The sequence below is a fragment of the Eschrichtius robustus genome, chromosome 14 (assembly GCF_028021215.1).
Source record: "Eschrichtius robustus isolate mEscRob2 chromosome 14, mEscRob2.pri, whole genome shotgun sequence".
NCBI classification, from domain to species: Eukaryota; Metazoa; Chordata; class Mammalia; order Artiodactyla; family Eschrichtiidae; genus Eschrichtius; species Eschrichtius robustus.
Window position 1 is genome coordinate 393,165 of NC_090837.1, and position 229,888 is coordinate 623,052.

The following is a 229,888-nucleotide window of genomic DNA, read 5'->3' on the forward strand; positions in this document are numbered from 1 at the left end:
ATTTCTTAGTTTTCACTAGAATTTAAGGTTTTTAAGAGTTGAGGATTCTAATTTAAATATGTAATTAAAACTAATAGAGGCTGCTTCTGGTTTCCAGACAGTCTGCTCCCCTTCTCTCTCTCGGGAGTGTACTTTCACTTCGCTTAATAAAACACTTGCTGCTTAAAACTTCTATATGTCTCTCGACTGAATGCTTTCCTTTGGGAGGACAAGCACTGAGGAATTGCTGTTCCGCCCATAACATTTTGGTGCCGTGACTCAGATTGCTGCCAAGATACAGAGAAGCCCTTCTGCTCAAGCTACTTATGGTTTACAGTTTGGTGATTTACACCTGCGGGTAAAATTAAAACGCTTTCTCTGCTCTCTGCCTGGTCCCTCCAGAACCTGGAGACCCTTGAGTCCTGAACGGCCTCATCCGATGGGCAACTGACCATCCATCCTCCAGATTCACCCTGAGGATGTATCCTAAAGAATTGGGCTAAGTTTGATCCCCAAACCTTGGGGAAGAAGCCATTAATTTTCTTTTGCAACACGGCATGTCCACAATACAAGCTAGGAGGGGGAGAAATTGGGCCTGAAAATCGGAGTTTAAACTACAATACCATTCTCCAGCTTGACCTTTTTTGTCCAAAGTTGGGCAAGTGGAGCGAGGTCCCTTATGTCCAAGTCTTCTTTGCCTTGAGGGAAAACCCCGAACTTTACAGGACTTGCTGGGTAGACTCTGCTGACTTGGCAATGCTTAATTTGCTCACCAAACCTCCCTCCCCCTCTCCTGGTGATACTAAGCCTTAGCCGACAATAAGCCCTGTCCGTTGGAGCCCTCTTCTGGGGAAAAGAAGGAGCCTCTTACACAAACGGCCGCTTCCTCATTGTACCCAGCGCTGGATGCCCCCGCCCCGAAGCTTTGGCCCCTTACCCGGGGCCCCATAACTCAAAACTTTGCCCACTTCAGGAGGTAATAGGGCCCTCTGAATTTCCCATAAGGATCAAAGTTCCTTTTTCTATGCAGGGTCTCAGTCAGATAAAACAAGATCTAGGAAAGTTTTCAGATGACCCTGAAAAAAATCTAGATAAGTTTAGGCATCTAACTAAGAACTTGGAGGGATGTTTATATCATCCTTGCCGGGACACTCTCTCAGTCAGAAAGAACAACCAAATACGAAGCCACCGCTCAGCTGGGAGAAGGCCACCACATGACAAACCCCCAACAATTTCCCAGGGGAACTGTGGCCGGCCGTTCCCCAGACGGAACCCAATTGGGACTATAATACTTCAGCAGGGCTGGCAGCCAGGGACCACTCCCTCTTCTGCCTGGTTGAGGGAAAGAAACAATGTAAACTAAAATCTGTTCATTATGGGCAAGGACGCCAGGAAAATCCCACTGCCTTCTATGAGTGGCTGAGGGAAGTCTTTATAAAACGCTTAGACCCAGACTCAGAGGCAGGGAAACTGGTTTTAAATGACCGTTGCATCACTCAAGCTGCCCCAGACATAAGGAAGAAAATACAAACGGTGGCCCTAGGACCTAGCACTCCTGTCTCGGAACTCCTTAGGGCTGCCTCCTCTGTCTTCTACAACCAGGAGAGAGAGGAGGAGAGGGGAAAAGAGAAAGAAAAACGCAAGGCTAAGAGGCAGGCCCAACTAGTGGCAGCATTACAGGTCCAACAGCCAGCTCCTGGTTGGCCCCGGGGGGCTTCCCCCTCACCACCACCCCAACTCCCCCGGCAATTGTCATCGCTGCGGGAAACCAGGACACTGGAAGACAAACTGCCCGGAGACAAAAAGCCCCCTATCAAGATACCTGGCATTGCTAGCTGGATCCATCACACCAGGGTCAAGCCATGGGTTGCAACTGCTGAGGAGAAGCCCTCCAAGGACCCTCCAGACAGCTACACTTGTAAGCCCCTAGAGAACTTGAGGCTCCTCTTTAAAAAACAAGCAGGTAAGTAGCTCCTCTTAAAACCCTCTGAACACAACATAGGTGGGCTCCAGTACTGGGTTGCTGCCTGATAATAGGACTTCTCATATTTGTAATTTGACTTCTCTGTCTTCCTCAAGAATTGACCCCAAGTTGTCATTTTTAACTTTTGCCTTGCTTCTCAGTTCCTGTCCAGTCCTGAGTTCACTGATACAAACCCCTACCAGGGGGCTCTCAAGCAGGCACAGCACTTCCTTGTGGCAACCAATTCTACATATTCCAGTTATTGTTGGCTATGCCTTGACAAATCTGTTGGGGCAAGTGGATCCGCCTATCTGACAACACCTTGGGGATGGGCTTTAACCTCAGCCAACTTAGACTATGTTGTACACAAGTGCCCTTCTGTCCAGATCCCCGAGGCTGTTTACCAATACTTGCTCCAATCACAAAACCAGCCTCAAGGATAGAGCCTCCCAAGAGTTTCACTAAAAACAAAACAAAACAAAAAAAACATGGTTTTGGCTGTCCTGGCTCCTTCCTTTTCTGGGGCCCCATGCTTCCATCTTCCTTTTGCTCCTGTTCCGGCCTTGCCTACTAAACTTCCTAACTAAATTCGTCTCCTCTTGCCTTCAGGCAATGAAATTTCAGGTGGTCCTCAGCCAAGGATATCAGCTCACCAACACTCAAGAGATGACTTCATTCTACATGGGACCTTTGGATCAACCCCCCAGGACAAGTGGACAGAGACCTGACAGTCAGCAAGAGGAGGGACCCTAAACCCCTCTACAACCCTCTTCAGTAGGAAGCATTTCAGTATACAGTAGGAAAGTAGAATGCATGTTTTCAGTAAAGAAGGTATGAGGAATGGAATTACACTTTATTGGGGGAAAAGAAAGAAAGTATGTCTTAGAGCTGGTTGGTTTTGGATGGAAAAATAAGGGATGAACATAAATAAAATAAAGATCAATAGTGTACTATTACATGTAAAGAATTAAAATATTTCATCATGAATATTACTAATAATTAAAATTATATGGGAATAATAAATTTATTACATTCTGTTGGATGCACAAATTATAAAAAAATGATTCATAGGTTGTTTCATTGTAATTCACAGCCACATTAGTATTTTCATGTATACAGTAGGAACATTCAAAGTTGTTTGTCATATGATACTTCTGCATTTGTTAGAAATCATAATGTAGCACTAGACTCCTGAAAGCCATCAGTAAGATAGCTTTAAAAATCAGTCCTCACAATAAGGATGGAAAGAGTCTCACGTTTACAGATTTCTAGAGAGTAAAATCATTCACCAGTTTTTGGTAATTGTTTTAATCTGTGTCCTTTGGGAAGAGAGGTTAGGAAGGCATCTTTTAATAACCCACAGGTAGTTATCATGTTTATAATTAAGTGCATGAAAATATTTCAGAGCTATCCACTGAATTTCACGACATTTTGTTTGGTCATTATATATATTTTTTAATTTATATATTTATTTTATTTTTGGCTGCGTTGGGTCTTCGTTGCTGTGCGTGGGCTTTCTCTAGTTGTGGTGAGCAAGGGCTGCTCTTCGTTGCAGTGCGCAGGCTTCTCATTGCAGTGGCTTCTCTTGTTGCGGAGCACGGGCTCTAGGAGCGCAGGCTTCAGTAGTTGTGGCACGTGGGCTCAGTAGTTGTGGCACATGGGCTTAGCTGCTCCGCGGCATATGGGACCTTCCCGGCCCAGGGCTCGAACCTGTGTCCCCTGCATTGGCAGGCAGATTCTTTTTTTTTTTTTTTTAATTTTATTTATTTTATTTTATTTATTTATTTATGGCTGTGTTGGGTCTTCGTTTCTGTGCGAGGGCTTTCTCTAGTTGCGGCAAGCGGGGGCCACTCTTCATCGCGGTGCACGGGCCTCTCACTATCACGGCCTCCCTTGTTGCGGAGCACAGGCTCCAGACGCGCAGGCTCAGTAATTGTGGCTCGCGGGCCTAGTCGCTCCGCGGCATGTGGGATCTTCCCAGACCAGGGCTCAAACCCGTGTCTCCTGCATTGGCAGGCAGATTCTCAACGACTGCGCCACCAGGGAAGCCCTGGCAGGCAGATTCTTAACCACTGCGCCACCAGGGAAGTCCCTTGGTCATTATATTTTATATGCACTAGACTGCATGTGAATAGTTGATATTAGCAGCTAAAGTAAAAATTTATATATAATAAATGACACTCAAATTGCATGTAAGTATAGAGAATTTAGAACAAAAATGGGGCATCAAGACATTCATAACCTTCTGAAATCAGCCTTTCTGGCTGGGTTTGCTCTGGGGGACACAGTGGGCACATCTAGAAATCACAGACAATTTTATGCTATGTTAGGCCATATTAGTCTACAATATTCAATTTTTTCTGATGAAATAAATGAGTGAACATTTGAAAAAGGATGGATGCTTTCAAGGTATGTTTTAATATCCTTTCATTCCCACAAAATAAAAGTATTTTATGTACCCTATATTTACGAAGAATTTTTCAATATTTGTTAAGTCCTCATTTTCAAATTTCAAGTAATTCACATAATTAATTGCATACCAAAAATATATTTGTTCCTGGTTAAAAAATACTTGATTATTTTAGCTACTAAATACTAAAGTTTGGTTAGTATCTACCAAACGTTTTAAATCTAAAACATGTGGCTTGCATCTTAGAAAATATTGACAAGTGCTAATACTATTGATGTTCAAGTTTTAAATGGTGTGTTACATTTCAGTGTACACTTTTCCTTTCACAGAACTGTGCAGTGTTAATTATTTTGGAAAAATGTCTCTGCACATGTGCTTATCCAGTTAGACCCTTTATGACCATTCCCTTAATTCTTATCACAAAAATGGGACAAAGAAATTCTGCTATGCAGTTGATAAGCTGGTGATCGTATAACAGTTTTATAAAGTTGGATGATGAATTCGTCAGGAGCAGTACGATTGTGCAGGTGTGTCAAGGTCATCGATTTGACCTCGCTCTTCGTTGGGTTCGGTCTCTTTGGGGCAACAGCAGATGCCCACTCCCCACCCCCATCCTCCCACCCCTGCGCAGTGATGTATCGCCTGACTTTGTGTTGGCCACAAATATCCAGTCACAAATTAGCCTCTTTACCTTACTTGCCAAAGAGGAGATATAGTTCTATAGTATGTGAAGAGCTGCAGGATGACAGCCTCTGAATTAGAATTTAAAATATGTTTTCTTCCTCTATATGGCAAGGCATGTGAATACACCCATTTTCCCTTGAAACAGCAATGTAAGTCAACAGAAAGCAAGAAATACATTTACATTTTTGTTCCATTTGCCTGGTTCTCTACAGTTTGAGCTGTAATAGAATTATTCTAAAATCAGCTTTTGATTTAATATTGTTTTAAATTTTAGTAATTCATATTTAACAGCACTAATAATAGAACCGGTTAGAACCATGTACCAGTTTACTGCTAGAGGGATCATCCCTAGGGTTTAGTGATCACTAATCCCTCCCTCATGTTATCCTTCTTCTTAAGTAACATCAAAGAGATAGAGAAGAAAATCTGGGAAACAAAGAACGTGGGACCTCCAGAGGGCGAAAAAAACCCTCAGTTCCAAAAAAGTTCCGGAAGATGAGAGGTGGCTTTCTGAAGACGAAATGTAAACCCAGAGGGAATTTTTTCCCCAGAGCACAAGCCCAGGGTGCTCAGGTGAGAACAACCTGGGGCGCAGGTGGGCAAAGGTGGGCGAGGTGTCACACGAGCTTTGCTCACTCATTGTCAGAGTCAGAGCCAAAGTCACTTTGTTCTGAGTTAAACTGCTTTTTCAGTGCTGTGAACATTTCGTATAAAATGCTTTTCATGTTTGAAACTTCCATTTTGTATCCGTCTCCCATCCTCCTGGATGTTCTCCAATGTGACGTGAGCAAGCTCTCGGGCGCCGACGGCAGTCTTTCCTGCCCTTGGCCTCTCCAAGCTGGCATCTGGCCATGAGGGAGGCTCGGCACTTCCCAGCCCCAAGCCCCGTGGGACTGACATTTAAGCAGTGACATCTGTTCCGATGGAGGGGAGGGTCAGGGTCAGAAAGCAGGAGACAACGGGGAGGGGCTCGAAGGGGAATGGCCAGGGCTCCCTGGCTGCCTGGACACTGACCCTACCTCAGCTGAAGGTCCCACATGCCACCAGCCCAGGGTCCCCTCATCCCCCAGTCGAACTCTCTGTGGCTCCAGGATTTTCTGACGGGTGTTTCCTCCCCTCCTGCTTCTCCCCAGTACCAGATTTAAGAGCGGACAGCACGACGATGCCAGCGGATGGGCTGCAGGTCCCCACCTCACTTCCTGCCCCTACTTTTTATTGAAGTGTGGGAGAAGGAGAAAAGCTGCCCCTGAAATGCAGGAGCTGGTACCCTGAGCCTGACTTTCCTGGGGGCCACTAGCATGTCTACGTAAAACAGTACATCTATATGCATCTAATCATATCCACAACAGTTTACCGTCCAAACCTTGCTCTGTGTGCTCACGTTTTAAACGTTCTTAAGAAACGAGTCTGTGTTGAAGCCCCAGTGAGGGCTGACACTGAACGGGCAAGAGGAGCCCCGGCTGCAGGGCCCACTGCTACCCAAGCCCGAGGCTGTAGGGCTGCGTGAAAGCCAGCACCAGGGCAGGGGTCGGGGCGGCTGCCGGTCCCTTGAGAGGGTCAGAACCACCTCCTCATCCACGGGACTGCGGTGGGCTGTCAGGCGACCTCTGGCTGGGCCGGGGGCCCTGCTGTTGCGGCCTCCTTGGCCCCCAGGAGCAAGTGCCCTCCTGCCAGGGATGCTCTCGGGCTTGCCACTCAGCATCCAGCTGTGCTTGCTGAGGCAGAGGCTGAAGGCCACGGGCAAGCCATAGCAGGCAGTGACTGTGGCCTTGCCTGCACTGCTTCTCCCTCGGGGAAGCAGCTCGGCACAGGGGTCCCGAGATGGCTGCCCCTGCTGGCGCCGGCCACCAGCCCCAGCTGCGCTCCGGGGGAGGAGGGAGGGAATGGCGTCCCTGTCGTCTGCTCGCACAGGCTTGGGGGGCTGGGAGGCAGGGGCCTCCGGTCCCTTTGCCTCTGCTGTCGCGGAGCAGGGCCTCCAGTGCGTGGTCTGGGCGATCACAGCGACTCAGCTCGGGCTGAAGGTGGGCGTGCCCCAACCTGCAGTGGGTTAAAAGTCGGAAGACGAGCCCTCACGGTGAGACCTGCAGGCCGTGGTCGCCACACGTGAAGGACTGGAGGCCAGCGCTAGCCCACGAAGCTGCCACCGCCAGTTCCTCTAGCACACGCCGGGGGCCCGCGTGCAACCTCTTGCGGGCCCCACTGGAGCAGTGAGAGGCTGCGGACCCCACCCCGTGCCATCTTTCCCCCCGGCCGGTCTGCGAGCCGTGCGCCGAGTCTGGGGAGGCTTCCCCTTCTTGCCCAGCCCCAGCGCAGTGCTGAGACCCTCAGGCTGCAGCTCCTGTGAAACGAGAGCAGAAGAGCCACTTAGACGCCTCAGAGCGAGGGTGGGGGCTCAGCTTTGTGGCTTCACAGCTTGTTTACACCCCCTTCCACTGTTCAGACCGGTGCTGGAGAAAGACCACAGGGTCACAGGTAGGTACGGGAGCAAAGGGGGCAAAAGACACCCCAGGCTGCCAGGATCCAGTCCTTTGTTCTCTTAGGGAGGAAGCAGGGCCCGGAGAGGGAGTGACTGGCTGAGGACCGCAGAGCAAAGACCACAGGAAAACATCTCTGCGGGGTGTGGCCACCGTGTCGGGCAGCTGTGCCACGCTGACCCTGCCCTCATGTCAGTCTTGTGTGTTCCCTGCTTCAGCCAACCCCTCTCCAAGGGAGGCTGGTTCCTATCAGGGGCGAATGGGATTTATCAATCTCAATATGGAGGCTGGTGTGCTCGTTGCTACTGAGGAATCATTAGAGCTAGGACGTTTTAATTGACAGAGCTAGGAAATAGACACACATAACCCCGTATATGTGCCCATTATGAACCCCTGCCATAACTAATTCTAATCTAACCTCTTGCAACTGCTCTCCTCTTCCCTCCTCAGTGTCTGTATCTCCTTTCTCCAGTGGGGAAAACCGTAGGTCCCAATAATACTAATCACTGCTCAGTTATTTAATCATGTATTCAGTTACATAATACAAAAATAATTCTAGAATTCTACACCATACTACTGCAAAAAACAACCTACTAGTAGCTTTCAGAATTCTTTGCAGTTATTTCTGTCTTTGGCCTAAGCACATGTAACAAAAGTATTGATATTTCAATCTACTTGGACTGGTTCTTTTTTATTTCTCCTAGTATTTCTCCTAGTAGTATTCATTTGAAACACAGTGAAGTCCATGCCCCTATCTTTGTATTCAATTTTAAGCCCAACCTTGTTTATTTTGTTTTATTATTGAATATATAAAAAGTTCCCAAATCACAGCTGTCCAAAATGTATACTCAGATGAGTTACTCTTCCTCTTATCTTTCCACTATTTCAAACCAGACCCATCACTGGCTAATAGAGCTCACCTCTCTGACACCCCTGTCCCCATCCTGTGAGCCCAAGGAAACTCATCACAGACAGCCAGGTTTCTGTCACTGAGCTTACCGACCACCCACTTAAATTCCAGCCCGCGGGAATGCGGCACTTCTTTCCCAAGAACATAATTAAAAGTAAAATTAAAGCAGAAATAAGTAAGAGCACTGATTTCAGTGTTCCTGGGAGGTCGCCGCTCCTGCCTTCTCTGTGCAGTGATCCCTTGGCATCCCGGTCCCCGGGGCTCTTCGGGGGAAAAACCCGGGTCTGGATGGGGGTGGCCTGGGGCAGAGCGGCTGCCAGATCGACAGCAGTACATGAGCGAGGCTGAACAACACTGAAAGCCTAGTGGGTTTAGGAAGGCAAGCAAAACTTTTAAATCTGGCTCAAAGAGAATATTTTCTTTCCCTTTATCAATGCTCAGCTAGTGCCTTCTGGGTTCCATCCTCCGCAGGCGCGCTACGTAGTGACCGGTTTCAGTTTAGTAACTGACCGCTCACGTTTTCCATTGGCCAGGGCGCCCACGGCCCACTGGCGCAAAACGCCATTGGCTAAAATCCTTGTCCGTCTGTTAGCCAATTCCGCGCCTCTGTGTTGCCGGGAGACAGCATCCCGCCCAGCAACGGGAGGCGGACAGTTGCCGTTGGCCTAGGCGCTGAGGTTGGCGGGGGCCGTTCCCGCTGCGGAGGCGGCTCCCCTGCCGCGCTTTGGTTCAGTCCACGTCCCGGGTGCCAAGGGGTGGAGAGCTGGCGGCGCGGAGGTCGGAGGATCTGCAGGGCCCGCCGTGTGGGCGCCCCCGGGCTGGCACCTGGGCCCCGCAGCGGGGGTCCGCCCTTGTCCCGGGCTCGGGGCGGCAGCCCTTCCCCGCGCTGACGCCGCACCGCGAGGGTCTGTGCAGCAGGGCTCGGGCTGGGGCGGGTGCCGGCCTGCGTGGCCCCTCCCCCCGGCCCCAGCAGAGTCTGTTGCCCACTTCCTTAAAGATAGGAATCCTCCCGCCACTTCCCTGGCCCCTCGGAGTTTCCAGGGTCTTTTGTACTTCTGGCCACCTATGATGGAAATTCCTGTCAGGCCAAGTCCGGTCCTGGGTAGCTTCCTTCCTCTGCCTGATCTAACAGATGGGTCATTTGTCTTCTTGGCTTTGTTTTTCCTGCTATTTTGTGATTTTTGCCCCATTTTCTTCCTCAGCGTGCAATTGACATGTAGGAACATATGCCACCAAATTAAAATTTTTTCACTGATTTATATTTAAATTTTATTTATTATTATTCTCACCTACAATTTTTTTTAATATATTGTCTCTCCATTCATAGTATAGCAAATTGGCAGATTTTCGTTTCTAGAGGGCATTTGACACAATTTGTACATTTTTTCTTACAGGAATTGATTTACTTACTTGTAAATTTTTCTCACCTATATTTCATCACCTATTGTCACTTAAAGAAAAGCTTTTGTGCTTCTTGTAGGACGGCTGGGCTTTTCTCAGAGACTGGGTAGGGCTGGGGTAGAGGAGGTTCGAGGTGGGAGGTGGCATGTGTACATTCCCACAACGGCTTTTATAAAAAGAATAGTTAAGAATCACTAGTAGAAGTGGAATATACATCAGTAATTATTGAACTCAGTGAAATACCATTTATCTGTGGCTTCCCTTTAGGACTAAGGAGTCTGTGTTGACACGGTGTCTGGAATTTATCTGAATCCTGTGTTGCCTGGTTTTGTAGTCTCTGGATTCTCCCTCAATGTCTCTGGTCACTCAGAGTTTCTTTTTTTCTTTAACTCTTGGACATTCACAGGAGTTTCTCTGGAATAGGGACACTTTCCTCTCTGTTACAGCAGTATTTTCCCAGTAGTTTCCTGATTCTATTTCAACAGTGAGATCAATGTTTTCCTGATTTGGGTTACTTTTGTGATTTTATCTCATTTTCCACCTCAATTTGTAATTAGATTTGGGATACTAATAACAAAGTATACACTTGTAAGTAAATATTATATTCATTAGAATACTAAACCACCCTGACAGTCAACAGGTAACAATCTTTTTAATGGTTCCATTAAAATTAAACAGAATCTGTTCAACTAAAACTTCCTAGCTATCCTCAAATAATGTTAAAAACCATCCCAACAAATATGAATTGCCTTAAAATGTATGTTTTTTAAAAAAAAATTTTTATTTATTTGGCTGCACTGGGTCTTCATTGCGGCATGCGAGATCTTCATTGCGGCACGTGGGATCTTTAGTTGCAGCATGCGGGATCTAGTTCCCCGACCAGGGATCCAACCCGGGCCCCCCGCATTGGGAAGCGTGGAATCTTAACCACTGGACCACCAAGGAAGTCCCAAAATGTATGTATTATTAATAGTAAGATTTTGGTAAGTCAGTGATGTTGGTGAATGTTAAAGCTTGGTGTATTTGGGAAATTGGCTTCTGAAAAATGTGTTTTCATTGAATTGATCAGAGATAACATATTGTGTTCACTAGTTATGATGGGAGTGGCCTTCTAGAGCAGATGACTGCACTAATACAATAAGCATCTCTGCAGAATAAGGAGGCGACTTTTAGATAATCTTTAACATTGGAACTCTTCCTTGGAGGGAGGGTGCATTACTCATAGAGTGGGAGCTCTCCTGCCTCAGCTCTGAGCACTAGAGTAGGTATTTCCTACCTGTCTGGCATTTCCTACCTTGCTCACGGCCATGTCTGACCTCAAGTGCAGTTGACCATTCTTGAGGCCGACTCTTACCCTCCCCACTCGGGGGTCGCACAGCCTCAGGACCATCCAGAAGGAGTCTTTGCTGTCTTGGGTGCCCCCGAGGCCTCTGTCCCCACTGCCTGTGTTGCGGTTGCTGTGTGCACATGGCTTGGCCTCTCCCGTAAAGTCACAGGCTCTGTGGGGAACGATGGCATCTTGTCCACTGTCCTGCCTTCCTGGTAGAACAGCTTCCTGACGACCGCTTATGGGGAGTGTCTTCTGTAAAAGCAGTATTCGGCTTGTTTTCTCAAATGAATAATTCCTTGGTAGGGATGACGCATAGAGGTAAACTCAACCACTGATTTTACCAGGGTGGTGGGACCTACATACAGTATCTGGTGTTGATGGCCTATGAGTCTTTGTGAGGTTATAGCCAGCCACGCTGAAACCACCCCGTGTATAAACATGGAGTTGGCTATGACCCCTGGTCTCAGTGACAAAGAGTAGACAAAGATAAATGTCTCCTTCCTCGAGGTGTCTCTGATTTCTTTCCGTCTTCCAGATTCTCTCTCATTAAACTTTTCCTCAGAAGGAAAAGTATTTTTTCTCAGTCACCCCTCTCACTTTGCAAGTCTTATACATGAGCGAATTTTAATTTCTCCCTTTATAGCCTTCAAAATAACTCTTAGTTTTCATTCTGCAGTATTTTTTTAAAAAATTTCTTAGACTGTCAGATATTAACCACCTGAGGCATGCTTTCCTCGGCCCAGTCTAATCTAATCTAGGTATCCGCATCCAGTTGCCCGATGTTGTAGAAATGACCAGTTAGTGATGGGATAGCTCTGCCTCTGTGTGTGTTTGGCCCACATCTGCAAGAGCCACTGCTTCCTTTCAGACAGTGTGCGTTTCCCATCCATGCTGAATGCATTTAGATATTTTCCAATGGCCTTAAGCCAAGCAGTCTGCGAATTTACTAATGAAACACCAGATTCATTACTATGTAAATTATGGGTTCATTTTTATGCCCAATTGTAAGTTGGCTTATAAATTCAAAAGCTTAATTCTGTTTTTGAAAGCTATTATTTTTTTGTCAAAGTTAAAAGCTCTTACAGTTTGTGTCAGGTTTTTTTTCTACTGCTGTGTTGACCTATAAGTGATACACAGATACTGAACTTAGGTTAAACCTACAATTTGTTGAATTTTACATGTGTATATACCCATGAAAATATTTTTTAAAAATTTTTTTATTGGGGTACAGTTGCTTTACAATGTTGTTAGTTTCTGCTGTACAACAAAGTGAATCAACTGTATGTACACATATATCCCCTCCCTCTTGGGCCTCCCTCCCACCCCCCCACCCCACCCAGCTAGGTCCCCACAGAGCACCAACTGAGATCCCTGTGCTATACAGCAGGTTCCCACTAGCTATCTATTTTACACATGGTAGTGTATATATGTCAATCCTCATCTCCCAATTTGTCCCACCCTCCCCTTCCCCCCTGTGTCCACATGTCTACGTCTCTATTCCTTCTCTGGAAATAAGTTCATCTGTATCATTTTTCTAGATTCTACATATATGTGTTAATACACGATATTTGTTTTTCTCTTTCTGACTTACTTCACTCTGTATGACAGACTCTAGGTCCATCCATGTCTCTACAAATGACCCAATTTCATTCCTTTTTATGGCTGAGTAATATTCCATTGTATATATGTACGACATCTTCTTTATCCATTCATCTGTCGATGGACACTTAGATTGTTTCCATGTCCTGGCTATTATAAATAGAGCTGCAGTGAACATTGTGGTACATGTGTCTTTTTGAATTATGGTTTTCTCAGGGTATATGCCCAGTAGTAGGATTGCTGGGTCATATGGTAATTCTATTTTTAGTTTTTTAAGGAACTTCCATACTGTTCTCCATAGTGGCTGTATCAATTTACATTCCCACCAACAGTGCAAGAGGGTTCCCTTTTCTTCACACCCTTTCCAGCATTTATTGTTTGCTCTTTATTTTCTAGTTGCCTATGGTGGTATCTTAGATTAATGATTTTGGATCTTTTTTTCTTTTCTAATATATTCATTCAATACTATAAATTTCCTTCTAAGCACTGCTTTCACTGCATCTCACAAATTTGTTGTTGCTGTTAATTTTTATATCAGGTTCAGCAGCTGAGAAATAGCATACTCATATATATATATAATATATATATTTAATTGGGGTATAGTTGCTTTACAATGTTGTGTTAGTTTCTGCTGTACGGCGAAGCGAATCAGCTATATGTATACATATATCTCCTCTTTTAAGTTGTACTTTCATTTTCATTTCGTTTGGAATATTTAAAAATTTCTCTTGAGAGAGTTCTTCTTTGACCCATTTGTTATTTAGAAATTGTTTTGCTTGTTATTTAGAATTGTGTTGTTTAATCTCCAAGTGTTTGGGGATTTTCCAACTATCTGTTGATTTCTAGTTTAATTCCATTGTGGTCTGAGAACATATTTTGTATGATTTACTTTCTTTTAAATGTGTTCGACTGTTTTATTGCCCAGATTGTGGCATATCTTGGTGAATGTTCCAGACAAACTTGAGAAGAATGTGATTTCTGCCCTGATTGGATGATGTAGTCTGTAAATGTCTATTAAGTCCCGTTGATTGATGGTGCTGTTCAGTTCAACTATGCCCTTCCTGGATCTGCCCATTACTGATATGCAGTGTTGAAATCTCCAAATATAATACTGGATTAATCTATTTGTCCTTGCAGTTCTATCAGTTTTTCCCTCACATATTTCGATGCTGTGTTGTTAGTGTATATACGTTAAGGATTGCTATATCTTCTTGGAGCTTTGAATCCTTTAGCACCATGTAATGCCTCTCATTATCTCTGATAATTTGCCTTGCTCTGAAGTCTGCTTTGTCTGAAATTTATATAACTACTCTCACTTCCTTTTGATTAGTGTTAGCATAGTATAACTTTCCCCATTCATTTACCATTAATATATCTATGTCTTTATATTGAAAGGTTTCTTGTAGTCGACATAGAGTTAGGTCTTGGGTTCTTCTGGTTTTGTTTTTGTTTTTTTGTTTGTTTTGTTTTGTTTTTAATTCACAAGGACAGTCTCTGTCTTTTAATTGATGTAGTTAGACCATTAACAAAGTGATTATTGATATAGTTAGGCAAATATCTACCATATTTGTTACTGTTTACTATGCATTGCCCTTATTTTTTCCTTATTTATCATATTCTTTTCTGCCTTTTTTATTTTAAAAGAGCATTTTATAAGATTCCATTTTTCTCCTCTCTTAGCATATCAATTATACTTAAAAAAAGGTTTTTTTTGTAATGGTTGCCCTAGAGTTTGCAACAAACATTTACAACTAATCCAAGTTCATTTTCAAATAGCACTGTACTGCTTCATGGTAACACAAGAATCTTATAACAGAATATTCCCAATTCCTTCTTCCTAGCTCTTATTACAGCTATAATTACTGACTACATTGTTGCTCTTATTTTACCTCTTTGAAGAATAGAAAAATAAAGGTTTTTGCTTTACCTTCACTTATTCCTTCTCTAACTCTTCATGTAGATCAGAGTTTCTAACCTTTATCCTTTTCTTTCTCTCTAAAGAACTTCTTTTAACATTTCTTGCAAGGCAGGATGACTGGCAACAAATTCTCTCAATTTTTGTTTGTCTGAAAAAGTCTTTATTTCTCCTTCACTTTTGAAGAGTAACCTTGCAGGGTATGGAATTCTAGTTCAGCGGGTTTTTTTTTTTTTTTCTTTCAATACTTTAAATATTTCACTCCACTCTCTTCTTCCTTGTGTGGTTTTTGAAGAGAAACCTGATGTAATTCTTATGCTGATCCTCAATAGGTGAGGTGTTTTTGTTTTTTGTTTTTTTTTTCCTCTTACTCACCTCCGGATTTTCTCTTATTGTTCTGTTTTCTGCATATGATACGTCTAGTTGTAATTTTTTTGGGTACTTATCCTGCTTGGTGTTCTTTGAGATTCCTGTGGTTTCGTGTCATTATTTTGGAAAATTCTCAGCCATTATTATTTCAAATATTTTTTTCTGTTTTCTTCTTTTTCCTTCTGTTGGTATTCCCTTTACATGTTAGTCCATCAAAGTTCTTTGACATTCTCTTTCACTTAAAACTTTTTTTTCTCTTTGCATTTCTGCGTTGAAAGTTTCTGTTGGCATATTTTTTCAAGCTCACTGATTCTCTCCTTGGATGTGTACAGTCTGTTGATGAGCCCATCAAAGGCATTCTTGATTTCTGTTAATGTTTTTTATCTCCAGCACTTCATTTTGATTCTTCCTTAGAATTTCCATTTCCCTGTTTATATTACCCATTTGTTATTGCATGTTGTCCACTTTTTCCATGAGGGCCCTTATAATTCCAAAATCTCTGCCGTGTCTGAGTCCGATTCTGACGCTTACTCTCTTCAAACTGTGCTTTTGTCTTTTAGTCTTCCTTGTAGACTTCTGGTTGAAAGTGGAACATGATGCATTGGGTAAAAGGAATTGAGGTAAATAGGCTTTTAGTGTGAGGTTTCATGTTTATCTGGCTAGGAGGTAGGTTGCTTATTGTTTCCTATAGGTGTAGGTGATGATAGAGGCTAAAATTTCCTCTCTGGTGTATTTGTTTTTGTCTCCCCTGTTGTCCTTGGGTTTCCCTAGAGACTACTTCTTAAGTAAGGTCTGAGCTCTGCAGTTCTTGCAGCTGTAACCCCCTATTATACAGCGTCCCTATTGGTGTATTGTTAGTGTGTGGGGCTGGGGAAGCAGTCTATCCACTTATGATTAGGTCTCAGTATTTAGTCTGTACTCCTGTGCTGTGACCTTTACAGTGCTTCTCAGATTGTTCTATTCCAAGCTCCCCCACCTCAGGTGAGACAGGAAGGCTAGAGAAGACTGGAGTTGGGTGTTGCCCTTCCCATGTGTGGCAGGCAGGCTGGAGGAAGCTGAAGTTGGGTTCTCTCCTTCCCCTCTGTCAGGTAGGCTCCAATAAAACCCCAGTAGGTTAGGTTCTGGTGGAACAGTTTCCCTTGAGGGCAGACTTTTGTGAAGGAGAACAGAATACTCTGGGTATATTCAAAATGTTTACTTTTCTCCTGCCCCTACCAGGAGCACAGGGGGTGTTTGGTTGCTGGGAGTAAAATTAACAAAAGTGTGAGGACCCCTCTAAGACTGGCACCCCCTGGAGTTTTTAACTTTCAAGCTTGTCCACACTGAGCCTCTGGCCATTTTCCAATTAAGGTGTAAGTTTTAATATCCTGGTACTGGCTCCAGTAGTGGCTTCTGCTCTGGTAAGTTTTGATTCCCTGTATTTATCTGTCTCTACAATTTTGGGGTCAATTATCTGTTAGATCTGAGAAGAGCTGTTGATTTCTGGCTTCTTCAGCTTTTTTCTTGTTGTGAGGCTGGGAGAGATAACTTGAAGCTCCTTACACCTTGGACTGGAATCTGGAAGTCAGCTTTTTGTTTTTATAGGATATGGGTGGGCATGACAAGTTTGCCTGCAGGTCAGATTGCCAGCTACAGCTGTTGAATCAGTGCTGGATGAGGGGGCAAAAAGAGCACTGGCTGCCCCATGAACTCCCTGTACCTCCCAGGGTCTAAGGGTCACCCTGCTCCAAATCACCAACGTTGTCGCTCTCTCTTCACTGCTACACAATCAGTGTATTCAGAAGTTACAACTTTATTTTTTCAACAATTAACCCAAATTCACACCCAGACTTTTCACATGATGGTGTGGATTGGGACAAAGGCATTTTTCCAAAAATTTCAGAGACTCACTGTATCTCCCACTTTGCCCTATGTGGGCCACTGAAAGGGAAATCAGAAAGCAGTGTACCCAACCAAGTGATTATTATTCTCATGATTCAAGACTGTGTCACTGCAACAAGAAAATTCAGCTGAATGAACCAGAATTAAACTTTATTTTCATCCCTTATGATTCTTTCTGGATAGCCACCTGCAAGGGATAACACTCAGGCTTGCCTGTTGTTGCTCGAGGGTGAAACAAGGAAGCACCATGCCCAGGAATGGTCAAGGTGGATACCTAAATTTTTAAAATAGTCTGTATAATCTCACATATCTCCCTACCACTTTTTCTTGAACATTATCCAGGAATCAGGCGAATGGAGATGATTCCTATTTAGGAACAGCAGAGTTCGGTAACTGGGGTAGGCAGAATAGTGGCCTCCAACTATGTCCACTTCCTATTCTCTGGAACCTGTGAATATATTCCCTTATATGGCAAAAGTGACTGTTCATATGTGATTAAATTATGAACCTTTAAATAGGGAGATTACTCTGGATTATCCAGGTGGGTACAATTTAATCACAAGGATCCTTATAAGCGAAAGATGGAGGTACTAGTCAGTAACAGAGATACAGCATGGTGAGAAAGACTCAGCGGGGCACTGCTGGCTTTGAAGATGGACGAAGAGGCCATGAGCCAAGGAATGCTGGAAAAGACTAGGAAGCGGATTCTCCCCAAGAGCCTTCAGAAGGAATCCATTCTGCCAATACCTTGATTTTAGCCCAATGAGACCCATTTTGGACTTCTAACCTCCAGAACTGTTAAATTTGTGTTGTTTTAAGCCACTAATTTGCAGTAATTAGTTACGGCAGTAATGGGAAATTAATACAGTAACCAAACAACTCAGGTGAGTAGAACAGGAAATGATGGAGTTTGGCAGGTCCCTTGATTACCTTCACTATAAGTCATTGTTGTATAGACTTTGTTACAAAAGATGGACCACTGTTAGGTGGCAAATGGGCCAGACAATCAAAAACATGACGAGAGCTTAGTTTCGTTTCATTTCAAGGGCCAAGTCAACGTGTCCAGCATTAGCTGATCAGGTGAAATAACACTTTCTGAAAATGTGTCAGCAGTGGTGAGACATCACTGGTAGCCCTGAGAAAGCGTCAAAGGACAGATATAGTTAGTTTTCCAGGAGTAGGGAGATCAATGCCCCAAGTAATGTGTCCTCTTTTAACACAAAACCAAGGGCCAACTTTTGGCAGGAGGTACAAGGCTCCCTCAGTGGACTAGGCATAAGGTTTGCCACCTCCAAGTTACCTGCTGGCTTCTACATCAGGAGTGTAAAATCCTCCACTTCTGCCAGACCATGATGGGGGATACATTGGAATTTCCATTATGATGACTACTGCAGGTGGTAGTCAGTGATCAGGGAGAGGCAGACTTGATAGCTTAATTCTGTTTGTTTTCATCAAAGGTGGGCATCTATGCGACTGACCTAGACAGTCTGATAGGCAGCGACAATTTGTTTTTACAGTCTGCAGCCCCAAAGAGTAATGTCTTTAATCTGTCAGTCAGCACTCTTCAGTGACAGACCAGACAACTAGACCACTGGCAGCAATTCAGGGGCCAAAAGATCAAAGTGAGTGTTGGCCAGAGCTATGAGAACGGCCTTCAGTTCTGTCCACAGAGGAGACTATGTCTGCTCTCGTATCTACATACCTGGAGAGCCACTGCGGCCTGCTGGACACCGAAGCCAAACCATGAGTGAGTTAAGGCCAGCCTTTAAGGGAACATCTGTGAAGCAAGGACCCTACTGACCCAGTGAATGTGCCTGAGGTGACAGGGAGGGGCAGAGAGGATAAGGTTTCAACCAGAGAGTAGCTGCCAGTTCTTGTAAAGCTGAGCTGCTGCTGGGGCTACACCAGCTGTGATCCCGAGAACAGGGCTTCCATTTGAACAGAAAGGCCTGATTAGCCAGGCACCTACTGGCCCCAACACCCAAAGGGTCTGCTAGGGTGCTGTGATTCGCTTCTTTTCCCCCTAAACCAAGTTTCTTCAGAGGAATTTTAAATTCTGGCCTTTCCTGTGTCCTGAATCTGAGACGGACAGGAGACATGCGCTTTTTTAAGACTAAGTTGACATGGGCCTTTGGCCTGAGTTGGCTCACTGTCCCCGAGGTCTGGAAGCCTGTCACCCAAGAAGCCTGGGCTGTTCCTTCGGCTCAACGTCATCCTGGTTCCGCGGCAGGTCGGCCTTGTGTAGACTAACACAGGCCGTCCAAAAACTCCTGATGCCAGGCTAGGCCCTGGTTCAGAGAGCAAGTGCAGTAACCTCAGCCCCCCACGAAACAATACTGAAAAACAGTCTCAGAGGAAGAATGGTTACATTTTTCTATCTGAAGAAAAAAAGATAAAAATTACAAATGATGTCGTTTAAGTTACACAAAGGAGTACAGAGCGAAAGATGTCTGCCTCACTACCTTGACTTCTGCTCTCTCACGAGGCAGCCACTGCTATTTTCTGTCCTTTCACATTATTTTTATGAGCGCACGAACACATCTGTCCTTTCTACTTCCATCTCGAGGTCCCCGTCGGTCAGGCATGGCCTCGTTGCTCTGAACCGCGCAGCCCGGGGCCGCACGACGCCCCGCAGCGACTCGGCATCTGGCCGCCCCGCAGCGACTCGGCATCTGGCCGACCCGCACCTCCACTCCCACGCGTCCGGCACGGACGACCCCAGAGCATCCTCCCCGGGCACACACACCGCAACGCCGCTAGACCCCAGGAGGCGGAATCGCTGAGCCACGGAAACGCGCGTTTAAAACCGAAAGACAGCACCACCCCCTCCAAGAGGTGCCGACCAGCAACCGAGATGCTCGCGCTCTCTAGAGCTCTCCCAGGGCACTACCAACTTTCCGATCGCGGGGAAATTGGCACCCGAAAGTTTCGACTTGCATTTACCTCGTCATCTGTAAGGCGGACCGTCCCTTTGCATATCTAAACGCCCTCTGCACTTCCAACGCCGCTTTGGGAATTTGCTTCGGGGCCCAACGCCCAAGTCGCTCTGTCCCTTTTGCCCCGACTTAACATGGCGCTGACCGCAGCTACTTCCGAGATCCTGGAACACCAAATCGTCCCGGCCAGCATCAAAGAGGGCGTCCAAGCCCGCAGCCTCCAATCTGCGCACGCTCTGCTCGCCTCCACGCGTCCACTCTCGATGGCCGTCCGCCAGGTTCCGCTCTAGCCGCCGCGCTCGGTGGTTGCCACCGCCCGCCAATCGCAGGGCCCGGACGCCGCTGGCCCCGCCTCACGGATCAGCTGAGGGATCCGAGATGTCCGTTGACAGCGGTGGTGGCCGTCGCGCGGCCGGTTCCGGGTTCGGCGCGGGGCGGGGGGTAAGAGGGCGGCGGGCGCGGGCGGCCGTCAGGACCCGGGGGAGGCTGGCGGCGCGGTCCGCGGCGGCGTGGCGCGGGCACCGAGGAGTAGCGGCGGGCCGCAGCCTTTGCCTTCGCGGGCCGGGTCTCACCCGACGTTTCCGGGTTTCGTCAGATGTGAAGCCGATGGAGCGGCCGGGGGAAGGCGAGCAGCCGCCTCAGCAGCAGCCGTGGGGGAGGCTTCTCCGCCTGGGCGCCGAGGAGGGCGAGCCGCACGTCCTCCTGAGGAAACGGGAGTGGACCATCGGGCGGAGAAGAGGTGCGGGGCGGGGAGCGGGCATGGGAGACGTGGGACGGACTGGGGGCGAGCCGGGGACGGGTCCGGGCACGGGGGCGGGGACCGGGGACCCGGGATGGGGGCGGGCGACGGGGTCCGAGTGCTGGTGGACTGGATCCGGGGCCTGAGAGCGGGGGCTGGGCGAGACCGGGCCCACCGGGCTGTGGGATTCTCCTGGGCGGGACGCCGTTTTTCCGGTGGAATGGGCCGTCGTGTAACAGCTGCCGTTTATTCACGTATTGGTCGGCCCAGTTACTTCTGCGTGTTTCATGCAGGTTATTTAATTCTCACTGCAGCGTTATGAAGTAGGTGCAATAATTTATCCCCTGGAATGCAGTTTTCTCAAGGGTATTACTACCCAAAGCATCTTCTCTGACCTTAATGGAATGAAATTAGAAACAAGTAGCAGAAGGAACACCGGAAAATCCACAGATATGTGGAAATTAAATAACACTCTTAAGCCACCAGTGGGTCTAAGAGGAAATCAAAAGGGAAATTAGAAAATACCTTGAGATAAATAAAAATTTAAAGTACCAAAACTTAGGGGATGCAGGTAAGCAGTGCTCAGAGGGAAATTTATAGCCGTAGGGAGCTACATTTTAAAAAGATCTCAAGTCCCAGCTCCTAGAATAGGGCTGCTCAAATATTTGTTGATGCAATGAACGTGGGAAGCTATGGCCTTGAAGAAAGTCCTGCAACTAGTGAGAGGAAGAGCCCTCACCGCCCCCCCCCCCGCGCTTGCTGCCTCTAAACTCCTAGCGGCCACCTGGTGATTTAACCTCCCTTGTAGCTTTCCTACGGGGAGTGAAGTGCACGATCAGGCCAACAAAAATATTTCGTTTTTCTGCAAATTAATAAATTGTCACACTGATTTTATACTTTAAGCAAGAGGTAATGAGAAAGATTAGTGTTTAAAAGCACATGTTCTTTGCTTTCATTTTACCCATCATGATGCACCTGTACCTGTTTTTTGCTGGGGTTTTTTGGGGAGGCGGTCTTAAGTCCCAATATCAAGTTCATTTTTTTTTTACAACTTTAAAAATATTGACATATCATTAGAAACTTTTCACGATGCATTGTCTTTAGTTGGTGTGAATGGAAGTTTGATGAAGAGCAGAAGCCTGGAGACCACCACCCTCACACCCCCTAGGCCGCCAGCACCACCACCACCGCATAATCTGCTTTGGGCTAATTTACCTTCTGGTGCCTTTGTAGCTACTTCATGGGGTCACTGTGAAGATTAAAGGAGGTCGTGAGTGAAGTGCTTAGAAGGAGCCCGGCTGAGAGCACTTAATGTTAGCCATTGTTATTATAACACAACACTGTAGTATCATTTTACATGCTAATACAAGGAGCAAAAATGTGTTGTTGAGTTGATTCTTAATGGAAGTCCTTTCCTCAACTATATTAACCTTTCCAGCAAAACGTAGAGTTTGCTGTATTAGTCTGCCCGGGCTGCCATAACAAAATACCACAGGAAGCTTAAACAGCAGAAGTTTATTTCTCACAGTTCTGGAGTCTAGGAAGTCCAAGATCACGGTGCCAGTCAGTTTGTTTCCTGGTGAGAATCCTTTTCCCGGATTGCAGGCAGCTGCCTTCTCGCTGTGTCCTGGCCTGCTGGACCAAGAGATCTTTGGTGTCTCCCTCTTATAAATGCCTCAGCCCTATCAGATTAAGGCCCCACCCTAATGATGTCATTTAACTTTTATGTTTTGCAGGCCTTCTTTCTAAAGACAGTCACTTTGGGGGATAGGGTTTCAGGTTGTAGAACTAGATTTATTTTAACACTGTTGCACACCTGCTATATACAAGGCCTTATTTTGAGGAAAAGGGGGAGCTGAGTTGACGTGTGTGGAAGGAAGCAGGGGTGCTCGCCTTCCCAAAGAGCTTCCCATTCTCGGGGAGTGGCAGAGATGTGTACCAACCATGGAGAGAGTAACCAACTGAACGACAAGCAGGGCAAATACCAACAGTAGAACTTTAGCAAAGGTATTTCAGTTCTCAGTTGGAATGCTGATGTCCAGGTGTGGAGAAACCTAGTAAAACCCCACTCCGGTGACAAAGCCTGGTGACCAGCCTGGGTCTGGGGCTGCAAGGAGACCATCCTGGCGGTTTTGCTCAGCGCAGTGGGACAGTCTTGAACACGGGTGAAATTCGCCTTGGATAAATGTAACAAAACACTCCCCATAATGTAGAATGTTTGTGCCACTAAGAATTCTAATATTTAAGGTTTACAGAGGCATAGCTCACACATGGTAAAATTCACCCCTTTTAGGTGTTCAGGGAGTTTTGAGAAATGGACGCACCACTGCGGTCGAGATGTAGAACATTTCTATCACCTCAGAAAGTTCCTGGCGGCGTTTTGGAGCCCGTCCCTGCCCTTCAACCCCAAATCCTGGCACCCACCGATCTGATTTCTCTCCCTATGGTTCTGCCTTTTCCAGAATGCCGTCTAAGGGGAATCACACTGTATTGCAGCACAGTCTTTGGGTCTGGCTGCTTTCCCTTGGCTGGTGCTTTTGAGGTTCATCCTTGGCAGTTACATATATCAGTAGTTTGTTCCTTTTTGTTGCTGGGTGATTTTCTGCCTGTGTTTATTAATTCACCACCAGTTGATGGGTACCTGTACTGCTTCCCACGTTTGGTTATTAAAAAATAAAGCTACTGTAGGGAATTACCTGGCGGTCCAGTGGTTAGGACTTTGCACTTTCACTGCCGAGGGTGCGGGTTCAATCCCTGGTCAGGTAACTAAGATCCTGCAAGCCGCAGGGCGCGGCCCAAAATAAATTAAAGGTACTATAAACCTTAGTAGCTATGGTGCAAACCTGTTATAAGCAGATTAGTGACTCAGTATTAAAACACTCCTGAAAGCTTTTATTCTTTTGATTTAAGGAGAGGACAAAGCATTTGAGGGTTTTCCTCTTGGATTTGATGAGGGTATAACGATTGTATTGAGCTAGAGATGCATCCGCCTTCTGTTTTAAATTTTCTTAAACGCGTACATGTGCCTATGATAATTTACTCAGTCATATTTTCTGTGACTCTGTCATTCCTTTAATTTTGTGATGATTTATGAAACCTTAGGTTACACAAAAGAAATTAAGGACTAAGATACTGAAGATATTTCATAAGCCCCATAGTTTTTTTAAAGTTCTGTAATACTTATCATATTTTTCAAATATGCATATGTGTGCATATTGTAGAAGACCAGGAATTTGATCAAATATTTATCATATTTTTACAATATGCATATGTGTGCATATTGTAAAAATGTCACCAAGAAGCAGCTGATGTGTAGCTGGAGGTGTTGATGGTGCATATCCTCTAGGTAAGGAGGAGTCAGAAAGGTTCAAGACATAGTTCTTGTTCCCTTACTTTGGATTAACACTTAAATGCTTTTTTGAAAGTTTCTTTGTACTTGATTAAGTGCTGTCTCCTTAAGTGGGTACAACGTGGGTCTTGACTTCCAGCCGCATGCTTTGGTTAAGCAAAGGGCAGTATCGTGCCCGGTACCCACGGTCGTATCCAGCACGCCCCCCTCGCTGTTTTAGGTTGTGACCTTTCATTCCCCGGCAATAAACTGGTCTCTGGAGATCACTGTAAAATTATAGTGGATGAAAAATCTGGTCAGGTGTCGCTGGAAGATACCAGGTAAGCTCTTTCTGAACTTCTTTCCTCTTGTAGCTTCAGAAAGCCGACTTGAAGCCAGTGAGTGCAGAGAAGAGACAAGGGCCTGCTTTCTATAGCTCAGTAGTCCGATAGGGTCTCCGGGTACTGGGAGATGTATTTTCTGGTTTCCAGGATGGGCTACTTAGTGACACTTTGGTGTCTGTGACCATTCTTTTTTTTTTTTTAAACTTTTTTTTTTTGTTTTTGTTTTTAATTAATTAATTTATTTTTGGCTGCGTTGGGTCTTCGTTTCCATGCGAGGGCTTTCTCTAGTTGTGGCGAGCAGGGGCCACTCTTCATCGTGGTGCGCGGGCCTCTCACTATCGTGGCCTCTCTTGTTGCGGAGCACAGGCTCCAGACGCGCAGGCTCAGCAGTTGTGGCTCACGGGCCCAGCCGCTCCGCGGCACGTGGGATCTTCCCAGACCAGGGCCCGAACCCATGTCCCCTGCATTGGCAGGCGGACTCTCAACCACTGCACCACCAGGGAAGCCCTGTGACCATTCTTAAATGTATTCAGGTTAAAGCTCAGAGATAAGACTTAAAAGGCAGTGATACATTTTGGGTTCTTGCAAACCTATTCAAGTTAGACTTCCCCAAATCAAGAAGTCTTTCTTTTTTTCTTTTTTTTTTTTATTATTATACCACATAAGTAGTACATGAAAGTGAAAAACTTTCCAAAATTCCACTCACCCACAAAATACATACGTATTTATTTTGTATTAATGAGATTATACTGTTATACTGTGTATCTATTTTACTTGTAATGTTTGCAGAGTGCTTGTCGCATCAGTATGTCTAGGTCCATCTCGTCTTTTTCGTTATTATATAATAACTTGTTGTCACCTCCCTTACTGATGGAAAGTTATTATTTTGACTTTTTCTTATTATAAATGACACTGCAGTGACTCTCCTCCAAAACTCTTTCCATTCATGTCTGATGATTTTCCTGGGGTAAGTTTATGGGAAGGAATGCTGTGTGGAAGGTATGAGTGGCAAACGGCCATCCAGCAGTGTGTTGAGAGCACGCCTTTCCCACAAGGTGATTTTTTTTATTGTTGTGAAGGTCAAGTGCTATGAGATTCTTTGGTAAGTAGCAGTTTGAGGGATAGAAGACCAGGAATTTGGTTTTTTTAGGAAGAACGGATGCTCCTTTTCCTCCTCTGATAGGTAGCAGGTCAAGTCCTTTATTTCTCAGCACAGTGTACAGTAACAGTGCTGGTTCCAGAGGCTTCTTTCTGCCTCAGGCCCTGGCTCTCCCACACTGGCTACAGGATAGTATGTGCTTCCCAGGGCTGCTGTAACGGTTACCACAGGCTCAGTGGCTTAAAACAACACAAATCTGTGATCTTATAGGTCTGGGGGCTCAAAGTCCTTCTCAGGTCTCATTGGTGTCGGCTCCTTCTGGAGGCTCTAGGGGAGAAGCCGTCCTCTGTCTTTTCCAGCTTCTAGAGGCTGCTGCCTTCCTTGGCCGAGGTGGCTGGAGGGGTGGGGGTGTTCCGGGCAGGAGGAGCCACAAGTGCAGAGGCGCCGAGGTGCAATCAGGAAGACCCCGACGTCCACGCCGGAGAGACTGGACTTTAGCCTGAGAGCAGTGAGGAGTCACCGAGGGGTTTAAGCGGAAAAGTGAAACCAGACTTCCGGGTTAGAAAGAGCTTGAGGATAGGTCGTGGGGAGAGCCTGGCAGCAGAGGCCGTGGCAGTGCTGCAGCAGCTCTGCTGGTCTCTCTAAGTGGGGCTTTACTGGGAAGGCAGCCCAGCCCTCCAGGGACCTGCCACCTGTTGCTGAGGAGTTGGGACGGAGACAGCGTGACCGTGCAGCCTGAACTATTTCCTGCCTGGCCCTTTACAGAAATCTAAAGTAGTGGCAGTCTGCTCAGAGGGAAAGGTGACGCCTCTTCAGCACTGGGGGCCTTAGGAGTGGGGCCGTGGAGTTGGGGCCCGTGTGGACTGAGTGCCTGAAATGGGCGGGGCGGGAGGGCTTGCTCAGTTGCCGAGTTTGGCTTGTGTGCGGTGCGCTCTTCCCCTTGCCTGCGGGGTTGTCTCTGTCCACTCGGGAGCCCCTCCTCAGGGAGGTGCCTCCTGTCCCGCCTGACTGAGGCCCCGGAGTCTCCTGGCCGTGCCTTCCCATCCAGCACTGTGGTCCCTGATTAACTGGAGTGACTTCCCAGCAGCAGGGACCGCGCCGTCTTCCGGTCGGTAGCCCTGCGTCGATTTGCTTTTGCCCAGAGCCCATCTCGGAGGAGGGTCAGTGCTCATGTGAGGAGTGAACTGAGCTGGGCCGCGGCTGCCGGAACAGGGTTAGGCCTGTCGACAGAGCGTGGTGCAGAAGCAAGAGAGAAGCTGGGAATCAGAGCACGTGCTGCTGGTGGGCGTCCCGGGCTCCACCAGGAGGAGAACGTGGGGCTGGCACAGCGGAGGCGTTAAAACACTTGACACACCATTGGGCTGTGAGTGAGGGGGCAACAGGCAAGGTTCTTCTCAAGAGAATTGTAAGGTGGCACGAGTATTTACATCATTCCTATGAGTGTTTTATCATTTGCAAAGTGGTAGTATTGAACTGCTTTCCTACTGGCTGTAGAAAAGGAAAATTTCAACTCCAAGTTGTTTTAAGTAGGATAAATTGCATTTTTGTTCTCCCTACAGCACCAACGGAACAGTAATTAACAAGCTGAAGGTTGTTAAGAAGCAGACTTGCCCTTTACAGACTGGGGACGTCATCTACTTGGTGTACAGGAAGAATGAGCCAGAACACAGTAAGGGAGGGGGTGGTTCCTGGGCTGGACTCACGGGTGGTGCAGCAGGGGACGCTGCCACAGCTGGGAAGCATTGTGGGAAGAGGCTGTTGAAGCAGGTATTTCCTGAAGGAATGTTAGTGCTAGCTGCATCCCCTTTTTTGTTCATGTACATTCTTGGTGTGGGTAGTGTCTGTTGAAGAATGGGAGCGTTGACCTCGTGGGCTGAGCCCCAGCCATTCTTCAGAAATACCACTGTGGCCGTGAGCCACGGTCTCAGTATGGTAGCCAGGGAGACGGGGTCGTGGGGGCGGTGAGGAGGGCACCTGAGTGAGAAGAATAAGGCCTAGAATGGGGGCTGGAGGCCACAGACAGCTCTGCTTTGGGAGACTTTACGGGAGACAGCAAAGGTTAGACGGGATTCTGTGAGGGCTTTTCCAGCTCTGAGCATCTGCGCCTGTGTTGGTGGGAGAAGAGTGATGCAGGACGGGGAGGGTTGGGGGGTCCTTCGAAGGTTACCCCAGAAGTAGGAAGAAGAGGGCCGGTATCCGCTAGACTGTCCTCAGCAGTCACAGCCAGCCCCCGGCCACAGGGAAGGAGCTTGTGTCCAGTCCTGGTGGTTTGAAATAACAAGACACAGACTCACCCCTCCTCATCGCTTTGCTTGCCTTAGTCTGCCTCCTGACGCCAGGCGGTTTTCTGAGGCTTATTTATTTTAAGTTTGGTTCAGATGTTTTGGATCACTTGCTTTAAAATCCCTTCAACCGGCGGATGTGGTTACTAGCTGACAAGTCGAACTAGTCGACAAGGGCCAAGTGACCGTGACGTGACGGGAGGGAGCAGAAGAGAGAGATGAGCTCTCTCCTGACGCGTGGTGAGCGCCACTCTGATGCGGTTAATTTCCTTCAGACGTGGCATACCTCTACGAATCTTTACACGAAAAGCAAGGCGTAACACGAGACTCCTTCGGTAAGTGAGATCCTCGCAAAGGAGCGGGTGCGTGTGCTGACTCTTCATCCGCTGGAAGGTCTTCCTGACGCGGCGGTGCTCCCCCTGCGCCCTGACTGTGTTATTATGCCCCTGCTCCTTTGTGCTTCCAGAAGCTAATAAAGAAAACGTGTTCCACGTGACCAAAGATACCTCAGGTGCAGGGCGAGGCGACGACCCCCAGGATCCCCAGGTCCTGCCGTCGCCACCCGCCACTCAGGTGTGCTTTGAGGAACCACAGCCATCAACGTCCACATCGGACCTCTTCCCCACGGCCTCTACCTCTTCCATGGAGCCCACCTCTGCAGGGCGAGGGCCTGCCTCCAGCTCCGGTGAGATGGGGATCTCAGGGTGGTAGCTGCATTGCTCTTTGTTCACTAATCCTGCCCTGCATTGTTACGGAGACAGACAAGCCACTGAGGAGTTCAGAGATGGTGTCAGGCATCAGGCTGTCAGTAGTAAGATTTCTGTAGTAGTAAATGTTGTCTTGTTCCATCCCCAAGAGACAGGCTGAAGGGCAGGGACTACAATACTGTGGTACTCTTTACAGGTTATAATTCATATACTGTAAAAATCACACAAAGTGAACCCTTCCGTTTGTTTGGGTTTTTTTTTTTAACGACATCTTGGATTACCTGCGCCTGGTTTGAATCAGTGACGCTTTGAACTGCTGTCTCTTCTTCTGAGGCAGGTGAATCAGAATGTCTCTTGTTTGTCCCTCTCACAGGCTCGAGAGGTGCAGACGTCTCCCCAAAAGGGTGTGGTCCATCTGTGGCAAGTGATGAAATCGCCAGCTTCCCTTTGGCTCTCTCTGAAAGAGAGGGGGCATCCTTTTCTCCGTCGGAACCCCAGGATCAGGAGGAGTTGGAGCCCGTTAAGAAGAGAGTAAAAGCAGGTCAGAGTCTGGTGGTTGCGTGTGGCCTTGGGGCGCCGGCAGCACCATCCCATCTGAGCCTGTTGGGGCCCCACCATCTGCAGAAGCCAGAGGACCCTGTCTTCAGCTGACACCTGTGGTACCTCAGCATCTTCCAGATGGCAGTCTGGGCCTTTTCTCTCCTGTTTGTACCATCGAGATTGAACGGTGTTTACTGTCAGGATATGCTGTTGGTCTGGAAACCACATTCTGGAGTTGCAGCTCTGTCCTGATACAACAGCCAGTTTTTAAGAGTATATTATCTTTAAGTGATAGTTTGAACCTTCACGTTAAAGATGATTTTGAGAAAAATCTATATTCTAAAAGTCAAAGTTAAAAGGTTTGTAAAAAACTTTTGGGAATGTTGTTGGGAGGACAGTAGCTGTGAGGCAGGCCTGAGAGCTGCCCCTGGACTGGGGCAGTGTGACAGGAGGGAGGGCCTCGGAAAGAAACTGCATCATCTGATGCCCTGAGCGGAAAATTGAGTTGATTGGCCTGGGGAGGTGTGGGATGAGTCAGCAACAGGTACATAAAAATAAGTATGAAAATGGAGCCACTTTTAACTCCATCAGAAATGAAAAATTGTATAAGGAAGAAAATTATACTGTGTGAGCAGTGAATATTTAAGCATAATAATATAAATACAATATACTGAACCAATAATTGTGTTAGAATAATATTGGGAAGGAGACCCAGAGGGGCAGAGTCCTTCTCTGCTGTAATGGATGTCAGGAGATGATGTCTAAAATCCATCAGCCTAAAAGTAGCATGACAATTCAGAAACACAGAGGTCCGGACCAGGAGAAACAGAAGACACGAAAGTTGCTTCCCCAGAGGAGGGAGGGTGACGCTGAGGACAGGCTGGGGCCGAGGGCTGCTGCTTTGGTTTTCTTCTAAATGTTTGACTTTTTAAATTGTAAGTATTTTTTTAATTAAAAAATTTAATCTATGATTATAAAAAAAGTAAAACACACTGGCAGAAAAAAAAAAGTTTAAGCTCCTGGTAACGTTTGAGGATCTGTATTTTCCAGCACTTTCCTGTGTGCATATGGGTCACATTTTTTGTTTGTTTAAACAAAAATGACTTTACACACAAATGCTATTTGACACCTGGCCTTTATCTCTCACCCGTGTATCCTGAGTGTCTTTTTTATGCTGTTAACTATTATAAAACAAAACTTAAACATACTGGATTATGAGACTTACTTTGAACCTTTGTAAAAATGCCCTTTAAAATACAGTGAGGGAATGGCCATCATCAAAAAATCTACAAACAATAAATGCTGGAGAGGGTGTGGAGAAAAGGGAACCCTCTTGCATTGTTGGTGGGAATGTAAATTGATACAACCACTATGGAGAACAGTATGGAGGTTCCTTAAAAAACTAAAAATAGAACTACCATACGACCCAGCAATCCCACTACTGGGCATATACCCTGAGAAAACCGTAATTCAAAAAGAGTCATGTACACAATGTTCACTGCAGCTCTATTTACAATAGTCAGGACATGGAATCAAACCTAAGTGTCCATCGACAGATGAATGGATAAAGAAGGTGTGGCACATATATACAATGGAATATTACTCAGCCATAAAAAGAACGAAATTGAGTTATTTGTAGTGAGGTGGATGGACCTAGAGTCTGTTATACAGAGTGAAGTAAGTCAGAAAGGGAAAAACAAATACCGTATGCTAACACATATGTATGGAATCTAAAAGAAAAAAAAAAGTTCTGAAGAACCTAGGGGCAGGACAGGAACAAAGATGCAGACGTAGAAAATGGACTTGAGGACATGGGGAGGGGGAAGGGTAAGCTGGGACGAAGTGAGAGAGTGGCATGGACATATATACACTACCAAATGTAAAATAGCTAGCTAGTGGGAAGCAGCCGCATAGCACAGGGAGATCAGGTTGGTGCTTTGTGACCACCTAGAGGGGTGGGATGGGGGGGTGGGATAGGGAGGGTGAGAGGGAGATGCAAGAGGGAGGGGATACGGGGACATATGTATACGTGTAGCTGATTCACTTTGTTATAAAGCAGAAACTAACACACCATTTGTAAAGCAATTATACTCCATTAGACATGTTAAAAAAAAAAAAATACAGTGATGGGACTTCCCTGGTGGTCCAGTGGTTACAACCCTGAGCTTCCATTGCAGGGGGCGCGGGTTCGATCCCTGGTCAGGGAACTAAGATCTCGCATGCCCCACAGTGTGGCCAGTAAATAAATAAGTAAAAATTTTAAATTAAAAAAAAAAATACAGGGAGGACTGGGTCTCCTGTCCACAGGTTAAGACGTCTGTAAAACCAAGAGACGGAGCGCACTTCCTCCATGGTCATGACATTGAGAACATGTCCCTTTCCCTGGCAGACGGGGAGCCCACCCTGAACCTGCCCATGCTGGTCGCAGACCCGGGCGGAGACCCCCAGAGTGCCCTTGACGTCAGAGCCGCGACCGTGAAGCCAGACAAGATGGAGGAGACGCTCACGTGCATCATCTGCCAGGACCTGCTGCACGACTGTGTGAGGTACGCCCGCTGAGGTGACCATAGCCATTCTCCTTGTGTGGCCGATGAGCTGAAAGCCGGGCCCGGTGACTGAGGCTGCGCGAGAGCCCGCGAGACGCGTGCAGTGGCTCTGACCTCAGTGGCCAGGTCCACCTCAGCTAGAGCAGGGGAGCTGTACCGAGTGACCAGCATCTCGTGGTTAAGGGAACACGGTAGTTAACCTGGAGCAAAAGTGCCAGAACGAAGATCTCTCCTTGCTTCTCTGTGGGAACTTAGTCTGTCTGCAGTTCGGCTTAAATGCAAGTCTTTGCCACCCACACCCAGTGTCTCCGCTCTTCCCGTTCCTGGTGGCCCTGGCCACCAGTGGTCCCTGGCCCTCCGGGAGCACAGATTGCCACGTGGCCCCCGTCTCTTGTAGCTGACAAGCGCACAGCTGGAGCAGTTGCAGTCGAACGCTGTGTTTTTGCGCGGGGACTGCTTCTCAGGCGGGTTGTGGAAGGCAGGCGGCGTGCCGCTGTGTGAGCCGAGGTGCAGCCCTGCCAGCCGCGGGCCCCACCACGGCGTGGGTGGAGCGCCCCAGAGCACAAGCCTGAGGCCCTAAGGAGTCGAAAGAGCGTGGGGCGGGGGGCAGTTGGCCCATTCTTCTGCTTTGTACCCGAACCTCAGTCTGAACAGGGCCACGTCCTCCTTCGGGGAAAGAGGCAGCATGGCCCTGGGTCCCTGCTTCTCACACCCAGTGCCCGTCCTGTGCCCTCAGCCTGCAGCCCTGTATGCACACCTTCTGCGCCGCCTGCTACTCGGGCTGGATGGAGCGCTCTGCCCTGTGCCCCACCTGCCGCTGTCCAGTGGAGCGGATCTGTAAAAACCACATCCTCAACAACCTGGTGGAGGCGTATCTGCTGCAGCACCCGGACAAGAGGCGCAGCGAGGAGGACCTGCGCAGCATGGCCGCCAGGAACAGGATCACGCAGGACATGCTGCAGCCCAAGGTCAGGAGGGCCTTCTCTGACGAGGAGGGGAGCTCCGAGGACCTGCTGGAGCTGTCGGATGTGGACAGCGAGTCCTCGGACGTCAGGTGAGCCGCGTGGGCGCAGGGCGGACGGCGCGGGTCTGACTGCCCCCAGGACCTGCTGGTCTGGGCCGCTGGTGAGGTGCGACCCTGTGGCCCAGGTGCCTGTGATGAGGCTTGCTCACTGCCCTGCCTCCTGTGACAGCCTCTTTTTTTTTTTGTATACGTGGAATATTTATTCTATTATTTTGTTGCTTATCTGTATATTTTTTCTAGTTTATTACGATACAACTGACATACCGCACTATGTAAGTTCAGGGTGGACAGCATAATGCTTTGGCTTAATTATTGTGAGAGGATCGCCACAGTAAGTGACACCCTTTTGTTTGCTGAGTCGTCATCAAGTGCCTTGATTCACAGGCTGAGACAAACTCCGCGGAAGCACACTTACTCTCTGTAGCTTGTCTAGTGACCATACGTCCTGCACCGTAAGCTGCAGTACTTATCATCTGTCAGGATGTTATTGTAGAAAAGCCACAGTCACCTGGCAGAGGGTGCAATCCTAGGAGACCTTATTTTATCTGCTGTAGAATGTTGTGTTCTTTTTCATAAATTTATTTATTTTATTTATTTATTTTTTGGCTGCGTTGGGTCTTCGTTGCTGCATGCAGGCATTCTCTAGTTGTGGCGAGCTGGGGCTACTCTTTGTTGCGGTGTGCAGGCGTCTCATTGCGGTGGCTTCTCTTGTTGCGGAGCACGGGCTCTAGGCCCACGGGCTTAGTAGATGTGGCTCGCAGGCTCTAGAGCGCAGGCTCAGTAGTTGTGGTGCATGGGCTCAGTAGTTGTGGCTTGCGGGCTCTAGAGCGCAGGCTCAGTAGTTGTGGCACACGGCCTCAGTAGTTGTGGCTCATAGGCTCTAGAGCGCAGGCTTCAGTAGTTGTGGCACGCAGGCTCCGTAGTTGTGGCTTGCGGGCTCTAGAGCGCAGGCTCAGTAGTTGTGGCACACGGGCTTAGTTGCTCCGCGGCATGTGGGATCTTCCCAGACCAGGGCTCGAACCCGTGTCCCCTGCATTGGCAGGTGGATTCTTAACCACTGTGCCACCAGGGAAGCCCTCTGCTGTAGAATGTTGATGTTTCCTGACTTGGAAGTCCAGGGTATGAATTTTTGTGTTGAGGCCATAATATTTAAAAAGACAAAACCGCTCGCCCCCTCCTCAGTTTATTATCTTTGTTTCTTTCCCCAAAATTTAGCACATAATGGTCAAGCAAAAAGAAAACCAAAAATCACTTTAGTGTGAACATTTTATTACGTATTCACCTGGCCATACATATGTGTATTCATACATACTTATTTTTTTACCATTTGAAACATTTCTTTGTAATATTTTGAATTCCGGAACAAAGCTGCAGTGCATGGCCTGCATTTACAGTTCAGTGCACATGTCCAGTCATTTCTTGGAGATAAGTACATGGAAGTAGGATGCTCAGGTCTGGAGTCTCACTGAGGGGACGCCTTGCTGGACTTCTGGCATCTGTCATGAAATGCCCGTCAGAGTCCTGGTGTTGGTGCCCCACAGGGTATGCGGAGGGACAGCAGTGATCCCTGCGACACGCGGAGTAATGGGACAGACAGGTATCTTATTCCCATTTATATGTTTTTCTTACATATGAGGCTGAATGTCTTCAGTGTTTCCGCATTTTCTAGTCAGGTCTCGCCTGTCCTTCCCGTTGGTGGCAGGCTCGGGCAGGCGTCCTCTGACTGAGATGAGGGGAGAGTCCGTGCGTGCCTTTCCTGCAGATTCTGTTTTACCATCTGCAGATTTGAAAGCTCAGCTGAAGTGCATACAGCTGGGTGAAAGCCCCTGATGACAGCGGCATCCAGCCCTGGCGTGTTCTACTCAGATTTTAACGAAGGGAAGGGTGTGCACTGGGCGGGCCTCAAACCTGTGAGAGCGCGTCCTGCCCAGTGTGGCGACAGGGTGGCTTTGCCCCCAGGGATGGCTCAGGGGGGCGAGGGGCAGGGAGGAGACATCTCAGAACCCCAGGAGTGGCCGAGGGCTCTGGGAACGTGCGGGAAAGGGGGGCTGGGAGGTGGCGGGGAGGAGAGCCTGCCGACGGCTGCTGTGCAGGATGGGCGCCGAGCCGTCCTTCCCTTTTGCACACACCGGGTGCAGCACCTAGTGCAGAGCTGAGGCATACAGGCAGGACAAGGCCCGTGAGCGGGGATCTGGGTCTTGTCCCGTCACCAGGGCTGGGCCGTCGTTGCCACCACCCTTACACACGGCCAGAGCAGGTGTCTCCTCATTCCTCTGAGCTCCGGGTTTTCTTCCCTTGCAGCCAGCCGTACATCGTGTGCAGACAATGCCCCGAGTACCGCAGGCAGGCGGGGCGGCCCCTTCCCTGCCCAGGGCCCGGCAGTGAGCCAGGGGCACCGCAGGCCCCTGGGGATGCACCATCGACGTCCGTCAGCATCACGACAGGTGAGACGGCCACACCTTCCGTGCTGTTCCGACCATTCGGGAAGCGGGTGGCACTTCTGCTGGCTCCTCTCTGCTCGAATAGCTCGTTGCTTCTCATAACCTGTTTGGAGCTAAGAGACCAGATAATTAACTTCATTTATGGGCCTCGGCTCCTGGACACACCCGAGGATTCAGTCCTGATTCTAACACTTACCCCCCACCCCACCCAGCCCACTGCCGCAGGGCAGTCGGCATCCCCCGTGGCGCTCACCAAAGCCAAAAGGACCATCACACACAGGCCCCGCCAGTGAGGGACTGGCCTCTTCCCAGCAACAGGACATGATGTTACCAGAGCCGCCCTGAGCTATCTGTTCGATGCCCGTTTCAGTGGGCAGGTCCCCAGGTGCCATCAAGAAAGGGAAGGTGGACACGTGGACTTGGTTTGTGGCCCCGCGTTGTAGGGCCTGGCCTCTCTGCGACTGTCAGCCTGAGCCTGTCAAGAGGCCACTGACCTAAGGATTGCGACCCAGAGCCACGTTCTTAACCTCTGCAACGATGCTGTGCCATGGCTCTTGGGGGCTTCCTTGTAGGCCCCTCGGGTGGGGATGGCTGGGGCAGCGCGTGGAAGGCCCCACTGGGACCGTAGCGAGCGTGCACAGGCAGAGCCTCATGCGGTGCGTGAGTGACCGGGGGCCGGGCCACGTGGACACAGCTCCTGGTTCAGGGTCAGCCAGCAGGGACTAGAGAAATCGCTTTACTGTTTTCTGGCCTGCCCGTCCTTTATAGGAAACGGTAGAAAACCTTCATGTGATCTTTGAAATCTTGCTACAACTACTGAACCAGGAGATAACTTCGGTCATTTTTCAATCTATTTAAACTTCTTAGTTTGAGCTGTAGACCGTCACTTGGCTGTAGGACAATAGGCCCGAGTTCTGTCCGGGTTTTCCTGTAGGTCTGTGTCCTCGTGCGTACCTTGTAGCTGCCCCTCTAGGTGTGGTCTGAGCCGCTCTTGCTGCCCGTGTGCTGGCGGCACCAGCCTGAGCGTCCTATCTGTTCCACAGCCCAGGACTACGTGTGCGCCCTGCAAGGCAGCCACGCCATATGCACCTGCTGCTTCCAGCCCATGCCCGACCGGAGGGCGGAGCGCGAGCGGGACCCCCGCATCGCCCCCCAGCAGTGTGAGTGAGGGTGTGGGTGTGCGCCGTCTCCCCGGGGCCCCTCCCCACCTCGGAGCCGCTCCTGTGTGTCCTTCCAGCTCAGGTTTCAAGAAGAGTGTCGTGGACTTCTCTGTGTGGTGTGAAGTAAGGGCGCAGCTCTGTTTCCACCTGCGTCGTCAGGTGTCTCTGTGGGACCACGTTGAATAATGTATCTTTTCCCACCGGTTGATAACCCCGCCCCCGTCACACACTAAGTTTCCACACACGGGGGCTCTCTTTCTGGATCTTGTATCTGACGTGTGTCCCCACAGTAGTTCTCCAATGTGTCATTTTATTCTATTCTATTCCATTCTATTCTGTTCACTGTGTGGCTTTCTGGACCTCAGATCCCCGACTAGGGATTGAACCCAGGTCCAAGGTGTCCCTTTAAAGTCTAACGGATGAACTATATGGCGCTTTAATTTACAGTCTTCGGATCACTATGAAAATCGAGCTGGTCATTTATTTACCAGTTCCTTGAACCTTCTCCTCGCCGGGTGGCTGACTGGTGCTTGTGCTCTGTGTCCGCAGGTGCCATCTGCCTGCAGCCCTTCTGCCACCTGTACTGGGGCTGCGCCCGGACCGGCTGCCTCGGCTGTCTGGCCCCGTTCTGCGGTAATGCCGGCCCTGCCATCGATCACCGCCACCTTCCCATGTTCTCTCGTGCACTTGAGGCCAGTGCTGGGCTGGCCGTGTGCCCGAGGAGGGAGAGGCCACGTTGGTCGCCACGAGTTAGCCCCTTTTCCTGGCGGTCTGCATAGGTTTGCGAGCGTCAGTGAGGGGGACACTGAGTCATGCGCGAGGACCACCCCCACTAAAAAATCGTGTCCGGACTTCACGACCCCAGACCAGGGGCTGCGCAGACTGGCCATTTCTGGGGGGGAGAGGAATGGAAGTCCTTTTACTTTTTCTCTGTTTGAAGTTGTATTTTGTCATGGAACTTTTTATTCTTTGTAGACTCCATAATGAAGGCAATTTGGTTATCTTAACTGTCGGGTGAACGGTGCTTTCGTAAAGTGTGTATGAAACGGATAACACGGCTTCCCTCCATCCTGGCAGAACTCAACCTGGGCGACCGGTGTCTGGACGGGGTGCTGAGCAACAACAACTACGAGTCGGACGTCCTGAAGGTACAGGCCCGGCGAGGCCAGCGGGAGGCCTTCCAGGACCCGCCAGTGACCTCATGACTCTGCACTTCTGACTAGTGCTGCCACTGTGTATCTGCTTATCCCTATATTCCCCCCAAATAGGTATTCCTTCATACCCGTCACACAAGAAGCCACAGGAATTGTGTCCCACAGTTCCAGCTCCTGCTCGGCCTGCGCACAGTGGCGCAGGGGGCGCGGCCGGCCCCCGGGTGGAACCAGGACTGCCCTCTCGCTCTCTTCCCGCGTTTCAGGGGGCAGCCGGCTTTTAGAACTTCAGTGCTTAACGGGCACGTCAGTCTCTTGCCGGGAGTCTTGCCTTCACCTGGATCGTGCGCGGCGTCGGCCGCCAGGGTGAATGGCAGGCACCTCCTCAGCATCGCGGTACTCAGGCTAGATGTCCACGGGGCACTTTCTTGTAGGTTTGCACAGAAGGAGCCAAGCAGCTCCACGTGTCTCGAGGGCAGAGCACAGATCCAGACCCCTGGCTTCCTTGTCACGTGGTCATGGGCCTGTTTCTGCACTGTGGCCACTCCGGCCAAGGTTAGGTGTCTCGCTGCTCCTGTGCTAGGAATGTCTGCAGAATTTCAGAGAGGGTGTGGTAACTCTTACGCGCGAGGTTGTAAAGCTAGCCTGCCTTTTGAGACTCAGAAGAAGCACCTTGGACAAAAATCTTGCAAAATAGCGTGTGGATGTGATACCGTGTCTGTCCCAGGCCTCCTGGTCCGCGAGGCTATCTGGGCCGTCCAGGCTGTGGTCCTGGGAGCAGGCCCCCTAACTGCATGCAGTGCTCGCCCCCTGCAAGTGCTCGCCCCCTGCAAGTGCCCACCACGTTCAGGTGCTTGGCTTTACCCACCTTCCAGGGCCTTGTATGAACTGTCAGCCCTCTTTGCCATTTTAGTGTTTCTTCCTCCAAGCTTGTGTTTCTTCTCTTGCCCGTTTCCCTGTTACAGAATTATCTGGCCACCAGGGGTTTGACGTGGAAAAACATGTTGACGGAGAGCCTTGGGGCTCTACAGAGGGGAGCGTTCCTGCTGTCTGGTAAGCCTCGTTGTGCCTGCTCTCCCGCACCGACAGTGGTGCTTTCCAGGGCAGCGCTGCCTCTGGTAAACCAGCCACACCCGCCAGGCCGCACGCTGGCAGTACTGCTTGTCGGCTTTCCCACGCTCACACCTGCGACCTCCCCCCACCCTGGCAGACACACACAAAGGTCCTACTACTCTTGGGTTTCTTTTTTTATGTTGGGTTTGAGTCGACGTGACATATTCTAGAATCTTTTCTCGCACAGGGGAGGGAAGGGGCACGGCTGGATAGGTGTTGGCCCTACCGCTTGTCAGCGCTGACGTCCTGGGGCTGGTTGTTCCCAAACCCTCGCGGTCCTTGGTGCCTGTCCCTCAGTGCGTGGGTGACTCAGTGAAGGCTTGCCCCCTCTCCCAGGGACACCCAGTGCGTTGAGAAGTGTGAATTTTTGTCACTAAGGGAGGGTGCAGAAAAATCAGCAAGTGATTTTTTTTTTCTCCTAAGACGTGAATTATTATGAAAGACTTGAGAGGTTTGCTGGGAACGCTTCTAAGCTATTTTTGGACACATTCTAGTGAATGTCTTGGGTTTTCTCTGCTGCGACGGCTCTGTGTGGTTGGGTCTTAAGTCCTTTTGCTTTTTAATAGCTATTTTTGTAAGAATGACGTGGTTCATGAAGAAAATGTAAGTGGTACAAGGAAGTCTGAAGGATAAAGTGAAAATCATTAGAAATCCCACCACCTAAAAATATACCCAATGATAATACTTTCACGACCACCCTTCTAAATATATGTACCCATGTGTGTGTATAATTTGTATACGTGAAATCCTATCGGATATGCTTTTAATAAGCTATTCACTCACCAATATATCTTGGACCCTTCCTATGTCAATAAAGATCTATACCATAATTTTTAGTTAGCATTCTGATACCATCGTTCATTTAGCCAATTCGTTAGCAAAGGATATTTAAGTTGTTTCCAGCTTTTCACTATTTGAAACAACACTGAAGCTGTCAAGCATGCAGTTCTGTAGGTTTAACGATTGTCCCCTTAGGATAGCAAGCAGGGCTGCTGGAGACGGCATGCAAGGTTGAGGTGTGCCTGCGGCCTGAGGGCCAGCATCCCCTGAGCCCGTCAGCTGCGTGTTTGCCTTGCTAGGCCTTGTAAATATGAAAGAGGCAAACGGTGAGGTATCATTGTTTTATCTGCCATATTTGATTATTAATGAAATTGAAGATCTTTTTGTTTTACGGGCCATTTGCTTGTCTGTGCCCTTGGTCCATATTTATGTTAGGCTATTTGGACTTGGGAGCTATGGATTTGTGTGATATCTTTGTTAATTAAGGGCACAACACATTGTCATTTGTGCTGAAAATACGTTCTCTGCTACTTCATTAGTATTTCATTTTTGTTGTACGTGTTTCCATTGTGATGTTTAAACTGTAGGCAGTCACATTTACAAATCCTTTCCTCTGTGCCGTTCGGTTTTCATGTCATGGTTGGAAATAGCTCAAGAGAAGAACATTCATTCCTCTTAGTACTTTTCGAGATTTTTTTGAATATTTGAATTTTTAATCCAGATGGAATTATTTTGCCGTAAGGAAGTAAGTTGGAATCTAGGTTGGTTTTGTTCTCGTGTTCCAAATGTCCAGCCCTTTGTCTCTGGCCTGTCTGTGGATCAGTGCACTCGTCCCCCAGCAGTTTGCAAGGCCGTGTCTATTCTGCTGCCGTGCCTGTAAGAGGCTGTGTTCCTTCTAGATTACAGAATCACCGGGAACACCGTGCTGTGCTACTGCTGTGGCCTGCGGAGCTTCCGCGAGCTGACCTACCAGTATCGGCAGAACATCCCTGCTTCTGAGCTGCCGGGTAAGGAGACCCCTTCCCCTACCCCCACCTGGCCCGCAGCTCAGTTCTCTTTGCATTGGCTCCTACTCTCCTTTGCAATAGCTAGGTAGCCTGCGTGGGCCTTTGCTCTGTGTTCTTAGCAGACGTCTGCGTCGGCCAGGGACACGGGCGGGTCTCAGGGCCGTCCCTGCCTGGTGCCTGCTCAGGCTCTGGGTCTCTGAAGCAGGCTGCTAAGACAAGATGCCCAAAAACGTCCTGTGGGCAACCGGCGTCATCCCATTTCTAACCTGGGTTTTCAGTTGAACCTTTTTTTCCTCTCCTGGAGAACAGTGCAAGGAAACAAGCTGTGAAGTGTGACGAAGCACTGTGCGTTTGAGCTGCAGTGTCTCTTTGGCCTTGGCTTAAATTCACTAGGCTGAGTCTGTGAGTGTGGTATGTGTGTCACACGTGTTTACTTTTTTCTCTCCCTAGTGGCCGTAACGTCCCGTCCTGATTGCTACTGGGGCCGCAACTGCCGCACTCAGGTGAAGGCCCACCACGCAATGTGAGTGCGGCACGGGGGCGGGGGCCGGGCCGGGGCTGAAGGAGTCCCCTGCAGAGAGGCAAACCCACGCTTTCCCTACAGGAAGGTGCTCTTCTTTAAGTGTTTTGGCCAAGTTGATATCGCAGCTTTTAGGGATGTGAGGGAACTAGTCAGCTCTCTACTTATAAACTAATTTAGTTGTCATGCTTTTATAAAGTCACATAGTATGTATCAAGAAAAGATCATCACTTGGACACTCTGCTTTTCTGTTATCTCATTTCATGAAACGCTGGCATACAAACGTTCACCTCCTGCTCCACCTCCATGTATCCAGGGCACAGGCGGCCATCCCCAGCCCGCACGTTCAAGGTTTAGCACTTTCCGAATCCGTGGCTGAGGTCACTGAGAACTCCCATCCCGAGCCACGCCGCCGTGCACCTGGGTCTACCTTTGGTGCCGTGATGGCTCGCAGGCTCTTGCTGGGAGTCTCCCACGGGGTCTTTAGAGGCTGTTCACGTTGACATGCACGCTGCCACGCGCGGTGGCCCGTGGGAGCAGGCTCGCCTACGCTTTCAAACCATAAGGGAAGCGATCACATAAATGAGTCCCGTGGATGGGTGCTGTGTGGGGCCACTGTAACCCCAAACAGCCATCTGAGGCTCAAGTGGAAGTACCTGAGAGAGCGCCCCTGGCTCGGGAGTCATCGTGAGGGCTCCGGGAAAGGCGGCTGCCTCTGAGGGGTGGAATAAAAAGCTTGCTTTGTATGCGAGCATTAACTGTGTGGAAGAGACCATTTTATTCTAAGAAAAGAGATTTCCGTAGTAACGGGCTAACCTTTCTCAGTAAACACTTGGTCAGGGCAGCAAAGACACAGTCGTCTTCTTGGAGAGGAGGTGGCTTCAGCCCCGCCAGGTCCCCCGCAGTGCCTTGGGGATGCTTTGAGTCTCTGGGAATTACCTAAATGTTCCACTTACATTTTAAAATTTAAAAAGGAGAAAAGAGGCTGCGTTTGGGGCTGGTTTCTTTGATGGTATGAGACACAAGCCCTTGCAAACCCCCAAGCACAGGGTTGCTTCTCCTGTAGCTGCCCCAGGCACAGTTCAGACTTCCTTTGTTGAATGTGTCTCTGATGCCCTCTTGTGTATTTCACCGTTGTCTCCCTGCAGGAAATTCAATCACATCTGTGAACAGACGAGGTTCAAGAACTAAGCATCCAGGGAGGCAGCACAATGGCTTGGGAGTATTGCCGGTCAATGACACGTGTCTCAGAAAATACTGAATACAGACGCTTTAAGGGCATTTCACAGTCCCCCTCAGGGGACGCCGGGGGTCTCTGCGTCGGGCACTCTGGTGTGACCTTTCTCTTGTGGAGCGAGACCCTCTCGGCGAGAACCCCTACCGGTGGCGCCCAGAGCCCTGGGCCAGAGCAAGAGCCGTCAGCCGTCCCCTCCTGTTGAAGATGACCACGAGGTTTGCTCTCTGTACCTTTCCCACAACCACAGTCAAAGCAGACATTTCTCTTCAAGAAAAGTGCCCTGGGAGAAGGGGAGTTTGGCAGAAACGCTGTGCTGTTTGAGGGAAGGGAACAAAGTTTCCAGCCGGGGCACGCACAGCGGCTGACCTGTGCACTTTCATAGGTTTGGTGCTCATCTCCTAATAAGACTTAAATATCGCAAACTGTAGCACAAATGATATAACTTATAATTTACAAGTTGACAAAAATGGGAGATAGTATGATATTTGAAAGAATAAGCATACGTTTCTGTTTATAAAAGAAAAATCATCAGACGTCCAGGGACCCCGGCGCCGAGGGCGTGCTTGGGTCACTGCCACTCCGGGCTCCTCAGCACAACTGCAGCCCCGCCAACCTGTCTGGCCTTCTTCACTCCTCCCCTGTGGCCGGGGCCGGGGTGGCCCAGGGACCTGGGGTTCAGGTCGTCCCTGGTGGCGCCCCGGCCCGCCTGTAGCAGCTTCTTCCCACCGAGAGCTTCCGCAAGTCCTTGCCCTTTCCGCCTGCTATGGGTTTGCCGTGTCATCTGGAATAATACTTGAAATTTTATTGTTTAAAAAAAAAAGTTTTTTATCGTTTGTTGAAATCACCCGTTACGTTTGTTTGCAAAATTGTACCTTTTTTGCTTCTTCTCAGGAATACGATTTTCAACTTTGTGTTGCTCTTGATACAGACTCTGAGAAGCAGCGCTCCGTGGAAGAAGGCCTCCTTCCTGCGTTCTAATAAACAAGCCGTGTCTGTTTCTCTCCCCGGCATGTTCGCTCGTGTCTTGGTTGTGATGTGCCCCTTCCTGTCACGGTGTGACCGGCCGCAGGCGTCGCTTGTTACCTGCTGACTGACAAAAAGAGTCCACCCGGGCGCTCCACTTGGATTAGCCTCGCAGGCCCTGCAGGCGTGTGTGACCTGGGGTCAGGGCCCGGGTCTGAGCATTTGGGAAAAGGCACGGGTTCCCTTGAATCCGCCAACCCCGACTTGGTCCCAGGTTGAAGGCACGGCTTCGTGTCTAAGCCCCGGCCTGGCTCGTGCAGGCACGAGGCTGGCCTCCATGCTTAGGACCTTGACTCATCCCCCCCCCCACTTCACTTCTGACCCTGACCCCTCCCTCAAACTAAGAACAGAGACGCAGGCCCCGTAGCAGATGCAGCAGCTTTTGTGGCCAAGGCTTAAACACGCAGCCTTCCTTGGGCTACGCCGGATCCGTCAGCGACGGGCAGGGCATGCGCCGCGTCAGACTGCTGGTCCACGGTGCCGGCCGACTGCAGTGGAACTTGGATTCCCCACTTCTGACAAGCACACCGGGGTCAGAACAGAGCTTCTCAGCTCTAACCTGAGGCAGGAGCCCGGGCCGGGGTGGTGGTTCTCCAGGCTTGCTGACAAGCTGTTTTACAGGGCGCACCGTGCGGTGTTTCTGCGACTTTTCTCTACTTCCTGTTCCGTGACACCCCCCCCCCCCCCGCCCCCCGCTGCATCCAGCCCACAGTGGGTTGGAGCCTGCTGTGTGCTCGTGTCCTGGTGGCTCAGCGCGTGCCGGACGACTCCCGTGTGCTTGTGGCCGGCTCCTTGGGCCCCGCCCGTGTCCTCACACAGCCTTGCTCAGCCCATCCCCAGACCCGTGTCCCTCTTGGGCTCCTGGTGCCCCGTCTGAGGGGCTGGCCCTGCCCACGCTTCCCCTCTGCTGGGCACCCTCCAGGGGCTGCACACTTGCCCCTCCTGGCCTGTGGGTTCAAGCTCCCAGGCAACCGCCCGCAGTCCTCTTCGGGCCAGCCTCTGTCAGCGCTCCTGGTGTGACCAAGGACCCAGCAGGTCATCTTAAATACCTCATAGCTAACAGGATTGGAAGCACAGGCCCAGATCTGAGAGCCCCAGCATGACATCGGTGGATCTTGCCCCAGGGAAGTGCCCAGAGAGAGTGGATTCTGAGCCAGCCCTCTATCAGTGGGGGCCCTGCAGCCAGACCAGTCTTCATGCAGCCGGCAGAGAAGACGCCCAGGAAAGCTCAGGTTCTGAATCAGGATTGCTGCTGCAGAGGGCACCAGCAGCCCAGCACCAGGCAGCTGACCTGTGCTCTGGAGGAAGGAAGAGAAAATGGGGGATGGATTGGGTTTGAAAGTCCAGAGCGAGCCTGACTTCCAGCGCGGCTGGATGCAGGACCCTTCTCTTCTTGTGTGTGGTGGCCGCTTCCCAGACCTCAGCTTTCCTCCAAGCTGACACAGGTGAACTGGTGGCCTCCCCACCAGTTCAAACAGAAGCCTGTCCCTGACCCCAAAGCTGATGAGCAGCCAGACCCAAGCCTCTCACCACCTTCTGGCCGCCAGCACCCCGTAAGCAGGTGGGGCTGGGGGAAGGCAGGCTCCAGTGTCACCACCAAAAAAGCAGACTGGCTGCTGGGCCAGGCAGCCCGCCAGAGCTCAGCCCATCCCAGGCCTGACGCTGACGGGAACCGTGCTGCTGGGTCTCGGTTACTCCCCCTGGAAGTGCTGGCCTGCAGTGGCATTCGTAGCTCCCTGCAGAATTAAGTCCGAGGCCCTCAGCCCACAGGGCTGCCACCCAATCTGGCCTCCGTGGCTCTGTCTCCTCATTCCCGCCCCTTTCCGGCCCCTCTGAGATGGAAGCCACGAAGTACGCACCGTGAGGGGTGTTGAGGACCCCCCAGTCGAGCCATCCAGCGCTCCCTTGGGCGTGCCACGTGCCGGTTCATTTCTCTGTTGCGAGTGGACGTCCTTTCCATCCTGTCCCTCGGGACGCTGGCAAAGCAAATGCAGCAGAGATGAGCTCTGCGCGTTCCTTCCCACTCTCAGCCTCCGCCCTGGGCCCCAGTGGAGCTGGGAAGCTGGAGGGAGGCCCAGCCCTGCGGATCTGCCAGCTGAAAGTCCTGACCTGCAGAAGGACCTCGTGGCCAGCTCCCAGGGGACAACTGTCACCATCTCAGGAATGACTCCTGCCGGTAACTGAAACAGCCCTTCAGAAAATTGTGTAAACTTGGAATTCTCAAGTTATGATTAAACAAAGGTAATAAGCACCCAGGACTCAGCCCTTCTTGATAAACGTGTGCATCTGGCCGTTGCCTCTGCTCCCGAGGGCGTCTACAACTGTACCTGTAGGTTCTCTGCGGTGCTGCCTTTGATCCGGTCTGTGGACCTCACTGTTGGTAGCTTGAAACTGGCCCCACTAGGAGTATTTACACCATGGAGATGGGTAAATGCTGCAAATCAGGGTCATTTTGTTGTTTTTTTCTGGAGAGAAGGTTGTTAAACACCAGCACGCCACTGCCCCCAACCAGTATAATCGTGAGAAATAATAGTTGCTTGAAGCCACTGCGGTTTGGGTTGGCTTGTTAGGAATGAATGGTGCTACCACGGCCCACAAAGGCCCAGCACTGGGTGGCCCCCGCCCCTCCCTCAGCAAACCTCCCCAGGGTCTTCTGCAGCTAGACCCAAACCTGGGCCCTCGCCCGGGCTGCCTGGCGATGTCTCCTCCCCACTCAGGGCTTGGCCCAGACCCGCTCCCTGGAGGGGCCTCCCAACCAGCCGTTCTAGCATCAGCCTGTCTGGCTTTCTTCCTGGTGCCGACCATTGGAAAGGAAACGTTTCCTTACTGTTTATCTCCCCTTCACAATTCAGAGCAGGACGCTTCCCGGCTTGCTCGCTGGTGTAAACTTGGCTGAAGCGTCTGCTGACCGCTGGCAGTCGGGTGCTCACACAGACCCTGCTTTGCACCCCTCTCCTGGGGCTCTTCCCCTCCTCTCTGTTGAGCCTAGTGTGTTCTCTCATTTTGTTTTCTGTGTGTTTCCTTCTGGAGACGGTGAGCCTGACCTGTATCCTCATCTCTGGTTCTCCCCCGCCCACCCGGAGCAGCCTGGCAGGATGAGTGTGGGAAGCCGTGTTGAGTGCTGACCCAACCGTCCGTGCTGCTGTGAGCGGCACTGCTCTCAGTAGCAGCTCTGTGTGCTGGTCCCCGGGGCCTGCATAACACGCACCACAGATGGGGAGGCCTAAACAGCAGACATTTCCGGTCTCACAGTTCTGGAGATAGGTGTCGCGGGGCTGGTTCCCCCTGAGGCCTCTCTCCTGGGCGTGTAGACGGCCGTCTTCTCCCCATGTCCCCACGTGGTCGTCCCTGTGTGTGTGTGCCCTGATCTCCTCCTCTTATAAGGACACCAGTCACATTAGGTTGGGGCCCACGCATATGGCCTCATTTTACCTCAGTCACCCATTTAGAGGCCCTATTTCTGCACACAGTCACATTCTGAGGTCCTGAGGGTTAGGGCTTCGATATGTGAATTTAGGGTGGCAGAGGCAGACACAGTTCAGCCCATAACACTTTGTCATCAGACATGAAACACCACAGGGTTTTATAAAATCAGGTGGGTTTCCTTTAGGCAAACCCCACACCCTATATACTATTAACACCCCGTGGCAGGCTGAATAATGCCCTCTGCCCCTGTCTCCAAAGACGTCCATGTCCTGACCCTGGAACCTGTGAATGTCACCTTATCTAGCAGAAGGGACTTTGCAGGTTAAGGACCTTAAGGTGAGACAACTCTGGATTGTTCTGTGGGCGCTCAGTGCAATTGCAAGGGAGGCAGGAAGGGCAGGTGGAAAAAGATGTGACAGAACCAGAGGCTGGAGTGACGGTTTGAAGGCAGAGGGAGAGCCGCAAGCCAAGACAGGCCATGGGAGCTGGAAGAGGCCAAGGAAACTGCTCCTCCCAGAGCGGGGAGAAGGAGGAACACCATGGACGTCTGACCTCCAGCAGCGCGAGAGGGTGAATCCGTGTGGTTTGGTGTGGCTTGTCATAGTGGCCACAGGAAGCTAAGACACACCCGCGCCGTCTTCTCCTTTGGTTTTCAGTCTTTAGGAAGGGTCCAGTGTTTTCTGAGGCTTTGCAGGAGTGGGTGGAGAATTCTTTCTCACCTGAGCCCCCAGGGACGCCTCAGCTAGTCGATCCGTCGCAGGACGGGGCTGAGCCTCTGCCCCGGCCAGCAGGGCCGCAGTCTCAAGGTGCCCGCAACCCATGTCCACACGGCACCTGAGCCACCTCTTCACACACCACGCAGATGACGTCACCCCTGCTTGAAACGCGCCAGTGGCTTCCCACCACTCTGACGGACCCTGTGCGGCTTGCTTCCATCCCGCCTCATCTCGGACCCCTCCTGCTCTGGATGTGCGATTCCTTCCCTCGTAAAGCTCCTCCCGACCTGCACGCGCCGGCCTCCTCGTCACACAAAGTCAGCTCGAATATGACTTCCTCAAAGAAAACATTGAAGTTTGGGATTAACATATACACACCAGTATATATAAAATAGGTAAACAACAAGGACCTACTGTACAGCACAGGGAACTGTATTCAGCATCTTGTAATAACCTATAAGGGAAAAGAATCTGAAAAAGAGTAGCCATATATATATATATATATATATATATATATATATATATATATATATATATATATGTATGTATAACTGAATCACTTTGCAGTACACCAGCAACTAACACAACATTGCAAATTAACTACACTTCAATTTTTTAAAAATTAAAAATAAAGTTAAAAAACAAAAAAACCCAAACCCGTGGCTCTCCTTGCTGTCCCACAATTACCTGCATGACGCCTTTTCTTACTTTCTTCATGTGTTTTGAGCAACTCAGCTGAGGGGTCCTCTCTAAACTTCCTGTCTTGTATTTCTGTGCTTGTTGCCTGGCTCTGGGGTAAAATGTAAGCTCCTTGACAGCAGGGATTGTATACGGTGTCTAGAATGGTATGTGGCATACAGTAGACCACAATGAATACTTAATGAATGAATGAAGAATAACCCAATGTAGGGGCTTCCCTGGTGGCATAGTGGTTAAAAATCTGCCTGCCAATGCAGGGGACACAGGTTCGAGCCCTGGTCTGGGAAGATCCCACACACCGTGGAGCAACTAAGCCCGTGCGCCACAACTACTAAGCCTGCGCTCTAGAGCCCACGAGCCACAACTACTGAGCCTGCATGCCACAACTACTGAAGCCCACGCGCCTAGAGCCCGTGCTCTGCAACAAGAGAAGCCACCGCAATGAGAAGCCACCACACCGCAATGAAGAGTAGCCCCCGCTCGCCGCAACTAGAGAAAGCCCGTGGGCAGCAACGAAGACCCAACACAGCCAAAAATAAATAATAAATAAATAAGTTTATTAAAAAAAAAAAAAAAAGAATGTCCCAATGTAAATGGCAGTCCCTCCCACCCTAACACCCTGCCAGCTTTGTGAGTTATCACTCTGAAGGTCTGGTCTTCCCCGCAAAAAGGAAGCTGGACCAGAGCAGGGATCTTGCGTCTCCTGTGTCCCTCATCTAACACCCCCACCAAGAACACTGAGCAGGGGCTTCCCTGGTGGCGCAGTGGTTGAGGGTCTGCCTGCCAATGCAGGGGACACGGGTTCGAGCCCTGGTCTGGGAAGATCCCACATGCCGCGGAGCGACTGGGCCCGTGAGCCACAATTACTGAGCCTGCGCGTCTGGAGCCTGTGCTCCGCAGCGAGAGAGGCCGCGACAGTGAGAGGCCCGCGCACCACGATGAGGAGTGGCCCCCGCTTGCCACAACTGGAGAAAGCCCTCTCGCAGAAACAAAGACCCAACACAGCCATAACTAAATAAATAAAGAAAGAACTGATTGAAGGACTTTATTTGGAAATACAAATATATGTTTAAAAAAAAAAAAAAAAAAGAACACTGAGCAGCACATTTGAGGCACTGGAATGTGTCCATCCACAGATTAATGGATCATAAAATGGGGTATATCCAGACAGTGGAATATTACACAGCCCTCAAAGGAACAAAGTTCTGATACATGATAAAATATGGATGAATCTCAAAACATGCTAATTAAAAGAGAAGGCAGTCACAAAAGGCTGCATAGTGTGTGATTCTTTTTACATGGTATGTCCAGGATAGGCCAATCCATAGAAACAGAAAGTAGATTAGTGGTTGTCAGGGGCTGGGAGAAGGGTAATGGGCAGTGACTGCATGTACATGGGCAAGAAGGATCCTTCAGGGCTTATCAGAATGTCCTGAAACACTCTGTACTAAATCCAGTTTTACTTACTAAATGTAGTGAATCCAGTTTTATTTACTAAAATTTAGTAAGTGTAACTGAATTTACTTTAAAAATCATTGAATAGTACACATAAAATGAGTTAATTATATTGTATGTAAATAATAACTTAATAAAACTTTAAAAATTTACTGAGATTAGTTTTTTTTCTGCATGGATATGCCATCAATTTAATATATAATTAGGCTCCTTTGTTTCTGTTTGTATTTAAATTTAGTGTTTGTCACACTTCACTTGCTAATTTAATTATTTCCTCAGTGTGCCCCACTGGTTGCATCCCATACGGCTGTGGTACAACATCAAAACCAGGAAACTGACACTGGTCCAGAGCATGTGCTCAGCTCTCTGTCATTTTATCCCATGTGCAGATTCATGGATCCACCACTGCAATTAAGGTGCAGAACTGCTTCATCACCACAAGGACCTCCTTCGTCCTGCCCGTTTTAGTCCCACTCACCCACACTATTCCTTGGCAACCACTAATCTGTTTTCCATCTCTATGATTTTGTTATTTCGTGAATGTTATATATGTGAAATCCTATCATACAGTATAGTCCTTTGGAGGTTGGTTTCCTCCCTCAGCATAATGCTGATGAGATTCATCCAAGTTGTTGCATGTATCACTAGTTCCTTTTTAATGCTGAGTAGAATTCATGGTGTGGATGTACCATGGTTTGTTTAACCATTTATCCATTGTAGGATTGGTTGAACATTGGTTGGTTGCAGTTTCGAGCTATTGTAAATAAAGCTACTACGAACAATAGTGTACAGGCTTTTGTGTGGACCTAAGTTTCATTTCTCTGAGATAAATACCCAAGAGTGCAGTTGCTGGGTCATATAATTAAGTATATGTTTAATTTTTAGAGAAATTGCCAAGCTGTATTCCAGAGTGGCTGTACCACTGTACATTCCCATCAGCAACATAGATAAGAGATCTAGTTTCTCCAAATCATTGCCAGCACTTGGTATTGCTGCTATTTTATTTTGGCTGCTCTGATAGGTGTGACGTAATATATCAAGGTGATCTTAATTTGCATTTCTGTAACGGCTAGTGATGTTGAACATCTTTCACAAGCAAGCTTATTTGCCATCCATATATCCTTTTTGGTGAAACATCTCTTCATATATTTGCTTATATTCTAACCGTATTTTTTTTAATTTTACGTTTTGAGAGTTCTTAAAATATTTTAGGTACCAGTCCTTCATGTAGTTTGTAAATATTTTCTTGCAGTCTGTGGCTTGTCTTTTCATCCTCTTAATAGAGTCTTTCTCAAAATGAAAATGTTTAACTTTGATTAAGGCCAATTTATTGATCTCTTTCTTTTGTGGATTGTGCTTTTGATGTCATGTCTAAGAACTCTTCACCAAGCCCTCAGTCCTGAAAATTTTCTCCTATTTTTTTTTTGTAAAAGTTTTATAGTTTCACACATTTTTACACTTAAGTCCATGATCATTTTGAGTTAAATTTTGCACTTGCAGATGACATGATAAGCTATGCAGAAAATTCCAAGGAATTTACAACCAAAAATCTCCTAGAACTAATAAATGAGTTCAGCAAGGTCTCAGGATACAAGATCAACACACAGAATTCGATCACATTTCCATATACCGACAATGAACATGTGGAAACCAAAATTTAAAACACAATATCATTTACAGTCACTCCAAAGAAAATGAAATACTTACGTATAAACTTTAACAGAACATGTACAGAATCTGTATGCTGAAAATTACAAAATGCTGATGAAAGAAATCAAAGATCTAAATAAATGGAGAGACATATCATGTTCACGGATTGAAAGACTCAACATAGTAAAGATGCCAATTTTCCCCAAATTGATTTATAGTTTTAATGCAATTCCTATCAAAATCCCACAAAGGATATTTGTGGACACAGACAAGTTTATTCCAAAATTTATCTGGAAGGACATGGACCCCAGAATAGTTAGAACAGTCATGAAAAAGAGTAAAGTGGGAGGAATCATCTAACCCGGTTTATGGCTTGCTGTAAAGCTACCGCGGTGAAGACTGCGCTGTTGGCAGAGGGATAGGCATGGTGATCAACGGAACGGTGCAGAGAACCCAGAAACAGCCAAGAAGCAGCCAACTGACTTGACAAATGTACAAAAGCAAGTTAATGGAGGAAGAATAGACTTTTCAATAAACAGTGCTGGAACAATTTGATACCAGTAGACAAAAAAGAAAGAAAAATACCTTCACCTAAACCTCATGCCCTATGCCAACAATTTTCTTTCTAAAGATTGGAAAAAAAAAAACATATATACACACACATATATAAATAAACACTGCTACGGCTCCAAGGCAGGAGTCACTTTTGCATTTGTACCTGAAAGACAAGTAAGGACTAGCGCGGTAGAAGGTTAGGTGCTGAGGGGCCAAGGCCAGCATCCAGCGCCACCACCTCCGAGCCACACGGACCCAGCCCCCGCTCCCGGGAGCTTACTAGCCACGCCCCCAACACGGTAGGGGCGGGGCCAGGACGCCCATACACTGACAGCTGGGGCGGGGCGGGGGCGGGGACCGGAGCTTAGGCACGCCACTTCCGCCGGAAGCTCAATTGCCCGGCTTCCTGTTGGAGTTGGGCCGGTAAGTCCGGGAGCTGTGTTTCTGACAAGGGGAAGAGCCCCAAACTCACTTTTTCAAATCCGCCTCGGGCCAGTTGTGAGTGGGCTCGAGCTCGACACTGCAGCTGGGGCAGTCCCGGCCCGAGGGCGGCTGCTGGCTAGCAGAAGAGGACCTTCTCTCTTCCGGAACGGAGACTGCGCGCACTGGCTGTTTCCGGGGGGCCGGACTCCGTCGCCTCGCCGAGCTCCGCCCCGCGCGGGGCCACGTCTCCGCCTGAGCGGCCGGGCGGGGCGTTCGCCGCGGCTTCCTCAGCGCCGGGGTGAGGGTCGCGGGGTGGCGCCTGGGCAGGGGCTCCGGCCGGGGAGGGCGCGGGGAGCTAGGGAACCGCGGCGCGGTCGAGGTGGGGGCCGGGCGAAGGGCGGCGGGGCCGGGGCGGACGCGGAGGGCGGGCCGCGGCTCCGCCTAGAGCGACAACGCCCCGCGCTAGTCCGGCTCCTCACCGTTGGTAGCCTCCGGGCCTGGAAGCCGGCCTGTGCAGCTGTTAGGGAACTGGCTTCATAAATATACATACATTCGAGCCCTTCCGGAGCGCTGTCTACCCGTGCCGGGGAGTGATCTGTTCAGAGGTGCCCACAACTGCCGTTGGTCTTGTTCTTTTGCAGAACTTCTGTCAAGATGACATGCGTGACATGGTGTCGGGTGGTTAGTGTGAAGCCTGGTTTAAAGAGCCCGTGTGCTCTCAGCCTCTCAGTCCACCTCGATTCCATCTCGATTCTCGGGTGCTTAGAGGCGTTTCACTGGTGCAGTGATACCTTCCAGAGGCAGTGGGGTCAGGCGTAGTCACTAGCCTGCAGGTGGTGCAGGTGAACAGCTCAGCCTTCATTCAGCAACTGTTTGTTGAGTGTCGGTCGTGTGAGCGGCACTGTTCATTGTAGGTGCTGGGATCCAGAGCCGAAGTCGTGTCAGGGTCCCTGCCCTCACTGAGCTCACGCCGTCGTGGAGGGATGCGGAGGATAAATGAGGTCATTGCTGAGAGAGTATTGGGCGGTGCTTGGGGTGGGTCTGTAGGAGCGCCCGTCGGCGGAGGTGACTTTTGAGCCAAGGCCTCTGTGACAAGAAACTAGCCATGCAAAACTGTGGGATAAGAGTGTTTCGGGCAGAATGAACAGCAAGTGTGGTGACCCTGAGGGAGGAGGAGGTTTGGTGTTTTGAGGCAGAGAAGTATGGCAAGTATGTAATGAAAAAGGAAGAAAATGATAGGGAACAAGGATGCAGTGTCGGGAGGGGTCAGATGCTATGCAGCTTCCTAGTTCGTGGTGAGAGGCTTAGATTTGATTGTCAGTGTGATTGAAAACCTGGGACGTTGTAAGCCATTTACAGGTGACTCGTGGATTTTTCTTTTTTTTTACATTTTAAATTGTCCCTTAAATATTGCAAATATAACTTTTTATTGGAGTTATAGCCTTCAGTTCCAGTGGACCTTGAATGGCAAGAAAAGGAAATAAAAATCATCTGACATGACTCAGATTCAAAAGTACCTTTTTTTTTTTTTTAGCCAGTTGCCTTAAGCAGCAGTATAATTTTTTAATTTAACTAAACTTACAATATTATGTTAGTTTCAGGAGTATAACATAGTAATTTGATGGGGTTTTTTTTGTGTTTTTTTGGCCATGCCGTGCAGCATGCGGGATCCTAATTCCCCAACCAGGGATCGAACCCATGCCCCCTGCAGTGGGAGCACAGAGTCTTAATTACTGGACTGCCAGGGAAGTCCCTGATGTTTTTATAAATTAGACTCCATACAAAGTTATTATAAAATATTGGCTATATTCTTTGTGCTGTACATTGCATCCTTGTAACTTATTTATTTTATACCTTGTAGTTTGTACTTCTTAATCCCCTTCACCTACTTTGCCCCTCCCCCTTCCCTTCGCCTCTCTGGTAACCACTAGTTTGTTCTCTCTATCTGTGAGTTTGTTTCTGTTTTGTTATATTTGTTCATTTGCTTTCTTTTTAGATTCCATAGTGATAACATACAGTATTTATCTTTCTCTGTCTGATTTATTTCACTAAGCATAATGCCTTCCAGGTCTATCCATGTTGTCACAAGTGGCAAAATTTTGTTCTTTTTTTATGGCTGAGTAATATTCTGGCGTGTGTGTGTGTGTGTGTGTGTGTGTGTACCATACCTTGTATACTTTCTTGAATGAGAATATCTTCAGTTGGCTTTTACCTATTGATAAGCAGCAATTGAAGGGAAAATAACACTAATAATAATAGCTGCTATTTATTGAGCTCATTGGATGTGTGCAGTTAATCCTGGCACAGGTTTTTTATTCTTTTTCTCATCATCTTACTGATGAGATCACCAGCTAAGAGTGGTTAAGAAATCTGCCCATGATCTCACAGGTGAGGGTCGGGGAGTCAGGACCTGCAGCCAAGATGTCTGATACCTGAGTCTGTCCTTTACATTACACTGCTATATGGTGACATTAGGCTTTCCGGGTTTTCACTTTGGCCATGCTCTGTTGTTTTTCTTTTCTTTTCTTTTCTTTTCTTTTTGGCTGCCCCACGTGGCTTGCAGGATCTTAGTTCCCCGACCAGGGATCGAAGCCACGCCATCGGCAGTGCATGTGCTGGTGGTCCAGAGTCCTAACCACTGGACCACCAGGGAATTCCCATGCCCTGTAGTTTCTAATTGCCGATAGGAACATCTTAAAGAAGATGGGGTAGATGGAGCTGTTAATGTGCATATACCAAATCCATGTAATCTGCTGTCTGGGGGAAGCTGGAAGTCACATAGGTGCCTGAGATGGTAGTTTCTCCATCTGAAGTCTCTTGATGTCAGACAGTGGTGGACCTAGAGTTACACGCACTTTGCGAAGTTCTAAGTGACAGTTTGCCTCATCTCTTCCCTCTGGGAAACAGCAGAATGCACGTGGTCAAAAACAGTACTGTGATTAGGCTAATCTCTGCTTTTTAATCACAAAATGGAGCGCATGTTACTAAGAACAGCTTCCTTGTGATGTGCTCCCAGCTGTCTGACCCTCCTTGCCCTGTTTTTGTCAGCAGTCTGAGATAATGAGGCCCTGGACAACTGAATCATGCTAAGTAAAATTCGCAGGAGGCTGAAGATACACGGAGAATGCCAGGGTATTATGGACAGAGAGAAGTGTCCCTTCACCAGAGGCTGCTGCTGGTGGTCTGTGAATTCCGTCTCTTATCTGGCTTCAGGAAGAGCTGCGTGTGAACAGGAGCCACCTTCCTAAGTTACCAGAACAAGTCACAGTCACAGGGTCTCGAACTCTCGGGGGCTGCACCATCCATCTCTGGAGGGGCTAGGGCTCCTTGGGAATCAGAAGGCTTCTTGTTTAGTAAGAAATCCAAATAAAGGGAAGCCAGTGAGTGGAGTGTGCGTCGGCACTGGGCTCAGACGGCCCGATGCATTTGTCTTCGGCGTGCCTTCCGCAGTGGACGTGAGCATCTCGGCCGTGTTCCTCTTTCCTGCACAGTGTCAGGTGTTGTCACTGCTTGTCTCGGTGGCGCATTCTCTGTGGCTCCTTGGCTGCCCCCTCTGCCCTCCCTTTTTTGGTTGGCATGTTCTGTCTTTCATAGGTAAGTCCTGTCCCGCTGGCTGGCCCGCTCTTCCGGCTCACTGACACTGCTTATCTGGCCTGTGGCCATTTACGTGCAGCTCTCCCAGTTTATACCTCCCCGGGTGTTCTTTGCCCTCGCTAGAACTGCGGCTCCCAACTGCGTTTAGTAGAAACAGACTTATTCTGTATTTGACAAGGCGTTGTGGATGCCCAAGGATGCAAATACTGCTATCGTTTTGTTTTGGAACCACTAGCTTGGTTGTTAAGGGGTGGAACTTGGTGAGGCAGAGATTTAAGTCGGTAGCCTGCACTGAGCACTGCTCTGTGTAGGGGATGTGCCAGGGGGTAGGGGCAGACTTGGAGTGGTGATTTCTGCGTCCAGGATCTTACAGCGTGATGGAAGAGATAGGCGCACACACACCGCGGTGTGATATGCTTGCAGGGGGTATCATGATGGCAGAAGCGAGTGGGCCACGTGCTTTCCCTGAGGCCCAGGAGGGACTTGAGAGCAGTGCCTGATGGTAGACATGGAAGGGTCCATGGGGATTTGCCTGGGGTCAAGGAGAGAAGGGCATTGGCAACAGTTTCCCATGTTTTCACACATTTCTATCCGTGGTCCTTTCAAATACAGACCCTTAGTACTAGCTCTACGCTTAATAGTAGACATAGGGAATCCCCTGCTGGTCCAGCGGTTAGGACTCTGCACCTTCACTGCCGAGGACCCGGGAACTAAGATCCTGCAAGCCGAGAGGCGTGGCCACAAAAAAAAAGTAGACATAGCCTTTTTGTATTCGTAACAGCACTGTTATTGATCCATGGTATCGCTGGCCTGTCGGGCGCCACGTTGCAGAGGGGAACGTGTGGATGATTGGAGCTGCAGGCCAAACACCACCGGGTTCCCGTCGCTGGGCCTCACCACGGGGTAGGCCAGGTTGTGCCAGCCACAGGGTGTGTGTTCGTGGGTGACAGGGTGACAGAGGACCGTGGAGAAGCAGGTGCACCTGCCTGTCCAGTGAGAGGCAGCTCCTGCTTAGGCTCTTCAGAAACGTCTATATGGGGTTTGTAAGCTGGGGAGGAAAGTCATGTAAATTTTTGTCCTGAAACCCGTGATAGTATCCTCATTACACTTCAAAAGTGATAACCAGTTGCCAGACTTCGGGCAAAGTTTTGCTACCTTAAACTCAGCCTGGCAGGATGGGCTGAAAGATAACAGATCCTGCGAGAAATGAAGGATGCGTCGGTTACCTGCTGTGACATGCTGTCTCTGCCCCCATCCCGGGACGGCTACTTCCCTGTGTCCTCGCCCCCTGTGCTTTCCTCCAACAGTGTCCGGTTTACCATGTCCCACGCCATCGCGTCTTCCACGTTGCCCTCTGGATCTGAGCTGTGGCTTGGGCACTGACATGCCAGGTCTCCTGGGGCAGGAGCTTGTCCTTTGAGCCCTGTGAGCTCTTGGGCCTGTGTGTCCAGTACAGAAGCCACTGGCCACCTGTGGCTATTTACACACAAATTAGTTAAATTTAAATAAATACAGACTCAGCTCCTCAGTCACCCAAGGCCACCCCCAGCTCCGTGGCCACCTCTGCCGATTCTAGCGCCGCTTGTGGAGCTTCTCACCCTGGCGGGACGGTCTTTAGCCGGCACGAGTGCAGGCGCCCTGCGGGGATGGGCCCAGGTGGGGCTGGTTCATCATTTTATCCTCAAAATCTAGGATGTTGTAGGTGCTCAAGGATTATTTGTTGAATGAATAAATCTATATTTGTTTATTATACAAATTGGGAACCAAATGTTAGTCTTGGAATTGTCACTTCAAGTCTGACAAATGAAGTTTCATAATACCTTTTTTCTCTTTTTTCTCCCGTCAGGTATCATGGTATTACTTAGTTTGATTTCAGGTCATTTGTGAGACTTTAGATCTTCCGAAAATGGCAAACCCAGTGCGGTCCCTCCCAGGAGCTCTTGGCCGTTGCTGATGGCAGAAACCAAACTCGCTCGCGGTTCACTTGCAGCCCCCGAGTGTCAGCCCAGCCTGCGTCACCGTAGCCATGGACGGTGCAGCGGCCGTACAGGAAGGCCTGTTGGAGGACAGACCCGGCAGTGGGATCTCGGCTCGCCCCGAGGCCCCCCCAAAGCCCACTGGCTCCCTGACGTCACTGGACCAGTGGGATGAAGCCCAGTGTAAGTCGCCAGTTACTCTGTGTGCTGCTGACTTTCTGCCTTCAAACAGGAGAACGTGGGTCAGCTTGCATTTTGGAGGAAGCCTGTGGTGTCTAAGACCGTAATGAACTTTTTAATTCATTCAGAGTGTGTTTTTAGTAATCAGATGAGGGTTTGGTTTTGTTTTGCTTTTTAGTTGATGCCAACTTTGAATCAAGCACCACGCATGTTAAGTAGAACGGGAACTTTGTGGAGCTTTCTGCTCCAGCAGGACAGAGCAGCATGGTTACCGTGAAGGCTCTGTAGGTCTTCACTGACACATCATTGTGCCCTGCCTAACATGCTACCTTTTTGGTTGGTTGCCAGAATTTTACTAACTGGGATCCAGAAATGGTCCACTAGTGATCTGAGAATGATTGGATCACATTTGCATGTTAGCTAATGGGTTATTTGTGCATTGGAAGTACAGGGTGAATTACCCACTCCATTCCATGCCCCTTCCTGGTCAGTGTGTGCTTGAAAATCATTAACATGTGTATGTACTGACTTACTAGCCGAAACTGCATTCCTGTTCTTGTAAAACAGTGCTCAAGCACCTAAAATGGCTTAGCTGGTTACTGCTCCTTCAACGCCAGGTGAGGCCAGTGCGGCTCGGCCCAAGACCAAGAGCTCTACAGTGGGACGGCTCCTAGGTCTGCCACTAACAGCAAGGAGCCCTCAAGCAAGATCCTTGATTTATCTCAGTCTCACTCTCCTCTTGAGAAAACGGAAAGATGAATGGTACCTGCATCTCGGGGTGGTCGTGAGGGCCCATGTGAAATGCAGGCACTTGGGAAGCGCCCGGGAAGTGGTGCTGGCCGTGTGTGTGTCATCGTTATTTGTTTATCCATAATTAGGCTTGTGTTTGGAAACAATCAAGTCTTATTATTTATTGGGCCTTCTTACTTTTAGGTTTTTTTGAAGTGTAATATGATGCTCAAAAAATGACTTTGTTATGTAAACAGCAAGGTTTAGAGACTCTCCTAGATCCGTAAGTAAGCCTGTCAGAAAGCAGAACTGACCCGATTAATGTGGATCTGAGATGCAGGATTCCTCCCCCGACCCCAGCAGGAGGCTGAAGGGCTGTTTGTGTAGAACAACAGATGGTTGTGCAGGGTGGTGGTGGGGTCTCCCCGCTCTGCTTTGTGTCTGGGGCGCCCCGTTTATATTCTGGTTTTCCTTTCAGAGAGGCCTGACAGTAAGTAGCTATATTAGTTGGGAGTCACGTTTCAAGTGACAGAAACCCATTTTAAATTTGCTTGGGCACAGAGGGAACTTCCTGGCTGCATACTGGGTACCAGGTGATGCTGACCCTGTGCGAGGCCGGGGCATTGCAGTGCTGGGGCCCTGGCACCTGCCTGGAAGCCCCTCCACACGGCTCCCTGGCTCTTTGGCTGCCAACTGGCTGGTCTTTCAGGGGGAGAGTGCTTTCTTTCTAGTTTCCTTTTGGCACAGAAATAGGTTTCAGTTAGAGCATAAACAAGTCTACTCGTAACAGTGTTAGTGGAGGAGAGTGAGCTTGGTGGCCGTGTGTAGTCACCGCTGGTCAACTTGGCTTTGTATCCGTCAGGTGTTTGTCAGCCATAAGCACAGACTCTGGGTTCTGTGCTCAGCTTTGCCATAATCGTCCTCAGCAGCTATTCTGACTCTGCCTTTGATTTCTCGTTTGGAGGCTGTGACACGGGTTAGCACTGCTGGTAACAACGCCTGTTAAGAAACATCGTCAGCTATGTTTTAAGCATGTGTAGGGTTTTTTTGCTATATTTTAAAAAACAGACTTTTGTAAGATTTCTCATTGGTCTTGTTTAAATGAAAAGGAAACATTACTCCTTAAATTCCACAGCCGTAGCGCGGAGGGTGAGGAGGGCGTCCTGCAGTGAGTGTGCCAGGCTCTGCGAGGTCGAGTGACTGGTCCCACCTCACCGCCCACAGGAGGGGACGATCCTGCTGTCCTCTCAGAGTGAACAGATCCATGGCATGTGGAGATTGCTCACGTATCTAGATCCCCTCTTGTCCTGCTTGAGTTGTTAAAACCGTGATGGCCCAGCACGCCCTCTTTTCCAGGTGCCGGTGTCGAGGTAAACAGAGCTTCAGATGAAGGAGGAAGCCAAGGGGCCGCCTGTCCGAATGGGCCAGCGCCACAGTTCCCAGGCCCTCCGCTGTCAGTGGGTCCTGAAGCCTCTCCAGGTGTGGCTGATTTCCATGACAACCTAAGGAAGTCTCAGGGGACTAGTGCTGAGGGCAGTGTTAGAAAAGAAGCTTTGCAGTCCCTCAGACTCAGTCTTCCTATGCAAGAAACGCAACTGTGTAAGCATCTGCCCGCTGGGCTCTTCCCCCCTCTCCCCCCACCCCGGGGCCCTTGTCACCCACCATCCTTCAGAGGCACAGGCCCTGCACCCCCGTGCCATTTGCTGTTTTATCACTGTGGTGGGTCATACATTTAACAATTAGCTCCATTTCAGAGAGAAGATACACTTCATCATGGCTTGATGGTGACTTGGACTTGAGGCCCAAGTTTAAAGGGCCTGTGCGTGCGTGTCTTTTGTCACCCTGGATGGTGAGCAAGCAGCCAGTGGGGTTTTGATCTTGACAGTTACACTTTGAAGGCTTTCTTTTATGAGTTACTTTAATCAGTGTTTATTTTGTGCAATCCCTGGGGATTCAGGGGTGAACAAGTTGCAAACTGGCAGCCTCTGAGCCCTAGAAACCTCCAGGCCTTTTTCTAACATGTAGGTTTTCATACACAGACTTGTGTGATTTTACTTAATGGGATCACTTCACACGTGCTGTTTTTAAGCCTCGTCCTCCCTTCAATACCTCCTCCTTCCCCCTCCCCTCCCTTCCCCTCCCCTCCCCCTCCCCTCCCCCCTCCCCTCCCCCCTCCCCTCCCCCTCCCCTCCCCTCCCCTCCCCTCCCCCTCCCCCTCCCCTCCCCTCCCCTCCCCTCCCCCTCCCCTCCCCTCCCCTCCCCCTCCCCTCCCCTCCCCTCCCCTCCCCTCCCCTCCCCCTCCCCTCTCCCCTCCCCCTCCCCCCTCTCCCCTCCCCCTCCCCCCTCTCCCCTCCCCTCCCCCCCCTCCCCTCCCCCTCCCCTCCCCCTCCCCTCCCCCTCCCCCTCCCCTCCCCTCCCCCTCCCCTCCCCCTCCCCTCCCTCTCCCCTCCCCCCTCCCCTCCCCTCCCCCCTCCCCCCTCCCCTCCCCCTCCCCTCCCCCTCCCCTCCCCTCCCCTCCCCTCCCCCTCCCCTCCCCCTCCCCTCCCCTCCCCTCCCCTCCCCCTCCCCCCCTCCCCCTCCCCTCCCCCTCCCCTCCCCTCCCCTCCCCCTCCCCCTCCCCTCCCCTCCCTCCCCCTCCCCTCCCCTCCCTCCCCCTCCCCTCCCCCCTCCCCCTCCCCTCCCCCTCCCCCCTCTCCCCTCCCCCTCCCCCCTCTCCCCTCCCCCTCCCCTCCCCCTCCCCCTCCCCCTCCCCTCCCCTCCCCTCCCCTCCCCCTCCCCTCCCCTCCCCTCCCCTCCCCCTCCCCTCCCCTCCCCTCCCCTCCCTTCCCCTCCCCCCTCTCCCCTCCCCTCCCCTCCCCCCTCCCCTCCCCTCCCCCTCCCCTCCCCTCCCCTCCCTTCCCCTCCCCTCCCCCTCCCCTCCCTTCCCCTCCCCTTCCCCTCCCCCTCCCCCCTCTCCCCTCCCCTCCCCCTCCCCCCTCTCCCCTCCCCTCCCCCCCTCCCCTCCCCCCTCCCCTCCCCCTCCCCTCCCCCTCCCCTCCCCCCCTCCCCTCCCCTCCCCCTCCCCTCCCCCCTCCCCTCCCCCCTCCCCCCTCCCCTCCCCTCCCCCCTCCCCTCCCCTCCCCCCTCCCCTCCCCCTCCCCCCTCCCCCCCCCTCCCCCCCTCCCCTCCCCCTCCCCTCCCCCCTCCCCCTCCCCTCCCCCTCCCCCCTCTCCCCTCCCCCTCCCCTCCCCCCTCTCCCCTCCCCCTCCCCTCCCCCCTCCCCCTCCCTCCCCCCTCCCCTCCCCTCCCCTCCCCTCCAGGCCAGCCACATTCTCACATAGTCCTTTATAGGCCTCTGAAAACCGCCAGGTTTGGGGGTCATTGTTTTTTAAAACGGGGTTATGTCCCTCACGTGACTGTGCGCTTTCCTCACCTAGCTTGATCACATGGAGATTGCCCCACATCAGCTGATCCGCTGTTGCAACTCCATATCCATTCTCTTAAGGCTGGTGGGAGCCCCGCGTGTGGCCGGTAAGAGCCACGTGACCAGTACTGCCGTGAGCATCTCCCCATGCGTGTTTGCAGCCTTGGTGCTTTCGTTTCTGTGGGCTCCACCCTAGAAGCAGAATGCTTGGTCAGAAGCAACAGCTGTGTTTATCTCCATCGTGTGTGGTCACATTGCCAGGGCGCTGACGCCCTGTGAGAGGACACAGAGGCTGTTTCCTCTGAGTCTTTACCAGTCTGATGGGTGTGCTGTGATGTTGCCTTGATACTTGCATTTGCAGCTCCCACTTCCCTGGTTACTAGAGGGTTCTTCACAGGCATTGTTTTGTTAGGGCCACAGCGTACTTTAAACATCTCTGTAAACTACCTGTTAGTACGTCAGCCAAGATGTCGTGTGAAACCCTGGGTCCTGACCCGAGGGGTATGTTAGCTCTGGCCCGAGGTACCCACCCGGCTCGCCTGCCCCCAGCCCAGCCCCGAGGCCATGTCTCTGGTGCTGCGCTTGCTGATTTGGGTTCCCTGCCTGAGGCCACAGCTCCTAGGTCTCTGCTGTCTGGACCCCTCAGCGTTGTGAGACGTATGAGAGGCCTCTTGAGTGACGAGTGCGCAGTTAGTGACAACCCTGCTGAATTCCTAGTGCAGTTCAGCAGCAGCTACTCACCTCCTGGGATCCACATTCGAAGACGCTGCCGCCCGTGAAGGGGCTCAGTTGCGGCATTTCTCTGCTCCCGTCAGCCTGCTGTCTGACCCCCCTGGGGAGACCTGGGGCTCTCCTCCCTTTCACTCGCTGTTCAGCCCTTTTCTTACCCAAAGTGAAAGGTTTGGATTTTAGATATTGAAAATTTTGTTATTAGCCAGAAAGTTGTCAGAATAGTTCCCCTCCTGTCCTTGAGCAGAGACCCTGGACTGGAGCCGCCTCAGGCAGGAAACTGAGGTGAGCGGCCCAGACATAACTGCGTGGAGAAGGCGAGTTCAGCGGCTGTCGTCCCGTCAGGATTGCTTCTCACGTTCCTCTGTAACGTCAGGGAGCGGACTTAGAGCTTGGTGAGAACCTCAGAACACTCACACTGGCACCAGCTTCAAGTTCAGTTCTTTTGTTACTAAAAGGCACAGGTTGCCCGTGTCCTGTTTTACCAGCCGGGTGCCCATAGGGGGCGATGCACTTGTGGCATGAGCACGGCCCCTGTGCTTGGCCAGTGTGTCTGCCACCAGGTGGGTCCTCTCTGTGGTCAGTGTCCGAGGCTCGCAGTTTTCTCTCCATCTGCAAACACTCCTTTCAAACCAGACAGCCGTGTGTCGTTCAGAGCTAAATCGTATGGGTAATAAAACGCAAAACAGCCAAGCTGCTGTTCTGCTTGGTCCTCTGTGCCCTGGTGCCTTGTGAGTTTCTAAATGGCCATTTCCCCACCTCAGGCTCAACAGAGGCTTCACTGCCCCTGGAGAAGGAGGAGCAGGTCCGGCTTCAGGCTCGGAAACGGCTGGAAGAGCAGCTCCAGCAGTACAGGGTGAAGCGCCAGCAGGAAAGAGTGAGTCTCCCTCTCTTGAACAAGCTAGTGGAAAGCGTCACGTGTGAAAAACAGCAATTCGTCAGACATAATTCTAGGATCTGCTGTTTATTCCTCTCTGGGGGGTGGGCTTCTGTGCTTCTCTGCAAAGATCATTTTCGTCATGTAGTTCCCACCCTTTGGGAGATTGCGCAGGCTCCGGTTCCCACCCCGTCTGGTCCTTCTTCCCCCTAAGGCTGCCTTTAGAAAAGCAGGGGCAACAAATACTTGGGCAGAACTGCTGTCTGTGCTTGAGTGGCCAGTCCTGGGTTTGGCTTGTTTACTGCATAAGTGGCACAGTTTCTACTGAACTTTGCTGTACAGTGTTAGAATATGTGCCACGTCCCACACATATGATAAGTATGTCCATATGCTTTGCTAAAATCAGTTTTGTTCAGGTATGAAACTCTCGTTAGGATGCCAGTGAAAGCAGTCTTTTTAATCACATCGAGTGACTCTGAGAAAGGGGGATATGAAGGTTCATTTCACCCTTCGTCCAAGTTTTCTGTGGACTTGAAAAATTTCAAATTAAAGGCATTTAAAACTAAACAAACTTTTAAAAAACGCTTTCGGGGATTGATTTAGTAGTGACAGGTCCTCATCAAGGTTGGCCATTTGTTTTCCCAAGAGAGAACCTTGGCTTTTGGAGCGTCAGGGCTCTGAAGCCAGTGTAGACGAACTGGAAGGGACAGCACCAGGCTCTGAACTGACAGAGGCTCCCACCCGGGCAGGGGCTTCTAGGGATCCCTCCAGACGGCCTGCCAGAAAACGTTACAGGGATAGTCAGTAGTCAGTAGTAATTATGTGTGCTAGGCACTGTGTTAAATTCCCCACGGACGTTACAGTGAGGCTCGGACAGGTAAGGAACTTGCGGTAAAGTAGCAGAGCCAAGATACAGACCAGACAGTGTCTGTGTGCCGAGCTTGTCCACAGCTTGCCTCCCAGGGGTTTGCACCGCAAGTCCAAGCTCTGCCTGGGTCATCCAACGTTAGGCAATTAATGTGTCGGTAGTTCAGTGTGAAGTTTCACGTCATTTCCCATCTTTACAAATTATATGTATGCATATATGTGTATAAAACCTTAGCCTCAGTAAGATAACTTCTGTCCGGCTGCTGGACTCATCACACACTGGTCTGACGAACCTGACAGGCCTGCTTGCTTGGTCACCCCCCTCCCCCACCCCATGCCGCACTAAGCAAGGCAGGCAGCAAGATGCCGGCTACTTTGGCCCCCACCTGTCCCCTGCTCTGGAGACCCTCGGGGCAGGGCCGGCCGAGGAGAGTGCAGCCTGGCAGGTGCCGTCCTCATGCAGATCGGCACCTGGGTGGGTCCTCCCCATGACCCAGGGGAGCTCAGAGCTGAAGTGACCACCAGTGCCCCCGCCTGAGCTGGGATTTGAACCTGCCTATCTGAGCGCAGAGCCGTGCTCCCCGCTGCTGTGCTTGTGACCCATCAGCATGGCCTGTCGGTTCATGGAGTAGCATAAACCAAGTGAGGTTTTCTTTAAGAGTACAGGTTAGTTCAAAGTGGGAGAATCTGTTGATAGAACTCATCATAATGGTCATTCCATGTGGCAAGACTTATGACCATCTCAGTAGGTGCTGAAAAGGTATTTGATAAAACTCAGAATTCTCGATTCAAAAAATACAAAACAGGCAAGCAGAAACAATTAAACTAGGAGTATAAAGATACTTGTTTAGGAATGTAGTTCAAACCTCATACTTAAATGGTAGAGATGAGGAGTGAAAGTCCTCCCCTGTTGGAGAGCATCTCCACGCGCGTGCCTTCACGCAGAGGTGGCGATCAGTGTCATGCAGGGGAGCGCCCTCTCTGCGCTGCCCCTCACGCGACCGTTCTCACTCCCCTGTCCTCAGCTCCTTCTCCAGCAGCACAGTCAAGGTCGTCCTCATCCTTTGTGACCATGGGTATGTACCAGCATTGCATTCACCAACCCACAGTGATTGACGTTTAGGTGGGTTCTAATTGTTTGAAATTGCAAACAGTGCTGCAGGGAACGTTTTGTGTCTTGGTATACTTCTGTGGGTAAATCCTTAACTGTCAGATTATTGAGTAAAAGGTTTTATGTATTTGTAAGTTGATATGTATTGCCCTCCACATAGGATGGACTGGTTTACATTCCGGGTAGCAGTCTGTAAGATCCTTGGCGGCGTTAGAAATAATGAAAATTGAATCTTTGTCCTCTGATAGGTGAAAAAAAACCAGTACTTCCTAACAGTAAGCGCCTCTTTGCGTGTTGGCTGTTTGGGTGTCTTTGTCAGTCTTTGTCCGTTTTTCTGTTGGTTGTCTTTTTGCTATGTTGGTACTGTATATGAGGACGTTATCCCCTTCTAGTATTTTCGCAAATAATTTTTTCTTAGTTTGCCGTGACTTCTTTTCTGGCATACTTTTTGCTGCACATCAGTTTGTTTGTTTGTTTGTTTTGGCTGTGGCACGCAGCTTGCAGGATCTTAGTTCCCTGACCAGGGATCGAACCCGTGCCCACTGCAGTGGCAGCACAGTCTTTTTTTTTAATTCAATTTAAAAAATGTTTCTTTATTTGGCTGTGCCAGGTCTTAGTTGCGGCACATGGGGTCTTCATTGCTGCGTGCAGGCTCTTCGTTGTGGCATGCGGGATCTTTAGTTGCCGAATGCAGGCTCTTTAGTTGTGGCATGTGGGCTCTGAGCTGCAGCATGCAGGACCTAGTTCCCTGACCAGGGATCGAACCCAGGCCCCCTGCATTGGGAGCGTGGAGTCTTAACCACTGGACCCCCAGGGAAGTCCCGGAAACGCAGTTTTAACCACTGGACCGCCAGGGAATTCCCTGCACATCAGATTTGAATGTTTACAGTCAGAACTTTCAGTCTTTGCTGTTACTTCTTTTGGGGTTCATGTCATATGTGAGAGGATCTCCCCGTTTGAAGGATATAAGTAAATTCACCTCTGTTTTCTTCTTATGCTAAAAGTAAGAGGTAGTATAAAAAGTATTAAAAAGTTGTGTTTTTTTCTGTGTAAATCTAATCCACTTGAAATGTTTTGGATGGAGGCGAGAGGTGGGAGTGAGCCTCTTTGTGGACAGCTGGCCAGTTATCTCAAATTGCTTATTTTATAGTCTTGTCTTTTCCCTGCTGGTTGGAATGCTACCTTATTGTGGTGCTTCTTAAATATCTATAGACCCCGCCTATGCTTGGACCAGTTCCTGGGCTGTGTTCTGTGTCATCAGCCCACCTGCTGCTTTTCTCATTCTCAGTGGATCTAATTATGGCAGCTTTATAGTGTGTGTTACCATCTGGGAGGCCCGGCATGTCCAGCGCACCACGCCCCTAACTCTTCCTTGCTGCTCTGGCTCATTTATCCTTCCTCTGGTATCCCAGCATCATTTCGAGTTGCTCCTCGCCCACCTTGTCCCTTGCCACTTTGGGGTTGCACTAGCTTTGTAGAATAAGATAGAACTGAGTATTAATCTGTAAGAGAAAGTCATGCTGATTCAGCGCCAAGGAATGGTGTCTTTCCTCATCTCCAGCCTCATTCAAGGCCACTTGGGAAGTTCTAGCTAACATGATGATATGAGAAAAAGAAGTAAGAGATATAAATATTGAAAAAATAGGAGAAATGTTGTTATTTACAGGTGTTGGTAACACCTTGGAAAAATGCTGGAGAATCAACTGAAAAATTGCTATCATTATAAATTTATAAAAATATAAAATTATTAAAATAATTGGGGTTTAGAAATTGTCAGTTTCAAATACAAATATGAAAAACCAATAGTTATTCTAGTATGACTAGTTATGAAATTAGCGGGAAAAGATAATATTTATAATATCAACAAAATAATAAAATATCTAAGTGTTAAATTTAAATGACAACAAAAATGGTTTAGACTCTAGATAAACACTACATAACTTCCTCTGTCGAGGGTCAGGCAAACAGATATGAATAAATGGGGGGAAGTGGCTCATTATCCCCTCAGTAATTATAAATTTAAGGTAGTTCTAATTCAACAGGACTTTTTTCTTAACTTGAAGAAAAATTTCAAGGTTTATGAAAAAGAATTATCACGGGAGAATAGCCAGGAAAATTGTGTGAAGCAGGCGTGCGGAGGAAGGACTCGCTCTGGTGGGTGTTTGGAAACGCCGTCGGGTCAGAGTCAGGCGTGCGCTTGGCCCTCACCCGGGGCCCCGAGGGGGCAGCGAGTCACAGAGCATGGGAGGCCTGTGCCGCGGCCGCGTGGCCGGGAGCCCTCGTTGTGTAATCGGCGCGGCCTTTCTGGATGGCAATTTCTGAATGCTGCTTGTCAATTTTAAACATAATTTTTGTACTTTCTTTTCCTTCTCAGTCAAGTCAACCTGTAACTAAAACGAGACTTTTTAGCACACTTGATCCTGAACTCATGTTGAACCCAGAAACCTTACCGAGGGCCAGTGCCGTGGCTATGACCAAAGAATATTCCTTCCTGCGCACCAGCGTCCCTCGGGGGCCGAAGGTGGGCAGCTTAGGGCTCCTGGCACATCCTAAGGAGAAAAAAAGTTTCAAATCAAGCAAAATTCGGTCTCTGGCTGATTACAGAACTGAAGATTCAGACGCTCGGAATTCTGGTGGAAACGTTCCGGCTCCGGACTCTGCCAGGGCCTCCCTGGAGCAGAACCGAGGCAGCGGGACGTCAGTGGTCTCTGAGCTCAGCCTGTGTCCCGAGGCCGACGACCGCCTGGAGGATGCGTCCCTGACGGGGGACAACGTGTCCGAGGCTGACGGGACCGAGAGTGACAGCTCCTGCTATAGCAGCGTCTCCGCCCGAGGGACGGCCGGCCTTCCGGTGAACACGGGGGGCGCGCGCCAGGCCCCCTATGGGGCCAGCAGCCAGGAGATCGCCACCGGCGCCCTGGGCCAGCTCCCCTCCATCTCGGATGTCCTCCAGGCCGCAGCCGCCGAGCGCCAAGAGCAGAGGCAGAAGGTCAACGGGGAGACGCGGCGCCGGGCCGACAGCATCTGCAGCAGGTGGGTGACACCGGGGCCTGCGAGGCGCTGCCTTCCTCTCGGAGTCCCTCCGTTGGTCTTTAATGCTTCATTTATATGCACTCTGTCTCTTTGTAAGAAGTGGAATTGGGTCGAATGAGTAATCACCTGTAGTGTTAAGATATCCTGCCTTCCAAGATCTGTGTAGACCTGTCTCTGAAACTGCACAGATGTGACGGGGGCTCACGTCTCCACGAGGACGTTCTGGCCATGTGGTGGTGGCTGAAAAGGCCGTGCCGTGGGCGGGAGTGTTTATCGGTAGCAGTCCTAAGAGCTTTGGCTCGCTACCTAAATCTTTTTTACTTATTTTTTTAAAACTGGGGGAGAGGAGCAGAGGGGTGTGGGATTTGGAGAGCAGGGATGGCGTAAAGGAGAGACAGTGATCGGCAGGGATGGCGTAGAGGAGAGGCAGTGATCGGCAGGGATGGCGTAGAGGAGAGGCAGTGATCGGCAGGGATGGCGTAGAGGAGAGGCAGTGATCGGCAGGGATGGCGTAGAGGAGAGGCAGTGATCGGCAGGGATGGCGTAGAGGAGAGGCAGTGATCGGCAGGGATGGCGTAGAGGAGAGGCAGTGATCGGCAGGGATGGCGTAGAGGGAGAGGCAGTGTTCGGCCGGGATGGCGTAGAGGAGAGGCAGTGATCGGCAGGGATGGCGTAGAGGAGAGGCAGTGATCGGCAGGGATGGCGTAGAGGAGAGGCAGTGATCGGCAGGGATGGCGTAGAGGAGAGGCAGTGATCGGCAGGGATGGCGTAGAGGAGAGGCAGTGATCGGCAGGGATGGCGTAGAGGAGAGGCAGTGATCGGCAGGGATGGCGTAGAGGAGAGGCAGTGATCGGCAGGGATGGCGTAGAGGAGAGACAGTGATCGGCAGGGATGGTGTAGAGGAGAGAGAGTGATCGGTCGTCTTCCCACCGCCTGATCCTTTGTGCCTTTATTCTCCAGCGTGTCCATGGAAAGCTCGGTTGCTGAAACTCATGATGAAATGTTGCAGGTTCTTAAAGAAAAAATGAGACTCGAAGGACAGCTGGAAGCTTTATCGTTAGAGGCTAGTCAGGTAAATGGAGATTTGATGGATGTATCGATGTGCCACGTCTTGGAGAAGAATGTGCAGTTCCTGTTCGTGCATACAAAGCTTTACATGTGTCTTTAGGAATAAGCTTTATCAGCAGCAGCAGCAGCGCAGCGGCCTCGTCTTCTATAGCCGTACATTTTTGTCTGCTTGATTTGTCAGCCCCAGAAAGAGGTGTGCTGGTTTCCCGCTCCGTGTGGTTTCTCCCTGTATCTCCGTCAGGATCTGCCTGGGAGGCTTCCTAGCTCTGCTGTCAGAGACCTAACAGTCCACGACAGTTAAATCTTTGGGGTGGATTTCACCTTTTTCTGGCCTGGTGAAATTGTCATCTTTGCCCCTTTAGTACTTCTTTGCTTTTTCTGATATGAATTTTGCTTTGTCTGGTTAGCATATGCCTAAAGAATCATTTTCCATCCCTTAATTTTCAGCTTACCGATCAACAATTAGAGTAACTCAGTTCAACTGCTTTTGATCCTCTGCATTTGGCACGGAGACGGGGGAGAGCACGAGGCCCTGGGGGGCGTGAAGTCGAGGCAGGGGGCTGTCCCTTCCCCTCAGGAGCCCGCGCTGTGCGGGTGGGGGCGCCGTGCACACGAGGGTGCTTGCTCTGCTGCATGTGCTTCTCACGTCTGATGACTTTTTTGTTCACACGGTCCTGAGACACAGACTCTGTACATGAAACTCTAGACTGAAGAGGTGATTACCGAGGTGTCGGGGCTAATTTTAGTTGCACACGATTTTCACTGTGTCCTCCTGTAGAACGTGACCTCAGCAAGTGCGTGTCCACCACCCCTGAGTTTGATGCCCTGAACAATCGAAGCACCTTAGCTGGCTTTTACTTTACCTCCTTATCCTCCTGAGATTTGATTTGCTCTTCGGTTGTGTCCCAGCCAAGATCTTTGTGGATTGTTACGGGTGCAAAACTTGTTGGCATTTCTGTGAAAATGCTGATTATACTTACTACAAAATCTTATTGCGTTTGCTCAGTTAATTCATTTTTTTGGGGTATTTGTTCTTCCGTTTGTTGAATTTATTGTTTGTCTTCACAACATTGGTCTTCTGCTATTGCTTGTTGACGTGCAGCTGTCTGCTCTTCTTTGCATTTTGAAGTTGCTGTACACACACACCCTGATAGGCTGACTTCGGGGTGGGTGGGAGATGCTGATGGGTGGGTAGGGGTCGTGCCCTTTGCTCAGTGTCTGTTCTCAGCTGCCCCTGGGGCCTGGGGCTTCTCGAGGCCCCACCTCTCCTCTCCCTGCTGGGTCCCGCGGACAGTGGTCCCTGCGGCCCTGCCACGTGGCACAGACCGTGCCTCAGGCTGCGCCATGCCCGGCGGCCCTGGCTGCAGCCCCTCCAAGCCTCTCCTGTGTAATGGCACCCTTTCCCCACAGACGTGTTCTGTGGATTTTGTTTTCCCCAAATCTGAATCTGGCTGCTCTTCATCTTTTAGAGATCCCTCAGCACTCCGGGTATTCTTACACTGTGTGTTTGTGCATGCTTGTGTGCTTTTTTGTTTTTTGGACAATTATGTTTTCCAGCGTCCTTGTGGGTGAGTGGGTGCTTGCAGAGCTTTTCCCACGTGCTGCCCTGCTCAGGTGCCACCGTGCAGAAAACAGGCAGACTCTGTATTCACCCCTCCTACCTCTTACGCCGGTTTGGAGAAACCCCTTCTTTTTGGATAACTGTAATGCTAGAGGTGACTGAATGTTTTGGAAAACATGGTGCTTTCCTGTAAAGTTCACCTGTTGGACACCTTTCTCTGTCTCACTGGCTGTGTTTTGGCAGCCCTCTTAATACGCAGGGTGGAAGTGACTTATTTTCCTGAACGTCAGCGTGCCTCTGTGTGGGTCTTTCCAGGCACTTAAAGAAAAGGCCGAGCTGCAAGCGCAGCTGGCCGCCCTGCACACAAGGCTGCGGGCACAGCTGGAGCACAGCCACAGCAGCCAGCAGAGGCAGGACTCGCTCAGTTCGGAGGTGGACACCTTAAAGCAGTCTTGCTGGGACCTCGAGCAGGCAATGGGCGCTCTGCAGAACATGCTGGAAGCCAAGAATGCTAGCCTGGCCTCCTCCAACAGCGACCTGCGGTTGGCAGAGGGGCAGTACCAGCGGCTCGTGGCCAAAGTGGAGGACATGCAGAGGAGCATCCTCAGCAAGGACAACACAGGTGCGCTCCCGCGTCCGCGTGTCCGTCCCTCAGTCGCGTGCAGGCGCCCCGGGGCTGTGCCCCTGGTGGGGGTGTGTCGTCTGCTCTGAGGGCTGACCTTTGTCACCTCAGCGTGCTGGGGGTTGTCCTCCCTTCTGATTTATACGCGAAGTGTCCACTTGCCTAAAGTAGTGTTGTTTTTGGTTCAGCTTGAGGAGTTCTGCACGCTTTTTGCATGCGCAGCAGGGGGGCGGCTTAGGTCTTAGAAGTGGACTTTGGACTCCTGACTGTCAGAAGTAATCGTTTCCACTCTTCTGCCTTCTCAGTCCATTGTTGTTTGGGGGCTAGATCTGCCTGCTTATTCCAGAATTGCAGGTGCCATTTAAAATATTTAAAAGCAACACTTAAACTGTTGAGTAGTAGATCTTTATTCTCCCTTCCATACATTCAGGTTTTGGGTCTAGCTGGATCCCTGTGGGAAGCCCCTCTGGAACGACAGACAGATGGAACAGTGGAGTCAGGGAACCTTGCTGGTGGGCCAGGCACGGCGGCGGACCTGTGTGTCCTTCCCTCGTGCTTTCTGCTCATCCTGGGGGCGTGTACTCCATTCCCAGAGCCCATGCTCCACACCTGGCCGGCGCCAAGAAGTGTGGTCTGTGGGCTCACGACATCTCACTGTGCTGACGGGAGGAGGGGGAGAGGGGGTGGGAGGATGGCGCTCAGAGCCCAGGGCGTGTCAGCCCAGACCCTGGTCCTCCAGTGCAGGCTGGAGAGATGGCGTTCTCGTCCCCGAGGTCTGGGCGTCTGAGCGACGCGAGCGGGGCACAGCGGGGCTGCTGTGAAGGACCACGTCTGCCGACGTGGAGTCTTGGCCGTAAGGCTTGTGAGACGAGGTTTCAGATCTGATGAAATAAAGGAAAAGTGACAAACCGCTGTGGCAAAAACTTTATCCGGATCCTGGGGCGGGGGGAAAGCACCAGCTGAGGAATAAAACAGCCGACTGACTTTAGTCTCTGAGCATTTTATGATACCCAATCCCTTAAGAAAATTATAAAATCCAAGGAGTTCTGTATTGCTCTGGGTTGCAAGGCCTGGCCTGAGCAGAGCTCGGCAGGCAGCAGACTGAGCCGCGCCCAGCGCCGTGCTGGCCTCCCCACGCCTTGCTGTCGGCGCGTCTGCTGGCTGGGGGACTTGGGGGTGCAGGGAAGATGCTGCTGTTGCCATCCGAAGGCCCCACTGCTCTGAGCTCTGAGGCACATCTGTCCCCAAGGGCTTCACATCAGGGGTCATGGATCCTATTGTGTTTTTTTGTTCTGTTTTAAATTTTTGGAAACTATCATTAGAATCATAGGTGTTTTCTTAAATACTTGGTGTAATTTATTTTTTAAATAATGGATTGGTTTTGTTGTACTACGATTTGGGTTTCTGCTATGATTTCCTGTCTGCTCCTCTTCCCACCCTGCCCTCAACAGTGTTGACTGTATCAGCAGACTGGCGGGGTTTAGTGTGTATACCATTCTTGAGCTTGTTGATGACTCACAGACGTCATCATGCCAAAGTCTCGAGCCAGAAAGCTCCCATGGCAACGTTCGTTGTGGACACACAGTCGATCTCATTGTTTGCAGATTTGCTAATTGTGAATTCTCCGACTCACTAAATGTATTTGTACCCCCATCAGTACTCACAGCTCTTTCCGGTCATTTGCAGATAGGTGCAGAGCAGAGAAGCGTTGGGGTCACCTGATGTGCAAAAAGGCTCAGCCTTCTCGGTTCAGCTCTTGTACCACAAGTGTCCTTTAATGGTTGATTTAGTGCCACGTTTTTTGCATTTTTGTGCTTTTTGGGGTGGTTTTGCTCTTTACGATTAACCCCGAACACTGTGTGGTGTTCCTAAGTGCAGGAAGGCCGTGGTGTGCTTTGTGGAGAAAACACGGGTGATAGACAAGCTTCGCGCAGGCACGAGGTACAGTGCTGTCGACTGTCAGTTCAGCGTTAATGAATCAACAGAAAGTGAAGCAAGGTGTCTTTCAGCAGAAGCACACGTAAAACAAGGCTGTGTGTTGATCAGTTGAGAGCAGTGACCAGACCCTAACCGGGATGCCCGGGGGCTGTGGCTCGGCGCCTGCGGTTGCGTATGAGGCGTCGTGCCGAGGAGGAGGGGACCCAGCGTGCGCCGCTGTCTGCGGAGCCGGCTTGACGGGACCTTTGGCGCGGCCGGGCTCCCCTGAGCGTCTCTGCTTGCTTGTTTCAGTGCATGACCTGCGGCAGCAGATGGCAGCCTTGCAGAGCCAGCTGCAGCAGGTGCAGCTGGAGCGCACGACGCTGACCAGCAAGCTGAAGGCGTCCCAGGCCGAGATTGCGTCCCTGCAGAGTGTCCGGCAGTGGTACCAGCAGCAGCTCGCCCTGGCCCAGGAGGCCCGGGTCCGGCTGCAGGGCGAGATGGCCCACATCCAGGTACAGCCCCTGCCGTGGCCGGCGGCTCATGCTGCACATCTGGTGTGGAACACTTGCTTTTTCCCTAAACTGAAGCGACTTTTCTGAGTTTAGATTTCACCCATACGTTTTTTGAAAATCTGCTGAGCACCCGTCTAGCCCACACCCCACCGCATGGGCAGGGGGGCCCTGCGGGGAGGGGTCACCGCCTTCTGTGACCTTCTGACACAGGGAGTTTCACAGCTTCTGCTTGAGCATTTTAAATACTAAAATCCCCCTCTCTGGGACGTCCTGTGTTCCTCGCTCTGAGTCATACATCCCGCCCCCTCTGTGGGGTCGCCTTTTGTCGTTGGAACCCAGCTGTCAAATCCACGCCTGCGGGGGTCTCTTGCTCCCCGGCTCTCCCACGCCGTCACCGCCTCCTGTGGCGCGTTTCTTACGTGCACAGAGCGTGGCACATGCCACCTCCTGGCAGAGCTCTCCAGCTGCCTGGTCACCAGATCCTCCCAGAGAACACTCGTTTCCCATATCCTCGCTTTCTTCCCGTGTTGTTAGGGTACCAGAGTGTCAGCCTCTGATTCTGAGTGGGAGCAGGTGTGAGGCCAGGTCTGCAGGGTGACCGGGGCCGAGGCGTGCTCTCGGGAGCAGTAGGCAAGATGCTGAAATGCACTTTGCTCCAAATCTCAGCGTTTGCACTAATTGGACCGATTGTGAGGGTGCTGATGGTGCCTTGGTCAGCCTGTCTTCTCTTTGAATTTTGCTGTGGGTTTTATTTTATCTCCCCACTTTTTTTTTATCCAGGTAAAATATTGTACCTTTTTTGTTACAGTATTCAAAATACTGAAACTTTACTTCTCAAGTAGAGGATGTAAAGTACTAACTCCACCAAATGCACTTTTTAAAAAAAATCTAAAGTCTACAAATATACAAAATAGAATTTTAAAAAATTTGTTGTATATATTTTTTTAATAAATTTATTTATTTATTTATTTATTTTTGGCGCGTTGGGTCTTCGTTGCTGCACACAGGCTTTCTCTAGTTGCGGTGAGCTGGGGCTGTTTGTTGCGGTGCGCAGGCTTCTCATTGCGGTGGCTTCTCTTGTTGCGGAGCACGAGCTCTAGGCCCACAGGCTTCAGTAGTTGTGGCTCGCGAGCTCCCGAGCGCAGGCTCAGTAGTTGTGGCGCACGGACTTAGTTGCCCTGCGGCGTGTGGGATCTTCCCGGACCAGGGCTCAAACCCATGTCCTCTGCATTGGCAGGCAGATTCTTAACCACTGCGCCACCAGGGAAGTCCTTATGTTGTGTATTTTTTAAGCTAGAGGACCTGGCTTAAATACGTCCTTAGTATAAATAAGCGTTTGTTCTGCTTACGGTGTGCTTGGAAATAATTGCAAGTCAATGGAATTTTGAAGCTGTCGTGCATTTATTTGAGGCATAAAATATTTAAAGAAGCCAGATTTATGTCCTGAGCTAAGTCAGAAATGGCATTTGGAAGACAGAAATGGAGAAAGAGTCCAAGGGAATGGCAGTTTGAGAACCATAACTGCTTTTTTCAAATACCTTTGACACCCAGGTTCAGCATTCCTTAATTACCGTGTGTGATACACTTTCGCCCTCTTTTTCCGGTAACATAGAAGTGTCCCAGGAACGTTCAGGTCGGAGAAGAACGCAGGGTAGTCTTTATTCTTTTGTTGCCTTGAGATGAAGTCCCAGCGAATGACGCCTTTCCTTGCTCTGGGCAGCTTCGGTCTTAGACCCTGAAGCTCACAGCTTCTGGTCGCATCGGGCACCTGTAAGTCTAGGAGCGTTCACGTCGGCTCTGGAAGGGACGTGCTTGCAGGTCTGCACGGCCTAGGTCAGACCGGGGCGGATGCCAGTGCCACTTCCTGGGAATGGCCAGGGTCAACCTGGTGCGTGACCAGGACAGTCGGGGACTGAGAGGGCAGGGCCTAAGGTGTGTCTGGCCGTGGGTCAGTTTATCTGATGGGCAGATTCCTGGCTGTCCCTGCCGCCCAGATGAGGCCCCTCACCTCCGGACTCAGGGATGCCCCTTCAGTGGGAACTGTCATGTAGGTCTTGCAACAAACCGCACCGTCGTGGGGGTGATGAGCGCTGACTTCTGGGCTGCCGGCTGGCTCCTCTTAGGTACACAGAACCCAGATGGCCTGAGTGTCATGGTGGCTGCCAGGAGGGTGGGCAGGGAGGCCCTGCGGGGGTGGTGGTCCTGGGGAGCGGCCCTCCCGGGGGCCAGCGCTGTACAGAGACCCTCACCCTGGTGGCCTCAGGGACTGGCTGGGCTGTGCTTGTGCTTGGAATCTAGCAACCTTCGACTTGTGGTGTTTTCCTTTGAAGATCGGACAGATGAGCCAGGCGGGCCTCCTGGAGCACCTGAAGCTTGAGAATGTGTCCCTGTCCCACCAGCTGACGGAGACCCAGCAGAGGTCGATCAAGGAGAAGGAGCGCATCGCCGCCCAGCTCCAGGGCATCGAGGTGGGGCTGTGCTTCTGGGGCTGCGGTGTGTCAGTGTTGTCTTGGGGTTTGGGGGTTTGTGTTTTTTTTTTTTTTTTTTTTTTTTTGACATTGATCAAGGTTAGGAAAATATACCAATACATACACCTATACGTAAACATTAGTACTACATACGTGCATACGTATGCGTATCTTTTAAAATACTCCCTTGAACCATGTGCAGCGATTTAAGGTTTCGGGATTCTGTTCCTCGTGTTCCCTGTACGCTCATCCCCTCCCTCGTCTCTGCGTTGTCAGAGGTAACCGGGGCCTTCCTCTGCACTGCCCAGTTCTGGCCTCAGCCTGCGTTACCATTTCACACTCCAACAGCCACGTGGACTGCTTAGGACCGTGTCCAGCCGCCTCTGTGGATTATCCCAGGGTAGGGAGATGCAGTGGCTTTCACCTGTGTTCTTTGTCAGCTGTGAGACCCTGGACTTAATATCTTAGCTCTCTGGGCTTTGTTCCCTTTTCATTAAATGTGGATAATAATACCTACTTAATAGGCTTGTTGGGAAAAGTAAAGAAGAAAAGGGGTACACGGCATCCTGGCAGTGTGCTCCGAGAACCTCACGGTCACACGGAAGGTCGGTGTTCTGTGACTGTGGTCTCCCATCTCCCCACTTCTCTGCACGTGCTCCTTTGTCCTCACGGATGACGTGGATGATGAAGGACAGTCGTGTTGTGTCAAACACATGCTTCAAGGGCTCAGGGTCAAAGAACTAAAAAGATTCTAAGTTATAAGCTAATGTTTTTTCCCTAAGAAAACTCCTAGATGTTGGGTCTTACCTACGTAGTCAGGACGTAAGGAATGCCATATTTGCCCCACGGCCCCTGGTCTCTAGTCTTACCAAGTGGCATCCAGAAGTAATCTTGTGGGACTTCCCTGGTGGTCCAGTGGTGAAGAATCCGCCTTCCAGTGCAGGGGACACGGGTTCTATCCCTGGTGAGGGAACTAAGATCCCACATGCCGCGGGGCAACTAAGCCTGTGCACCACAGCAACTGAGCTTGCACGCCTCAACTAGAGAGCCTGCGTGCCGCAAACTACGGAGCCCACGCACTCTGGAACCCGCGCACCACAACTAGAGAGAGAAAACCCGCACGCCACAACTAGAGAGAAGCCCGCGCACCACAACGAAAGATCCTGCATGCCTCAGTGAAGATCCTGCGTGCCACGACTAAGACCCGATGCAGCCAAAAATAAATAAATAATCTTTAAAAAAAAAAAAAAAAGTAATCTTGTGAAAGAGAATGTGCCGTGTGTTACACCCCGAACAGCCTGTCTTCATGCAGGTGGCGGCGGCGGTGGCGGCTGTGGCGGTTTCATTCACCACTGTATCCCAGTTCTTAAAACTGGGTTGTCTGCTTGCTTCTCTCTTCAGCCAGGCCCGAGGGTCAGCAGGGGAAGCATGGGTGGAGGAATCGGCCGGTGGCCTGTCTTGGCAGTGGGAGGGCACCAGCTTTCTGCCCTCGGGCCCCCTGTCTGTGTGTCACGGACAGGATGGTGACGGGGACGATGGCTTCTCTCAGGGGTGGGGGGTTTGCCCGCTGAGGCTGTGGCTACAGGTTATCCTGCTTTTTAAAAAATGCTCTGTCTTCTGGGCCCAGGCTGACATGTTGGACCAGGAAGCTGCCTTTGTGCAGATTCAAGAGGCGAAGACGATGGTGGAGGAGGACCTGCAGAGGAGGCTGGAGGAGTTTGAAGACGAGAAGGAGCAGCTGCAGAAGATGGTGGCCTCAGCGGCGGCCCTGGAGCAGCAGCTGGAGCAGGCAAGCCCCTCGGGGGCTCGTGTCGCTGCCCTGGGGCCGCGGCCAGCCGCACGGGGCTCGCTTGTGCTGGTCTGTCCGTCATGTCGTCAGACCCGGCGGGGGTTCGCTTCAGCTCGTGGTCTTCTGTGCCGCAGCTTTACGCAGAAGGCTGCCTCTAGAGCGTCGGTCCAGACTGTTTAAAACCCAAGCACGGAAAAAGTACAAACTCTTGGAGCACGCGGTGTTTTCATTCAAGCGTGGTTGCATTGACTATGGTTCCTTTTTTCCTAGGTGAAGCTGACTTTGCATCAGCGAGACCAGCAGCTTGAGGCTTTGCAGCAGGAGCACCTGGACCTGTTGAAGCAGTTCACCTCGACGCAGGAGACGTTGCAGAGCAGGGAGCAGGCCCTCGGGGACCTGCAGGTGCACCGCGATGAGCTGCAGGCCAGGCTGGATGAGCTGCAGGGGGAGGCCGCCGCCAGGGACGATGCCATCCGTTTCCTGCAGAACGAGAAGATCGTCTTGGAGGTGGCTGTGCAGGCAGCCCAGAGCGGCAGGGAGCAATTTGATAGAGACGCAAAATGCCTGGAAGAGGGTGCTCAGGACACGTCAGAAACTTTAGAGCAGTTGACACAGGAACTAGCCATCAAGTCCAGCCAGGTAATGCAGTTTGCTGTCACTTTGTTACGAGTGGAAATCACGTATACAAGAAGTAACGCTGATTGTTTGGTCCTTTGTTTGGTTTGTTTGGTTCTTTTTTTGAAACACGGAAGAACACTTCCAGGGGAGGGCCCAGGGCTCAGCTGGGGAAGGGGCCCACAGCAGCTGATGGGGTACTTCCGGTCCTAGGTTAGTGGCTGGGTGTGCAGGTACCTGGCTGAGAACTGGGAACCGAGTTGTTTGGGGCTTTGAAAGTAATCTGCCAAGAAACACCAGCTTCAGTGCACCTATGATGAGGAGCTCAGACTTGGCAAAAGCAGCGTGGAACTTTGGTTCTTTCCTTCCTGACTGCCTGACCGCAGTGCAACCCCCTGGACGTGTCGGCAGGACGGTGGGTGAGGGTGGGGAGACGGCCGAGGGTCCGGGTGTGTGCACACGTGACCTAGCACGCCACACCCGGGAGCTGCCATGCTATGATGTGGGTGAACAGTAAACAAATACAGACGGAACAAGAAAGCTGCAGGGTGTGGAGGAAGTAGAGTTAGTGTCGGGAATGGTTTTGTCTTCGAATCCCACTCCATGAGCGTCGAGGACAAGAGGAAGTCGGCATGTTTTCCCTCCAGGAAGTAGGTGCGATTTCTCTGCAGGTGCTGACCCGTCTGTAAGCTTCTAGGACAGGAGGCGCGGAGGCAGGTCACTGATGCCTCCGTGCCCACGTGTCCCCCTGAGGCATGGGGCCCGCCCAGAGCCACCAGTGTGATGTCTGCACACATGTCCCTCGTAGGTGGAGCACCTGCAGCAAGAAGCTGCCTCCTTGAAGAAGCAGGCGCAGAAGATAAAGGAGCAGTTTCTTCAACAGAAGGTAAGAACGCGTGGTTGGTTTTCTTTCTGTGAACAAGCGCATGAAGAAAATCCTGTACGTTTAATCTCTTCACTGGAAGGAAATCATTCGAGAGGAAGGTAACAACTAGACTCCAGCTTTTTTAAGGCACTTCACTGATTCTGAGGTACACTCCTCACCCCTCCCGTTTTTATACCTCTGAAGTCAGGTGCATTTTCGGGGGGTGTTGGCATCCGTATCATGCGGATCGTGCCCTGCTGGCACATCAGAGTGAGTGTGTGTTGTTTCCACAGCGGCCGGGCCTCCTGCTTAACGTTGCTTTGAAAAAAATCACACCACGATCCAGCACTGAAATAGGGCACTTCACATTAGTGAAGCCAGTTCTGCTGTCTGAGGAATGAGTGCAGAGCACCACCAAGGGTCTGAGGAAGGGCAACCGAGGGCGTTGTAAGCGGTGGTGGGTTTTATCACTGAGATGCGAGCGGGAGTGCCTGTCAGAAGCCAGGCAGGGCAAGTGGAGCGGGAAGGAGTGGCCACATTCCCCTGAGAAAGTGAAGCAGTCAGGGCCCCCAGCGGCTGGCATGGCTCCCCTGTCCATCACCCAGTCCTGTTTAGATATGTGTCTCAGTGAGTGGTATCTCAGATTTGGTGAAATATGTATCTTTAGCCCCAGAAAGTTATATATAGATAAGTGGTGAGCATTTTTGTTTAAACTGCTTGACCCCTTGGAAGACCCGCCCCGCGGGCTGCAGCTTCCGGCTTGTTGGGCAGGTGATGGTGGAGGCCTACCGCCGGGACGCCACCTCCAAAGACCAGCTCATTGGTGAGCTGAAGGCCGCCAAGAGGAGGCTGGACTCGGAGGTGAAGGGGCAGCGGCAGGAGGCTGTCAGGCTGCAAGGGGAGAAGAGGGCCGTGGAGGTGCAGCACTTGCGTCTGCAGAGGGAGGCGTCCCAGGCCCGTCAGCAGGTGGTGGACCTCGAAGGGCACCTGCAGGCCACGCAGAGGGAGCGCGACGAGATGGAGACGCACTTACAGGTCTGGGGACGCCTTTGACTTGTGAAGGTTCAGCCGAATGGGCCTGGGGCTGTACGGTGGGCAGGGCGGGGTCCGTGGAGAGGTTCTGGAGAAACAGGCTAGAATAAGGCCCTCCTGGAGCTCAGATCCAGGCGGAGTAGAGCCGTGAGGGGGCTACTGAGACAGTCCGAGCCGGCGTTTGAGTGGGCGCTGGAGAGAGGCAGCAGGGGGCACGGAGTACCGTGGGGGTGACCGGGCGCACAGGGGACGTGGGCTGGGCCGCCTGCAGCAGCTGCTTTGGGCTCCGGGCTTTAAGGGCGGTGGGGCCGGATTTGCTGTGCACGCACCAGGGCCCCCGTGGCCGGCGGAGTCTGTGAGAGACAGTGGTGGCCGTGCCGCTGAGGGTGTCTGGCACGGGACCGGGGAGAGGGAGACCTCAGGCCAGATGCCTGCAGCTGAGGAGCGTTTCTGAGGCAGGCGGTAGACCTGGGGAGAGCGGTGGGCAGGGTGTCAGACTGAGGGCTCCGTCTTAACGTGTGACGTGTCAGAAGTCCCACGGAGGGCCGGGCAGGGTCCAGGGAGGCAGGTTGGCTGGAGGCCGCAGCTGAGAGCCATGAGGGTGCAGGCGGGACGAGAGGGCCCGGGGGCTGTGGGGAGCCAGGGGCTGGTAGGACCCCCGCAGCTGCGGGACGTGGGGCTCGCGGCTGCGAGGGCCGAGCCGGTCCTGGGGGGACGATGCTCATTGCACAGGGGGAGACGGGGCAGCGGGCAAGGCCAGGAGGGGGCGCGAGGCCACCCCGAGGTGCTGGGAGAAGCCCGGGAGGGGACCGGGTGGGAGCCGTCGCCTGAGGCTTTCTCGTTGGCAGCTCTTCCCGCCTGTCCCACCAGCGGCCTCGACACGGGCGGTGCGGGACCCTCGGCCTCTGTGAAATGGCCATTTATCGCGGGGTCCTCGGCCAGGGTTTTCCTCAAAGCCCGTGCCCTGCAAGGCGGCCCTGAGAGGAAGCCACTCCGACATTTGGGCTTCAGGTGGAAGGCTTGGCACTCCTCATTTTATCTTTTCCTCCCTTTATTTGAAGTCTTTGCAGTTCGATAAAGAGCAGGTAGCTGCTCTCACGGAGGCCAACGAGGTGCTCAAGAAACAAATAGAAGAGCTGCAGCAAGAAGCCACGCGGTACGCGGCGCGGGGCGTGTGCTGGCGGGAGGCCGGGCGGGGGGTGTGAGCCGTGTGGGCCCCCCCAGCACCGTCTGTCCAGCCCTCGCCGGTCTACAACAGCTGGCCTAGGAAGTCAGGGTCCAAGTTTAAGGCTGGAAAAGTGATTCCGTCGTGATCTGACGGTTACACATGGATGTGCTAACACATCCTTTCACAAACACTCCCCGTTTGTTTTTGTTTTCATTTGACTTCTCGTGTCAAGCACTTGTTGCAGCGCCCTTCGCACCCCTAGCGCCCTGCCCGGGGTGGGCACCTGTGCTCGTCCTCCCCTGGCCGCGCCAGGCCTTTCACCCCCGCGGCGTGTCCCGCACCGCCCTGCTCTGTCAGCCGCTGGCTGACTGCCAGCCTGAGTGCTGCGTTTCTTGCTGCTGATCAGGAAGAGCGCTGGAAGCCTTTCTGTTTGGGAGGAGAGGACTCTTCTCTGTCTCCACAAGGTGGTTTAAGCACCTCCAAGAGGGGAGCAGGACAGATGAAAGCACGGTGCTGGGCTCTGTAGGGGACGCCCACCGACCACATCCTGGGGAGCTGGATTCTGGGCAGCGCAGTGCTGGAGAGGGTGGAGCTGGGGGCAGAGGAGGGTGGAGCTTGGATGGAGACGCACTTGGCCTGTGCTGGGTGTGGCACGTGGTCGGAGGTGAGCTGAGACTCGCTGCTGTCTCTACCACGCCCCAGGGCCGTCACCGAGCAGAAGCGGAAGCTGAAGCAGCTGGGCTCGGACCTGAGCAGCGCACAGAAGGAGGTGAAGACCAAGCACAGGGCCTACGAGAACGCCGTGGGCATCCTCAGCCGCCGCCTGCAGGAGGCCCTCGCAGCCAAGGAGGCGGCCGAGGCCGAGCTGAGCCAGCTGAGAGCCCGGGCGGCCGGTGGCAGCGGCAACGACCACACCCTGCACGTGGGTAACCCGCCTACTCGGCCGGTGCAGGGGGCTGCTGGGGCATGACATGTACAGGCACCTCCCCTCCGAAACCGTCCTAGGAGGGTCTAGAAAGGCGGTGTGGGGCCAGCGTGTGGGCAGCATTTCTTCAGAATTCCTCGCGGTAGCAATGTGACCAGGGGCTCTGACGCTGCATTTGACCCCTGTGAACGCGTGCGGGGTGCTGGCCCCAGCCCCCCTCGTGTCTGGGGAGGAGGTTCTGTGAGCGCCACGCGTGGGGTGCGAGGGCTCGGGGTGAGGGTCGAGGGGTCCAGGACGGCCTTTGGACAGGTGACGTCTGAACTGGTCTCGCGTGACGGCGGGCATCTCAGCAGAGCGCTGCTCCTGTGCGCTGGCTCTGGGGGGCACGGGGCCAAGTAGGGGTCTGGCTGGAGGGGCTGTGAGCCGGGGTCGGGGAGTTTGGAGTGGACCTTCCGTGTGACAGAGAGTGAGCTGAGACCTGGCCACTGTCCTGTCGGGAGGACCCGAGGCCAGGAGAGGCTGTGACGGTAGCTGAGGTGATGGGAACCCAGTGCAGGAGCCGAGGCCAGAGCCAAGGGGAGGGCGGGTTGCTGATGGCTCTGCCGACAGATGGCCCTTGAGATGGACAGCATGTGCGACGTAGTGGAGGGAAGTGCCTGTGAAACGCTCGGGTCCAGGAGGAAGAGGGACCTGCACATGGCGAGGGCTGAGAGCCGCTGGAACTGCTCTTCCCCCCGCGGCGTCCTGAGGCGAGGGAGAGCCTTTTGCTTTGGGTTATTGTTTAGGGTGGGGGACGGGCACGCTTGTGTGTGTGTGTGTGTGTGTGTGTGTGTGGAGGGGGTGTATGCATGTGGTGGAGGCTCTGAGGTCTCCTCTGGGCGTCACACTGTCACTCTGTCAGTCACGAGTGTCCTGGTTCCCAGATCCCTGCAGTCTGGATCTGACCACCTCCTTTTACTTTGGTTAGTGGGTATAAAATTCTGCATTTTGTTTATTACCCACCGACTTGAGTCACTTCCCTTATGCTTAGTAATCGTATTTTTTTCTCATCTTTGTTTCTGTCTCCTCTCAGTTTAAGAATTCGTAAGTTGGAGGACACTGTAGCATAGCGTGGTGTTCTTTTGTCAAAATACATAAAATCAATATGCCCTCTCACATGCTTACTTTTTACATTGGGAGGGGGAGAACTTACTCAATTGCAATTTCCTTTTTACTTTAAAATCTCTCTCTGTTTAATTCTTTGACTTACGTGGTACCAGCAGTGGGTGTCACTGCCATGCAGTCTGTCACCCCCTTGCTGCACAGCCGGTGGCAGCTGGGCAGGAGCACAGCCTGAGAGCCAAAATCCTGGTTCGGCCTGTACTTCGGCCCTGGTGAGGTGGGGTCTCAGGCAGCTCACTCACCTTGCTGATCCTCAGTAAAACGGAGGCCGAGGATGACCAACGAGGACCTACTGTGCAGCACAGGGAACTCTGCTCAATATTCTGTAACAACCTAAATGGAAAAAGAATTTGAAAAAGGATAGATACATGTATATGTTACTGAATCACTTTGCCGTACACCTGAAACTAAGACAACATTGTTGATCAACTCTACTCCAGTATAAACTAAAAAGTAAAAAAAAATGAGGCCGATGGTGCTTCCTTGGTGGCGCAGTGGTTGAGAATCCGCCTGCCAATGCAGGGAACACGGGTTCGAGCCCTGGTCTGGGAGGATCCCAGGTGCCGCAGAGCAACTAAGCCCGTGCGCCACAACTACTGAGCTTGCGCTCTAGAGCCCGTGAGCCACAACTACTGAAGCCCGCGCGCCTAGAGGCCGTGCTCCGCAACAGGAGAAGCCACCACAATGAGAAGCCCGCGCACCGCAACGAAGAGTAGCCCCCGCTCGCCGCAACTAGAGAAAGCCCGCACGCAGCAACGAAGACCCAACTCAGCCAAACATAAATAAATAAAATAAATAAATTTATTTAGAAAAAATGAGACCGAAATGAGGTAAATGGTAGAGCCTCCCTCATTAGGACGGCTCTGTGGAGAGACACCTGTGAGGGGCTCAGATCAGCACCTGCCCCACAGCAGCAGCAGGAAGAGTGTGTGTGTGTGAGCACGTGTGCGTGCACACGCGTGTGGCATTGGTTACATCGTGCCTGGTGCAGCTTAGTTGCCACAGATGGTAATTGGTAGCTCTTATCTTTCTGTGTTTTCAAAGCATTAAGTGACAAAGTTAGTTTGTGAGTCATTACCGTGTGGGGCTATCTGGTAGCTGATTGCGCCCTGTAAGGGAGAGGGAAGGCTGCAGAGCCGATCACCTGTCGCGTGTGGTCGCAGCCTCGCGCCGTCAGTGCCGAGCCGGGCTACATGGCGGGACCCGTGACCAAACCCACCTTCCGTCCCGGCCCTCAGGAGCGGGTCCAGGCCCTGGAGGCGGAGCTGCAGGCTGTGGGCCACAGCAAGAGGATGCTGGAGAGAGAGCTCCAGGAGGTCATCGCGCTGACCGGCCAGCAACTGGAGGAGCAGCGGGAGAGGGTGCTGGAGCTGGAGGACGAGGTAGGCGGACGCCGCGCAGCCCCGCGTGCGGGGCGCCGCCGCTGGCCCGGGCGCTCGGCCTCCGCTCTGCGTTTCCGGGGCCGTCAGCCGCCTGCCCGGGTCTCTGAGCACCCGCCCCGCCGGACACCCGCACGCACGCGCTGCAGCAGGGCCCGCTGTGCCCGCTGCCTCTCCGGTATGGCAGACGAGACACCCGGCTCAAAGGGGCTCGACCCTTTAGAGGAACTCCACGGAACTCTCAGGCCCAGACGGTCGTGGCTTCGGGTGGTGCCACACGAGCAGCGTGGTGGTGTCACCTAGGGCTCTGCACAGGGTCCCAAGGTGGCTGTTGGGAGCCGCGGGGCTGCGTGCACGGTTGACAGTTGTCTCTCACACTCAGTCCGGGCCCGCCTGGGCTCCGACCCTGGGTGTGCTGCTCCACAAGCCCACGGTGCCCGGGGGAGGGCTGGGCTGTCGGCTGTGGGTCCCGGAGAGAAGGGGCGTGGCCGCGGCAGCCTTCCCAGCTGTGAGGCGAGGGCCCTCGTGTCCGGGGCAGTGCTCGCCTGTGCGTTCTTGCGGGTGGCGTTAGCTGTTCAGTTCCTGGTGTGCGAGCGCTCCACGAGCCAGAATGGGCAACTCCCTGACGTCACGGTGACTTTGGTTTCTTTCAGCTGCAAGAGTCCAGAGGCTTCAGGAGGAAGATAAAGTGCCTTGAGGAGTCGAATAAGAAGTTGGCTCTGGACTTAGAGCATGAGAGAGGGAAGCTTGTGGGCCTCGGGCAGTCCAGTGCGGCCCTGAGGGAACACAACGGCATCTTAGAGACAGCTTTAGCCAAGAGGGAAGCAGACCTGGTCCAGCTGAACCTGCAGGTATGGACACTCCTTTGCAGCAGGAGACTAGCTGCAGGCCGGGCAGCCCTCCGAGGGCTTCGGCTGTGTGGTCTGCACTTGGTCACCACAGCCACCTGCAGGGTAGAGGCCAGAGAATCTGCTGGAGTCGCAGCCCCTCTGCCAGCCCTGAGGCGGGGGTGGGTCCGGGGCGCCTGTGTCTCCCCGCAGCTGAGCTGTGGAGGGGCTAGGCTCAGCCCATGAGGTTCCCTGTGGGTGGGCGACTCCCGGGGGGTAGCGGGGACCCTTTCCCAGCTCAAGGCAGTCATGCTGCACGTAGGGGACTCTGACCCGAGGGCCTCCTGTGATTCAGCACTGGGGTTCAAACCCCAGCGGGGCTCTCCCTGCAGACCCCGTTGTTAGCTCCTCAGTTCTGCAGCCCCCCTGGGTGTTTCAGGGGAGTCTTCAAATGGCGTTCAGCAGCCCATCCCAGCCCAGGCCTTGAATTCACCAGATTTGAGAGCGCTTCCTTAGTTCCCACCATTCCTGCCCCGGGCAGCCTTGCCACGGAGGCGATTGCGTTGATAACCCTTGGTTTATATGCATCTTTTGGGTTTCTAACGAGATGCTTGAATATGATCATATGACTGATGATACTCCTGTGATCTGAGATTTCGGTTTTGCCAACGGCGTTCTCCGGAGATGGAATTCTCACTCCTTTCCTGGCTTGTACCCTTGTTGGCAACATGTCACGATGTCTTGAGCCCCCGTGACGCTCGACTCCCCCGCGTGGCACTGATCAGAGTGGCCCCTGCTTGCTCCCACGGCTCTTCAGGCTTTGGAAATTTGACGTCCTGACTTCCTTACCACTCTTGGAATGTGCTGTAGGTGCAGGCAGTTTTGCAGCGCAAAGAGGAGGAGGACCGCCAGATGAAGCAGCTTGTCCAGGCCTTGCAGGCCGCGCTACAGAAGGAAAAGGTGACGGTGCACAGCCTCGAGGAGCAGGTGTGTGTCTTCCAGCCGGTTCCAGATTGCAACCTCATAGAGCCTCTGGAATGTAATTTTTAAACGTCTGAAAACTGAGAATTAGTACCCGTGACACATGAGTTCCCTTCCAGGAACTTAGCATGTGAATACCTTTGCTGACGTGTCCAAGGACGGGGTGTCATCGTGGGGTTGGTGATAGCGAGGCTGGAGAGAGCCCCCACCCTGTGCTCATCAGTGGAAGAGTGTGTGCCGTCGTGTGGCTCTAAGATATGTGCACAGAGCTCCGTAGCTACATATTTTGCTGGGGAAAGATGCCCTGCACGTAGTGTGGAGTTAAAAAGCAAACTGCAGAAGAGTATACGTTTATTTGTGTTAAAAATGCAACCGAGAAGGGTGGTTCTGGAGACCCATGGCCATGTTCTGCATTTGGATCAGTCTTCCTGGCTGCTCCTTTCCATGCTCAGGTGTTCACCAGTGCATCAGGTGGCTCATCCCGCAGAGGGGCCTGCCCTGGCCACCCTGCGAGCTAGAGTGGACCTCAGGCCGTGCACTTTAAAATTTTTACTGCCGTGATGCCTCGTCTGTGGTTTCTGTAAAGCTCTTTCCTCATTAGACTGTCAGCTTCCTGGGACGAGGTCTGTGGCTTGTTTACCCTCATGTCCCCAGTGCCTGCACAGAGCAGATGCCCAGAACATGTTTGTCATTGGCGCATTCATGCGTGTGTAGGTGCATGTGACCTGGGCTTTGCCACATTCTTTAAGAATTTCTCCACGAAAGTACACTAGAGATAGAAGGAAATAGTTCTTTATTTCCTGGGTGAGACAGTAAGACATTCTTTTCAAGTAGAACTAGTTTTAAGATATGTTAAGGATATTTGAACATGAACAATTATTGGCTTATTCTTGACCCACGTTTGCCTCACCTGCAGCTGATGTTTTATCCGTGCGTGGAGCTGCTGCACGTCTAATGGTTCCAAACTGAGTCAGCAACACTCCCTACTTTTCTATGCCCACCTTCCTATCTTTTGCTCTGTACTCAGGTGTCACTTAATAGTTTTATTCTCACCTTAAAGACGTTGTAACTAGGAGATTTTTAACTGAAAGTGCTGGGGGGATAATGTATATTTGACTTTGATTTCTTTTTTTAAGGGCAGTAATTGTAAATGATGCTTATTTATTCCTCTAAGTGCATTTGGTCTGATTGTCTTGATTGTAAAAATAGTACATGCTAGTAAAAATTTTTAGTGTGCATGGAGATTAAAGTACAGGTCATCTTGAATCTCCACCTAGTGACAACCACGGCTAATATCTTCTATTGGAGTTTTTTTTCCATTCATGTATGAGTTCTTTCTATATTCATCTGTCATATACTGTAAATATTTTTACTAAACTTCTTTGAAATGAAGTGCTTGCTAGTGCAATTAGACAAGAAAACTAAACTATTGGAAAGGAAAATGGAAAATTTCGTTATATTCTGAGAATTTGCTTGTTTTCTCAGAAACGTTGAGATAAGCTGTTGTTAACCATGAAAAAGCTAGTTACATCCTAAATGGTTAATGAGCAGTAGCTTTATTACAGTTAGATGGTACGATGGAAAGGTAGATTCCTCCCAGATACACGAGTGATGAATACATGTAACAAGAAATAGGCAGATACACTTGAGGAAGACTGTAACAACTACTCAGACCAAGAAAGTTGGACACGTTTGTTCGCTCAGCAGGTGCTGCTGCCACGTTGCACGCTTGCAGACCAAGCGTGTGTTCAGTACTTGCATCCTTGACGGGGACCTTGGAAGGCTTTGGAAGGAAGGCCTGCAAGAGCAGCTAGGATGCGAGGGGTTGGGCGGCGGCCTCCACGAACCCGGGCACGTCCTGCGAGGCTGCGCCTCTGTCCTCGATGACGCCGTGTCCTTCTTCCCAGGTTGCTGCCGCCCAGGCGGAAGCGGGGCACAACCGCCGCCATTTTAAGGCCGCCACGTTAGAGCTGAGCGAGGTGAAGAAGGAGCTGCAGGCCAAGGAGCAGGAGGTGCAGCGGCTGCAGGCGGAGGCAGACGGGCTCCAGTGAGTGCGAGCGGGCGGGGCCGGGCGCCAGCACCGTCGCCATCTCCGCTTAGTGCCTTCAACGCACCAGGTCCCCTGTGTCCTAGCAAATCGCTGAGTATTCTGCAGGCAGATCTAAGAAGGAGAGAGAGATCCGATTGCTGTCTCAGGATGCCACAGCTTACGTCTGAAACTTTGACCCTGGTGCTGTGTGCTCCCACCCTGTGCCCTGCTGGTTCTTCTCCGAGAACAGAGAGCCCGGGGGGCTGTGCTCAGCACCAGTGCTCACCGTGGGCTCCCTTTGGGGTGGCCTCGGCTCGCACACGTGTAGGCACATGTGCTGGGCACTGCACGTGCATCGGTCCCTCCCATCGTAGTCCGTGAACTGGGCTCACGAAGCGTCCCTCCCCGGGGCTTGTGGGGATTAGTTGAGCTAGTGCATGGCAGAGCTCCTAGAACAGTCCCTGCCCAGGGTGAGCAGTACGGGAGTTTCTGTCATGATGCGTGTCACCCAGGACATGAAACGTTCGACGGACAACATTTTTGAGTGGGAAGGTAATTGGAAGAAGACTGTAATTTCACTCTTCCTTGTTTTTTATGCTAGGATTCAGGAGGGGAAACATTCCCAGGAAATAGCACAGTTCCAGGCAGAGCTGGCAGAGGCCCGGACCCAGCTCCAGCTCCTGCAGAAGCAGCTGGAGGAGCAGCTGAGCAAAGAGCCCGCAGGAAACCAAGAGGTGACCCGCCGGGGCGGCTGTACATCTCCAGTTAACAGGACTTGCAGAGCTAGGCTCTGCTGGTTGACACATTCACTTCATTCCCTGCCTTCTTGGAAAGGGATATTTATTTTTTCTAAGTATGATATTAAGTGATATGGAGAGATACAGCTAGAGCAATGTTATAATGCATGAAAGCCATTTTAAAATTCTTTTGGTCGTGTGACTTTTTCCCTTCTCTAGATGGAAAATCTCAAATGGGAGGTGGATCAGAAAGAGAGAGAAATCCAGTCCTTGCAGCAGCAGCTGGACTTGACTGAGCGGCAGAGCAAACAGGAGTTGGATGGAGTACAGCAGTCGTCGCAGGTGCGGGTCGTGTGAGCGCCCCGGGCAGCACTCCACCAGTTCCCCCCTGGGCCGTGCCAGGCAGCGTGCTAGGTGCACAGCAGGAGTGTTCAGTGGGTTGAATGTGCCCACGAAACGGCTCTGCAGACATTATCCCATTTCAGAGAGAAGCCCAGGTCGGGCAGCTGAGGGACGCTGAGCAGAGAGCAGGGCCCCAGGGCCCCACCCTGGGCTGAGCTGTGCAGTGTGTCCCAGGAACGGGATCTCAGTAAGTCCAAAAAGTGAGACGGTTCCATCCGCCAATCTGTGAAAAGCTTCTCTACGAAGAAGTCTCGGCACAGTCCTGACTGCTCGAGGAAAGGGTTGGGAACGTGACTCAGGCTGGGATTCCTGCTTGTAGGTGGACGGCTTGAGATAACCAGGACTGACTTGTGTTCGGTCGTAGGGACAGTTAGGCTTATTCTAGTAGCTGATCTTGGAGTTTAAACAAGGGTTGGGTTCCTCGTCAGATGTGGGCGTGGGAATGTTAGCGGCCCCTCGGCAGAGGCTCTGAAGTGTGGACGGGAACGGTGAGGACAGGACTGTAACCGGATCCTCCGCAGTGTAGACCCTTGGAGAGGAGTGGCGGGGCGAGGGAGCGGCTCACGAAGGCTGGGAGTTCCAGCCCCTTGGGATTGTGACGTTCAAGCTAAGATTTGTGCAGTGTGTTTAAGACCTTTCAGGTTTTTTTTTTTAACTTATGTGGGTTCTACATTTACCGCCTTTTAAAAAAAGTTTATTTATTTAACTTATTTGGTTTTGGCTGCATTGGGTCTTCGTTGCTGCGCGCGGGCTTCCTCTAGTTGTGGCGAGGCGGGGCTGCTCTTCGTTGCGGTGCGCGGGCTTCTCACTGTGGTGGCCTCTCCCGTTGCAGAACACGGACTGTAGACGGGCGGGCTCAGTAGTTGCGGCTCGCAGGCTCTAGAGCGCAGGCTCCGTAGTCGTGGCGCACGGGCCCAGCTGCTCCGCGGCACCGGGGGTCCTCCCGGACCCGGGCTCGAACCCGTGTCCCCTGCATTGGCAGGCGGGTTCTCAACCGCTGCGCCCCCAGGGAAGCCCAAGACCTTTCAGTTTTAGACACCTGTGACTTCTCCACTTTCTGCAGAATCTTAAATCTGAGCTGGAGGTGGTACGGGAAGACCTGTCCCTGACCCAGAAAGATAAGTTCCTGCTTCAAGTTAAAGTGTCGGAGCTGAAGAGCCACATGAAGACGCTGCTCCAGCACAACCAGCGGCTCAAGCTGGACCTGCGGCGGGGGGCAGCCACGACGGTACTGGGCCAGCGGGCGGCTGGCGGGGCCTCCGGAGATGCGCCGGCGGGAGGTTGGCAGGCTTTCCCGTCAGTCAGCAGTCACAGGGCCACGTGAACCGACACTGAGTGACGCTTGCGTGAAGGTAGATGGCGATGGGCTGTTCTCCGTGGACCACAGGCCAAAGCGTTTTGATGTAGAGCTCTTTCCAGCGGAGCGTTTGCCCCTTTCTATGAATCTAGAGGCCATCTTATTGTCCCGTGCTTTCTAAAGCAAAGGAGGGCATGGTTTGCTTGTGTTAGCATAGAGCCCCTGGGCCTCCAGGCGAGAGCAGCTGGGACACAGCGGCTGCCAGCACAGGCTCAGGGGCCCGGGGGCGCCGAAGCAGCCGTCATGAGCTCTGTTCAGGTTATCTGTTTGCCCGCCATCTGTTGTTCTACTCAGTCTATGTAAATATTCTTCAGGTGCAAAGAAGTCACTCAGATCCAGAGGTTTATCTACTGTTTAGCACGGTTTGCTTACCTGTGGAAAAAGTTTGAAGTCCTAGGAAGGGGGGGAGTCTTACGAGTTGGAAAATTGACTGAATTTCTTACGGAAACTCAGAGTCGAGGCCATGGTCTCTCTGGAAAGCTCCCACCATGAGCTCTCACTTAGGGGGCTCTCGGCAGCTCCGGCCTCCTGAGGAGCCAGGACTGTAGTGTTTGCTTCGTGCGTTAGGAAGAAGGTTTTCTGTTCAGCCAACATTTCTCGAACCCCCGTGGCTGCCAGCTCTGCCAATTTAGAACGAGTGGGAGGTGCGTCCCCAGAAGCCCGAGGGGAGCTGGGGAGGCGCCTCAAAGACCACGTGTGACGGCGGGGACCCTCGGGGAAGGGGCAGGGGCGTCAGCCTCCGAGTGGGAGGGCTAACTGTGTGCCTTTTTTTTTTTTTTTTAATGAATTTACTCATCTTTAACTTTTAAAATTCATTTCTGGCTGCGTTGGGTCTTCGTTGCTGCGTGTCGGCTTTCTCTAGTTGCCGCTGAGCCGGGGCTGCTCTTCGTTGTGGTGCGCGGGCTTCTCATTGCGGTGGCTTCTCTTGTTGCGGAGCACGGGCTCTAGGCGTGCGGGCTTCGGTAGTTGTGGCACGCGGGCTTCAGTAGTTGTGGCTCGCGGGCTCTAGAGCGCAGGCTCAGTAGTTGTGGCGCGCGGGCTCAGTTGCTCCGCGGCATGTGGGATCTTCCCGGACCAGGGCTCGAACCCGTGTCCCCTGCATTGGCAGGCGGATTCTCAACCACTGCGCCACCGGGGAAGCCCCTAACTGTGTGCTTTTAAAAACAGAGAAAGGAGCCGAAGGGAGAAGCCAGCTCTTCCAGCCCGGTGACGCCGGTGAAGATCCCTGACTGCCCCGTGCCGGCCTCGCTTTTGGAGGAGCTGCTGCGGCCCCCACCTGCCGTGAGCAAGGAGCCCCTCAAGAACCTCAACAGCTGCCTCCAGCAACTCAAGTATGACTGCTCTGGGCTCCATCTCGTAGTGTTTACAAATAAGTTGCAGGTCTCAGTTGGAAGGATCTTCCCTGTTGCCAGCACCGCACGTCCAGCAGAGGCGAGCGGCTCCGTGGTGTTTCTTGGCGGTGGGTTGGTCCCGTGCCTCTCCCTCCATCTGCAAGGTGGGAGCTGCCCGGAGCCAAATGACCCCGTGCGCCGGGCAGTGGGAGGCCCGTGTCTGAGGCGAGGGCAGGTGTGGCTCTGGCCCTGTGAGCGGACGCCCTGCAGGACAGACCCTCGGCTCTGTCTTTCCCACGTTCTCCCCGATCGGCGTGTCGGCCTCTGTGTGGTGCACAGGAAAATGCCCAGAGTCCCTTTCGTGCTGTCCCAGGAGAGAGGCCCGACGGGCCCCCGAGGGTGTGCGTGAGCGACCTGCCGTCAGGGCTGGGTCCGAGGTGGCCGGCTGTCTCTTGGGGGGGACAGCGCCCCCGGCTCTCGTCTGACCGCACGCCTCCCCTGTCTCCCCAGGCAGGAGATGGACAGCCTGCAGCGCCAGATGGAGGCACACGCGGTCACTGTGCACGAGTCGCTGTCCTCGTGGACGCAGGGGGACCCCGCCAGCCCCGCCCGCCCGGGCGATCGCGCCAACCCCGGAGGAGACGCGGAGCAGCGCGGTCAGAGCAGGGCCGCGAGGGAGCGCTTCGGAGTGGTGCCCGCCGAGCATCCGCACCCCGAGTGTTTGTAGCTGCCCGCAGGAGGGCTCTCTTCTCCGTGTTATTTATTTGACTGTGCGCTCTGTGTCTTTCTAAGAGATGAAAGTTTAAGTTTTGCGTAGGCCGTTAACAGGGAGTAGAATAACAGAACGAGAGTCGAGAATTGATGATAGTCTTTTGCAGGTCACAACCAGCTTTTCCCACGAAGTGACCAAAGCTTAAAAACCTAGTTTAGGTCTCAGTGAGACATTTTGAATGTGTCTGAAGGGTTATTTGCAGAAGGAGGTATCTTAGGCCTGACCGTAGACGCTGCTCTCGGACGGTCGCTGGCGGAGGCGTTGCATGGCTGCGTCCGGCTTCTCACTTTCCTGTCTGATTCAGAAAGAGCTTTCCTCCCTGCAGGAGTGAGACTTCGTTTGCACCTTTGGCTTTTATTTTATTTTGTTCTGTTTTCAATAGCCATCTCTCCGTAGAACGTGTGTATAAATACCGGAAATCATAATCTAATCTTTAAAAAGTATATGCTCATATTATTTAAGAATGACCCGAATTTTTTTTTTATTGATTGCCTTTTGAAAATCTGCAGTTAGGAAGTAACGTACTTGTAGGACTTAGGAATGTCAGAAAATTATGTTTTAAGAAATGTAATTATTTTATTTACCTTCTAAAGCCAAATATTCTTAGGCAGAAGTTCTTTGTTATTTTAGTTTCACTTTATTTTGAGGGTCTTTCCTTGCCATGAGTGCACAACGCCCACCCGTTTGACCCCTGGCCCTGCATGGCCTCGCTCACCGTGGCCGACCCCCGGGCGGGCCTGATGGCCACCAGGACGCCCACGTAGACACCACGGTCAGCACATGCTGACCTGACGTGTGAGGCGTGGGGAGAGGCCTCAAGAGAGGAGGGGAGGGGAAGCGAGGAGGAGGAGCAGGGCCAGGGCTCCCGCAGGCTCCAAACCAGGGAGCAGGGCTTCCCCAGGCCTCACACTTCTTTGCCCTTGTGTGGCAGAGTCCACCAGCGCCTGTGTGGTCGTCAAGAGATAGGCTGGCCTCTGTGTGGTGAGAGCCTTCAGAAGGGTGAGAAGGCCCTTGACCCTCTCATCTGGAGAGCAGTGGAAAAGGGCAGGTCAGCATGAGAGGGTCTCCTGAGGTTTATTTGAAATCAGACACCCCAAGTGTGTGAGGTCCCGCCTAGAGTGACTGTGAGACTCGAGGTTTGTAAGCTTGCCCCTAGTTTGCTAAGATGATCTAACATAATGTTTATTGTTCCAAGTTAGAGAAGAGAGAGAGAGAACGGGTCTGTGTGGCCCCCTGTGCAGGTCGGCTGGTCTGAAGATGAAGTCTGCGGTGTTACTGATAAGGCCAGACACGCTCGTGTCACCGCATCACCTGGGTCTCTCTTGTGGAGAAAACAGCGTGGTGTTTTTAATCTGCTTGTGTTCTCTCACAGTATGCTGTGTTAGAAGGTTAATTGACAAGATTAAAGTAGCATTAATCACAAAGATGTTTAGTGTTTAAAAAAATTCCCCAGCAAGTATTGGAACTTCTAAAATATGTATATCATCATTTGTACAGGGTTAATCTTGGAAACTATACTTGAAAACTATTCTACTCTTCATTTTAAGTTGGAAATCGTTTTTGACAAAGTTGTTTTCGTACCATTGGAAAAGAAAAATGGTAATTTATGTTCTTATTTATTTTGGCTGCGATATCTTTTGTTTTAATTTTAGAGCCAAGAAATCACACTTAGCCTCATTTTGTAGCTGCTTTCTCTCTCCTTGCTGAGGTCTTCCAGAAAATCACAGTGTATCTTCTTCCTTAGGAAAGGATAAAGGAATCCTGAGTATATCCGTCAAGAGAAAGCCAGTCTCTGTTCCCCGCCCCTTTTTCCTTTGTCGAGTCACCCTCCGCGTGTGTGCGTGCGTGTGCGCGCGTGTACATGTGTGTGCGTGTGTATGTGCGCGTGTGCGTGTGTGCGTGCGTGCGCCTCCGGCAGCAGCGCCTCGTCTGGGCCCCTGCTGTCATCCTGTGCCAGCTTCATCCTCTAGTTCTGTGCGCGCCCGGCCTGCCTCTGGCCTGAGCGCTTTGGCTGCCCCCCCACCCCCATGTCCTGTGTGTGCCCCTCGTGCTGTCACGTCTGGCCTGTAGTTCCCAATCAGGGGCCCTTGTGTCCGGGCTTCCTTAACAAATCACCCTGAAGGGGGAGGTTGGACTGAATCGCCTGCTCTTGGTTTGCTGCGGGTTTTTACTCTGAGAGGCTTTACTGGTGCTCCTGTCTCCCAGAGCTTGATTCTTTAGTGAACAGCGTTTGAAATATTCTTCCGCTGTGGGCAGAAGTGGGAATTAGGAACTTCCTCACGGAAAACAGCAGTCAACTCTGGAGCACGTGTAGAAACACATTTGCTGTTGCGCTCTATTTGTGTATGTTGTTCATCCTGTATGTCGTGTCCGCACTGGAGAGCATGTCAGCTTGGACACTTCGTGGTGTTGTTATGACTTGATTTTCTTATGTTCCAAAAGTAACTTACCGCGAGTGGTTATTGTTGATTTTTTCCACGGTACACATCAGATGGATGCCACGGATCTTTTAGACTTACATGCCTTTGTTCTACTATTTGGAAGGTGTAACAGGCAGTGTCTTTGATGAGATGTGAAACTGGCTCACACTCTGGCCTGGGGTCCAGGTGCCAGGGTGGGCCTCGAGGAAGACAGCCTGTGGAATGCTGCGTTAGGAAAATTCTCATTCAACTCCTCCTCAGTTTAAAGACTTTTCTTGGTATAGGGATACTGCAAAAGCCATGGGCCCGCGAGGGCACCGTGACATAGATTCCTAGTTCTCTGAGTATTTTTTTTAACAAAACTTAAATGTGTGTAAAGATTGCTGGTAGTGAAAGGGACCAGCGGATCCGAAAGAGAAATGTCCTGGCGCATCCCCAGGGGCCGTGATGTGCACAGGGCGGGGCCTGTGAGAGTCTCGGGGCCTCACTCAAGTTCACTCACTCCCCGCAGGGTGCCTCTCAGTGTATGGTGGTCTCAGGTTACGATAGGATCCTTGACGGGAATGCTTCAGAGGATCTAGAAAACTCGGTGGTTTTAAGTTATTCATGTTTAATAAAAATTTCCTCATTAAAAGGGAGTCCTCAGGTTGGGGCTATTCAGGGGAAAAGTGTCACCATGCACAATGAATTGTAACTTTAAAAAGCATGTTGATTTTTTATAAATTTAAGTGTGCTTGGGGATTCCTTGAATTTTGTGCAATAAACTATTTTTTGTTAAAGATCTTTATATTTCCTTGGGGTGCCTTCATTTTCATGTATATATTTTGTCATAGTTGGGAGTAACTTTTATCTCATGTTGTTGCCAACTCTGTTCAGATAACTTAAGAGAACTTTATTGTTCTGCCAGAGTTTCAGATGGCTGTGAAATCTAACTTCTTGTGGCTGCTTTTGACCACAGCAGGAGTGTAGCGTCTCGCCATGTTTCTTCCTTCTTCACCCGCACTTCACTTGTCACCACACGCCAGTAAGTACGGAGGTGGGAAGCGTTCACAGGAGTAACGCTCCTTCACAGGGAACCCGCTCCCGAGGCTGCGGACGCGCTGCACGCGTGCTTCCAGCGTTGTCCAGCCCCCGGCCTCCACTGACTGTCCCTGGCCTGCAGCAGTGGGGCCGTGACTTCGCGGCGCAGCCTTGTGGCTCTCCAGGCTCACCTGCCTTCTTCATCCATACTTCATTTTTGATCAGCGAGAGTAGACCGGATGCACATTCTTCAGTTAAGTGTTATCATTTAACCAGCGTGGTAAAAAACGTACAGAAAAGGAGCAGTAAACCAGTGGTCACAGAATTCGATTTTGTGGTGGGCTGGACACATGTGTTCTTGTGTCTCCACCTCGTGAGCTTCTGTAACCAAGGGTCAGGTATTACGTGTACCACCCAGACCTAAATGAAGATGCTCTGACCGCCTCCTCTTGTGGCCTTAACTTCCTGAAGTACCGAGGATGCCATTTTCTTTCCTACAGTAATCATGCAGAGGGTGATTATATGTATCGGAGCTTTTTCCTTTTCCTGTAAAGCTGCTAAACATTTGCAGGCGCTGAACTAACGAGTTGATGGGTTTATTTTTAAGTTGCGTCTCCTTCGTCGGATAGATGTCCTGTGCTGCACCCTCTTAACGGTCGTGCGGTGGGTGGTACCGGAGTGGTCCAGCTGCAGGCTCCCGGGCAGCTGCTTCCCGGCTCAGAGGGGGGCGCGAGTGTGGGCAGAAATGCACGCTGAGTGTGAGGCCGAGGACTTGGTCTCAGCCCTCCCGGTCACGCGGTCTCATCCGTCCTGCAGCCGACTAGGTGGGGACAGAAGTAGGATTCTTTATGCCGCCGACGTCCAGTGTGGTAGACAAGCGTGATCGCTGTTGGGAGAGTCTCCGAGCCTTTCCCTCAATGAGGAATTCTTAGCAATCAGTAACTGCCCGCACCAGAAGCGGCATTTATTGGAATTCTTCTGCTTGCCTTCATGCCAGCTTTCACGTCACGAAGAGTGTTGCGGGTTCTCGTCAAGCAGCCTTCTTTGGCAATGCCTCTTTCCTGGAAACACAGGAGGTGTGACGTTGGGCTGCTGACCCCTGTGTCTGCCTGTTTGGTGGGGTGCGGAGGGCAGCGCTCCTGCGCCAGGCCCCCTCTCACACCCCAGCCCGTCCCCAGGCGGAGTGGGCACCCCCCTCCCGAACAGCGTGCTTCTGGGTTGGGCTGGAAGCACCTCGAGGTTTGCACACTCGGCCCTCCTTCGCCTGGTCTGGCACTTGCTGGAGGAGGCTCCACTCGGGGGTAATTCTCGGCTCCTGGGGTCTCAGGGCCTTTGTTTTGTCTGTGAGCTTTCCGTGTGCATTTCTAAAGACCTGGTGGACACTTTGCAGCGATTTTCCCGGTGCTTAAGCCTTGGTGTGTTGAAAGCTGAATGCCTCATTTCCATCCAGAAGAGAGTCCCTTCCTTTGACTGACTCTGATCGCGATACAGTCCCCTGGTCGCTAACCCTCAGCGTCTCCCGCCCTCGGCACCGTTCTCGCTGGCCCAGCCTGGCCCACGGCTCCTTCCCTGTCTCTGTTCCGCGCCCCGCCTTTCTCTGCGTCGGCCGGAGCCTGGCTCAGCCGTGGGGGCGGCCCCTTCACGCTGTCGAGCTCTCGGGCTTGTCGCCCTCCTGCTGCTGCCCGAGCACGCGTTTGCTGGTCCTTCCGGTGGCCCGAGTGCCACGCACGTGGCTCAGCCTCCCGGCCCGCTACCATCTGGCCAGGAGCAGCCCCGCTGGCTTCTCTTCTTAGCTGGTCCGCGTGCACCGGCTGGGCTCTGCAGGCCCCGCCAGCACTCGCCCGGGACGCAGACGCGCGCTGCGGGGCGGCAGGCACAGCTCCGCGAGCCGGCGAGATGGTGCACGGCGTTGACTGGCTGCCGCGAAGCCCGCCCGCACGGCGACAGCCTTGGCCTCGGCCGGTGCTCTGGTCAGCGTGAGCACCTACCTGAGGGACAGTGCCAGCGGCTGACCCACGGTGGCCGGCAGATGGGAGCAAGCGATGAACCTGTCCGTCCGCTCAAGCCTCTGGAGACTGCGGTGACCCGTTCCTGCCATGTGACTCGGCCTCTCCTGGCCAGTCCGAGTGCCCACGACGGGCCAGGAGTGCCCTGGCCTTGCTCGGACGTCTTGCCCGCTTCGCTTGCCCTGAGCTGCCCGTGCCTTGTCTCTGCTCGCTGAGCACGTGTCTGAGGCTGGGGCTGGCGCTCACTGTGCCCGGAGCTGTCTCAGAGCAGCTCCGCAGGGGGAAGAAGCCTGATTCGCAGCGTTTGGTGGTTCCTAGGTGTAAATACCCCGCTGGGGCACATGGGACGCCCCCACTGTGCAGTCATTGCAGCTGGGGAGGGGTGTGGGCTGTCGCAGGTAGGAGACTCTGGCCCAGCAGACTGTCCCCTAGGGATGCGGCAAGTGAGCAGAAAACAGACCTGGGTCAACTTCGTAAAACCTTCCCTGATCCCAACCCCAAATGACCCTTGAACCTGTGTGCACTTACAGATACGGAACTAAGTTCATACCATTTCACATCATGTTTCTTTTCAGCAGTGTTATCTCTGGAGAGTCCCTGTTTCTCCTACTAGATTACAGGGCATCGGGGCAGGGGGGGACACTCGGCAGGTGGATTTCATTGACAGTGAGCCTCAGTTAGCCTAGTTCGGTAACTGGAAAGAGACATGTAAGCAAACACCAACTGGGTTTCCTTCCGTGCTAATTTGCTATATAAATGGTGGTTGCATATAGTCAACCACAACAAAACACTGCTCACAGAGCGTTTTCATGAATTAGGAATAAATGCCCTTCAAGACCTCTTAAAATTCTGCAAGATCCCGACAGCTTTGTGTAAAATAACCCCTTTGCTAATCTGCAAATGAAATGTCCAGGCTCCCTTGCCAGTGCAGCTTCCTCAGTGGCTGCATCTTTGCCATCTCTGGGCTCCGTCCTGCCTTCTGCCGAGGATCTCGGTGGCTTCCTGCTGTGGCCGTCCCTTGTCACTCGCAGGGCTGCACTTCCTCTCTTGAATCACCTGGGATGGGCTGCTTTCCCGACCAGACCCCCACCATGTGTGACAGCGTACACACTTTTCCTCGTCTCATTGAAGGCTATTCACAATACGTGTGAAACTAGACCTCCCCACTCAATCTCCGGGGTGACTCAGACCCTGGCCCTCTCGTGATCTGGGGTCAGAAGTGGAGTTAGGAGACAAACTGCCATCAGGAATTAGATTAAACTTGCTCCTTTCCCAAAAGACCGTCAGTTTTCCTAAACTTAATTCTTCTTCATTCGTGGAAATCCACTTCTCCCTGCAGGGGTTTACATCTCAAATTCTCTCATTTCTACCTCACAGGTGAGTAGTGGCCAGTATAGGGTTGGCTGCTTTTTTTTTTTTTTTTTTATTAATTTTTATTTTTATTGGAGTAGAGTTGCTTTACAATGTTGTGTTAGTTTCTGCTGTACAGCAAAGTGAATCAGCTATATGTACACATATGTCCCCTCTTCTTTGGATTTCCTTCCCATTTAGGTTACCACAGAGCACTGAGTAGCGTTCCCTGTGCTATACAGTAGGCTCTCATTAGTTATCTATTTTATACAGAGTATCAATAGTGTATATGTGTCAATCCCAGTCTCCCCAATTCATCACTTACCCCTCCTTTCCCCTTGTTCTCTACGTCAGTGTCTCTATTTCTGCTTTGCAAATACATCTATACCATTTTTCTAGATTTCCACATACATACTTTAATATACAATATTTTTCTGACTTACTTCGCTCTGTATGACAGTCTCTAGGTCCATCCACGTCTCTGCAAATGACCCAATTTCGTTCTTTTTTATGGCTGAGTAATACTCCATTGCATATATGTACCATATCTTCTTTATGCATTTCTCTGTTGATGGACATTTAGGTTGCTTCCGTGACCTGGCTATTGTCACTAGTGCTGCAGTGAACATTGCGGTGCATGTGTCTTTTTGAATTGTGCTTTTTTTCTGGGTATATGCCCAGTAGTGGGATTGCTGGGTCATATGGTAGTTCTGTTTTTACTTTTTTAAGGAACGTCCATACTGTTCTCCATAGTGGCTGCACCAATTTACATTCCCACCAACAGTGCAAGAGGGTTCCCTTTTCTCCACACCCTCTCCAGCAGTTGTTGTTTGTAGATTTTTTTATGATGGCCATTCTGACCAGCGTGAGGTGATACCTCATTGTAGTTTTGAATCGCATTTCTCTAATGATTAGTGATGTTGAGCAGCTTTTCATGTGTTTGTTGGCCATCTGTAGGGTTGGCTTTTTTTTTTTTTTCTTTTTTTAATCAATTTATTTTTGGCTGTGTTGGGTCTTTGTTGCTGTGCGCGGGCTTTCTCTAGTTGCGGGGAGTAGGGGCTACTCTTCGATGCGGTGCTCAGGCTTCTCATCGCGGTGGCTTCTCGGCACGGAGCACAGGCTCTAGGCATGAGGGCTTCAGTAGTTGTGGCTCGCGGGCTCTAGAGCGCAGGCTCAGTAGTTGTGGCGCACAAGCTTAGTTGCTCCGCGGCATGTGGGATCTTCCCGGACCAGGGCTCAAACCCGTGTCTCCTGCATTGGCAGGCGGATTCTTAACCACCGCGCCACCAGGGAAGCCCAGGGTTGGCTTCTTAATAGTGGAATTGTGTTTCCCCCGACCCCGCCTTTATCCCAGTCTTGTTTAATGGAGCGCAGACTGCATTAGATGGTGGTGAGGAGAATCCAGCCATAATAGGATACCTATTGTTAGCTGGATTCCACAGAAAATCGTGGTATTAAGATACTGGTTAGGCTGGTAAGGCTGCTATGAGACCCCGAAATTCAGTGGCTTAAATGAGAGAAGTTTCTCTTTCATGTAACAGCCCAAGCAGAAAAACAGGACTGATGAGGGCAGCTTCTGGTGCCAAGGACACAAGTGTCTTCTAACCTCCAGTCCCATCTGTGGCCTAGGACAGCTGCTCCAGCTCCCACTTATTACTGTCTGGGAAGGCACATTGCATACCCTCGTTCAAGGGTGTCACTCACTAGCTGTGTACACCGTCTGTTGCCTCCACTGAGTCACCAGGCCACAGGATGTGTGTTTGTAGCAGTGTGTCCGGCTCCAGCTGGGAGTTTTCTGTTATCAGGAGGACGGATGCTCCTGGCAGCCTCTATCGCAGCACACAGTCTCTCAGATCAGTCCCGTGCTCTGAATTCCTGGGATTTATGGTTACTATAACAAAATCCCTCGTGATGGGGGCTGACCCTGCTACCCTTGAAAGGGATGTATACATATACAACTTTTATGTTTTTTGAAGTATGAAAGAAGTGGTAATACAGCTAACGTTTATGAAGTCCTCACCTTGCTCTGTACCAAGAGCCTGGCACATATTAATCCTCATCTCTGAGACAGGTGCAGTTACCCCCACGTTACCCCTGAGAAAACTGAAGCACAGGGAGATGAAAGAACCCACCTACAGTCACCCAGCAGGCAGGGGCGGTCTGCCCAGGGCCTGGCACTCATCACTGCACAGTGGCACAGATGCATAGAAAGGTCAAGACGGGGGAGCTGCTGGGACTGAGGTCTGTTCTCAGGTACTTAGAAATTAAAAACAACAAATGGTAAGATTTCATTCTAACATGGTGCTTGCTCTTCCCGTATTTATTTAGGTTGCGCTGGATCTTACTTGTGGCACACAGGATCTTTTTTTAGTTGCCGCATGCGGGCTCTTTAGTTGCGGCATGCATGTGGGATCTAGTTCCCTGACCAGGGATCGAACCCCGGCCCCCTGCACTGGGAGCGCGGAGTCCCACCCACTGGACGACCAGGGAAGCCCCTCTTCCTTTTTAAATGTAGACAAAATTTACACTAAAATAGGCACCGATTTTAAGTGTATATTCTGGTGAGTTTTGACAAATGTCAACCAATGTGTACCTGTATTACTATCAACGCAATAAGATGCAGAGCGTCTCTCTCACAGTGAAAGTCCCCTCATGTCCCTCCCAGCTCACCACCCCACTCAGAGGCAACCCCTGTTCTGATTTCTATCACCATAAGCTTTGCCTTCCCACTTTTGTGTGGAGTTCTTCTGCTTAGCATGGTTTTCAGATGCAGCCACCTTGTTGCTAATAATAAACCTCCATAGGATTATCATATGACGATTCCAAATTTGTTTATCCATTCTTATGGGGTTTATCCAAACACCTGGGTGTTTCTCGTTTGGCTATTATGAATAAAGCTGCTATGAACATTCTGTGAACTTTCTTTTTCACACCTAGGGCTGCACTGCTGAACCATAGGGAGGCCTACATTTAACTTTACAAGAAACTGCCTCATAGTTTTCAAAGTGGTTGGCTCATTATACACTCCTACCAGCAGTGTATGAGAATTATAAAACTGCCCCACATTCTCACCAAAATTAGAAACTGTCAGTCTTCTAATTTGAATCATTCTGGTGGGTGTAAAGTAGTATCGTTGTGGGTTTAATTTGCATTTCACCCATCCTCAAATTCACCGATTCTTCTGTTGTGCTCAATTGACTGTTAGTACCATCCAATTTTTTTTAACCAGGGATGTCAGTTTTATTTCTTTAGGTTTTTTTCTATTTAAAAAGTGAATGTATAAATTACACAGTAAAATTCACCCTTTTTATTGTACATGCCTGAGAGTTTTGACAAGCATATGTAGTTGTGTGACACCACCACAATTAAGACAAAAGCTTCCAGCAGTCTTTAAAATTCCCTAAGCCACTTTATAGTCAGCCCCTCCCCCGCCCGCGGCGACCACTCCCCTGCCTGTCCCTTTGCATGAACGTCCAGTGGATGGGGTCACACAGCGTGGAGCCTGACACCTTAGGTACAGCTGTGCATCCGTTTCTGGGAAGCCCCAGGGCTAGGGTGGTGAGAAAGTAACCTACTCCGGCTAAGAGAGTAATCCGAGCCCGATAAGCCAGACGCAGAGACGAGTCTGCTGCAAAGTTAACAGGAGTCACGCTGCGGCTGGAAAGTCGGCTTGCTTCGGCGGAGAAACTCGTTCTCTAGAATCCCAAGCTGTCAGAACCTCTGCTGTTTGAAAGTGTGTCCGTGAGAGTAACATACCCGACGTTCGCCTGTAGGATCTTGGTCGCTTTGACCTGCCGAAGCAGCCGCGTTTCCACCCAGCGCAACACAAAGCTGGTCGTTTCCAGGGAAACCGGAGCGGTTCATTTGTGGTCCCGCCGCGACCGGAACCTGGGCGCGGCCAGCCTGCGGGCTGAAGCCCCAGCGCGGCATCCTCGCGGACCGCACGGCCGCGCCCCCAGCCCACGCCCTCCCCCGGACACCCCGCCCCGGGCCTCAGGGACCGCTGGACCCGCCCCGGGGGGCCGTCCGCCCGCCCAAGGACCCCGCGTGCCGGCTGCCCGCGCCACTGCCTGACAGCGTCCTCACCGGCCCCGCGCCTGCAGGGGCTGCGGCCGCGCTCCCCCGTCGGGCCGCCGGGCGCGGAGGCGAGCGCCCTGTCTCGCGCGTGCAGACCCGGCCCCGCGCCGGCCGCCCCCGGGCGCAGAGCCGTCAGGCAGTGGCGCGGGCAGCCCGGCACGCGGGGTCCTCGGGCGGGCGGACCTGGGCGGCGGCGGCGGCGGCGGCGACAGGGCGAACGGCGGCGATGCTGTGGCCGCGGCTGGCGGCGGCTGAGTGGGCGGCGCTGGCCTGGGAGCTGCTGGGCGCCTCGGTGCTGCTGATCGCGGTGCGGTGGCTGGTGCGGCGGTTGGACAGGAGGCCGCGGGGCCTGGGCCGGAGCGGGCCCCCCGACCCGCCGCCCTGCGCGGCCGCGGGCCCAGTCCCTGATCCAGGTAAGGCCGGTCCGCCGGTGGGCCTCCCCGGCCTGGATCCTTCGCCCCCTCTTCCCCGGCCCGGGCCCCCCGGGCTTCCGCACCCTTCCCCTCCCGCCTCCCGGGGCTCCCATCCCCGGCCTGAGTCGGGGGTTCTGGGAAAAGACCTGGAGTAAAAGTCGCGAGTCCTCCGCGCACAGACGGTGGGAGAGCGGTGAGCGTGGGAGCCCGGGTGCCGCGTCTGTGCGCAGTTCTGCTGGTTTGAGCCCCTGATTTGACGGAGAAGACCGTGTGCGCCCTGCGCGCATCCGGAACGCGCCTTCGTTCAGTTTTCATTCACCCTCTTACCCGCCAAGTCTGGTTTCTTTTTGGAGGATAAGCAAGAGCTCCTCAAGTACTTTGATAAGAAGATGAAATTTTATTAGCAGAAAGCATAATTGATGACCCCACCTTGAACTCTCAGGGCGAAAGCCGTCCTTATGGGTGACTTAGTTTTTACAGCTGAGGAAACAGGCCTCCGGGAAGGTCCCGCTCGCAGAGATGACACAGGTCCGAGGCAGAAGCCAGGTGGGGACGTAGGCCTGTTGACACGAGGTCCAGCTTGCCTTCCAACCTGTTGAGATGCTGATTGTCCTACCTTCTCTCATCCTCGTAAGAAAGTTTCAGGTGGTACTTTTAGGAAACAGCATGCTCATTTGTCCAGTTACACTGTCGACACTGTGCCAGAGAACCCAGCGCAGGACGCCCGAGTCGAAAGGCTTGCAGACCCTAAAGCTAAAGGACGTGTGAGGCCAGTGGGGTCTGGGGCTAAGAGATTAGAGTTTGGGGTGCCTTATTCATTAAATTCTTTTTTAATTTTTAGCTTTCATTTCTAAGTCATTAGTACAGAGCAAGTAAACACATGTGAAAAGATGTTTGACATCACCATCCAGTAGTGAAATACAAATCGAAGTTGTAATGAGATATCACCACACACCTATGAGAATGGCTAAGATAAAAAATACCGACGACATTTCGTAATGCTGGTGGAAATGCTGAGAAACTGGGTCTCATTTACTGCTGGTATAAATTTTAAAGGTGAAGCCATTCTGAGGTCAGACTGCCAGTTTCGCAAATAGCTGAACCTGTACTGCACTCCTGGGCATTATCCTAGAAGGACGAAAACTTATTTTCACGCAAAAACCCATATGCGATTGTTTATGGCTTTATTTGTAATTGCCAGAAACTGGAAACAGCCCAGATGTGTTTCGAGGGGTGCATGGTAAAACCGGCACCTTCGAGCTGTGGAATGCCGCTCAGCAGTGAGGCAGAACTATTGATCCATCAGCAACTTGCGTGGAGCTCAAGGGCATTACGCTGAATGAAAAAAGCCGGTCTCAGAAAGTCTGTAGTGTACAATTCCATTTATGTAACATTCTTGAAACAAAAGACAGAGGACAAATGAGTGGTTGCCGAGGGTAGGGGACAGTGGCGGAGGTTGGATGTGCCAGTAAAGGGTCAGCAGGAGGGAGATCTTTGTGGTGATGGAACAGTTCAGGAACTAGTCATGTCCATGTGAAGCTATACGTGTGATAAACGATCATGGAATTACATACAAAGACCCACAAGAGGAGAGTGACTGCAGAACCTGGTGAGGCCGCGGTCTAGTTCGCTATGCTGCGCCAGGGTCAGCTGCCAGGTTTGGGTGACGCACTGCAGTGTTTACGGTGTGCCACTGAGGGGAGCCACGTGATGGGTCCACAGGACCTCTCTGTACTGTCTTTCAACTTCTTGTGTTTATTATTATTACAAAATAAAGAGTTAAAGAAATCCTGTATACATCCACTTAGGTTCCCCAACGTTTGTATCTTACATAATCGCTACAAGTAGGAAAGCCAGGAAGTATTATCCAGTCTGCAGACCTACCTCAGTTTCCTATACCTGTACCTTTACATCTCTGTCTGTCTATTAGTCAATGGATGGAGGTCTGGCAGGCACTTCTAATTCCAGCCCAGGGTCAGCAAACTGTGGCCCACGGGCCAGATCCTGCCCGCACCTGTTTTTGGAACACAGCCATATTCTTCCTTCTGTGGCTCTTCTTGCGTGTTTGGGGGGGGGGGGCTTTGGCTCACAGAGACTCAAAATTTACTCCCCAACCCTTTACAGAAGTTTGCTGAGGGCTTCTCCCTTCTCAGTGAGGAGCCTGGCTCTCATTAGCCACAGTATATACAATTATTTGCTGGTTCCTAGAGCACACAGAAGATAGCTTCAGAATTGCTCGCCTCTACCACTGTGAAAACCCACCTGCCAGCTAGAGTATAGTGTCTGTCCTTCCTCTGTCTTTACCCTTAGAGGACGTGGTCATGTGTTATCTTTCAGTCAGTACATTCCTTCTCCCCCACTCATTATGATACTAACTTGTAATACCCTTGAGCGAATTTGTTTTGGTTTGTATTCCACTTGAGGGTCTCCCCCTATCTATTTGTTTATCTACGTATTTTTTTGTGTATGTGAATCAAACATGCTTCTAAAAGTCAGAACATGCAAAGGCGTATTCAGAAGTGCTGCTCTTCCCTGCCCTCTGTCCTTCCTGTCTGGTTCACACCCTCCCCTGAAGCTAAGCAGTCTCATTATTTTCTGCTTTATCCTTTGTTTCTTTTCCATACATGAGCAGATACTTGTATATTGTATTAAGAATATTAGTAACAGGGCTTCCCTGGTGGCGCACTGGATAAGAATCCGCCTGCCAATGCAGGGGACACGGGTTCGAGCCCTGGTCTGGGAAGATCCCACATGCTGCGGAGCAACTAAGCCCATGCGCCACAACTACTGAGCCTGTGCTCTAGAGCCCGCGAGCCACAACTACTGAGCCCGTGTGCCACAATTACTGAAGTCCGCGTGCCTAGAGCCCACGCACCGCAAGGAAGAGCAGCCCCTGCTCGCCGCAACTAGAGGAAGCCCGCGCACAGCAACGAAGACCCAATGCAGCCAAAAATTAAAAAAAAAAAAAAAAAAGAATTAGAAACAGAGTGTACATTTTTGTCTTTATTCAAGTTGACTTTCTAGCATACTATGTATTCTCCAAGGCTGATAAGCCTGTATTACTCGATAACTTCATAGCCCTAACTGACATTAGTGGATAATTTGTCAGTGTCAAACACATCCATTATTTTATCTAATTCTCATTACAAGCTAAGAAGCAGAGCTGTTATGTCCATTTTATAGATGAGGAAACTGTGGCTTAGAGTTACATAACTTGCCCAAGCTCACCCAGTTAGTGATATAATGTAATGTAATTGTTCCATTTAGGGCTTGCTTGGTTACAAGGACAGAACCCCCTCAGACTAGCCTATCTTAAAAAGGTGGCTTTTGGGACTTCCCTGGTGGCGCAGTGGTTAAGAATCCGCCTACCAATGCAGGGGACACGGGTTCGAGCCCTGGTTTGAGAGGATCCCAGGTGCCGCAGAGCAGTTAAGCCCGCATGCCACAACTACTGAAGCCTGTGTGCCTAGAGCCCGTGCTCCGCAACAAGAGAAGCCACCGCAATGAGAAGCCCGCGCACCGCAACGAAGAGTGGCCCCTGCTCGCCTCAACTAGAGAAAAGCCCGTGCGCAGCAACGAAGACCCAGCGCAGCCAAAGATAAATAAATAAATAAATAAATAAATAGGAAAAAAAGGTAGCTTTTGAGTAAACACACAGAGATGGTATGCAGAAGAGAATATTATCAGGATCGGGTGGATTCCTCTCTGTTAATTCCTAGCATCTGCCCCAGTCGCCCCTACCCCTCAGACTTTGCCTTGCGTGTGGCTTCAGCCTGTCCTGTACCTTTCTCATCAGTTCCTTATCACTTCTGTTGCCCTTATACCCAATATTCAGAGACTACCCTTAGGGGTGCTCCCTGAGTGGAATCCTGTGGTCAGTTGGCCTCCCCCTTCATGTTCTTTGGCAGCTCTAGAGGGGGCTGTGCAATACATTCACTGTTTAAAATAAGTAATAGCCATTTTTGAAATCTTGGAGGGGGGGAGGGTGGTATCATAAAAAGTTACTAAAAAAGAAATATGCAGAAATTGCCATCATCCAGCTGCAAGTATTAGGTATTAGTATTTTGTGAGTCTTGTTTTATCTGTCACTGCCCCCTCTGTTTTGCTCTCCTGGAGTAATTGAAAGCCAATCCTGGGATACCCTATCATTTCATCTGTAAACACCTCCTAAAACCCTCTACTCTAGCTTCACTGATACACAGTATTAACATGTCCAATTCTTTCTTGATCGCCTCTTCGAGTTTCTCTTCTTTCTCACCTGTCTTTCAATCTTTGTTGTTACTCAGATCCCATTCTCGGCTTACTGGCCTTTTGTGTGTTCCTTGTTATCCCTGGGTTATAACCACCGCCTATGGGCTCATGACTCCCAGAGCTGTTTTTCTCACTCTGAACTTCTTATCTTCTGAATCTCAGACTTGAAAATCAAAATGCCCACTTGATGTGCAGTGGGTGTTTCTAATGCTCAACGCCTAAATCCCCATTTGTTCTTTCATATTCCCTGCCTCGGGTAGAATCTCTTTCTAAGCATCTAGGCTGGAAATCTAGGTATTATCGTAGGCTGACTGCAATCCCTGAGACACCCCCCCGACCCCAGCATCTAATCTGTGGTCAAGACATCCTTTTTCTCTAGTCTGAGCACTCATCTCCAGCCCCATTAACTGCAGCAGTGGCCTGTACCCCGTCATTTCTTACCTTCTCCCCAGTTCTGGCTGACCATGCTTAAACCTGTACCCCATAGATTTAACTGCTCTTTCTGTAAATATATTGATTAAAGCTCCAGCTGCAGTTCACATCCACTTGCTTGGTGGCTGAATAACTTGAACAAGTTACTTAGCTTCTCTGATTTAGGATCTCCATCTGTAAAGCAGGAGTGAGCAATGGTGAAAAACCTCCATGTGGAGTTACCGTGAATTTTAAATAATTTAGTGCAGGCAGGGTGCTTAGGACAGAACCAGGCATGTGGGAAACCCCCCAAACGTTAAACATTAGCTGTTTGTTTTCAGTATTAGCAAAATGACGGTGGAGCTATCTGTATGCTCTTCTGTTTAAATCTTTGCATAATTTCTCATCACTTATGAAATAAAGTGCAAATGTGTCTGTAGGATAACTTTCTGCAGTTGGAGTTTTGATGCATATTATCCAGTTGCTTTCCTGGGGATTTGTTCCTAATCACACTGCAAGTGACAACTAATGGGTGTGCCTGTTTCCCCAGCATGCTGACCTCCCTAGAATGTTGGTGTGATCAGATCATGTCACAGCACTGGGCTGTAAGATTCTTATCCAAATGAACCAGACACTGCCTATCTTAATCTTGTTTAGATTGTTATAAATTCGGAAACAAAAACCTAATGAAAATTCTCATAGAAAGTTTGTAGACTCCAAAGAATATGGGGAAATAGTGGATTGAGATGAAACTTTGAAGCCAGCTTTTTTTTTTTGGGCCGTGCCACGAGGCTTGCAGGATCTTAGTTCCACGACTAGGGATTGAACCCCCTGCAATGGAAGCACGGAGTCCTAACCACTGTACCGCCAGGGAATTCCCTGAAGCCAGCGTTTTTGCCACTTTTTAAAAATTGAAGTATAGTTGATTTACAATATCATACTAGGTTCAGGTTACAGCATAGTGATTCAGTATTTTTAGATTGTACTCCATTAAAAGTTAAAGTTATTACAAGATAATGGCTATAATTTCCTGTGCTGTACAATCTATCCTTGTTCCTTGTCTAGTTTATACATAGACATCTCTTAATCCCATACCCCGATCTTGCCCCTCCCCTCTCTTCTCTCCCCACTGGTAACCACTAGGTCCCTAAATCTGTGAGTCTGTTTCTTTTTTGTTGTATTCACTAGTTTTATTTTTTAGATTCCACACATACGTGATTACACACAGTATTTGTCTTCTCTGACTTATTTCACTTAGCATAATACCCTCCTTGTCCATCCATATTGCCACAGATGGCAAGATTTCATTCTTTTTTATAGCTTAGTAGTAGTCCATTGTGTATACATACCACATCTTTATCCACTGATCTGTTGATGGACACTTAGGTTGCTTCCATATCTTGGCTATTGTTGTAAATAATGCTGCTATGAACATTGGGGTGCACATATTTTTTCAAATTAATGTTTTTGTTTTCTTTCCAAGAGTGGAATTGCTGGATCATATGGTAGTTCTGTCTATCTATCTATTTATATATTTAACTTGGCTGCGTCGGTCTTAGTTGCAGCACTTAGGATCTTTGTTGCAGCATGTGGGATCTTTCGTTGCGGTGCATAGGCTTCTCTCTAGTTGTGGCGCGAGGGCTCTAGAGTGCATGGTCTTAGTTGCCTGGCGGCATGTGGGATCTTAGTTCCCTGACCAGGGATTGAACCCACATCCCCTGCATTGGAAGGCGGCTTCTTAACCACTGGACCACCAGGGAAGTCCCTATTTTTAGTTTTTTGAGGAACCTCCATAGTGTCCTCCATAGTGGCTGCACCAATGTACATTCCCACCAACAGTGCAAGAGGGTTCCCTTTTCTCCACACCCTCTCCAGCATTTATTATTTGTAGGCTTTTTGATGATGGCCATTCTGACCAGTGTGAGGTGATATCTCATTGTGGTTTTGACTTGAATTTCTCTAATAATTAGTGATGTTGAGCACCTTTGCATGTGCCTGTTGGCCATCTGTATGTCTCCTTTGGAGAAATGTCTATTCAGGTCTTCACCTCCTTGGTTAAGTTTATTCCTAGGCATTTTATTCTTTTTGATGTGATTTTAAATGGGATTTATTTTTTACTTTCTCTTTCTGGTAGTTCATTATTAGTGTATAAAAAAGTAACAGATTTCTGTGCATTAATCTTGCATCCTGCAACTTTGCTGAATTTGTTTAAGAGAAGGTGTACTTTACAGCCATCAGATTGATTTTTGTTGTCTTGGGCCTAGGTGAAATGACAATGGATACCATCTTGGCTCGACTGAAACTCCTGAATCCAGATGACCTTAGAGAAGAAATTATCAAAGCTGGATTGAAATGTGGACCCATTACATCAACCACAAGGTTTATTTTTGAGAAAAAATTGGCTCAGTCTTTATTAGAGCACGGTACACTGCCTTCCCACCCTCCCGACCACGCCGCTGCAGGTGCCCCAGCCCTGGGCCAGGACACACAAAGGGTTGTGAAGTCTGCGGTAGGGAGCCCGGCTGAGCGGGTCAGCTTTTCTGAAGACAGAGATTTTGGTTATAGTGTGGGCTTGAATCCTCCGGAGGAAGATGCCGTGACGTCTGCGACCCGCTCGGTGCCTTTCAGTGCCTCGGCCAGGGTCGGCAGCCACAGAGCCATGCTGCGGGCCTCTGCAGAGCCGCCTCTGTACTATGGGGTGTGCCCAGCGTACGAGGACGCCCCGGCGAGAAATGGTAACGTGACCAGCGCCGTGGTTCTTACACAGGTGGTGCGTGGACAGCAGGGGGAGAGGGGTTTTGAAAATCACAGACTACAGAGGAGAAGAAAGAAGACTTTAATCACCATAATCTGATCACTCCAAATTAACCATTGTTAGCATTTTTATATAGAATGCTCCTGAATTTTTTGTAAATCTATATAGAAATTTTTAGAAATTAAGAAAATTGGATTCTATGGAGCTATACTTCACGTACAGATATTTATGGGCTGGCTCCATTTTTTGATTAACCATCTCCCTCCCTTTTTTTTTAATAAATTTATTTATTCATTCATTTATTTATTTTTGGCTGCATTGGGTCTTCGTTGCTGCACGCGGGCTTTCTCTAGTTGCGGCGAGCGGGGGCTACTCTTCATTGCAGTGCGCGGGCTTCTCAGTGCGGTGGCTTCTCTTGTTGTGGAGCACGGGCTCTAGGTGCACGGGCTTCAGTAGTTGTGGCACGCGGGCTCAGTAGTTGTGGCTCGCAGGCTTAGTTGCTCCGTGGCATGTGGGATCTTCCCGAACCAGAGCTCAAACCCACGTCCCCTGCATTGGCAGGTGGATTCTTAACCACTGCGCCACCAGGGAAGTCCCTCTCCTCCTTTCTCCTTTTTCCTTTTTTTTTTTTTTTTTTTAAATTCACTGTAACCTGACCACCTCTTATATTAATGAATGCAAATGGCCAATGAAGGTATAAATAATTTTCAACATTAAAGAATTGTAATTTTAAACAAGACTAAAATAGATAGAATTGGAAAGAAGTAATGAAAGCTTGATGTTGATCAGAATGAAGTTGCCTTTTGTAAAACAAAGTATATATAATGTTTACATTTTATATATAGTCTATAAAGTAAAAGTGAAATTTCTTCCTCCCCACCGGAATCTTACTCTGTAGAAGTAACCACTTAGTAAGTACTTTTGTGTATCATTCCTGACCCTACTTACTATGTTTTATTCGTATATATAAATTTACCTTAATTTTATTTTTAATATATTTTAATTTAAATTTAAGAAAAAAATATATCTGTATGTATGTACATTGTTTTTATTTTTATAAAATTGGTAAGTATAAGTGTCCAGTCAAAAGGTATGCAGTTTTAAAACTTTGAGGGCTACTGCCCTCCAAAAGGTGTTATCATTCGCTGTGGATGAGAGAGTAACTTTTCCGGTCTCTCTACTGTACAATATGGAATGTACATTTTTATCTATCTAAAAACAGAAAACGGGTGTCTTGTTTCTGTTCCATCAACCATACTGCATGTTATTAAACTTCCCTTTTTGTCTTTCAAATAAGGGAAACCTCTATCTTGTTTTAGGTCTATTACCTTTTTTTTTTTTTTTTTTCTTCTTTTTCCCCTTGTGTATTTCATTCCTGTGACTCATTTATTTTGTAACTGGAAGTTTGTGCCTCTTAATTTCCCTCACCTTTTCCCGTTAATCCACCCACCCACCTCTGGCAACCACTTGTTTGTTTTCTGTATGTTACTCAGTTTCTGTTTTGTTTGTTCCTTTGTTTTGTTTCTTAGATTCCACATAAGTGAAATCATACGGTATTTATCTTTCCCTGTCTAACTTATTTCACTTAGCATAATACCCTCCTTGTCCATCCATATTGCCGCAAATGGCAAGATTTCATTCTTTTTTAAGGCTGAGTAGTATTCTTGTGTGTGTGTGTGTGTCTGTGTGTCTGCGTCTGTGTATATATATACATACCACATTTTCTTTATCCATTCATCCATCGATGGACACTTAGGTTGCTTCCAAATCTTGGCTATCGTGTTGTAGATAATGCTGCTGTGAACATTGGGGTGCATGTATCTTTTTGAATTAGCATTTTTGTTTTCTTCAGATAAATACCCAGAAGCGGAATTGCTGGATTACATGGTGGTTCTATTTTTAACTTTCTGAGGACCCTCCGTAGTGTTCTCCACAGCGGCTGCACCAGTTTACATTCCCACCAGCAGTGCAGGAGGGTTCACTTTTCTCCACCCCCTCATCAACACTTGCTATTTGTCGTCAGTTACCTTATTTATATGGGTGTAGTCTGTTTGTATTTATTTGATGATTTGCTTGGTCATGTCTATTGACCTTTTTTTAAAAATAAAAACATAAATTTATTTATTTATTTATTTATTTACTTTTGGCTGCATTGGGTCTTCGTTGCTGCGCGCGGGCTTTCTCTAGTTGCGGCGAGCGGGGGCTACTCTTTGTTGCAGTGCACGGGCTTCTCATTGTGGTGGCTTCTCTTGTTGCGGAGCACGGGCTCTAGGCACGTGGGCTCAGTAGTGGTGGCTCACGGGCTCAGTAGTTGTGGCTTGCGGGCTCTAGAGCACAGGCTCAGTAGTTGTGGCACACGGGCTTAGTTGCCCCACGGCCTGTGGGATCTTAGTTCCCCGACCAGGGATCAAACCCACATCCCCTGCATTGGAAGGCAGATTCTTAACCACTGGACCACCAGGGAAGTCCCTAGTCATAGTTTTTTACTTACTTTTTAAAATTATTTTTATTTAGATCGTTGGTCCATAAATTTTATTTTTTAGTATGGAATACTATCCTTGGATATAAAAACTACATATATAGGTACAAAATATGTATCATTTATATCCATGTACATACATATGATCAAACTTATTGTGTTCTTTTCACTAACTAAAGCCTTTTTTCTTGAAGATTAAAAATCTGAAATATTAATAAGAGAAAAACCAGACCACTGGCTAACAGTCGTTAGTTACCAAACCCAGGGCTTCAAGTGTGAATTAAGTGACGGTGGCTGCAGTTACTCATCTCTGCTCTTCCCACACAGAAAGGATTCACGTTTATGAAGACAAGAAGGAAGCCTTGCAAGCTGTCAAAATGATCAAAGGATCCCGATTTAAGGCTTTTACAAGCAGAGAGGACGCAGAGAAATTTGCTAGAGGAACTTGTGATTATTTCCCTTCTCCGAGCAAAACCTCTTCACCACTTTCTCCTGTGAAAACAGTGCCGCTCTTTAGCAGTGGTGGGTTAAAAGGTAAATTATCTAGCAGTTCGCATCTGGCATTACTGTCAGATTTACTCCTGGGTATTTTGTTCCCTCTTTCCTGGTAACTAGTTCTCTCCACCTTTGAGAGCAGCCCGGTTTGCTGGGAACAGAGAGCTGAGGCCCAGGCCATGGAGCAGCTGGAGGAGGGTGGGTCAGTGGGCTGGTCTGGGTGGAGGTGACAGGGGCCAAGTGGGTCAGGCAGCTGCTGAGGGGACCGTGGGAGAAGCCGCGAAAGGGCCTCCGTCGCCTTCTGTTCTGTCCCCTTTGTCACACTCTTGCTCCCTGCGGCCTGTTGGGTTCAGGGCCTTTTTAGGTGCTGAGACCTTTCTACTTCCCCCCCGAAGCTATACCTCCTTCTAGGTAGGACTGTGGCACCTGCTTGGCTGCAGACGATTCTGCGGTAGCTGAACCGTCCAGCCAGAGAGCTGGCCAGCGCCACTCCCAGCTCAGGACCAGGGTCTTGTGAGGGGCCTTTGTTGTCAGCATCGTACAAAACCCCGGCGTCCCAGCCTCGTCTGGTCCCCTCCCCTCTGTGGGCTCACGGCTGCTCTGCTCCCCAGGCTGGCTGGGGTTCCCGAGGACGCGCCTCTCCTTGCAGACAGTTGGCCTTGGATCGAGAGTCCGTGTGCCACCTCACGGAGGCCAGAGTGGTTTGGGGCGCTTAGAGGCCCCTCACACTTGGTGAAGGTTCCTCAAGCTAGCCTTCCTACCTCCGCAGCTGTCGTGGTTCAGCCAGCAAAAGTCCCTCTGGGCTCCCTGCCTTTCTGGGGTGCTCCTGGCTCTTGGAAGGCCCCTGGCGAGTGTGGGTGGCGTCTTGGCCACGTGCCCTCCCGCTCCTCCCCCGCGTTCTCCGCAGAGCCTTTCCCTCCCTGCCGTGGGCTTGGGACACGCGTCCGTCCGCCGTGGATCATCGTGTTTCTTACTTTCCGCTACAAGGAGATCGTCAGCCTCTGTGCGAAAGCTTTTTCTTGCCCTCGGTGAAGCGCATAGCGGATGATGAGAAAATGTGAACTTAAGTGTTCTTAAATTCTGTCTCTTAACAGACGGGCTGTACTTGTCTGATTCAGAAGCAGCAAGCAAAGAGCGAGCGAACAGTTATAAAAGCCCCCGTACGCAAGATCTCACTGCCAAACTTCGGAAAGCTGTGGAGAAGGGAGAGGAAGACACCTTTTCCGACCTTATCTGGAGTAATCCCCGGTATCTGATTGGCTCGGGGGACAACCCGACCATCGTACAGGTAAGCCTGCTTCCAGCATCATTAGCGTCAAGACTGCGGTGACGAAAGTGAAGCCCAAAATCTGTGGTTTTGTTCCAGGAAGGATGTCGGTACAATGTCATGCATGTTGCTGCCAGAGAGAACCAGGCTGCCCTGTGCCAGCTGACCCTGGCGACGCTGGAGAACCCCGGGTTTATGCGGCTCATGTACCCGGATGACGAGCCGCACATGCTGGAGAAGCGCATCTGCTACGTGGTGGACCTGTACCTCAACACACCTGACAGAGTGGTGCGCCCCGCAGCCGGGCTCAGGGCGGAAACGGTGTTTGGGTGTTTATTTACTGCGTCCCTGCACTGCGTCAGCGCAGAGGAGATGCGCGTTCGTTGAGGTCAGAGAGCTTAGAAAGATACGGTTGGACCCAGACCCGCTCACACGTGAGAAGTGCACCCCGCTGGCCGGCGCGCCTGGGTCCCAGCTGGGGTGGAGCCGCCCCCAGGACACGTCCCTCCTGGCCTTTGTTCAGAGAGTCCCGAACTGATAGGAGGGTGGGCGAGTGCCACAAAGCTAAAGGGAGAAGGACGTAGAAAGGTTTTGGTGCCTTGTAGTCTAGTGTCCTAGATATGTCTTTCTTTAAATTTTTATTTCATTTATTTCTTTATTTATTTTAGCCGCATCAGGTCTTAGTTGCGGCATGCGGGATCTTTCGTTGCGGCACCCGAGCTTCTCTCTAGTTGTGGCATTGGGTTTTTCTCTCTCTAGTTAAGACACGTGGGCTCAGTAGCTGCGGCACGCGGGATTAGTTGCCCCGCGGCACGTGGGGTCTTAGCTCCCCAACCAGGGATCGAACCCACGTGCCCTGCATTGGAAGGCGAATTCTTTACCCCTGGACAACCAGCGAAGTCCCAGTGGGGAGATGGTGCACAAGGCTTAAGTAAGGATTCTTGAAACAGAAGAGTTTTTACATATTTATATGAGGGAAAACCCAGGGATGGCTGAGAACCAAGGATTGTTTCTGAGAGAAACCTAAGGGTTTGAGAAGTCATGGTGGGCAGGAGAGGGAATAAAATGAGCCTATTGGATTATTTCGTAACATACTGAATATGATACATTGAACTGCAGAATTGCAAGCAAGAATAACTTTTCAAAAAAAAAAAAGAATAACTTTTCAATTAACAAGAAAGAAAAGGGGGAATGGAGATGAACTTGGCCGTGCTAGCAAAATTAAAGAAGGGCATAAAAGAGGAAACGGTGGTTACATGAAAGCAATATTAAGTGCGAAATAGGGCAGAAGGAACAAAATCAAAGTCTATGAGACTAAATGTGAACAAAATAAAGATATGTGACAGTTCAGTTGGGAAGCGTAGCTCCTCCATGTGATGCAGAACATGTGCCCGGCGGGAAGTACAGTCTTCTGTTAATGCCTGTGCAGTGCTCGTTGAAAATACGCATCTGTGGATCCACAAAGACCACTGAATAAATTCTTGAAACTAGACGTTACAGGTCACATCCCCTGACCGTAAGGCGCTAAGAGTAGGAATCGCTTCAAGCGCCTGGACTGTGTAGCAAGCCCAGGGGCTCCCCAGAGGGTGTGGTGTGGAGGAAAGGCTGGGTCACCAGGTGTGGCGGGAGGGCCCACAGCCCGCCGGCCACACGGGAATGGGGCAGAGGCTGGGGTCACGTTGGCGGGGCTCGGAGCAGGTTAGAGAAGGACGTTACGTGCGTGAGGGAGAGGGGCGGCCAGAAGGAGAGGGGTGCGGGGGGCATGTTGCGGTCTGATGCCCTGCACGCCGAGTGGACACGGCCGCCCCGATGTGCAGCGGCCCCGGCCCCGTGGGGCTGGCCGGGAGCTCCGCCGATGCTGGAGCCTGGGCCGCAGGGCTGGAGGCGACTCAGGTGGACCGTGGACCAGGCAGCGCCTGACTGGAGCATAGGTCTGCTCGTTCTTCCTGTGTCGTCTGCAGCTGTGGCAGGCCGGCCGGGGGTCACCTAGTGGAGGGGGTGCTGGAGCTGGGAGTGTGGGCACGGGCAGCAGGGCCCTTGGGATTCCAGGGAGCTGGGGGAGAAGCTCTGGGGATGCAGCGTGGCATCCGGAGGAGGGACCTGAGGGCTGGAACGTGCGGTGGCCGCAGGTGGACTTGAGCGGGCTGTTTGGGATGTGCTGCCTCTGAGCCTGAGGCTGTCCAGGTGCAGGTGCCGGAGGGGGTGGCTCCACAGCTCGGGGGGCCTGCTGGTCTGCGGGGAGCCCGGGGAAGGACGCCACCAGGGGCAGGCCAGCACTGGAAAACCTCGTGAAGTCAGGAGGGGAGAGTTTCGTTTGCTGCAATATTAGCGACTAGAGAAAGTTCCGAGTACAGACCAGATCGTGGTCTTTGCTTCGTTCTGGATGTTGTCTTCATCTGTTTATTTTGCTTTTTGAACATTGATTTTAAGACATTGTACAGGGCCCTGAGTCGTTAAAGCTGCCGTTTGCTGAGCAGGTGTTACACCCTAGCTCTGTTGTAAGCTCCCCACAGGCACTAGACACGCAGGAACTGGGGCGCTGTGCTGGGCTCACGCCCTGGCATAAAGTGGGTGTGTGCTCGCGTGCCAGTTACTTGTCACTTATCGAAACTGTCTTTATAGTCTTTTATTTCTGAGGGTTTTTGTTTGATTGTTTGTTTTACTAAATACCTGTTTTTACCTTAAAGCAACCTTATGAAACAAAAAAGTGTATAAGAAGTAAGTGTTCTTCCTTTTCATCTCTCTCAGGGCTACGACACACCACTGCATTTTGCTTGTAAGTTTGGAAACGCAGATGTGGTCAGTGTGCTCTCTTCACACCCTTTGATTTCAAAAAACCCAAGAAATAAATATGATAAAACACCTGAAGATGTAAGTACCTATTAAAATGCTATTACTACATAGTGTTAGAAATGAAAATACATAAAATTACAGTCTGCGATCACAGCTATTGTGAAGACGCAGGTAACTCTGTGTGAATGTGTTTGCCTTGTGGCACATCTTAGAACCCTAATTGTTGAGTAGGATGTACTCTGTGAAGAAGATGCCTCTGTAAAGCCAGGAGGGAGCGAACTGCCTCAGTTTGCTGATTTTATTTCCCTGAAGCTGGTGGTCACGTTGTTCTCAGCAGCTCCCTGTCTTTTGTCAAGTTCCCTCTGTGAGTACTGCAGCTGACCAGGGTCAGAGAGGACAGAGGTGGTACTCGTGCTGCTGGTGGTGGTGATGAAGATGGTGATGGTGAGGCTGGCGGTAACTGCTTGCTGGATGGTGGAGATGGTGGGACGATGTGCTGGTGAGGACGCTGCTGCTGAACGTAGCTGACGTGTGTTGAGCTCAGTGTGCACCAGGCGCTGTCCTGAGCCCCTCCCCGGCATTCTCACCTGGCCCCCACGAGCCTTAGGAAACAGGCCTTGTCATGGTCTGTCAGCAGTTGAGCACGGTGTGCCGTAGAGAGGGCAGAGGGGCCTCTGTGCAGTGAGGTGGAGGGGAGAGTGGGCCTGAAAAGACCTGGAAGATGGTTCATTTGTCCCAGGCTTTGGAGTCGTTAGCTGGCCTGGACCTGCCAGCCCTTTGGAAGTAGAATCTGTAAGGTCCTATTCTGGCAGTGACACTTCCTCTGTAGTTGCTAGGATTATGTCAGTCGTGCCCACTTCTGTAGAAAGTTTAGAATACACATAAAAAGGATAAAATTTACGGGACAATTCCGCAACTCAGAAATTACCATTATTTTGCATAAATCTGACTCAACTTGCTGTGTGCGTGTGTATGTATATTTTCTCAATATAAAGTGCTATCTGGTAACACGTTTTTAAAGCGTTGGACATCTCTCAAAATCAGTTACAGAATTTAAAAGAAAACACTTGCACTACTTGAAGGGTCCACCGTGCGGTTGTAGTTTGTTTCTGTCACAGGCTGGCAGGAGGTGGTAATTTTGTGGTTCCTTCCTTCTTATTTTAAGGTTATTGGTTTTTTGGGGTTTTTTTATTGTTTGTAGCTAAAATGTTCACAGTTCTCTAATGGCTGAGAACATCGATTCCTGTAGTTGCAAGAATAAAACTTGTGTTCGTGTTAGATGGGAGTTGTATGTCAACCCAGCCAAACCACAGCAGACGGGCTCCTAGCCAGTGAGGGGCCCAGACCGGAGGTGCGGGCGTGTCTGCACCTCTGCTCTGACTTGATGGTGCACCTTAAGATTTCCTTTCCTTGCAGAAAATGAGGAAATGTAGAGCAGCATGAAGAAAGAAGATAAAATTCACCTGTGATCTCAGAGTTTGTTCTTTGTCCTGGCCCCTCGGAGCCTTTACAAAATGAGGAGGAGGATTACACTGTTCAACACACATTTTTTACTGTGGGCTTTATGAAATACTCAGCACGAGGATACTGTCCTCGTTTACTGTGGGCTTTATGAAATACCCAGCACGAGGACCCTGTCCTCGTTTACTGTGGGCTTTATGGAATACCCAGCACTAGGACCCTGTCCTCGTTTACTGTGGGCTTTATGGAATACCCAGCACTAGGACCCTGTCCTCGTTTACTGTGGGCTTTATGGAATACCCAGCACTAGGACCCTGTCCTCGTTTACTGTGGGCTTTATGAAATACCCAGCACGAGGACCCTGTCCTCGTTTACTGTGGGCTTTATGAAATACCCAGCACGAGGACCCTGTCCTCGTTTACTTTGGGCTTTATGAAATACCCAGCACTAGGACCCTGTCCTCTTTTACCGTGGGCTTTATGGAATACCCAGCACTAGGACCCTGTCCTCGTTTACTGTGGGCTTTATGGAATACCCAGCACTAGGACCCTGTCCTCGTTTACTGTGGGCTTTATGGAATACCCAGCACTAGGACCCTGTCCTCGTTTACTGTGGGCTTTATGGAATACCCAGCACGAGGACCCTGTCCTCGTTTACTGTGGGCTTTATGGAATACCCAGCACGAGGACCCTGTCCTCGTTTACTGTGGGCTTTATGGAATACCCAGCACGAGGACCCTGTCCTCGTTTACTGTGGGCTTTATGGAATACCCAGCACTAGGACCCTGTCCTCGTTTACTGTGGGCTTTATGGAATACCCAGCACTAGGACCCTGTCCTCGTTTACTGTGGGCTTCATGGAATACCCAGCACGAGGACCCTGTCCTCGTTTACTGTGGGCTTTATGGAATACCCAGCACGAGGACCCTGTCCTCGTTTACTGTGGGCTTCATGGAATACCCAGCACTAGGACCCTGTCCTCGTTTACTGTGGGCTTCATGGAATACCCAGCACTAGGACCCTGTCCTCGTTTACTGTGGGCTTCATGGAATACCCAGCACTAGGACCCTGTCCTCGTTTACTGTGGGCTTCATGAAATACCCAGCACTAGGACCCTGTCCTCGTTTACTGTGGGCTTTATGAAATACCCAGCACTAGGACCCTGTCCTCGTTTACTGTGGGCTTTATGAAATACCCAGCACTAGGACCCTGTCCTCGTTTACTGTGGGCTTTATGAAATACCCAGCACGAGGACCCTGTCCTCGTTTACTGTGGGCTTTATGAAATACCCAGCACGAGGACCCTGTCCTCGTTTACTGTGGGCTTTATGAAATACCCAGCACGAGGACCCTGTCCTCGTTTACTGTGGGCTTTATGAAATACCCAGCACGAGGACCCTGTCCTCGTTTACTGTGGGCTTTATGAAATACCCAGCACGAGGACCCTGTCCTCGTTTACTGTGGGCTTTATGAAATACTCAGCACGAGGACACTGTCCTCGTTTACTGTGGGCTTTATGAAATACTCAGCATTAGGATACTGTCCTCGTTTCGTTGACTTTAAAACTTGCCTTTATGAAATCATTTTAATGATAAGATGTGATAAATCAGATTTAGAGCATTCACGTACTCTGTTTTTTTTAAAATAGGTTATTTGTGAAAGAAGCAAAAATAAATCTGTGGAACTGAAGGAGCGGATTAGAGACTATTTAAAGGGTAAGTGGGGAGTGGGCGCCCGAGGTGCGGCCCACGGTGGGGGAAGTCCTGGGCGGCGCCTGGGCCGGGCCTCGCGTGCAGGAGTGAAGCGTGGGCCGCTGGGACCTTCCGAGTTACCCTGTGTGCCACCTCCCGTTTCTGGGAGAGCGAGTTGTCTGTCATTTGGCTGTTGCTCACAGCCTTGCCCCTCGACCTCCGCGGCCCTCTTCCTCGGGCACAGCCTGCGGGGCGGCGGGGAGGCAGGAGGGGCCTGCCTGGAGCCCCTCGGCCAGCCGGTCCCCCGCCCCTGCGGCCTCGCCACCCCGGATCGCCGCGCTCCAGGCCGAGGACCCTTCAGACCGTGGCCTGCGGGGCAGCGCTTCCCAGTCGGCTTTCGGGGCCTCGCGCCTCTGGACCCAAGTTTCCGGCTCGCAGGCCGCAGGGGCGCGAAGGTAGCCAGGGGCGGGATGCCTTTGCCAGCTCTTCCTCTGCCTTGTTTCCGGGCAGTTTGAGGAGTTGGTCCCGCTCGCTGGATGGCCTTGCCACGGATGCTTGATGGTCTTTGCCCTCCTGTTTGCCCATCCTTACTTCTCTCTCGGCTGCCATTCCTACCCGACTCCCCCCTTGGTCTCCGTTTAGTGCACGGGTCGGCCAGGCCTGCGGTGGCGCCCGGCGGCCACCACTGTCGCTCACCCGGTGTCCCTGGGCCTTTCCTGCCACCCCCCGTCCCTGTGGCCTGCCTGCCTTTCTTCTTTCCAGGTTGTGATTCTAGGTCTGTTTGGAGACGGGCGTTCAGTGATACAAAACTGTAACATAGGAAACAGAAGAGGGAGCTGGGGAGGGCGGGGGGTAAAACGTGTCTTCTTTGTAATGTTTCTCCAGCTCGGCTTCCGCTGCTCTGGTTCACAGGTCCTGCCTCGTAAGAACCTGGGGGTGAGCAGGTGTTTGCCGCCCCCCTCCTCTTCTCTTCTCCTTCTTTTTACTTCCCCGCAGAGGAAGAACGCGGGGCTCGTTACGTGCAGGAGTCCGGCGTGGACTGGCGTCTTGCCCGGGTCCTTTGGCTCCGGAGCTGTGGCGGCCTTTTTATTTACTGTTAGCATCGCTGACTCGCGTGCAGAGCCCGTGGGGCAGCAACTGCGCTGTTTCTCAGGCTGGTTCCCAGGTGCCTGACGTCCACTGGGTGTGGGGCTGTCCACGCAAATGGTCCAGCCCTGGTGTGTTTCCCCTCCCAGGTCACTACTACGTGCCCCTCCTGAGGGCAGAGGACACGTCTTCTCCCGTGATCGGGGAGCTGTGGTCTTCAGACCACACGGGCGAGGTCTCTCACATCGGCCACAGTGGAGGTGGCCCCAGAGACCCTGTTCTGACCCTGCGAGCCTTTGCAGGGCCCCTGAGTCCGTCCAAGGTGAGCGTCTGTGGAAGCTTCTGGAATAGCTCCTGGCCATCCCACCAGAATGCTGGGTTGTTCCAGCCTTTTGCTTTGTTCTTGGTCCCTGAGACCAGGACCCCAGGGAGTTGTCAGTGAGGCTTCAGAACTTCCCTGGAGAAACGAGTGTCTTGACCCTGTTCTTTTTTTTTTTTTTTTTTTAATGTCTATTTACTTATTTTTTAATTTATTATTTTTATTTTACTTTTGGCTGCGTTGGGTCTTTGTTGCTGCACGTGGGCTTTCTCTAGTTGCGGGTAGCGGTGGCTTCTCTTGCTGCGGAGCACGGGCTCTAGGCGCTCAGGCTTCAGTAGTTGCAGCATGCAGGCTCAGCAGCTGTGTCTCGTGGGCTCCAGAGCGCAGGCTCAGTAGTTGTGGCGCACGGGCTTAGTTGCTCCGTGGCACGTGGGATCTTCCTGCACCAGGGCCTGAACCCGTGTCCCCTGCATTGGCAGGCGGATTCCTAACCACTGCGCTACCAGGGAAGCCTGACCCTGCTCTTATTAGCCAGGGCGGGTGTGTGCTGAGCCGTGCTTCTGAGAAGCGAGGTTTACCTGGGCTAACGCTCCTCACACCAGCGTCACCTGACTCCCCTCCCCCAAGTGCCCATGGCCCTTTGCACATCATATTGCCCAGGTGGCTAGGCTGTCCATTCCAGGGTCCTTGGATTTGTACTGTCACTAGGAAACTTCCATTTGCCAACTCCGGTGTTCACTTCCAGAAGTCAGGTACTTCATACGCTGACCTGTATATAATCTTTCCTCTTAAAATAAAGTTGTAACTATCAATAGTTAGTTCCCTGAAACTGTAAAAATGTTAGGATTAGATTCAGCTGCATGAAATACCGAAAGCACAAATATTTATTTTCCTGTCGTGTGATGGGAAGGTGACGCAAGGCCCTCGGGGTGGCAGCTCTGCAGTGTCTCCCTCGGGGCCTCCTGGGGCAGCTCTGACCCTCAGCCCAGCCCAGGTCTTGCCAGGGACCCTCCTGGCCTCGCCGGGACGCAGCCACGGCCCCTTAGCTCCAGGGCAGGTGGGCACGTTGCCCGCGCTGGGTTGGTGGGGGAGGGCTGCCTGGTGACGTGGGTGCCTTGCGCAGCCCAACACACTTCTGTTCTAGGCGGAAGATTTTCGCCGACTCTGGAAAACCCCACCTCGAGAGAAAGCGGGCTTCTTCCACAGCGTCAGGAAGTCTGATCCGGAAAGAGGCATCGAGAGAGTGGGAAGGTACTTAAAGGGCACGAAGTGACAGAGGGCCGAGTGCTGGTGTCACCTCGTGTGCTGTGCCCTCGTGTGCTGACTGGGGCTTTCAAAACAGTAGTTCCCAGAAAGCATTGACTGGAGATTTTTAAGGCCTTTTCACTGAGGTCTAATTCCTTGCAAACGGGCCCACTGCAGCTTGTGCAGCAAAAGTCTCTGTTAAAACAGTCCCTCCCGGGGGTGAGGTGGCCGAGGGGCATGACAGTGTGTGGGAGAAGGTGCCACACAACGAAGGAGAAAATCAAATACAAGAGGGGGGTGTGGCCAGAAACTACTAGTGAAAGAAGTCCCTGAAAAGTGTTTTTTCCACAGTTAAGAAGCTAATTTACAGTGTAAGCAAATAAAGCTTAATTGAATCATTTTAGAACTTTTTCTCAAAATATGTGCCCAGCTTTAGCTTTACAACTTAAAAGTGAAAAGGACCTCTAAATGTTCACGTCTGGCCCAAACCAGAATCATCTCCGACTTTGTACAGTTTTATGAGAACCGAAATGTCCTCTGTTAGTGGAGTTCTACAGTTTGCCCTTTTTCTGATCTCTCGTGAGTGTTGGTGTGAGTGGTACACTTTGTTGGGGTCTCCTTTCTCCCTGTGACCTTGGCTTGCCCTGTAACATGGTCTTACCCCATGAGGGAGCGCTGCTTCAGGAAGTGGAGTGTATAGTACTTCAGCCCCCAATTTAGGATAAAATGGAATTGTAGCCAAGGTTGCAGGTGCCGTTTAGGCACTTCCAGTGTCAAATGGCCCTTTTCTATTTAGTCAGTTCTGTGAGTTTTTCTTTTGGTCTCACAACTGGTTAATTTGCTTTATTCTTACAGGGAGCTGGCTCATGAGCTGGGGTATCCCTGGCTCGAATACTGGGACTTTCTGGGCTGTTTTGTTGATCTGTCTTCCCAGGCGGGCCTGCAAAAACTAGAAGAATATCTCACTCAGCAGCAAGTGGGCAAAAAGCCCCAACAAGACACGGGAGAAAATGCAGCCTGTCTGCAGGAGGACGCCTCAGCCCTCGGTAAGAACATGCAGTGCGTCCGCGGCTGGTGGGGCTGGCAGCCCGTCCTGTGGCCACATCCGTGGCAACCAGCTGGCTTCCTTCTCATTTTCCTGCCTGTGAGGGGGAACAGCTGGGCCTGGAGCCTGGAATTCTGTCTACGGGCTCCTGCTTGCCTTTCCCAAGGCGTGTTGCAAGTGGTTTTCTGTCGTGGAATCTGAGGAGGAGGCTTGGAATGCGGGAGTGACTCGTCACAGGGTTTGCGCTGTGCGGGGTGACACCCCACAGCCCCCATCCATACTGTCTCTCCCTCACAGGCCGTCACAGGAAGTGCAGCAATTCCATCTCCGTGAGGGCGTTTCTAGATGAAGATGATGACATGAGCTTGGAAGAGATCAAAAACCGGCAAAACACGGCTCGGAACACCACCCAACCCACGGCGGCTGCTTTTGGAGACTCGGGGTGTGACATCCTCCCCTTGGAGCAGCAGACAGACCTCATAGAAGCGTCAGCCCCGCGCAGTCCCCGTAGCAGCAGAAATGGGTTTTGCAGCCCCCCGAGTGACAGCAAGGCCCTGGGTGGGAAGAGGCCAAAGGCCCCAAGTAGGGAGGAGGCCTTCCTGTCGCCTGTCTCCGGCTTGACTGTGGAGTTTGATAAACTGAATTTGCAGAATCTAGAAAGTAGCTTTTCTAAGACACCCAGTCCAACTGTGAAAACTAGAGATAAGAAGATCCTGACATCAAGAGTGAACATAGCAGAAAGTGACACGTTAGGACCTCTTGCTGCTGACAAACTCGGGAATGACCAAGGAAGGACAGAGCACGGAATGTCAGCTGGAATGGCTGACATGTGCCTGGACCCCGACAGTCGCACGCAAGAGGCCCGTCACGGTGGCGGTTCTGAGCCCTCGGGGGTCCCTGCCTCCAAGGAGCCCGTCCAGAGCCTCTTCCTTTTTGGGTACGAGTCGGGAAGCACACACATGTCGAGGGGCGGTGGGCACGGGCGCCACTGTGTGATTCCCAGACAGTTCCCTCCACCCTGGCCTGCCTGATGGGCGCTTGTGGTTCTGTCTCCCTTGTGAGTGTGGCTCCTCGGGTGTCCTCCAGGCCAGTAGGAGACAGCGGCCTCCGTGCTCACTTGTCCTTGCAGCCGCTGTGCTTCCCACAATCACTGAGCTGTCCTGTGGGTTTAGTTTGTTTTAGGAAGAAAGGTCGTCTTGGGGTCGGTCTCAGTCGCCCAGCGGATGGCCCGTCCCACCTTCTGCTCCGTCATCCTGGAGGGGGCACGCAGAGCGCACCTTCCCAGCGGGGCCGGGGTCTCCTCCCCGCGGGCAGGGCGTCCCGCCGCTGCCTGGATCTCGGCCCGACCGCCGGAGCCTGCGGTGGCGGTGCTGGGCCCTCACACACGCCTCTGTTGCTCTGCTGGTTCTGAAGGGGGCGGTGGTGCCGGATGCGTGTGTGGTCACGGCTGTTCTGCTTCTTTCTCGCGCCTTCTAGAGAAGAGCCGTCAAAACTGGATCGCGATGTTCTGGTGGCCCTGGAGTGTGCGGACGTGGACCCTCGCCAGTACCCGGCCCTGCACAGGTGGCGGAGTGCCGTGCTGCGCTACTCGCCCGCGGACAGACAGAGGTACCGCGGCCCGGCGGACGGTGTCGCCGGGTTCATGGGGAGCTCCCCGCCCTGTGGCCGGGGGTGGCAGAGCAGAAGGGGTGCTGCTGAGAGCGGAGGGGGGCGGGGCGGGGCAGCCGGGGCTCTGCTCCGGTCCCACGGCCCTCGTGCGGGACGCAGTAGTGTGAGCTTGCGGTCACATGGGAGGCACCTCTTCCCGGAGCCCCAGCGGTCCCCGGGGCAGGGGCCCAGCTCCGGCCCGTGGCCTCCACTCTCCCCACCCCGTCCCGCCGTCCCTGCTGACCGCCTGTTCTCGGTTTCCTCAGCTGGCCCAGCCCCTCGCTGAAAGGGAAGGTGAAGTCTCAGCTGCTGGACATCGGTGGCCCTCCTAGCGGCGGCAGCCCCGGGCGCTACAGCCCCGCTCGCAGGGGCCACCTCCACCGGACGGCGCTCTTGGCCCAGCTCGCCGCCTTGTAGGGCCCGTGCGCGTTGCTGGGGCTGTCGGCTTGTTCTTCGGGTTTTTAAAAAAAAAAAAAGAAAAAAAGGGAGAAGACAGGTAATGTGTTTATTGCTAAAGTTTCACCCAAAAAAAGAATATATTCCGATTAATTTATCAATCCTCATTTAGAGGGTAAAAGAATTTTAGAAAATGCAGATGTCCTGTATAAAATGTAGCTTTCTGGTATCTGGAGAGAAGTGGGTGAAAGCAAACTCAGACGCAGATTTTCTGGAAACCGTCCATGTGGTGGCGACAGGCTCGTTAGCTGCCCCAGGTGCACAGGAGGGCGCCAGAGAGGCCGGGGTGCCCCGCGGGCCCCCATCCCCCCACAGCAGCTGCGCTCACTTCAGCTCTGTTCCTAAAACACAGGTGAATTTTGTGCCTCTTCCCTTGCTGGGGAGGGTCTTTGACTTCCTGGTTCGTGACAGAAAAGCCTCTCTGCTTTGCTGGTCAGCCCCGCTGGTTAGACACTGGCGAGGTGGGCATCCAGGAGTGAACGAGCCTTCAACGTGTCGGAGACTTGCAGCGACACTTACAAGTTGAGTCATTTGAATGAGTGACCAGAGGATGAAACTAGCTTTTCTCTTGGAAAAAACCTAGCCGCTGGGAGTCATGCAGAGTCACACACAGCTCCCGAACCAGCGGTCACTGGAAGGTATTTTCTTTTTCACCAGCACTTGACCTTTCACAGTGCACCTTATTTAGCTGTCAGTGCAGTGGTAATAGAATAACCTGAAAGTCGTTTCCTAGTTTTGAAATGTACCCCATACTTTAGAACGCATTTCAGTTGGATTTGCTTTATGAAAGAGCGTTGCGTTTTGGTACAGAAAAGAAAGGTTTACTTTGGAGGACGTATCTGATCCCAGCTCCGTTCCTTTAGTGCAGTTTGTCTTCCCTCCCCCTCGGCTGTACCTGCTGGAGGGTCTGTGCGCACACAGCTTTCTGTGCCAGGACGCTGCAGCCGAGCTGAGGGCTGTTTCTCTGGGTGTCACCAACGACTGCTCACAGCGGTGTTCTGGGGACACTGCCAGTGTGTGATCCAAAGTGAGAACTTCTAATGCTTCTGCTGAGCTCAGTGCCTTTTGTAGATCACTTTTGGTTCTCCCGAACTTACTTACTTTTTGAGAATATACAGTGATAGAAAGTAGACGTGAGATTCTTTTATTTGTAAATATTCTGAATTTAAATTTATGTAAAACAAAACAAAACAAAACATTTCTTTCACACGATAACGAGAGACAGGTCAGGAATATTGGAACCAAGATTTGGATTTTAAAATTCAAAAGGTTGTTACACAGGGTGTTTTCACTTGTGTAGCAGACGACTTAAGTATAAGACAGAAAAATACATTCTGTTCTAAAAACCAAATGGCATTTTAAAAAGACATCTCTATTCTCAAAGAAATCAGAACACAGATGTAGTCATAGTGATGATCTGTTTTCTCTAAAATTTGACCATGCCGTCCTATATATTTTTGTAAATATTCAGATGGAAGTTAGTTAAAGTGGTGATTTGCCCTTATTTTGCAGACCGCTATTCCTGTTTTCTGACGTTTAGGCCTTCTTTGACTATTTCTCCATTTGTTTGTATAAGTTGGCCCCGGTTCCACTGAATGCATTGTCATGTGTCCTGTGGTGATTTTATCTTTTTAAAACTACTTAATGAAATAAATTATTTTTAAAACCACCTGGTAATCATTCTGAGCTTTCAGAAAGACCTCTCTCACCTGTGCCCAGGCAAAGTGTCCTTTTTAGCAAAATCTTAAGCAGTTATTTTGGTTAAACAGAACATTAATCTGAGAGTGGTTTATTTGCTGTTTGGGGCCCTTTCTTTCCTAACACGGTTGTGAAAAATCTTGGCATCAGTTAAACTATCAGATATTTTATAACTGCCCTGGGAAATGGGGAGCCTTTCTGTGACACTGACAATCAGTGTGTAGTTTCTTCAGTTGGGAAGAGGTGACGGGAACCCCCCGATGCAGCGGGTGGTGGCTGAGGTGCCAGGGGCTGCAGTGCACGCAGCTCCAGAAGGTTCCCCGCTCCTGGATCCACACAGATCCTCTGGGATAGTTTTTGGATGTTTCCAGAAGCATTCGCAGCTCAGAGGGAACACCTGTGGGGTGACTGCCTCGTCAGGCGTCCCCGGCCGGGTTTGTCCCCCAGGCTGCTGGAACCGCGCAGGTCTGCGCGTGCATGGAGGCCCGCAGGGAGGGGTCTCTGCTTACACGTGCCCTCGGGCTCCTTCCTCAACCGTCTCAAAAGAAAGAAAATATTTTGGAACAAACAGCAACACAGTCAGTAGGAACCACTACTGTTCCTACTGTTGTCAGTTCAGGATCCCTCCTGTTACACGGGCTCTTGGCGTGGTTTTCCATTTTGGTCAAACTTAGGACGACGTTCCCGATGTTTCAGAAGTTCTCGGTCATCTATCCTACCTCGGGGAGGTTTCCAGTGTGACATCCCTGGGCCCCTGTAACTAACTGACCCCATCCGAACACCACTGTCCCGCTCCTGGGCTCCTTTCCTGTTTCTAAAATGCTGCCCTGCTTCTCAAAGGTCAAGTGTAAAGGGGGGACACGCCGTGGAAAAGCCAGGTCTGCAGACAGGACAGCAGGGTGGCCGCGCAAGCCCGAGGGGCCGGGGGCCCAGGGCTCGGCCGTGGGGCCTCACAGCGCCCGAGGCCAGACACCTGGTGCCGCCTCTGGCTTTTCTGGTCTCAGACATTAGCACAGCCCCTGGCTAACTTGTCGGAACTATTTCGACAGAATGGTGTGTGCTTGCTGCTTTTACTTACCAAGCTCACTGTCCTGGGTCAGGGCCTCTCACTGAGGCCCCTGGTGGGCAGACACCCTGCAAAACTGTCAGCGCAGGGTGCACAAAAGACTGGGGAAGAGAGCTTTCTGCTGAAACTATCTCAGCAAGTGTGGGGCTGCTGTTGGTCGTGCTGCACAGGCTTCCTGTTTCCTTTAAAACATTCACAATTAGTACTTTGAAAAACCAGTAAAACAAAATTTCATTTTGTAGTTATTTCCAAAATTGACAGAAATGGATCAAATATCACAATTAGTTGCACTGATTGCAAAAAATATTCATAACCACTTCATAGAAATTGTACTTTCTCCTAAATAAACGGAGATTTGGGATGGACACATCGTATCTACGTATTCTAATCCACAAGCATAAAAGATTAATAGCCACAGGCAAACAAGGACTGAACTGTCAGCCAGACACTTTATTGAAACAGGGCCCCTCCCACGAGACCAGCAGGTCGAGTCACCTCCCTCACCTGCCAAGGTGCCCCTCCTCTGTGTCCGGAAAGGCCTAGCAACACACGTGAGTTCAGATCCAACAGCGGCAGGGCTGTGTGACTCGGGAGTGAGAAATGGGTTTTCAAAGCAAGAACCAGATGAGGAAAATCTTCAATTAATAAAAACTTAAAGTGACAAAGAGTTCTAGGCAATGAAAAAAGAGTGTAAGCAGCGAAATAAGTTACGAATGGAAGAAGCACGGGCGCCCTCCTCCTCCTGCCTGACGGGCTCTGCTGACGGACGGCACGCTGCGGTGTCTGCCGCGGCCCCTGCGGGGACGGCATCTGCGGGCCTCGTCCAGTCCCTGAAACAGGCCTGCTTAGACCCCACGGGCTCATCCTGGTGGACGAGAGTGAGGCAGAGACACTGCGAGAGACGAAGCTGATCTGACCTGAGCGCTTCCCTTCTCCATCCTGGGCCAGAAGCTCAGTGCTGCAGCGCCACAACGTGGAGCCGCCTTCTCTCCGGCTGCCGCGCCCCGGAGCCCTGGAGCCCTGGAGCCCTGGAGCCCTGGAGCCCTGGCCCCGTGGCGCGGCCGGTGGGGGGCAGGGGAGGAGCCCGTGGTCTCGGTGGCACCCACACCAGGCCAGCAGGGGGCTGAGAAGGAGAGCGGGGCCTCGAGGCGGCCCTCAGGAGCGGGAGATCTTGTCAGGAGGCATGAACCCCGTGTCCCCGAGGGTCCTGAGAGCCACTCGGCCATCTGGCCGGACTACCAGGTGGGTAATGCTGCCGTTGTTGAGGGAAAGGCGGAGCCAGCCTTCTGGAGGGAACTGCAGCGCCCTGGAGGAGAGAGCACAGGCTAGGAAGGGCCCACCCCAGATGACAAGGCCTCAGGGGCCTTCCCTGGGGTTGGGGCCAACACCTGCAAGTCCCTCCCGTTTTCAAAAGGGGTTTCACAGAGGAAGGAGCTGTCGGGTGGATGCCAACCCATCAATCAAACAAGGGGGAGGTGACAGCCCAGCCCCTCTGGGACGGGGGATCAACCCAACTCGAGGCTTGCATGTGAGTCACAAACACACTGGTTAACAAATGCATGCAACTGAATTTGTTCTTCCAGTGTCACCAAAAGGGGACGGGGGCAGCCAGACGGTGCGGCAGGGGCAACTCACAACCCCGGAGCATTTCCATGCTCTTAACGCTTCTTAGGCACAGTTAGTATTTGCTGAAAAGCCCAGTACGACTATGGCCTCCGTCCGAGCCACCGGACCCCTTTATGCCCCAGGACACTGGGGTGCACAAGTGGCATCCCTGTGGCTTGCCATTAACTGGCACTCTCTCTGTCGAGAGTTTTGCCGACGGGAAGAATTAACTACCTACATGCTGCTTTTGCAAAGCTCAGCGTCACCCTCACCGCTTTCAAAACTGCCCTAAGTTAGGGAGCAGAGCGCCCTCACGTGTCCCGGGGGCACAGGCCGCCCCCGGCCCCGACGTCTCCGGCCGGCCCTCAGCACTGGGGTCGCTCCCGGTGACACTGGGTCAGTGCTGTCCCGGGATATGGGAGGACGTGGGTTCACACAGTCCCGAAGTCGCCCTGAGCGGCACACGGGCTCGGGCTGCCCCCGAAGCCCAGCCCCTCCTCCCGGCAGCGCTCAACCTGGCCGGGACCCTGGCGCCGCGCCTGCTCCCCTGGCGCAGGGCTGCTCGCCCCGGGCCACGCGGGCGACGCCTGAGGGCAAACGAACGGGCCCTCGTGAGAAGGGGACCCCTCAGCTCTTGAAGCACCTGCTGAGCACCTTCAATGGACCCGGCAGAGGCTGGGTTCTCACTTGCTCTAAGTGGGATGTGGTCAAACCCACGAGCACCCAGCTGGCCTTCCCAAGCCCAGGGCCCTCCGTGACGCCGCCTGTGGCTCAGCGCAGGCATCACTGCGAGGGCCCTGGACCCCTGGGGCCAGGACGAAGGGACGTGGTCGCCCCACGGACACAGGAGCCCCTGCGGGAGCAGCCGGCACAGCCAGGTGACTAACGTGCTCACAGGTCATCACCCCGCACAAAACAGATCCGTGAGACCATCGTCGCAAAAATTCCAATTAATAAAGGGACATACGAAACCATTAAGCAAACACCACTGAGCAACCACGGGGGCAGGAGCCATCGACAGGTGCTGAAACCAGTCGGGGGACGTCAGGGAAACGGGCGTTCGCGTTGCCTCCTACAAAGTGTGACTTCGCAGCGGGAACGACCGCGCACAGCGCCTGAACCAAGCGACCACGTCAGCATCGCCCGGGAAAGGCCGCCCACGGGGGGCACCTCAGTCTGGTCTGTTCCCCCCAAAAACATGCAGTCGTGAGAAAGCCGTTCTACCAGACCACCGGCTGGGCCTGGCGGGCACCGTCAGGCAGGAGGAGGGGGAGCCGCGCTGGGGAGGCGGGGCCGGGCCGTGATGGGGGCACAGGTCGGCGGGAAGTGGGGGGAGGCGGGGCCACGGTGGGGAGGCGGGGCCTCTAGGGGGCGGGGCAAAGGCCGGAGGCGGGGCCGCGGGCGCCACTGGGGCCTCACCTGCACACGATATAGCGGATGACGTTGGCGTGGCAGATGAAGATCTCGTAGCTGTCCTCCTGCTGCTTGGCGTCCGCCCGGTGGATGTAGTTCCGGAAGGCGGCCTCGATCCGCGCCCCGTCCTCGTAATACTGCTGGGGGCAGAGGGAGGGATCGTCCTTATGGAGGCAGTGCGCGGGCCACTGCCGCCAGGAGCCCAGGGGTGGAGTGGAGGCCGCCCGGGGGGGGGGGGTTTACCACAGCCTCCGGCTTCCAGTGAGACACGGGGGGGTCAGGCTCGATGGGGGCGCCTTCCCTCAGCAGGTCTGTGCTGACCTTGCAGACGCCTGCAGAGAAACACAGGACTCAGCGCCCCTTCACGAGCAGCCGCCCCGGGGCCGCCTGGCACTCACCTGGCAGGTGTTTGCTGATGATGTCAGTGGTTTCTATTGCACGGGTCATGGAGGAATGGACGATTTTATTAAACTTCAACCCCAAGCTTGCAAGTCGGAGACCGGTTAGTTCAGCCTGCTCACGACCTTGAAGGTGGAATACACTGGAGAATTACACGTCGCCGCAGTCCCTGTTTACTTCACAAATACTTCAGTCCTTACCAAGCACCGTTAGGTGTGGGGGACAAGACGGGCAGCCCCTCCCAGGGCTCAGGCCTAAGGAAGGGGCCAGGCTTTCAACAGGTAAAATCAATGAGACAAACCAGCCACCTTCAGCCCCATACAGAAAAAACACTGAAGACAACGGCCATGGTTGAGGCTGGCTGAAGTTTGGGTGGGGTCTTGTTTACTATTTCTGGGTCCCTCACACCATTCCTACTCAACTTTGTCCAAAGATTGGGTGTCAGTGCGCCAGTGACCACCCGCCGCTCAATCACCACCACCAGGTGTCAACACTTGAGGACGGACAGATTAGCACTGCTGTGGCCTGGGTGCAAATACAAATGCTTTTCCTCAAATGTATCTTAGAATCCAGTAGAAATGCCCTTGGAAAGTCAGTTTCAGCTGGATGCACGATACCACAGATGCAGCTTTACTTCCACCTGTGCCCGAGGACAGGCCAGCAAGCCCCTTCACACAAATGGGTGCTATCTCATTCAACAGAGAGGTTTTTTAAAATGTAAACTCTATCTCCAACCTCCCTGCGTTTCCTTGCTAGGAATTTCTCCTACAGACACATGAGCACAAAGACCGAGGCGGGACGACTGCCCGGCAGCACCATTCACAGCAGCGAGAAACTGCCACAGGCGCCCTCCGCGCGGGGCTGCTGAGACCCGCCACCGTTTATGAGGCAGCCTCTGAGGAAGGCTCTCCAGCAACCAGGTCAAGCCGGACGGGGCACCGGGTGGCGCCACCTCAGAGGGCCTCGTGCCTGCAGGCAGGATCCACCTTAACATTGTTAAAGTTGAGGACGTTTTCATAAGCCTGTGTCAGATTTGGCTGATTATTACTAATAATGACAAGGCTCGCATCTGGGCCGAGAACACCTGACACAGGTCCAGAGAGGCCCAGCGCCCCAAGGGCACCTTCAAGGAGGCTGGCCTCTGCGGGCGGGCCCAGCCACGTACCCAGGGGCGTCAGCGTGCGGTCCTTCTCCAGGGAGGCGTCCACGTGGTACTGGGAGTGCCTAATGAGGAAGATGTGCCGTGTGGCCTTGGCCTTGTAGTGGTCCAGCCTGGACGCCAGCTCTTCTTCTCCGGGCTCCAGGTTCCTCTTCCGCAGGTTGACCAGGGACAGCGGTTCTCTCCTGAGGCAGAAATACAAGACGGTGTGTCCCTGCCCTTGTGCCCCTGCTCACAAGTCACCCCCAGTCTTTCTCACAGAGAGGCTTCCCGGGTTGGGGAGGCGCAGGGGAGGAGCCAGCGCCTCCCCTTCCCTTGGCGCCAGGCCCGCCCTGGGCGGCTGGATGTGAACAGAACAGACAAGCGAAGCTATTGTGCCGCCCACGTCCTTGTGAGGAGACTGACAGTCACAGCAAGGAGACCAGGGACGCAGAGAAGAGGAAGGAGTGTCTGTGGAACGGCAGGTGGGAAATGCCCACAGGGTGGCCTTGCAGACGGGGACGCTGTGCTGCCCAATAGTAGCCACTGACCATGTGGCTACTTAAATTCAAAATCATGAAAATTAAATACAATTAAAACTCCATTTCCCCAGTCACACTAAACACATTGTCAACGCTTAGTAGCACGTGGGATAGTGGGCATCACATCGGACAGAGAGGAAACTGTTCCCGTTCCCACGGAAACCCCCTGGATGGCCCTGCTGGAACGCTGGGAAGGAGCTGATGGGGGTTGGGAGGGAGTAGCAGCAGCACAGATGCTGAGAAACGACCAAGTCTGGTGAAGACAGGCACTCTGGTGGCTCGTGGACCTCAAGTTAATAGAAATGAAATGCCTGTGAGACTGGCAGAGCTGGGAAAAGAATGTACTCAGCTGAGGCAATGCTGGAAGAATAAGTTTTGAGGGGAATAATGGTGAATTCACGGGTTCTGCTTGGGCCGTGCGAACCTGGGGTGCCTGTAACATGACCAAGCCGAGATGCCACACTGGCAGTCACGTGGGAGCTGGGGCTGAGCCAGAGAAGACATCTGGAACCTACAGGCACAGATGCAGGAAGCCTGGCTCCTCAGGAAGAGGCTGGAGATCTCACTGGATGAGGCTCTGTTACTTTCTAGCATGGACACCACCCCCCTCACCCCCCCATAAATCTAGACTTGGCAAGCAAATACAGCATGTTGGCCTCAAACAAGGCTGGAGTCTGGCTCTACCTCAAGTCAGTCCTTTAACCTCAGAGTGACTGTTTCCTTAAAAAGGCCCAAGAAATTCACAAGATTGTACTGATGTTTGAGAAAGAGAATATGACCCCAGTCTAATCATGAGAAAAACAGACAAATCCCAATTGAGGAACAGTCTACAAAATCCCTGATCAGCCCTCCTCAGAACTGTCAAGGTCATCAAAACAAGTCAAGTCTGAGAAACTGCCAAAGCCTGACTGTCCTGTGGGATTCGGGAAGACACAATGCACAAGATATAAAAACTGAGGAAATCTCAATAAAGTACGGACATCAGTTAATAATATCGTATCTATACTGGTTCACTGTGACAAGTGTCCCATATTAGTGTGAGGTGTTAACAACAGAGGGAATTAGGTGTGGAGTATACAGGAACTCTATCATCTTTTGCAATTTTTCTGTAAATACAAGACGATTCTAAGCTAAGTTTACCTTTTAAAAATTAAAGGTTAAAAAGAATACCTATGAAGTTCCCGATACAACTAGGCCAGCAATAAATATTGGATCTGTGCCCCACACTCAAGAGTGTCAAGGATTAAAGAGCTGGGACTGGGTAAACCATCCCACAACCCAGAGCAGGGGCGTCCAATAGAAACACAACACCGGCAACATACGTAATTTAAAATTTCCAAGTGGCCACATTTACAAAGCAGGAAGAAACAGGTGAAATGTCAGTAACTCACTTTATTTACTCCAGCATACCAAAAATACTATCGTTTCAATAGAGTATTTTAAGATCTGCACTGCTCTGGTTTTTAAATTTAAATTAATTAACGTTAAGTAAGACTAAAAATTGCTTCCTGATCACAGGAGCCACACTCCAAGGGCGCAATAAGAACACTGACAGCGCGCGGCCAGGTGGGACCGGGACCCCTGGACCTCACGTTCCTACTCAAGATGGCTGCTGGTCCTGTCCCCTCGAGGCCGCCCCGCGGAGGCCCCTTCCAGGGCCCATCTCCACCTCGCCGTCTCAGCTGTATCGCAAATATGGGACCAACGTGCCGTCACCCAATCTGAGGATTCAGAAGTTGGGAGACGGAAACAAGGACAAGAGCCCTACAAAGGTCCAAGCCCTCCGTCTAGGACAGAAAACGATCACTTCGGCCTTCCCTGTGCGCCGGGCACTGTCCCTGGCATCACGGTGCTCCTTCCTCAAAACGACCCCCTGTGCAGACGAGGAAACTGGCGCTCAGAAGAGGGGTCGAAGGACGCCCCACGTCCACAGCCACCCTTGCGGCCAGAACCGAAAGAGAAACCCGCACGCAAGCCTGCCCCGCCCGCCCCTGCGCGGAACCGACCACACCGACCGGCCGGGACGGCCAGGGCCCGGGAAGGCTCCCGCCGCCAGCCCCGCACCTGTCCCAGTTGGAGTCCCAGACGCCGGGCCCGGGGCGCGCGGCCCCCGCCCACGCCGGCGGCTCGACCACGCGCAGCTCCGCGTCCCCGCCCGCCCGGGGCTTCCCCACTGCCACCGCCGAGAAGAACACGGCGGCCGAGCCCCCGGCCAGGCCGCAGGCCGCCAGCTGCAGCGCCTGCCGGAACGCCATGCCGGCCCGTCCCAGGCGGGCCCGCGTCGACTCCGCGCAGGCGCTTTCGGGCGCGGACGGCGCGCCGCAAGGGACAGGCTTCGGCGGGCGTGCGCTTCCGGCCGCCGGGCTGGGCGGGAGACGCGGGAGTCGCCGGGATGGCCCTGCCCGCCGCGGGCGACTTCCGGGAACGAAGGCGGAGCCCGGTGGTGGGCGGTGGTTCTGAGACCCTTCCCTCGACCCGCTGCGGGGGCCCGGGGCGGGAGTCGTCCCTGCCTTCGAGCAGCTAGTGCTCACGCGGCGCCCCGGGGAGCCGCTTGGGCGGGGCCGCGACGGGAGCACCGAAGCCGGCGCCGGGCGGCTGGGCCAGGTCATCTGCGGGAAGAGCCCAGGGGGAACCCGTGCCCCGCAGATGACTTGCGGTTCTGGTTTAAGTGAACCGGGAAACTCCCGCAAGGTTTGCCGGTTGCCTTGGTTTTACTGTGGCAAAATACACATAACGCAAAATTTACCATCGTAACCGTCTTTTAGGTGTACAGCTCAGGGGCATTAAGCACATTCTCTTTGTTGTGCAAGTATCACCACCATCCCTTTCCAGAACTTTCTCATCTTCCCAAACCAAAATTCTGTCCCCGTTAAACACTTAACTCCCCTTCCCCTTCCCTCAGCCCCTGGCACCCACCATCTTACTTCCTGTCTCTATGAATTTGCTCCAGGGACCCCAAAGAAGTAGAGTCAGACAGTATTGTCCTTTGCGGACTGGATTATGTCACTTAATGTCCTCAAGGTTCATCTGAGTCGTAGCATGTGCCAGAATGTCCTTCCTTTTTAAGGATGAATAATATTCCATTGTATGGATGGACATTTTGTTTATCCATTCATCCATCAATGGACATTTGGGTTGTTTCCCAGTTTTAGCTATTGTGAATAACGGTGCTGTGAACATGGGTGTGCAAATACCTCTTCAAGTCCCTGCTTTCTGTTCTCTTGGGTGTATACACAGAAGTGGAATTGCTGGATCATCTTGGCAGACTTTTAAATGGGGAAGTGATACGATCTGATTTACATTCTTAAAAGTCACTCTGGATTTTGAAGAATGAATGTATTCCACAGAAATACGCAGACCTCTGCTTAAGCATGGTGTCTTGAACCCATATACTTATGTCTCCTTCTTCCAGAAGGTCGCATATTAAAATGATAGCAAAAAAATTTAAAAAGACAAATCCACAAGGACATACTTGAGTCCACAGAAGAAACAAAGCCAAGAGATCAGCTGACAAAATTTTGGAAGCTGGAAATCAGATTGTTATTGATCTGAGGAGATGGAATATCTGTTGCCTGCACTGAGGGAAGCCAAGAAGCAAGTTCATCTATTCCGGTGAGGCTGGCAGAGCCTGGCCAGTTGCAGTTACTAGCCCCACCTCTGAGCTCTGAGGACACAGCAGGACTGATTGAAAACCTGAGAGGTTGCACTCTTCATCCCCTCCATCACCAGTGTATTCAGGTGACTACCTCACCTCCAACATGGCAGAAGACTAGCGAACTTTCATTACAGAAGTTCTGAACCAGAGGGGCTCTGGATTTGAGAACACCTGACAGCTGAGACTGGGCTGCAGTAATAAAGATGAAATTATACGAAGTTCACATACTAATAGTAGCACTCGAACCCCTTTTCTCCAGTTAGCCACGAGAATGTTGGCCACTGTGCTTATACCATGCTCCCCTACAGCCACCACGCTCCCTGCCCCACCCCCCAACCCTGGGCAAGAAATGAAAAGATTCCTCCCTGGGTAAACTGACCAGCCCAGGAGAAAATACCTCAGTTATTGAAAATGGGTGATCCCCAACAAAACTGGGTCCCGGGCTTCCCTGGTGGTGCAATGGTTAAGAACCCGCCTGCCAATGCAGGGGACACAGGTTCGAGCCCTGGTCCAGGAAGAGCAACTAGGCCCGTGAGCCACAACCACTGAACCTGTGCTCTAGAGCCCACAAGCCACAACTACTGAAGCCCGCGCGCCTAGAGCCCATGCTCCACAACAAGAGAAGCCACTGCAATGAGAAGCCCACGTACCGCAACGAAGACTCAACGCAGCCATAAATAAATAAATAAATAAATAAATTTAAAAAAAGAAAAAAAAGATCAACATGGACTTCCCTGGCGGTCCAGTGGTTAAGACTTTGCTTTTCAGGGACTTCCCTGGTGGCACAGTGGTTAAGACTCCGCACTCCCAATGCAGGGGGCCCGGGTTTGACCCCTGGTCAGGGAACTAGATCCCCCATGCCGCAACTAAGGAGCCGGCGAGCTGCAACTAAGACCTGGCACAACAATGACAACAACAAAGAACTTTGTCTTCCAATGCAGGGGGTGTGGGTTTGATCCCTGGTCAGGGAGCTATGCCTCTCAGCCAAAAAACCAAAACATAAAACAGAAGCAATATTGTAACATATTCAATAAAGATTTTAAAAATGCTCCACTTCAAAAAAAAAATCTTAAAAAAAAAGAGAAAAAAAAGGATCAATAAACATTTCAGGAAATGCTGATAGGGTAACACAAAGATCAAACAAGGAAAAAAAAATAAAAACCCTGAGAAAATAGAAGCAGCACGCGAGACAGAAAAAAATTCAAAAAATATATAATTAAGATCCCAAGGGATATTGTATCCATGAAATAAGGATGGGAGACAATCAGGAAGGAATGTTCTAAGAATGAAAAAGCAGGGAGGGAGGGCTAATGTAAATGAACAACAGGAGAGCAGACCCAGCTGAAAGGGTGGCATACAGGGCCTCTCAGAAGGTCAGGGCAAGTCCTGGTCTAGAGGGGCCCTTGTCCTATGGGGCCAGGTAGCTAAGCAGTAGTATTGTGATATATTTTACCACAATTTTTTAAACGTTTTAAAAAATCTGAGGGCAGCCCTCATCACCCATTTCTTTCAAAGCAACAGCAATTATTCTGAGAAATTAAAATCACCACTGAAAAAGCTACGTTATAGCTTATTGTGATCCTAATTCAGTCCAAGGTGAGCGGTGAAATCATCTCTACTGTATTTTACGTTTCTTAGGGGAGCACCACCTGAGGGCAGTGACTACCTTTTTAAAAACGGATCCTGACATTCAGAGATTTCTGTTTCTCCGTCCATCATTTTAGGGTCGTCTCGAATCACATGATCTAGAGGCAGGCTGGGCTGTCCCTGCTCTCTCACCCCGCACCCCCTCCCCCCTCCCCCCACGACGTCAGTGTGTCTGAGGACCTCTCCCGGTCGTCTTCACTCCCCCAGAGAGGCCAGGTAGGTGTACCAGAACAGAGCCGCCAAGCTGGCAAAGAGCACCCGGAACTGCCAGAGAGAACACAGGCCGCAGTAAGAGCAAGGCCTGGGCACACTTATCAGGCACCCACCCCCCAGGACAGAGCTCAGTCGCTGGTCAGTCCATGCACCCACTGCGGTATTTGCTGAGCCTTTACTGCGTACTAGGCACTGTGCTAGGGGCGCGGCAGAGAGGGGTGAGGAGGACAGTCCCCGCCTGATGATGTTTACGGGACAGCAGGGAAAATACTCCTTCACTGAGCACTTCAGCTGTGGCTCAGCCTCTCACCCCAGGACCAGTCAGCATGCAGGTGGCTTCACCCGGCTCCTCCCTGACAACTCCACGACCTCCTCTTCACTCTAACCCATCCTATGCCATCACCCTGCTTCTATGATCGGACAGGCATACTCCCACCTGAAATCACCTTTAGTCAATTACTGAGTCTCCCGGGCACATAAGCTCCATGAAAGTAGCAGTCTGGTCTACCTCATTAATCACTGTAGCCCCAGAGTCTAGAGCAGCAGGGCATACAGCAGGTGCTCAATATATATTTGTTGAATAAACTCCCTGCCCCTTAAGCACTCGCCTGCAACCACCTTTTAGGAAGGTCTCTGACCCCAAGCTTGCAGCCCTGTCCCTAAGCTAGTCAGAAGGATTCCATTTTCCAGCCTCTCTACTTTCCCTTCCATAGACCCCTCCACGTCCTCAGCCGTTCTGTCTTCTCATGTCTTTATTTCATCTTCTATATGCCTTAGAACCCACAGTGCATAGCCCTGGTTTCCTTCCCTTCTGGCTCCTCAGTTACACTCCCTGGAAAAACCTAGATCCTCCTGCCTTCTCACCTGCCTCAGGCCCCAGGCCCCTGCACATGAGTCTTCAGCCTCTCCTGGCTCCCCCGTCTCCAATCAGCTTCCTCTCCTATCCTCCGCAGCACCAAGGTGACCACTTCTTTACTCCCCTCAAAATACCCATCCCCCCAAGCCTGCCCCACCCCTCCCCTCCCAGAGGGAAGACAAGGTGTGGCCGGGGTCCCCAGTGAACAGTGGACCTCCTCTCTCTGCTGTGCTCACAGGGGAGGCGAGCCTTCCACCTGAAGTGCCTCTCTGCTTGCGCTGCAGTCCCACCCCCACCCCCGGCACTGGGGCAGCCCGGGGGGCCACCTGCATGCAGCGTGGCCACTCTTCTCCTAGCTGCAAAGCCTTCTCCTCCCCTGGCCCACGGCTAACTGCCGTTTTCCCCTCCGCTTCTCAAACGTCCGAGAGACTTTCTTAGACTTGTAGTTTATCTTCTACCTCCCCACCCACTCATCAGTTCTCAGCCATCTGGCTTCAGCCCCATCGAGACACTGAAGTTGCTCTTGGGAAGGCCATTTTTAAAGCCAATGGAAATGGACCGATTTTTATTTTGCTTTAACTTCCTGCAACATCAGCTATTGCTGTCCATCACTGCCTCTGGTTTTCTGCTACCCCTTGAGGGGGGGGTGGTGTGTGTGTGTGTGTGTGTGTGTGTGTGTGTGTGTGATTACCAAGCCCGTCCCCTCCCTCTTCCCACCCTTGCAAGGTACCTCTTTCCCAAGGGGACTCTTGCCCCAGGTCTCTTTCTCTTCTCTCCCTAAAGCAGGATGGAAATCAGCCTGTATGAGCTAGTTTCAGGTAGGTTACTTAAATGGTGTGCAGAAAAGGGTTAACACAGCAGGCCTGAGGCCTGGGAATCCCTGGAAAGGCCTGTTTGAGAGGCTGGTGCTCGGCTGGTGTCTGGGAACTTGGATCTCATGCGGGTTCCCGCCTTACCTCCGGGGGCGTAGGGAACTCTGGTGCAGGGGGCGGTGCCCATGTGCCCAGCCTCCAGTAAAACCCTGGGCAGAAACACCGAGTGCCTGCATTTTGCGGGTGGGTGTGGGTGAGGGCTTGCTCTGTGTGGCCCTCAGGGGAGGGAGGGAGGCAGCACAGCAATGGAATCCCAGGATCCAGTTGTACATCCCGGCTGCGAGGCCCTCATAAACCTAGGCCGTGAGCCCGTCCACCCGGCAGTGGTCTTGGGACCCGGACACAGATGGGCTGTACTTGGTGTGGAGACAGTGGACACTGGCGGGGCCTTCAGCAAGCCGGAGGGTGGCCTCACCGCAGCCCGCCTGCGGCCCGCGGTCCCGCTCGCAGAGGTTCCCGCCCAGACGCTCCGACCCTCGGCTCAGAGCCCCCCGCCCCGCCCCGGTGTGGCCCTGACGTCCCCGCAGGTGAGGCTGCCCTCCCGCAGCTGCGTGGGCGCGGGCTGCAATCCAGCCCTAGAAAGCCGAGCGCTGCCCGGGACGAAGGGGCGCAGTGTGGACCCCGCTTGGGAGGCCCCTCCTTCTATGTCGCTTTGCCTGCCAGAATCCAGAACGGTAACGATTCTGGGCGAAGCGGAAAGCCCCAGAAGGAATCGGACCTTGGGGTGACCCCGAGGCTCGAGAAAAAGAAGGCTGGCGGGGGTGGGCTTTGGGGGAGCTCGAAGCCCCTCTCCGGCCCCGCGGTGCCGGGCTGGCCTTACCTGCAAAGGGACGTAGTTGACGTTAATAAACTGCACTGGAGTTCAGACTCGCCAGTTCATCTGCAGCGCCGGCCAGAATCCTCTCTTCATCTTGGCAGCGAAGGCGGCCGCGTCCTTCCCCTGGAGAGGGGGGAATGCAGGGGGGAACGCAGACCGTGAGCAGTACCGGGGCCCCAAAGACTGACACCGTGATTTCTTTAAAACTGCAGTTTGTTCCGTTTATACGGACAAGCGGGGCAGCACGGAGCTGACAGTCCAGGAGGAAAATCCTCAGAGCAGCTCACTGTGCGTGACCTTTGCCCACGACCCCTGAGCGCTGAGCTGACGACGGTGGGATCCACGCTGCGGGTCTGGGCACCAGAACTGCTCTGCTGCTGGCTCAGCTGTCAGTGCTTTCCAAAATAATCTCCAAAGCTGACGCATTTCCAATCAAAAGTTGTCAGGAGCTTTTAAAAAACAGACCCCAATAAATTGATTCTAAATGTCATCTGGAAGGATAAATGCATAAGAATAGCCATCCTGAAAAAGAATAAGAAAGGAAGGCTTACCTTACTAGAAATTTTTTAAAATGCTGTAAAATTATGGCAATTAAAAAGTCTAGTAGCAACAGCCAAAAACAAACCAAAACATGGAAATTTGTAAATGAATAGAATCCAGCAAAAGAACAAAGAGTCCAGATAATGGCCTGTACACATGGGAATTGGAATATGATAAAGTTAACATTTTACTATACTGGGGACTGTTCAATAAATGGTAATGAGACAGTTTGCTATCTAAGTGGAAAAAACTAAGACGGAAGTACATCTCTCACTATATTAAAAACAAACACATAATACTAGAGGAAAGTATAGGAGAATATTTCTATTATCTTTGGGCCTATCAAAATGTACAAAATAGGGCTTCCCTGGTGGCGCAGTGGTTGAGAGTCCGCCTGCCAATGCAGGGGACACGGGTTCGAGCCCTGGTCTGGGAAGATCCCACATGCCGCGGAGCAACTGGGCCCGTGAGCCACAACTACTGAGCCTGCGCGTCTGGAGCCCGTGCTCCGCAACAAGAGAGGCCGCGATAGTGAGAGGCCCGCGCGCCGCGATGAAGAGTGGCCCCCGCTTGCCACAACTAGAGAAAGCCCTCGCGCAGCAACGAAGACCCAACACAGCCATAAATAAATAAATAAAAATTAAAAAAAAATGTACAAAATAAAATCACAAGAGTAGAAGGAGAAAATATAGGAGAATATTTCCATTATCTTCCTTTAAGGAAGCCTACAAAGGAAAAGAATGACAGATTTGAATGCATGAATTTTTTAAACTCCTGTATGGAGAAAGACACCATAACACCCTTTATTTATATAACTTATACAAACAATTTAACTTTATATGAAGTTAAAAGACAAACACCTGGGACTTCCCTGGTGGCGCAGTGGTTAAGAATCCACCTGCCAATGCAGGGGACACGGGTTCGAGCCCTGGTCCGGGAAGATCCCACATGCTGCAGAGCAACTAAGCCCGTGCGCCACAACTACTGAGCCTGCACTCTAGAGCACGCAAGCCACAACTACTGAGCCTGCGCTCTAGAGCCCGCAAGCCACAAGTACTGAGCCCGAGTGCCACAACTACTGAAGCCCGCGTGCCTAGAGCCCGTGCTCCACAACGAGAAGCCACCACAATGAGAAGCCCGCGCACCGCAACGAAGACCCAACGCAGCCAAAAATAAATAAATTAATTAATTAATTAAAAAAAAAAAGTGTAGGAAAACAAACTTCACACAGAGGGAAGAGCCACAAGGGTTAGGAGCTCTCAAGAGTCACAGAACCTGTGTCTGAATCCTGACTCACGGACTCGTTACACGACCTCAGGCCAGTGTTTACCCTGCAAATAACTGAAGGCCTCAGCTTCCTCAACTGTCAGGTGGGGTTGATGGGAGGCTCAAAGGCCTGAAGCACTGGATGCGGAGCTTGGAACAAGGCAAGTGCTCAGTAAATGTCTGCTGATGCTATCATTCTGCACCACTGCAGGGAGGACAGAAAACGACAGCCTTGGTTGGACCACAATTCTAGGAATTAACCAAGCGGGAATCCTTACACAAAAGGCACAGGCATACGGTGGGTGGAACGGTCTGTAGTCTGTAACACGACCTCTGGATCACAGAATGCTGGATGCAGAAGCACCTGCAGTGTGTGTGCCGTATGGATAGTGTGGTCCCACGTGTCTCGTGATGTGGTGGGGACTTTATGCACTTTGGTAACATTTGCCATATACTTAGAGGCAAATGTTTTTGTTTTTTAATGGAAATATACTCCCTTCCTATTTGGAAGGAAAAAAAGGGAGAAACTGCTGTGGTACCCTCACTCCTAATATGGGCACCCTCTACTTTCTCCTACCTCTGATTTCCTAAGGACTTCCCAAATATTTCTTTTTACTATCAGGGACTTATTAGCAATCACAGTGAAGTTTAAACATCTTTTCTACCGCCCACCAGGGTCACTTTAGACAGCATGGGTGTTCTCCTTACTAATAAGAACTTGACGTGAGGTTTCAAAATAAAACCCAAGTGAGAAGCGTTCACCTGTTGTGATTGGTTGAACGAATTACTTTCAGAGCAGAACATGACACGTCTCGGGCACGGAGGTGGAGAGGGGATGGTGAGGGAGCCAGTTAGTGGAGTGAGGTTGGGCAAACACACCTCCCAAGTCTTCCGTTGTGATGTTAAGTCTACTCTGGTAAGTCAGCCTCTTCAGAGCACTTGTGATGTCCAGACCCTGAGTGAGCACAGGCTTCTGCAGGGCCACTAGGGGGCTGGAACTTCTGTGCCATGGATCTCTCTGGCACTCTGGCGAAGCCCATGGACCCACTTCTCAGAATCATGTTTTGTAATGTATAAAATAAAATATGTGGGATTACAAAGAAACCAATTATACTGAAGTACAGCTATCAAAATATTCAGAAAAAAATTTATGACAGACCAGTATATATGCTTCTTTACTAACACATTCAGTGCTGAGACTTGCCAGCAGGTGTAAGGAGTGATAAGCATCACTGATACTCTGGGCTATAACTGTGACAATGGACGTGTGACAGCCCACTCTCTGGGACTGCCACTGCAGGCCAACAGGTGCTGCTAATACGACTGTGCTTTGCTTCTGACGTTCACAGAGGACAAGGTGAAACTTCAGTTTGAGTGTAAAGTTCATAGACACTCTGAATTCCAACCACAGCATCCCTGTGCCAGAGAAGAGCTGGCCTGCGTGAGTCTATGGCAGAGACCAACCTCCAGGAAGTTCATGATGAGGAAGAACAATGACAGGAAGGCGGGTGCGAAGAGGAGGCGGTCCAGAAGGAGCCTCGTGACGCCTGCCAAGGGGGCCTCGGGAGGGATCCAGTGCTCCATGAAGAGGTAGAAGAAGTGACCCAGCGGACCTGTGAAAAAGAACCTGAGGCCCGCGGTGGGGCTGAGCTGGACACGCGCATCTTGGGGCCAGCTTCACCCCCAAACCCCAGACCCTAAACCCTGAGTCCCTCAGCACTGACCACACAGGTCTGTGTGGCCCTTCTAGAAAATACACTTTCTATGAATCCTCTCCAAGCATTCTTTTTTGCCTCTGACAGACCAGGCTCGTTCCTGACCCCAGTTGTCACATGGCTGGCTCCTTCTCAACACGTCGGCTTGGAGAGTTCCTTCCGACTGTCCTGAATAATGAACCCACCACCATCCCAGCCACTCTCTACTCCAGGCCCTGTTTCATTTTCTTCAGAGCACTGATCACTGACTGTCATGGTCTCATTTGCTTAGTTATATAGTGCCCTCTCTTCACCCCTAGAAGGTAAACGCCACAAGACTGGATCGTGTCTGTCTGTCCACTGCTATGTCTGCAGTGCCTAGAACAGGGCCTGGCTCAGAGAAGGTGCTCGGTAAATAATGGAAGCAACCCTGGTGTCAGAGCTTGTCATCAATCTCTCTTGGATCATTATCAGGGCTGAAACCTGGTGCTGTGCACTGGCTTGTCTGCATTAGGATTATTCATTGCAAAGAGCACAGAGTACTCAGGAGAGAACTGAACCCAGCCACCACGTCTACAGGGACAACAGACCTGAGACTTCATAAAGTCCAGAATCAAAAGATGGGCAAGGGCCCAGGGGCCTTCCAGCTCGACAGTGAAAAGTCTTTAAACAAGCAGTTCTCCCCGTCTTCCCCTACCCTTTCATAGAATGTTAAGTGGCCCAGGGCAGGGCTTCTCAGGAGGAAGAGAACGGAAGTCTTGAGGATGGAAAATTGTGATTGGATGACCTCCCAGGTGATTCTGATACACTCCCCCTCTCTGGGGGGATTTAGGACATTATGGAAAAAGCTGAGATAACTCAAGTTAGCATGCTTACAAATACAAAAATCTTATTTGTGAATTCTGAACTGAAAAAAAATCACTCTTGTTGCAAAAGACTTCAAAATAATCCACCTATACAAACACTATTGTTGGCCAGAGAACTCAGGGTGGATTTAATAGGTAAAACTCCTGAATCTCTGTGCTTTTGCAATTCAAAAAGTGGTTCAGAAATGACAATTTTCAGGATACGTATTTCTTTTCTGGATGTTTATGCTATGAAAATAACAACAGAAACTAACTGGCCATATTTGAGCCTGTTTCCTTCTTTCAGGGTCTTTGGGTCTTGAAGTCCGATTTTAGGTTCAGGTGAACTATCTGCCCTCAGGTTTCTCAATCCAATTACGATGGCCACCCTCACCCATGCAATTCAAAACAAAAAGCAAATGAAACTATAAAATAAGTGAAGCTAATGTTATCCACCATTCTGACTTTCTCCCACGATGACTTCGATGCTTTTTAAAAAATTGTTTTTCTGAGGTAGATAATTCCAGGTCTTGATATCCTAGCTTTGTCGCACTTAGCCTGCTACTGGGTAAACCAGCCCCTTTATGGAACTCACCCGTAAATGGCATATCTGAAAGGCCCTCTGACATCTAGCTTTTGAGAGCAGTTTTCTTTTTCCTGCTTCTTCTCAATCAACTGGGCCAGGAAGTTCCCAAGTGCTGACAAAACGCCACTGTGGACAGAGAGGTATTCAGAAAACGTGCAGGAGGGCATCTGTTCTTGCACATAATTAGCATGGCGGTTCTAAGAACATGCTGGGGATGGGTAGAGATGAACCCTTATCAGAGCAGCTGAAATGTGAGGTCCCTACATGAAAAGGTGGAGACGGCAGAATTTAATATACACACACAGGAGCACAGTAAGATTTCCAACTGGTGGGTGGTATCAGTGTCATATCCTGATTGTGATATTATCCTATAATTTTGCAAAAGGTTACCATGTGTGGTTATAAAAGGGCAACAGGAGGAATCCTTATGATGAAACTTTTCTGTATTTTGACTATGGTGGTGGATACACAAACCTATACATGTGATAAAACTGCATGGAATTAAACACACACTCACTCATGGACGAGTACAAGAAAAGCTGGGGGAATCTGACCTATGGGCTGTATCCATGCCAGTGTCCTTGTTGTGATACTGTACTACAGTTTTACAGAATGTTGCCAATGAGGAAAACTGGGAAAAGTATACAAGGGATCTCCCTGTATTATTTCTTACAACTGCATGTGAATCTACAATTATCACAATACAATTTTCAAATAAAAAGGTGGAGACAGGCCCAGTTGCTGAAAGGCTTGGTCTATAGCTGCGTTCTGAGAAGCTCTCTAAGCTATAAAATCGAAAATTCTTAGAAGGGACAATAAGGGGCCTCTTGATCTGATCTTTGGCTTCTTCTTCCTCATCCTCCCCCTTGCTCACTGTTCATGTTCTCCAGGGACACAGACCCACCTTCCACTCCACCATTATTAGCTAGCTCCTCCCTCAGGACCTTTGCACCCGCCGTGCCCTCTGCTTCCCTTTTTTGCTCCCTCCTTCCTCAGGCCTCCATTTAAATGTCACCTCCTCAGATAAAAACTGCCCTGGCCACTTTATTTGTGTTATACATTTATCTGCTTTTTGTCTAGTTCTTTACTAGAATACAAGCTCCATCAGGGTAGGAACTTACTTATCTTAATCACTGCTAATGCTCCCCACACAGGAAGCAGCTGTGCACATGTATGAAAGGCTGAATTAATAAAAGGGGACAAACTTATAAAGTCTATTAATTGAAAGTAATGAAGGGGGGATGTCTCACAAAAAGCTCAGTACTCCAAATCAAAGGGCCGACCTAACCGGAGCACGGAGGGCGCTGTGTCAGCTTTCTCCCACATGCAAAGCTGCCAAAGAAAACAAGCCTTAACACCTCCCACCCCGTCCAGGCTTCCCGCGCACTTCCTAAAGGCGTTCACCTCAACCCATTCTAGTCCTCAAAACAAGAGCAGGTACTAACAAGCCGGAAGGTAGCAGCGGACGCCGCGCACGCTGGCGGGTGACAGACTTCTCCCCCGGGCCCCACTCACCCCGGACGGCCGTCACCTCCGGGGCAGAGGGGCTGGAGGCCCCGAGGTCTGCAGGGTCCTTCGGCTCGTGCACTACTTTAGTCTGGTCCCTGGGTCCACATTTTAGGGTGTCTAAGAGTTACGGTTCGGAACCGAATATACAGAACGGCACGTGCTGAGCTTTCTGGTTAATTTAAGGCCCCTGGAGGGTCATTTTGACGCACCGGGATTTTGCCTTTCACGCTCAAACCCCCACGTTGGATGCACCTATGGGGCTGGGTCACCGGGCCGTCCGAGCTCCGGGCCGCCCCCCGCCCGGGCCCGTCCCCTCCGCCGCCGCTCCGCGCCGACCTGGTGGCCGCCTTGGTGAGCACCGGGTAGAGCCGCAGGAGGCGCAGGTACTGGGCGAGCGCCCGCCGTGGGAATGCCCCGAGGTCAGCCTCGGCCCTCAGCTTCGACGCCGCCGACGCCATTGCCTCCGCCGGCCGGGGACATCGACCCCACTGGGCTCCGGGTGCGGCGCAAGGGGCGGGGACGGCCGGACATTTCCCGCCCCGTTCCGCAGTGCCTCTCGGGACACACCCCTCGGTGCGCGGCGTGCGCCTCCGCGCACTTTTCCGGGAGTCCCTAACGGGCCACCTCCCCCTCGGGCGCCGGCGGCGATTGGAGCTCGGCGGGGCGGGGCGCATCGAGCCTGCTGATTGGGCGGCGGGGAGCTTCCGGTCTCTCGCGAGAGTTGGTTGGAGCGCGCCAAATTTTTACAGGGAAGCTGCGGCGGCGGAGTTGGCGCCAGCACGGCGTTATGGTTCTGAGGAACAGCGGGCGGCGGCGCGCGGAGCCGGGCTCGGACGGCGACGCTAGCCGGTGAGGGGTGGCCCGGCCTCCCGGGCGGGGGGCGGGCGGCGCGGGAGCGCCCCCTCCTCAGCGCGCGGGGCTTCCGTGAGCAGCGGCGAGAGCGCCTGGGGCGCTCCCCACGGCCGCCCGACGTGGGCTCTCGGTTGAAGGTCGGGCGTCTTTCCGCCGCCGCCCCTCGTCCCGGTGGTGCCGCCTTGTCGGCGCCGTGTCCGGGCCCCTCGGCGAGCGGCCCGGCGGCGGCTCAGCGGGGACTGGGCGTCTCTGGGGCGGGGCCGTGGGGAGGGACGCGCCGGAGCGGGGCTCGTGCGGGGCTGCGCTGCGGGCGCGTTCTCCTCGGGGGAGAAGCCCCGGGCCACGCCAGGAGCGCGCCGAGGCGGTGTAGCCTAACCTCGGGTCGGCGCCCAAGCCCTGGGCGCGCGCTGCGGTCGGCGCGTTGTGTGCTCGAGTCGCGGCGGTGGAGGCGCGCAGCGTCGGCCTCCCGGACCCGCCCGCTGCCTGGCGCGGGCCCGGCGGCCCTGAGCGCGGTGTGGCGCCGCTGCCGAGTAGGAAGAGCCGCTTTGGACTTCGGGCGCAGCGCTCGGACAGTGTCGGTCCTGTCGTAAGCGCTCAGTAACGGTGGTTGTCTTTGTTACGGTTGCCTCTGTCGTTCGGGTTTTGTACTATCACGGGGTAAGAAGTGAGTTATGCGGCTCCTGAGGAAAGTTTTGAGAGGCGGTATGGTCCAAGTGAGCAGTTTTCGAGTCCACTTAATCCAACTCACTTGATGCCAAGATAGAACCCAGGGTATTTGGAGGAACGTATTACTAGTACAGAGCGCCGCACGCCTGGGAGCAATCCTCCGTAAGTAGCACTCCATTCAGTCTTGACTGGGTAGAGATCTGGGCCTCAGACTGAAGTTACCTGTGTTCTCTAGCAGGGCCTGGAATACAGTTTTTCTGCGGTTTTGATTGAAGGTGGATCCAGAGATTTTAATGCCATACCGTGTGGTGGTGTGTTGGTTTCCCACTACTGCCGTAACAGACGACCACTTAGTGGCTTACACTGTACCAGTGTATTCTCAGGTCAGAAGTCCTAAAACTCAAGATGGGACAGGGCTTCTTTCGTTCTGAAGGCTTGAGGGGAGAATCTGTTCTCTTGCCCTTTGTAGCTCGTAGAGGCTTCTTTCTCCACCTTCAAAAGCAACACTGTCAGATCTCCAGTCTCTCGCTCTGATTTCTGGCTCCCTCGTGTAAGGACCCTCCCTTTATGATTGCAGTGAGCCCACCCAGATAATCCCCATCTCAAAATCCTGAACGTAATCACACCTGCAGACTCCCTTTTGTCATGTAGGATAACACAGGTTCCTTGCATTAGGACATAGACATCTGGAGGGGGCGGGTTGTCAATTATCCTGCCTACAACAGGTGGCTGTAATCTTTTGTGAAAAATAAGGATCCTAATCTTGAAATAGGTCATTCTGTTCTTCAAGTGGAGGTGATAGACCCAAGGACTACCTTCAGGCAAAGGAGTTTTTCTTAAGCAACTCTCTGACCACTTCTGTTTATAAGTTAATAACTAGTGAAATGTGTTACAGTAATTAAAGACATGAATTCTGCACAGGCTTAGTTCAGATCTTTTTTTTTTTTTTTTTTTAATCTGGTCTCTATTTTGTATATTTAGCTTTCTTAGACTGCTTCCTTTCTTAGACTGCACCACTCTAGACACATACATATTTTTCTCTGCTCATTGGTTTATAAAGTAGCTCATTTATTTACATTAAGACAAAAAGCCAGGACTTCCCTGGTGGTGCAATGGTTAAGAATCCACCTGCCAACGCAGGGGACATGGGTTCGAGCCCTGGTCCAGGAAGATCCGACGTGCCACGGAGCAACTAAGCCTGTGCACTGCAAATACTGAGCCTGCGCTCTAGAGCCCGTGAGCCACAACTACTGAGCCCTCGTGCCACAACTACTGAAGCCCACGTGCCTAGAGCCCGTGCTCCTCAACAAGAGAAGCCACCGCAATGAGAAGCCCTTGCCTGCTGCAACTAGAGAAAGCCCGCGCGCAGCAGTGAAGACCCAATGCAACCAGAAATAAATAAAATAAAAAATAAAAAAAAGAAAGGCAAGGGATATCGATTCTTAGCTGTACATTTTTGAGGAGTGCAGAATATAGTTGGCTTAACTAATAAATAGGCCTTCTGCCAAAAATATACAGGGTCCAGAATCTCGGAACTGCAGTTTAAAGAAGAGACTAGCTTTTTTTTTTTTCTGGGGTGGGGGGAGGCTGCGTTGGGTCTTTGTTGCTACACATGGGCTTTTCTCTAGTTGCAGAGAGCGGGGGCTACTCTTCGTTGCAGTGCGTGGGCTTCTCATTGCAGTGGCTTCTCTTGTTGCGGAGCACGGGCTTTAGGCACGCGGGCTTCAGTAGTTGTGGCACGAGGGCTCAGTAGTTGTGGTGCACGGGCTTAGTTGCTCCACGGCACTTGGGATCTTCCCAGACCAGGGCTCGAACCCGTGTCCCCTGCATTAGCAGGCCGATTCTTAACCACTTCGCCACCAGGGAAGCCCTAGCATTTGTGTTTTAAGTTGGAATGCTAATAAAATAATTGTTCTGTTTTGAAGATAGATAAACCATAATTACTCTGGTCAATCTAGATGGGATCACACCTGTGGAGTTAAAATAAAGATTGTGAACAATTTGGGATTATCCCAACCTCTGGAATCAGAACAGTTTTGGATAGTTCTGTTGGTGGAAAGTCTTCGTCAAGTACTTAATTTAAGGTTTATGATCAAATCTGTATGAAGAGTTATTTACAAAATCCTAACCAGAGAAAGGCTTGGCAAGTTTGAAGCAGATGTACTGAGCTGAGAAGTGATTTCCCTTGTCAGTTGAGATAGTTCCTCTCACACAGAACAATATTATATCCCCACTTTTATCCCTATGTGGTTCTGCTGACATCTAGACTCAGGTGTCCCAGAAAATATATCGTGTTTTTAAGGTACAGTTTATTCTGCCACAACAGGTGAGTTTCTGTAACCCCAGTTTGCTCATATGTAGTTGGTAAACAGGAGAATGTCAGTAAAATGTGGAGATTATATTGGTTCATTTGCAATTTTCCCTAGGCAAGGGGGTTGGAATCCGCAGTAGGGAAGGAAAGAGCTCTTGGCTGGAGTGTTGCACAGACATGTGCACTGTTGGCTCTGTTTGAAGAAAATTTCATCTGAGCGCCTGCACCAGGGCCTCCCTCCCATCTCGGGTTGCAGGCTACACTTTTCTCCTGTGCTCAGCAGTCATAAACCAGGACCTCTCCTCTCATGTTGTGCATTTAAAACAAACAGCTCTGTAAAAACATGGCTAATGACTTTGCTGTATAGAAATTAAAGCTACCTTTCAATGTTTATAAACCAGGTAAAAGAGAAAATGGCCTAGCCTGGGTCACTGCTGTCTCTATACACTCAGGCACTGCAGACCTCCTTGTTGCACTTTGCTAGTGTGAAATGCGCTTTCCCAGATGTGCTGCAGCCACCTCAGTGTGTGTAGGAGTACTGTGCGTTATTTCCATGTGCCTTGCACAGGGTGGTACCTGAAAAGTGTTCAGTCAGTATTTTTCCAACTCAAATTACATGACTTGAAAACACAGATGAATTAGTTCATTCAAGTTATTTCAAATAACTCTGACATTACAGAATTTTACCTTGTAGATGAGAAAAAAACGGATATTCCCCTCTGTTTCTATTGATCTTTAGTAAATATCACACATACTCTATCAGGCACCCACTCGCTACAAAGAATCCTGTCCTCACATCATGTGCATCATGTGATTTAATCATCACTGCTCCTTTTTGGTAGAACTAGACTCCCCTCCATTGGTCATTCTTTTTTTCGTACATAATACTGTGCTGCCAACTTGGCATTTTTCAAAGTGCTTTTACATTCATTGTCTCTAATGCTCATGAAAATCCTGTGTGCTAGATACCGTTAATTGCATTTTCCAAGAAACAAACGAAATTTGGGAACTAACATTTAAAAAATAAATAAACAAAGAAACAACTTTTTATTTTGAGATAGTGGTAGATTCTTATGCAGTTGTAAGAAATTACACAGAGATCCCTTAACCCAGTTTCCCCCAGTGGTAACGTCTGATGTAACTAGAGTGCAGTGTCACAACCAGGATATTGACATGATACAACAGTGCATGTACACTCATTTGTGTGTGTGTGTATTTAGTTTTGTGCACTTTGTGTATTCATGACCACCACTACCACAATCAAGACGCAGAACAGTTCTGTCCCAAGGATCCCTCGTGCTACCTTCTTATAGCCACAGCCACCTCCCTTCCCCCATTCATGGCAGCTACTAATCTGTTCTCCATCTCTAACTGTTATTTTAAGAATGCTATATAAGTGGAATAAAATATGCAGTTCGGGGGAGTTGGCTTTTTCACTCAGCATAATTCCCTTGAGACCCATCCAGGTTATTGCATGTATCAGTAAGTTTGTTGTCAATGAATTGTATTCCATGGGAAGGATATAACATGGGTTAACTATTCACCTGTTGAAGAATATCTGGGTTTCCACTTTTTGTCTGTAATGAACAAAGCTGCAATGAACATTCACATGCAAGTTTTTTGTATGAGCGTGACTTTTCTTTGGGATAAACGCTCAGGATTGCAGTATTGGACTTTGTGCATTTTTAATATCCCATGAGGCAGCAGTGTCCAGCCAAGACTGTTGTTTTTATTAGTGTTCTGGTTACACAGGTAAACAAGTTTTGAGGGTTCTGCCCCAGTCATCTTTTTCCTGAGTCCTGTTATCTTAATGAGCTATTTTGCCAAATGTGAGGTTTTTCAGGGGTGCTCCTACCATGTCACAAACGAAATTCTTACACTAGGCAGACTGAGGGCTGCGGGAGTAGATAGTGTCATGATCAGCGGAGACCGCATTTCTCTCCTTTCACTCAGGGACGATGGCCCCTCTACCTCTGTCTCGGCACTCAAGCGCCTGGAGCGCAGTCAGTGGACAGATAAGATGGATCTGCGGTTTGGTTTTGAGAGACTCAAGGAGCCTGGTGAGAAGACAGGCTGGCTTATCAACATGCACCCTGTAAGCACCTGTGCTTTTCCTCCATCTTCCTCCTTCCATTCAGGAGGGTGGCTGCACCCCTTGTGGCATAGCCCTTGTCTGAAGAGTAGGTGACAGCTAGCGGGAACCTGTTGTCTGGGCAATACAGGTAGAGTTGGGATTGTCTGTAGCTCTCCTGCTTTCCTCTCTAACTTCTTTAGGTCATAAAGAGGCCACTGGGAAGACTGAGGTAAGGGGCATCCTTGTTACCCATAAGAATAAAGCTTTCAAAGATGAGGGGGAAATAGAGAAATTCCCATTTGGAGGCTGTTATGATGCGGTTCTTGTGAGTGGGGCCAGTAGTGTTTATGCAAGGTAGAGGAAGATTTTGTTTTTAAAGTGCTCAGTTTCCCAGAGAAGGAGGAAAAGGCTCTTGTGCTGTGTAGAGGATAACTTTGTGCCCATGTTGACTGTTTCTCTTGTAGACGGAGATTTTAGATGAAGATAAACGCTTAGTTAGTGCAGTGGATTACTACTTTATTCAAGATGATGGGAGCAGATTTAAGGTAAGCCCTTGACATCCAAGAAGCTAACAACCACTCAGTAATGAGGCATAGCTGGGCTCAAAATGACAAGTGTCCTTTTAGCTCTGCAACTGTGAGGAGAGGGATTGGGAGACCTGCGGTGTGCAGCTACCTGAAGCCCTTTAGGGCCGTGGGCCCCTTGGAGCCACATTAGTCACCACTTAAGATGTCCTAAGAGAAGCTAGCTCAGAAAGACTGAAAGATGAGCAGCATTGTGTCTCTTAGACTCTTGCCCCTGTGATATGTGCAGGTCCTAATTTTCTATTGCACTGTCTCTCTTAAGATATGTCAAAGTCAAGGATGCATTGGATCTAGGCTAGGCTATATCACGGGTATAACAGCAAACAGCCTGTCTTCATTCTTCTTCCTTTTTTCTTTCTCATCACCCCTGAATGGGTTGTGACTCTTGCAGGTGGCCTTGCCCTATAAGCCATATTTCTACATTGCAACCAGAAAGGTAAGTCTGTGGTTCATGGCATCAGGTCAAACGACCTGTGCCTTGTTTTGTGGGGGGGATTCAAAACTGGAAATAAAGAGGCTTCAAGAGAAATAAGCAAGGAAGGAAATAGACTTTACTAATGGGAAGTCCTTTCATTCTGATCCTGATTTAGGGTTGTGAGCGAGAAGTTTCGTCTTTTCTCTCTAAGAAGTTTCAGGGTAAAATTGCTAAAGTAGAGACTGTCCCTAAAGAGGATCTGGACTTGGTGAGTATCACCCAGCCCTTTCAGGGTAAATGAGGCCGGGTCCACCCTGCCCATGGGGTGAGATGGGAAGAGGACAAGTTCCGCACCTGTGGGACAGTATAGATGATGGGCTTTGGTGACTGTCCCTGTATCCTCTTAGAGAACTCTAGTGGCATAGTTGGTGCCGCATGCAGAGTTGAACAAGGTGCTTTGGAGTTGCCAACTCTTCAAATCATTTATTTACCTTTGAATCGTCTCGCCTTATTTTCTCTCCCCAATATAGTATTTTTTTCTCTTTGAACTCATGAGCACCATCTCTTCACTCTGTAGCCAAATCACTTGGTTGGTTTGAAACGAAATTACATTAAGCTGTCCTTCAACACCGTGGAGGACCTTGTCAAAGTGAGGAAGGAGATCTCCCCTGCTGTGAAGAAAAACCGGGAGCAGGGCCACGCCAGTGATGCCTATACGGCTATGCTCACCAGGTAAGCTTCATTCACATAAGCAGAGCAGCCAGTCAGTCCACAAGGACTGTGGCCCGTTTTTCCTAAGTTTACAAGATGGGTAGGAGGTGGGAAAACTCAGCAATAAAATTACCTTAATGATTGGCTTCATTCAATGTGGAAACAGTTTTGAGCAATTAGGTAGACTTTCTTATATGTTCCCTTTGTGTTAAAGAAATGGTGGATTCCCAGGTTGTATTTTAGCTGTTCCTCTTTTCTTACATAAGAGGGTAGATTTGTGGCTCCAAATTGAGTTGCTGTAACAGTAGACATTTTAGATTTCTAATCCCACCATCTTAACACAGTCTGTTTTCATGGTTTTTAGTAAGTGTTAAGATGTCTGCAAATTTTATTAAATACCTAGATTTACATAGCACATCTTCTTCAGAGATCCCTGGGTATTATACAGAGAAATTTAAATATAGAACAACAAACACTGTTCATTAAATATTTAGACAGCAACAGTAATAAGAAACAGGGTAAGAGGTTAAGAAGAAATCTTGGCTAATTAAAAGTTATGGTGACTTCCACGCACAGATGGCCAACAGGCGCATGAAAAGATGCTCAACATCTCTATTAGAGAAATGCAAATCAAAACTACAGTGAGGTACCACCTCACACCAGTCAGAATGGCCATCATTAAAAAGTCTACAAATAACAAATGCTGGAGAGAGTGTGGAGAAAAGGGAACCCTCCTACACTGTTGGTAGGAATGTAAATTGGTGCAGTCATTATGGAGAACAATATGGAGGTTTCTCTAAAAACTAAAAAATAGAGTGCCATGTGACCCAGCCATCCCACTCCTGGTCATATATCTGGACAAAACCATAATTCCAAAAGATACATGCACCCCTATGTTCATAGCAGCACTATTCACAATGGCCAAGACATGGAAACAACCTAAATGTCCATCGACAGATGAATGGATAAAGAAGATGTGGTACATATATACAGTGGAATACTACTCAGCCATGAAAAAGAATAGAATAATGCCATTTGCAGCTGTATGGATGGACTTAGAGATTATCATACTAAGTGAAGTAAGTCAGAAAGAGAAAGAAAATACTATATATCACTTATAATTTGGAATCTAAAATATGACACAAATGAACTTATCTATGAAACAAAAACAGACTCACGGACATACAGAACAGACTTGTGGTTGCCAAGGGGGAGGTGGGGGGGAGGGATGGATTGGGAGTTTGGGGCTAGCAGATGCAAACTATTATATATAGAATACGTAAACAATAAGGCCTACTGTATAGCATAGGGAGCTATATTTAATATCCTGTGATAAATAATAATGGAAAAGAATTTTTAAAAGAATGTTTATATATGTATAACTGAATCACTTTGCTGTACTGCAGAACTTAACACAACATTGTAAATCAACTCTACTTCAATTTTAAAAAAAGGCACACAAAAAGTTAAGATGACTTCAGAAGAACTAATTGTATTCTCTGACAAAAGTAGATCAGTTTGGGACCCTGAGCATTTCTGCACACTACCCCCCAACAGTGGCCCATTAATTACTTTTCAGAATATTGCAAGTTGTAACCAGAGACCGAGTCCCCAGAGGCCTGCCTTCTCTAAAACCCATTGCCTTTCTTTCCCCCCCTTAACAGTCCATTCGGTATTTGGAAGCTTAGTGGGCTAATATTGGAGTGAATATTCTAGTGACAGTGATTCCCTCTTGGATATGGTAAGAATAATTATGATACAGAAATAGTCACTGTTTACCTGTCACTTCACCATGCCGACAGCTTTGTGGCTAGTACCTCATGACGCTCTTGCAGGGTGGGCCTGTTACTGTCATCCTCTTTTTCTTGATGACGAAATAGGCTCAGTGAGGGTGGGTCACATCTGTAGACATGCCTCCCAGGTAACAGTTTCCTTTCTTTGCTCTTTTAAATGGGGTGTAACTTATATCCTATGAAATGAATGTCCTAAGTATACTGAACTTCCTTGTGTCTGTGGCCTGCTGCTTGGGGTGGGGGTCATCCAAGGTCATTCCTTACGAAGGGCCTGTCCTGATCATCTCAGCCACCTTGTAAAACTTTAGTGTTTTCATTGTATGGACACTGGTCTTCCCCACTCCAGCCCCTAGCGGAGCATAGTTGAAAGAGCTGCTGTCTTTATTTTGCAGTGTTCTACGAGGGGGCAGTGTGATTACTGATGAAGAGGAAGCCTCTAAGAAGATTGCTGACCAATTGGACAACATTGTGGACATGCGAGAGTACGACGTGCCCTACCACATCCGCCTCTCCATCGACCTGAAGATCCATGTGGTGAGTGGGCTGTTGCATGTGGGCAGTTCCTGATAGCCAGGAGGTGATATTGAAGGATAGATCCATAGAGTTGACTTCCTTGGACAGACGTAGAAGTCTTTAGTTAATGCACCACACGTCTTGCAGGCTCACTGGTACAATGTCCGGTACCGAGGAAGTGCCTTTCCAGTGGAAATTGCCCGCCGCGATGACCTTGTTGAACGACCCGTAAGTACCACTTGCCTTTCTTCCATCCTAAACTTTCCAGTTGTTTTTGGAGAGTGAATTCTGCGCTGAAAGGTGAATTTGATTCAAAGATTTGTTTGCTTCTTTTTCCTCAAATACCTTCTTAAAAGAATTATGGGGTAATTGTTTTTTCCATCAGTTTTTTTTTTTTTTTTTTTTTAAAGTCAGCTCAAATGTCACCAGCTCTGAGGAGTCTTTTAATTTTATTTATTTATTTATTTATTTATTTATTTATGGCTGTGTTGGGTCTTCGTTTCTGTGCGAGGGCCTTCTCTAGTTGCGGCAAGCGGGGGCCACTCTTCATCGCGGTGCGCGGGCCTCTCACCGTCGCGGCCTCTCCCGCCGCGGAGCACAGGCTCCAGACGCGCAGGCTCAGCAGCTGTGGCTCACGGGCCCAGGTGCTCCGCGGCATGTGGGATCCTCCCAGACCAGGGCCCGAACTCGCGTCCCCTGCATTGGCAGGCAGATTCTCAACCACTGCGCCACCAGGGAAGCCCTTTCCATCAGTTTTTGACCTGACAGTATAATTTCACTTTGCACACATACATCATCACGTGACGTCAGTATTTGAGCTAGGCTGGATCGGAACATTTGAGGGAAAGCTCTGACTTCCATTTTGGGTGGTTAATAGTAAAGTGATACGTTGAAAAATGGATTCATAACTGGTTTGGGGACAGCTTTGTGATCTTGGGAAAGTCTATACTCTGTTTTCTCACATCCAAGGTGAAGTTGTCAGTTCTGTATCATAATCTCCTGTCAGGGTTGTCATAAAGGACAAAACGAGTGGTGCATTTTAAAGAGCTTTGAGACTCACATGTTCTGTAATTCTAGACTTCTCCTGTGAACAGCTACTCTAGCATTTTCTCATACGTTTAAGTTTTCATATCATCGTGGTATTCTGGACATAGGTCCTTCATCCCCAAGATGCCAGCCCCACTTCCTCCTGAACCGTTCCCCACAGCAGCTTGACTCCTGCTTTTAGTAACTGGCAGTAGAGGTGGAGGTGGTGGGTGTCAAGAGGACCACAGGGTCTCCAGAGCTCAGCTTGGTTTGTGGCCGACTTAATGCTACATTTTGTCCCTTCAGGACCCTGTGGTTTTAGCATTTGACATTGAGACGACCAAACTGCCCCTCAAGTTTCCCGATGCTGAGACTGATCAGATTATGATGATTTCCTATATGATTGATGGTCAGGTGAGTGGTGCCTTCTGGGATGTAAGCTCTCTGTGAACAAGGACCATAGCTGGTCCCCAAACCAGAACAGTGTCCACCCTTGGTTAGTACTGTTTTTGTGAATAATGAGTGAGTGGAGTCCACAGAACCTGTTCTGACATCCAGCCACGCTCTGCCTTCCAGGCAAATCTGAGGATTAAGTCGCGTGTCTCTTCTTGGGAAAGCCAGGGTGCTTCAAGTTGCTGCAGAGATTTTGTAGCGAGAGTCTCTGGGCTGCGTGTGAGAGGTGTGTCTTTGGCTTTGTGTCTCTAACTCATACTAACTGCTAATGAACTTCCCAGGGCTACCTCATCACCAACAGGGAGATTGTCTCAGAAGATATAGAAGATTTCGAATTCACCCCCAAGCCAGAATATGAAGGGCCCTTCTATGTCTTCAATGCGCCTGATGAGGTAGAGGTGTCACTTGGGAAACTGCCTGATGTTTGGGGTAGAGTGGGAAGGGGAGGCGGGCCTGGTGACCCTCTTAGCCCTCGGCATTCCTTTAATCATAGCAGCAGCTGGACTCAGTCCCCAGTGGCTGGTCCTCGTTCACCTGGAGGCCCCGTTGGGTTGGAAATAACAGGCTCATGTGAGGTTGCTGCTCCTCAGCTTTGGAGAGCTGCCTGGAAATCGCTTGAAGGAGAGTAAAAGCAACCCTCTGACCGCTAAGATTTGTTGAATTCAGGTTCATCTAATCCAAAGATGGTTCGAACACATCCAGGAGACCAAACCCAACATCATGGTCACCTATAATGGGGACTTTTTCGACTGGTGAGTCAGAAAAGGGGAGGGGAGAGGAGGGAGGGGGAGGAGGAGCACCGCTGGGTGGCACGGGTGGGCTCCTCACTCCGTTTGAGAGGAGATCGTGTGAGGCATCCCCTGGGGGCAGTCTTCCCTGTCTCTGTAGGAACTAGAGACTCACTGCCCCACGTGCTTGTCCATCCTCTCGTCATTAGGCCGTTTGTGGAGGCCAGAGCAGCGGTCCATGGACTGAGCATGTACCAGGAGATTGGGTTCCAGAAGGACAGCCAGGGGGAGTACAAAGCACCCCAATGCATCCACATGGACTGTCTCAGGTAGGCCCCACAGCTCACCTGGCGGCTGGTCACAGTGTCTCATGAGGGCTTTCTGTGAGTGAGGTACAAGGTTCCCTTCTCGCACACGCTGGTCCTGTCCACAAGAAGTAGCTCCCATCATCTGAGAGGACAGTGGCTGCCGGCTCTGCCCAGGTCCCGGGATGTGTCTTTCATCATTTGTTCATCATTCATTCAGTCAGCAAACACATGCTGAGCACTGGTCCTCAGGGTGTGGAAACCAGACCAGAAAGAAAGACCTGGTAGAGTGAGGCCCGGTGCTATGGGAGCTCGTGGAGGCGCCTGGCTTCCCACACGAGGTTGGGTGTGGTAGTCAGGCTCGTGCATGGTGTCCAGGCAGGCTGGGGTGTCCAGGCTGAGGACAAGTGTGCAAAGTGGCCCAGAGTGCTGAGAGGCAAGGCTGGAGTGGAAGGAGGTCTCGTGGGCTTTCTGTGCCTGGTGGAGAGGGGGTTTTATCTTGGTGGTCATGGGGAGCCATTGATGCATTTTCTCTTTAGCCCTGATGTTATGGCCTGTGGATTGAAGGGGCAGGCCGGGTCATAACGTGCACAGGAGTGAAGAGGGCTGGACTAGAGGTATTTGAGAGCCGAGGACTTGGGGATCTGTAGATTTGGGGGCAGGTGCAGGAGGCGTGGGAAGCTCTGGTTCTCAGGGCTTGGGGTGGGCTCATGGGGGAATAGGACAGAGCTCGGGTTCCGAGTGGAAGCAGGCCTGGGAGCCCTACCCACGTGGAGGGCCTGGAGACTGTGGGGCACCATGATGTGGTAAAAAAAAAAAAAAAAAAGTGATAGTTGATAGATTCTCAAGAAGAGAAGTAAAAGAGAAGCGGGCACCCTCAGTGGAGGCAGCAGTGCCGGGGAGGCCCCAGCGGGGCATTTCTGAGGGAGAGGATGGCCCACAGGGCAGGGAGGCCAAGGAAGGTGAGATTGGATGCTGCCAGTAAGAAGACGTGGGTCCTAGAGAGACAGCGGTGTGTGTCATGGGGAAGAGGTGGCGATGGGCACAAGGTGGCCTGGAGCGTTTCTGTGCTGAAGGGATGGTGCAAGAGGATGAGGGGAGTTTGACAACAGGGTGTGAGGGGCGGGGAGAGCGGGGCAGAGCCGTGCAGAGCCTGGTGGCACCTGTAGAGGGGACAAGCTGTGGAGGGATCCAGAAGGCCAGAGGGTGCAGGTTCCTGCCTGCTCACCTTTGTATTTCTCTGTGAGGCTGAGAGGAAGGCCGTGGGGCTGTAGGACTGGCTCTGGCATCTCCTTGTTTGTGGGTTTGTCTGAAATTGACTGGATCCGGGTGAAAGCTTTTCACAAGGGGCCTGCACCACGTGACGCCTTGGAGATGTTTGGGATACCCATCAGGACCCTGCATCTTCCTGTGGTGTGTCCAGCTTTGCAGCCTCTCACAGGTTCCTGGGCTTCGTCTCAGAATCATCTCTGGCTTTTGCTCTCTTTCTCATTCCCAGGTGGGTGAAGAGGGACAGTTACCTTCCCGTGGGCAGCCACAACCTCAAAGCAGCTGCCAAAGCCAAGCTGGGCTATGACCCCGTGGAACTGGACCCCGAGGACATGTGCCGGATGGCCACTGAGCAGCCCCAGGCACGTGCACTGCCTCGCTGAGTTGCCCTTCGGCTGGGGGTGGTGGCCTGCTGGGCGCCTCACTGACCTTACTCTCTGATACTGTGTTCTTAGACGCTGGCCACCTACTCGGTGTCAGACGCGGTGGCCACGTACTACCTGTACATGAAGTACGTCCACCCCTTCATATTCGCCCTGTGCACCATTATCCCCATGGAGCCCGACGAGGTCAGTGCCTCTCCCGGCCCGCTGCCTGCCAGGGGTGGTCCCAGGCCGCTGATGCGGACGCAGCCATTGGACTTTGCTGTTTGGCTGGAAGCCTGGCGTTTCCCCCGTAGGTGCTGCGGAAGGGCTCCGGGACGCTGTGTGAGGCCTTGCTGATGGTACAGGCCTTCCACGCCAACATCATCTTCCCCAACAAGCAGGAGCCAGAGTTCAGCAAGCTGACAGAAGATGGCCACGTGCTGGACGCCGAGACCTACGTGGGTGGCCACGTGGAAGCCCTGGAGTCGGGCGTGTTCCGCAGCGATATCCCCTGCCGGTTCCGGATGGTGCGCCCCCCCCCCGGAGGCTCCTGAAGCTGGGCCTCTTCCCGCCAGAGCTGTGGGCGGACCCAGGAGGGACCCAGCCCACAAGGGCTGAAATAAAGCCCTCGCCCCGTGGGCCCCTCGCCAGCCGTCCTTTGTCTGGCCTGCCGTTTAGGGTGCTGTAGGGCGAGCACTTGGCTCCTGGAGCGTTCTCATTGTAGCGTCCCACCTGAGGCAGGTTGCTTGGTGCGAGGGCATTTTCCTCTCTTACTCACGGCCTCTCGGTTGTTTGTGTTAGAATCCTGCTGCCTTTGACTTCCTGCTGCAGCGGGTGGAGAAGACCATGCGTCACGCCATCGAGGAAGAGGAGAAGGTGCCCATGGAGCAGGTCACCAACTTCCAAGAGGTAACGCGCGGGGGGCTGGAGGGGGGACGGTCTGCTTACACGCCTCGCCTTGCACATTGGCTTCTTTCATCGGCATGTTTATTGTGCACCTATTGTGTGGTGGCGCTTGGGCGCTGAGACAGAGGACACGGGGCCTGGTCCGGTCTAGTTAGGACAGGAGAGCGTGGTGCTCGCAGTGAGTGACTCGACTTGGTGAGGTGGGAGAATTTCACAGAGATGGCGAAGGCTTTCGGGACAAAGTGGTGTGATGTGGGAGCGAGGAAGGCAAGTGAAGGGTTTCGTGCCAGTTCACCTGAACTGTATTTTGTAGGCAGTGAGGAGCCATTGGAGGATTTTTACTTTTTATTGTCAAGAGACTTTAAAAAATGATGGTAGGAGTTCCTACAAATTACAGGGCAGAATACAGTGACTGTAAAGTCCATCACATAATGGTTAGAAAACGCCATATGCAAAGTGCGTCACTTGACTGGAGGCCCTAGGCACCTCCCACTTTGCTGTCCTGTTCCTTTGGATGCGGCACATCTTGGGTCTCTGTCAGGTCCTGCTCAACACTTTAACATATTCAACTACTTCAGTACTTTGCAGTTCTTACCAGTTCTAGGATTGATTTCAAGAAACGCCTTGTAACAGATTCACCAGGCAAAATTCAAAGAAGAACGTGTGCACATGCTCTGCAAACTATGAAGTACTGTGCAGCTCTTGTCAGGTGCAGCTGTCATGTACTTTGGGAACTCTCCATGAACCAACTTGGGAAGAAGAGAGTCTGGGCTGAATAACAAATAGGAGTTAAAGAACAACTTGAACAAAATTACTACTTTCTTTTTTGCGGGGCTGGTGTGGGGGTGGGCGCAGCAGGCGGGATCTTAGTTCCCAGACGACCAGGGGTCAAACCCAGGCCCCTGGGAGTGAGAGCACTGGGTCCTCACCACTGGACCGCCAGGGAGTTCCCAAAAGAGACTACTTTCACGTCCAAGAACCAATGAAATGAGTGAGGAGTGAGGCTTAAGGTATGCTAACTGGAGGGACTCCAGACACCTTAGTGAATCTGGATGTGAACTCTTTCTGGGTGACAGGTAGCACGTCTTCGTAGCTGTCTCCAAAGTCCCTGAAACTCCTCTATAGGGTGGCCCAGGGTCTTTAGGGGAAGGGCAGCAGGTTCACCTTTTTGTTCCTGAGTGATCATCCGGGCAGTGATATGACGACAGCTGGTGGGAGGGGTCAGCTGGGGGCTCACAGCGACGTCTGGCCTGTCCAGGTGTCATCCCAGCCTTCCGCCCCTTACTTGGGTCGTCTCATCTTCCCTCCAGAGCAGCATTTCAGAGCTTGCCTTAGCACAGAGATGGATGGGGGATTGTTCTCCGAATGGCTCATTTGCCTGAGATTGTTAGAAACAATAAGTATTATGTTTCTGGTATTTCCTGTTCTACTTGATAGATATTCCTTTTAGTCATTTTTTCCTTACTAGTTTGAGTTTGACTCCTTTGGAGGGTTTTAAGGAACTTTTTAATACTAAGGGCAATTTTGCATTCAAGTGATTTTCTAATGTGACTTTACCAAAGTTAATGTATTTCATAAAAGATGGCTACCCTTCTGATTAATGTTTTTCTTCTGGTTAATTTTTGCATAATTTAGATGTTTTCCAGTTTATACTTGAATGTTTAGAGATTGGCAAACTATAGCCCATAAGGCCTGTTTTTGTACAGTCAGCAAGCTAAGAATGGTGTTCATATTTTTAAATGTTGTAAAAAAAAAAAAATGTGATAGACTGTGGCCACAAAACCTGAAGTATTTATTATCTGGTCCTTCACAGAGGTTTGCCGACCCCAGATCTAAAGGTTTTTTTTTTTAGCCAGCTTGTCTAAGAATGCCAGTGTATTAAATTAAATTATCTAATGAATATTAGAATAACTCCTAAATACAGTAGTTCTCAAATTTTAGTGTTGCATACATTTTGGATAAAATGAACTTATCAAATAAGTACATACCTAATGTTCTGGTTTAACTAGGTGTTACATTTGGGGAGTGAATAAAAATAAAAATAAAACAAAAATACATGGCTATCAGAAGCCTGTTTAGCCTTTTATAGTTTCAGTGACTGTTTTTGTTTTTTAGGACAATATTTTTATTTCTAGAAGCTCTGTTGGTTCTTTTTCAAATGTGCTTTATTTCTTTAAAGTGGACTTTTTCTCTTCTTATGTTTTATTTATTTTCTAATTTTAATTTTTTATTGAAGTATAGTGATTTATAATGTTTCAGGTGTACAGCAACGTGATTCAGTTTTATATATATATATATGTACATACATATTTATATAATCTTTTTTTTTTTTTTTTTTTTGCCTGTGCCGCGTGGCTTGCAGGATCTTAATTCCCCAACCAGGGATTGAACCTGTGCCCCTGCAGTAGAGGTGCAGAGTCCTAACCACTGGACCACCAGGGAATTCCCTATATATATATATTTTTTTTTCATATTCTTTTCAATTATAGGTTATTACAGGATATTGAATATAATTCCCTGTGCTATACAGTAGGTCTTTGTTGTTTCTCTTCCTGTGTTTTAGATTTTTGCTCTTTATTGTCTTTAATTAGCCTCATTTTAGCATGTTTACTCCAGGAGGTTACTCCTCTGACGTTCTCAGGGGTCTCCTCCCACTGTGTCTGCTCTCAGTCATGGTGGGTGTTTTTTCCCCATGTTCTGCAGTTTTGGAATGTGAATTCCTCTTCAGTAGGAGGACTGTCAGGTAATTTTACAGTTTCTTCCTGGTTCCACAAAAGTGACACAGGCCTGATGTCCCTTCTTATCTGGTTCCTTGGCTGGAGGGTCTCAGTCTTAGTGGAGAGTTTAATGCAAATCACAGACCTCTTAGCACCCGTGATGACAGATGCTCAGGGAAGATGCTTTCTTTGCCCAGAGCCCAGAATGCACATGGTTTTGGTGAGCAGACTTGTCCTAGTTTATTCTTTTATGGAGGCGGCCTTTGAGAGTCCTGCCTTTATTTGGGGCTCTGTGTTTTGTCTCCCTGTTGTGTGTAGCTTGCCGCTCCCTGAGGAGGCATGAGAAGTGTGAAGGAAAGAGCTCACAGCACAGGCCTGAGGCCGCTGACCTCAGAAAGGCCTGCTGCACGGCTGCTCTCGGTGTCTGGGAACTCGGGTTCCAACAAGTTTCTCGCTTCCCTCTGATAGGAAGGCCTCACGGACGCTCAGGTTGCTTGTGCAAACAAGGTGGTCTGTGCTGAGCACCTGCTTTCCTTCTGGGAGTCCGGGTTTTGGTCCATGCAGGCAGAGCTGCTTACGTGAACGGCCCCCAGTAAGAACCCTGGGCACTGGGTCTCCACGAGCTTCCCTGGGAGATAGCACTTCTCATGTGTTGTCACAGCTTGATGCTGGAAGAATTCAGCTCATCCAAGCTTGAGCCTGGGCTCCTCCGAAAGCGCCTTTTTCCTTTGCTGATTGAGCTCTGTGTCTTTTCCCTGTGAGTCACCAAACCTGGGGATGGTCTTGGGGACCCCAGCACAGGGCCCGGCCCTGCCAGGCACCCATTGAGTCAACTCACTGCTCTGGTTTTGAGTCTGCTCGTCACTTTTGCTCTCTGGGGATGACTTAGAAGCTCAGAATTGCATTTACAGGGATAGTTTTCACATTTCATTTAGGATTTCTACGTGTTTGGCATTAGGAGGGTTTTTAAGCTAATAGCTTTGGCTGGAAACAGAATCTGATTCATTGGTTTATAAAGTAATGCTGGAAACAGTCAAGCGTCACAGTTCAGAGCAGGTGTTTGGTCTAAGAGGGCCCGTCCTTGAGCCCATACTAACCTCTTGAAACTTCGCATCCATCAGATGAGGGATTGCTGGCATGTTGATGTTGTGGCACACGCCTGCACCATGGGGGCACTCGGGGCACCCAGGAATTGTGGCTCTTGATAATCTAGCTGGGTCCCCTACTTGCTAGCAGACGGGCTGTGCCATGTGAGGCCACAGACTCTGCGCTTTTCTCCCGACCCCCAGAGTTCTTTGGGGTGGAGGCTGCTGCTTCCCGTGATGCTGTCCTGTCTTTTCTTGCAAGTCCCCTGCACCTCCAGGGCCTGGTGTTGGTATCTGTCGTCTGTCTGCGACCCATGGTGCTTTCTCTGTCACTCTGTCCAGTCTCCAGTTTTCATCTTGGTCGCCAGCCTCCACTTCTTTCCCCTTTCTCTGTAGGTGTGTGATCAGATTAAGACCAAGCTCACCTCCCTGAAAGACGTTCCTAACCGAATTGAGTGTCCCCTTATCTACCACCTGGACGTGGGGGCCATGTACCCCAACATCATCTTGACGAACCGCCTGCAGGTGAGAGAGATTCTCACATCAGAATCAAGCTCTTTTGCCCAAACCCTAATTGTTCCCTTCCTATCCCCTCACAGCCCTCTGCCATGGTGGATGAGGCCACCTGTGCTGCCTGTGACTTCAACAAGCCTGGAGCAAACTGCCAGAGGAAGATGTCCTGGCAGTGGAGGGGCGAGTTCAGTGAGTGTCCGCCCTGGGTGGTGCTGCTCAGCAGGGAGCGGTGGCTGGGCCTCTATCACAGACTCTCTTCCCATCACCCCTCCCAGTGCCAGCCAGTCGCAGCGAGTATCATCGGATCCAGCACCAGCTGGAGTCAGAGAAGTTCCCTCCCTTGACCCCAGAGGGCCCAGCCCGGGCCTTTCACGAGCTGTCCCACGAGGAGCAGGCTAAATACGAGAAGCGGAGGCTGGCAGGTGAGCGGTTGGGCCAGCGCACATCTCCACAGACTGCGTTTTCTCTGACTTTTGAGTCTTCATTGGGCTGTGTTGGTGTGTCACACCTTGAGGTCAGTCGACCCAGTTGTTGAACTAGATGAGACCACTGTGAACTAGTTCTTCCTATAGGCTTCTTTTTGTCATTTATCCTTCAGTGCATGTTCAGCTACCAAACCCTCCTTCCTGTGGTCTTCACGTGTTTGGTCCATTCATACGGGGCTGCCGTTTCTTTCATATGCTTCACTAGCACACGTCTTTCTGAGTTTTCTGCTCCTTTGCATTAACCTAAAAAGCCACGTTTGTTGGCATCCATTGCCTAGCTTTCTTGGCTGTGTCCAGGAGGCCTGTCTGCTGTGTGGAGTCTCACATGCCCCCCACTCTCAATTGTGCCTCAGATTACTGCCGGAAGGCATACAAGAAAATCCACGTGACCAAGGTGGAAGAACGTCTCACCACCATCTGCCAGCGGGAGAACTCCTTCTATGTGGACACAGTGCGTGCCTTTCGGGACAGGCGCTACGAGTTCAAAGGTCTCCACAAGGTGAGCCTGACCTTTGTGAGGTCGGAACAGAGTCTAGTTTCTGAGGTGAAAATCCTTGCTTGGCGCTGTCTAGATGTGTTACTCCCCACCTCTGGGCTGGTACCTGCATTCAGACAATAAATGTGCAGTTGTATTTAACTTTGAAGAATTAAGGGCCTGGGGCCTTGCAACTATTCTGAATGATTGCTTTTAAAGTCATTATCTAGAGCAGGGGGTCAGGAAACTATGGCTGGGCCAGCCATTTTTATAAATAAAGTTTTATTGGAACTGAGCTGCATTTGCCCGCAGCAGGGAGGGAGCAGCAGAAACTGAGGCCTGCACGTGTACAGTACACACCACGTGGCCCTTTACTTAGCCGACCTCTGACCAGGAGGAGTGAGGGGAGTGTTTTTACTGACATGTTTGATCCAGTAGGATTCAGGGAAATACATAGAAATACGTAGCAATACCTCAGTTGTAATATCAACAAGCAATTGTGTTCTATTTAAGCAAATCATTTTTTTCTGAGAGACCTTCCTTCACTGCTAGACTCAGTGAGTCATCCCACCCTGCCTTGATAGACTGTTATCATTGTGCTTTATTATTATCATTTTTAACTTTTTTGGTTTTTTATTATGATAAAATATACACAACATGAAATCTAACATTTTAAAGTGTACAGTTTACAGGCATTTAGCAAATTCACATTGTTGTGCAGGTATCACCACCATTCCTCTCCAGAACTCTTCATCTTGCAAAAATGAAACTCTACTACCTTAACAATAACCCTCCATTCTGTACCTTCTGTGGACTTTGGTCACGCTAGGGACCTCATATAAGTGGAGTCCCACAGGATTTGTCCTTCTGTGACTAGGTTATTTCTCTTAGCCTAATGTCTTCAAGGTTCGTTCGTGTTGTAGCTTATGTCAGAATTTCCTTTTTAAGGCTGAATAATATTCCATTGTATGGACATAACACATTTTGTTTATCCAGTCATCCATCGCTGGACAGTTGGGTTGCTTCCATGTTTTAGGTATTGTGAATATTTCTGCTGTGAATTATTCACCCTTCGTGTAGAGGCATCTCTTTGAGATCCTGCTTGCAGTTCTTTTGGGTATATACCCAGAAGTGGAATTGCTAAATCATATGGTAATTGTATATTTTTTCTTAAAGGAGAAAAATTTTATTTTACTTTTAAATTTTTAATTAATTTATTTGGTTGTGCTGGGTCTTAGTTGAGGCTCGCTGGCTCCTTAGTTGCGGCATGCGTGTGGGATCTAGTTCCCTGACCAGGGATCGAACCCGGGCCCCCTGTGTTGGGAGTGTGGAATCGTAACCACTGGACCACCAGGGAAGTCCCGGTAATTGTATTTTTAATCTTTTGAGGAACCACCATACCCTCTCACTTTATTTTAATTAAACTATTGAGTTACTTGTTCATCTGTCTGCCTCATCAGAGTGCCGAAAGTGTAGTGACTGTCTGTCTTGTTCTTTAGAGTCTAACATATTACCTGGCACATAGTAGGCACTCAATAAATATCTTAATTTTTTTTGTTCTTTAATACCAAACTTTTAAAAAAATTTCTTCTCACATTGGACGAGGAATTTGCTGAAATATTTATGGCCTTCTTTGCATTTCTTTATCAGTTGCTTTTACTAGGGACCTCCTGAGTAGCTCTTATTTCCCTAGTTAATAAGACACAGATGGGCCTGGCTTCTTGTCCTAGGGTACGTCAGGACGGCCATTCGCATCACAGAAGCTGGCAGTGCGGTGTCGCCAGCCCCCCACAGTTCCTGTTAGCTGAGACTCGCTTCATCTCGATGGAGCAGGGGGAGCTAAGCTGCCAAACGCCAGCCTCACAGCTGCTGGGGGCTGAGCTGTCCATCGGCCTCTTTGAGGCTCAGCGTCCCGGGAGGTACAGCCTGTGTGGACACGAGGGCCAGGTGTCACCGTGTTGAGCCTCCCACCCCGACCCCGGCTGGCACCGGGCGTTCCGGGGGTCCTGCGTGCCCCCTCCCCACCCCCTCAGCACTAACAACCTGACGTCTTCCCGTGTGATACAAATCCTGGAAAGCCTTTCATTCACTCAGCACGTTTACTGAGTGCCTGTTATGTGCCCAACACTCTTCTAGGTACTGAAAAGGTATCAGCTGGGGGAGTAAAGGTGAAATGTTCTGAGATGGAAGGAGAATGTCCGGTGTTTGACCACTGTGACAGCATGTAGCCTAGCAAACGGAAAGAAATGCTGCTCAGGCAGGAAGTGAGTTCATACGCCCCCGAGCGTCCTTGTCTGTTACCCTCCCTAGTGGCTGTGTCTACTTTGTTGAGGTAACATTGAGGTGGGATAAATCTGACCCTTTCAGGTGGGCAGTTGTATGGATTTTGACAAACGCATACAGCTGTGTAACCACCACCACAGTGAGGAGAGCATCTCCTTTGCAGCCAGTTACAGTAGCACACAGTCCTGGTTAGCGGTGCGGCGTCCGTCTTCCACCGCTTGGTCTGGTGTCTGGTAAACAGTTGTTTGTTCATAAGTATTGGCTAAGGGGTAAATTGTTATTCTAAGATGTCTCCTCTAATGCCGTGCACCTTGCTTTCAGTCAGTGGTTTGTGAGTTACGTAGTTTGAGAGACCCTGTCACTCAGCTTGTCCAGTCTATTAATAAGAGAGTAAATGGAATAACAGGACTTGGACTGGGAGCCCCTGGGCCTCTAGTGGAGCGAAACCCCTGCCTCTGTCACTGGTCTTCAGACGTGGATTTCATCCCCTTCTCCAGTTAGCGGCCAGGTTCTGGGTTCCGTCCCAGGAGGCTGAAGTTGCCCCAAGTCTGAGGTGTCCAAGTGAGTTGTTGCTGTCAGAGTATTTTCTCCTAGTCCTTAGTCTCACAAAAAATAAAAATGTAATATCGATATATTCCTCTGTGTTCAGAACTCCTTTCAGGATATCTGTCTTACATGGGGCAGTTCGAGATTGAAGGTGATTCTGGATTGGTGAGAACCAAGCGTGCCAACCCTATGAGGAACAAGTTGATGTTGTTTCCATGTTAAGTTTCTCGGGTGTAATAATAGCATTGAGGTTACGTAGGAGAATGTTCTTGTTCCTGGAAATGGTATGCTGAAGTATTTAGGGGGCTCCGGTCATGAGAGCTACATCTTTCCATTGTTTGTGCCAATAGAGAGAGAGAGAATGGAATAAAGGAAATATGGCAAAAAATATCAACAGTGGCCCCTCTTGCATATGGTCTTCACTCTACTTTTTTTCAAGTTTCCTATAGACTGGAAATTTGCAACGTAGTAAACCTTGCGTCACTGGCCGTAGAGAATGTGAGCTGGAAGAGTGGGGGGTGATCAGCCTGTGCAGGTCTCAGGTGTGGAAAAAGAAGCTCTCTGTGCCGGTCTCAGGTGTGGAGAAAGAAGCTCTCTGCGGCTGTGGAGGTGGGAGAGGCAGCGGAAGCAAAGCGCTGCAGGAACATGGAGGTCCTGTACGACTCCCTGCAGCTGGCTCACAAGTGCATCCTCAACTCCTTCTACGGCTACGTCATGCGCAAGGGGTAGGCTCCTGCCCGGGTGCCTGGTGGGGCCGATGGGGCTAGCGGACGAAGGGAGGAGCCGAGATGCGTGGGGCCCATGGGCACGAGTGAGAGGCGAGAGGCAGGGCCGCAGTTCAAGGAATGTGGGAGAGCAGGTTGGGTAGGGGTGGAGGTCACGCTGACTCAGAGGGTCCTGGGCGTCAAGGGGGTCAGTACTGCTGGACATGTTCTTCTGAGCATCCTGGGCTGCAGACAGCGGTGTGGTAGTTTCTGGCATACGACTAGTGAGGGGTGTAAATAAAGCCTTCTGACAAGTCGAGAAAGCCAGGAGCGGGTGTCCTAAAGCCCCATGGAGACTGTGCCCGGGGTCGGGGGCCAAAGGGAGATGAGGCAAGGTGGGGCCTGTGTCCATTGGACTGACAACCAGGTGGGTGGGGGCCTCGGGAGAGCAGATGATCGAAGGTGAGGCCTAGCCCCTGTGGTTGGAGACTGGGAGGGTCAGCATGGGGGCCTGGAGAAGGGGGAAGGTGGTGATGGGGCCAAGGACTGGTCTGAGGGGGAGAGGCCTTGATTATCTGTTGCTGCTTTTTAATGGCAGAGAGGGAGGGGCTGAGAGCAGGGCTAGAACCGGAGCAGAGTTCCCTGGGGCAGGAGGGCCTGGCCTCAGGTCGCTTGACACCTCTGAGACCTGGTGTGAACACTGAGCCAGGTGGGCTGGTGTTTTCCCTGAGAAGTCAGGGGATGAGAGTGGGCTTTGGGAGAACGGAGAAGGCATGAGACGGTGCTGGGGAGAGTGGGAGGGGACTCATGGACACACGGCTATCTGGCTGGTATTGAGAGTCCTGCTTAGCTGAGGTTGTGAGCTGTTGGCAGTGGCAGCATGCTGCATCCTTCCAGAACTTTCCTGAGCAGAGCCCTGCACCTTGAAGTAGAAGCAGAGGAGTGTCCTCAGCACAGAGCTAAATTCCACCTTAGTTCTTCCTTGCTTCAGACGTCCCCTCCTCCCAGCCCCAACTCTAGCGACCCTCTAGAGGGAGCCCCTCCCACCCCTCTGCTGTGACTGTCCCTCCCAGGGCCCGCTGGTACTCCATGGAGATGGCTGGCATCGTCTGCTTCACGGGGGCCAACATTATCACCCAGGCGCGGGAGCTGATTGAGCAGATCGGGTGAGTGCTGCACTTGGTCAGCTGCTGAGGCTGGGTGGGGCACGGCCTGGTAGGGGAGGCCGGATGGCTGGGGGAGAGAAGGGACAAGTTGGTGAAGACAGAGCTGGAGATGGGCAGGTGTTTCGTTCTGTGGGTTCACGACCAGGAGGAGCCTTGTCCACCGTCAGGACTTGGCGTGGGGTTCTTGCTCTGTAGGCGTCGATGTCCACCATCCATGTGGCCTCATTTCTCTGTTTCCCTGAAGGAGGCCCTTAGAGCTGGACACAGACGGAATATGGTGTGTCCTGCCGAACAGCTTCCCCGAAAACTTTGTCATCAAGACGACCAGTGTGAAAAAGCCCAAGGTGACCATCTCCTACCCTGGGGCTATGTTAAACATCATGGTCAAGGTGAGCCTGCGTCTCCAGTGAGGGGCTATCTCCAGTGAGGGGCTACCGTCTGGGCTTGGCTTCCCCGTGCCGCCGCTCCGACGGGGATTTGGGAAAGGGGGCTGGGCTGGCTGTCACACTGGCATGCTCCCCTTCCTGACTTCAGGCCACTCCGTCTCCAACCTTCAGATTGTTTTTCTGTAGCCTGAGCATCTGTCCAGAAAATGCTATGCTCAAAAGTTTCCTGAGTCTACATTCTCCTTCAGCGTAATACCCAGACTGACAGAAAGATTGCAAAAATAGAACAGAGAATTCCTGTATATCCTTCAGCCTGCTTCCCTTAATGTTAAGTAAGATCTTTTATAAAGCGCAGTGTAATTGTCAGAATTAAGAAGTCACCTTGGCACCACACCGTAACTCAACTACAGCTGTATTTGGATTCCGCACTTTTTGCAGGACTGTGCACTGCGTTTGGGCGCCCTGTCTCCTTAGTCCCCTCCAGCCCGGCAGCCCCTTGGTCTCTCCGGTCTCTTATGACCAGGACACTTCGATACTGGTCAGGTGCTTTGCTAACTGACCCTTAATTTGAATTTGTCTGTTGTTGTTTGTTATTAGACTGAGGTTATTTGGGTTTTTTGGAGGAACACCCCAGAGGTACATGCCCCGTGTTGGCATTCTGTCAGGGCATGGTGTCGGGACCTGCACTCCTGCTGCCTGCTGGCTTCCCAATGTCGCATTATTGGAGTGAGTCAGTGAGTCCACACTCCCAGGAGGAGTGGCAGAGTCTGGCCACGTAGCAAAGCCACCACTGTAATTAGTAAAGACAGTGGAGGAGATCCTTTGAGATTCTGCAGATGTGCCGTTTCGCTTAGCACCTTCGCCCCCTGGTTTTAGCGCTAGCAGTGGTCTCGTTACAGCAGGCATCACTCTGCCCAAAGCGACTCTAGTTCCCTCATTCCTTGAAAATTATTCTTCGGAACCTTCTGTAAGGAAGAGCTGTCACCCTTTCTCTCCCACTTATTCCCTTGCTTGTCTCTTTATTGAGTCATTTGCTAGGTCAGTGTGGGTTTGTGCATGTTTGTTCTGTTGGGCCACAACCCAGTTCTGTCCTGGCATGTTTTGTTACTCAGCTTGTTCCCCTTCGGCCGCTGGGGGCTCCTCCATATTCACCCCCGTGTCCTTGAGACATGCCCCGTTCTGGGGTTTGGGTTTGGGTTTTTTTGGAGTACTTTCTTACTTCCTGGGACTACAAGACACTCCAGCCTCATCTTGTATTTCCCCTGTCCCACCCTGGAATCAGACATTTCCCCAAGGAGCCTGGCTCCCTTTTTTATTGGAGAGTGGTGTTGAAAACCGAGGTGGGGTGCTGAGGTGTCATGGTGCTCACAGCAGATTGTCTAGGAAGTTGTGTGTGTGTGTGTGTGTGTGTGTGTGTGTGTGTGTGTAGTAACCCTGCACACGCGAATGTATGTTTCTCTCTCTCTTTATCTGTATATGTATTTAAAAATATATAACATGAGTCTATTGATATATCCGGCTCCAATCTATTCTCTTTTCCTTATTAGTAGCTCCTTTCTCCTGTTTCTAGTTTTCCTAATGTATTTATTTATTTGTTCAACCCTAGTATTTGTGTAAAGTAGGTTCAGAGCCATGTGTCTGTGTATCTTTTTTTTAAGTATTTGTTTATTTATTTATTTATGGCTGTGTTGGGTCTTCGTTTCTGTGCGAGGGCTTTCTCTAGTTGTGGCAAGCGGGGGCCACTCTTCATTGGCGGTGCGCGGGCCTCTCACTATCGCGGCCTCTCTTGTTGCGGAGCACAGGCTCAGTAATTGTGGCTCACGGGCCCAGCTGCTCCGCGGCATGTGGGATCTTCCCAGACCAGGGCTCGAACCCGTGTCCCCTGCATTGGCAGGCAGATTCTCAACCACTGCGCCACCAGGGAAGCCCGCCATGTGTCTGTGAGCAGTAAGCTCACCAGCTGCAGTCGAGTGTTTTGTCTTTAGTCTTACACCACCCTGGCAACACAAGGTTTGCCAAAATTTCTTAAGCCAGCCCTCTGGCAGGGTCCTGTCATGCAGCGATAATGAAGTTAAGCTCGTTTGTCCCAGTCTGCAGGCTCTCTTGGGGTCATCCTAGATCCCAGTTGAATGTTTCTTAATTTGCTTACAGTAAAATTCACTTTTTACAGGGTGCGGTTCTGTGGGTTTTGATTCACACATAGAGGTGTGTGTCCACCACCACAGAGCAACACAGAATAGCCCACTACCCCAAAGGTTCCTGGGTGCTGCCCCTTTGTTGTCAGCCCTTCTCCTTACACCCAAACCTGGCTCCCCAGCATGTCCTTTGTGTGATAGTTTTGCCTTTTCCAGCATGTCCTATGAATGGAAACATGCGTGTAACTTTCTGGACCAAGCAGGATGCACTTCATTTTATCCACATTGGACATGTGTCAGAACTTGATCCCTTTCTCTTGCCAAGTGGTGTCCATTGTATGGAAGAGCCCCAGCTTGGCTGATCCGTCCACCCCTTGGAGGGCAGCTGGTGGTTTCCAGGTTTGGACGATTACAGGTGAGGCTGACCCCCTCTTCACTCTTGCTGTGCAGGAAGGCTTCACCAATGATCAGTACCAGGAGCTGGCTGAGCCTTCCTCACTCACCTATGTCACCCGCTCAGAGAACAGCATCTTTTTTGAGGTTGACGGACCCTACCTTGCCATGATCCTTCCAGCCTCCAAGGAAGAAGGCAAGAAACTGAAGAAGAGGTAGGAATCCCACAGACTTTATGCTTAGGAAAGGGAATGGATAGATTAGGTTTAACAACTCCTCTAGGAAATGGACCAGGAGCCAGGATGGGAACAGACCTCAGTTCTGGTTTTTTGGCCTTTTTGATACAATTTGGAAAGATGTTATCGACACAGATGCTACCAACTGTGTTCTCCGCCTGTTATATTCTGGTTCTACAGATGGCAGGCCCTTAAGTCATGTTTAGTTTGGAGAAGCATAAACCTCAGGATGGAGAGATGTTTGCTGCTTGCTGGATGCTAGAGGGGAGGGTAAGAAAGAGAAGGAGGAAGGCAGAGGGCGAGGAGAAGCAGCCAGCATCCCAGGCTCTCCTTCTCTGCCATGCTTGCCTGTGTTTCTAGGTATGCCGTATTCAACGAGGATGGTTCCCTGGCTGAGCTCAAGGGCTTCGAGGTCAAACGCCGTGGGGAGCTGCAGCTGATTAAAATCTTCCAGTCCTCAGTATTCGAGGCCTTCCTTAAAGGCAGCACCCTAGAGGAGGTGTATGGCTCTGTTGCCAAGGTGGCTGATTACTGGCTGGACGTGCTGTACAGCAAGGTAAGGCCACCCTCCTCACCTGGCTCTGAGGGTCCTGCAGTCAGAGAGGGTCCTGGTGAGCAAGGTGACAGGTGAACTCTAGGCTAATAATTCTGATGGAATCCCACGACTTCCTTAGTTCCAAGGCCTCTCAGAATCCCCCCTTAACTTCTATATCCAGTGACAGAATTCTGTGAAGGAAACAAATAGCATGATAATGAACGAGTTGTAAGCTGTTGGTCCTCAGATAGGCCCCTTGAACTCCTCATCGCTGAAGAAAGCTGCTGGCTCCTCAGTTGGTCCAGCTGCTGTCCAGCTGGCCCGTGCCTCTTCTCCCTCCTGGTTCCTCCTTTCCCCATCTTTCTTCTCCTTTTAGGAGAAAAATCAATTCTCTGTTTTTTCTCTTTTTCTGCAGTCTTCGTGCTAATAGCTCAATAAACGTCTCTTGATGTTTTTCTGCACAGTTTAATAAAACAGAAGGTACGGTTTTGTGTGTGGTGTAAGTGTTGCTGTACGCTGGTATGAGACAGCCCTATTACACTGCTGCCTTCAGCTCGTCAGGCTAGAGAAACGCAGACTCTCACCTGGAGGAAAGTCTTGGGTAGCCTTACGGTGGTGCTCCCTGCCTTCTGCATGACATTTTGCCCATTGCCTCTTTCTCCAGGCAGCTAACATGCCTGATTCTGAGCTGTTCGAGCTGATCTCTGAGAACCGTTCCATGTCTCGGAAGCTGGAAGATTATGGGGAGCAGAAGTCTACATCCATCAGCACGGCCAAGCGCCTGGCTGAGTTCCTGGGAGATCAGATGGTGAAGGATGCAGGGCTGAGCTGCCGCTACATCATCTCCCGGAAGCCTGAGGGGTCTCCGGTCACAGAGAGGTAAGGGTTTCCGGTATTAAGGAAGGAATTCCTTAAGGGTCTCATATGCTCACATTGAAAACCTGCATCTGTTGTGGAACCTCTCTCCTTCCATAGAGAGATGAGCTTCCTTAAACAGTACAGGGAGGGATTTCCCTGGTGGTCTAGTGGTTAAGAATCTGCCTTCCAGTGCAGGGGACGCGGGTTCGATCCCTGGTCGAGGAACTAAGATCCCACATGCCGTGGGGCAACTAAGCCCACGCGCCGCAGCTACTGAGCCCGGGCGCTGTAGAGCCTGCGCGTCACAACAAAAGATCCCCTGTGCCGCAACTAAGACCTGATGCAGCCAAAAATAAATAAATATTTAAAACAAAAAAACAGTGCAGGGATAGTCAGGATTTAGAAGAGGGAGGAACTGGGCCTCGGACCCCCTGCAGATCAGATGACAGAAAGGCTTTCTGGGGCCCTGGTGGGACCCCTGAGAGGGCGTGGTGAGCCCGTCCACCTGGAGCCCAGAGAATCTGGATTCTTGGGGGACCAGACTGAGAGCACCCTCTCAGTCAGGCATAGGGGAGTGGGGATGTCTTGGAGGGTCTGCTACGATGGGCCCCATCACAAGGTCCATTTCAGGTTTAGGACAGGACTCCAGATCACTCACACCCCCGAGGAGACTGATGCTGCACTTTTCGAGTTGGGATGATTGAATCACAGCTACATGTTACATCACTGATAGAGCAAGAAAAGCAGACTGCAGGGTGACACATACAGTGTACTTCCACCTGTTTAAGTTTACACACATAGAAAGTACTCTTATTTTTTTATGGGTTCACAAAATAGTTCTATAAAGCATGCATGGGATTGATAAACACCAAGAAAAATATTGTGTTTACTTCTATATGAGGAGGGTCAGGAGAGCTACAATGGGGACTTCATCGTCATCTTTATTTTTTCATCCATGAAATAAAAATGGCAGGGCCAGTTTGATAGGACTAGGTGGTGGGTGCACAGGTGTCTGTTGTATTCTTTCTAAGTTTCTTCATGATATTTCACAATAACAAATACTTCCTCCAATGAAAGAAAGAGGGGTAGTGACAGTTGCCCTATTGCTTTGTTAATGATGTGAAAACTGGCTTCATTTTCAGGTGAGCAGGTGGGCTCTCTAATATTTTACCCAATGAATAACAGTTTTTTAAGTGTTTAATTACATACATGCACATGAATGTATAATTTATGTAAGGACACTTATAAATAGCTCTGTTAACAGTGGCCAAACACAGACCAGATGGCCAATGGTAGGGGATTGTACATTAAACCGTGGTATTTTAATATGATGAAGTATTGTTTAGTTATTAAGTATGATAAACATCAGGTATAGGTGTAGTTTATACAAATAACTACAATAAATAAAAACAGGTTACAAAGTAGGTCATAATAACTTATTTCCATGTAGAATATGTATGTACTTGATAAGTGCTATGACCGGGTTTAGGGAGATTTTCACACTGGTGAGTTTTGTGTCTCTTCTCGCCCAGGGCCATTCCACTCGCCATTTTCCAGGCAGAGCCCACGGTGAGGAAACACTTTCTCCGGAAATGGCTTAAGAGTTCTTCCCTTCAAGACTTTGATATTCGGACAGTGAGTGCTGGTTTTTTCCTACTCTCAGAAGTTTAGGAGGAAAACTAGACAGGGCAGAGTATCCCTGACTCGGGTCTCCTTTTTGTCTGGAGACTTCACTCTTGATTTCCTCCTTTCTGTTATGTAATGAATGAGGAAATAGTTACATTTTAGGGCAAAACTGGAGAAGCTAAATGCTGGGGAGGCCCTTTTAACTGTGCTCTTGGATGGACTACGGCTTGGGGTCTGGCACAGGGTTCTAGTGCTGGCTCGGCCCCCTACTAGCTCTGATCCTGGGAGAGTCATGTACCCTCTCCACTTCAGTTTCCTCCTCTGCGAAATGGGACCTTTTCTCTTAGAATTTCTAAGCGGGTTAAATAAGACACGCGAAGCATGCTGCTGCTGCTGCTTTTCTCTCATACGCCCGGTTGTCGCTGGCTTCCTGCGTGCTCAGGTTCTGGACTGGGACTACTACATCGAGCGGCTGGGCAGCGCCATCCAGAAGATCATCACGATCCCCGCGGCTCTGCAGCAGGTGAGCTTGGGAACTGGTGCAGCAGGCCCAGTGTGACCTGAAGGCCGCAGAAACTTGGGCCTGGCCCAGACTAACAGCCTCAGACAGGTGATGGATGTCTCCTTCATGTAGGTGAAGAACCCAGTACCACGTGTCAAGCACCCTGACTGGCTGCACAAAAAACTGCTGGAGAAGAATGATGTCTACAAGCAGAAGAAGATCAGTGAGCTCTTCATCCTTGAGGGCAAGAGACAGGTAATGGGGCCTGGCCCAGGGCAACAGAGGCTGTGACAGTTGGTGCTGGGCAGTGTCCCATGGGCACACAGGGCACCAAAGTCTCCACACTGCTGTCCATAATTTTGGATGCTTCCTTCCATTCAAGCATTTACAATGTTTTTTTTCTTTCCAAAAATGTACACATTGATACTTTATCCTTTAATTCCTCCCAATGTTCTTCTTTTGAGATAAGAAACGTTGTGAATCATCAGTTTAGGGTGAAGAACTCTTACGTGTAAATGGAGGGTGTACTAATTAGACTCAGTAACTTGGAATGCATCACTATACCTTGAGACCTCAGTTGTCTAAACTGTAAAAAAAAAAAATCTGTTAGAAACTCTAAAAAATACTGAAGACAGTGTAATGAAAAGCATAGCTAAAATCAGAAGAGCAAGAAGAAAATTCTGAGGTGCTGAAAATGAAAAGTGAGCTTTAAACCAGAGCAGTATACAAACTCACCTGCTAAAAACCAGATTCTCAGATTGAATTTTTACAGTCTAACTTTATCTTATTTATAAGAGCTATACTTAAAAGGGCTCAAAATGATTAAAAGGATGAAAAAACATATATATCAGGTAAATATTAACCAAAACAAAGCTGATGTAGCTATATTAATGTCAGACAAAAAATATTTAGGCCAAAAAGTATTAGTAGGGATAAGGATGGTATTAAATAATACTGAAAGTCACAATTCACTAGAAATATATAACAATTCTAATAGTTTAGTTTCAAATTAAATAATGTAAAAATTACCTAAGTAGAAGAAATTGACATCTAATGAGTTTGGGATTTTAACACATCTCTCTCAATTGATAGATCGAGCAGACAAAAAACTAGTAAAAATGTGCACGGTTGGAATGACACAATTGCTAACTAGATTTAGTAGCTAACTAGATTTAGTTAACAAATAGAACCTTGCACCCAGTAATTAAAGAATACACATTCTTTTCAAGAACACCCAAAATAAGACTGTCTGTATGCTGCAAAGTGCATTGCAACAGATTCCAAATAATTTATATACAGACCATATTGTTTGGAAACTAAAAAGAAATACAGTTATAAGTAACTCATGGATCAAAGAAGTCACAATGGAAATTAGAAATACTTACTGAATGAAAATACTATCAAAATTTGTAGTATGCAGCTAAAGAGGACTACAAATAACACATAATCTATTTAAATGCATATAATAGAAAAGAAAAACCAGTAGAAAATTAAGTAAGCTTGTAGCTGAAAAATTCGAAAACAGTAGAGTAAACCAAGAAAGTAGAAAGAAAGAAGTTATAAAGGCAAGAGCAGCAATGAATGAACAAACAGTAAAACCGAAACCTTGATCTTTGAAAAGACTTAACGAAATAGACAAATCTTTGTCAAGATAGGTATTTCAGGTTTTGTTTTAATGAAAACAGATTATCATTGCAGATATAATAAAGCCTGAAAATAAATAAATAAGTAGTTACCTTTCCTAAACAATTGGAAAACTTAGATGGAATGGATAGTATCCTAGAAGAATTATTCAAATTAACCTAAGAAAACATAGAAAAACTGAATAGAACTTTAACCATTAAAAAATGAATCATAATTAGAAAGAAACAAACACTGGACCCAAATGGTTTCTCAGAGGGATTTTACCGAACTTTTTAAACAAATTATTCCAGAGGATAAAAAAAGAGGGTCCTTAGCTCATTTGGTAATCTTGATAACACTTGTTACCTTGGTAACAAACTGACAGGCCAGGAAAAGGAAGGAGTGTTATAGGCCATTGGCAGTTACAAACGACAGGTACAAAAATAGTAACAAACTAAATATTGCACTGTGTAAAACAGTAACATTGTGTACAAGTAGGGCTTATGCAAGGAATGGCAGGTGTTAACTTTAGAAATCTGCTAAGTCAGTTAATTTTAGGAAAAATCTGTTCATCATCATCAAAAGAGAAGACTTATGGGATCATTTCCAATAGAGGCAAGAAAGAACATTTGATAAACTGTAATGTCTGTTCATGATAAAACTTTGAGCAGGCCAAATCATAAAAGATGAGATGTTTCTCTGATAAAGTCTGTCGGAACTAAACAGCACACATCATATTTAATGGCACGTTAGAATCATTAAAGTTGAGGAACAGGAAACGGATGCCTGTTACCATCACTTCTATTCAAAATGGTTTGGAAGTCCTGGCCAGCATAATTCAACAAGGAAAAGAAGTTAAATTTTAAGGATAGAAAGGCATAAAACTCATCATTTGCAGGTGATATAATTGTTAACACAGAAAATGTAAGGAAACCCAGGAATTGTTTTAACTAATAAGACGTTTCAGCAAGATCATTAGATACAAAGCTGATATATAAAAATCTGTAGCTTTATCTTATACTAGAAACAATTAGGATTTTTTTAAATTTTTGTTTATTTTTGGCTGTGCTGGGTCTCTGTTGCTGTGCGCAGGCTTTCTTTAGTTGCAGCGAGCGGGGGCTACTCTTCATTGCAGTGTGTGCGCTTCTCATTGCAGTGGCTTCTCTTGTTGCAGAACATGGGCTCTAGGCGTGTGGTCTTCAGTAGTTGTGGCATGTGGGCTCAGTAGTTGTGGCTCTCAGACTCTAGAGCGCAGGCTCAGTAGTTGTGGCACATGGGCTTAGTTGCTCCGTGGCATGTGGGATCTTCCCAGACCAGGGCTCAAACCCGTGTCCCCTGCATTGGCAGGCGGATCCTTAACCTCTGCGCCACCAGGGAAGGCCGGCATGCAGGATCTTAATTCCCCAACCAGGTATTGAACCTGCGCCCCCTGCAGTGGAAGGCGGATTCTTAACCACTGGACCACCAGGGAAGTCCTGCAAAAAGTTTTTTGATGGAACTTGAAAGTCTAATCCTAAAATTCATATGAAGAAAAACAAAAACAATTTTGAAGATTAACAAGAGGAAGCTTGTCTTAGTATGTAACAAGACACACAAGAAAGTCTTATTAAGGCAAGACCATACAGCAGTAGCACTAACAGGGACCCTAGAAACAGATCCAACTACATATGGGAGCTTGGTCTATCACAGAGGTAGCGTTATACATTATTAAGGAGAACGGAGTGCTTATTCAATAAATGATACTGGGGGAAATGTTTTTTCATATTTCAAGAGGTAAGTAGCTATCTCACACTGAGTATGAATACAAATTCCAAATACAGATCTAAATTGCAAAAGAAAACAACTGTTTAGAAAAAAACACAGGAGGCTATCTTTATGATGCTGAGGTAGAAAGAGCTTCTTAAGGCATGCATAAAAAACAGATCACAAAGGGAAAGACACATAAATTCAATTAATTAAAATGTAAATTTTCTGTAGTCTGAAACAAGAATGGCAGAACGTTGGTATTTATTGAATCTGAGTTATAAGAACATGGGTATTCATTACTTTTGTAATTTTTATAATAAAAAGTAAAAAAAACACACACTTTTATAGCACAGAAGTCACCATAGACAAGTCATAATTGAAAGAAGATAATCGGAATGTAGGGAAGTTAGAAATGGTCCATAAGCATGTATATTATTTTTCTGTTGCTATGTAGCAAGTAATCCGAGAACATAGCAGCTTAAATAACACAGGTTTTTTTTTGTTTTTTTGTTTTTTTTTGGCTGCGCCGGGTCTTCGTTGCTGCGTACGGGCTTTTTCTAGTCGCGTCGAGTGAGGGCTACTCTTCGTTGCAGTGTGCAGGCTTCTCATTGCAGTGGCTTCTCTTGTTGCGGCACGCAGGCCCCAGAGCGCGTGGGTTTCAGTAGTGGTTGCAGTGCGCCGGCTCTAAAGCACGCAGGCTCAGTAGTTGCAGCTCGCGGGCTCTAGAGCTCAGGCTCAGTAGTTGTGGCGCACGGGCTTAGTTGCCCTGCAGCATGTGTGATCTTCCTGGACTAGGAATTGAACCCATGTCCTCTGCATTGGCAGGTGGATTCTTAACCACTGTGCCACCAGGGAAGTCCCACAGGTGTGTTATTATCTTGCACTTCTGTGGCCTGTGGTTCTGGAATCTGGGGACAGCTTATCAAGGTCCCCTGGCTCAGGGTCTCCCACAGACTACACTCAGGTGTCATCGGGACCGTGGTCTCATCTGAAGGCTTCCCCAGCAACTGGGGAAGGAGGTGCTTCACTCTGGTAGCTGGTGGCAGGATTCACTAGTGGAGCTGTCCTCATTTCCTTGCTCCATGGACCTCTCCAGAGGGCAGCTCACAGCCTGGCAGCTGACTTCAGAGCAAGCACTGGATAAGAGCCAGATAGAGTGCCAGCAGTTCAGAGGTCACTGTATTTTATAATCTAATCTCAGAATGACATCCTGTCACTTTCGTTGTAATCTGTTCACTAGAGGCAGGTCACTGGGTCCAGCCCACACTCAGGAGGGAGTCATACAGGGGCATGAACAGCTGGAGGTGGGGTCATCAGGGCCATTTTAGAAGACTGACTGCCCCAGGGTCAACCCCACTGTCAGGTAAATGAAAAATGAAATATTTAGATACCACGTCACACCAAAAAATGAGTATGGTGACACCAACTATTAGCACACGTGGGGAAATAGCTTATCTGTATTTCTGGTGGGAGTGTGAACACAAGGTCTTCAGGCAGCATGTGGAAGGATGGTTGTTGACAAACCCAGTTTCTAGTTCTGAAAGAGTAGAAATTAACCATTCTTCATTTTAGAATGTCATGGATAGGTAAGCTGATTTATTTGCATAATGGAATATCCTACAGTTAGAATGAATGGACAATGTCTACATGTATCAATAAGGATCAATTTCAAAAATATGTTATTGAGTAAAACAAGTTGCAGTAGGATGTGTACCGTGTGTCTCTGTTCATATAAAACTGCAGCTTAAAGTAACGGTATATGGGTTTATAGGTACGGAATAAAAGTTCAAAATGTGTGGGGAATGGTAGGCACTGCGCTTGGCTGGGAGGGAGAAACAGGGGGCCTTGACCTATTCTTTGCAGTATTTTATTTCTTATGAAGAGGAGAGAGTTCTGGAGCAAGCACAGAAAAATGTAAACATTCACTTCATAATGGTGGTACCTGAGTGACATTTTCTGTCTGACCTTTTCACTCTTAAAAGTTTAAAAATAGATTAGTCTGTAAATGAATATGTTTGCATACAAGTATTTTACCTTATTCAGAGGTGCACTTATGGTGGATTTCTAGAGAGAGCTGTTCTAAGGCTCCTTTGGATCTTTGCAGGTGGGCGTGGCACAAGCTTCAGAAGGTGCCCAGAGCCTCAGCGCCCCCGACATGGAGGACTTCGGCCTTGTGAAGCCACTCCGCTCGGCAGTGCCCATTGCCACCAAGAGGAGGCGTAGCCGCTGGGAGAGCCAGGAGGAGTCGCAGGACCTGGAGCTGACGGTGCCCTGGCAGGAGATCTTGGGGCAGCCTCCGGGGCTTGGAACCACCCAGGCAAGAATCCTCAGGGGGAGGGAGCAGGGACGCTGGTCAGGCCTGACCTGTGATGAGCTGTCTCCCTGCAGGGTCTGGGCCCTGAACTGGGGCTTGACCCCTGAGCAGATGGGCAAGATGTACCCAGTTGTTACAGAGTGCTTGGGGGCTGCGAGGGTTAGTTGCTGTGGAAGGGTGTTTCTGTTTCACTCGTGCTCAGCTGTATTTCCCGCCTCCTCCTCTTGACCTATCCCAGGAAGAGTGGCTGGTCTGGCTCCAGTTCCACAAGAAGAAGTGGCAGCTACAAGCTCGACAGCGCCTTGCTCACAAGAAGAGGCGGCGTCTGGAGGGGGCAGAAGGTGCACCGAGGCCTGGGACCGTCCGAGAGGGGCCCTCCACAGGGCTGGGGGGCTTCTTTCGAAGAACTGCTCGCAGCATTCTGGACCTTCCGTGGCAGATTGTGCAAGTGCGGACAGCTATCAGTGGGAGGACGGGACACCCCTGAGGGCAGGAGCACGGCTTATGGGAAGGAAGGGGTATCTGGACGTCTCACGATCCTGGGGACCTGGTCTGGAATGGAGCAGGAAGGGCAGGGCTTCACCTTTGTGCCTCTGTGATGGGGCCTGGTGCTGGAGGCCACCTGGGAGATGGCCTGTCCACAAGCATTGAGTGCCTTCTGTGACACGGTGAGACACGCACTGTTGTGCGACCTGTGTTTCCTTTCAGATCAGCGAGACCAGCCAGGCTGGCTTGTTCAGGCTGTGGGCTGTCATCAGCAGTGACCTGTATTGCATCAAGCTGAATATTCCCCGGGTATTCTACGTGAACCAGCGGGTGGCCAAAGCGGAGGAGGGCCCTTCCTATCGGAAGGTACGGGGGGCAGCTGTGTTGCTGATCACTGAGGTCAGCTGTCTGCTCAGCCTCTGAGGGTGTCTCCACTGTGGAGGAGGCCACGTAAAGGCCTAGTGGGCTTTGTGGCCTTGAGCGAGGTGTTCTGGAGCCTCCGTCCCTGAGAACCTTCCTGGGATGCTGTAAAAACTGATTGAAACGATGCTGTGAAGCGCCAGGTGAATGCTCAGCGACGGAAGCTGTGGGTGTCTGTCCTTGCTGCGCCGTCCTCTTGCATCTGACGCCCACGCGGCAGGGAGAGGCCTGCGGGCCGTCAGTCAGAGGCTGCAGGCTCCGTCTCCACTGGCTCTTCGGCTGTCAACAGCTTCACTGGGGCCTAATTCGTAGGCCATACAGGCCACGCAGCTAAAGTGTACGAGTCATTGGCTTTTAGTGTATTCACAGAGTTATGCAGCCATCGCCACAGTCAATTTTAGTACGTTTTCACCACCCCCAAAGAAACCCCGGGCCCCTTAGCAGTCTCTCCCCTCTCCCAGCCCTCAGTAAGCACGGGTCCACATTCTACCTCTAGATTAGCCTCTTGTGGACGTTTCACATACATGGAATCCTACAGCCGGTGGTCCTCCTCTCAGCTGTGGTGTCTTCAGAGGCCGAGCTCCCAGTTAGCTCCACCCAGAGCTCATTCACTGAGCAAATGAGCACGTTTCTTGGTTGGGTGCTAGGAACCGATTAACAGGTTGATGTCTAGTTGAGGAGATGAGATTTGAGTATTGGTAACTGGCAGCTAGACAGGAGGCTTCTGGAGAAGGTGAAACTCGATTCCGACCAGAAGATTCAGCAGAATGTGGATCTAGAAAGAGGACAGGGAGGGTGCTGGGCAGCAGAGAACAGATGGTCTGGAATTCCGTAGCTTTCTTGGATGTGATATGATGTGAGTTTGCAGGAGAACATCCTTCCTTGTAGGATATCTTTCCCCTTGGGCCCCCCTCTCCTGCTCCCTCCTCGCCAGGATTCCCACACTCTCTGGCTGCAGCTCCTTTCCTAGTCTTCTGTCCAGGAAAACATGGCTTCTCTCGCGGTTTTTGCTTCCTGCACCCTTAAGGTTAAACCCAGGAGAGAAAAGAGGAAAATAAAGCGGGAACACCTGCCCCTCACAGTCTGGGAGCTTGTCTGCTTTTTAGAAGCCTCAGGCAGCTTCTTGAAGTCATGCCCAGACCTTTTCGTTTTACTCATTGGGAGGGATGGGCTGTAGGGGTTTACTCCATGGTTGTGGGCCCCAGAGGTTCTAGGCCTGTTTAAACGATGCATGTCTGTAAGAGTGTGTGCACATGTGTTTGCCTGTGCATTGTAGCACACATTACCACTTAGCTGTGGGGTGAGGTCATCGCCATATTGTGTCACCAGGTGAATCGGGTCCTTCCTCGCTCCAACGTGGTCTACAATCTCTATGAGTACTCGGTGCCAGAGGACATGTACCAAGAGCACATCAACGAGATCAACACTGAGCTGGCGGCACCGGACATCGAGGGCGTGTACGAGACTCAGGTAACTGTTTTCCCAGCTGCACTGTGCAAGGATCTATCCGGACGGAATAGAGGGAAACAAACCCCACAGAGGCATGGACAGGCTAGCAGCATCGGCTGTGGACTCCACGGACACAGTGAATTTCAGCAGCATGTCTGCCGAAGATGACCAGGGGCCTGTGTCCTTCCCCATCAGCACTCACACCACCCTGTCTGCCCCACTTCCAGGTTCCGTTATTGTTTCGGGCCCTGGTGCAGCTGGGCTGTGTGTGTGTGGTCAATAAACAGTTGGTGAGGCATCACTCAGGCTGGGAAGCAGAAACCTTCGCTCTTGAGCACCTGGAGATGCGCTCTCTGGCCCAGTTCAGCTACCTGGAACCAGGTATGGCATGTGCCAGCCGCCCTTGCTTGGCCCGCCTCCTGCTCATCTCAGGGTGACAGGCCATGTCCTCCTGCAGGGAGCATCCGCCACATCTACCTGTATCACCACGCGCAGGGCCACAAAGCTCTCTTCGGCATCTTCGTGCCCGCACAGCGCAAGGCGTCTGTGTTTGTGTTGGATACCGTGAGTTCCGGGCCAGGCTGTGGGCGAGCCTCGCTAGGGGAGGAGCATATCCCTGGGCACGAAACTCTCGCACCCCTGTCCCCACTGCTGCCTTGTTTCCAAAAGCCTTTGCCCAGGAATTAGAAGTGGATCCGCAGAGGTAGCCCGGCCACCCGTGTCCACTCAGGGCTGCCCACCTCCTTCCCTGTGGGGAGAGGCGCCGACCCAGCCCTTGTTTGTCTAGGTGCGAAGCAACCAGATGCCCAGCCTCAGTGCCCTGTACTCAGCCGAGCACAGCCTCCTGCTGGAGAAAGTGGGCCCCGAGCTCCTGCCCCCCAGCAAACACACTTTTGAAGTTCGGGCTGAAACAGACATGAAGGTCATCTGCAGAGCCATCCAGCGCTTCCTGCTGGCCTACAAAGTGCGTGCCGTCGGGGTCCCGCGCCGTGGGAGCGCCCTCCCTCCTTCCCTCCCTCCCTCCCCCGGGCTGGGCCCACCTAGCCATTTCCTTCCCCGCGCCCAGGAGGAGCGCCGTGGGCCCACACTCATCGCCGTTCAGTCCAACTGGGAGCTGCAGAGGCTGGCTGGCGAAGTTCCCGTCTTGGAGGAATTCCCGGTCGTGCCTGTCCGTGTGGCTGACAAGGTCAACTACGGGGTCCTGGATTGGCAGCGCCACGGAGCCCGGCGCATGATCCGGCACTACCTCAACCTGGACACTTGCCTGTCACAGGCCTTCGAGATGAGCAGGTGAGCCGAGTGGAGGGGTGTCCCTGGCCATCTTGATTGTCGCTGGCCTCACGGGTCTCTGGTGGCAAGTCGGCCTTCCCCGCCTCCCCGGTCGTTGTCCCCTCCTGGGGCTGGCTGACCCCGTGCCCCTGCAGGTACTTCCACGTCCCCGTTGGGAATCTGCCAGAGGACATCTCTACCTTTGGCTCCGACCTCTTCTTTGCCCGCCGTCTCCAGCGCCACAACCACCTGCTCTGGCTGTCTTCCACGTCACGCCCTGACCTGGGCGGGAAGGAGGCTGACGACAACCGCCTCGTCATGGAGTTCGATGACCAAGCCCCTGTGGAGATCAACAGTTCAGGCTGTTACTCCACAGGTGGGTGGGTGAGACACTCGGGGGCCTGGGCTGCTGTCCCTGCCGCTTGTTGCCGTTCTGCACTGGTGGGAACGCACAGCCCTGTTGGGCCGGGAGCCTGGGAGCCGAGCCTGCAGGGCTCTGCGGGTGTGTGCTCTGCAGTTGGCCGCCCCCAGCAGCAGCAGCAGGGATTTTTCTGAGATAGTGCTTGCTGGGGTCGGGCCCCGCACCCAGGAGGGGTCAGTGCACAAGCGGTGGTGTCTGTGTGCAGTGTGCGTGGAGCTGGACATTCAGAACCTGGCTGTCAACACCATCCTGCAGTCTCACCACGTCAATGACATGGAGGGCGCCGACAGCATGGGCATCAGCTTCGATGTGATCCAGCAGGCCTCCCTGGAGGACATGATCACGGGCAATCAGGCTGCCAGCGCTCCCGCCAGCTACGACGAGACGGCCCTCTGCTCCAGCACCTTCAGGTACCCAGGGGCTTGCGACCCTGAGAACATCACCTGACCTTTTGTTCTTCTTGTGCCCTCTCCTCTCCAAAGGCCGAGCAACAGTTTGGGTTCTAGAAGGAGCAGTAGAAATCCTTTTATCTTCTGTCCTTGTTTCGGAAACTAAGAGCTAAGACAGTGTCACTGGGGCTTCCCCTCCGCCTTTCCAGAAACCAGCATAGGGCCAGGCTCCTTCCTCTGCTCATGGGTCTTTTGCTGCCCTCCAGGTATGGGTTGACAGTTCCGGGTGCTGCGCTCTGGCCCCCTTCCTGTGGCCAGAGGCGTGCCTGCAGGAAATCGCCAGTTTACTTGGGGTGCGGGTGTTTATCGAGTATCTGCTGCGGGATGCACAGTGGGTTAAGCCACACAGAAGGGGGTGCGAATTGCAGTGGTGACACGGGCAGGGAGCACATGTGCTCTCCACAGCCCACCAGGTGATATGACTGTGGCCCGTTGTAGAGATGAGGAAACCGAGGCCCCGTGCTTGCGGTCGTACTGCAGTTGAGGGGAAGGGTTGGTGCTCAGGAGCAAGTCTTGCGACTCAAGAACTGTTTTCTCCAACCGCCACTCCTGTTGCCGTTTCACAGAAGGCGGGCAGAACTGGAGGTAGTGGGCTGCAGGCCGGGGGCCAGAAGGCACGTGGTGTGGTCAGGGCCAAGGGCTGCTGGGCAGAGAAGCGGCCAGCTGTGTCCTGAGAGGTGGCGGCAGCAGAGCCGCCTCGGGGAGGGGATGGCTTCGAGCCATCTGGGGCGACGCAACCAGGGCAGTCGTGGCGAAGCAGATGGTTAGGCCCCTGACTGGCCCAAGGGAGGAGGACCCTGTACTCTGTGGTGAGTCTGCTCCTGGTTCTCCCAGCAGGTGAGGTGCCTTCTTGAAGGGCACCCCCCGTCTTCTCAGCTCTGTCCTGGCACCAGCCGTAGGGAAAACTTGAAAGGTTGTGTTGAGTGTGGTGGTGTTGAGGGGTGCAGATGAGTCACGGAGGGCCGAGGAATGGATCTGAACAGTGAGAAGGGAGGGGGCAAAGGTGACAGCAGAACAGGGAAGAGCTGGTGCCAGCAACAGAGGGGGGCGCCCTCTGAACCCCTCCTGCAGGATCCTGAAGAGCATGGTGGTGGGCTGGGTGAAGGAGATCACGCAGTACCGCAACATCTACGCCGACAACCAGGTGATGCACTTCTACCGCTGGCTCCGGTCCCCGTCCTCGCTGCTCCACGACCCCACCCTGCACCGCACGCTGCACAGCATGATGAAGAAGCTCTTCTTGCAGTGAGTGCCGCCCGTGGCCTTCTCCGGGCTGTGCTGATCCCTCAGTCCCCAAACCACAAAGATGGCAGTCAGCACCTCTGGGATCAAGAGCCCACTTGAACCATAGCGATCAGATGGGTCCCAGGAAGAGCTTAGCTGCCATCGCAGCTTCCAGAGACACGCTGTGCGATGCATAGTCTTTGTTGCTTTTTCGTAAGTCATCGTACACTGTGCTTACTGTTCTGCACCTCGCTTGCCTTCGTTAACAGTAGATCTTAGAGAGCTGTGTGTGTGACGTACACGCTAACGGACATTTAGGCTGCTTCCACAACTTTTGCTGTCACAGTGACCAACCATGGAGTGGCCTTGTACATGATGAGGTCACGCAAACATGTCTGTAGAATAGTCTCCAGGAAGTAACGCTGTTGCAGGTCTGATCGATATTATCAGGTAAATCCAGATGGGTGAACACCAATTTGATCAATATTGTCAGAGAGCTCTCTGTAAAGGTCGTACAGTTGATTGTGCTATTAGCGATGATTGGGAATGCATGTCCCCACTCCAAGCCACGCCGCCGTGGTGGGTATTATTGCCAACCAGATGGGATAAAATGCTCTCTTGGTATACCCTTAATATGCAATCCTTATTATGAATGAAATTGGACTTCCTTTTCATATCCTTTGCCCATTTTTCTGTAGATTTGGGGTTTTTTTTCCCCTCATTAATTTGTATGAGTTCTTTCTAGATAAAAATTAGCTATTTTTCTGTGATGTGAGTTGCACACTTTTTCCTCAGTCTTTGTCTTTGGTTTTGTTTACAGTAGGGTTTTGCGATGCAGACCTCTTTTGTTCTTTGTTGCTTCTGGGGTCTAAGTATGTTTTCTGCTTCAGGACGATCAGCTTTTTTCTCACAGTGTCTTCTGGTCTTCTCTGGTGTCTTGACCGTTGATTCTGAACTTGGTCTGCAGGCTCATTGCTGAGTTCAAGCGCCTGGGGTCATCAGTCGTCTACGCCAACTTCAACCGCATCATCCTGTGCACCAAGAAGCGGCGGGTGGAGGACGCCCTTGCCTATGTGGAGTACATCACCAACAGGTGTCAGCATTCCTGCACCCTTCGTTCATCTGTGTCTTATCTGATCCATTCACCTGCTGCTGACAGCCTTAACATGTCTCGTAGCATGGCTCTGTTGGTAACGAATGCTTTCTGCCTTTGGGTATCTGAAAAAGCCTTTATTTCACCTTCGTTTTTGAAGGATATTTTTGCTGGGCATAGAATTGCAGATGGATCTTTTTTGAAAGTCTTTTTTTTCCTCTTTGTGTTTCTTTTTGGATAATTTCTGTTGTTATATCTTTAAATTCACTGATCTTCTGCAGTGTTTAATCAGCCATTAATCCCATCTAGTATATTTTTCATTTCACACTGACAGTTTTTATCTCTAGAAGCTTGGTTTGGGTCTTATACATCTCTAGAGTCTACTTAACATGTTCAGTCTTCCCTCTGGTTTATTTTAACACATGCGATACTGTTCTAATAACAGGTTTTTTTGTTTTGTTTTTGTTTTAATTAATTAATTTTATTTATTTATTTTTTCTGGCTGCGTTGGGTCTTCCTTGCTGCGTGCGTACTTTCTCTAGTTGCGGCGAGAGGGGGCTACTCTTCGTTGCGGTGCGTGGGCTTCTCATTGCGTTGGCTTTTCTTGTTGCGGAGCATGGGCTCTAGGCACGCGGGCTTCCGTAGTTGTGGCTCGCAGGTTCTAGAGCACAGGCTTAGTAGTTGTGGCGCACGGGCTTTGTTGCTCCACAGCATGTGGGAACTTCCCGGACCAGGGCTTGAACCCTTGTCCCCTGCATTGGCAGGCGGATTCTTAACCACTGCACCACCAAGGAAGCCCCTAATAACAGTTTTAATTCCTGTTCTGCTCGTTATTACGTCTCTGTCAGCTCTGATTTGTCTTCAGTTGGTAAATTCTTCTCCTTATTATGTGTTGTGTTTCTCTGCTTCTTTGCACACCTGGTGATATAGGATGGGATGCCAGACATTAAGAATCTTGGCTTGTCCGTTGGGTGCTTTTGCATTCCTGTAAATATTCTTGAGCTTTATGTTGTTACTTGGAAACAGTTTGATCCTTTGGGGCGTTTGTTGAGATGTATAGGCAGAGCCAGAGCAGTGTTTAGTCTAGGGCTCATTATTCCCACTGTTGAAGCAAGACTTTGTGAGCACAGCTGCACGTGTCTCTGAGTTACGAGGTTCTGACAGCGGCGGGAAGCAAGCACCCCAGGCCTGGTGCGGTTTTCTCACACTTGCGTGTGATCCATGCTCTGCTGAATGCGGGGTTCCCTCTGTGCCGCTCTCGCCTCTCATCCCCTCAACACTGGTCCCTGTTTCCCCTCCTGGCTAGATGCAGACGTCTCCTTAGTATTATGTTTATCGTTTTCCGTAGAAAGTTTGAGGGATGATAAAATGTGAATCTACTTTATATCCGTTTTTAAGTAAGTAGAGGGTTAAACATAATAAAAGAAGGAAAGTGGGGAAAAAGGGGAAAACTATTGATTTCATTTAAGCAATTTCTGTTTTGCTTTTTTTAGCATCCATTCTAAAGAGATCTTCCATTCTTTGACAATTTCTTTCTCTCGATGCTGGGAATTTCTTCTCTGGATGGATCCCTCTAACTATGGTGGAATCAAAGGAAATGTTCCATCTAGTATTCACTGTGGACAGGTAAGAGGTAACCAGTCTTAGAGAGCAGAGGTTGGAATCTGAAGCAACTTTAGGGGTCCACATTGGCCCCTTCAGTGCACACTTGGGGGTCACAGGCTGAGTGCCAGGCACGGTTCTAGGTGCCAGGCCCCAGTCATGTAGTCCTTGCTCTCATGGAGTCTGTGAGGGCAAAGATCACGAACAAGCAAGCAAGTAGATGTAGACGCCAGTGTCAGCAATGGTGAGGGCTCAGAGAAAACAAAAAGCAGGGTAGAGATAGAGAGTGAGCCACGGGGGAGGGGCCGATTTGGATGGGGAGGTCGAGGAGTCCTCTGAGGGGGTGACGGAACTGCAGTGTAAGGCTGCCGTGAGTTACGGGACAGGCAGAGACAGTGGTCACAGGTGTGGGCAGAGAGCTGGCCGGGGCCAGGCCACTTGGGCCCGAGGGCGGCAATGGACACTTGGCTTTTAGTGACGGGGAGATTCTGAGTGGGGGAGTGTCAGGGCCTGACTTCCACTTGGATCCTGAGTGGACCGCACCGCAGGAGGTCAATGTCTGAGAGGAGCCCGGTTAGTGTCGGCCCAGGGGAGGATGTGGGGTGGGGTGGAGTCAGGGAGAAGGACTCCGGTGGGCACTGCAGGTGGAGTGGACGGGCCAGCGGAATGAATGTGGGGTGACGCCCGGGGGCACAGGGGTGGGCGATGTCTGGGCGAGTAGGTTGTGTGTGGGCCTGTGCTTGGGTGTGTGAGCCCCGATGGACGGGGCAGGAGAGCGAGTGTGGGGAGAGGGGAGCTGTGCTTGGCTGTGGCATCTGGTGTTTGCCGAGCCCGCCGTTTGCTTGACGTACACAAGGTGGAGATGCAGAGGTCGGGTGGTGGCAGGGGCGTCTGGGGAGGGGCTGGGGGTGGGAACTTGGGGTCATCCCAGCTGCTGAGAACACCTGGGGGTGAGCGTGGGTTGAGAGGCCTGAGTCCCCCCAGGGCAGGTCCCCATGGAGGAAGCCGCCAGTGGGTAGGGGAACTGGGGGATGGGGCCTTAGGCTTCAAAGGGAGAGCGGCCCCAGAAGGAAGGAGCCGTGCTGCTGGGAGCAGATAGGAAACAGAGGCTGCGCTTGGTGCTGGGGTTGGGAGGGCCACTGAGACCACGATGGGAGACAAGGAAGTGCAGGCCATATAGACGAATCAAGGGAAGGCAGTGGTGGCTGGTGCTCTGAAGGATGGCGGCCGTCAGAGCTCAGATGGTGAACATTCTGCCCTTCCTGGGAGGCGGGAGTTGAATAATTTTAAAGTGAATCCTCTGAAAGAGCAAACGAGAGTAGCAGTCAGCTGTGTACTGAGTGCTTCTGTGCACCAGGCACGTTCCATAAATGACCTTATTCTTAAAGCCGTCCTGCAGGAATCTCACCTGGGCTCAGGGGGCGAACAGGGCACCCGCCGGGCGGTGCTGCTGTGTGCAGACGTGACTGGGGTTGTCTCTGTGTCCCAGCAAGACTCCCCCGAAGAGGGCAGAGTGGAGGGGGAGGAGTCTGAGGAGGAGCCTGAGGAGGGAGAGGAGGAGGGAGGCGCACAGGAGCTGGATGTCGAGGACCTGCTGGAAAACAACTGGAACATCCTGCAGTTCCTGCCGCAGGCAGCCTCCTGCCAGAGCTACTTCCTCATGATTGTTTCAGGTGAGTCGTCCACACTCGCCATAGCGTCTGAGCCACGCAGTGGGAATAACGTGGCCCTGGTGGGAGCACGCCCAGAGTCGGGGGCCCCTGAGGGGTGCCCTGGCTGCCCAGCACTGTGAGAGGCGGAGAGGAGACCCTCGGCCCCTCGCAGAACCTCACCGTGAGGAAGGCTGCCCTCCCCGGGGCGTCACGAAGGCTTCGTGGCCCTGCCCCCGAGGTTTGTGCATGTGCACATATAGTGATCAAGGTAAACCCCAAGTAGAAAAGCTTAGACACTTCGTGAATCGACTGTCCCACTGGCTGGTCCTTGAGGCTCAACTTATGGTGTAAGAAACTCCTGTATTTCATTTGGGTCTAAAGGTTTAGTGTTAGTAACACAACATTGTAAATCAACTATACTCCAACAAAAGTTTTTTAAAAGAAAAAAAAAAAGGTTTAGTGTTACAAATCAAGTTATTTAGCTTGATGTGTAAACGAAGTGTGTACATTAAACACCCGTTATAATTCAGAGCTAATCATTAGAACAGTTGATGAAGAGCATCATAAATTAAATTCTCAGCAGGCGCATAGACGTAGATATAGGTGCACCCATGTATATAGCGACAGAGGTAGTTCTGTTGTGGTTATTTTATATTTATATTTTATATTTATATTTTGTCGACTTGTCTTTGAGCCCTTCGCTTTGTTAAGTTCTCTTCTGGAATGTGTGGGCCTGGTGGAGCCTTTGGAGAAGCGTGCTGTGCCTGGGGGTCGAGGCGAGCCCTCTGTCTCGCCGTCAAGTGTGAAGGCTGACGCGTGTTGCCTGAGCTTGGGCGTCAGCGAACGCCCTGCTTGTCCCCATTTCTCTGATTGACTTTGGCTCATCTTAGTGCAGCAAATAGAATCATCGCTAATAATGACATTTCAGCCAGTCTGGGCAGCAGTGTGACTAGCCACAGGGTGCCCCCGGATTCTGGGATGTTGGCGGCAATGCCGACGCTCGGGGCCGGTGGCCTGAGCCTGCCCTCTCTCTGCAGCGTACATCGTGGCCGTGTACCACAGCATGAAGGAGGAGCTGAGGCGCAGCGCCCCGGGCAGCACCCCCGTGAGGAGGAGGGGGGCCAGCCAGCTCTCCCAGGAGGCCCAGGGGGAGGCCGGAGCCCTTCCCGGTGAGCGCCCTTGCCGCAGGAGGCCACCACTGTGTGCTCCTCAAGGGTCCTTCCCTCGGTGTCCCTGTCGCCGTGCGAAATAGGGAGCAGGCATCGTGTCGCTTCTCTTCCCAGGGATGATCACCTTCTCACAAGATTATGTGGCGAACGAACTCACTCAGAACTTCTTCACCATCACACAGAAGATCCAGAAGAAAGTCACAGGCTCTCGGAACTCGACTGAGCTCTCAGAAATGTTTCCTGTCCTCCCCGGTTCTCACCTGCTGCTCAATAACCCTGCTCTGGAGTTCATCAAATATGTGTGCAAGGTGAGGACACCCCCATTGACTTGTGTGCAGGTCACTCCTTTCTTCCAGAAACACCCACTGCACCCACTCCATGCAGCCGCTGTGGGAAAGACCTCTGTCCTCACTCCACTGAGGGGGCACGAGTCAGTGAGGGACAGGTGAGCTCAGAGAGCACAGGTGCCTGAGAGGTGGGCTCAGGGGCGGGGCAGGTGAGGAAGGCCCCCTGATGGGGCCTGGGGCTGAGAATGAGACCACTGGGGTAAGAGGGTCTGGCCGTGGGCAGAGGGGATGCAGAGACCCTGGGGAGGGGTGACCTGGCGGTGCTGGTGAAGGGTGAGTAGTGGATCGGCAGGTGCTCATGAGTCCCGTGGGGCTGCTGGGCCCGACTAGGAGCTGGAAAGGGCTCCCAAAACGTCCGGGCTGCTGTGCAACCTAAGAGGAGAGCTTGATCGGACGCTAAATGCCTTTCTGGGAAAGGCAGGCTGCATCAAACGATGGCATAATATTACCGGATGAGGACCCAGCTGGCGTCATCCCTTACGGAGCATTTTACTGTCCATTAAGTTGACCTCCCAGCAAATCACAGTTTCACAGTGATCAAATGATTTCTGATTGTGGTGAAGAAATGGTTTAGTGTACCATTTTAATTCCTTGGTAGACTTCAGAATTTTTAAGTTTTATTTTTATTGAAGTATAATTTACAGGGACTTCCCTGGTGGTCCAGTGGCTAAGACTCTGCCCTCCCAGTGCAGGGGGCCGGGATTCAGTACCTGGTCAGGGAACTAGATCCCACGTGCCACAACTAAGACCTGGCGCAGCCAAGTAAAGAAATAAATACATATTTAAAAGAACAAGTATAATTTACATACAGGAAAATTCACCATTTTAGTGTGCGTTCCGTGAGGTACCCAATCACGCATTCAGGGTACAGAACCAGAGTCCCCCATCCCTGGCACGCTCTGATCTGTCTGTCCCTATGTTTATTTATTTTTTGAAAGTTGCATGCAGTAAAAGTCACTCTCCGTGCAGTGCAGTCGTTCGAGTTTTCACAGATGGATAGGGCTGGCCATCAGCAGCCAGGTACAAAACGGTCACCACCCCGGAGAGCTACCCCGTGCTTCCCCTTGGGCTCAACTCCTCTCGCCTGCACCCCTGGAACCGCCAATCTGTCTTCTGTCCATGTGTTGTGACCTCTTCCAGAATGTCACACGAGTGGAATGGTTGGTTATGTAGCCTTTTAGGTCTGACTTCCTTCGGTCAGCAAAGTGCCCCTGGGGCTCCTCCATGGCGTTGCTTGTCTCAGTGCTTCATTCCTTTCCATCGCTGAGTCTTGCTCCCTGGTTGTGTGGGAGAACCGCAGTTCCCCGGTTGAAGGACATTCAGGTGGTTTTCACGTTTTTGGTGACTGTTGGTAAAGCTGCTGTAAACATTCTCATAGAGAAGGTTTTGGGTGAACATAAGTTTCATTTCTCTTGGTGGAAACCTAGCAGGGGACTGGCTGTGTCATGTCGCGCTTGTTTCTGAAGTGGCCCCGTTTTGCATCCTCGTCAGCGGTGTCGAGCTACGGTCCAGCTGCTCCGCAACCCGCTAGAGCTTGGTGGTGTTGATTTTCAAGATTTTATCTGTCCAAATAGGTGTGTAGTGGTATATATCATTATGGTTTTAACTTGCATTTCCCTAATGCTAATGATGTGGAGATTTTATTCATGTGCTTGTTTACTCTCCATGTGTTTCCGGTGAAATGTCCAGATCTTTTGCCCATTATTAAAAATTGTTTCTTTTTAAAATAATTTTTATTGGAGTATAGTTGATTTACAATGCTGTGTTAGTTTCAGGTGTACAGCAAAGTGAATCAGGGTTGTTTTTCTTTTTTTTTTTTTAAATATATTTATTTGTATTTTTATCTTATAAATTTATTTATATTTATTTATTTTTGGCTGCTTTGCATCTTCGTTGCTGCGCACGGGCTTTCTCTAGTTGCGGCAAGTGGGGGCTACACTTCGATGCGGTGCACGGGCTTCTCATTGCGGTGGCTTCTCTTGTTGCCGAGCACGGGTTCTAGGTGCGTGGGCTTCATTAGTTGCAGCACGCGGGCTCAGTAGTTGTGGCTCACAGGCTTAGTTGCTCCGCGGCATGTGGGATCTTCCTGGGCCAGGGCTCGAACCCGTGTCGCCTGCATTGGCAGGCAGATTCTTAACCACTGCACCACCAGGGAAGTCCCAGGGTTGTTTTTCTTATTGTTGAGTTTTGAGGGTTCTTCATATATTCCGTATATAAGTCCTTTATCAGATCTGTGATTTCCAAGTATTTCCTCCCAGAATTTGGCTTGCCTTTTCAAAATTCCATTTTTTAATGAGCAGAGGATCTTAACTTTTATCTAATTTGTCACTTTTTAAGGGTTGAGCTTTTCGTGTCATATCTGAGAAATCTTTGCTTTAACCAAGGTCACAAAGTTTTTCTCTTATGTTTTCTTCTAGAAGTTTTATAGTTTTAGGTTTTATATTTAGTCTGTGATTCATTTTGAGTTAATTTTTGTGCAATGTGCATGTTATAAATTGAGGTTCATATTCTGCATAAACATATCCAGTTATTCCAGCATTATTTGTTGAAAAAATTAGCCTTTCTCCATTTAAATATGTTTGTGCCTTTTTCAAAACTTAACTGGCCATATATATGTGTGTGGGTCTGTTTCTGCGTCTCCATCAATCTGAATATCTATCTGTTCTCCAATACCACACTGTCTAAATTTCTGTAACTTTATCAATAAGTCTTGAAACCAGGTAGTGTGAATGCTTTAAATTATTCTTCTTTTTGAAAATTATTTTGACTATTTTAGTTCCTTTGCCTTTCCTTATAAATTTCAAATCAGCATATCAATTTCTACCAAAAAAAAAAAAAATCCTCTTGGATTGTTGATTGGAGTTGTTTGGAGTCTGTGGATTAATTTAGGGAGAATTGATATCTTAATGTTGAGGCTTCCAATCCATGAACCACTATATCTTTCCATTTACTTAAGTTGTCTTTGATTTCTTTCATCAGTGTTTTTGGGTCTTTCAGCATAAAAATAGTGCGCATATTTGCACCTCAGGTTTTTATGGTTTGGGTGCTATTGTAATGGCACTGATTTTTTTTTTTTTTTTTAATTTGGCTGTGCCAGGTCTTAGTTGCAGCACGCCGGATCTTCATTGCTGCGTGCGGGATCTTTAGTTGCGGCATGCGGGATCTAGTTCCCTGACCAGGGATCGAACCTGCGCCCCCTGCATCAGAGGCATGGAGTCTTAACCACTGCACCACCAGGGAAGTCCCATCCTGAGAGTTTTAATCATGAATGGATGTTGAATTTTGTTAAGGGCTTTTTCTGCGTCAATTGAGATGATCATATTGGTTTTATTCATTAGTCTCGATATGGTGAATTACACTGATTTTCAAATGTTGATCCAGCCTTGCATTCCTGGGGTAAATCCCACTTGGTCGTGATATCAGTGGGTTCAATTTGCCGGTATTTTGTTGAGGATATTTGAGTCTGTGTGCGTGACAGTTTTTTACTGTAGTTGTCTTGTACTGTCTTTGTCTGGTGTTGGTATCAGGGTGATACTGGCCTCACAAGATGAGTTAGGAGTGTTCTTCCTCTTGTGTTTTCTGGAAGATACTGTGTAGAATCAGCATTACTTCTTCCTTAATGTTTTGGTAAATTCACTTTCATTTTTTTCTGTCTCTTAATTACATCCAGTGTTCTCCCTATGTAAAAGACATGTATAATGTATATATTTTAAACAATACTGCCCAGTAGGCTGTCGATCCTCATTATAAATGTGCTTGCAAATCCACCCACTTTGTTTCAGATCGACCATAAACGCTCCTCCCAGAGAAGTCTTCTAAGTGGTGTTTGGTTCTGTGCTCTTGGCATTGTGCTAGGACAGGAGCTGTAGGGCTGGGAGAGGCCAGTGAAACATGCCAGTGCTGTCTCCTCTTGTTCACAGATGGGGGGTTAACAAGTCTCCTGTGGCTCTGCAGGAGCGACTTGCAGTGCCAGCACTGCGGGCACTGACACACACGTGTGCTGCAGAGGCGTTTCTCGGCTGGCCTGGGAGCCCCTGTACCGTGGAAGGTTGAAGTCAACCCCTTTGCAGTGAGACTCTAGAGCTCTGGTAGACTTAGGACTGCCTGTCATTGAGGAAGAAGGAGCCAGTAAGGAGAACACGTAGAGCACACTTCGGTGTGTCCCAGAGTTCCCCGGAGCTGACAGAGACCACAAGGCCTGGGGGCAGGGCCTCCACTCCACTCTTATGGCCCCGAGTCGGGGAATCACTGATGTACAGGAGGCAGGAAGAGTTGAGATGACGCTGAGAAACAGTAGCTTAGAGAGTTGGCTGCAGGGTTTTCTGGTCCAAACAGCAGCAGGGAGGCCCCGGGAGCTGTCCCTGACGTGGGCTCTGTTCTCTGCAGGTCCTGTCTCTGGACACGAACATCACAAACCAGGTGAACAAGCTAAACCGAGACCTGCTTCGCCTGGTAGATGTCGGCGAGTTCTCGGAGGAGGCCCAGTTCCGAGACCCCTGCCGCTCCTACGTGCTCCCTGAGGTCATCTGCCGCAGCTGTAACTTCTGCCGGGACCTGGACCTGTGCAAAGACCCCTCCTTCTCTCAGGTGGGCCAGCTCCGTCAGGCCCCTTGCTGGTAAAGTCAGAATATCCAGGTGTCAGTGGATCAGGGGGTCCTGCAGTACCCCCTCCCAAGTGACCCCAGTCTCCACCTTTTCTGGGTTACACCTCCTGGGCCCCCAGCTAGCTTTGGTGTGAATTAGAAACAAACACCCTTTTTCAAGCCACTCAGCTGCCACATGCCAGAACCTTGTCCTGGTAAACACGTAAGTGAAGACAGTGGTGATGTGAGTGTGCCCTGGAGCTGTGAGCAAGCGGTACCACAGTTCTCACCACGAGCTCTTCTCTTTCCATCCCTTCTCAGTACTGGGGCTGAGGAAGGTGACCTGGTCCCTTTCCTTCTCTGCCTAGGATGGGTCTGTGCTGCCTCAGTGGCTCTGCTCCAACTGTCAGGTAGCCTACGACTCGTCAGTCATTGAGATGGCCCTGGTGGAAGCCCTGCAGAAGAAACTGATGGCCTTCACCCTGCAGGACCTGGTGAGCAGCGGGGCCTGGTGCTGGGGCTTTTTTGCACCCAGCCCGACCGCCCCTCCAGTTGGTGGAGGGTCTGTTGATAAGCAATTTTCACCCACGGGAAACTAGAGGTGTACACAGGTCTCAACGTCGTTACCTGGTCCTCCAAGGTAACCACCTCTTGGGTCAGGCCTTGTCCATGAGCCCAGGTGACTCATTCATTTCTACAGCATCTGTTGGGCACCTACAGGGGCCAAGTGCTGGCTTCATGGACCTTTTTTATTCTAGTGGAGGGAGATGGACAACTAAGTGATGGTAAGAGTAAAGGGAACCAACAGGCAGTGTGTGAGCAAAAGAGGGACGCTTTCAGCATTAGGTGGAGGAGTGGTCTCACCAAGAGGGAACATCTCACCAAGACCCGAGGAAGGTGTTGGGGTCCAGGCAGGGAACAGCTGGTGCCTGGTGTGATGGATGGGGGAGCCCCAGACTCAAGAGTCAAGGGTAGGGTGTCCACCGGGAGGGTGTTGGGAAGCAGTTGGCATGTGTGGATAAAGCCCATTATCAAGTCTCAGACTTTATTCAGAATTGAGGTGAAGGCCATGGGGGAGGGAAGCCTGTCCGGTGCCAGGCGGCCGGCCAGCCCTGGCCTGGGCCGGGGAGGCTCCCGACTGGGGCTGCTTCTCGTCGCAGGTCTGCCTGAAGTGCCGGGGCGTGAAGGAGACCAACATGGCCGTGTACTGTAGCTGTGCCGGGGCCTTCTCCCTCACCATCCACACCAAGGTGGGGCCTCCCGTGGACAGCCAGCCCTGCTGCCCCTCGGCCATTGGCCCTTTCTGGGTCTCGGCCTTGTGTCCCTGTGCCTCCTCTGGGACTAGTTCTCACTGTGACTGGTCATTCCTGTAGGTCTTCATGGAGCAGATCAGAATCTTCCGGAACATTGCCCAGCACTATGGCATGTCGTACCTCATGGAGACCCTGGAGTGGCTGCTGCAGCAGAACCCCCAGCTGGGCCATTAGCAAGCTGGGCAGCGTCCCCATTCTCTGCTATGACTACCCACATCCGAGACGGGCACCCAGGAAGACGATCCTCAGGGAGCTTTCAGGGAGCAGGTCATGCGGCCCAGAAGAAGCGTGAACCAGCCAGAGCAAGAGGTGGCTCCACCTCCAGGTTCCCTGGGGCCCCCAGCCTCGGTCAGGGCAGCCCTCTCTAGGCCCAAGAAGCATCTCCAGCGAGGGGTCCCAGGGCTGCTTTCTCGCTGGATGAACACCCCTCTGCTGCTGCACGGCCCTCCCTGCAGCCCCAGCCCTTCCTGCCCACTCCTCTGCTGCCCTGAGGCCTTCTGTTTGAGCCGAGCCCCTGAGGGTGGCTGGAAGCCAGAGGCAGGGCGAGGGGTGCCTGAGTGGGGGGTCTGTAGCCCCAGCTCTCCAGTCCCTTGCCTCCGGGAGAGGTGCTGTCCTATGGTCCATGCCAGCGGCATGTGGGCCGCATCCAGGGGACCCTGGCTGAACCCGTGGCGACCTGGGCGTCTCTCACACAGAGTTCTGGGGCTTGGGCCCCTCTGTCTGTGGAGATTCCCGGTCAGAGCAGGCTTTGCCGGAGTGTCCGTATCATGGCGTAGTCAGCTCATCGGCAGCAGCGAGACTGGGCTGGGGGCGGGAAGGCTGAGGAAGGGGAGGGTCTCAGGCTGGGGCTCAGCCGCAGCGGGGCCTGGCACCTCTCTCTCTGAATCTGCCTGTGCTGTGAGGGGGGCCACTGCAGCAGGAGGCCTGGGGGCCCCGGGGAGGGAGGAGGCACACCATTATCGCGGACTTTGACATCATATGTTAGCACCTGGATTCTAGAAAAATATTTCTTCACATGCAAGACTAGGTTCTTTCCTTCAGGTCTGAGGAGTGGTTGGGAGAGGATGGAGAAAAGGGCAACAGCAATTTTATCGGGATTGAGGCAGTTCTGTTCTTGCTTCTCAGCCTCAGGGATCAGTACAAGACCTGTGACCCCAAGGCAGAGAGGGTCCTTGGGCTGTGCCCCCTTTAAAATGCGACACTCACCACCAGCTTGTTCAGGGCCCTGTTGCTGCACAGAGATGTGGGCCGTGCTGTTTTCTCCTCCCGGGTGGGGCTGAAAGAGGAGAATGGGCCAGGCTGGGGAACCCTTTGCTGAGCATGAGTTCTCCCTCCGTTCTGCCAGCAGCCCCAGAACATAAGACCAACTCCGTGCACCTCATTTCTAACTAAATGCAACTGGAAGCAAAAGAAAACCAGCCAAATTGGTGAGGACACAAACATGTTAAAAGTGAATCATAGACTCAGAAACCCCAAACGGGTGGGCAGTGGGGGGCCCCACTGTTGGCTCTGGAGCCTGGTTTAAATTTGTCCTGGTTACCTCAATTTACACTTTGGATTTTCGTTTTAATTTTACACTTTGACATTTCCTACAATTTTCACTGTGTGTACGTTTGTGCGCTGCGCCTGGGTCTCTGGAAGGAAGGAAAGAGGACTAAGTAATTGACGTCTGTCTGTCTGGGTTTGTTGGCCCCTGGGTACTGCCCACCAGGCGCATCCAGGCCCAGCGACTGCAAGAAACCTGACTTGGCTTGGAAGGGGATGGAGCCTCTCAGCCCCCAGATGGAGATCAAATCAAATTAGGGCCGAGTTGGGGAGGAGGAGGGCTAACTGTGCTTCCTGGAAGCAGAGCCGGAGAAGTCCCAGGGGAGCACGGAGGAGCGAGGAGGTGGGGCTGCGTGCCTCACCCCCCAACACTGTGTTCCCTGCAGCGGGGCCGGCTTAGTTGGCTGGGGGCATCTGGGGCGGTGGAGGTCCCAGGGTCACTCTTATGCTTGGAGATGGGAAACCTGAGCCCCTGGCCCTGGTTCTTGAGCTGCAGCCCAGCTCCAACTGGAAAAGCTGGTTTCTCTAAAACTAGAGCTGGTTGTCTATGAGCCAGACACTCAGGATGTCACAGGCATTTGAGTGACCCAGGGAGCTGACGAGCATAGGAGAATCTGCAGGGGTGCTGGGTGGGGGCTTCTCAAGGGTTTGTGGCTCCAGTGAGTGGTGCTGGCCTCGTTGGCAGGTGGGGAGGCCAGCTCTGACTTTGGGAGTGATGGGGTCGCAGGTGAAAGGATCTGTGGGAGGGACTATGCCTCCTCAGGTCTGTGCACCATCATAGCCGTTGCTGGGGAAACTGTCAAACCAGGTCCTGGTGTCCTCAGAGCAGGGCCTGGCCAGGCAGAGCTGCTAAGTGGAATGACCACTGTAGCATCCAAGGCCGGAACCAGATTACCCGTAGGCCTGATCCAGCTAGCGCCGGCTTCCCACACTCCTCCGACCTCGTCCTGCCCTGTCCACCCCTGTTCCCCAGCACCGAATTCCTTCCTCCACCCCAATCCCCATTTGAAATAGAGCCTCAGGGCCTGGGTGGGCATTTTGGTGTCAGCCTAAGCTCTCGTTTTCCTTGGGTACAACTCTCATCGCCTCCCTCCTGGCTTTCTTCCTCTTTGAGAGGTTTGGGGTCTGGGATGAGCCTTTTCCTATATTTTGAGGTTTGGGGCCTGGGATGAGCCCTGCAGGAAGCTGGTAAATGCACTACCCTGAAGGACATGCTGGGATGAGTCTAGGGGTCCTCGTGTGCTCTCAGCCTGTGTGTCCCCCACCTCCACTGGCCCCCAGGTCAGACATGACGGTAGCCTGGCTGGACGTGGGGGCAGCAGACGCGTCCACACACTCTGCACCCAGGCTGGCTAGAGGGGCGATACGGAGGGCCAAGCACACCACAAGAGAGACCCCGTGCGCAAAGACCTGCCATTGCGTGTTTGTCTTAGAGCCTGAAAGTGCTTTTCCCCAAAGACGAGGCCAGGAGGTTCTGGTCACAGGTTTATTGGACTTGGATGTGTGATTTCCTGGCTATGAGGTGAGCGAAGGGTCTGGGTAGGGGTGGGTGGGTGGGGAGGAGCAAAGAGCCTGGGAGGAGAACAGCTAGGGAGAAGGTGGAGGTGGGGACTTGCCCCCTACAGGCCCCTGGGCAGTTGGGGGACGAGGTGGGCAGGCCGGGAGCAGGTGCCGTCCCCTTCATGTCATCCCACTGCCTGGTTGCACGGGGGCCCTTTGGCTGCTGGTTTTGCTGAGACGCAGTGTTGAGGTGTGTGGGCAGGGCCCAGGTCCGAGGTCCCAGCCATGCTGCCCTGGGGAGCTGGGGGCGCTCCTGGGGCCACAGACTTCAGGGGCCCCCAACAGGCCCAGGTCTTGAGTGCAGCACGACAGAAGGTGGGAGTGGGCTCAGAGCTGGGCCAAACCTCGGGCGTCCGTGAGAGCGCAGTCCTGCTGGGAAGGCTCGGAGGCGCCAAGCCCTGGCCCTGCTCCCCGCCTGGGAGCATCCACCATCTGCTCAGACGGGGCAGAGGTGGGGCAAGGCCATGCGGGGGGGACAGCCCAGGCCTGGCTCTGCCCCTCACCCTGCGGTCGGCCGGCCTGGCCTGGGTCTGCGGAGCAGGGATAGGGTGGGGGAGGGGCCTGGCCCAAAACAAGGGCCAGGGTCATGGGCCAGCTGCCTGAGGAGGGCCCGGGAGTACACACCTTGTCAAATTTCTTATGGCTGTAGACCTTGTTTTTGTTCATGAACGTTAGCAAGATCCAGTCGCACAGGAAGGAGCCCTGAGGCCAGCAAGACCAACGCGTAAGAGCCTGGCACCCGCCCCCCGTCCCCCCACCCCGAGGCCAGCAAGACCAACGCGTAAGAGCCTGGCACCCGCCCCCCGTCCCACCCCCACCCCCCCACCCCCGACCCTAGCGTGCATCCCTTACCACCCCGATGGAGGTCAGCGCTGTGGCCAGGTTAATGATGGTGGGAATCAGGCTGAACTTCCCTGCCTGGAGGCAAAGAGGCTGCCTGAGATGGTCGGGAGTGGGGCTCAAGGGAGGCGTGGGGTGTGGTAGGAGAGATTGGGGCTGGGCTAGCCCAAATCCCAGGTAGGCAAGGTGGGCTGGTTTACCTGTCCGTGCACGATGACGTCAAATCGGATCCCGTAGGCTTTGATGAGTGTGCGGGTGGTGCTACCGTTTATTTTGTAATACTTGGCGAACCTAGGGCAGAATGACCCGGAAGCACGTCAGAACCTGGGATGGAATGACCCGGGTGCAGGAGCCCTGGCCACCTGACCCTGAGGAGCATGATGGTGGGTGCACCTGTTGCCCAAATGGGGCAGCTCCAAGACTCCGCCGACAACTGGCGCCCCTGAACCTCTGGGCACCTGCCCTGTTGACTCCTGGACCTCCACGGCTAGGGCAGATGAGGACCCAGCATCCCAAGGCCAAGGTACCTGAAGTTGTAGCCAGATGAGGCTGGGACATGCTTGGGGTCGAGCCTCCGGAAGGAGTATTTGGGGTTGCACTTGGATGCCGACAGGTCCAGGTCACAGTCCCAGTTGATAATGACCCCAATTACACCGCCCTGTCCAAAAGTGGGCACAGACACAGGGTCAGGGTGGGCTCACAGAGAGGACCTTCAACGGCCCCAGGGTCCTGCTGAGGCTACGTGCGGGGTGCATACTGTGAAGCACCCAGGGCAGCTCAGGGCAGAGAGCTGGGGAAGGGGGCTAGTTGAGTGCCCTGCTTCCGAGGCACGAGGGGATGCTAGGAGTCAATAATTTAGCAGGAGCCATGCACGCCCAGATGGGCCAGCCGATCGTGTTTCTCTTCCTCTGCCCGAGCAGGGCCAGGGCTGGCCAAACTGCAGACGGACTCGGCTGTAACGAGACCCTTTGTGTGCAGGTGGGAGCCAGCACCTGGACAGACAGCTGTCCCAGCCGCTCTCCCTGGTGCCCTCACCGCGTGTGCCAGCTGCGTGAAGTTTTCCCCTGCCTGCTCCACGATGTAGCCCAGCTTGAAAATGGGGCAGTAGAGGTCAGAGACCTCATGGAACGTGCAGTGTTTCAGGTAGCCATCCTTCCGGCTCTCGATGTTGCCCCTAAAGACAAGGCCCAGCGGCATCAGATGGGGAGGGAGCAGAAGCCATGCACCCCCAAACAACACATTCCAAGAGGCAACTCCCACTCCAGCCCATCCCTTGTCACCACACGCTAATGGCTCTTACTTGGAGAACTGGAATTTGGGGTAGTGGATGCTGTTCTTGATGAGGATGGTGAAATTCGGGGCCATCTTACCGAGAAACTGGCTGAGGAGGCACAGGCTGGGTGTGTTTAGTCTCCCCTTCGCCCCGTCCCCCAGCCTCCCCCGCTGCGCTGTCCCTCCCTCCCTTCTCCCCCCACACACCCCGACTCCAGTCAGTGAGGAGAAAGGAGCAAAGGAGCTTGGCCCCAGGTGGGTGGGGACAGCGGGCGTGCACACCTGACTGAGGCCCCGTCTTCCACCGGGCACCAGCCGGACACCTCGCAGGTCTTGGAGGACCCGTGGTAATAAGGCACGCAGCGCCCGGTCCGCAGGCCTGTGGGCAGACGCGCGCTCAGGTGGCAGATGCGCGCTCAGGGGCGCGGCCCGCCCCCGCCCCCAGTTGGCACACACTGACCGTTTCCCAGCATGTCCAGCTGCCCAGCCACGCAGTCTTCGTCCGAGTCGCAGGTGGCGTTGTTGATCCTCATACTCTAGGGAGGAGGCTGCTTGGTCAGGGGCCCGACACCCTTTGCCCCCAGGCGCAGCGGACCAGGCAGGGCCCCTCCCTCCCGCCCCCGCTCTGCTCTCTACCCGGCCTCACCTCGGCGCAGGTTCCGAGGGTCTGGAAGGGGGTGACCTCGATCCTGGTGATGATGCTGAACACGCTGCCCCCCTGGGCTCAGAAAGAAGGGACGGTCGGCCGGCGCCGGGCAGCTCGGTCGCCGCTCGGTCCCACCCTCGGGGTGCTCGGGTTGGGGGCGGGGCCCGAGTGGCACACCTCGGGGGGTTTCACGTACTCCTCCACGTCCCACACTTTGTGCTCGGACGAGGTGATGCCCTTGACCTTGGTGATGACGGAGCTCTCGGGGCCCGTCTCGCTGTCCTGGTAGCTCTTCTGCACGACGAACACGTACCTGTGCGGACGGGCAGGGCCGGCTCTGGAGGCGACCCCGGGGCAGGCCCGGGACCCCTCCCCTGCCGAGTCAGCTCGACTCCGGCGGGATCGAGGCTGCGTCACCGCCTCTCGGGGGCCGGCCGGGTAGGCTATGCGGCGCCCGAGGGGCCAGCCCGGCGGCCGCCGGCGCTCTCCTCGCCCCCTGCCCAGAGCGGCCCCTCCAACCTGGGACGTCCCGGCGGCGCCCTCCCCTCCCCTCCGGACCCCGCTGGGCACCCCCTGCCGCCGGGTCTCCCCCGTGCGCACCCACCACACGAAGTAGAGCAGAATGAGCAGCTGCACCGCGCGGTACACGATGCCCAGGCGCCGGTTCTTCACCACGATCACCTTGGGCGTCTCGTAGTCCCAGAACGCGGACCAGCAGCCCCGGGCCAGGCGTCGGGCCGCGGCCGTCCCCGCGGGGGGCTTGGGCTCGGCGGCCGCCATGGCCCCGAGCTGCTGGGTCTGGGAAGCGGGCTGGGGGGCGCCGGCGTGGCCGCCTCCGGGGCGTGGCCTCGCGCGCCCCGCCCTGTCTCGCCTCGCCCCGCCCCAGGTCGGTACCCGAGCCGCGGGAGCGCCGGGCGGAGACACGCAGCGCACCTGGCAGGTGTCGCCAGGTGGGGCCCCGAGCGGGCAGAGTCGGGGTCGCGGCAGCCGTCGCCCCCAGCCCGCTCAGGGAGGGCGTGAAGCCGGTGCAGGCCCTCGCGTCCCTCGGGAGGACACTAGACGCGGCAGAGCACCGCCCGCCTCCTCCGCGCCTCCGCCGGTGTCTGATGCGCAGCGCGCACTAAACCCGAAGAGCAATCCCTTTGAAAAATATATATGTATATTTACCCAATTTTGTTGGGATACAACCGACGCGTGAAGTTGTGTAAGTTTAAGGTGCACAAGGAGATGATTTCCCAAGAGCAATCCTTGATTCGGGTCCGCGGTTCCCCGCAGCTCGGCAAAGGCACCCCTGCCTCCAGGGTTCAGACAAAAATCTGGATCACTTTCTTTGCCCTAACAGTCCTCTTGCTTTTGTCTACAGATACACGTCAGGGCTGTTGGGTTCTAGCCCCTTCCCCATCCCCCCACCCCAAGCGCCCCCGCCACGTTTCTCACCTGGATTTCCGCACTATAGGCTTCTACCCATTTCCGTCTCTTGTTTTGTTTTGTTTCCTATACAGCTCGGAGGAAACATGTTTTTGTTTTTACTTTTTGTACCTCTACCCCCACCTCATTATTTTGGACCAAATCCCAGACATCGTACTATTTCACAAAATGATAAATGTTTTACACATTTTTGAGGTGAAATTCACATAGCATTTAATTAGCCGTTTTAATGAACAATTCATTGAAGTTTAGTACATTCACAATATTGTGCAACCACCATCATCTACTTCCAAAACATTCTAATCATCACCAGATAAAACCTCATGCCCATCAAGAACTTCCTGTCCCCCTGCTCTTGCACATACTGGCAACCACCAATCATCTACCTTCTCTCTATGGATTTATCTATTTTGGATATTTCAAATAATGGAATCGTAGAATATTTGCCTTTTTGTGTCTGACTTCTTTCACTTAGCATAATGTCTTCAAGGTCCATCTGGGTTGTAGCATGTGTCAGTACTCCACTCCCTTTTATGACAGAACGATATTGTACTGTATGGATATTCCACAATTTATCTGTTCGTCCACTGATAGACATTTGACCTTTTATATTTTATATTTTGGCTATTGTAACTAGTGCCGCTATGAACATCCGGGTGCAAGTATTTGAACAACTATTTTCAGTTCTTTGGTGTATATGCCTAGGAGTGGAATTTCTGGGTCATATGGTAATTTTGTGTTTAACTTTTTGAAGAACCATCTAAATGTCTCCCAAGCAGCTGAACCATTTTACATTCCAGTTAGCAATATACAGGGATTCCAGTTTCTATACATCCTTTTCAACACCTGTTATTTTCCACTCACTTACGGCCATCCTAGTGGGTGAAATTATATAATTTATTTGGATTAATGTCTATTCAAGTCCCCTGCCCATTTAAAAAAAAAAGTATTTATTTATTTGGCTGCATCGGGCCTTAGTTGCAGGATCTTTCGTTGCGGCACCCGGTCCCTTTGTTGCAGCACGTGGGCTTCTCTCTAGTTGTGGCATGCAGACTCCTCTCTAGTTAGAGCGCAGGCTCAGTAGTTGCAGTGCACAGGCTCTCTAGTTGTGGCATGTGGGCCCTAGTGCGTGTAGGCTTAGTTGCCCCGCGGCATATGGGATCTTAGTTCCCAGACCAGGGACTGAACCCATGTCCCCCACATTGGAAGGCAGATTCTTAACCCCTGGATCACCAGGGAAGTCCCACCTTGTCCATTTTTTAATTGGGTTAAAAAATTTTGTTGTTCAGTTGTAAGAATTCTTTATGTATTCTGGATAGTAGACCCTTATCAGATATATGATTTTCAAATATTTTGTCCCATTGTAGGTTGTTTTTTCACTTTATTGATAATGACCTTTGATGCACAAAAGTCTTTTATTTTGATGAAGTCCAATTTATCTATGTTTTCTTTTGTTGTTTCTGCTTCTGGTGTCATTTCTAAAATCCATTGCCAAATCCAAGGTCATGAAAATTTACCCCTGTTTTCTAAGAGTTTTACGATTTTAGCTGTTATATTTAGATTGTTGATCCATTTTGAGCTAATCTTTGCATATGGTGTGAGGTAGGGCTCCAACTTCATTCTTTTGCACGTGGATGTCCAGTTGTCCCTGCACCATTTGTTAAAGAAACTATTCTTTACCCACTGAGGGTCTGGCACCTGTGTTGAAAATCAATTGGCCATAGACACAGAGTTTATTTCTGGGTTTTCTATTCTATTCCATTGTCCTATCTGTATTATCCTTATGCCAGCACCACACTGTTTTGATAACTATAGCTTTATAGAAAAATTTGAAATTGGAAAATGTGAGTCCTCCAACTTTGTTCTTTTTCAATATTGTTTTGGTTATTCAGTGCCCCTTGCAATTCCATATGGATTTAAGGAGCAGCCGTACCATTGCTGCAGACAAGGCCACTGGAATCTTGATTGATAGGGATTGCACTGAATCTGCAGTTTGCATTGGGTAGCATAGCCATCTTAGCAATAGTAAGTCTTCCAATACATGAACATGGGGTGTCATTACATTTATTTACATCTTCTTTAATTTCTTTAAACAATGCTTTGTCATTTTTATTATACAACTCTTTCACTTCCTTGGTTAAATCTATTCCTATGGTTTTTTTGTTTGTTTGTTTGTTTGTTTTGGATGCTATTGTAGAGAGAATTATTATCTTACTTTCATTTGCTGATTGTTCATTGATGGTATGTAGAAGCATAACTGATTTTTGTGGGTTGAGCTTCTACCCTGCAACTTTGCTGAACTCATTTACTAGTTGTAGTAGTTTTCTTGTGGATTCTTTGGGATTTTCTGTATATAAGATCCTGTCATCTGCAAACAGAGACTTTCTTTCTTTTTTGATTTGGATGCCTTTTATTTATTTTTCTTGTCTGATTTTTCAGGCTAAAACTTCCAGGACTGGTGTTAAATGTTAACTTCCTTAAATGTTAACTTTTAAAATTTAGAAAAGGAGGGAACACATCTCAACTTATTCTATGAAGCTAGTATTGCTCTGTGGAAAAAAAAAAAAAAAAAAGGAAGACATCACAAGAACAGACTAATTCTTTAAAATATAGATGCAAAAATTCTCAAAAAGAAAAGCAAACCAACTGTTAATTTAATATCCAAAAATTAATTATATCATATACCATATCAACAAAATAAAGGACAAAAACCACATGATCATCTCAGTAGATGCAGAAAAAGCACTTGACAAAATCCAAAACATTTCTTCATGATAAAAACACTTAACAAACTAGGACTAGAAAGGAAATTTCTCAACCTGATAAAAAGTATCTACAGAACACCCACAGCTGATACCATTCTTAATGGTGAAAAGAATGAATGCTTCTCCCTAAGATCAGGAATAAGAAGGGGGTGTCCTCCCTTGTCTCCTCTATTCAACATTGTCCTGGAGGTTCCAGCCAGGGCACATAGCAAGAAAATGGGGACAAAATTAAAATAGAAATAGAAAAGCCTAAGGAATCCACTAAAACCTATTAGAACTAATAAGCAAGTTCAGCAAGGTTGCAAGATGCAAGATCAATATGTAACCGAGCAGGACCCTGTGGGGCCTTCCCGGGACAGACCCTCCCCTGTCCTCTGCCTGCCTCTTGTCTGTAGAAAAACTTTAGCCTTCTAGGCCTTCCCCCAGTTCCAAAGAACAAATTTAATCAGAGAAGTGAGAAAATGCAGAAAGAAAACAGTCAAACAAGACAAAATAACAATGTTTTAGCCATTAAACATAGTCAAGGACCTTTAGTTCTTCCTCAAGGGCTACAGATACTATGCTGAGCCGTTTCCTTGAGCTGTTTTGCAGATACTGAGACCCCCACCAGGTGTCAGAAGTTAACTGTATGCTGCCCACAAGCATGTAGACCCCAGACTGGCTGGAACCTGAAGGTTGATGATGTTGACTCCCAATTACCTCACCACCAACCAATTAGAAGAATGTCCATGAGCTGATCACACACCCCACAACCTCCCTCCCTCACCCTGTCTTTAAAAACCTTTCCCTGAAAGCCTTCGGGGAGTTCAGGTCTTTTGAGCACTAGTTCCCTGGACTCCTTGCTTGGTACCTGCAATAAATGCTGCACTTTCCTTCGTCACAACCCGGAGTCAGTGGGTTGGCTTTGCTGCTTGCAGGCAAGAAGACCCAAGTTTGGTTCAGTAAAAAATATATAGGGAATTCCCTGAGGGTCCAGTGGTTAGGACTCTGCGCTTCTACTGCAGGGGGGCTGGGTTCAATTCTTGGTCGGGGAACTAAGATCCTGCAAGCCACGCAGTGTGGCCAAAAACAAACAAAGAAACAAATATATAAAAATCAGTTACATTTACAACACTTGCAATGAACAATCTGAAAATTAAGAAAACAGTTCCAGGAACTTCCCTGGTGGTCCAGTGGTTAAGAATCCACCTTCCAATGCAAGGGATGTGGGTTCAACCCCTGGTCGGGGAACTAAGATCCCACATGCCTCGGGGCAACTAAGCTCCCCATGCTGCAACTAAGACCTGACACAGCCATAAATAAATAAGTAAAAAGAAAAGAGTTCCATTACAATAGTATTCAAAAGAATAAAATACTTAGGAATAAATTTAACAGGACTAGTGCCTTATACTCTGAAACCCATAAAACTTTTTTTTTTTAATTAAAGAAGATCTAAGTAAGTTGGAAGACAGTCCATGTTCATGCATTGAAACGCTTAATGATGTTAAAATAGCAATTCTTCCTGAATTTATCTACAACTTTAGCACAATCTCTATTAAAATCCCAGGTGGCTTCCTTGCAGAAATGAATAAACTGATCCTAAAATTCATATAAAAATGCAAGGGATCCAGAGTAGCCAAAACAATCTTGAAAAAGCAGAGTGAAGTTGGAGGACTCACACTTCCCAAATTCAGACCTTACTACAAAGCTACAGTAATCAAAACAGTTACCATAGGACCCAACAACTCACTTGTACTTACTGGCATAAGGACAGAAATGTAGATTTATGGAACTGACTTGAGAACAAAGAAAGAAAATATAAATATGTAAACCAGAATAAAATAAATTGATTTTGACAATGATACCAAAATAATTCACTGGGGAAAGAGTAGTCTTCGACAAATGGTGCTGGGACAACTGTATATCCATATGCAAAAGAATTAACTTGGACCCCTACCTCACGCCATATACAAAAATTAATTCAAGATGCATTAAAGACCTAAATGTAAAAGCTAAAACCATAACACTCTTAGAAGAAAACATAGGTGTAAATATTTGTGGACTTAGGTTTGGCAATGGATTCTTATAAATGATAACATAAGTAGAGAAAATAAATAAATAAATTGAACTTCACCAAAATTAGAAAATTTTGTGCTTCAAAGGACACCATCAAGAAAGTAAAAAGACAACCCATAGAATGGGAGAAAATACTTGCAAATCATATATACGATAAGGGACTTGTACCGCAAAAACTCTTACAACTCAATAATAAAATGATAAATAACCAATTTGAAAAAGGAGCAAAGGATCTGAATAGAAAATTTTCCACAAAAGATACACAAATGGCCAGTTAGTATATGAAATTATACTCAACGGCATCCACTAGTAGGGAAATGCAAATCAAAACCACAGTGAGAGACCACCTCACACCCACCAGGATGACTGTAATCGAAAAGAAGATAATAACAAGTGTTGGTGAGGATGTGGAAAAAGCAGATACTTTTTATATCCAGTGGGAATGAACAGTGGTGCAGCCACTTTGGAAAACTGTCTGGCAGTCTCTCAAAAGGTTAAACCTAGAGTTATCACAGGACCCGACAATCCACTTCTAGGTGGAACACCCAGAGGGCATGAAGACGTGTCCACACGGAAACTTGTACATAAATGTTCCCAGCAGCATTATCCATAATGGCTAAAATTGGAAATAGCCCAAATGTCTATCAACTGATAAATATATAGTATGTGGTATATCCACACAACAGAATGATTCTGCAATGAAAAAAATGAAGGACCTTCTACGTTACAATGTGAGTGAAGCTTGAAAAAATTTTGCTCATTGAAAGAAGTGAGTCCCTGGAGACCACCTGTTGTATGAATCCATTTATATGGAATGTGCAGAGCAGGGAAATCCATAGAGTTGGAAAGCAGATTAATGGTTGCCAGGCACTGGGGTGGGGGGGAGGGGAAGATGGGGAGTGAGGGCTACAGAGTCCTGGGACCTCCAGGGTGCTACGGTAGGATGGGCCCCTGCTCCCTCGTTGCCTGCAACCTGGGGGCAACAGAGACCCTTCCCTGGGGTGTTGCCCTGCTCCTGGGCCCACGGATGCTGCTGTCAGCAGAGGCGGTTTCTCCCTGTGCCTTGAAGGGGAGTGGCTGGCCAGTCTGCCCAGCACGGGTTACAGGAGCACACAGTACAGGGCTCTCCACTGGCCAGGGGCTGGTCGCTGTGTGTGGCCCACTAGTAGCCTGACCCCCACAACTGCAGCGTTCAACATCTGGCACACTGACCCCACGAACAGAAGGTCGTGAGGGAGGAGAGGTGTGGGCAGCTCCGAGAGGCTATCACACGGTTCGAGAAAGAAGAGAAACTGGGGAGAAGCGATAAATGGACTTGGTGGGCCCCGGGCAAGAGGATTTTTAAAAAGGTTCACACCTAAAATGTCAGGGTGAAATACCGGCGTTCCAGGGATAGAGAGAAACCCACACCAACAGGGAGATTTCTCCCCTGCAAGTCACCCTCCTCCCCTTGGGCAAAGCCCTGCCTGGCCAGCTGTGGCAGGGGTTCTGTCTTCTGAAAACGTGTAGTGTTTTTTCCTTATCTTTTCTCAGAAGAAAAGGTATGTTATAAAATCTCGTTTGTCCAAGAATTTAGTGATTTCTTTCACTGTTTGAGAAGAGTTTTCTGCTGTGTCGTTATGATCATGCTGAGGACGACAGGACAGCTGCAGGGTGCCCCCAGGAAGGTGGCTTTGCCATGTGCACCCACCCCATTAGAACTCTCCCGTTAGCAGCCTCTCAAAGTCAGTGCGAAGCCTGTGCCTGGACCCCAAACGCTCATTGTGAGGTTTAGGTGAGTTGTCTCGAAGCGTCCTGGAAGGAAAATTAAAAGTGAAAAGTCCTAATGCAAACTTCAGGCTGGGAGAAAACAAGCGTGGCCCCAACCACAGAGTCAGTGGTGACAGTTAAGGTGTCAGTTAAAATCAATTGCATAAACATATTTAAATAAGTTAAAGAATTTTATCAAAAGCTTTTTTTCTGCATCTATTGAGATGATCATATGGTTTTTATTCCTCAGTATGAATGTGGTGTATCATACTGATTGATTTGCCGATATTGAAAAACCCTTGCATCCCCGGGATAAATCCCACTTGATCATGGTGTATGATCCTTTTAATGTATTATTGGAGTCAGTTTGCTAGTATTTTGTTGAGGATTTTTGCATCTGTGTTCATCAGTGATACTGGCCTGTAATTTGCTTTTTTGTGTGATATCTTCATCTGATTTTGGTATCAGGGTGATGATGGTGGCCTCAAAGAATGAGTTTGAAACTGTTCCTTCCTCTGCAATTTTTTTTTGGAATAGTTTCAGAAGGATAGATGTTAACTCTTCACTAAATGTTCGGTACCATTCACCTGTGAAGCCATCTGGTCCTGGACATTTGTTCCTTGGGAGTTTTTTAATTACTGACTCAGGGAATTCCCTGGTAGTCCAGTGGTTGGGACTCCACGTTTTCACTGCCGTGGGCCCAGGTTCAAAACCTGGTCAGGGAACCAAGATCCTGCAAGCCACGTGGCGTGGCCAAAAATACTGATTCAATTTCAGTACTGGTAATTGGTCTGTTTATATTTTCCATTTCTTCCTGGTTCAGTCTTGAAAGATTGTACCTTTCTAAGAATTTGTCGATTTCTTCCACGTTGTCCATTTTATTGGTATATAGTTGCTCTTATGATCCTTTGTATTTCTGTGGTTTTCGTTGTAATTTCTCCTTTTTCATCTCTGATTTTATTGATTTGGACCCTCTCCCTTTTTTTCTTGATGAGTTTGGCTAAAGTTTTATCATTTTTTTTTTCATTTTGATATGTTTTACTTAACCTAATACATCCAAAGTATTATTGTTTCTTTCTTTATTACATAAAGAATTTAATTCAGCTATTTATATACATTTTATATAATATTCTTTTCCATTATGGTTTATCATAGGATATTGAATATAGTTCCCTGTGCTATACAGTAGGACCTTGTTGTTTATTCATTCTATATATAAAAGCTTACATCTGTTAACCCCAATCTCCCACTCCATCCCTCCCCCACCCCCTCCTCTCCCTTGGCAAACACCAGTCTGTTCTCTATGTCCGTGAGTCTGTTTTTTGTTTCACAGATAAGTTCATTTGTGTCATATTTTAGATTCCACAAATAAGTGATATCACATGGTATTTGTCTTTCTCTTTCTGACTTACTTCACTTAGTATGATAATCTCTATTTGCAAGATTTATCAGTTTTGTTTGTCTTTTCGAAGAACCAGCTTTTACTTTCATTGATCTTTTCTATTTTTTTTTTAGTCTCTATTTCATTTATTTCTGCTCTGATCTTTATGATTTCTTTCCTTCTACTAACTTTGGGTTTTGTTTCTTCTTTCTCTAGTTGCTTTAGATGCAAGGTTAGGTTGTTTATTTGAGGTTTCTCTTGTTTCCTGAGGTAAGCTTGTATTGCTGTAAACTTCCCTCTTAGAACTGCTTTTGCTGCATCCCATAGGTTGTGGATCATTGTGTTTTCATTTTCATTTGTCTAGGTATTTTTTGATTTCCTCTTCGATTTCTTCAGTGAGCCATTGGTTGTTTAGTAGCATATTGTTTAGCCTGGACACATATTTGTGTTTTTTGCAATTTTTTATCTTGTAGTTGATTTCTAGCCACATAGCATTGTGGTCGGAAAAGATGCTTGACATGATTTCAGTTTTCTTAAATTTACCAAGGTTTGCTTTGTGGCCCAGCATTTGATCTATCCTGGAGAATGTTGCATGTGCTCTTGAGAAGAACATGTATTCTACTGCTTTCAGATGGAAATCTCTATAAATATCATAAAATTCAACATCCATTTATGACAAAAACTCTTCAGAAAGTGGGCACAGAGGGAACATACTTCAACATAATAAAAGCCATATATGACAAGCCCATAGCTAACATCAATGGTGAAAAGTTGAAAGCATTTCCTCTAAGATCAGGAACAAGACAAGGATGCCCACTCTCACCAGTTTTATTCAATGCAGTTTTGGAAGTCTAAGACATAGCAGTAAGAGAAGAAAAAGAAATAAAAGGGTTCCAAACTGGAAAAGAAGAAGTAAAACTGTCACTGAAGATGACATGACACTATACATAGAAGATCCTAAAGATGTTACTAGAAAACTACTAGAGCTCGTCAATGAATTCGGTAAAGTTGCAGGATAAAAAATTAATACACACAAATCTGTTGCATTTCTATACACGAACAATGAAATATCAAAAAGGGAAATTAGGGAAACAATCCCAATTTACCATCACATCAAAGAGAATAAAATACTTAGGAATAAACATATCTAAGGAGACACAGACCTGCACTCTAAAAACTATAAGATGCTGATGAAAGAAATCAAAGATAACACAAATAGATAGAAAGATATACCATGTTCTTGGATTGGAAGAATCAATATTGTCAAAATGACTATACTACCCAAGGCAATCTATAGATTCAATGCAATCTCTATCAAATTACCAATGGCATTTTCACAGAACTAGAACAAAAAATTTTAAAGTTTGTATGGAAACACAAAAGACCCCAAATAGCCAAAGCAATCTAGAGAAAGAAGAACAGAGCTGGAGAAATCAGGCTCCCTGACTTCAGACGATACTACAAAGCTACATTAATCAAAACAGTATGGTACTGGCACAAAAACAGACACATAGATCAACAGAACAGAATAGAGAGCCCAGAAATAAACCCACGCACTTATGGCCAATTAATCTATGACAAAGGGGGCAAAAATATACAATGGAGAAAAGACATTCTCTTCAATAGTGGTGCTGGGAAAACTGGACAGCTACATATAAAAGAATGAAATTAGAACATTCTCTAACACCATACACAAAAATAAACTCAAAACAGATTAAAGACTTAGATGTAAGACCAGATATTACAAAACTCCTAGAGGAAGACACAGGCAGGTCACTCTTTGACATAAATCACAGCAAGATCTTTTTGCATCCATCTCCTAGAGTAATGGAAATAAAACCAAAAATAAACAAATGGGACCTAATTAAACTTAAAAGCTTTTGCACAGCAAAGGAAACCATAAACAAAATGAAAAGACAACCTGCAGAATGGGAGAAAATATTTGCAAATGATTCAGTTGACAAGGGATTAATCTCCAAAATATACAAACATCTCATACAGCTCAATAGCAAAACAAATAACCCAATCAAAAAATGGACAGAAGACATAAATAGACATTTCTCCAAAGAAGACATACAGATGGCCAACAGGCACATGAAAAGATGCTCAACATCACTAATTATTAGAGAAATGCAAATCAAAACTACAGTGGGATATCACCTCACACCAGTCAGCATGGCCATCATCAAAAAGTCTACAAACAATAAATGCTGGAGAGGGTGTGGAGAAAAGAGAACCCTCCTACACTGTTGGTGGGAATGTAAATTGGTACAACCACTATGGAGGACACTATGGAGGTTCCTTAAAAAACTAAAAATAGAGCTACCATATGATCCAGCAATCCCACTCCTGGGCATGTATCCAGAGTAAACCATAATTCGAAAAGATTATGTTCATTGCAGCACTATTTACAGTAGCCAAGACATGGAAGCAACCTAAGTGTCCATCAACAGATGAATGGATAAAGAAGATGTGGTACATATGTACAATGGAATATTACTCAGCCATAAAAAAGAATAAAATAATGCCATTTGCAGCAACATGGATGGATCTAGAGGTTATCATACTAAGTGAAGTAACTCAGACAGAGAAAGACAAATATCATGTGATATCACTTATATATGGAATCTAAAAAAAAGTCACAAATGAACTTATTTACAAAACAGAAATAGACTCATAGACATAGAGAACAAACTTATGGTTACCAAAGGGGAAAGTGGGGGAGGGATAAGTTAGGAGTTTGGGATTAACAGATACACTCTACTATATATAAAACAGGTAAACAACAAGGTCCTACTGTATAGCACAGGGAACTATATTCAATATCTTGTAATAACCTATAATGGAAAATAATCTAAAAAAGAATATATATAATATTTTTTGGCCACGGGGCACAGCATGTGGGATCTTAGTTCCCTGAACACGGATTGAACCCGTGCCCCCTGCAGTGGAAGCGTGGAATCTTAACCACTGGACTGCCAGGGAAGTTCATATATATATATATAAAATTGAATCACTGCTGTACACCAGAAACAAACACAACATTGTAAATCAACTATACTTCAATTTAAAAAATGGTTAAAAAAAAACAGTAAGTTAAAGAAATTAGTTTTAGGAGGACTGATTTTTTTCTTTTTTTACTTAAAAAGGCATTTTACAAGTGCAAAAAGCAAGTTATTCAATTGAATTCTAATTCTTTGGTTAAAAGGAAATGTTACTCTCTGACAAGGACAGAATTTTAAAAACGTATAAATAACAATGTAAAAACAATGAAGTTATAAGTAAAAGTTCAAATAGATTTCCTTTTCTAAATAGCTTTATTGAGATAAAATTCACATGCTATACAATTCACCCAGTTAGAGTGTATAATTCATTGTTTTAGTATATTTACAGAGTTGTGCAGACATCACACCTGTAAGAAACCATATCCTGTCACCAGCTGCCCCTCCTCACCCTCTGCCATCTCCCTGGGGGACATGTCCACTCCTGGGGGTCGTGTCCGCTCCTGGGGTTTCGTGTCCACTCCTGGGGGGTCGTGTCCGCTCCTGGGGAGGTTCGTGTCCACTCCTGGGTTCAGCCCTGCCTCTGGTCACTCCTCCTCCCACACTGACCCGGGCGTCCCTGGGGTGATGCTGGCTCCTGGGCTGGTCCCCCTGGGACTCAGTGATGTGAGGCAGACACACTGGGGAGGCACCCCTGCCATCCAGCCACCGTGGACAAGCGGGCGGAGAAGTCGCGGCTTCAGGTCACTTCGCCAGCCCGGTGCCATCTGACTGCCCTTTGCTGCGTGAGTCCAAGCGAGAACCGCCCTGCTGAGCCCAGCCAGCCCACAGGACCCGAGAGGCAGTCACAAATTGCCCTTTGGGCCACTGAGTTCTGGGGACCTGCTAGGCAGTGGTGGACCCCTGAAACGCTGTGTGGAACTGAGCCCTTCACACCCCCATCCCCAGAGCCCAGAGTCGTCCTGGGTCTCTGGTGCCCTCGCCCCACACACCCAGGCAGCACCCACTGCAGTGGTCCAGCAGTGCCAGCCTCTCATCCTGTCCTGCGTGGTGCCCAGAGCTTTCTGACACACCCTCTGGTCCTGTGAAGGTTCTTGTGCCAGCCCTCCAGGCCCGACCCTCCCATCCGTCCCCAACTCCCAGGCCGAGCCTCCTCCCGGCCCACCCCCTCCTCTGCCTGGACCCCTGTCCTGCATCCCACCACCTGGGGAACCCCAGTCCTGCCTCCCAGCATCCCCACTGCCCCCCTAGAGGCATCTTCCACACGTTACGTAATCTGTCGACAGGTCCATTTCCCACACGAGGCCAAGAACCCCCTCCTAGGTGATAAGGTGGCTGGGGACACACAGTCCTCTTCCGCAGAGCCTGGCTTGTCGTCAATAATAAGTAAGTCAGGAAATGTAACTGAATGAACACTGTGTTCAGACCACCCCCATGAGGACAAGCAGGGCTGGGAATCAGCAGCCCCCCCGGCAGGCGGGTGGGGACCCTGAGAGTGCAGGAGGTCGGCTCCAGGGGCCCTGAGGGGTGCTGGTGGGGAGGGCAGGGCGGCTGACCGGCAGCGGGACGTCCCACGGGATGGGTCAGGGGCTGGTCCTGAGTCGGGGCGGGCAGACCCGGGGGAGCTGCGGTCACTGGCCCGGGGCCGGCCGTCTGGGCCCACGGCTGCAGAAGCTGCGGCTGGTTCCTGGGGTTCCCACGTGGGCCAGCGTCCCGCCGTCCTGTGTGGCCCGGCCACCGCCCACTGTGCGTCTGGTCTCTCCTGAGGAGGGAGGAGACTTCGGGAACAGAGGCGGGGCTGGGAGCTGCTCCGGCGATTCTGCTTCTGCGGCAGCTTTGCCCCAGGCTCCCTGGAGCCTGGCTCCTGTGTGAATCTCTGTTTGGGGGCTGGGAGTCTTTTCCGGAAGCCACAGCCTGGCCAGTCTCACTTCTACACAGAGGAGGCGGTGGGACCCAAGATTCAAAGGTAGGGCCGCTGAGGATTTAAGCCATTATCAGCTACCAGAGGGCGTTTTTCTGCAGGGGATGTCCACTCTCACACGATTGCTGGCACAGTCTTATTCTTCTGCGTGTGAGGGTGCTGGGCGGCCTGCACGCGAGCGCTCGTCAGGGCTGCACCTTTGGGTCACCTTTCCTCGTGGGCACCAGAGGCTCAGCCGGCCTCCCCGCTCGGAGACTAAATGAGGCCGGGTGGGTATGGGACCAACACGAGGGGTTTATGCTCTAAATACGGTACCTGTGGTTGTATAATCTATCAGGATGTGTAAAGTTTTTCACAAGATTTGGCATCGGGCTTTTGTCAGATTGAGACACTGTGGAACCACACCTGACGTTGATGTTGGAGGGCAAAACTGTGGAAAGATGCCTGAGCCGAGAGACTTATAAACAAATATCCAAGAAAAGAGATTCTATACATAGAAGGATATTTCAGAATAACTAGGGGCTGCGAATGCATTGTTCTTCAAGCTCAGGACCAGCTACGCCTCCAGGGCCCTGAGTTTAATTCTGGTAAAATGTGTACAATACAGAATTTACCATCTTAACCATTTTTAGGTGTACAGCTCAGGGGCATTAAGCTCATTTTCACTGTTGTGCAACCTTCACCACCCTCATCTCCAGGACTCTTTCATCTTCCCAAACGGAAACTCTGTCCCCATAAAATAACACCCCCCCCGCCACCAGACCCTGGAAACCAGCATCCTGCTTCCTGTCTCTGTGGATGTCACTCCTCCAGGGAGGATCATATAGTGGAACCAGCCACACAGAATCTGTCCTTTGGTGTCTGGCTTATTTCACTGAGTATCATGTCCTCCAGGTTCTTCTGTGTTGTAGCAGGTGCCAGAGTGTCCTTCCTTTTTAAGGAGAATAATATTCTATTATGTGGACAAACATTTTGTTTGTCCATCATCCATCGGTGGACCCTCGGGCTGCTCCCCCCTCGGCTGTTGTGAGTGATGGGCTGTGAGCACAGGTGGGCTGTGACCTTCCGTGAACTGGACTTTCTCCCAGGGGCACAGTGTTCCCGTGCCACGTGGGCTGTTTGGTTGATCAGGCACATCGTACCCAATTGCGTGCACTGGGTCTGCGAACTTTTCAAGGGCCTGAGAAAAGGTTTGAGACCAGAAAATATTTTTTTCCTGGTTTAAAGTACAAAAAGAACACTGCAGGTTTGAAAGTTAAAGGTGTTCAAGGTGTGATCGAAATTTAGCTCTTACGTAGTTGTGACATAATGATTATATTTCATAGGTTTGATACGATGTGGGAACAGGGTTTACAAAGTTCCTACAATGGCTGTGGGGTTGCCATTTATCTTGGAAACTGCTTATATGACTCAAATGTCTGGTGTCATTTTCCTTGAATCATGTGACTTGAGGCATCCAAGACCTTTGACCTGCTATGAAGGAAACCAAATGAGTTCCTGCGCCGTCCCCGGAGCCTGTGGCCGGTGGCCCTCACAGATCAGCAGGCAGGCAGAGGGCAGTGGTCAGCACAAGGGCGCTTGTCCACAGCTTGCCCAGCATGGGGGCTGGTCCACCCCGCACCAGACCCGCAGGCGGGCGGTGGGACGGGACGCTGACAGCTGAAAGGGTCGGCTCCAGCGCACCGAGGGCAGGGTGTTGGTGGGGAAAGTGAGGCAGCTGACTAGATGTGGGGTGTTGTTATGGGCTGAACTGTGTCCCCCCAAATCCACATGTTGAAGTCCTGACCCCAGGACCTCAGGATGTGACTATGCGGAGACGGGGCCTTTAAAGAGGTGACTGAGGTAGAATGAGGTCTTTAGGGTGGACCCTGATCCCATAGGACTGGTGTCCTTATAAGTGGAGATCAGGACACAGACAGGCACACAGGGGCGGCCACGTGGGGACACGGGGAGGAGACAGCCAAAGAGAGAGGCTTCAGAGGGAACCAGCCTTGCCCACACCTTGACCTAGGCCTGCCAGGCTCCAGGATGCAAGGCCATCCTTGTCTGTGGGGTTTGTTATGCAGCCTGGCAGACTGATATGGGCATCCCGTGTGATGGGTTAGGGGGCACATTTGGCTTCTCAGGCTGGTCCTGAGTTGGAGGAGGGGCAAAGCCAGGGAAGCTGGGGTCACTGACCCGGGGCTGGCATCTGGGGTCACTGAGAGGTTTGGCCAGCTCCCCAGGTTGGCTGCTCCAGGCTGTGGGTCTGTCTGTAGGTTTAGTCTCCCAGGACCAGAGAGTGTGTCTTGGGTTCCACTGTGGAAACACTTGTCCTCCTCCCAAGGGCCGATTCTGAGTGGAGGGACAGGAGCCTGGGCGGGGCCAGGGCCTGGGATATGCGGGCAGCGGCGCCCGGTGAGGCCCCAGAACCCAGAACGGCCCGCTCACATCTGCCGACCTGCGATGGGGTTGCGGGGAGACCTGCAGACACACTTGGACCTCTGCCGGCACGTAGGACGCACGTGTGGGAAAGGTGCATCCCAGCTTTGCAGGTGCTTTTTTTTTTGAGGGGGAAAAGTTTAAAACACTGTTGTCGTACACAGGTTGAAATAGACTTCGAGGTGCTTTTTCAAAGGTAAAATTTAAAAGAGAAATGGTATTGTTGTCACTAAGACCGGCATCCTCTGCTCTCTTTTCTCTGCATCTTTATCACTTTTCGGCATCCGCAGATCCAAACAGGGCTCTGAGTTCATGCTATTGTGTCTCTTTTGAAACAGCAAAACTTCTGAATGAAATGCTTTAGCACTGCTTTTGTGGCTCATGAGCTATGGTTTACTGCAGATAAATTTAAATCTAAAATTACAGAAAACCAAAACTCAGAGAAGTGATTGATGTGTCCTGTGACTTGCCATTTTCGTTAACAAAAGTATAAACGAAGCCGCTCTGAGATGTTCTGTGCTGCTCAATTCTGTCCTTACTGAAAGCACAGGGTAACTTCTGGATATTTGCATGGGGCCCAAAGAGTCTGTGCTGACAGACAGGAATGGCTCTGGAGCAAATACCAGCCCTGGTTGTTTGGGTCGGGTGCTCTGCGTGAGGTGCAATGAGCAGGAGACAAACCAGAGCCCTGCCCGCCCACCCCCAGGTACCAACACCGCTGCCCCACCAGGCCCTGCCCACGACGACTTTCCTGGTCTGAGAATCTGTCCCAATCGGGCGGGTTGGGGGGGGGGGCGCCACCCCCAGGCCACCCCGCCTCCCTGTCTGTGCTCCACCCAGCTCTGTTCTCCAGAAGGCTCTGAATTCCCAAATTCCCAGCACGGGCAGCCAGGGCAGCCAGGACTCATCCTGGAGGGCTGGGCGTGCTCCTGAACAGTTGCGGGAGTTTAAAAAGCAGATTTCCACGGTGCTTTGCGAGGCAGATGACCCCATGCTTCACGGAATCATCTGAAAACCGACAGTTCAAAGGGGGCCCACCCCTCACTTCACAGGGAGGAGAACTAGGGCCCAGAAAGGCCCGGCGGTCTCCCCAGAGCCCCACCACAAATAGAGTGACCTGGGACAGTCTGAGGGTGAGGCCCGTGGGCCCTGAGGACACTCGTCCTGTCACATCGCAGGTCCAGAGCTGGAGACCAGAGGGGGCCACTGCCAAGGTGGGCCCAAAAGAGAAGCGAGGAGAGATTCTGGGCGCGCTAACCTCAGAGACGCTCTTGTCTAAACCAATAAAGGGCTCGATGGTTCCCCAGAGAAAGGCTGTTGAAAATATATTTTCCACTCAGTGATAAAGAGAAATTTGCTACCAAGCCCTAAAGTGACACGGAGGACCCTCAGGTGTGTATTAGGAAGTGGGAAAAGCCACCTGAAAGGTGACACACTGCACAACTGCAACCCTGGGACGGTCTGGAAAAGGCACAGCCATGGGGACGTGAAGGGATCGGGGTGGGCGGTGCCAGGGCTGGGGGATGAACAGGCAGAGCACAGAGAAACAACCCCGTATGATTCTCAAGCGTAGGTACACTTCAGACATGTGTCCAAGCCCATCGCATGTACAACACCAAGACCGAACCCTCATGAAACGGCGGGCT

At 50.6% G+C, this 229,888-nt stretch overlaps 7 protein-coding genes and 1 non-coding gene across 21 annotated transcripts; 4 read left to right on the forward strand and 4 right to left on the reverse strand.

Moving 5' to 3' along the window:
• The first annotated feature begins 20,208 nt into the window (after positions 1-20,208).
• On the forward strand, positions 20,209-42,874 carry CHFR (checkpoint with forkhead and ring finger domains). Of its 4 annotated transcripts, none has more exons than XM_068562284.1 (17): positions 20,209-20,292; positions 20,447-20,590; positions 24,160-24,259; positions 26,921-27,030; positions 27,919-27,978; positions 28,110-28,328; positions 28,724-28,891; positions 31,280-31,436; positions 32,173-32,490; positions 34,762-34,904; positions 35,945-36,061; positions 36,611-36,694; positions 37,139-37,209; positions 38,178-38,265; positions 40,005-40,112; positions 40,563-40,635; positions 41,781-42,874. In XM_068562284.1, exons 2-17 carry the CDS (start codon positions 20,458-20,460, stop codon positions 41,821-41,823), a joined length of 1,992 nt encoding a protein of 663 aa, XP_068418385.1. In that variant the 5' UTR covers positions 20,209-20,292; positions 20,447-20,457; the 3' UTR covers positions 41,824-42,874. The 4 variants fall into 4 exon arrangements, with proteins under 4 accessions (XP_068418385.1, XP_068418387.1, XP_068418388.1 ...); XM_068562286.1 differs by having other exon boundaries at positions 40,563-40,615; XM_068562285.1 differs by having other exon boundaries at positions 20,245-20,273.
• Positions 42,875-51,793: 8,919 nt separating this feature from the next.
• Positions 51,794-97,039, forward strand: GOLGA3 (golgin A3). Of its 4 annotated transcripts, none has more exons than XM_068562187.1 (24): positions 51,794-51,816; positions 57,257-57,569; positions 59,652-59,894; positions 63,192-63,304; positions 67,657-68,315; positions 69,276-69,387; positions 71,260-71,566; positions 73,796-73,998; positions 76,329-76,466; positions 78,094-78,255; positions 78,526-78,894; positions 79,679-79,756; positions 80,507-80,770; positions 81,829-81,923; positions 82,638-82,857; positions 85,260-85,403; positions 86,054-86,251; positions 87,098-87,214; positions 89,116-89,255; positions 89,839-89,971; positions 90,194-90,316; positions 91,440-91,604; positions 92,901-93,064; positions 93,575-97,039. In XM_068562187.1, the coding sequence occupies exons 2-24, from the start codon at positions 57,437-57,439 to the stop codon at positions 93,789-93,791; spliced, it is 4,497 nt and encodes a 1,498-aa protein (XP_068418288.1). In that variant the 5' UTR covers positions 51,794-51,816; positions 57,257-57,436; the 3' UTR covers positions 93,792-97,039. The 4 variants fall into 4 exon arrangements, with proteins under 4 accessions (XP_068418288.1, XP_068418286.1, XP_068418289.1 ...); XM_068562185.1 differs by lacking the exon at positions 51,794-51,816 and adding an exon at positions 51,850-52,114; XM_068562188.1 differs by lacking the exon at positions 51,794-51,816 and adding an exon at positions 51,851-52,114 and having other exon boundaries at positions 59,652-59,774.
• Positions 97,040-104,916: 7,877 nt separating this feature from the next.
• ANKLE2 (ankyrin repeat and LEM domain containing 2) lies at positions 104,917-130,189 on the forward strand. 2 transcript variants are annotated; one of them, XM_068563260.1, is made up of 13 exons: positions 104,917-105,122; positions 112,049-112,519; positions 115,346-115,552; positions 116,608-116,801; positions 116,880-117,068; positions 119,529-119,651; positions 122,680-122,746; positions 123,958-124,130; positions 125,272-125,378; positions 126,228-126,418; positions 126,715-127,354; positions 127,894-128,025; positions 128,331-130,189. In XM_068563260.1, the coding sequence occupies exons 1-13, from the start codon at positions 104,936-104,938 to the stop codon at positions 128,479-128,481; spliced, it is 2,832 nt and encodes a 943-aa protein (XP_068419361.1). In that variant the 5' UTR covers positions 104,917-104,935; the 3' UTR covers positions 128,482-130,189. The 2 variants fall into 2 exon arrangements, with proteins under 2 accessions (XP_068419361.1, XP_068419362.1); XM_068563261.1 differs by having other exon boundaries at positions 126,715-126,859.
• A 1,525-nt stretch (positions 130,190-131,714) lies between these two features.
• Positions 131,715-138,674, reverse strand: PGAM5 (PGAM family member 5, mitochondrial serine/threonine protein phosphatase). 2 transcript variants are annotated; one of them, XM_068563263.1, is made up of 6 exons: positions 138,446-138,674; positions 135,867-136,045; positions 134,701-134,826; positions 134,546-134,634; positions 134,309-134,439; positions 131,715-132,590 (listed from the first exon to the last, which is right to left on the reverse strand). In XM_068563263.1, exons 1-6 carry the CDS (start codon positions 138,634-138,636, stop codon positions 132,440-132,442), a joined length of 867 nt encoding a protein of 288 aa, XP_068419364.1. In that variant the 5' UTR covers positions 138,637-138,674; the 3' UTR covers positions 131,715-132,439. The 2 variants fall into 2 exon arrangements, with proteins under 2 accessions (XP_068419364.1, XP_068419363.1); XM_068563262.1 differs by having other exon boundaries at positions 134,309-134,442; positions 138,446-138,673.
• On the reverse strand, positions 135,883-151,481 carry PXMP2 (peroxisomal membrane protein 2). 3 transcript variants are annotated; one of them, XM_068563265.1, is made up of 5 exons: positions 151,218-151,481; positions 149,382-149,498; positions 147,712-147,874; positions 144,445-144,963; positions 135,883-136,045 (listed from the first exon to the last, which is right to left on the reverse strand). In XM_068563265.1, exons 1-4 carry the CDS (start codon positions 151,337-151,339, stop codon positions 144,922-144,924), a joined length of 444 nt encoding a protein of 147 aa, XP_068419366.1. In that variant the 5' UTR covers positions 151,340-151,481; the 3' UTR covers positions 135,883-136,045; positions 144,445-144,921. The 3 variants fall into 3 exon arrangements, with proteins under 3 accessions (XP_068419366.1, XP_068419367.1, XP_068419365.1); XM_068563266.1 differs by lacking the exons at positions 135,883-136,045; positions 147,712-147,874 and adding an exon at positions 141,857-141,947 and having other exon boundaries at positions 144,445-144,564; XM_068563264.1 differs by lacking the exons at positions 135,883-136,045; positions 144,445-144,963 and having other exon boundaries at positions 147,375-147,874.
• Positions 151,482-151,640: 159 nt separating this feature from the next.
• Positions 151,641-207,252, forward strand: POLE (DNA polymerase epsilon, catalytic subunit). Of its 2 annotated transcripts, XM_068562381.1 has the most exons (49): positions 151,641-151,730; positions 156,664-156,805; positions 157,249-157,329; positions 157,760-157,804; positions 157,959-158,051; positions 158,361-158,515; positions 160,680-160,821; positions 160,948-161,028; positions 162,133-162,240; positions 162,561-162,671; positions 162,946-163,031; positions 163,217-163,336; positions 164,811-164,943; positions 165,037-165,150; positions 165,261-165,473; positions 165,748-165,855; positions 170,051-170,179; positions 170,254-170,356; positions 170,443-170,589; positions 171,006-171,151; positions 174,533-174,681; positions 175,734-175,826; positions 176,071-176,215; positions 178,798-178,955; positions 179,337-179,532; positions 180,176-180,390; positions 181,902-182,004; positions 182,438-182,518; positions 182,630-182,752; positions 187,971-188,183; positions 188,419-188,628; positions 188,889-189,032; positions 190,416-190,556; positions 190,763-190,916; positions 190,993-191,099; positions 191,323-191,499; positions 191,602-191,825; positions 191,960-192,180; positions 192,431-192,635; positions 193,746-193,919; positions 194,866-194,991; positions 196,485-196,617; positions 198,083-198,266; positions 199,283-199,414; positions 199,529-199,722; positions 204,148-204,348; positions 204,713-204,838; positions 205,505-205,594; positions 205,718-207,252. In XM_068562381.1, exons 1-49 carry the CDS (start codon positions 151,669-151,671, stop codon positions 205,829-205,831), a joined length of 6,852 nt encoding a protein of 2,283 aa, XP_068418482.1. In that variant the 5' UTR covers positions 151,641-151,668; the 3' UTR covers positions 205,832-207,252. The 2 variants fall into 2 exon arrangements, with proteins under 2 accessions (XP_068418482.1, XP_068418483.1); XM_068562382.1 differs by lacking the exons at positions 204,713-204,838; positions 205,505-205,594; positions 205,718-207,252 and having other exon boundaries at positions 202,859-204,241.
• Positions 168,223-168,294, reverse strand: TRNAR-UCU (transfer RNA arginine (anticodon UCU)). The gene has a single exon. It is a non-coding gene; the product is annotated as a tRNA-Arg (tRNA).
• A 1,837-nt stretch (positions 207,253-209,089) lies between the features above and the next one.
• Positions 209,090-212,300, reverse strand: P2RX2 (purinergic receptor P2X 2). Of its 3 annotated transcripts, XM_068563089.1 has the most exons (12): positions 212,125-212,300; positions 211,698-211,833; positions 211,521-211,592; positions 211,335-211,410; positions 211,157-211,253; positions 210,903-210,983; positions 210,638-210,776; positions 210,130-210,260; positions 209,803-209,893; positions 209,615-209,680; positions 209,387-209,464; positions 209,090-209,194 (listed from the first exon to the last, which is right to left on the reverse strand). In XM_068563089.1, the coding sequence occupies exons 1-12, from the start codon at positions 212,298-212,300 to the stop codon at positions 209,090-209,092; spliced, it is 1,248 nt and encodes a 415-aa protein (XP_068419190.1). The 3 variants fall into 3 exon arrangements, with proteins under 3 accessions (XP_068419190.1, XP_068419189.1, XP_068419191.1); XM_068563088.1 differs by having other exon boundaries at positions 209,090-209,464; XM_068563090.1 differs by lacking the exons at positions 209,090-209,194; positions 209,387-209,464 and having other exon boundaries at positions 209,646-209,699.
• Positions 212,301-229,888: the final 17,588 nt, after the last annotated feature.

What these genes read in the sequence shown, in the direction of transcription:
- CHFR (XM_068562284.1), top strand. Translation starts at nt 20,458, where the DNA reads ATGGAGCGGCCGGGGGAAGGCGAGCAGCCGCCTCAGCAGCAGCCGTGG. An exon ending in CTGCTGCACGACTGTGTGAG is followed by an intron (nt 31,437 to 32,172) that starts GTACGCCCGCTG and finishes CTGTGCCCTCAG; the next exon opens with CCTGCAGCCCTGTATGCACA. An exon ending in CCCTGCTTCTGAGCTGCCGG is followed by an intron (nt 40,113 to 40,562) that starts GTAAGGAGACCC and finishes TTCTCTCCCTAG; the next exon opens with TGGCCGTAACGTCCCGTCCT.
- GOLGA3 (XM_068562187.1), top strand. Translation starts at nt 57,437, where the DNA reads ATGGACGGTGCAGCGGCCGTACAGGAAGGCCTGTTGGAGGACAGACCC. An exon ending in CTGCAGCAAGAAGCCACGCG is followed by an intron (nt 81,924 to 82,637) that starts GTACGCGGCGCG and finishes ACCACGCCCCAG; the next exon opens with GGCCGTCACCGAGCAGAAGC. An exon ending in AGCCCGCAGGAAACCAAGAG is followed by an intron (nt 89,972 to 90,193) that starts GTGACCCGCCGG and finishes TCCCTTCTCTAG; the next exon opens with ATGGAAAATCTCAAATGGGA.
- ANKLE2 (XM_068563260.1), top strand. Translation starts at nt 104,936, where the DNA reads ATGCTGTGGCCGCGGCTGGCGGCGGCTGAGTGGGCGGCGCTGGCCTGG. An exon ending in GGGCCCAGTCCCTGATCCAG is followed by an intron (nt 105,123 to 112,048) that starts GTAAGGCCGGTC and finishes TCTTGGGCCTAG; the next exon opens with GTGAAATGACAATGGATACC. An exon ending in GATTAGAGACTATTTAAAGG is followed by an intron (nt 122,747 to 123,957) that starts GTAAGTGGGGAG and finishes TTCCCCTCCCAG; the next exon opens with GTCACTACTACGTGCCCCTC.
- PGAM5 (XM_068563262.1), bottom strand. Translation starts at nt 138,636, where the DNA reads ATGGCGTTCCGGCAGGCGCTGCAGCTGGCGGCCTGCGGCCTGGCCGGG. An exon ending in ACTGGAAGCCGGAGGCTGTG is followed by an intron (nt 134,443 to 134,545) that starts GTAAACCCCCCC and finishes CTCTGCCCCCAG; the next exon opens with CAGTATTACGAGGACGGGGC. An exon ending in ATCCGCTATATCGTGTGCAG is followed by an intron (nt 132,591 to 134,308) that starts GTGAGGCCCCAG and finishes TCTCTCCTCCAG; the next exon opens with GGCGCTGCAGTTCCCTCCAG.
- PXMP2 (XM_068563264.1), bottom strand. Translation starts at nt 151,339, where the DNA reads ATGGCGTCGGCGGCGTCGAAGCTGAGGGCCGAGGCTGACCTCGGGGCA. An exon ending in CTCACCAAGGCGGCCACCAG is followed by an intron (nt 149,499 to 151,217) that starts GTCGGCGCGGAG and finishes CTCTGTCCACAG; the next exon opens with TGGCGTTTTGTCAGCACTTG. An exon ending in TTCAGATATGCCATTTACGG is followed by an intron (nt 147,875 to 149,381) that starts GTGAGTTCCATA and finishes CGCGGGCCTCAG; the next exon opens with GTTCTTTTTCACAGGTCCGC.
- POLE (XM_068562381.1), top strand. Translation starts at nt 151,669, where the DNA reads ATGGTTCTGAGGAACAGCGGGCGGCGGCGCGCGGAGCCGGGCTCGGAC. An exon ending in TATACGGCTATGCTCACCAG is followed by an intron (nt 158,516 to 160,679) that starts GTAAGCTTCATT and finishes TTTATTTTGCAG; the next exon opens with TGTTCTACGAGGGGGCAGTG. An exon ending in CTAGTATTCACTGTGGACAG is followed by an intron (nt 196,618 to 198,082) that starts GTAAGAGGTAAC and finishes TCTGTGTCCCAG; the next exon opens with CAAGACTCCCCCGAAGAGGG.
- P2RX2 (XM_068563088.1), bottom strand. Translation starts at nt 212,300, where the DNA reads ATGGCGGCCGCCGAGCCCAAGCCCCCCGCGGGGACGGCCGCGGCCCGA. An exon ending in ATTCTGCTCTACTTCGTGTG is followed by an intron (nt 211,834 to 212,124) that starts GTGGGTGCGCAC and finishes CCGTCCGCACAG; the next exon opens with GTACGTGTTCGTCGTGCAGA. An exon ending in GAAGACGGGGCCTCAGTCAG is followed by an intron (nt 210,984 to 211,156) that starts GTGTGCACGCCC and finishes GTGCCTCCTCAG; the next exon opens with CCAGTTTCTCGGTAAGATGG.